This window comes from Rattus rattus, chromosome 1 (assembly GCF_011064425.1).
Source record: "Rattus rattus isolate New Zealand chromosome 1, Rrattus_CSIRO_v1, whole genome shotgun sequence".
In the NCBI taxonomy this organism is placed as follows: Eukaryota; Metazoa; Chordata; class Mammalia; order Rodentia; family Muridae; genus Rattus; species Rattus rattus.
The window spans coordinates 153,316,881-153,549,514 of NC_046154.1; the positions used below are offsets into that span (position 1 = coordinate 153,316,881).

Here is a 232,634-nt window from a genome sequence, read left to right on the forward strand (position 1 = left end):
CTTTCCCTGCGGAAGTCTAGGCGGGGCGCCACCCATGACCAGGCCCCCAATCTCTCACTAGGGATTGGGGACTCCACCCTTGACTAAGCCCCCAGCCCCTTTTACTTTTGGAGGCGAGGTCTTGCTAAATTACCCCCGCAAAACCTGAGCTTGGAATCCTCCTATCCTCAGTCCCAGTAGCAGTTGGGACAATAGGCCTCCGTAAGCCATCTGGTCCACCTCCTACCACATCAAGTTTAAGTGTGTCCCCCAGAGTTGAGAAGCCACTTGTCACCAGGGGACCACTCACAGTTGTTTCCAACTCTGGTAAAGTTCTGGCAAGACAAGACAGATCTTTATCCTATTTTACATAGAAGAAACTTCAGAAAAGGAAAGTGGTGGCCTGTGCCTTTAATCTCAGCCCTTGAAAAGCAGAGGCAGGCTGATCTCTGTGAGTTTCAGGCCAGCTTGATCTACTGTGGTGGTTTGAATATGCCCGCCCAGGGAGTGGCACCATTTAGAGGAGTGGCCTTGTTTGAGTAGGCGTGGTCTCGTTGGAGGAAGCTATCACTGTGGGGGTGGGCCTTGAAGCTCCGCCCACTGCATTAGAGTCAGTCTTGTCCTAGGCCCTTCAGAAGAAGACCGAACCCTCAGCTCCTCCTGCACTACTCCTGCCTGGAGACTGCGTGCACCAGTCTCCATGATAATGAACTGAATCTCTGAACCTGTCAGCCAGCTCCAATTAAATGTTGTCCTTATAATTGCCTTGGTCATGGTGTCTGTTCACAGCAGTAAAACCCTAAGATATCTACAGAGCAAGTTTCAGGACAGCCAGGTTCAACCCAGAGAAACCTTGTCTCAGGAAGGGGGAAAAAAAGGAAAAGAAACCTGAGCTCTGGTCCATCATTAAATCAACAATAAATGTATGCCTGCAGGCTGGAGAGATGGCTCAGAGGTTAAGAGCACTGACTGCTCTTCCAGAGGTCCTGAGTTCAATTCCCAGCAACCACATGGTGGCTCACAACCATCTGTAATGGGATCTCGATGCCCTCTTCTGCTGTGTCTGAAGACAGCTACAGTATACTTCTAATAAATAAATAAATCTTTTTTTTTAAATGGCTGCTGCTACTGTGAACTACTATGCACTGGGAATCAGTGGGCAACAATCATGGGGGAAGACCTCACATCTATATTAAGTTTGGATCTCTGTGGGCAGCTATTCAACTACAGAGGACAGGGGCCTTTATGAGACTCATGGCCAGTGCTCTACAGCAGGAGGATTCCAGCTGAAACCTAGGACTTCCATGATAAAAGAACAGAAAGCTCTCTCTGATCAGACTCTGGGAGATGAGGCACAGACCAGCCAAGATCACAGCTGGCTGGCCAGGAGCTGTATGAACAAAGCAAGGATTTAGACAAGCGATGGCAGTAAAAACATGAGCCACTGGTGACACATGTGTGGGAGAGTGCTCAGTAAGGCTGGCATTGCAGACCCCCCACACACACTGCCTACCCCATTCCCCAGCCTAGATCCCCCAGTGAGTGGCTGGAGCCGTGGCCAGGGGTGGAGCCCTCTCAGTATCTGACCACCATGGTCTGTAGCATCGAATCGTAGGCATTGTCCAGCCTTAAGGATACATGGAACATTCTTTCCGGTTCTGACCACTCATATTCTCCCCTGCAAAGGCCGGTCCTGATGCCCTGATGCATCTCTCGGCACCTGCTCCGAGGAGCATGGCATCTTACTAGTCCTGGTTTCCGCTTTGCTGTTTAACTGATCATTTTTTTTCCTTGCACACAGAGGATCACACCAGAAATTCTAGCACACTCCTGTCCCACAAGCTTTTGGTGTCTGAGAACTTCTGATCCCCAGAGGCCCTGGGACCCTCAATCTCCTCTCCCTGCACCATCGCCTTTACCAACCCTCTCCATCTCCCCAAATCAAGCTTGTTCGCTATTGGTAGCGTCTCCCAATCTAACACAGGCTGCTCTCATCTGTGCTTACACTGCCAAGTTTTGCTCAGACCAACCCTGCCCCCATGTCCCACGCAGCATCCTTCCTGCTAGTGATCTTCAGCCTCGTTGGTTCACTAACCTTGTACAATCTCCCCTGGTTTCCTATTATCCGTGGACACATTCCCTCTTGGCATTATTTGTGCTGGCCACACCCTCTACCCTGCTCCAGGTACCCAATCATGATTGAATGACCTATTTTTTTTTTTTTTTTTTTTTTTTTTGGTTCTTTTTTTTTCCGGAGCTGGGGACCGAACCCAGGGCCTTGCGCTTCCCTAGGTGAATGACCCTAATTTGAGTTGGGACTCTCTGGAGCTCTCTTCCTGGAATTCCCTCTCCCCGAATGCTATCTCCATCTCATTCAAAAATCAACCCAAGACCGCCTGCTGCAACCTTCCCACAGAAGGCCAGCTGTGAAGAAACCCAAGGCCAAAGGGAGCCCTCCCCGGAGGGGGTCAAGCCTGGTTCTGGGACCCAAGGGGGCTCCTGGAAGAGAGGGCCACTGCCCCTCTGTTGTCCGGCCTGGGAAGCCACAGCCTTTGAGCCTCCATGGAAGCAGAGGAGATGATCTGGGGTTTCCTTTGGGACAGCCTGAACCCCACCCCTGGAGTGTACAGACACCACACCCGAAGTGGTGAAGTGGGGAGTACCCTCAGAATTTCCCACCCTCCTGAGCCACTTTTCCTATTCAGCCTGATCCTGGATCCTCCACTTTGCAAAGTGAGGTTCAGCGCCTCAAAGTGCGCCCCTGCTTCCGTGCACACAGGCTCCGCAGTTCTGCGCTGTGCAAATAAAAAAACAGAAAAAGGAAAAAGCTACTACTCGGAGCCGGGACTTCTCGGACCACCTTAAATCAGACTAGCCGCCCCGCTGCCCAGGGACCCGACTATCTCCTCCGTGGTTGGTCGGGTATGCCAGCCATTCAGCTCCCGAAGCTCCCACATGGGTCTCTGACGTCACCAGAAGCGCTGGCCAGTGAGCTCTGGGTACCCGGCAGCCAATAGCAGGAGGCGGTGGTCTGGGCTAGACCAATAGGAAAGGTCCCAATGGGGCTGGGGCGTGCAACTCCTCCCCTCCCCGTGAGTGGGGCCCCGCGTGGTGGTCCCTGAGGATCATGATCCCCTTTTAAAAGTAAAAGCCCCTTGAAGCCGACCGTGGTGGCGGGTTCCTGGTATCCCAGCACTTGAGAAGCTGAGGCAGGAGGTCCGTTGTGAGGTCGAGGCTACGTGGACTACTGTCTCAAAATATTTTATATTAAAAAAATAAAAATAAGTCCCTCGACTGGGTGGCTACCTTGCCAAGGCTCGGCAACCAAAGCTTCCTTCGGCCTGCTTCTGAGATAGGTAAACTGAGGCAAAGAAGGCACCTTGGCCGCTTACGGAATGGCTGCGATTTGATTTTTGTCCCAGCTAACTTCCCAAGCTTATTTCGTTTGACCCATTAAATCACAGGAGGAGGTGGAATGGGCTTACAGGGAGTTGGGAGGTTGAAGGTGCCGGACGTGCCTCAGTTTACTAGACTGAACATTGCTATTACGAACAAGCAATCTGGACCGGGAAAAAACTACGTATCCCAGAAGCTCCCGCGCGCCACTCTCTGCTCTGGCTGTCAATCAAAGTAACGTGGGTCCGCGCAGCCCGCGCCCCCGCCTGCCGGCTCCCTCCTGTCAGCTCCCGCTCCCTCCCCACCGGCTCCCGGCCTGGCGCGGTATAATTACAGCCCATTGATCCGACCCGGGCCGGGAAAGCGACTCCCTCAGGGAGGCCAAAGCCTTTGGCTTCCGACAGCGCCAGCCTCCCCTTCCCCGCGCCCCCAGCTGAGCCACTGGGCCACCAGCCAGGCAGGTCCCCTCCTGCTGGCCAGGGCTCACGAGTGACCTCTGAGCCCCAGTTCCCTGCCTGGGTTGGCAGGAAAAAAAAATCACGCACACGAGCGCACACACAATCATTTTCTCCTTAAGAACACGGGGGAGCCACCCCCTCCCCGCAACTTAGTGCCTAGTTTTCCCAGGGAGATGCCCCCTGCTGTGGCTTGGGCTAGGCTAATGAGAGGGCTCAGGAGGGGAGAAGCCCGGGACAGCGGAGCCTGGAATCACAAAGCTGCTTAGAAAATTCCCAAGGCTTCCTAGATGTAGGTGTTTTATACTGGGGTTCTGCAGAGGGAATAGGAGTTGGCTCGTTAGAAATCCCTCTAACTAAACACTGGTCAAACTAGAATGGGGAGTCCTGACCTCTGACCTTGCTTGTGTGCCCCTGATTCAGCGTCTGACTATGACTCGGAGAAGTAGAGGGAGGGTGGGCTGCAGCTTGGCATGTGGGAAGCACCAGGGTTGGCTGAAGATTAGGCTGTAAGTGAGCAGCTAGACAGACAAGGGGCTTGTGAACCCTGAACCCTGCACCAAGCGGCCCCAGTCCAGCCCTCCTCCCGAACCTGGAAGTTCCAAAAAAGACTTACAGTGAGATCAGAAAATGCTTACCCACAAGGCATGGTGGCACATGCCTTTAATCCCAGCGCGCTCGAGGCCAGCCTGGTCTACAGAGTTCCAGGACAGCCAGGGCTACACTGAGAAAAACTTGTCTCCAAAAATAAAAGCCACAACAACAACAACAACAACAACAACAACAACAAATGCAAATGTTTAACCAACATGACTGTTCTACAGCGACCACGCTAAAGTGATGTTTTCTGCCACACACATCTCACACCCACAGAGAGGCGGGGACTTTACCTCACTGTCGTCTTAAGTGTGAATCCCATCCTAGCCTTTCCCCAAGCTCAGGAACCTCCTATAGCTACCCATTGCCCTCAAAAAACTCCCTAAGCTGCTCAACCATTGAGCTGGAACTATCCGCACCCGTACCTTAGAGCCCTTGCACCAGGATACAGAAAGCCTGAATTCGGCCTTTGATGGGACTGGGCGTGGTCAGGGGTGGAGACTCAGCCTCATCCCACTGTCTGCACCCACAGGCTGCACTGCCTGCACCGGCCTCCACTCTGCAGCTGTCAGGACTCCTGCAGCTCCAGGCAAGTTTATCTTGCTCACCTGGGGTCCTGGTGACAGGTCTGTGAAACCTTCCCCATGCTTTCTTGCCTCCCTGCCCTAGCACCCGTTTCCTGTGTTCCCTGAGGGTGGAGGGGTGCTGGGAGTCCTTGGTATACACTCATACCCTTGCATACAGTAGGTGCCTAGTAAATACTGAAGTCGGTCCTGAGGAGAGCATGGCCGCGTGTAGGAGTTTGCTCACCAGGACCTGAGGGTTTGTAAAATTTGGGGGAGGGGCTTCCTTTTCTGGTTCTGGGGATGAGCTTAGGGCCTGGCCCATGCTGGGCACGAGTCACCCCTACTGTTCTTGCTGAGCCTTGTTTCTCCTTCCTCCTTCGGTTTTACCTGTTTTGCAGGGTGGTCAGAGTGGCCCAGAGAGGGTTAGGGTCCCTGGGGCCCAAGAGCAAACCGAGGTAGCTCCTAGCATAACCCAGGGTTGGGGTCACCAGTACCTGTATCTAAGGCCAAATACAGGTCACCTGCCACCTCTTCCTCTATTCCCAGACATTAGCAGCAGCAGAGAGACCGGAGTGCCAGCCAGCAGGCCCTGTGGCCCTGGAGCGGGGAGCTGGAAGGAGGATTTGCTTTAGGAGCAGGAGGAAGAGAAGAAGCAGGAGGCAGAAGAGAAATGAAGCTAGAGAAGAAGAGGGGGAGGAGGGGGAGGAGAGCAGGAAGAGAGAGGAGGAGGGGAGGGGAGGGGAGGCAAGCCGGCTGCAGGAGGCGGTCAAGGTTGTCTGGGGCTTGGCTGGCGGCCAGCATCCAGGCCCCCTGGGCCACAGCCTGTGGAGAGGTTTGTAGGGGAGGGTGGGGAGGGGACACGTGGGAAGAGGAGTAGGGACCCAGCAGGCAAGGATAAAGAGCTTCACAGCCAGAGGGAACAGGGTATGGGGGGGTGGCAATCAGAGACAGAGCTAGAGGAGGACCCCGAGAGTCAGCAGCCACGTGGGAACTCCCTCCCTGGAGCCTGGCCTGTTTCTGTCTTCATCCTGGTCCCTCTATGTCCCCATTCCCAGATGAGATTGTGCTGCTCCCATCTGAGGGTGCCACGCTCCTGTTCAAACACCCACCATGGCTGCAGTGAGCCAACATCCCACAAGGACCCAGGTGCTCCTCTCCTCTGAGATTTGAACTGGTTCCCCTCTGAGCATCTGCAGAAACACTGGCTCCTGGAGAAGTGGCTGCCAGTCCCCTGCCCCGCAAGCACTCCCTCCGGTCTCTGATGGTCTGACCATCTGTACCCCCTCAGTTCCCCCTTCCCCAAGTCACTACTATGGACTCCTCACACTAAGTGAGCTTTGAAAAAGTTAAGTTTTTACTGAGCGGTGGTGACAGATGCCTTTGATCCCAGCCTTTGGGAGGCAGCAGCAGAAGGATCTCTGAGTTTGAAACCAGCCTGGTCTATAGAGTGAGTTCCAGGACAGCCAGGGCTACACAGAGAAACCCTGTCTTGAAAACACGAACAAAAAATAGTTGGGTTGTCCACACACATTTGGCTGTGTGACCTGATCCAGCTGCTTGCTGTCTCTGGGCTTCTCTCCTGTTCATGTAAAGCAACAGGGACTCAGGGTTAGCTGAGGCCTGGGCAATACCCAGCAAGCCTTGGTGCTTTAACATCTTGCTGTTTTGGGGGTGCTGTCTTGGTCTTCCCTGCTCATTCTCTTTAAAGAGCTCCCAACAGAAAGATCAACTGCCCAGAGGAGACATAGCAACTCTTTTGTAGCCTTGTATGGTTTCCTTTACTTCTGTGAACCTCAGTTTCCCTATCTGCGCAATAGGATCATTTGATGTGTCTTAGGGTGTAGTCTCCAAGGCCAGGCGAAGGGGAACAGTTGTTGGGCACAGGGTTGGTTCCCAATCTACATGGAGCCTTAGGAACTGGTACCCCAAAGAGTGGCCCGGCCCTGGGGTGGGGACCTATAATCCCAAGAGTTCCCAAGCCACAGGCTGACCCCTGGAACAAAAGATGTTAAGAGTCACTGAGTTGATGGGGACACAGAGATGGAGTAGCAGAAGTTCCCCCAGGAGGACTCCAGAAAGCCACAAAATCCCTAAGGAAGGACCTCAGGGGTGTCCAGGGGTGACCAGGGGGTGTCACCTGGTCACCATTGCTATCTTAGGCTCAAGTCTTGGGCATAAGGAGTTGGGACCCTCAGCCCCCTCCTTGTCCCCCTCCACACTTCATCAGGTGACTAGAACATAGGTGATCAATTATACAAGGTCAGGCTGGCTCAGCACTCTCCCTGGGGTCCCCCTACTGCCAGCCCAGCTGTTGGCAGGACCTTCCCCACAAGAGCCACAGGGGGCAAGGGGGCAATAACCCCTCAATGAGATACCTCAAATTGGTTTCCCAGGAGCAGAGGGAGGAGAAGCTTTGGCCCCCCCAGACCCTCTGACTCGGGATCTTTGGCTGAAGATCCTGAGTGGGTTCAGTACCCCAAGATCCAGGGTGAACTCCAGACCTCTTAGTGCTTGGTCCAGAGCTGTAGCAAGAACCTGTCTCAAAACACAGAAACACCCTGGGGATCCGAGTAAGGCCAGCCCAGGCTACAAACCAAGTTCCAGGCCATCCTGGGCTACACAGTGAGACCCTGTCTGAAAAAACAACAACAAAAACTGGCTGAGAGAGCTATGGCTTTGCTGTGAAGGAGTTGCTACCAAGAGTGATGCCCTGGGTTTGACCCCGAGGTCACAAGGAGGAAGAGGACAGATTCCTGCAAGAGGTCCTCAAACTGGACAGACACGATAAACCAGCAAATGAAAAACAAACAGAAAACAAATAAAGAAAACAGGTGGCACAGGACACCACTGCCCGGCCTCAGAAAGCAGAGGCAGGTAGATTTCTATGAGTTTGAGGAATGAGTTCGGGATAGTCAGGGCTACACAGAAAACCAAGACAGAAAAAGGCCCAAAACCGAGGTGCCTGGTCCCCAGGGGGCAGCCTAGCCTGGAAGGGGTACAGAGAGCCTTCAGGCCACCTCTCAGAAAGTAACCAAGGCACCCATGTGGGTGCCACAGGCCACCCTGCCAAAACAGTTGAAAACCTGACCACTGAGCTGCACCGTCCGGCCCCAGGGCTGCAGGGCCTTACCCTCTGGGCCTTTGCTTGCTCCAGGGGTGCCTTATTGCAGGACACAGGGTGCCCTGAGGAAAGGGGTCCCCACCCCACAAGACAGAGGCAGGGACACACCATCCGACCTTTTCATGTTTTTATTTTGAAGGCACAGCTAGACCCCACCCTCAGTACAGCGGCCCTCCACCTCTCGGTGGCAAAGCCGAGGCGACCAGAAAAATCTAACTATATGCACAGACGCTCCCTCGCTCCAGGGCTTCCTTCTTTTTCTCTTACATGGTAGTTATAGAGTACTGGGACGAAAAAGAAATCATAAACAAACCGACTTTTAACCCTCACGTTTATTTGGGGAAGGGGAGAGGGAAGTTTGTGGGGTGCCCACCCCCACTGCAGTCCCGGGCCAATGCTTTCTTTCCGCGGTTGAGGGAACCAGAGCTGGGTGAGCCGGGGGGAGGGGTCTGGGCCTAGCAGGTGTGCAGTGCAGGAAGCAGAGAAGGGGAAAGGGGGCAAATTCGGGATGCACAGGGTGGAAAGGGGCAGCTAGCGTTGTGTACATTCTGGGCCGAGATTGGTGGCTGTAGCCCGGGGAAATGTTGAAGGTGGGGAATTTTTCCCTGTAGCCTGGGCTGTCCCTCTGGCGTCTCCTAGGCCCAGGGTGCACAGCTGGAACCAGGACTGGAGGTGGAAGCTTGGGTAGGGACCGAGCTGTGTGCAGTGTGGCCCTCAGAACACTGTGCTCTCTGTGCCTGTCTCCCCTGGTGTCCCCCCTCCCCCTCCCCCTCCCCAGGAGCTAATCGGACTTCTCTCCATCATCCTCCTGGTGGGTGTCCCCATCGTGTCCGTTCTTGTCCTCCTTGGAGAGGTGGGTCTGAGAGCCCAGAGCAGAGAGTGACAGCAGGCCTGTGCCTGCGCTGACCGCAGGGAGGGATGGCGGCTGGAGCCCGACAGGCAGCGGTGTCAGGGGCAGGGCCAGCGCCTGGAGCTGGGACAGCTGGTGAGCCTGGAGCTGCTGCTGTGGGGCGAGGGTGGGGGTGGGGTGAGAGTCAGCCCAGGGTCTTGTCACCTGACCCCAGTCACCGGTCATACACCTGCCCACCCAAGTCCCCGCCCACCAGGAGCTCCGACTTACTCGGATGATGGAGTTCAGCTCGGGAGCCGTGACCTGCTTGGCTCTCTCGATAGCTCCCAGGACCTGCTGCTGGTGCTGGAAGAGGCAAGGGAGGAGACACAGTTCTCTCAGGCAAAGGGACAGTCAGGCTGGAGTTTAAACATAAGGGGGAGGCTCCTGTGCAGTGGGCAATCGGTTCGAGTGCACAAGGGAAGTCCGGTCCTAGGGGCTCAGGGGCTGTCGGGGTGGGAGACTAGGAATCCAGCTTCACAGCGATTTCCTCAGAGCTCGCCCACCCGGCCCCCATCAATCATCTGCGCCGGCCCGCCCACCCCGGTAGCACTTTCTGCCTCGACACAGGGTTCTGACTCCAGCTGCTCCGATTCACACCTTTGCTAAGTTCAGAGAGGGCAGGTGTGTGCTCAGGGGGTTGCTCAGCACGGGGAGAAGGGAATCCCACTGCCCCCTGCTGGTGGCTTGCTTACCTCCTGGGACAAATAGGGTAGAACCTGGGCGCAAATCCCATTCAGCCTCTTCACAATTTCAGCCTGGAACACATGGTTTTCCCTCAGTACCTGGGGCACTTGGAGGGCAGGGGAGGGGGAGTTGAGTCCACCTCTGGGGGTAACAGGAGTGGCCTCAATGCTCAGTCTGGGAATCACAGGGCACTGGGGTCATGGAGGAGGGATACTGAGGCTCACCTGTTTGTGCATCTCGATGTTCAATCCGTAAGACATCTCATAGTACTGTGAGGTGGAGAAGCGTGTCAGGGACCAAAGGGCTGTGGCCTTGTGGGTGGCCTGCCTCTCCCTGCACATTCCAGCAATGCCCTTCCACCCTACCCCCATCCAGTGAGCTCCTATTTGTTCTTCAAGACCCCAGTCACAATGCCCCAAGACCCCAGCAACCTCCCCTGCTGGGAACTAAAAGACGGAGGCACAATCCCTTTGGTCCTGTGGGGGTTAGGAGGGCTCTGGTCAAGGAAGGGTTAAGGGATGCCTGGCCATCCGGATGGCCTGGAGGGAGGGAACTGTTGCTTCCGGCAGGCTATGGCAGGCTTCCACAGCTGCCTCCTCCTGCAGCCCGCCAAGGACGGCTGAGACCTGGCCGGCCTGAGCTGCGAGCCGGTGGTTTGGCACCTCAGCCACTACCTGGGCTGGTGGCCAGGCTGCCGATAGCCTGTGGGGACTCGGTAGCAGGCACCTGCAGTATGTGGGGAGTCTGGGGTCGCCGCTCACAACCCCCCCACCCGCTCCCCCTCCCCGAGAGGGCCTTACCATGACGTAATGCCTTTGCATCTCTGACTTCTCGCTGGCCAGCTTGTCACACTCCAGCTTCAGGCTGAGGACACACAAGGGAAGCCAACTGAGGTCCCCTCGGGGTAGGGGGCACCTCTGGAGGCAAGGTCTCATGTAGCTCAGGCTAGCCCTGAACTCACTATGTAGCTGAGGATGACTTTGAAGTTCTGATTCTCCTGCCAACTGAGCCACAGCCCCAAGATGCAAACTGAGACAGGGCCAAACACCACATCTGGCTGCATTTAAGGACACCCCTGGGTTTTCTGCAATCCTGGGCAGGCGAGGTTACTCAGTTTCCCCTACTGAAATTCCAAAAGCATTCTCAATGGAATAACAACCACCAAAGTCAGAGGTACCTTCCTGCAGGAGATGAGGGCTGCAGAACTTGTCATCCCCCTATCTCATCTTAACATGGGATTCAGTGGGTGCCCAGAGAGGGTGAGTGAGAGGTTCAAGGTCACACAGCCGGCGGTAACCCAAGTACTCAAACCCGGGGAGATATCTCCACACAACAACAGATGCTGAAGACTGAGATGGCCCAGGGCTGAAAGGAACAGACACCCCAAGGTGTCCTGGCTTCAGGAAACTTCTTCAGGTCCAGCCCATCTCTCTAGTCTCATCGGGGCTGGAGGCTGGGGTCGCTTTGCCTTCCGGTGCTGTGTGATTCCAGGTTGGCTGCTCTACCTTACTGGACTCCACTTGCTTTCTCTTTGTAGTGGCAACCTTCCTGGACCAGGACAGGTCAGTGGGATCAAGGGGTTGGGTCTGTGGCTTGCTTTCCAGACCTATGAGGCTACTCAGTGGGGTAGGCTCTTCTTGCCTAGCGGTGACTCCCCCAACTTGTCCTCTGACCTCCACCTCAACAACAGCACTACCTCCCCCCCATTCTCTCTCTCTTCCAAGACAGGGTTTCTCTGTGTAGCCCTGGCTGTCCTGGAACTCAGAGAGCTGCCTGCTTCTGCCTCCTGAGTGCTGGGGTTAAAGTCCTGTGCCCACAAGCCCATCAAAATATTTCTTTTTAAATCCAAAAGGCCCTCAAAACTTGGGAGGGTAAGACAGGTAAACGTCTGTGAGTTTGAGGCCATCCTGTCCTACAGAGTGAGACCCTGTCCTGGAAAAAAACAAAAAACAAACATAAAGCCAGCCTAGCGCAGCCACAGGGTCAGGAACGCGAGGCCAACACAGCCTGCACAGTGACCCTGTTCTCGGCCAGCCCTGAACAGGCTCAGCCGCTCAAGGGCCTGTGGCTCAGACAGGAGCAATGGGAAAAGCCTGGCTCGTTAGCCCAGCTAACTTCTGATATGCTCTCCAAGTGAAGGCCGCACTCGCTCAGGGATGCAAGACTGAGTGGTGGACCCTGAGTCACACTGTGGCCCCTCTCCCTCCCTCTCTCTCTCACACTCACACGCACGCACGCACGCACAATAAATAAGGCTATTGCGGCTCGACCGTGAGTGCACAAGGTCCTGCTCCCCAGTCCCAAACCCAGGCCCAGTGCACAGAGGGCAGCACAATGCAGCTCAGAGATGGCATCTGCCTATGGGGTGACACACAGCCTCTGTCTGCCCTGCAGGTCCTGGCAGAAGTCACCCTAAGAGTGGTCCCAGAGCCATGCAGGCATAGCCTGCACTGGTGCCTAAATCCCTCTTCAAAATGGTGCCCTAAATTCCTCTTTAAAATGGCAAATGCTGGGGGAGCCGCCCAGCGGGTAGATGGCTGGCCTAGCACCCCCTGGGCCTTGCCTGTCCTGTCCTGTCCTGTCCTGTCAGCAGCTCAAGGTCATCCTTGGCTACATAGGGAAAGCCTGGGCCACATAAGACCCTGTCTCAAAATAAATACCAAAAACTTAAATAAAATAATTTTTTAAAATAGAAAACTCCACAAACACTGAGATTTACATTTTTCTTGGAGAAATCTAAGGGTCTTTTAAAGATTTTATCGTTACTATCATAATTATTATTAGTTCATTTTCTGAGACAGGTTTGTTCTGTACCTCAGGCTAGCCCAGAACAACATTCGCCTGACTGAGCTGGAAGGTTGGACCTGCACCCCCATGCCCACTCACCACTGGATCCTATAAAACAGGTCCAGCCTAGGGTCAAACGGAGACCCGTGGCTGGGACCCCAACTCCCCAGCTTCAGGCTGCTTGCAGCTTTCTTGCTTCTGTGCTGTGCACTCCTGGAAACTGCTAACACCTCTGGGCTTTGGGGTGATCAGTTTCACACATGAGGAACCCGTCAGAAACGAGAAAAGTATTTGTGGTGGGAGTGACCAGGCTGGAGGGTCTGTGGGACACCTGCAAGGTCCCCCACTCCAAAACTGGACAGAAGGAGAAGGTGGGGCTGTGTGAACCTGGGCGGACTACTCACCCTCTCTGGGCACCCAGTCCAGGCTGTGCTAAACAGAGGGATGCAAGGGGACTGGGCCTCTGAAACCGCGAATGCTGTGTGCCTCGGTTTCCTCCTCCACACTAGGGGCTGCTTGTTTTGTTTTTGTACACATGGTCTCACGTAGCCCAGGCTGGCTAAGTAGTTGAGGATGACCTTGAACTGTTGACACTCTTGGCCCACCTCCTGGGCCCTGAGATGGCTGAGGCACCCCCCACCCCGCCTTCTTTGATGCCACAGACAAGTCTACAGAGGTTGGGTCCCCAGGCCCCGCTCACCTGTGGTACTGCGCTTGTAGCAGCTGGAACTCATCCTTGATGCGGTCGCAGGAGTCGGAGGTGGTGAACTTGAGCTGCTGGGGGAGGTGGGAGGAGCCCTGCGGAGTGCAGGAGGGTGAGCAGCGCCCTGCCCCACCCACGCCCCACTTCCTGGGTTGCTTACAGGCCCTGGCAGCCAGGAAGGGGTTGTGAGGCTTCTAGGCAGTGGTGATGCTTTTACACACTGGTCATTTGTGAGGGGCAGCACCCATGTGGCTGCCCCCCCTGGAGGAACTCCCCAGAAAGCCCCTCTAAGTCAAGCAAGGTGATACAGGCCTCCCTCCAAAGCCAGCATGGAAAAGGCATCTAGCTTACCACCCTATATTTCCTGGGGGTACCCCATCACACCTGTTTCCTCAGGGGTGTGCTCTTCAGGGGTGGACCCCCCCCCAAAAGCTGCCCTGCCACAAGGAGTGCCCTGTGGGGTTCCTCCCGGGTCCCAGCCAAAGCCACAAGGAAGTCATGGCCTGGGAGTTAGGGAGAGAGCTTATGGGGGAGGGGCTTGGGGGAGCGTTTACAGGGCCCGCATCTGAGGGCACTGGGTCAGGAGTTGGTCTGTAAGATTCTCGGATCTGGGTAGCAAGGCTAGGGGTAGGGTGTGGGGAGCATAGCCACTGGGAGCTGGTGTGGGAGGCGACAGATGGGCCCGGGCTTGGATGGATGTGAGGGGGACAGAGCCTAGTGCTGGGGAGGGGGTGCAGGGGAATGGGGGATATCTGGCTCCGGACAAGGGAGCACTCGGCCTTATACGGGCACAGGGTCCCCCCAACCCTAGTGCTGAGGGTGCCGGATGGGGCCTGGAGGAGGAAGGCAGCTGGGGTGCGGGGCCTGCGGCTGGAGGAGGGACGCAGAGCCAGGCTGGAGGTGGCGCTGGGCCCGGATGGTGACGCCAGGCCCGACAGGGCTGGAGGGAGAGACAGGGGGTGTGGGGACTGGATTGGGGGATAGAGGGCACAAGACTTGGGGACAGGGCAGAGCTAAGGTGGAAGGAAGTGCAGGGCCGAGGTGGTGGTGGGTGCAGGGCCTTGGACTTGGTGTCAGGCCAGTCTGGAGCTCTTAAGGAGCTGGGCCTGGTGGGGTGCAGAGCACAGGGTGGGGGTGCAAGGTCTTGGGCTGGAGGACATGCGCGCCTGGGATGAAGGGGATGAAGGACTTGTGCCTAGGGTGCTGCAGCTCTGGGTCTGAGCCCCAGGGCCGGGAGACAGGCGGAATGCGGCTGTAGTGGGGTGCGGGCCCAAGATTGAAGACAGGCTGATCCGGAGCCCGGGAGTAGGGGTTGGGGGTGGGGAGAAGACCTTGGAGTCGGGATTTGGGGGGCCGGGGAGGGGAGGCGGTGAGGGGACTCAGGGCAGGGATCAAAGTTCAGGGATCCGGGCTAAGGATGCAGTGTTGGGCTGGTGGGGTGCGTAGGGCCTGGGTTGTAGGGTGCAAGGGCTGGGGCACAGGCCTGTAGGAGGTGGGGGAGCACAGGGAGCCTCTGGGACAGGCCCTGGGCGGGGAGACAGAAGGGATCCGACCTAGAAGGGGTGCAGGGTGAGCGCTGGAGGTGCAGTGAGCTGAGCTGAGGGTGCAGGGAGAGCTCTGGGGTGCAGTGCGCGGGGTCCCCTTACCAGGAGTGCCGGCTTTGCGGAAACATCATGTCAGTCGCGGGGGGCGCGGGCTGCGCCCCGGCTCAGGCGGCTCAGGGGGGCGCCGGGCGGCCGCGCTTTGTCCCCGATCGACAGCTCCGGGGCCCCGCGTCCCGCCTCCTGCGCCGCCCGCCGCCCGCCCGCGCCGCCCGCGCTATTGTGTAATGGCGACGCGGTGCCGCCCGGGCTCCCGCTCCACCTGCCGCGCCCGGCACTGCGCAGGCCCGGACGCCCCACCCGTGACCTTGGCCCCGTGCGCCCCGCCCCCGCCACGGTCCGGAGCCCCGGCCCGAGGCCTGCCTCAATGGTCCCCCAAACCCCCAGCCCCCAGGCCACGGACTCACAGCCTAGGCGCCCAGGCTTCAGGGTGGATTTATGGAGTGCCTACAGCGTGCTACATCCTCTTTGGAGTCGGGAGGGTTGGCATGGCTGGGGGGCACACTGGGTAGCAGAGTGACACCTGTCCCTCAGAGGTAGGATGGGGGTCCAGGTCTGTAACCCACTGACTGGGGTGCGGAGGCAGGAGGATCAAGAGTCCCAGGCCAGCCTGGGTTACCAGAGAGCCTGTCTCAAAACAACAAAAAGTAAGACGTGGTTTGTGTTGAGCTACAAGAGTTATTACCGGTACTGGGTAGGTTGAGGTAAGTGGAAGCCAGCCTGATGTACACAGTGAATACAGCCTGGGCTACAGGAGTCCTTATCTCAAAACATCAAGAAGTTAAAGAGGGGCACAGCAGGTGGTGGTGGCCCATGCCTTTAATCCCAGCACTGGAGGCAGAGACAGGCGAATCTCTGATTTGAGACCAGCCTGGTCTACATAGAAAGTTCTGGGACAACCAGGGCTACACAGAGAGCCTGTCTCATAAATAAAGAGTTCCCTACGTCCTAGCTTCGGCCCAGCACTTGGGAAACTGAGGCAGGAGGATTGTTGGACTTCAGCATTAACCTGTGGCCCAGTTTACTGAGTGAGACTTGTCCAAAAAATTAAATACATATATAAGTATATGTAAATGTATATGACATATATTATATATAATAAATAAATATGTTGGTGTGGTTGCACATGCCTTTAATCTCAGCCCTTGGGAGGCAGAGGCAGGCAGACCTCTGTAAGTTCAAGGCTGAGCCCTGTCTCAAAAATAATAAAAAATAAAACATAAAATATATGAAAGAAGAAGAGTTCCCTGGGCCAATATGATTCACCCCTATATTTCAGGCCAACTTAAACTGTAGAGCGAGACACTGTCTCCACAGTTCCATACAGTGTCAGACTCAAATGGCCCAGACACAGTGGCCAGCCAGGCTTGGCTAGGCCACGGCCATGCCAAGCCCCAGTGGGGTGGTCGGGGTCCTCCCCCAGCCACAGAGGGCCAATGAAGGGAAGAGGAAGCCATGGAGACTCCAGGCCTCAAGAGACAGGACCCGGACTCAGACTTTGGTATCCTGGAGGCAGGAGTCCAAGCGGCTGCTCCTGGTGCTGACCCATACCCGGCTGGTAGGGCTTTTGGTGAAGGTGCCACGGTTGGCCTGTGACATTGTCTTGTTTTATTTATAGAAACACGGTCTCGTGGAGATCAGGCTAGCCTGGAACTCTGTAGCACAGGATAACCCTGAACTCTTAACCCTCCTGCGTCAGACCAGCCTTCCCTATGACCATCGTCCTGTCCCACTTTGGGGTATACAGATCCCCTTTCTGTGGCTTGCTGACGGTCTCTGATTCCAACATGGCCAGAGCTGTCAAGTGTCATGGCAGTCACTGGCCCTATGTGGCCACACCCCCTCCCTGACTTCCCAGCCTCCAGGATCTCCAGTTTCTCTTGAAGTGACTACTAAGTACTAGACTCAACAGCTTACAAGCATGGGAAACCAGCAAGGGAGGACCAGACACAGACCTGACACTGGAGGGCAGGGCAGGCCACTGCAGGCCCAGGAATCGCTATGTCTGCTGTTCTGAAGCAGGAATTTATCAACTGCGTGGCAGCTCATGTCTTAAGTCCCGTCTCTCGGGAGGGAGACACAGGGAGATCTCTGTGAGTCAAGGCCAACCTGATCTTCAAAGACCTCTTCAGGACCTCAAAATGCCAGTGGGTGGGTGGGTGGATGGATGGGTAGATGGGTAGATGAATGGGTGGATGGATGGATGGGTAGATGGGTGGATGGATGGGTGGATGGATGGATGGGTGGGTTGATAGATGGATGGGTTGATGGATGGGTGGGTTGATGGATGGGTGGGTGAGTGGGTGGATGGATTGGTGGGTGGATGGGTGGATGAGTGGATGAGTGGTTGGGTGAAGGATAAACAACAAACAAGCAACTTTCCCTTTTCCATTCATTCATTCATTCATTCATTCATTCATACACTTTATATCCCAATCACAGCCCTTCCCCCTCAAAACAATAATTTTCTATAGCACTCAGGGACGGAGAGAATTGTGATCAGGTTGTGTTTCATGTATAAGTGACATATAAACTGATTTATTGACTGTGGATGTCCAAGGACCTCCCTCCGGCAGGACAGGTTGGGAGGTGGGGAGGACTTTGCCCCTCCACCAAGCACCAGCCCTCTTACTATGCACTGTACTCTACCTTTTCAGCCTGGGTCTCACAGAGTGGCCCAGGCTGTCTCTGAACTTGGGATTCTCCCCCCCCCAAAAAAAAAAAAAAGCTGGGATAACAGTCTTGGCCCATGCACCATGACTCTGTCAGGATATTCTTGGTTTCATTTTTGTCTTTTATTTATTTCCTGCATCCCTGCATGCAAGTCTGTGGGCACCACATACCTACCCTTCCCACAATCGCTAGAGGCGGTGTTGGGTCCCCTGGAACCGGACTCACAGATGGTACTGTAACCACTGGGCCATCTCTCCAGTTCCCTCTATCTGTACCTGGTTCTGGCTTAAATACCTGAATGGGAAGTAGCTACCAGTGTCCATAAGAGAATGAAGAACTAGAGGCACAGAGAGGGGAGTTGACATGGCCAAAGTCACACAGCAGTTGGCAGAGGGACGGATATAGTCTCGGTTTCATTGTGTCGGGCCCATTTGCTGGGTGGCATGAAGGCAGGTGACTCTAGGATACTGGATGGAGTGGGCTGCACCCTGGGATTAAGAGCTGAGCTATTACCCAGAAAGCACTGGGTACCCTGTGAGGTGCCAGAGAGAGAGGCTTCTCTGTCAGCCTTGTCCTTTGAATTCTGTGGGTGTCCTGGGTTCTGTCAGTGCTGACCACTATGACTATGGCTTCCACCCACTCCATGCAAAGAGTGACACATGTCTCCAGAAATCAAGCCCAATGACGTCACTGTCACCCCCAGCTAGAAACTGGGTTCACAGGGCAGAGTGTTCCCAGCATGCACTGCAGTAACCAGGACGTGGAAGCAAGTGGATCAGGAGTTCAGAGCCATCGCCCAAAACACAGTTTGTCTCAGGCCAGCCTGGGCTACATGAGACCCTCCCAAAAGAACCTCTCCTAAAAAAAAAATCCCAGAATGGGGACTGTCAACCTGTCACTCAAAACAAAACAGTTTGTGGCCTGGACTGTGGGAGTCCAGTCTCCCCTGACACCCACATCCCACCCTGCAGCTCTGAGTCCTGAGGGCCACTCACCGTGATGACCTATTTCAAGTGTCCAACCATGGGACACTCACGTCCTTCTCGGCTGGGATACACATGACCAACAGGCCACATGGGAGAGCGCAGGGCAGGGCCATGATGGCAGAGCATTCAGGGTTAGTGAGAGGCCAGGGTGAACAGGCAGCTGCTGAACAGGCAAGGTGGAAGTGGGGCTTGTCTGTCCAGATCTGGAGCTTCAGGCCAGCCACCCTGGCTGGTACCTGACTGTGGGTCCTCGCGTGGGCTGAGTTCCCCATTAGCAAGGCAGAGGCTGCACCAAGGGATCATTTCCAACAGGGACTCTTTCCCATCTGTTCCCTCTGTGAGCGTTTACTGAGTGCTGACTGCCAGGCGGTTCTGTATGTGGGCGTGCAGCCTTCAACCTGTCTTCCCAGGCCACCTCTACCCAAGCCTCCCCCTCCCTAATGCTGCTCTCCCTGTGCCCCAGACATCGGGGTCTCTGCTCCTCCGACAATCCTGCTCAGGGCCTTCCCACCAAGGCTGTGGGTGTTTTTTGTGGGATCCAGGCAGAGTCAAGACTGGATGTGTGGACGTTAAGTAATTTTAGGACTTTATATACATTGTCTTCCTGTTTGAGCTAGACATGGTGGGACACACGCTTGTTATCCCAGCACTTAGAAGGCAGAGGGGGGGGTTGGGGATTTAGCCAGGGGTGGGGGCTTGCCAGGGAGCGAAAGGCCCCGGGGTTCGGTCCCCAGCACCAAAAAAAAAAAAAAAAAAAAAAAAAAAAAAAAGAAGGCAGAGGGGGAAGACCAGAAGTTCAAGGACAGCCTCAGCTACTTGGTGAACGTAAAGCCAGCCTGGGCTACTTGAGTGAGTCCTTCAGCAAAACCTTCCAGGCTGAGGGTGTGGTGCTTGTCTCTGAGTGCTCACAGGCCCCAGGATCCCCAGCATTTCAGACAGTAGCAACAACAACAACAAAAAGCAACTGACCACACACCATCCAGGACTACGCCTTCATTGGCTCACCTTGGGGTTCCTGTTTCTCTACCACTGCCTTGACCTAGTTCCCACCCGATGGTGGCTGTGACCTCTGCTCTCCCCACCTGTTGCAATGTAACGTAAATGTAAACATCATATACATGCATGTGCACACCATATACATGCATGTGCACACCATATACATGCATGTGCACACCATATGCATGTAGTTATTTAATTTGCTCATCATGCCTTCATTCCTCTCATCTCCAAAACCTCAGACAAGGACCAACACTCAAAATGCTTGGTTTTTGGGCTGGAGAGATGGCTCAGCGGTTAAGAGCACTGACTGCTCTTCTGGAGGTCCTGAGTTCAAATCCCAGCAACCACATGGTGGCTCACAACCATCTGTAATGGGATCAAATGCCCTCTTCTGGTGTGTCTGAAGACAGCTACAGTGTACTCACATACATACAATAAATAAAAATTTTAAAAAATGCTTGGTTTTATTTTTTTTTTTCTTTTTGAGACAGGGTTTGTATGGCCCAGGCTGGTTCCCATCTCTGTTTGTAGCTGAGGCTGACCTTGAACATCTGAGGCCCTTGCTTCCACACCTAGTTTATGAAGAACTGTGGATGGAGTCCAGTACCCCCTGGGTATGTGAGGCAGAAGAGGCTGACAGAAGCCTGTGGCCTGGCTGAGGGGACTGGAATCCTCCTCTCCCTCCCCGTGTCCTCAGGGACAGCGTCTTGCGTCTTGCGTTTGTGAGATTTCTCTCTGCTCAGGGCCACCTGACCCACACATGGGAACTGGCACCTCAGATCAGGGAGTCGCCTGCGGTGTTTAAGGGCTTTTAAGGTCTTGCCCAGCCTCCCAGGGGGACTGTCGGTGTAATTGTGAGGTTAAATGTGTCTTTGGAGACACCTGGGTAATTTGGGGAGGAGAAAGGCCTGGGATCCCAGACAGTCTTCACTGGTCCCTGAGGTGCTCAGCCGCCAACCCCTGGAGTGAGGTATGTCCATCTCCAGGCTTCTGTTTGTGAGGCTACCTACGGGAGGCAGAGGCAGGAGAATCAGGAATTCAGGGGCATCCTCTGTTACTTAACTGAGTTTGGAGCCAGCCTGGACAACACAAGACCTGTTTCAAAAAAACAAAAGCTTTGTGGCTGGAAAGTTTGCTGAGTGGGTTAACATGGGCCCACGGGGACCCGGGTTCAAAGCGACACATGGCTGGGCTTGTGGTATAGATGCCGTTTCAGGTGGCAGGAGGCAACGCAGGAGGATGCCTGGGGAGCCCTGGCTGGCTCAGCCTCACTGCTGCACTCTAGGCCCAGAATAAAAGGGAGGGGGATGGAGGGACAGCTCAGTGGTTACAGCACCCAATGCTCGCACATAGGACAGGGCTCAGTTCCCAGCACTCACATGGGGTTCACTGCTGTCTGTGACTCTAGGCTCCAGGGCACCCAACACCCCCTTCAGGCCACTGTGGGTACTGCATACAGAACATGCACAAACATGCAGGCAGATAAACACAAAATAAAAATAAACCTTCAACATCAAAGAATGAAAAACCTTAAAACATGGGGTTTGGGATTTAGCTCAGTGGTAGAGCGCATGCCTAGCAAGCACAAGGCCCTGGGTTGGTCACCAGCTCGAAAAAAAAAAAAAAAAAAAAGAAAAAACCTTAAAAAAACAAAAAAAACAAAACAGCTCAGTAAGGAGAGAGGCTGGAGTGCACCATTTTATTGTTTTGTTTTGTTTTATTGGTTTTGTTTTGTTTGAGACAGAGGGGGTGAGAAATTATACCAAATGGAGGGGGCCTCCCCAGGGAAGGCCAAGGCCCTGGGTTCAATCCCCAACTCAAAAAAAAAAAAAAAAAAAAAAAGAGACAGGGTTTCTCTGTATAGCCCTGACTTTCCTAGAGCTCAATCTGTAGACCGGGCTGGCCTCGAATTTACAGATGCCTGGCTCTGTCAGTGCTGGGATATAAGGCCTGTGCTATTGTACTCTGCATTCAAAACTCAGCCATTTAGTAAGGGAAGGAACAGCTTTGAGCTGGCTGCCAGGTGAGGACAGAGAGAGGGCCACCCCAGGCCCCCATATGAACCTACCACACCCAGTGTCGCCCATCCTGAGCGAACCCAGATCGTACTTCCTTTGCAACGGGTGGCAGAGCATGATGTGCTCTATTATTCAAAGTTGAGAATTCTCTCAGTAAGCGGCTCTGGCTGCCAAAGGGGGCTCAGAGATGTCAACACAGTGCTCAGTGCTCGAAAGACACACAACTTCCTGGGGAAAGTGCGATTCGAACTGGATCCCGGCCTGGAAGAACCAATCACAAGGTTGAACTGGTGTCTCCAAGAGCTGCTCATGTCCTGCTGGGAAGATCTGATGGTCATACCGTGTGCCATTAGACTGAAGGGTGTATGCTGGTGGGGTAGGGATTCAAACTACGGTCCTCAGGTTTGCATAGTGCGTTTCCCCAGCTCGTGGCTCCTGCATCTTGAGAACTGAAGTGAACCATGTTAATTATTGCCCGGGTGCTTTGGGAGCCAATGGCCTCTGAGGGGTACTGCTTGCCTGTGATAGTTACCTGCTTCCCATAATTCTTCTTGTGTGTTTACCCACACTGCATCGCTTCTCTTTTTGAGTTAATCTTGAAATCACACAGCTCTGTCCTCTCTGTCTCTTTGTCTCTTTTTCTATAAAATGGGTGTTAGGCCTAAGTTAAAGACTCAGAAACTTGCAAAGAATCCGGAACCAGCCAGTTCTCCACATATTCCTAAAACTGGGCCAGGCGGGGAGCCACAGACAGCCATCCCTAGAGACCCTTATGCTCAGCACTCAGGCCCCACACAGGGACTGAGCTGGTCTGGTAGTGACTCCTCCCCCGGGACACAGGTGATATCCCAGTTCCAGGATCCGGAGCCCGGTGGCCAGGGCCGCACACAATTTTTTAACATCAAAACTGCCAGATAGTCGCAGACGGCGAAGGCTGCAATTCTAGTACGGGCCACACGGGGGCGGCAGCTCCCTAGATTTGGCTGTCGTCTCCCCCTCCTCCCCACCTGTGGAAGGCCTGGCGGGTGCTGATGTCACTTCCAGGCTTGGAGAGCTCGGACTCCCGCAGGGTGCTTCATTCTGATGCAGCATAGCCTAGAAGGCTAGTCCTGGGGGTCCTCTGAGGTGATGCAGACACTGGGCTAGGTCGTCTCTAGTGGGATATTTTGGGTTCTGCGGGGTGCTGAACTAAGTCCAGGCTTCTACCCATTTTATGCTAGTAGCTCTCCCAGTGTGACAGCTATGTCGTGAGGTCTTCACTGGGGGTTGAGCCAACTCTCTCCCCACCAGGCCCCCGCCCCTCACTGGCAGATTCTAGGCCTTGAATTTACTCCAAGCAGTACAGGTGGGAGCTACAAGGCAAGCTGTGTGCTTAAGGCAGGTCATGTTTTCACTGGTGATTGTGGGCTGGAGTGGAAGGAAAGATCAGGCCTAGATGAATCCATGGGAGGTAGATTAAATATCTCACAGAAAAACACTGAGGACCTAGAGCAAGAAGCGTTTTGAGTTAAGGTTTTTGAAGCAAGTATACAAGTTCACTATTGCTGTGAGGACAGCCTGTCTAAGGAGGCAACCATGTCTAAGGAGCTAGATGGGTCACTGACTGGCCACCTCCAGTTACCTGGCCCAAAGCCGGGAACTAGGGTCATGCAGTGTGTGGGTCTCCTGTCCTTGTCCTGTAGGAAGCCAGGTTGGGTCCAGTCTCAAAGGAGGCTGGGAGAAAAAGGATAAACAGTTCTTGGAGGGTGGCTGCTGAGGTGGCTGCCGCTGATGCTGCGATAGGAGGATTGCGGTGAATGTGAGAGATGAGAGGAGTGACGCCTATCTCCCATGCTCAGGAGGCAGAAGCAGGCAGAGCTCTGTGAGTTCAAGGCCAGCCTGGTCTGCAATAGCAAGTCCAGATAGCCAGGGATACGGTGAGTCCCTGCTTCAAAAAACCAAAGCAAAACAAAACAAAATCTCCACCCCACCCCCATTCTCCCCAACTATCTGCAAGCAGAAAAGATACAGGGGCCGCAGCTGGGCCTTGGGAGGGAATACTTAGCCTTGAAGCTCTGGGAGGCAGGCAATGGAGGCGCCGAGAGGCTGGCCTCTCGGTTCCAGTTGATATTCCAGGAGCGTGGAGTTGGGAGAACAAAAAGAGAAAGCTGAGATTTGAACCAGCGAACTGGGTGGTCACTCTGCCATGGCTGTCTTTTCCACAGCGGCCACCAGAGGTCGCCAAAGAGGAGTTAGCGTCCTCCTAGATCCCCTCTGTCAGGATCAAAGCCCAGCCCCTGCTGTCCTCCTCCCTGTCGCTCTCCCTCCTTCCCTGTGCAGCCACAGGAGCCCTCATGCTGCTCAGCACAGGCTTGCCCTGCCCCAGGGCCTTTGCCCAGGCTGTGAGCTCTTGCCTGGGACAATCTTGTAGATGATCTACAAGAAAGGCCCTCACTTCCTTAAACTCGCTGCCACTCTCCTGCCTCAGCCTCTCATATACCTGGAACTACCCGATTTACTGGAGTATTTTTTGAAGTATAATTCAAGTGTTGTGAAATTCACATTGCAGACTGTGTGACTTCAGATTGTTAGGTTATCTGATCTAGAACATTCCATCTTCACCCAGTTCCATTGTGCCCTCCAAGCTCCCTCCATGCCATGGGGTGTCAGAGCCTTGCTCCGGTTCACTCTAGTGGGTACCACCTAACCATATCACCACAAACACTGGCTGTTCCCACTTGGGGTTTATGAACGAAGCTGTAACTGATCACAGAGAAGTCTTGTTTCCATCACCGTTGGTTATCAGAGTTCCTGAGGCAGAGTCTCATGTAGCTCGTGTTAACTCAGGCTAGCTCAGGTAGCTCAGGCTAACCCCAAACTTAATACGTAGCTGAGGATGACATTGGTTTACTGACCTGCCTTCCAGTGACCAGTGTGGGACCAGTGTACACCTGATTTATGTGCACTGGGATGGACCCCAGAGCCTCGACATCATTCTATCTGACCCCCATCTCACCCCCCCTCCCCGCCTTTCTGATGTAGCCTTCCACCCCTTCCTGTCATGTTAGTAGCATCAGGCTGGTGCGAGTCTCCTGCTGACGGCACTGCTGACTGGCACTGTAAGCACCCTTCATGCTCCTGGGGGCTGCTGCACGAAGCCCAGAGAGGTGCAGCCTGGGGATGTGACTCTCAGCTAAAGTTCTGAAAGCCAGACATGTGGCTCAAGGTAGTCATCTCAGGAGGCAGAGGCAGGAGAATCACTGTGAGTTCTAGATCGGTCTGGGCTACATAGTGAGATCTTGTCTTAAGATTTAAAAGGGAATAAAAAGGAAAAATAAAGGCGAGAACTAAAGACGTTTTAATCCGGGCAGGACAAGGAAAGCCTGTCTCCCCAGGCTCCACATGTCCCAGGTGGCCAAGGTCAAGGGCAGCTCCTCAGGGCTGGGCACAGCTCGGAGGGCGGTCCTCTCTGGGCTGTCTGAAGGTTCTTGGGTTCCCCCACCCAGTGCATTCTTGAGAGCTCCCCAAATCCTCCGTGGTATCCATACCTTTGTCCAGGCTCTGAGACAGGGAGTGGTCTTGTCCCCAGCCCAAGATGGAGCCATACCCAGGTTCACAGGCCAAGGCTGAGAAAGGAGGAGCAGCTAGGCGGGTTGCAGGCTGTGGCAGCTGGACTTTGGCTCCAGGGCCTCGGGTGGCCGTATACTCTCAGGCCACTGCCTCTGCTCAGGCCTCAGTTTCCCTCTGGTGTTGGTGATAACCCCCAGAGCTCTTTATTGTGAGACTCAGGCTACAATACAAGGTACCTTCTAATTTCTCCTGCTCTGCTCAAACTTGTCATCCCCTTGTCTCAGGCTCCCAGTTCTCAGCAGGAGGTCTACAGCACAGGCTCAGCTTGGTGGGTTATTATATGTTTCCCTCCTTCCTTCCCTCTCTCCTTCCCTCCTTCCTTCCTTCCCTCCTTCCTTCCTTCCTTCCTTCCCTCCTTCCTTCCTTCCCTCCTTCCCTCCTTCCTTCCCTCCTTCCTTCCCTCCTTCCCTCCTTCCTTCCCTCCTTCCCTCCTTCCTTCCCCCAGACACAGTCTCACTATGTCAACTTGACTGTCCTGGAACTCATTCGCTTAGACTAGCCTTGAACTCAGAGACCTACCTGCCTCTGCTTCCCAAGCTCTACAAGGTGGCACCACTGAGGGCCACATGGCTGTCTGTGGCACTTGCTGACACTAAAGACCATATGAAGGCCATGCTCTGTGCTCCCAACTGTAAAGGGCTACTTTTGCAGTGTGCACAGTTGAGGGGAAGGAACATGGAAGACTTTGGCGACAACCCCTACTCCCCATCCTACCCCTGAAAGGAATGTAACACACTAGACAGCCATCCACCCAACAGACCTCTTAAGAATTGCTAAGGGGTTGGGGATTTGGCTCAGTGGTAGAGCGCTTGCCTAGCAAGCGCAAGGCCCTGGGTTGGATCCCCAGCTCCTAAAAAAAAAAACAAAACAAAAAAAAAAAAAAGAGAGAGAAGACTTGCTAAGGATGCTGAAGTGTAGCTCCCCACCGTTGACAGGCAGAATGCAGGTGGGGATGGACTCGGTTTCTTTAAGGAGCTGGACTTGGGGAGTGTGACCACGCTCCGGTGGGTGCGTAGATGGGCAACACTAACTGGGTTTGTAGGTTTTCCATTTTTCCTTTTCTGTTTTGGAGGGTTACAAGGTTGGGGGTAGACCTGGGAGGGCGGGGAAGTGAGTGTGATCAGGGTAGATGAATATGAAATTCCCAAATAATAATAATAAGAAAAATGGTGTTGGGGGAAAAAGACCCGAGCCACCATGCCCAGTGATTTTCCATTCTTTAATGGCTTGGAGAGTCCCCATGCTTCAGGCTGGGTGTCACTGTCATTGAGAACAGGAATTATCCTGGGTCAGTTTGGAGTGCAGGAATCGACTGCCCAAACCGGCTGAGGCAGGAGGAAGCTGCAGTCCAGGTCCGCCTGCTTTCCAGAGCCCCAGTGTATCCTTCCTCGGTGACACAGGCACTTGGCTGTGGATGTGCTCACCCACGTGGAGGCCATCCGTTATCCTCCATTGTGGCTCCCTGCTTCTTCGCCCTGGGCCAGGGTATCTCATCAACTCCAGTTTGCTAGGCCATGCGCACCCGGATTTACCAGTCTCTGCCTCAGTGCAGGGGGAGGGGGTGGGGTCACCAGCATGCACAGCCATCTGTAGGTGTTGTATTGGAACTCAGGTCCCCATGCTCGCCTAGAAAGCTCTCTTAGGAGCTGAGCTTCTCCCTGCCCCCCTTTCTGACAGGGTTTCTCTGTGTAGCCCTAGCTGTCCTGAAACTCACAAGAGAACCAACTGCCTCTGCCTCCAGGGTGCGGGGATTAAAGGCGTGAACCACTGTCTGGATACTTGGAACCCTTTCTTGGTGACAATTTACCAAGTGATGATCTCTAACCCATGAACCCAAACAGAGCAGATCATAGGGGCTGGAGGGTCAGGATGGCTCAGTGGTTACAGTACCCTCTGTCCCTTGTAGAGGACCCAGGTTCAGTTCCCAGCATCCACGAGGGGGTCACGGCTGCCCCTAACTCCAGCTCCAAGGATGTGGCGCCCTCACAGACATGAATGCAGGGAAAACATCAGATCACATAAAATAAGATTAAATTATTTTAAGAAAAGGGAACTAGGTATGCACACAAAGATAAATGTGATCGGGCACGATGGCACATGCCTGTGACCTCAGCACTGGTATGGTCAAGGCTCAAGGGGTTGTGGCCCTGAGCTGAAAGAGGAACTTTGACCTCACTGGGCCACACGGGAGCCCCTTGTCTGTGCCGTGAACTCCTGGGGTGGGGACAGAGGCCCAGATAGGAGAGTTTCGGCGGATAATGCTATAACCCCAATCAACTAGTAAACGGAGACTTTGACCCTCCCCTCGCCGCCTTATCTCAAGGCTGGGCGGTCAGGCAGGGACGGGGACAGGAACACATGCAGCACAGCCCTGGCTTTTAAGTTGCCTTTGTTATTAATGCACCGACTGAGCACTGACTGGAAGGTGGGAAAACACTTCTCAGGTTTGTGAGTTAGTTCACCCTTAGGGGACTCAGATTGGCCCCCCCCAACAGGGAGCTTACCTGCCTGGGCCGTGGGGGGGTCCCAGGTTCCACCCCAGCACTGTAAGACAGCAAACATCACGCATGGCGTTCACATGTATAGCAGCAGAGGTTGGTGCTTGGTATACAGCAGGCAGACTGTTAATGCTTATTCCTCAGCTGCCAGGAGCCTGATTGACAGCAGGGTCTCCATAACTATCTATATACAAACTACATATAATGTCTGGTATACAGCAGGCACAGCATTCATGTTTGGCACACGTCGTAATATGTGAAAAACACCCAGTTTATATACCCTATACTGAAGGTGACAGTTTCATATGCGTGTTCCCTTGAAGCCTGGTATACAGTAGATGTGATATTAATACCTGAGCTACAGCAGGCTGCCGCATCAACGCATACTCTCCAGCAAGCGTTTTGTTCATACTTGTTACTTGCGTGATATTCGGCGAGTGCTGCACGGATGTACTGTATACAGTAGGACAGGCCTGCTTAAGAATGGATGAGCGAGGGCTAGAGAGATGGCTCAGTGGTTAAGAGCTCTGACTGTCCTCTTCCAAAGGTCCTGAGTTCAATTCCCAGCAACCACGTGGTGGCTCACAACCATCTGTAATGGGATCTGATTCCCTATTCTGGTGTGTCTGAAGACAGCCATATACATTAAATAAATAATATTTAAAATTTTAAAAAGGAATGGATGAGCGACCCAGGTCAGGGCGTTTTCTCACATCCACAGACGGTGATGGCTTCTGTGGGCGCTCCCTCCAGGTGAAAATTGCAGACTCTCTTCTGGCCTCGCGTTCCCAGCACAGCTTCGGGGAGCCGAGAGGAACCGAGAGGAGCCGAGAGGAGCCGAGCGCAACCGAGAGCAACCGAGCGGTGCCTCCCCGAGCCGAAAAGAGCCGAGTGTAGCCGAGCGGCACTTCCCCGAGCCGAGAAGAGCTTCGCTTCCCGAAAGGAACCGAAATCGGGCGGCCGAGTCCTCCCCATTCCCACAATGCTCGGCGTCCGCGCCCAGCTGCGGACCGCTCAACCCCTTCCCACGTCGACGCAACCCAAGGCGCGCCTGCGCTGCGCCCTCCAGACCCCGCCCCCGAGTAGCGAGGCTCCGCCTCCGGGCGATTCTAGAGTCCTGTCCCTGCGGCGCGCGCGCGCGCAGCCTTGCGGCCCCTCCCATTGGCCGCGCCGCCTGCCCGTCGCGGGGCCCGTGGCAGCGCTTCAGGTCGTCGGGCGCCGGCGCTCGGTGGCGACGGCTGCGGGTGGCGGCAGCGGCGGCGGCTGCGCTGCACGGCGCGGACGGTGGACGCGCCTCTGGGGCCGGGCCAGGCCTTCGGGGAACTGGGACGAGGCAGGGCCGTGCCGGCGGCGGCCGGGGGACCGCGACGATGACTCTGGAGTCCATGATGGCGTGTTGCCTGAGCGACGAGGTGAAGGAGTCGAAGCGCATCAACGCGGAGATCGAAAAACAGCTGCGGCGAGACAAGCGCGACGCCCGGCGCGAGCTCAAGCTGCTGCTTCTCGGTGAGCTACGTCTCCGAGCTGTGGGACCTCTGTCACTGGGACCGGGTGGGTGCACGGGGCATCCGGGCCTTGCCGGGGTCTCCGCGCGCGCAGGGCGCTGTACCCGCCGCGGTCTCTGGTCTCCGGCTAGTAGCGCGCGGTGACAGCGGGGCGCGACCCCTCCAGACCACTGCCCACGGCCGGTCGGGCCACCCCGGGTGTCCTCGGGGCAACTGGTCAGCGCGTCCTGCAGCGGTCAGCCCTTCCGGGATTGCTGCACCCTGAGCGGTGCAGGTGGCTTGGGCCTGTGGTGGCCAGCTTCTTCCATGTGGTCTCCTGGGCTTAGCCTGTGCGACCCTTTGTGGCCAGCCTCTGTTATCCAGGCCTTGGATTCATTCGGGGTCAGCCTCCTGCCTCTGATATCCGAGGCGAGTTGGCCACGTCGGACCCCAGGGCCCTGGGAGACTTGCTTTCTGTCACTCCTGAGAATTCTTGCACAGAGCTTGCCCCTGGCCCTGCTGCACCAAGTAGACTCTCATTTCCATTGTCCCTAGATCGCCTCGGGTGAACCCTTTAAGCTGTCTTGCCCCCCATGTTACCCCTTTGGCTTCCAGATTCCCCAAGACAGTTCCCAAGGGTTACACCCTCTTCTCAACCTCCAAAGGGTCCTGCTTTGCTCTTGGCTTGTTCTTTTCCTGGGTACTCCCCAGTCTCCCTCCGTGTTCCTTCCATAGAGCCTCTGAATTCTTCCACATTGGAGCTGGGTGCAGGAGAGTGGGTGGCTTTTCTTCTTTGGGCTTCTGTTGCGCCTGAGCTCAGTAGGTTGACAGCAGTCAGCCTTGCAGGCTCCCTTCCCCTGTCCTGCCTCCTGGGGGTCGTCTCCCCAGCCCACCCACCCTAGGGAACTCAACATATGTCTGTCACTCCCTGGAGTTCTGACTCCTCAAGGCCCACCTGTTGCTGGGAGCCAGGGAGCCAAGGTCCTCTTGTTGTCACCCTAAATAAGAGCCCAAAATGAGGGCAGGGTGGCCTGGGCCCTGCGGGGGTTTACAAAACAGACTGGGCAGCTCTGCCTGCCCCTCCCAGCTCCCTGGTGAGCTGCAGTCCAGGGACCCAAGACAAAGGGTGGCCTTGGAGAACCTGAGGAAAGGACTGTGGGAGCCTTTGACTAGAAGGGATGGAGGGCAGTGACAGTTGAACTGTCCCATGGGAGGGGTCAGCACATGTTCTCTTCTGTTGCTTTGGCCCATGTGGTTCTCAGGGTCATGGGGCCTTGGTTCCTTCTCCCCAAGATGGTGGGATTCCTCAAAATCTATGCAGATTTCCAGGAAGGGAGGGATAAGAAGAGGACAGAGCAGTCCAGAGCAAACAGCAGTGGCCCCAGGGTAGCCATCTAGGGGGCACAGTGTGGCCCTAGCTGACCTTTGTAGAGGTTCAGCAGCTTTCTGGTGGGCTCAGTGGTAGAAGCTGCCAGGTAAGGGTGACATTGGGTGACTGAGCCCAGCTCTGTTCTGTCTCCAAAGCTGGCTTTGAAGTCCCCTCGGATTCAGGAGTGCTCCCTGGCCCTCTGTGCTGTGACCTGGCTAAGCTGACCAGCAGCTAAAGGGCCTTGCATTGACCTGCACACAGCACCATGCCTCTACCCTAGGTGACTGGATTCTTAGCTGCCACCTGTGCCCTCAGGGCACCTGTCTGCAGTCACACCCTTTCCACAGGAGTCTGGGAATTACTTTACAAGAGCAGAAGGATAAAGGGAGGCAGGAGTGAGCTTTGGGCACTGCTCAGGTCTTGCTGTGAGGGCTTCCTGGAGGAGGTAACCATGACCTTGGTTCTCTGGCAGTTTGTTTGTTCCAGGTATTGGGGGTGGCGGTTCTGTGAGACCTGCTCCAACCTCCTGCCTGCAGCCTCCCGGTCGCACTGTCCCTCATTTCACATCAGCTGTCTGGATAGGGTGGAGACCCTGTGCCCCACTGCCTGAGGTGGAAGCAGGCCAGGATTGCTGTCCTGGAGCCCCGCCCTCCGGAGCAGGCAGGGTTCCCGCCACATACCCTGAGTGGTCCCTTTGGGGAGAGCCCCACTCTGTGTACAGGATTCTGACCTCTTTGTCCAGGTTTGAAGCCACCACCCTCATACTGGGACTGCATCTGTGAGGAACGGTCCAGTCTGGGAGTAGGTTTTGTGTTCTGTCCTGTTCTGCCAGTCCCTGTGTGTCCTGGAGAGAGTGTTCAGCCAGGCAGACAGTTGACTACTGGCTTGTTCTCAGGGTGGGCGTCCTGGTCACTGCAGGGTAATGAGCTGCATCCCTAGACATCACTCAGTGTACCCAGGCTTAGACACCCCACCTCGAGCCATCCATGGTGGTAACTGATATAAAATAACCTGCAGAACTAACTGGAGGCCAGTGCAGGTTCTCAGAGCTGAGGCTACACAGGACTGTGTGCCCCTTTCCTGTAGGGTGACACTCAGGTGGCTCAAGTAGTGAGCAGTGATGGTATGGGACTAGCAGGAGTGGCCTTTCCGGCTGACACAGATTCCAGCTCCACTCTCAGTACAGCTGTTCAGACATCCCAGTGGCTCAGACTCTGCAGACCCTAGGGGCCTCTGCCTCCCTGTGTGGCTCCAGGCTGGGGCAGAGCAGTGCTGTCACTGGGGAGCCAGGCTCCCAGAACTCTCGCTTGGAAATCCCTGTCCCTTAGGCTGGGCAGGGCTGGGCCCGGCTTTCTAAATAAAGCAGGAGGTTGGCTCCCAGCTTCCTGTCCCGAGCCCGTGGGCTGGGCGGCCAAAGGCCGGGGATCCGGCGGGGGTGGCCCAAGGGTTGGGCCTGACTTCTGCCCTGGGAAGGAGGCCTCAGCTGGCTCCCTGCTTGTTGCTTCTGTCTCCAGACCCTGGTGGCTTCAGGTCATCCCTAGAGGCCAAGGATGCACCGCCCCTCCCCTATGAGGTCCTTAACTGATTCCTAGCAAGACATATTCCATCCCCAGCACCACACAAACCAGGTGTTTAGGGTGCAGGCCGGGGTGCAGGCAGGAAGATCAGGAGTTCAAGATCATCTCAGGCTATATAGGGAGTTTGAGCCCAGCCTGGGCAACATAAGACCCTGTCTCCAAAGGAGGGAACAGGTTGTGTCTCTGAGGACTTGGAGTTTCCACCAGCACAGTGCTGTCCCCACTCTGGTGAGGCCTATCCTGAGTCTAAAGTGCTGGAGCAGTGGTGACCTGCATGGGTTTGCCTTTTTCTCTACAGAGGACCCTCTTGCTCCAGCGGGCACACAGTACCGGTGGCTCTGCCACGGACAGGCTGTGTGGCCCTAGGGGCATGGTGAATACAGAGAGCGAGGTCAGCCCTGGGCCCTTTGTGCCCTTTGTCGGCCACTGACTTGGTGCCTTCAGGAGCCACTCAATGTCCCCCGGCGTTCCTGGGATAGGCAGGTGTCATGGAGGGACGGACAGCAGGCTGGGGATACAGCCGAGGCAGGGCAGGGCTGAGTGTCTGCAGGAGCCGAGTTGCATTCCGTGGCCCTGTACAGTGCACAGCATGTAGATGACCAAGTGCGAACAGGGCGGGGCTTCACCGCTCAGCATCCCCGCTCTCCTATGTAGCCACCATGTTTGCAGGTCCATGCCTCAGTTTCCCTAGGGCTAGGTGGCTTTAGAGCTGGGGTGCCTGTGTCCACTCATTGCTGGGGATGTTTTTGCTGTTTCCTTGGTGGCTGCACCATCACACACGGGCCTCTTCTTAGTGTGAGTGCCGGGCACATTGTTCCTGATTGTTCCCTGCAGGCCATTGTGCAGCATCTCCACCCTCTACCCACTGTGCCAGGACTCCCCCCGCCCCCAGTGTGATGGTCACACCTGTCCTCAGCATGCTTCTGGGCTGGAATCAAGGCACCCATTGTCCCCATGCTGTGGCCCCTGCTTGGCACAGGGCACCCACACTGTAGGCTGTGCTGTTCTTATGGGCTGCCCTTTGGCCAATGGAATCAACTGCCTGCTGTGTACAAGGGACAACCTGGGCAACCCCACAGGCCCTCAGCCAGAGGGATGGGACATGCTATGGGCTGTGTGTGAGGCAGCGTGGCACTCACTACAGTGTGCCCTGCACTCTGCTGTGTCCTTGGAGACTCCACACCAGTACCCATAGCAGTGTCCCTAGATCTGTGCTCAGGGTGTCATGCTGCCAACTGCAAGGGTTCTCTGTCTTTATTAGAGCATGGTGCCAGTGTCCCCAGACTCCCCCTCTGCAGGGGACTGACCACACTGGCTTCTGGGTCACCACAAGGTCTGAGGGTGGCTGAGTGACAGAATGTGGTCACTCTAGGGGACAGGGTGATGTTGCTCATGGCCATCCTCCAGGTCATGGCTCCACATGGTCAGCAGTGGTCCCCTGCCTTGGGTAGCTGCCTTCAGAGTTGGGCCTGCCCACCATTGACAGCGCTGACCCCAGGCCTGGCATGGCAGTGTCACTAAGGCTGGTGGGGACAGCCCTTGTCATGGGTGTCAGCACAGCTCTGTAATGAGGGCTGACATACCAAGGTCTGCACTCACCCTAGTAACCTGGTTTGTGCCCACAGGTGTCCAGAAGGGCCAGTGGTGGACACAGGGGACTGGCACAGCACTGTGGACTCAGGAGCCTGACAGCATCTTTGAGTGTTACAGGGGAGGGGACCCGGGGGCCTTGCCTAGAGGAGGAACAGGGTTTTGTTTTCTGCCTTGTAGCCTGAGCTGGCCCACAGCCCCTCCTTTACAGCGGGTGGTGACCTTAAGTTTGAGTCTCCTGCGTCCACCTGGAGCCGGTGCTGGGGTGACAGGTTCTCCCCTGAGCCAGGTGTATGGAGTGCTGGAGATGGGACTCGGTGCCCAGTGGGTACTCTACCCCTCAGCTGCTGCTGAGGTTTCTTGAGCCTGGGGCCCATTCTGTAGCCCACGCTGGTTTCACACTTCCCACACACAGTGCAGGTTTGCTCCACACCTTCCCTCCAGAGGTGTAAATCAGGGAGGCCGAACCTTCAGACTGCCTGGGTGTGGTGCATGCCTTTGATCCCAGCACTGAGGAGGCAGAGCCAGGTAGACCTGTGAGTTCTGGGTCAGCCTGGGCTACAGAGTGAAATCCTGTCCAAAAAGGATCTTGAACGAAACCTTCCACCAGGTGGACAAGCAAACCTTTGCAGTCAACCAGTGTCAGCTATGGACTGAGTCGTGGAGCCTGGTGCCTGTACCGAATGATGTGTGGAGGCAAGGCAAGGTCACAGCAGGCGTCTCTGGTTCTGTGGAGTTTCATAAAGGCCTGTGGTAGCCCAGTGCACCGAGTGCAGCTACTCAGTGAGGTGTAGAAGGCTCACTTTGGCTGCTGTACAGTAGGTGACACACGTCCTATCTATCAGCCACTGGTGTGGCCTGTGGCCCTCTGAGGCCATCAGTGTCCACACCTTGGGCTCCCTGGGAGACTTTGCTACCAGCCTGGAGATAAGATCATGGTGGTAAGTCCAGAGGCTAATGCATGTGGCCTGTGACTGCTGGTGGCAACTGTCACTGGGTAGCTGTGACTTTGATTACCCAGGGCTGTCACGAGACAGGGCCAGGCCTTACAGCCGCAGCACACAGGTGTGCACAGGCCTGTCATCCAGCCACTTCACTGCTCCTTGACTCAGTTCCCTGAAGTGGACCTCAGTGACAGTTCTGTAACTGAGTCTGTGGGTGATGTGGTAGCTTGGGCTCCACACCAGCCCAGAGGTGACACTTCCTCCCCTGACTCTTATTTTAAGTTGGGGTCTGAGTGTCTGAGGCCCACATGGGAGGAGGCGAGCTTGGTAGATACAAGTGTAGCTCTGCCTCCTCCAGGTCCGTGCCTGCTCCCCAGGTCAGGAGGGCTTCCCGGCTCACCTTCCCTCACTACACTGCAGGTTCTGCCACCTGCAGCCATCTGGCCACCTTGTGGGGCAGCGCTGACTCCCATACTGCCTGCATTAAAACACTGAGTCCAGATGTGAGTGCCAGGACAGGGAAACACAGCTCCAGTCTACATGCATCCAACCTCATTCACCCACCTACACAGCTAGCATATATCCACCCACCCACATACCTGTTCATCTATCCATCCATATCTATTCATCCATCCATCCACCCACCCACCCACCACCTATCCACCCACCCAACCACCCACCCATTCACCCAACCACCCACCCATCTATCTAACCACCCATCTACCCTCCCACCTACCCACCCACCAGTCTACCCACCCACCCACTCACCCATCCACCCACCCATCTATCCACCCACCATCTAACCACCCACCCACCCATCTAACCACCCACCCATCCACCCATCCATCTACCCTCCCACCCACCCACCCACCCACCACCCATCCACCCACCCATCTATCCACCCACTCATCTAACCCCCCACCCACCCTTCTAACCACCCACCCATCCACCCATCCATCTACCCTCCCACCTACCCACCCACCCCACCAACCAATCTACCTACCCACTCACCCATCCACCCACCCATCTATCCACTCACCCTCCCACCCACCCACCCACCCACCAATCTACCCACCCACCACCCATCCACCCACCCATCTACCCACACACTACCCACTCACCACCCACTCACCCATCTACCCTCCCACCCATCTACCCACCCACCCATCAATTCTTCTGCCCCCTCACATGTATTCATTTATCCCTTCTTCCAACCATCTGTTTATCCACTGGTCTGACTGCCCCTCCTTTACAGCATCTTCTTCCTTGTCCTGCCATCCTCCTAGGGTGGAGGCTCAGTCCCTCTGTGTCCTCTCGCTCTAGGTGGGAACTCTGAGCAACCTATTTTAGTCTGGCTCGTGGCCACCCTTTCTCGCCGTCTACTTGGTGCTAGCACAGCATGGCCCCTGTTAGTGGTGCAGTGGGCTTGCTGTGTGATCTACCAGCTTCAGCCTTGTCCTCCTCCATGGGTACCTCTGACTTTCAGGGAACACCTGCAGGAGGATGCCTGCAGAACTCCAACATCACAACACCCCAGCACAGATCCTGCTGAGGACTGCAGGGTACATGGCTTCAGTGACTCCAGAGCATGCGTGTATAGTGCTGATGTCAGTCTGTGGACTCGGAGCTTTGAAACAGATTAGTGCTGTCAGACCTCCTAGGAACACCATGCCCAGCATCCTCAGGAAAGGCACCAGCTGGGTGTTCTTTAACTGTTGCTTTGTGATCCATTGATACCCCAGGGTCCTTAGTACTGCCTGCTGCCAGCCCACAGATGAACTGTGACTCCACCCTAAGCAGGCAAGGGATGGGGTATCTGTGGTGAGAGCCAGGAAGAGGGACACTGGCCCTTTTGGCTCCTTAACATCACTCCTGTCTCTGCCCATGGACACTGGGTATCATGTTGGGTCCTAGGCATGACTTGGGTGTGGTGCATGGGGATCCTGAGCCTGTGTCCAGCCCCAGTGCTGGCTGACCAGACATAACAGTGGCAGACTTGGCTTCCAGAGACATGGCCACACATGGTGGCATGGCCCAGCCGGATACTAATCTGAGTTGCACCTTGTCCCTGACACATGCTGTTTGGTTGTAGTCAAGTGCCCCAGGGTGGCCTGAAGCCCAGGCTAGGCAGGCCTAGCTTGTTGACTAGCAGCCTGAGCTCCCGGCCTTCCTTGGTCTGCGCCTGTTGTTGTAGGTGCCCCTTCTCCACCCTGTATTGTGGCTCCTCGTCTTTTGGCAACTGCTTGCCTGCCTGCTGCATCCTCTGGCAATGTGGTTGGCTGAGCTCAGTGGGCCAAGGGCAGCACACTGGGACCTGCTGACTGCAGGCGAGGGCTCACTGACGAGAGAGGTGTGACGCCCATGTTGTCTCTCTGAGCACAACTCACACAAGCGTGGACGTTTTAGTAATTTTTCACGCTTTATTAAACTTTTTAAACCTTGTATGTGTTGGGTTGTGCACATGAGTACAGTGCCTGTGGTGGCCAGAACAGGGTGACAGACATTCTGGAGCTATAATTCCAGCTGCCTGACTTGGGAGATGGGAACCCAACCCAGGTCCTCTGCAAGAGGAGCAAGCCTTACCCCTGAGCCATCTCTTGAGCCTTGGGTTTTAATATTTAAAAGCTGTAACTCCAAAAGAGATATAAACTCTAAGGAGGACTATGCAGGGTGTGGGGAGATTCTAGGTCAGGCTCCACTCCTGACCGCGCCCCTTAGCCCCCTCACTGCGGGGATTCTGGGTGGGGGTTCTGCCTGTGAACGACAACCCTAGTCCTACTTTATACTTGTATTTTATTTTTGGCATGTGTGCATTTATCATGTTTGTGTCCCTACAGATGCGTGTGTGCATATTATGTGGAGGCCAGAGGTTAGCTGTCCCCTCACTTTACTGGGCACAAGTGTGCTCATTCAGCTAGGTCAGCTGTGGAGTCCCTATGTGCCCTAAGCACTGACATTACAGGCGGGCACCCCACCCTCATCTCTCAGGTTTCTTGTGTGCTTGGGCCCCCATGCCGATGCAGCCCTCAGCTGTCAGCTGTGTACACAGATGTGAATGTGTGTAGTAGGCAGGGGCACTCGTGCTGGAGAGTTTTTTCTTTCTTTTCTTTTTTTTTTTTTTTTTCTTTTTTTTTTTTCGGAGCTGGGGACCGAACCCAGGGCCTTGCGCTTCCTAGGCAAGTGCTCTACCACTGAGCTAAATCCCCAACCCCTCTTTCTTTTCTTAAAAGACAGGGTCTCACTATATAGTCCTAGCTAGCCTGAACCTCTGTGTAGACCAGGCTGGCCACGAGACAGTATTGTTGATTGCTGACCTAACACCTGGAGTTTTGGAATTTGGGACCCTTTCAGATTTGGATGTCTCTCATGTCCCCAACATTTGGGACCAGCGTGTGTAGCCTGTAGAGAAGCAGCTTCAGAGCCACAGGCCTAGGGAGTGTCTGCCCACTCTGCAGTTTCTGTGTGGGGTCTTGGGAGAGCCACATGCACAGCAGGTGGCTGTAAGCATGGCCTCAGGCCCACTGCCTAAGGCCTAGCAACCTCTCTTGGTGTAGCCCTGGGCATTTCCCCAGGTGTAGGAGGTGTAGGTAGGGTCCACGCCGAGAGCAGGGTTAGGGTGACCAAGTGAGCACCCTCTATGCAGACTGTATGTGGTGGCTGCACGGTGTCAGAGGGAAATATCAACTGACCTCAGGGGACCATCACGGCTGACACAGAGACTGATGGCAAGGCGCCTGGTGCTGCTGATATCTGAGGGGCTACTGTGCTTTCAGCCATGGATGGGCTCAGACTCAGGGCCTGTCTGCGGCAGCTGGGGAGCAGGTAGCACCCTGAGCTGCACCCCGTGTTGTCAGGTGGGAGGCAAGCAGGATCCCTTGGGTGGGCAAGCTTGCAGTACGTTTGAGGGTGGCTGGTTTATAGTGCCCATAGTAGGTGGGCAGGAGTTTGGGGCTTGAGGTGAAGGCACATAAATGGTCTGCAGGCACTGGCGAGAGCGGGAAGAGCACCTTCATCAAGCAGATGCGCATCATCCATGGTGCCGGCTACTCGGAGGAGGACAAACGCGGCTTCACAAAGCTGGTGTACCAGAACATCTTCACCGCCATGCAGGCTGTGGTGCGCGCCATGGACACGCTCAAGATCCGCTACAAGTATGAGCAGAACAAGGTGAGGGCCGGGCTGGGGCTAAGGGGCGGGGCCTGTGGGCGGGGTCTGCAGGAAGGAACCGCCCCCCCAGAGGGCGGGGCCTAGTAGGGGAGAAGCCGGGAGTACAGCTAAGGACCACTAATGGGAGGGTGCCAACTAGCTGTGGGTGTCAGTATCGCCTGGCCTCCTGCAGACCCGTGCCCATTGGGCTTCACTGTTGCTGTTGTTGCTGCTGCTGCTGCTGCTGCTGAAGTAGTATTTTGAAATAGAGCTATTTATTCTTTGAGAATTTCATGTATTTCGAACTTAGTATTTCTCCTCCCCCACTTTTTCTTGATCCTTCCCAACCAGGCTGTATGTTCTTATTGTGTACATATGTACGTATGTATGTATGTATGTATGATGAGGCTCAGGGTTCTGGCACTTCCCCACCCTTCTGCTTTAGAAACAGGGTCTTCTTGCTCAGGGTCTTCAAGCTCCAGTCTGGTCTGGAACTTTCCATCCCCCTGCCTCCGTCTCCCAAGGGCCAGGGATTGTCTTAAGAACCTTACTCAGATCATGGGGACCTGAGGAGTCCCTGTGTCAAATTGGAGTCCTGTGGTTCTGGGTGTGGATGTATGGGGCACCTTGGCTCACACTTGCCCTGCCCTGGGGTCTGCAGTGTCCTGACAGTGGATGCTGTGTGGCCCCTTTTAGCCTCATGTCCTGTTGGTGTGGGGAGGTGGGTGGGGCCTGGGAAGGTAGGGCTCTTCCCACTTAAAGACAGGCAGGTGTGTGGGAGCTACCCCGCCAGGGCTCAGCAAGGCCCAGGCAGCCCAGTGCATGTTGGGTACTGTGTGAATGGTATAGAGCCACAGACCTTATCAGACTGGGAGCCATGTCTGTTAGTAGCCCAGGACAGAGGCCACCTTAGCAAGGCTACAGAGGAGGGACCCACAGTCAGGCTCTTGGGGGCTGTGTATTCACCGGCCCCTCTGACCTAGAGATGTGGAAGGGCCACCTCCTGGTGCTTTCAGGAAAGGGAGTCGGCCTCAGCTTATGTGTGCCCTGTGCAGCAACTCCCCTTTCTGGGCCTCCAAGGAGCAGGTTCAGGGGCGGACTGGGTTCTTGTGGGTAGAGCACTTGCCTGGCTTGCATGAAGCCTGGGGTTCCATTCCCAGCACAAATAAATCCCAGCACATGGGTGATAGTGGTTGCAGGGTAAGTTGAAGGTCATCCTTGGCTACATCCTTAGGTCAGCCTGGGCTACACAAGACCTTGTTTCAAAATCAGAAAAGTAGAGAAATGGAAATGCAGATCTATGATCATCTCTCCCAGCCCTCACACCCACCCACCCTGAGCGGTCAGAGGCTTTGTCTTCTAGAGACCATGGCTCCCCTCACTGCCCTGCCGGCTCTGTAGGCTCCTTGCTTGACCAGGGTCCCCCAGGAGTTCACAGTCCTGCTCTCCCTCAGGCCAATGCACTCCTGATCCGGGAGGTTGATGTGGAGAAGGTCACGACTTTTGAGCATCAGTATGTGAACGCCATCAAGACACTGTGGAGTGACCCTGGTGTCCAGGAGTGCTACGATCGCAGGCGAGAGTTCCAGCTCTCTGACTCGGCTAAGTAGTGAGTGGGGCTGGCATGCATGGCTGACACAAGAGACATGGATGGGGTCAGAGTGGCCATGACCTAGGCCCAAAGCCTTTCCACAGACTCATCACACACAGGGTTGGCGGGCCAATCAGGGCCAGCACTCCACTCTTCTGCCCAGAACTGGGGGTCCACACAGGGCAGGGCTGGCCTCAGAGAGACCAAGGTGAGGCTTAGAGAGCAGGGGCAACACTCAGGCTTCTCATCTGTCTCATGCCTGGCTGGGAAAAGAGCCCAGTCCTGGCCTGACCAGAGGGCCAACCAGGGCAGTGGAGACTTGAGGACATCTAGGAGACAGTCACAGCTCAGGGGAGCCTGTGATCGAGAAGTTGTTCCAGAGAGTCCCAGCTGATAGGGCACTCAGGACCGAGAAAGGCACCTGCATCAGTAGTGACCGTGAATTGAGCCTTCTGAGGTGTCCCCACGCCGTGGCTCTGGCTGTAGTGGGCCTCACTCTCCAGCTGTCTTTAGCACTGAATCTCTTCTTGCGATCTATTTGAGCCACCGGTGACTCCAGGCCAATGGAGACAGTGTGCTCTCACCACAGCCCGTACACAGCCAGGCCCCAGCCCCTCCAGTGCCAAGTCCCTGTCTGTCTGTGGGTGTGGGGTGCTGTGCCATGTCCCAGGTGCCCACTGGCCCCAGTGGGCTCCTGAGCAGATACCTCTCCATTGTAGCTACTTGACGGACGTGGACCGCATCGCTACAGTAGGCTACCTGCCCACCCAGCAGGATGTGCTGCGGGTACGTGTGCCCACAACTGGCATCATCGAGTACCCGTTTGACCTGGAGAACATCATCTTCAGGTGATGGTCTGAGCTCTGTGAGGCCTCAGGGAGCTGGCGGGAAGAGTGTGCAGGCTCCACTGTGACAAGAGGGTGGGCGGCAGCAGGGACCCTGAGACTTAGAGTGGGGCTTTATGGACTCTGGTTGAGGAACCTGTCAGGGCCCCTCCCTGGGACCCCTGTGAACCTGAAGAACACAAGACAAACCCTGGAGATGCATGGGGATCGGGACGGGTGTGCTTTGCTCCACTGAGAACTTTCTCATGGACTCAAGAGGGCCAGGGTCAGACAGGAGGAGGTCAGGGCAGATTACGTGACAGTTGCCCCAGCTCCCCCTCACCCTCCCCAGTGTCTAGTGGTGGCCACTGTCCTCCAGTCTTTGGCCTAAAGGCGTGTTGTACCATCTCTGCTCCCTCTTTCCTTAATCTTTTTTGTGAGGCTCCCAGTGGCACCATGATGCTGACCCCAGGGCAGAAACCTGTTCCTATTCACAGCCTTTCCCAGGCGGCCATGCGTGTGAGCCTTCCACGTCCATCACTCCCTTTTCCTCGATTCCCTGGGTGGCCTCTCAGGCACGTGCTCCCTCAGCACTGATGCCGCATCTCCCCAGAAGAGTGTCCATGCCCCCAGCCTCCCAGCCGGGTGTTCCCCCCTTGGTCACCACAGCTACTCCAGGGAGGGCAGAGACTGTGGGGCATAGTTTGGGACCACGTGGCCTGTGACCTCAAGTCTTGGCAGTGTGTGGCCAGGTGAGCAGCCTCGTGGCCCTCAGGCCTCTAGCAAGGAAGTCCACAGGCAGAGGCTTTCACTGTTCTCGCACTTGATGCCAGCAACACGAGTGGTAGGGAAATGTTGTGCGCCCCGACCTGCGCAGTAGTGTGTGGTCAGGAGCGATGTGGAGGTGAATAGGCAAACACTGCCCTCTGTCTGTACAAGGCCCTTGAGCATTTACAGAAACACCAGCCAGGTCATCCTGGCCTGCAGCCACCCGGGCCCTTAGGGATGGGGACGGATTGCAGGCAGTGTCTAGAGTGGCTTGCCATCTCTCCCTAGGATGGTGGATGTGGGCGGGCAGAGGTCAGAGCGCAGGAAGTGGATCCATTGCTTTGAGAATGTCACGTCCATCATGTTCTTGGTGGCATTAAGCGAGTATGACCAGGTCCTGGTGGAGTCGGACAACGAGGTGAGGCAGGGACACACTCGGGGGCTGGCAGGGCTGGGGCAGGCAGGGCATGAGTAGCCCCTCACACAGTGTGTCTGCTCTAGAACCGCATGGAGGAGAGCAAGGCCCTGTTCCGCACAATCATCACCTACCCCTGGTTCCAGCACTCGTCTGTGATCCTCTTCCTCAACAAGAAGGACCTTCTGGAAGACAAGATCCTGCACTCACACTTGGTCGACTACTTCCCCGAGTTCGATGGTGAGCACTGTCCCAGGTCCCCACTCTCACCCCAAGGCCTGGATGCCACCAGGGTGGGTGCCCTGGAGGCCGCTCACCAAACCACTCCTCTTCCTGCCTGCAGGGCCACAGAGGGACGCACAGGCCGCCCGCGAGTTCATTCTGAAGATGTTTGTGGATCTGAACCCCGACAGCGACAAGATCATCTACTCCCACTTCACCTGCGCCACCGACACCGAGAACATCCGCTTCGTGTTTGCTGCCGTGAAGGACACCATCCTGCAGCTGAACCTGAAGGAGTACAATCTGGTGTGACCGACTGCGGCACCGCCAGGGCCAGCATCGGTCACCCAGCCAAGGGACCTGGGCATAGGGGACTGGGGCTCGCCTCTCTTCTTGCTCACTTCTGTCCCTGTCCCTCAAGGGCAGAGTGGCCTCTTTTTGGCCTTGATTCCATGTGGCTTGAGGGTTTTTTTTTTTCCTAGAAAACAAAAAACAACAAAAAGAAAAAAGACGTGACCAACAGTGTGCCCTCCCCCAAAGACACCCCACAGCCACGGGCTACTGAGATCAGGGCCACTGCAGCCCCAGCCCATGGTCCTGAGTTCAACTCCTCCCCCAGGAGGCTGGAGGCTTGGGGACCACGGACTATCCCTTTTCTAAGTTATTGATGTCCCATTCGCCCTCAGGGTCTGCACCCTCTCTGCTCCCTAGACTCCAAGAAGTGGGGGTGGGCGGCCCCATGCCCACCCTGGGAAGTGCCTAATCGTTTGTGTTTTGTTTTTGTTTTTGAAGAAAAGAGAAATATTCTCCACTCTGACTTGGCAGGCAGGTGATACACTGCAGGGTCTAGTGACCATAACCCCCGTGTACCCCTGCTACAGGCAAGGCCTGGCCTTTGGTGAAGTGGGGATGGGGGAATTAAGTCCCCAAACACCCACTGCTCGCTGGCTTGCCTAGGAAAGGCCCTGGGAACCCTGAGGGGCTACGTAGAGTTGGGCGGCTGGAGGGGCTGCCCAAGTCTATGTGGCTCAGCAAGGCCCACCCCACACAGCCCAGTCAGAGCGGGGTCCACAGGGGTCTCTTCCAAGTATTCTCAGGTCCGTACCCAGACACGGGTAGTGGCCTCACCCCACACACTGGTCCCTAGCCTTAGTCACTGCACCATGCCTGGTGCATCCTAAACTAGAGGGCCAGCGTGTAGCAAGTGATGGCTGCGGCCAGAGAGGACACAGGCAGCCCCTGCTGCTCATAGACACTACAGTGTTTGTCTGTCTGTTTGTCTGTCAGAAACCAGAGGGCCAGCGTATAGCAGGTGATGGCCACAGCCAGAGAGGACACAGGCAGCCCCTGCTGCTCATAAACACTACAGTGTGTGTCTGTCTGTCTGTCTGTCCGTCAGATTTTTCTTTACTTTTGCACGTGCGCTCTGGGCTTGGATATCCAGCCATGCCTTTGTCCTGCCTGCCAAGCTGGGCTCCAGGCCCCAGAGTGTCCACTCAGACACATGCCAGTCTGGGCAGGTGGCTACATTGCTCTCCCAGGCAGAAGGGAACAAAGGACCAGTGGACATGACAGCCCTAGGATATGATGGGTGGCTATGATGATCACCCACATTCCTGGCCTCCAGCCCATGGATTCCCCCCGCCTTCCCACACCAGGCCCCTCTCCTGTCTCCAGTTGAGGGTCCAGTCTTGTGCCATCCCACCCACTGCAGAGCTGAAGGCTGTCAGGGTCCTCCTGGCCACCCACAGACTTCTTGGGGAATCCAGGGCCTCACAGCAGGCATCCGTGCTACACAGTGGGAAGAGAAATTGGGACTGTACAGGTGTCTGAGGGCTGGAGCACCCCAGGCCAGCAAAGTGTTACCCATTTTTGAGCAGTGTGTGCCAAGTGCGCTGGGCCATGGTGGCCACAGCCAAAGCGCTGGGGCAGCAACCAGCTCACCCGAGTGGTGGATGGCCGGTTCTGCCCAGGGGAACTGTGCCATACAGGTCAGGGTGGGGACCCCAGCCTCCCTACTTCTGACTCGATCCTCACCAAGGGATGGCCCAATTGCAGGGGACACGCTGGTTTTTTGTGTCCACCTTGGTGCACTGGGAGTGCCAACCACCATCCAGCACCCGGTCCAGGGAGCCCAGGCCGGGCCTGTGGTGGCTGACAGCAGCTGCTGTGACCCTTGTATATTACACAGTCCTGATTTCAAACTTCAGCCTATTTAAGAGAACACTTAAAACACTGTTTTTAACCCTTGTCCTTTGTGAAGCATGTTCCTGTGTGAGGGGAGGCTCAGGCACCCGACCGAGTGCCAGGCTTCTACAGGCCCTTGGCCCTGGGCGCCAGGGTGTGAGCAGCAGGTCAGGGTCCTGACCCCTTAACCCAGAGGGTCTTGCTGAAGCCACCTTTTCATATCTTTCTCTTGAATTCTGTTTTAAATCGGAATAAATTTTGTTCCTAAACTCTGGCTCCCTTGGGACTGTTATTAAAGTGTGGGGGTGGGAAGTGGGGTCAGAGCAAGCTTAAACCCGAGGCACCTCTGACGTCACCCAGCATCACCTGATCAACCCTGTGCCTCTGCCATGAAACATTAGGTCCCCTGTGCTGCTCACCAGGACGGGGAGCCCTTGCCAGGTCCCCAACTCCTGCTACAGGACTTTAGGCCAGCGATTCTCCATCCCCAGCTGCCACCGTTGTGGGGGGTGGGGAAGGCCGACCTGGGGAAACTGCATGAGTGGGTAGGGTGCTTGCCACCCAAACAGGAAGACCTGGGTTCAACCCTGTCCTTTGGAGCGGTCCTGAGGCCCCAGCACTGAGGACACACAGACACGCAGGCCCACAGAGCTTGCTGGTCGCCAATTTGACCAGTCCATGAACTAAGTTCAGAGTTTGTCTCAAAGATCAAGGTGGAGAACAATTGAAGATACCGATGGTCTCCACGGGCGCACACACGAAAAGTGAAAAAAAAAGTGCTCAGTGGCATGAAGTTCAGTCCTACAGCTGTCCACCAGTCCCCAGCACCAACTTCAGAGCATTCCACCTCGGTAGTGAAGTCTGTCCCCATTCAGCACCCACACTCCCACCTCCTGTCTCTGTGGGTCTAAGGAATCAGCAGTCTCCCTCGTGTGGGACCCTGGGCATCACTGGCCCATGTCCAGGTTCATTTGCCCTGGAGCAGGGCTCAGAATGCCCTTTTCCTTTTCCGAGCTGGAGAGATGGCTCAGTGGTTAAGAGCACCAACTGCTCTTCCAGAGGTCTTGAGTTCAATTCCCAGCAACCACATGGTGGCTCATAACCATCTATAAATGAGATCTGGTGCCCTCTTCTGGCCTGCAGGCATACATGCAGGCAGAATGCTGTATACATAATACATAAATCTTTTTTTTTTCCGGAGCCGAGGACCGAACCCAGGGCCTTGTGCTTGCTAGGCAAGCGCTCTACCACTGAGCTAAATCCCCAACCCCCAATAAATCTTTTTTTAAAAAAAACATTCCTTCTTCCACTGGGTAGGTTGTGGTATCTTCATCTCTACAGCATTAGGGTGACTTCCAGTTCTTGGCTGCTGGGAATCCAATCAACAGAAGCTTGGTCTATTGAGCCTTTGGCTGTCGGTGTCCTGGAATCCACCCCTTAAGAAGACTGGCTGGGTGACACAGTAATTCTGTATTACCACAAATGGTCACTTCCCACGGCATCACACCATTCCACCAGCTATGGAGGGCGGCTCCAAACCCCCTCACCCACTCAATGACTTCAGGGTCTCCAGTGACATGAGCGTGGGGAAACACTGTGTGCCTAGCAGTGGGGTCCCCATAAAACAGCCTTTACTGAAGGGGGGAAAAAGATGGGATCCAGGGTGTGAGATGGGCTTCCCTTACATCAGTCATTCGGAACTTTGTTTCTATTGTTGTGTTAAACCCGTGACCAGAGGCAAGCCAGGGAGGAAAGGGTTTATTCAGCTTACACTTCCCGATCACAGTCCATCACTGAAGGAAGTCAGGACAGGGACTCACACAGGGCAGGAACCCAGAGGCAAGAGCTGATGCAGAGGCCGTGGAGAGTGCTGCTCACTGGCTCGCTCGCCGCTCGCCGTGCTTGCTTGCTCAGCCTGCTCCTTATAGAACCCAGGACCGCCAGCCCAGGGACAGCACCACCCACAGTGGGCTGTGCCCTCCCCCGTTGGTCACTGATTAAGATGACTCTAACTTATGTCACGTAGACATGAAGCCAGCAGAATGGTGCCTTGGGACACCAGTGGACATTAGAGGAGAACTTGCAAGACTCCATTCTCTTCTACCATGTGGGTTCTGGGTATTGACGTGGGCTTGGAGACCTGTGTAGCTGGAGCAGAGGAAGGGCCTGGCAGGCAGGTCTGAGGACTGCAGGGAGGACGTGGAGTGACAGTCAGAGCCAGTGAGGGACCAAACAGAAGTGGCTGAGATTGGACAAGGTGCTGGCAGAGGGTCAGGAAGGATGGTCGTTGGTCTCCTCGGCAGTGTAGTTGCCTGTTATTCCTCCAATGTCCAGCAGGTGTCGCCAGACGACCGACACAGCTGCAACCAGGCACCTCTGACCTCAGTCACCGCAGCCTGGGAAGGAGGGTCCTGAGTTCGAGTGCAGCTGTGAGGCCAGATGCCATCCAGGAACAGCTGTGGCATAAACCGAAAGCAAGGAACAAGTTCAGATGTGTGCCCGCGGCCGCGCTGCTCAGCACCAGTCATGTTGTCACCTGACTACACTTCCAGAAGACAGGGGTTCGATTCCAGCGCCCACACCTATGATTCCTTCTTCAGGGGACCCAATGCTCTGCTCTGGTCTCTATGAGTACTCCGCGTACATGTGCATAAATGCACATGCTGGCAAAGCACCCGAGTACACCAAAGATATATAGATATAGATATAGATATGTGTGTGTGTGTGTGTGTGTGTGTGTGTGTGTGTGTGTGTGTGTTTATGTTTTAGGATGCATGGTTTCTCTGTGTAGCCCTGGCTGTCCTGGAACTCGCTCTGTAGACCAGGCTGGCCCCTAAATCAGAGATCTGCCTGTCTCTGCCTCCCAAGTGCTGGGACTAAGCATGTGCATCCAGTTTGTTTGTGTGCCTGTTTGTTTGTTTTTTAGAAAGAAACAATGTAAGAGTGAGAAGAAGGCTCAGTGGGTGTGGAAGCTTGTGGACAAGCCTGACCACCTGAGTCTGATCCTTGGAATCCACATGCTGGAAGGGTAATAATCAACTCAAAGAACATGGGACGTGCACACGTTCCTGGCATGTGCAGCCACACACAACAAATAGACAAATGTAATTAGACAAATTTAAGAAAAAAGGCCAGCAGTGACAATGGTGGTGCACACCTCAAATCCCAGTACTCGAAAGGCAGAGGCAAGGGGATCTCTGTGAGTTCAAAGCTAGCCCGGTCTGCAGAGTGAATTCCAGAGCAGCCAGGACTACACAGAGAAACCCTGTCTTGAAAAAGAAAGAAAGAAAGAAAGAAAGAAAGAAAGAAAGAAAGAAAGAAAGAAAGAAAGAAAGGAAGGAAGGAAGGAAGGAAGAAGAAAGGAAAAGAAAAGAAAGGGCTGGAGAGATGGCTCAGTGGTTAAGAGCACTGACTGCTCTTCCAGAGGTCCTGAGTTCCAGTGACCACTTGGTGGCTCATAGCCATCTCTAATGAGATTGAATGCCCTCCTCTGGTGTATCTGAAGACAGCTACAATGTACTTATAAACTAACAAACAGACAAACAAAAAAGAAAAGAAAAAGAAAAAAAGCCCAGCACATTAGAAAAAAATAGACAACAGGTTCCTGTTAGCAATTGATACAATGTCTTCACAGAGGTACAGGAAACTGATGGGCAGAAGACGGTGTAAAAATTCAGACAGGGTCTCACTGTGTGACACAGGCTGGTCCAGGGCTCACAGGATCCACCTGCCGAAACCCCTGGACCCCCGCAGAGGGTGTTGGGGGGCACAGAAGGTATCAGAGTGAGGCTTTGGTCCGCACTGTGGTATCTTGAGGGCCTTGTGTCTGGTCCCAAAAGGACCAAGCAGGGTACTATCTCTCCAGCTACTGCAAGACCAGGCTGGTTCTGAAGCTCCCCCAAACCCCCTCCACCTTGCTCCCCATCGTGGCAGCATAAGTCTCAGTGGGCAGGGAAGCTCCCCCTGGCCTCAGTGACCCCGCCCCGCCCCTATCTCACTTCCCATCTGTAGCAATATGAATCAACAGTCAACTGAAGTCAGCCTGAAGCAGGCGTGGGCCTGCCAACCTGTCAGCGTCCTGCCACCGACCCGGAGCAGAGGAGGACAAAGACTAGGAAGTTGTGTGTTCCTGGGATCAAATACCCTTCCCGAACCCTACCAATCCATGAAGAGGCTCCAGGCTCTGCTAATCTCCAACAGCTAGAGATACATGAGCCAGAAGGGTCTAGAACTTTTAGTTTGAGTAGTCTGGGGTCTGAGAGGCTCAGCCCAAAGATTCAACTCTCAGAGTCCTTTAGTGTCTGTCACCTTTACTCTCCGACTCCCTATTAAAGCCTCGCCTCCAGCCTTTCAACAGCTCTGCTTCACTTCTAGAACTCATCACCGTCTGGCACCCTGAGAGTTGTTTGTTCTGCTTGGTTTGGGGTTTAGTTGGAAGGCAGAATTGGCTCGCCCCACCACCACATGAGCCCCAGGGATGCCCACTGATACAACTCACTGTCACCCCAACTTTTCAAAACATTTCTGTTTAGTCCTCTGTGGCGCAAAATAGAAGCCCTCCTGTTGTACAGTAGGTGCTCCGTAAACGCATCAGTCCCTCTCGCACTGATTCCTCTGCTTCTTGCTAATCCCTATAGGACCCAAGGGGCCAGACGTGACCCTCTGTCTCCTCCCTAGGTCTTGGGGGAGCCCCTGCCTTTACTCCATGCTTCAGTCTCCTCAGTTGTCTGTCACATTGGTGCGTGTGCTGAGGGAGCCCAGACAGACACGGAAGCAGAGACTTCCCTCCCACCTCAGCAGTTCTGAAATCAGCCCTTAGCAATAGCTGTGCCCACTGGTCGCTTCCTACTTGGCCCAGAGGAGGGGGCAGCTGGGGCCAGCAGTGTCAGAAGCCCAGGGGTGAGGCCACTCTCCTAGGAAAGGAGGAAGGAGGCTCAAGTGAGACACCACGAGGACTGTGCTCCCTAGGAGGCAGCCACCCCTCCCTCCCCAGCCACTGGAGCTTCCACCACCGACCTGTCTGGCGGGCAAGGCCAGGTCTGGGCAAGTTGGAGGGGGCGGGAGGCAGCACCTAGGTCCCCGCCCTGTTTCCAGCACCCAGGCCTCTTGAAGCCTTTGCCTGGGCTCCCACAGGCCCTGGGCAGGGACACGGGGGTCCTGGAGGGACCTCCACCCCCCACTCCATCCAGAGAAGAAAGAATCCCGTAGCTGGGGCTGTGCAGGCTGCAGGAGCAATGTCGCCTGGTGGACTGTGAGGCGCCCACCATGGCCCGGTCCCTGACTTGGGGCTGCTGTCCCTGGTGCCTGACGGAGGAGGAGAAGACTGCCGCCAGAATCGACCAGGAGATCAACAAGATTTTGTTGGAACAGAAGAAACAAGAGCGCGGGGAATTGAAACTCCTGCTGTTGGGTGAGTGTGGGATGCAGCACCGGGGCGAGAGCGGACTGGGTCGACGACTCCCGAGGTAGCAGGGGCTCGCTTGCAGACCCAAATTCTAGACGGGTGAGCAAGGTTTTAGGAAGCTGGCTCTCTCATTCATGGCTGAGCCATGCATCCGGCTGCGGGGAGGTGTCCCTGGCGAGCGCGAGCGCTGCCGTATTAACACACCCGTATGTGTCACGGGAAGGGAATGAAGGTGAGCCTCGGTTCAGCCTGGCCCAGGGAGGGGCTAAGCCTCTTCCTCCGACTGCCTGAACCGGGGCTCCAAGCTGCTAGTCACCGGGTCATGGCCACCAAGGGCTTTGTTCTGGGCTTATGAACGTTTGTTCGTTCGTTCATTCGTTCATTCATTCGTCCATTCATTCATAATTCTAAACTCTTTTTTTAAGATTTATTTATTTACTTTATGTGTATGAGTACACTGCAACTGTCCTCAGACACACCAGAAGAGGGCATCAGATCCCATTACGGATGGTTGTGAGTCACCATGTGGTTGCTGGGATTTGAACTCAGGACCTCTGGAAGAGCAGTCGGTGCTCTTAGCCACTGAGCCATCTCTCCAGCCCAATTCTAAACTCTTGAACCGACCAAAGTGTTTCCTGTCTATCAGTTAGTAGTACTTGGGACACTAAGGCCGGAGGGTTGTGAATTAGAGGCCAGTTTAGACCATGTGAGACACTGTATCAGAAATCGATAAAAGTGGGGAGGGGGCAGAACAGGAACTGGAGTTCAGCAGGCAGAAAGACCCCTGAGTATTAGGGAGACGCTGGCTTCCATCACAAGGCCACATGAGCCAGACGTCAGAGGTATAAATCTGTCACCAAGCATTCAGGAGACAGAGGCAGGAAAACCAGGAGTTTAGGGTCACCCTGAGCTACAGAAGGAATTTAAGGCTGATAACTGAGACATCAGAATTGCCACAAGTTCAAAGCCACCTGAGCTATGTACTGAGAGCCAGTCTAAATGATGATGATGATGATGATGATGATGATGAGGATGATGATGATGATGATGATGTCATCAAAGAATGACATCTTCCTTGAGGAACGAAACAAGGCCCATATGCGGATGAAATAATTACAGCTCAATAAGTGCTTTTTAATTCCTATTTCTGAAATGGGAAGTTTTTCTTCCTTTTAAAATAGTTCTGGTATAGCATAAAGCCACATTCCACCTCAACTTCACCCCTCAGACGGGAGCCCCCATGACTCTCCCTCAGAATCCTCCATACACACATTTGGTCTCCTGGCTCCACAGAGAATCCCCTAATTCTCCTGTCTTTCAATGTTTGGTCACTTTGACAAAGAATCTGTGGGAGCCCAAGAAGGTTCGAATGAAGGATTTGAATTTTTGAGGGAGATGAGATGGCTCAGGGGAGGGGGGCTTGCTGAAGAGACCTGTGACCTGGGTTCAAAGCTTGAACTAGCAAAGATGAAAAGAGAAAAGAGGGGCTGGAGAGACAACTCAGGGCTTAAGAGCATTGTTCTTGCAGAAGACTGAGTTCAGTTCCCAACGCCCACATCTCAACCATCTGTAATGGGATCCGATGCCCTCTTCTGGTGTGTCTGAAGACAGCGACAGTGTGCTCATACACATAAAATAAATAAACCCTTTAAAAAAGAGAGAGAGAGAAGCGAAGAGAAAAGAGACTCACTAACATAGACCTGTGACTTCCACATGCATGGCATGAGGTAACTGCCCCATCACACCTCTGATAGTTAAGAGGAGTATATTCTGAGTCCTGGAAGTACTGTTCAGGGATGAAGCCGCTTCCTAGGGGCCCCTAGGAAGGGCTGTGGACAGTATCTTTGGGGAGCCCTTGCACAGTGCCGGTGAGGCCTTTGATTCATGCCTCCAGTACCAGAAAGAGAACGTGAAATGGGAGCATTTAAGAAGTCCACACTGCCTGAGCCCCTCTTCCTGGGTCAAGGTTCACACCGACTGAATCTGCTTCATATAAGCCATTTCTCCCTCTTCCTCCGCCTTGATCCATCAAGCCTATGTTTCCTCACTGCAGCAGTATGTCTGGGATGTCTAGCATCCCTGGCTCCACTGCACAGCCTTTGCGCTTGCCTCCTCTGAGCTCTCAGCCTCTGTACCCTGGACATTGCAAGCACGGCAGTCTGAGCACAGGGCTTAGATCTTAGGACAACAGTGTTGTCCGGTTGTCCAAATCGCCAATTCCCAGATAGTCTCCTTCCTCCTTATTTAGATCGGTATCCAAAGTCCTCTACTTGCTCAACTAATTGTGTCTCTAGTTACACAGCAGACAACAAAAGGGCAGGGATTGAGTCTGTCTTCTTCATGCAGAAGAACACACATGGGTGGAGCTCAGTAAACACACCGTAAAAGATGGATGTATGGGTGGATGGATGGATAGATGGATGGATGGATGGGTGGATGGATGGATGGGTGGATGGATGGATGGGATGGATGGGTGGAATGGATGGATAGATGGTGGATGGATGGATAGGATGGATGGATGGATGGAGATAGATGAGGATGGATGGGTGGATGGATGGATGGGTGGATGGATGGATGGATGGATGGATGGATGGGGTGGTGGATGGATGGATTGATGGTGGGTGGGAGGGTGGATGGTAGGGTAAGGGGTGGAGGAGTTGGTGGAGGTGTGGGTGGGGGGGTGGAGGGGTGGATGGGGGGGTGGGGGAATGGGGGGGTGGAGGGGGGGAGGGGTGTGTGGGTGGGTGGGGGGATGTATGGGGGGGTGGATGGGTGGGTGGAGGGGTGAATGGATGGATGGGTGGGTGGATGGATGGATGGGTGGATGGATGGGTGGGTGGGTGGATGGGTTTGTGGGTAGATGGATGGGTGGGTAAATGGACAGACAGAAAGACGGATAGGTAGGTGGATATTTCAATTTATGTGTTGCTATATGGATAAATGGATACATGGTACATGGGTGGATGAGCAGGTTGATAAATGAATTAGTCCATTTTCTGGACAGATTCTCCCTAGTCTTTCCCAGCCTTTCCCTGGCTTTCTTTACGGTTTCACTGTAATCATTTTTCACCTCTTTGCACCTTTTCACCTTCTTCCAAGTCAGCTGGGCCAGTGTTTGTCCTCTGAGCAGTGACAAGGTTTCATTGCAGACCTTGGCTGTCCCTTCTTTGTGGATGCTTTTCAGTCCATTTGAAAACAGGAATTGAATCCAAAAGTATACAATTTCTTTGCTGGAGTGGGCAAGGATTTTGAGGAAGCTGGCTGGGGTGAGCCTGGGTGGGGATACGAGGGACACGTCTCTGCTAAGAATGAAGCAGCTTGCACGTTACCAAGAGCAAAAAGAAAGTCCGAATGAAGGCATAAGCGGCCTTTGCTGAACAAGGCCAGAGAGGTAAAGCAACTCGCCTGAAGCCACACGGCTCATGGTTTAGTCCCACAGTCTTGTATTCCTCGTGTGCTTCTGTCCAGCAACCAGTGACAACTGTGGAAACTTAGGCATGGGAAGGTGTCAGTATCTGCCTGGGGTCTGCAACTAATCTGAACTAGCGGTGGTAGCTATGCCCCTCACATGCTCCATTTCCTGGGGTGTGAGGGAAATTCTGGATCCTCGTGCCACCCGAGTCGAGCATGACTACCCCCACATGCTGTCCCCAGCCTGGTTGCACTTCCTCCTGCCTTCTCCAGAAGGAAGCAGACACTTCCTGTCTGGGTTGGGCAGCCTGGCCAGGTGGAGAGAGCTGTTGCCACAGCCGAACCCCCTGTGGAAGTTTCTGGAAAGAGATAAATACCACAGTTTGCCCGTAGGCACATTGGCTCTGTGTGCTTCAGAACAGTGATGTGTCACAGGCTGTGTTCGGGTGTTTCTGTCTCGTGTATGGAGGCCACAGTCCACACAGGGCACCTGTTTTGGTCCTTTGTTTCCTCGTTTCGTGACTGCTTCATGGATTCCCTAGGGCCCTGCAAACAGCCCCAGGACGCCCGTATCTCTAACTCTCAGGCTGCTAGTAATAAAGGCGTGTCCTACCATGGCTGGCCCTGACCATATTATTTTAACTGACTTCTCTTGGTTTTTCATAACAGAGTTTCTCTCTGTAGACCTGGCTGACCTGGAACTCACTCTGTAGACCAGGCTGGCCTCAAACACCCAGCGATCCTCCTGCCTCTGCCTCCCGAGTGAGTGCTGGGACTAAAGCTGTGTGCCACTATGCCCAGCTTAAGTAACCTTTCAAAAGGGTTATTTTACTTTCATTTTATTTGCCTGGGTGTTTGTCTGTCTATGTAACATGTGTAAGCAAAACATGAAGGGCCTGAGGACAAAATAGGATCCCCTGGAGCTAGAGTCACAAATGGTCGTGAGCTGCTAAGCGGGCGCTGGGACCAAACCTGGGTCCTCTGCAGAGCAGCCAGTGGTGTAAGCGCTGAGATTCATCTCCAATCCCCAAGCTCTATATTTTATTTTATTTTCTGCCACGTTGCCCAAAGTGACTTCAAAGTACCAATCCTCCTGTGCCAGTGTTGACCACCACTATGGGAGGGAAGTAATATCACTGGGATTGGAGAAATGGCTCAGCGGTTACAGCACCGGTTTCCCCAGCTCGCACCTGGGCTCACAGCCACTTGTTTTGACTCCGTTCCAGGGAACCTGGCGCCCCTTCTGGCCTCTGCAGGTACTGCATGCACGTGCACAAAGAGGCAAAATGCCATATACAAAAAATAAAATGAAAAACAGATTAATAGCAAAATCTAAAAACTTATGTCATTGAACTACAATAAAGTGTGTGGGTGGAGCTTGTAACTGTTCTCTGCCCTTCAGTCAGAAGTGGGATGTGAGTATTTAGGAATGACAAGGAAGTCACAGGCCATGTCCTGTCCTGTTGTCCCTTCCCACAGCATCCCTTCCTACAGGCCTTCCCACAGGCATCAGTGGTAGAGGCTGTGTAGGCCGACGCCCTGGTCTTCCTCTGAGACTGGTATCATGACCTTTCTGAGTCCTTGTGCCTTCTTAGAAATTGCTGATCATCTGTGACGACAGGGCAAAGACATTCAGTATCTCAGCCAGGATCTCAGTATCTCAGAACAAAGGGAAACATACGCTATCACCATCATGACTAAAGCTGGGTACAGGAACATGAGCCACATCATAATGTACAAGTCAACTGGATCCGTGGCTTACGCCTGTGACCCAGGCTTCTCGGAGCTGACCAAGGAGGCTTGTGAGTTCCAGGCCATTCTGGGAACTCAGTGAGACCCTGTCTGAAGAGTAACAGAGGGCTAGGGGTATGACTCAGAGGTGCGGCCCCACCCAGCACCCCTAGTCAGGGGCTGTGGGAGTGGTTAGGGGTGGAGCCCTGCTTAGTGTGCAAACCCTACTGAGGGAACACCCCCTCCAGCACCCGCAGGCTCTGCTCCACACACAGCTTCCTCTATCCCGCACAGCAGCACCCCTGTCTTCCTGAAAATATCATTAATAACAAAGAATTTCTGAGAACCTTGGGGAATTGAGTCCCAGAGAGGAGCCATGCCTCTACCTGTCCTGTCCACGTGACCCTCAGATTTTCAGACAGTACCGCTGTCTGGCTGCCTCCCAGTCCCCTGAGGCTCCTGTCATCAGAAGGACCACAGGGCCCTAGTCCGTTCCTCTCCCGTCCTTTTTCTTTTTATCATGTAGCCCAAGCTGGTTTTAAATTTACTGTGTAGCCAAGGATGGCTCTGAACTCTAATCTTCCTGTCCCCATCTCTGAGTGTTGAAATGGCAGGCCTCTGTACCAGGTTTATGTGGTATTAGAGATGAAACGCAGAGCCACACGCACGGCAGGTGAGCCCTGGGCCTTGTTCCTTTTTCTGTTCTTGTAACTTTTCTCACTTCCTTTTGGGTGAGCCCCTGACCCTCATTCTGGGGAGCCCCAAGCAGTTGGTCTCCACTTCCCTTCCTTGGAAAGGCTGTGTGCAGTGTACCCAAGGGACGGACAGGTAACAAGCTGGGGCTAGTCTCTTGGTTTCTACCACAGCGGGTTTGTTGCTTTGGTCCATTTTGTAGGTGAGAGAGTGGACGCCACCTCAGGATCAGACATGCTCTCAGCATCAGAGTCAGACAGCAGGGAGGTGCGGTCTGAGCTCCAGGCCCTGGACCCCAAAGGAAGACTGTAATATAATCATTACACACCATAGAGCCACGGCTTCACTTATGACTGCCCTGGTGATGAGAATTCTATTCTGTTCCCTCACTAACGGTCCTCTTCCTTTTGGGCATGCCTGCCATGCCAGCCCTTGGAAGCTGAGGCGGGTGGATTATGAGCTCCAGGCCTGGGCTACAGAGAGTACCTCCACCCCAGCGTAGCGGCCGGAGAGACAGCTCGGCACTCACAAGCACTGGCTGCTCTCGAAGCGGACCAGGGTTGAAGTCCCAACAACCACAGCTCGCTCACAATTGTCTGCAATGCCAACTTCAGGGAACCCAAAGCCCTCTTGGAACAATACAGGCTTTGCACACATGTGACGGAGGCACACACGTAGGCAGCACACATACATGCAAAGTAAAATGATCAAACCTGAGAGAATGGTCCTAAAGTGTCTTCTTCCTGGAATGGGTCTGGCAAAGCAGACCACTATGGAAACACTTGAGTGGTTTCAGTACCACTGGACCGGGCTGGAGGTGAGTGGGCGTCTCCCACCCTGTGGCACCCTGGTGGCAGGAACCTTTACAAGCCCTGTTCTTACGGCTGCCCTTACAGCACAAGAGCAAACCCATGGGCCAGGTTCTGACTAAACTTTATTTATTGGTAGCCAGGAGCACAGCTCAAGCACATCTGCCTTGCCCGTGTAGCTGCTGAGTTCTATTCAGAGCACAGTTCAGCCACACAATGCCACGGGCAGGGAGATGTGATCTGATTTCCACGTGACCCCCCACTTTCTCATTTTGATTTCTTTCCATATTTGTACTTGTGTGGTGGTGTGTGTTCATGTTGAGGTCAGGCATATCTTCCTTTTTATCTTACAATTGTTCTTTCTTTCCTCCTCCTCCTCCTCCTCCTCCTCCCCCTCCTCCTCCTCCTCCCTCCTCCTCCTCCCCCTCCTCTTCCTCCTCCTTCTCCTCCTCTTCTTTTTTTGAGACACAGTTTTTCTATGTAGCCAGGCTGGCCCCAAACTCACTATGTAGACAAGGCTGGACTCAAAGTCACAGAGGTATTCCCTTGCTGGGAATAAAGGCATGTGCTACCACCAACCAGCTGGCATTTTCATAATTAGCGATCAGTGCGGAAGGACCTGATCATTGTGGATGGTCCTGGGTTCTATAAGAAGCTGACTGAGCCAGCCAAGGGAGCACCCTCCACAACCTCTGCATCAGCTCCAACCCGCACTGTGCGTGTTCCTGCCCTGACTTCCTTTGATGAGGAACTGTGAGGTGGAAGTGTAAGCCAATAAACCCTTTCCTCCACAACTCGCTTTTGGTCATGGGGTTTCACCACAGCAATAGAAACCCTGACGAGAACAGGGACCCATGTTGCTTCATAGTGGTGGTCAGCTGGTCTGATCTAGCATCTTCTAAGCTCCACCCACACTGTAAGGGAAAACAATCTAGACCAGGTCGGCCTCTAGCAGAGCCTGACAGGGCTTGTGTAAATATCTGTAGCTGAGGGTGAAGACCCCACAGAGTTGGGGTCGGGACTAGATGAGAGGGTAGCAGTCACCTCTGCTTCTGCCCCACGGGGGCTGTGCCTTGCAGCCCTGGGCCACACAACCGTCCTCTCTAAAGCAGCTGTGTTGGGCATTTTGGCATAGCAAGGAGAGGAGTAACTAAAATGCAGTTCCATACTGAGCAGCCCAAGATTCCATGGGCTCTGTGGGCACCGTGGGTGGCGTGGGCACCGTGGGTGGCGTGGGCAGCGTGATCGCCGTGTGCACCTTGTGTGCCGTAGGCATTGGGTACACCGTGATTGCTGCGGGTGCCATGAGCACTGTGAGCGCTGTGTTCACCGTGAGCACCACGTGTAGCCCTTACTCCTAAGCACGCTGTTTGTCCCCAGGGCCCGGTGAGAGCGGGAAAAGCACGTTCATCAAGCAAATGCGCATCATTCACGGCGCCGGCTACTCTGAGGAGGACCGCAGAGCCTTCCGGCTGCTCGTCTACCAGAACATCTTCGTCTCCATGCAGGCCATGATCGAAGCAATGGACCGGCTGCAGATCCCCTTCAGCAGGCCGGACAGCAAGGTGAGAGAGAACCAAGTCCCCCGTGCTGTTTGCCATTTCCAGAGGTCGATGAAAAGTCCCAGCACGGGATCCCAGGAACATCCAAAGAACCACCAGTCAGGCTCCCCTTTATGCCAGAAACAAGCTTAATGGGGCAGTTGATTTCTTTTTATTTATCTATTTATTTTACTATTTATTTTATTTTAAACTGTGTCTGTGCATGTGAGTGCAGTTCCCATGGCGGCCAGAAGAGGCCGCTGGATCCCCAGGGCTAGAGTTACACTTGGGAACAGATTGATGTGGGGCTGGAATTCAGGTCGTTTGCAGAGCATACATTTTAGCCACTGAGCCGACTCCCCAGACCCCATCTTCCTTTTCTCTAAGGTCTCAATGCTGTTGGCTTAGGACGTCCTGATGAGGTCTCTTTCATGGCTCCGTCTCCAAACATGCTGAGATCCCCAGGGTCCTGCTTCACTTGGGGTTGCAAGGTTCGGTTCACAGCCAGCTACAAGCTTTCTGACAGGCCCTTGGGGACATGGACCATTTCTAGCTCTTCTGACCTGGGTCACCCATATGTTCCCCAGCCTCATGATACCCTCATGACAGCCTTAGTAAAATCCCCACCCCTGTGGAGACATGGACAACTCCCTCTCCTTCCCAAGGTGCCAAAGGACAGAGACACCATCCGCCAAATGGTCGCTTGGGTTTCAGAGAGTTTCTTGGGTCACCTTACAGAGCATACTGACGGCTGTGGGTGCTCCTTCCACCTAACAAGCCTCGGGGAGCATAACCAGATAGGGATGGGCCCTGCCACTAGCGGTCCTCAGCCCTTAGACTCCAGTCCTTCCTAGAGTACTCGGATATGGCCCCAGCCCCCCGGGGGGTGAGAACAGGCTCTTCCACCCCAAGCCCTGCAGAGACAACAGGAGACTTGCCTGGGTCCCCAGGGTCCGGAGGGAAAAGGTTTGCCTCCTTGCACATCCTGCCTGTACACATACAGACATGCACACGCACACAGCACAGGAAAGTGCATGCGTGAACACATGAGTGTGAACGTAGGCACTAGTGTGCACAGTGCATCATGGGGGTGTGAGCAAGGCAAGTGTGTGGGAGACTGAACAGAGACAGCAGGGTCTGGCAGGGATGCCTGCCTTCCCCTCCCGGGAGGCCCTTGCTTGTCTCTGAGCCTCACTCCATAAAGTGGGGACAACCTCAGTCTCTTACTTCACTGGTGGGAAGCCTCATGCATGGTCCTTGACACCTACAGCCCATCTGGAGTCAGGACTTCTCCTTGGAGGAGCCTAGAGACAGCAGAGCTCTGGGAGAGGTCTTACTGGAGGAGGGGTATTTGTAAGTAAAGGCACAGAATGATGAATAGGAGTTTCCTTGTGTAGGCCCGTGTATGAAGGGATGCTGGGCCGGTTAGCCCTGTAGGATCTGTCAAAATGGCAGTAGGATGGAGAAAGGGAGAGAAGGGTGTGTTTTAGGGATGGCAGTGAGACCTACAGTTCCCGCAGGCTGCGAACCTTTCCCCTGTCCCTACACAGCAGCACGCCAGCCTGGTGATGACCCAGGACCCCTATAAAGTGAGCTCGTTCGAGAAGCCATATGCAGTGGCCATGCAGTACCTGTGGCGGGACGCGGGCATTCGCGCATGCTACGAGCGGAGGCGTGAATTCCACCTGCTGGACTCCGCGGTGTAGTGAGTCTAGGATTGGTGGGTGGAGGGGTCGTAGAATCGGAGCACGGGGACGCGTGGCCAGTGGTCATGTGGGCAAGGTCTCAGGGGCCTGGCCTCGGGATGTGGCCAAGGAAGGGACACCCAGGGGAAGGGAGGGGCCCAGGGAGAGAAGTGGCCTGCAAGGGGCGTGGCCAGAGTTGAGGCAGAGTTTCAGAACGTGGAGCGCGGGAGGTGGGGGGTGGGGTGGGAAGGGAACACAGAAAAGGCTTCACCTAGCTTCCTCCTCACAGTCTCACACAGTCTCCCCCAACAGCTACCTGTCACACCTGGAGCGCATCGCCGAGGACGACTACATCCCCACTGCGCAGGACGTGCTGCGCAGTCGCATGCCCACCACTGGCATCAATGAGTACTGCTTTTCCGTGCAGAAAACCAAACTGCGGTGAGCACTCAGCAGAGGCCTGGCCTGGGGAGTCCTTGTGTAAGAGCTGGGTTTCCTGGTCCTGCCCTTCAGGGAAGGAAAAGTTGACATTGACCCTTCTGTGTGCTATGTGGACTAGCCTGAAACCTTGGCAGGCAGAGTGAGGTACCACAACTGGAGAACAGATATTCCTGGAGAAAGGACATTGTTATTAGGGTATTGGAGGATGAAGAGGAGTTCTTTAGTTCTAGTCTTCAAAAGGACGCTGCTGGGGAGTGAAGACAGATTGTACGGTCATCACAGGAATGGAGGGATGGCTCTGGGCTGCGGGAATAGAGTGAGTTCTGGAGTAGTTAATCGCCAGGGGAGAGGGCAAGCAAAGAAGCCACCTGCAGTGAGGAGACTAAAGAAGAGAAAGACGTTTGGGAACCCCATTTAAATGGTAGGAGCAGGTAGTGCCAAGAGACTGGACAAGTGGCAGGGGTGAAGAAGGATACAGGGAGAGAGGACTATGGGATCACTGCTAGGGCCACCTGTAATATAGAGTGGCTAAGGATGGGTGCAGGAGATGCTGAGTTATACCGGTCACAGCACATTCCTGGGGAAGTTTAGTCTGGATCCTCCAAGTGCTTTGGAATAGATCTCACACCATCCAAACCAGGTGATCCCCAGGGTTTGCCACTGATGTGCTGAGATCCACAGGCAGAACATTGCTGGGAAACAGGGTGGTGGCCATGAGACAAGGGCGTAGATACTTGGGGAGGGGCATGGATATGCTGAGGGAGAACAGAAGTGGAGGGTGGGTGGATGGGTGGATGGGTGGATGGGTGGGTGGATGAGTGGTGAGTAGATGGATAGATGGGTGGGTAGGTGGATGGATGGATGGATGGGGGATGGGTCGATGGAGTGGTGAGTGGATGGATGGATGGGTGGATGGGTGGGTGGGTGGGTGGGTGGATGGGTGGGTGGATGGGTGGGTGGGTGGATGGATGGGTGGATGGGTGGGTGGGTGGGTGGTGGGTGGGTGGATGGATGGGTGGATGGATGGATGGGTGGGTGGATGGGTGGATGGATGGATGGATGGATGGATGGTGGGTGGGTGGATGGGTGGGTGGATGGATGGATGGGGGATGGATGGATGGATGGATGGATGGATGGATGGATGGATGGATGGATGGATGGATGGATGGGAGGACCATTATTCCACATGGTTTGCATGTGCTGAGGAACGGTGTCCAGCTTGGAAGCACATGGGACACAGAGCTAACGTGTGATCTTTCTTGGAGAGCTGCCTGAGCACTTTGTGGTCTGGCATAGAAACTCACAAATGCTCTGGTGACTCTCTGTGACCTAGAGTGAGGTTTGGGACAGTGATATCAAAAGTCTGTCACCAGGCCTGTCTGTCTGCATGTCCCACTTTTTTCTTTTTGAGACAGATTTTTTTCTATGTAGCCCAGGTTGGCCTTGAGTGAGAGAGATGTTCCTGCTTCTGTCTCATGAGTGCTGGAGTTAAAAGCGTGCCCCACGGGCTTGGTCCTGCTTCTGTGTGACGTTGCTTGTTGTGCAAAGGGGATGTGTGAGCCTTTGAGACCTGTGACTGCAGAGCTTCCTACGTGTAGATAGAGGAGCTCTCTCTCCCCCTCGAGTCCGGCTGCTGAGCTCGCCCCAGCTTCCCTCCTCTCGCTGAGGACTTTGTGTCATCTACACTTTGTCACAGCTATACTCAGGAAGGTGACACCAAGATCCATATCAGTGACCCAGTTTCTGAGAAGCCACAGGAAGGGTGATGTCCATGCTTTTGTTGTGATGGAGGAAGGGAACGGGGTGCTCTTCTCGTTCATCTTTGCCACAGAGGGGAACCAGCAGGGGACACAGTGGCCCATTCTACTGATGGGAAAACTGAGCCTGAGGAATTGTGAACAGAATTTCTGTCGGGCCCTGTGTCCTATACTCCAATATCCTTATGCCTTGCATGTACCTGATACTGGTTAATTAATTAAAAATTTAATTGTATGTGCATGGGCTGGGATTGTGCATGTGAATGCAGGTGGCTGAAGAGGCCAGAGGGGGCATTGGATCTCCCAGGAACCAAAGGTCTAGATAGTTGTGACCCCCCCCCCGCCATGTGGGTGCTGGGAATTGAACCTGGGTCCTCTGGGGGAGCAGCTGGTGCCCTAACAGCTCAGCCGCCTGTCTCTTCAGCCCTAATGTACGTGACTTCAATCTTGATGTCTTAAAGACCATGCTTATCTGAGTGAATGAACAACCTTCCTGTGATTTTTGTGCTATATGTGTGTGAACATCAACTTTCACCTCAGGTTCATGGGCCAGCATCTCTCACTGAGCCTAGAGCCTTTTCAGCCCTTCCTCAGCATCCCCCAGTCTCAGCTCCCTTTCCCATTGCTATGACTACAGTTTCATGCCAAGAATCCAGAACCACAACTTACCCAACTCCTCAGCCCTGGGGTTTATATTCTTATTAACACACACAGGCGCGCGCACGAGAGAGAGAGAGAGACAGAGAGAGAGAGAGAGAGAGAAAGAGAGAGAGAGAGAGAGAGAGAGAGGACAGAGACAAAGACAGAGATAGAGAGGAGAGAGACAGGGAGACAGAGACAGAGGGGAGAGAGAGAGATTGAGGAGGGAAGGGAGAGAGAAGGAATCTCATTCCGTAGCTCAGGCTAGCCTTTTGCTTGTTCTGTAGGCTACCCTCATACTCACGGCAGTCCTCCTGCCCCAGCTTCCATAATGTGACCAGCATACAGCAGGTGGCACAGCTGTGCAGTGTGGTCTTCCGTCTGACCACAGTAGGCCTCACACCTCTGTGCGGCTGTGTGTGCCGGTGAGCAGGGACCTCTCCATGGTGAGTCTCTTCCTTTGTCCTCAGCATCGTGGATGTTGGCGGCCAGAAGTCAGAACGTAAGAAATGGATCCACTGTTTCGAGAACGTGATTGCCCTCATCTACCTGGCGTCTCTGAGCGAGTATGACCAGTGTCTGGAGGAGAACAGTCAGGAGGTGAGGAACTGCTGCCTCAGGCGCGGCGCCCAGGGGCTGAGGAGGGCCGGTGAGATCCCACGCAGCTCTGATCTTAACCCTCCATCTTTTCTGTGGGGTCCCCAAGCTCACCCCGGCACACACGGGGGCCCCTCCTCTGCTGGCCTCACCAATGCACAGCTGTAGCCAAATTACATTTCAAGTCACATAACGTGACACAACCTCTGGGGGGTCACTGTGCCCTCAGTCCTGTTGCTGGTGGCCATGGTGCGGCTCAACATCTTTTAGGAGAGTGGTTTGGTGTCCCCATTGCAAGGATGGTTCAATATAACACACACACACACACACACACACACACACACACACACGGTTTGCTCACATTCTCAGTCCTCCTGGAGAACGTAGCTCAACACAGGATGTTGTGCACACAGGGTCTAAGGTCTCACCCAGACAGGAGGCTGCATCATCCCCTGGGAGAGGACATCCTGCTAGGGTCACCACCCACCTCTGTCTCCCACTCAGAACCGCATGAAGGAGAGTCTCGCTCTGTTTAGCACGATCCTAGAGCTGCCCTGGTTCAAGAGCACCTCGGTCATCCTCTTCCTCAACAAGACAGACATCCTGGAGGATAAAATCCACACCTCCCACCTAGCCTCATACTTCCCCAGCTTCCAGGGTAAGTTGTTCCGGAACATTTTATAGCTTTCACCTCCCAAAAGTAGTTTCCCGGGGAGAACCTTCTCCAAGGCTCAGCCCTTACAAGGAGTCAGCAGAAGCTTCAAAGAGAATAGGACTCTTCTGCTGCTTCCGATGTAAGTCATGAGCTTCAGTTTCTTCCTCTGTGGAATGGAAATTAAGACGATCCTCTTAGCAGATGCCACTGAACGAGAAAAGATTCTATAAAAATCGGTTTCTGCTTTCACGATAGGGGTGGAACTGCATGACCTTGAACATAACAGGCAGTGGCTCCACCCTGACCTTGTAACTCAATGAGGGATTCTAGGCGGGGTTCCATCCTGACCACGCCCCCAGGCCCCTCCCTGTGGATTCTAGGTGGGGTTCCATCCTGACCACGCCCCCAGGCCCCTCCCTGTGGATTCTAGGCGGGGTTCCATCCTGACCACGCCCCCAGGCCCCTCCCTGTAGATTCTAGGCGGGGTTCCACCCTGACCACACCCCCAGCCTCCCACTGGGGGATTCTAGGCGGGGATTCTACCCTGAACACACCTCCAGCTTCTCACTGGGGGATTCTAGACGGGGCTTCACTCCTGACCACGCCCCCAGCCCCTCAATGAGGGAATTCTAGGCAGGGGTTCCTCCCTAACCACAACCGCAGGGTCTCACTGGGGAATCCTAGGCAGAGCTTCACCCTGACCACACCCCCAGCCTCTCACTGGGGGATTCTAGGTGGGGCTTCTCTGTACAGGAAATCCCCACCTGTCCTATACTATAGTTGTCATAGCTTCATCAACCCTTTTTTAGTAGTCTCTATTTTATCTCATTTGTGTAACCTTTTTTTGTTTTTTTATTTTTTGAGACAGGATCTCTGTAGCCTTGGCTGTCCTGGAACTCAGTCTGTGGGCCAGGCTGGTCTCAAATTCAGAGATCCACCAGTCTCTGCCCCCAATGTTGGGATTGAAGGGGTGCACCGTGACTACCCACACTCAGCTGTATATTGATGCAGAAACATATGACACACATAAATAGTATTGAAAACTCACATTCCACAAAGAAAGGCAGGTTGAAGCAGCTAGGCGGGACTGCCGTTTGCCTTCCCTCAGATCTGTCTTGGAAGGGAGGTAGCGTTTGGAGCCCTGGGAACATAGAGTTCTAGAAGGATCCTCTCTCTGTTGCTGAGGACACCATCGGGGCTTGAACCAGCTGGTTTGCCTGGCTCAAGGTCTCATGGTCAGGAATTTGGGTCTCTCTCTCTCTCTCTCTCTCTCTCTCTCTCTCTCTCTTTCCTTTTTGAGGCAGGGTCTCACTGCATAGCTCTGACTGGCCTTCAACTCTGTAGACCAGGCTGGCCTAGAACTCAGATGTTCCTCCTGTGCACTGGACCACAGGCATACACCACCCGGCCTAGCACGATGGTCAGGGATTTGGGATAAGCTGAGCTAGGTAAGACTGCCTGGTGACTGGGACCAGAAAGACACGAGGTGCCACCTCCCAGCAGTCCAGTGCTATGTGCACTGAGGTATCTTTCCCTATCTTGCTGTCCTCCCCCATTCTGGACCTCATTGTCCATACCCAGAATTGTCACAGTGGCTGCCTCTGGGTGGCCAGACTTTCCACCATGTGGAGACTGCCTCTCATGATCAAGTCTCAGGAATGTTTGTGTCACAGTCGGTTGACCAAGCGAGGCAGGTTCAACACGAGAGGAAGCTGCTTTACCTAATGTGGAGGGCGGCAGGAGGCCGTGCCAGTCAGCTTGGAGCTAAGTTCTCTCATTTCTTGTGGCTCTTGGGACAGAGGACTGTGCCTAGGGCCCTAAACAAACAGAAATGAGTTTCATGCCAACTTAGGAGACCCGAGATCCAATACTGGTGAACATGAAACACCCACTGTGAACCAGGCAATGATCTGCAATGCTGGGCAGATGAGATTCTGGAGACTTTTATGGCAGCCCACCCTCAGCTGTGGTCCATGCTTGACACTAGGTCAAAGGTCACTCAAATTCAACCCTGGTGACCCCTGGTATGGGAATTTGACCACTGGCTTCATTGTAGCTGAGAGCTAAAATCCGTCATGCTCCCACCCCAAGGTGGCTTCACATCTGGAGTACAGATGTGAAGTTCTGGTCACTCCCAACCCTGACTTAGCTGAGACATCTCGAGAACCAGGCTGTGGCGTAGAGAGGCTGGGAGGAGGAAACAGGTGGTTTGGAAGGACTGTTTACAACATCAGGCTTGCACAGTACCTCACTGACTGTTCTATTCCACGACCACAGCAACTCTTGTAAAGGAAGCATTTTCTCACTGGTTCGTTTACCTCTGAAACTAGTTTGTTTATCTCTGAAACTCAGAGGGTTAGTTTGTAATCATCATGGCAGGAAGAGGACAAACATGGTGTTGAGCAGTTGTGGAGAGCTTCACATCCAGATCCGCAGGAGCAGGCAAAGAAAGAATGAGACAGCCTGGCAACTGATGGCTTCTGAATCCCCAATGACACATCTCTTCTTCCAACAAGGCCACACCCTACAAAGGCCACACCTCCTACAATAATACCACACCTCCTACAACAATACCACACCTCCTATACAAGGCCACACCCTTCTTTTTTTTTCTTTTCTTTTTTTTTTTCTTTTGGAGCTGGGGACCGAACCCAGGGCCTTGCACTTGCTAGGCAAGCACTCTACCACTGAGCTAAATCCCCAACCCCAAGGCCACACCCTTCCAACCAGGCCACACCTCCTAAAAGAAGGCCACACCTCCTTATCCTTCCCAAACAGGTCCACCAACTAGGAACCAAGTATTCTAACACATTGGCCTGTGGGGATAGCTCTCATTCAAACACCATGGACAGATTCCAGAAACCTTATTTACCACTGAAATTTCCTCCAGGTGTTTTATATCCTGTGATGATTTTTTCTTTTCTTTTGTGGTGTAAATTAACCCATTTATTGCGGGCTGGCAAGCCTCAGATGGTAGGGCTTCTACTGATCTCTCAGTTCCTTCGGTCTTCTGATGGCAGACTTCGCTGTCTCTGCAGAGGTGGTATTGTAGGTCCAGGCCCCACTGGTCACTGTTTCCATGCAGGGACCACAGTGCCAGATGCCAACGGCTCGTCTCTTCATCTTGGTCCTGTTGCAGAAGGAGCAGGTGTACTTGGCGTGCAATTTTTTTCACCATAACAGGTCCTGTATTTCCTGAGGATTGCAACCTTCTTGGTGCGTTTAGCCATGTCACCGGAACCGGAGCCCAAGCCGACATTTTTTTCATAGTTATTTGCTTTAAAAGACTAAAATACCTGAGGATGCTTAAGGTGCTTACCTAGCAAGCGAGAGACCCTGGTTTCTATTTCCAATATTGCCAGGAAAAAAATTAAAACCCAGGCAGTGGTGGCACACACCTCTAATCCCAGCACCCAGTAGACAGAGGTAGGATGATCTGTGAACTCAAGGCAGCCTGGTCTACAGAGTGAATTCCAGAACAGCCAGGGCTACACAGAGAAACCCTGTCATGTGGAAACAAAAGATTGAATCTGAAGAAGCATTTCCCTAGCTCAGTGAATAAAGGTGTGGCACGCAAGCATGGGGACCTGGGTTCGAATCCCCAGTGGCATAAATAGCTCAGTGAGCACGGTGTTGGGCAGATTCAGGAGGCATCACCAGACAGACCACCTAGTACCAAGTTCAGTGAGGCTCTGACTCAGAAAAGAGCTACAGCCCAGGTGGCCCTCTGCCCCTGCACCTGAGTGTGCACACACATCCATGCACCCACAACCACGCACATACCGAGTAAATACAAAAGAAAACTCACGGGACTTTGGTCAGATTAAAAGAAAAATAAAGCAAGCCCATAGAGTAGGGCGTGTCCACTGTAGAAATGGAGAAACTGAGGCACAGAGAGGGGCAGTCACTGGCTGGCAGTTGAACCAGTGAGGAACAGATTGGGGACAGGGGTGGGGGACAGGTGGAGGCTGCCTGAGTCCTGTTCTGTCGATCTTTGCCTGCTTCCGTACCCCTACTCCCAGAACTGAAGTTATAGGCTCATGCACAGGCACATTCCTGTTTTTCCTGGATGCTGGAGATTCGCAGCAAGTACTCTTAGCCTCTGAGCCACCACCCTGGAAGCAGGCAGGATTCGAGCCCACACTGTTTGCAGCCAGAGTTCACTCCCACGCGGCCCTGTATGACCTCCACGTTTCCCTAAGGAGATGGACAGTGCGTAGTGAGGAGCACATGTGCTGAACACCCAGATCTCTGGACACTCACAGAGTTCCCACTGCGAGCGGCCCCCATCCCATTTTAGCACTCAAGTCCTCAAACTGAGACCCCCAGGTCATTTCAGGTCACATGAGCAACTCTTACACGGTACATCTTCCCCTTCCCATTGGCTGGCCTGACAAACATGGCACCTGTCCTCAGGAAGGATGGCCCGAGTGGCTCTGCGCCCCCCTCCCTACCCTAGTGAAGGATCCCCAGAGCGTCATAAAGCTCTAAGTTGAATCCCCAGCACCATACAAACCCGGTTGGATGCTGCTGATCCACCATCCTGCTCTGGGGAGGTGGAGGCAAGGTGGTCAGGAGTTCAAAGTCAGCCAGGGCTACAGACTGACCTGGAGACCAGCCTGGGTTATATAAGGAAATCAGGGTGATCTCAGGCTACGTAGGGAGTTTGAGGCCAGTCTGGGCTACAAAAAGGAGCCCATCCAACCCCACGCCCTCTCTGCAGGACCCCGGAGGGACGCAGAGGCCGCCAAGCGCTTCATCTTGGACATGTACGCGCGCGTGTACGCGAGCTGCGCAGAGCCCCACGACGGTGGCAGGAAGGGATCCCGCGCGCGCCGCCTCTTCGCACACTTCACCTGTGCCACGGACACGCACAGCGTCCGCAGCGTGTTCAAGGACGTGCGGGACTCAGTGCTGGCCCGGTACCTGGACGAGATCAACCTGTTGTGACACGGGGAACCCGAAGCGGTGGTGGCGAGGACACTGCGCCCCCTGGTGGCCACTCTCGGAACTGCAGGCCGAGGAAGTCAGTCCAGAGTCTGTTCCCCAAGGGGCCTCCAAGCCCAGCCCCTCTGTAATTTATCCCCTCACTCTCCTTCTAGCTGTTAGAGAAAGGACCTTTAACCCCAGCGCTTGGAGGCAGAGGCAGGAGGATCTCTGTGAGTACCAGGATCCTGGGCCAAAAACAAACAAACAAAACCGGATAGAACTGTCCGGGGCTTGTGACTTCCCAGGGATCCTATCCAAGTCCTCCTGTGGGCCTCATGCTGGGTAAGTGAAATGTGCAAGGAAGGAAGTTCTACTTGCTGTCTACCCATTGGTTGGACTGAGGTAGACTCCAATTAAAGATTGACTTTTGATATATCGTATCTGTGAGGAGCCCTCTGTCCTCAAATTCCAGCCCACAACACTCTTCAGCGTTGCCCCATATCGCTGTGCGTTCTCCCACGACCTCCGTGGGTCTCACTCTATCTTACCAATGGGGAAACCTAGGTCGGTGAGATGGCTGGTGAAGGCGCCTTGTCACTAAGCCATGGACCTGCTCTGCAGACAGAGGGAACTGAGTCTCGTGAGAAGTCCTCCATCTCCTCAGGCATGCATGGTGGTGACACACCTACCCGCGCAGATAAATAAATATAATTTAAAAACAAGCATGCAGAAAGGAAGAGAGAAATATCATCTCAGCTCTCGGGTGCTGAGGCAGGAGGATTGAAAGTTTCATGTCCTAAATTACAGCTCAGCGTTCTCACAGCAAGGCAGGGGACATGAACAGGGTGCTGACTCAAAGAGATAATGTCAAATCTGGACAGGGACTGGAGTGAGGGGGGTTAAGAGGGTAAAATGCAGGAACTGACAGCTGTCTCGATCATCAGCAAGCCCCGGGTGGTGACACACCTACCCGCGCAGATAAATAAATATAATTTAAAAACAAGCATGCAGAAAGGAAGAGAGAAATATCATCTCAGCTCTCGGGTGCTGAGGCAGGAGGATTGCAAGTTTCATGTCCTAAATTACAGCTCAGCGTTCTCACAGCAAGGCAGGGGACATGAACAGGGTGCTGACTCAAAGAGATAATGTCAAATCTGGACAGGGACTGGAGTGAGGGGGGTTAAGAGGGTAAAATGCAGGAATTGACAGCTGTCTCGATCATCAGCAAGCCCCGGGTTTGGTGAGAGACCCAGGGAGAGACTGAAGAAGACGCCGGACCTCTGAGGACATCACAAGAGACTAGGGCATAGAACTGAGTCATCTGCTCTCATTGAATTTTGTGTCCACATCACCCCGTCACCCACAACCTTCCCATGCCTTCCGAGCACTGGAGTTAGAGATGTGGCTGTCTTCAGGGTCCTGGAATCCAGATACAGGGTCAGCTGCACTTTACTGAGTGAGCTCCTTCCCTGGGCCGTGTCTTTTTACACTGTTGCATAGTACTCCACTCTGGGACAGAGCATGGCGGGTCTGGGTGCTGGGGGTGGGAGTTCTAAGCTGGACACTACTGCTGTTTTGTGTCTGCCAACATTTTTGTATCTACCTGTAGCACCCCAGAGAATTGCCTTGTAGGCGGGCCCCGGTGCTGTCTTCAGGGTGCATTTGAAACTCAGCTACAGACTCGAAGGGCAGAGAGCTGTACTGTGCTCAGTACCCCAGTGCTTGAACTCACTACATGAGGCCCAGTCCTGGGCTTGGCTGGAGTTGGTCTTCAGCTTGGAACTTCAGCCTGGGTGTGTCAGCACTACGCTGTGTCTGTGATCACATCAGTGAGGCTCAGGGCTCACCCTGGGATCAAGGCTCAGGATAGGGTAGAAGCTCGGGGAGTCAGTGCAGAGGGGCCCTGGGCAGAGCTTGTGCTCTGTCGGACATCAAGTCTCTTCAGGGTGACGGGGGTCAGAGCAGAGCTGTGCTCTGGTAGGACTGGGGCTCAGTGCAGGGATCGGGGTTCAGGACAGTCCCAGGCTGAGGCTGGGGTCAGAGCACAGGGCAACTGTGTGTGGTGACACTGAGTCGGCGCTGCCAGGGGGGCTACAGGGTTCCTTGCACATGGGTTAGGCACCTGCTGTTTTTGCCATAGGTTGACAAACATTATGAAGCACCCCCGGTACAGGCAACAAAATCTCGTTAAGCACCTGGCATGTGTGGGTGACTTTTTTCGATGGGTGACTTTAGGCACCTACTATGAATTGGTGGCACACTTTATTATTATTAATTATTTGAGTTTTCTTACACAGGGTGTCTCTATTATATAGCCTAGGCTGGCCTGGAACTTACAGAGATCCTCCTGCCTCTGCTTCCCAAGTACTGATATTAAAGGTGTGTGCTGCTATGCCCGATGTGCCACGTTTTTTTGTTTGGTTAGTTTTTAAAGATTTATTTATTTATTATATATGAGCACACTGTAGCTGCCTTCAGACACACCAGAAGAGGACATCGAATCCCATTACAGATGGTTGTGAGCCACCATGTGGTTGCTGGGAATTGAACTCAGGACCTCTGGAAGAGCAGTCAGTGCTCTTAACCGCTGAGCCACCTCTCCAGCCCCTGCCACCTGTTTTTAAGCACTTTCTGTGTACACACAGCAAACACTGATGATCAAGCCCTTGCTGTGTTAGGTCACTAAACACTCGGCACCCGTGAACGCACGGCCCAGGGAGAAAGGTGCTTGAAACCAAACTTGCCAACCCGAGTTTGGTTCTGGGACCCACATGATGGAAGGGGAGAGGGGATTCCTGAGAGTTGCCCTTTGACCTCAGCACATGACATGACTCAGAAAGATTCCTACACACCATAAATAAATAAATAAATAAATAAATAAATAAATAAATGTAACAAAAATCTTAAGAAGATAGCAAGCACCTGTTATGCACAGGTGGCACTTTATGTGTTTGGGTGACATTTATTGAGGCTTGGCTGGTGTATACAAGTGACAAGCATTTATGACATACTTCCTGTGTACAGTTGACAAACATTTATTAGGTACCTGCTGTATATAAGCATGCTTGGAACGGTTGGGCACAAGGAGGTGGGTGGAGGGGTTCTTGGGACCGGAACAGGTGCCAGGTGATGCCCATTGTCCAATAGTGACATCCCATCTAGTGCTCAATAGTGACATCCCATCTAGTGCTCTAACTCCTATCCAAGGACAGAAATTCAGGCAGGGTGGGGTGCCCAGAGGAATCGTCCTCTCCAAGCCCCCAGAGTCACTCCAACGGTTGCTCAGATGCCCCTCCCTGCCCTGGCCTCGCCCCCACCCACTCTGGGGCACCTTGAGCATAACAGGAAATTTCAAACAACAGGAAACCCAGGCCAGGCTGTGACTCCACCCTGCCGGGGGCCTCTCTCAGTCTATCCCCGGGGAAGGCCATGAACATCAGTACCTGGTCCACGCTAGTGACCCCAGAGTCCTGCCACCGACTGGCGGCTAGCGGTCACAGCCTGCTCATCGTCCTGCACTACAATCACAGCGGCAGGCTGGCTAGCCGTGGGGGCCCTGAGGACAATGGCGGGCTGGGGATGCTGCGGGGGCCGTCGGTGGCAGCGGGCTGCCTGGTGGTGCTGGAAAACGCCATGGTGCTGGCTGCCATCGCCATCCACATGCGCTCACGGCGCTGGGTGTACTACTGCCTCCTGAACATCACCCTGAGCGACCTGCTCACAGGCCTGGCCTACGTGGTCAACGTGCTGCTGTCGGGAACTCGCACCTTCCAGCTGTCACCTGTGCACTGGTTCCTGCGGGAGGGCCTGCTCTTCATGGCCCTGGCTGCGTCCACCTTCAGTCTCCTCTTCACAGCCGGCGAGCGCTTCGCCACCATGGTGCGGGTGGCTGAGAGCGGGGCCACCAAGACCAGCCGTGTGTATGGCTGCATCGGTCTGTGCTGGCTGCTGGCAGCTACCCTGGGCCTGCTGCCCCTGCTGGGCTGGAACTGTGTGTGCGCCTTCCAGCGCTGCTCTAGCCTGCTGCCCCTCTACTCCAAGGGCTATGTGCTCTTTTGTGTGGTGGTCTTCGCCCTAATCCTAGTGACTATCCTGAGCCTCTACGGGGCCATCTTTAGGGTGGTCCGAGCCAACGGGCAGAAGTCCCCGCGTCCTCCTGCCCGCCGCAAGTCCCGCAGGCTACTCAACACCGTGCTGATGATCTTGGTGGCTTTTGTGGTGTGCTGGGGTCCCCTGTTTGGCCTGCTCCTGGCCGACATCTTTGGATCTAATGTCTGGGCCCAGGAGTACCTGCGCGGCATGGACTGGATCCTGGCCCTAGCCGTGCTCAACTCAGCCATCAATCCTCTCATCTATTCCTTCCGCAGTCGTGAGGTGCAGCACGCTGTGCTGACCTTCCTGTGCTGCGGCTGCCTCAGGTTAGGCCTGAGAGGCCCTGGAGACTGCCTGACCCGGATCACCGAGGCCCACTCTGGGGCATCCACCACTGACAGCTCGCTGAGGCCCAGGGACAGTTTTCGGACTTCGAGGTCACTCAGCTTCAAGATGCGAGAGCCGCTGTCCAGCGTTTCCAGCATCCGCAGCGCCTAGAGCTTGAACCAGCCGGTCGCCCACCGAGCAGGCCCTCCCAGGAGAGGTGAGAAGGGACTGGACACAAGATCCTAGCCTGACGGTGATTGAGAACATACCTGCAGACCCCGGGTTCCTTCCACGAAACTCCCCATGATGAATGTTTGGCAGGGAGTGGCCAGAGCCAGATCCAGTGAGTCTGGGCCTCGATGGGGCTCCCAGGCAGCGAACGGGGTGTCCATGTCCGAGGTCATGGACAGGACAGTGCCTTATGGTTATTTCTTAGACACATGTGTGCTGTGACCAGGATGCTGTAACATGTCTCTTGGTCACAGTGCTTTGGGGGTGTGTCACTGGCACCCAGTGCTTTGGGGGTGTGCTGGGATGGGGTACACCTGCACCATTTGTTTGAAGGCAACCTGATGTGTTGTAAGAACTACAGGAGGGGCTGGGGGCACCCCAGTCTGTCATCCATTCCTCTTCTCAGTGACTTCCCCATTGGGACAAGCAACCTGCCCCCATGGCCTCTCTCCTCCGGGTTCTCTATCTCTCTGTGGGGAGATAGACCCACCCACCCGAGGTCTGGGGCAATCTCAACTGGTCCTGTAACCCTACAGCCTCGCCCTTCCGGTTCTGAATCACCAAGATATGCTGTGACAGGAAGCTGTGGACTCTACCTTGTGACAGTACAGCTGCGAACCACGCAGGGCTGCGTAAAATGCATTAAAATGAGTGAAACCCACACATTCAGTTTCTCAGTGTATTGTAACCGAGTCCCACTGACAGTGACTCTAGGACGCTAGCGATTGTCACTGTTATAGATGACACAAGTTCAGGGTGTTGGGCACACATCATCTCAACTGTCTTCTCTACACTTTCAGTTCTCATTGTCTGCGGCCTCAGTAGACAGCTGGCATCCATGCCTTGCAGTAATGCTTACCCTGGGGGGAAAGGCCACAAGTTTGAGTCTGAGACTCTGCTTTTTTACCTAGAAGGACCCTAGGACAAGGTCTTCAGAGAAGGCACCATCCCTGAGTTCTCCACAAGCTTCTTAATAGCCCACACTCACCAGTCACCTACTGCACACCTTACTCAAAGTCAGCTCATGCCAGTTTGCATGATGAATTTCCAACTGTGCCTGGAGGTGGGTGGGCGGCACTGTTTGGTCTTTTATTTCTTTTTTTTTTTTTTTAATTTATTCATTTATTATATATAAGTACATTGTAGCTGTCTTCAGATACACCAGAAGAGGGCATCGGATCTCTTTACAGATGGTTGTGAGCCACCATGTGGTTGCTGGGAATTGAACTCAGGACCTCTGGAAGAGCAGTCGGTGCTCTTAACTGCTGAGCTATCTCTCTAGCCCGACACAGAATTTTAATTCACACCTAATTTACCCCAAGACACGGGGACTAGTCAAATCCATAGCAATATTGGGTACTCTGAAATTAAAATTGAAGTTGCAATAGGTAAACCAAAAATGTTAAGTTAAATATGTCCCAAATATGAACAGGGACACTAAAGACCTCCCATCGTCGCCCTAGTCCCACTACAGTTATCTTGATCTCCTCACTGCCATTAAAGCCTGTGCCAATTCCTGCCTTACTACCTTACTACCTGCCCCTCTTCTTCACTTAAATCCTGTAGAAACTTCAAGACAAAGACCTCAGCCTTCATTTTCAAGTCTCCTTTTTTTTTTTGCACATTTTAATCCCCCCTCCTTTTAGAAACTAAAGAACGACTCCAGTTCCTATATTCCTTTGTGATTGCCCGATAGGACTACAATTCCCAGAAAACCAAGGTACCGGATGGGCACTTTCTCTTTCCTTTCCTACCTCTTTCCGGGTCGGACGGTCACGTCCTGCACTTTTAAGTCTTTTATTTTCCTTTTCATTAACTACGCCAAACATAGGGCTTAAACAACCTTTACTGAGAATAGGTTTAAATAGCTTTGTAAATGATCTGTGTTTTGAGGCTTGGATGAGTTAGACTGTCCGCCATAGCTTCGTCTGGGAGCCGCACAGTGGTACTACAACTTCCAGGGTGCTCCGCGCGCAAGGACTGCCACAGCTTCTGAGAGGCCGCAACGCGAGTCTTAGTGTGCCTACAACTCCCAGCGTTCCATCGCGCTCGGAGCCGTTTAAAACGAGGCTCGCTCACAAGAAAGACTATATTTCCCGAAAAGCGATGCGGCAGACAGGGACGTCCGCGGCGCTGCCCGAAGGACCCTAGGGCAGGCGCGGGTTGTCCGTGGTTCTGCCCGAAGGACCTCAGCAGCCGCCCATGCTGAGCTGAGTCCGCGGAACCGCGGTTGTTCCTTGTCGCCGTCCGCCGCCGCCGCCTTTGCGGCCTGCCGCCCACCGGGATGCTGGAGGAAGCGGGCGAGGTGCTCGAGAACGTGCTGAAGGCGTCGTGCCTGCCGCTCGGCTTTATCGTCTTCTTGCCCGCTGTGCTGCTGCTCGTGGCGCCGCCGCTGCCCGCCGCCGACGCCGCGCACGAGTTCACCGTGTACCGCATGCAGCAGTACGACCTGCAGGGCCAGCCATACGGTGCGCGACCCCTGACCTCCTCCCTTGACACTGCCATCCCCCTACTGCCACACTAGTCCTCCCAGTGACTGTCATGCAGAGGACCCCCGACTGCTACCCCGGTCTCCCTACTGACATACTGATCGTGTTCCCCAGCCCTGTCCCCTCAGTTTCCCTGCTGTAACACTGACTCCTGTCACCCTATCCCATTATCGCCACACTGATTCTTACCTCTCCTCGATCCAGTCACCCTGATCCCTCTCTGATAGCGGTTGCCTCAGACCTCTCTCAGGCTGGCGTCTGCCCCAAGGCCTGCTGTCCTGGGGTTCCCTGGGGCCTTGGCTTCCACAGCACCACGCCTTCACCCCTTTGCTCTGCTCCACACCCCTCGCCAAGGTTCCCCAGGATCTCTGTCCCCATACCTAGGCTTTGGGCTTCGCAGAGCCTCCCACTCCCTGCTTATGGTGTCTAGCCTTCCAGAACCTTCTGCTCATTGGTTTGCCTCTCAGCCTTGATGCTAAGTCTCTGCTTGAATGACAAGACCAGTCCCCCATTTTTGAGCGGGTGTGCCAGCCTGGTCTGTGCACCCAAGCCTGTCTATGTGCACCCCACGGGCCCTTGTACCCAGAATTACATTAATTTCTCTTTAAAGCGCACTGTTACCATGGCAGGGGTCATGTTGCTGCCCCAGCTTGGGGAGCTCTAAGGGGTGGAGGTCTGCTCAGCACCTTGCAGGGCCTAGAAAAGTGCCCTGAAACAGTGCCCTGGTGCCTAGGGCACCCTGGGGTGAGGGTCTTATTCTAGGCCAGGTCCACAGGACCAAGAGTAGGTAACCAGGTGCTCCTAGTGCCGTCAGCATCTGCTTGCAGTTCTTAGTGACCTGGCGTCTTCTGAAGAGCCACCTACTAAACTGCCAACTGTGGGGTGTCACGGATGGCCGAGGGAATCATAGAAGCCACTTGAAGCAAGTGGTACTAAGCCTATGGTTGTTCCAGAGCATTCTGTGATCCGGAGGGCAGTTCCTAAACCACTAATTTTCACATCTGCTTCTCAAATGCACAGAATCTTGGATGGGCTGGCGTGTGGTGTGAGTGGACTCGTTTACAGTGGGCAATGCCTGGCGTGTGGCTTTCTAGCACATCCTTGGGTGGACATGAACTAGTGGGATCTTGCATCCTGTTTGTACCCTGGAGGACCTAGCATGGGGCAGCCAGCCAGAGCAGGTCTTGAAAAACCCTGGGGTTAAGTCCCGTGAGCTCCCCTCAGCCCCTGGCTACTCAACAGCCTTACCGCAACTCTCCTTACCCAGCTTCCCCTGCGTCTTGTTGAGAAATAACCAGCGCTGGTGGGAAAGGCGGCTTGTGAGGTGTGACTGTGACCCAGGCTGCCTCCCTCCCGCTGTGGACTCTGGCCTTCTTATCTTGAGGCTTGGAGCAGAACTTCAGCATCTGTCAGCCTCCCCAGGGCCTCGGTGACCCTGAGGCCCAGCGTCACCTCACCGTCCTGGAGCCACCTAATGAGGCTTGGCCTCCCTGGTTGTGGATGAAGTTTTATTGGTCACTGACACCACCGAGCCAAGCAGCCAGCGTTGGGGAGGAGCCTGCTGACTGCCCACCTGCCTTTATGACACCCCTGAGCTGGCACCGCTCAGTTGGAACTGAGACCCTAGCTGGCCTCCTGTGGGTAGTAACACAATGGTTTTGGGGAGTCCTGGGGACTGGTGCTGGCCAGCACTGCCCACTGGGGCTCTGTGTCCCGTCCCCACAGACAACAAAGCTGGATACGGAACACCGTCTTGCCACGTATCCAGCTTCAGTCTCTAGGACTCCAGAAAGCACTGTTCCCTCGGGACATTGGAGGGACCTGCAGGGAGCGCTGCTACCTGAGCCGCCCTTGGAGGCCAGGAACAGGTTGAGGAGGGAGAGCTGTCACCTCTCCCTGAAGGGAGTAGGGTGTCTGCCTGCCGGGAGGTGCTTGGCCCATGCTGACTTTTGGGAAAGTTGTTCCCAGTTGTTCCCTCACCTGACTCCCACGGATTCTGAGGTCCTAGAAAGTGGGGGCTGGGCCTCAGTTGGGCCTGCGCCCCAGGTTCCCTGTGTGCCCAGGAGATGGCCATTTCTATGCTGCCCACAGGGAAGTCTGGGCAGCAGGTCCACATCCGGCTGCTGCCCTGGGGTGCATCTCAACCCCATGTGATTGGAAAGATCATACATGAACCGTTCTAGACTCAGCCACCTTGTGCCTTTGACACCTGGGTCTTTGAGTAGGAGGGTGTCCTGTCAGCATTCAGGTGACCACCCTGGAGACCCCACTGGAATGGAGTTCCCTCCACAGTGAGCCCTCTGTCTGTGCCCCCTCCTGGCCATGTGCATCTAAGGGGTACTGCCTGCCATCATTCTTGTGAGAGTTGAGCATTTATAAAACACCTCATGTATTCTGTGCCACCCAGTGTAACTGTAAGTGGGGCCCAGGGGACTCACTGTGCTGCTGTGACAGGTGCAGGCCCCAGGTCATGACACTGTCACCCTGTGTCTCCCACAGGCACGCGGAATGCTGTACTCAACACGGAGGCGCGCACAGTGGACGCGGATGTGCTGAGCCGCCGCTGCGTGCTCATGCGGCTCCTGGATTTTTCCTACGAGCACTATCAGAAGGCCCTGCGGCAGTCGGCAGGTGCTGTGGTCATCATCCTGCCCCGTGCCATGGCTGCGGTGCCTCAGGATGTTGTCCGGGTAAGCCCATGTCTCAGTCCCATGTGTGCCCCTCAGGTTGCATCTTAGAAACACAGGGGCGTGTCCTTCCCCTTCTGGAAGGAAGCTGAGGTTGGGGGGCATTCTGGGGGTGGCTGCAAGTCCCTGAATGCCTGCACTCCCCACAGCAATTCATGGAGATCGAGCCTGAGATGCTGGCCATGGAGACTGTGGTCCCCGTGTACTTTGCTGTGGAGGATGAGGCCCTGCTGTCCATCTATGAGCAGACCCAGGCTGCCTCTGCCTCCCAGGGCTCTGCCTCTGCGGCCGAAGGTGAGCCAAGCCTCCAGAGCGCGTGGGGTAGCTGCGTCCTGCATCTACCGGCCTTTCCCTGGCTTCTGTGTCTGCAGTTCCCACCCCAGCTGTGGCCCCAGACACAGACCCAAGTGACCCCTCCCCTTCTGTCCCCAGTACTGCTGCACACAGCCACAGCCAATGGCTTCCAGATGGTGACCAGCGGAGCCCAGAGCCAGGCAGTGAGTGACTGGCTCATCACCAGTGTGGAGGTGAGCCCCCACCTTCTTAGTTCGCTCCAGGGCCTTTGCACAGGCCGCAGCACCCTGATCCCAGACATCTAGTCACCCCTCTGCCACGTGTGGGAGGTGGCATGACAAAGGAACGTTACTGCAGGCTGAGGCTGGGGCTCAGTGGGCAGTACTTGGCAGCTCAGTGTCCTGGGCTCACTCCCCAGGGTCACATGAGCCTGGTGTGCTAAGACACCCCTGGGAGGCTGGGGCAAAAAGATGAGGGGTGCAGGGCCATCCTTGACTACATAGTTCAAGACTACCATTGAGACACAGGAGACCCTAGTTTAATAGGGACAGGGACAAAGAGGGCACAAGAGCAGAGAAGAGAAAGAGGGCAAGAGCATGAAAAGAAAAGAAAGCCCTACTTTTTTAGTTCTGTCACCAGGGGTCCTCTGAGGGGATAAGTCAGTCAGCCACAGTAGGGGGACAGCAAGCCAGACTGCAGTGCCACGGGCAGCCGTGCAGACCTAGTGTGCACTGCACGATTGTCTATGGCATTCTGGTGAGTGCTGTGATGGCAGGTGGACAGACTGTCCTTAGTCATGGAGGGTCCTGGGGACTTGGTGTGGTCACCTCTCTGTGCAGTCCCTTCCTGGACCTCAGTCTGTGCCCTGGTCCACCGGGGCTGAGGAGACCGTCCACCCACGGGTGCTACCACTGCCTGTTCTTGGTGTCAAGGCTTATAGCACATCAGGGTGACCCTCAGGAATCACAGCCACTGCCTTGGGCATCTAGAATCCATCTCTGTCTCTCTACAGGGGCGGCTGACAGGGCTGGGAGGGGAGGACCTCCCCACCATCGTCATCGTAGCTCACTACGACGCCTTTGGGGTAGCTCCAGTAAGTACCCTGGTACAGGGCCAGGAAAGGTCAGGGGCACCGCAGAAGGGCAGAGGCTGCCTGGCACCATCTTGGTGGGTGATGTGGGTGGCCGGGGACCCAGAACTTTACACCTACGCTTGAGTGTTGTGTTGCTGAGGAGATGGGTGCCGTGACTGTGACAACACTTATAAAAGGGTTGGTCAGTTAACCTCGACAGCAGTGGGGAGCTGGACCCTACATCCTGATGTGCAAGCTGAGGCAGACAGAGACAGATGGACAGAGTGGGCTGGGCATGAGCTTTTGGCACCTCAAAGCCCAGGCCAGTGGCATACTTCCTCTAACAAGGCCACACCTAGTCTTCCTCAGGTAGTGTCACTGCTGACTGAGCATTGGGGCCATTCTTACTCAAACTACCACACTTGGCTCCAAGCCCCTGCCTTGTCCATCTGTCCCCAGAGCCTCCAAGGGCAGGCTGCCCCAACCTCCCATGACTGTTTGTTTGAGATGGTCTCTCTTTGCAGCTCTAGCTGTCCTGGAGTTCAGACAAATCCCCCTGCCTCAGTCTCCCAAGTGCTAGGGTTAAAGGCGTGGCCATGCTTGTCCAGTGGGCTTTCATGCATGCTTTCTCCCCTGGTGCCCTGTGGCTCTGGCACCAGGTGGGTGGGTCTGGCCTACAGGAGGCATGACTGATGGGCCCTCTGCCCACAGTGGCTGTCACTGGGTGCAGACTCGAACGGGAGCGGCATCTCTGTGCTGCTGGAGCTGGCTCGCCTCTTCTCACGCCTCTACACGTACAAGCGCACTCATGCAGCGTGAGTTCCGGGGGTGGGGGTGGGGGCTGGTCCAGCCCACCCCAGGGTGCTGTTGGTCAGTGGGGATGGAACCATCTGCAGCCAGAATCTCCCCTCTGTTTTATGGACACTCCTGGGTGATCTCTGGGGAGCCCTGAGCCCTGGAGGGACCTGAGCAGCATCCCCGGCCTCCACCCATCCATGCCCACAGTTGGGACAGTCACACCTGTCCTGAGGTACCACCCAGGTCACAGGAGAGTGGTCTCAGCATTTGTGAGCTGGGGCACACAGGGTGGCCACAGTCGGGAGCCTACAACAGTGAGAGGTGGCGGCCAGTATCCAGCAGCTTCTTCATGGTCACAAGGTGGTCCCGTAGTGGTCACAGGACTGAGGGCCGTCACTCTTTTAAAAGTCATGAAGCAGCTTTGTTCTTGCTCACCCTGGATATGTCTGTCCCTTACGGCCAGCACCAGTGGCTTCACCCAGCCCTGGCAGCCCTGTATGACAGTAGCCAGTCAGCAGTACAGGCCATGGACAACCTGGGCTCAGTGGCCTGGCTCTGGTTCCCAGACTGGTGAGGGTGTGAGGCACCCGTGAAGTCCACACAGTTGTGTGTCCGCTGGCCCTTGGCATCTGGGGCTGGGGCAGTGTGGAGGTAGTCTGAGCTCCTCCACTTAAAGTTCTCAGAGGCCTCCCTGAAGGGCTCTCAGGGGACACTTGTGGCTGTCCAAATTGTGGAGCCCCTGGCCTGGCATTGGGGAATTGTCACCTGGTGGTGGGTCTGCAGAAACCTGAGGCTTCCCGTCTCAGTTGGAAACCTTTGTCCTGGTCCTGTCACCCTCTTGACACCCACACCCACAGGTACAACCTTCTGTTCTTCGCATCTGGAGGGGGCAAGTTCAACTACCAGGGCACCAAGCGCTGGCTTGAGGACAGCCTGGACCACACAGGCAAGCCCGGCTGGGTGTGGGAGGTCCCAGACGATGGGCTGGTGGGCGGAGTCTGTCTTTGGTAGGCGGGGCCATGCCCCTCTGACCCCTTTCCTCACCTTACAGACTCCAGCCTCCTGCAGGACAACGTAGCCTTTGTTCTGTGCCTGGACACCGTGGGACGTGGCAGCCACCTGCGGCTGCATGTGTCCAAGCCTCCGAGGGAGGGGACACTGCAGCATGCCTTCCTGCGCGAGCTGGAGATGGTGGCTGCGCACCAGTTCCCTGACGTCAGCTTCTCCATGGTACACAAGAAAATCAATCTAGCAGATGACGTGCTGGCCTGGGAGCACGAGCGCTTTGCCATCCGGAGGCTGCCCGCCTTCACGCTGTCCCATCTGGAGAGCCACCGCGCAGGGCCCCGCAGCAGCATCATGGATGTGCGGTGAGCAGCAGAGACTGTTCCAGGCCCTGTGGGACTCCAGGCCTCTGGGGCTCTTGCCTGCCCGTTAGAGCACTTGGGGCAGGATGTTCATTGGTCGGAGCTGCTTTAGTGCCCTAAAGAAGTTGCCTTCCCAGGCCTTTTCTGGGCAGGGGCAGCTTCTGTAACAGTGGTTCTCGACCTTTAGGTTGAGCCCCCTCTGAGGTTGCGTATTAGACATCCTGCACATCAGATATTTACGTTAAGATTCATAACAGGCAAAAATTACAGTTTTGAAGTAGCCATAAAATAATGTGGGGTGGAGAGAGATGGCTTGGTGGTTAAGAGCACTGACTGCTCTTCCAGAGGTCCTGAGTTCAATTCCCAGCAACCACAGGGTGGCTCACAACCATCTGTAATGGGATCTGATGCCCTCCTCTGGGGTGTCTGAAGACAGTGACAGTGTACTCATATAAACAAAGTAAATAAATCTTTAAAAAATATTTATGTTTGGGGGTCACAACATGAAGAACTATATTAAAGGAAGGTTGAGAACTATTGCTATTACTATTACTATTCCTTCCGTAGGGGTACCTTTGGTGGAGCACCCTTCAGAACCTGTGGGTGGCACTTTCTAGAACCTTCATAGAAGGCACTTTCCAGAACTTGCTGAGACGTTCTTCTGTAACAGTCTCACAGAGGATGGTTGTCTTTTAGAAACTTCCATGGGTCTCATAGGGGAGGTGGAGTATTCCAGAACCCTCCCTTGGGTATCTTCTGTGAGGGTCAATTCTGCGGCCTATGCTGGGGCTTCCTTCTAGAACCCTTTTAAGGGGCACCTTACAGCACCCACACAGAGCGAGTGAGCTTCCTGGGTGGGGCATGAGCTAATGACCTTCTTTGTAGGGGAGCAGGGCCATCTTTTAGAGCTCTCCATGGGCTGCCCATGGAACAGGGTGTGAGCAGTTGTCCTGGGTGGGGTGGAGCTGAGTCAGGAGCAGGCTGTAGGAGGCCAAGAGCCCATCCCACACCTGGAGGTCACAGTGAGGAGCAGGGTCTCCAGGACACCACTCGGGCTGGTTGCTGGGTTGAAGGAAGGTCACTCATCCACCTGCCAAGGGGTCCTGGGTTACCTATTCCCTGCGGGGTATCCTGGGCCCTGCAGGTGCGGTGCTGCCCCCACACTTCCCTATAGCACCTCCACCTCACTGGGCCTTGGCTGTCCTGGGCGGAGGCCATGCTCATGCACACTCTTAGGCCCAGCCCTTGCTACCTAGCTGCTGTCCCCAGAGCCTAGTCACTAGGGTTGACTGCCTTGCCTGAGGAGCCTGTCCCTGTGTCCCCAAGGTCCCGGGTGGACTCCAAGACCCTGACTCGGAACACAAGGATCATCGCTGAGGCCCTCACAAGGGTCATCTACAACCTGACAGAGAAGGTGAGCCTCCTGGGCTGGCCCTGTCTGGGTAGTCCGTACAGCCCCGCTGACCAGCTCACACCTCCCTGTCCCTCCCTCTACAGGGGACGCCCCCAGACATGCCAGTGTTCACGGAGCAGATGGTAAAGTGTGGGGCATTGGGGGGGACCACAGGGACCCGTGCTGTGACCCCAGCTTGCACCCCTCTAGCAGGTCCAGCAGGAGCAGATAGACTCAGTCATGGACTGGCTCACCAACCAGCCCCGGGCCGCCCAACTGCTGGACAAGGACGGGACGTTCCTGAGCACACTGGAGCACTTCCTGAGCCGCTACCTGAAGGACGTGCGGCAGCACCACGTGAAGGCTGACAAGCGGTGAGCGGCCAGCCACGGGCCCTCAGCACGGGAGACACAGGCCCAAAATAGGAGCAGGCCAGGGGCCAGCATGGGCGTCAGTCCAGGGGAGTTCCTAGTCCCCTTCTTGACTATTTCAGAAATATTCTTAGCTTCCTGAACTGAGCACTTGACCTGTAGTCTGGGCAAGCCTCACGCTTGCCATGTTCCTGCATGGACCTCCCAAGCACTGTGACGCCAGGGAGTTCTCTGAGGAGGAGCCTTGGGGAGAGGCACTGAACCAGGGCTGTCTCTCCACAGGGACCCTGAGTTTGTCTTCTATGACCAGCTGAAGCAGGTGATGAACGCTTACAGGTGAGTGGTGGGCCAGAGTCCAGGGCACCACCATCTGTGGGGATGACCATTCTCCCATCCTTGACCCCATGGACTGTCCCTCAGGGTCAAGCCAGCCATCTTCGACCTGCTGCTGGCCTTGTGCATTGGGGCGTACCTTGGCATGGCATACACAGCCGTCCAGGTAGGTGAACGACTGTGCAAATGTCTGGGGTGGGTGGGGGCTGGCTCTCCAGTGTCCCTCATGCATGTTCTTCCCACCAGCACTTCCATGTGCTATACAAGACGGTGCAGAGACTGCTGCTCAAGGCCAAGGCACAGTGACAGTGGCCATGCACAGGTGGCCCAGGAGGTACTAGCCCACGCACCCACAGCAGCCAGACTGAACCACAGAGGGTTTGGATGGGTCACTAGGATGCAGGGGCACCTCTCCCTGTCCATTTCTTTGAATGCCCTGGAGGAGAGCCCCGCCCGCCTGCAGACGAGCCCATTGGGATGGAATGATGACCCGGGCCACGTGCACTGAAGGGCCACACGCTGCTGTTGGCCTCCCCAGTGGCTGGGTCCCAGAAGCCTGTCTCTGCAGTTCCCCAGAGGCAGCCACCGTCAGCCTGCCTCGCCCCAGCACTGGCCAGCACCCGACACTGTCTCCCTGATGCTCCTCCTCATACCCCTGTCCCGCCTGTTGTCACCTCTGCCACCATTGAACCCACCTGGTCCCCCAGCTGGATCTGAGCCACCTGAGGTTCTGGCCCCTCCTGCAAGCGTCCCTTCGCTCAGTCCCAATGCTGGTGACTGAGCAGGAGTTGGCCCTGGTCTGGAGTGTGTGCAGTCCTGAGGTCTCCCCACCTTCTACACTGCTCTCCCCCCCCCCAGCCTCAGTTTCCCTACCTGAGATACATTCTGGGGAGTCCAGTCCTCTGTCATAGTGTCTGATGGGACCCAGGCCTAGCACAGCCCTGGATGTCCCCAACAGGATGGCCTTGGGAGGGGGACACCGGTGCTGACGGTTGACCTCAGGGACCCCACAGTGAATTGATTCAATTGATTCAATAGCAATATGACCCAGGAGGTGTCAGGCGGGGCAGCGGAGGCCATCTGAAGACCAGCTGCTTGCATCCCTCTAGCACCTGCTGAGGCCTGGCTCCCCCACCCACCATAGGCTGCCTCTGTTCAGCAGTGGTGGCTGCCACCCTGGTGGCACTCGTGTCATAGGACGAGGGGGGTCAGCCTCCTGCCCTGGCCCTGGGCACTCTCGTTCCCCTCACTACTCTTAACCTGGCAGCTGGTTACGGCTGAGGCCAGTGCCACCTGCCACTGAAGAAGTACACAGGGCATGTGCCACCTCCCTCTGTCCTGACGGGTCATGGGGATGGATGGCCCCTTGGGGTGGCCGCGGGTCTGCAGTTGGCGGGTTACAAAATAAAAGCCATATTGAAGGACCGAGCCTGTAGGTGTCCTGAACATGTGCTGTTTGCTTCTCTCCTGGGTCTGTGGGGTGTCAGTCAGGCCCTGGCATCCACCCTGGGCTGTCCAATGAATATCGCTTACTGGCACTGCACGTGCTCTCAGTGGAAGAGGCAGGGGACATGCCACATTGGGCAGGGGTCATGGCAGGGCTGAAGGCCCAAGCTTACACTGGGCCCTGCTCATTGCTCAAGTGCCTGTCTGGTAAAGTCAGTCAGCAAACAAAAGTTGAATTGCCGCTGTGAGGCTGGGGCCTGTCCACCAGCTCATGAAGGGATTGCTAATCTCCCACTGGAGCAGGCCAGGTAGGCCACAGGCATTCGCAGCAGGAGTTCTTCTGTCTCCATAACCACAGATCCTGGCAAAATGGGGGTCTGGGTTCAAGCAGAGGCATGGCCTGTTCCCAGGTCCTGGGACAGGTACAATAACAGGTTTTGATGCTGTGCTCCTGAGCCCAACGTGGGGGGCTGTTGTGGATCTGCACTGAGAGCCAGCCTGTCCCAGCATAGGGACTTCAGAGGCTGCAGATTGCAAGGGTCTCCCCACCTCCTACAGGCGCATGCGTGCTTGTGGTGGGGGTTTAGGATGATTAGCACAAGGTCAGTTTCTCCTGACCTCGCCTGGAGGTTGAACTTGGGTTATCAGGCTTGGCAGCAAGCACCATTACCCACTGAGCCCTCTCAGCATCCCTTTGCCTTACCTTTTGAGTTAAGGCCTCTGTCTGTGCCCTAAGTCAGGTTCCTGCTCTGATCTCCATAACTCAGGTGACTAGTATGGCTGCCATGCTCAGCTGTGACATGCCCGGGTGCTGGAGATCCCAACTCAAGTCCCTGGGCTCATGGTGGGGACTAGCTCCTCTACTGCTGAGGGAGGATGTCCCTGCAGTCTTGGCTGGCATAATGGCAGTCTTCCTGCCCCAGCTTTCTAAGAGCAGAAGTGACAGGCCTGCACTACCACACTGGCTACATAGACTGGGCATGGTGGCACATGATGTCATCCTGCCACTTGAGGTTAAAGGCGGTGCATCAGTTCTGGGTAATCCTTGGCCAGCCTGGGAGACATAAGACCCTACTTCAAAAGAGAAGAGATTGTAAGTCGCTCCTCTCCCTGGCATCCACAGGTACCTGTGCTGGGCCCCAGGGGTGGGTGCTGGACACAGCTGGCCCCAGCCTATGACCTCCAGGGAAGGGATGGGGCTCGTGACACCTAGGTACTCGTGGGATCTAGGACACCTTCAGTGTTCTTGCGTCAGGGTCATTGTTGGGGGAGACCACCCTCTGGGGACCTGCACTTGTCACAACAGGGTGGGGGCAACCTCCCACCATAGACGGTGTGCAGAGCAGGGGCTCAGCTCAGCACCCAGGAGAATGGATTGGCCCTGAAAGTTGGCAAATGAGGCTGAAGCAAGTTCTAAAGCCGTCCACTCACCCGAGCATACGCAAGGCTCCAGGCAAGGTGACTAGGACCCTCACGCCCCCCGTTCTGGTTTGCTGTCTCTTGTGGACTAGCAGCTGCCAGGCTCCTGCAGCATAGCTATGGTGACATCAGTTCCTGCGGGGGCTTGGAGGTGTGGGGGAAGGAGTCCCCCAGACAGGTGCTATTTTAGGACTAACATGGTGCTCGGGGTTGAGGGGGGCAGCGCCAGCTCCACAGGCCTCTTGTCCACATGTTTTGAGGACTGAGATATCTTTAAAACTGGGCATGGTGGCTCAAACCTGTGACTGCAGAGCTAATACTGAGACAGGGGGATGACAGCTGTGGGGCAGATGGCAGGACTCCCTTCTACCAGCATCCTCAGCTCCTGGGAAGCCTGGTCCCCCTTTTGATGCTTTTTAATGATTCCCACAGCTCAGAGGCCCATGGAGCTCCCAGCATCCTGCTCCGGTCTCCATGGAAACAGCTCATCTGAGGACCAGCATCTCCCAGGGTACAGAGGATGGGATGCTTGTATGTGACTCCGGACCCTGGGCCTCACCCCTCCCTGCTCCAGCCTGGACATAGTGTCTCTGCAGTTAGCGCTACCTGTGGATTACAGTGATGGCAGTCACCATGGTGAAGCCAAGCCCATGAGGAGCTAGCCCGTTCTCCCTCCAGTGTCGATAGCACATGCAGAAATGGAGGTATAGATGCTTGGACCATGCAGCAGACAGAGGAAATCATGGGAGACATCTGGGCTTCCAGAATTGGCATTAGATCCCTGCACTCCTGCTTTGTGACCTTGCCCAAAGCATCAACTGCTCTGGGCCTCACTTCCTGTTTTTTTGTTTTTGGGTTTTTTTTTTGTTTTGTCTTTTGTTTTTTGTTTCTGTTTTTTGTTATAGAGGCTGGAGAGGTTGCTCAGCTGTTACAGCACTGGTTGCTCCCACAGACGACCCAGTACTGTTCCTAGCACCCACAATGGAGGCTCACAACCACCTGTAACTCCAGTTCCGGGGAACCTGACGCCCCCTTCTGGCCACTATGGGTACTTCATGTGCACAGACAGGCAACACGCTGCACATAGGTAAATCTTTTTACAAAAACAAATTTTAGGAACAGGACTCCTTAATTCTTTTATGTATTTGAGACACTGTCTTATGTGCCCCAAGCTACCCTTCAACTCTCTGTAGGCAAGGATGCTTTTGAACCCTGATCCTTTTGCCTCTTCCTCCTCTGGAAAAAAAGAAAGCATCAAATTTGCAATAATCAAAATGAACACAGAAATGCTATGCACAAAATATTACCTATTTAGTTTTGAGACAAGGTCTCTTGACATAACTCTAGCTGACCTGAAATACAATGTGTAGCCCTGCTGGCTTCAAACTCACAGAGTTCGTTCATGTGCTGCCTCACCCAGCAAATGTCACCATTTTCACTATGTACGGGCATAGGCACAGCCAGTGTAGGCATTGCCAGCGTAGGCACGGCCAGCATAGGCACGGCCAGCGTGTTGGAACAGGCATCCATGGCACTAGGAACTTCAATTGAAAATAAAAATATGAGCAGGGCAAGGCAGCGCACGCCTGCCATCCCAGTCTGCCGATGGAGGCAGCTGAGGCAGGAGGATTGCTTGCAAAGGCCAGCCTGGGTGTCTGCTTCTGTCCTCAAGTGGCCCGTCGGTTTCTCTACCCTACTTAGTTGTCACCGCCCTGACCCTGCCCTGCCCTTTGTGTCTATGTCACAAGCTGGCTTCATTATGCACCTCCCTGTTTTCAGAGCCACAGTTCCCTTCCATGGCTACTCATTGTTTGCTGACTCGTTTTATCTTGACACAGGCTCTTATGATGTAGCCCAGGCTGCTCCAGAACTCCCGATCCTCCTGCCTCAGTCTCTTGAGCGCACCTGGCTGCCAGGCAGATCTCATGATTGTTGGTGACAGACACACTACGGATGCCAAGGCCAGAGCAGGGAGACCCGCCAGTCTTTCTGACGGGCATGTCCAGCCTGAAGACCCCCACAGCTCCAGGACCTCTGGGCCTCAGTTTTTCCCTGGAATCCCCATTTCTCTGCCAGCCTCGAGGACTCAGTTTCCCGGCGCCAGCCCCGCCCGTCTCTTGCAGGACCCGCGGCGGCCGCCAGGAACGCTGTGGCGCAGTCGCGCGCGGGCGGGGCCGCTGACGGAGCGAAGCGGCCGCACCACAGCTCCTGCCCGGGCCAGGCCGGTGGGCGGCAGCGGGCCCGAGCGCCCCGGGGCGCGGCCCGACGGCATGAAGGACCTGGACGCCATCAAGCTCTTCGTGGGCCAAATCCCGCGCCATTTGCACGAACAGGACCTCAAGCCGCTATTTGAGCAGTTCGGCCGCATCTACGAGCTCACAGTGCTCAAAGACCCGCACACCGGCGTGCACAAAGGTGGGCACCATGTCCCGCACCCCTCACTCATCTCTGTACCCCTACACCCCGCCTTCTGCACCCAGAACCCGCCCCTGCACCCCGGCACCACCACCCTGCAGCCCCAGCCCTTTCTGTACCTCTCTTTCTACACCTGCACCCCCCCCAACCTCTACACTCCTCCCTTGCACCTGAGCCTTCTAGATTCCTCCCCAAACCCTTCCTCCTGCACCCCTACATCCCAGCCCCCACTCACCTTCCCCTGCACCCTCCTCCGCCCTGGGGGTGCCGCTCGCGATCCAGCTGCCCCCTCCTGTCCTCCGCCCCCTCTTCCTCCCTCCTCCCCACTCCCTCCTCCTCCATCGCTCTCCAGCTCTCCATCATCTCCCTCCGTCTCCCTCCTCTCCCCGGGCATCTACCTCTCTTTTCCCCTCTCCCTCCCATTCCCATTCCCAGACCCCTCCTAACCTGTGCCTAGAGCGCCAGAGACCCCAGCCTCCCAGTCCCCCACCACCCTCCTTGTTGCTTTTGGTCTTCCTGGCCCAGCTTGGAACTTCCCACCTCGGGATTGGGAATCCTGCTCACAAAGCCGGGCTAGCTCGGGCTGCAGCCAGGACACATGTCCAGGACCCGAGGCTGAGCGGTAACTACAAAGACGTGGGGGCGTGGGGAGGGAGATGAGGCTGGGGCCCAGGTGATACGGAGTCCCAGGGAAACCCTCCCTGGGTGGTGCCATCTTCCTGGCCCCTTGCACCAACCATGGGCTCAAGTGGAACCTGGGAGCGCCAGAGCTGAGGTTAAGACAACGAACGTGAGGTCCTCTGGACAGAGCCCAGATCTTGGGGGATGTGGCCTCGCCGGCAGGTGGCTAAAAAAACCTGACTCTCCCTCCCATGGACGCATGGGGGTGGGGGGCGCAGGGTCGCTCTGCTCTGCTCTGTCTCAAGCCCTAGTGTCTGAATTTAGTGGCTTTGACCAGCTCTCCTGACAGGGGCCCAAGGTTGAGACCAGGATCTCCATCCTTGGCAGAACCCCAGGAGGGGCCTTAGCGCCTGGGGTGGGTGCTGGGGTGGGGGAGTCATCTCCCTTGGGAATTCCAGACAGGAAACAGTGGTGGATGAGGGGCCCATGATGGGACTGTGAGGGCTGGTGTGGACATGGAGTTATTGTCTTTCTGGTAGATGTAGGGGATCTGGGAGCCTTGGTATTTAGGGATGTTGCTTGCGGGGTGAAATTTGGGCAGCGGAGGGTATCATTGGCTGTGACACTGGGGACTAGAGAAACAACAACCTCCCAGGCTGCACCCAAATGGGGAAGGGGGATGCCCCAGGCCAGCAAAGGAGGGGTTTAGGATCTGAACAGAAGTCTGTATTTGGAGGACAGGGACACTGGTGCTCGACTCTCAACCTGAAATTAGAGTGCTTAGGCAGGAGGATCAAAAGTTCAAGGTCATCCTTGGCTACGTTGCAAGGCTAGCCTGGGCTACTTGACCATCCTGGTTCAAGAAAAGTGGATTTGTGTGGGTTAATGTGGAGTGACTGTCAGCCAATAGCTGCCCCTCTCTCGGCTTCAGGCAAATGAAGACAGAATAAGTGGAGCTGGTAAACCTGGGGCCTCCTGTCAATATTTCAATGGCTTTGTTTCTGGGATACATCTTCAAGATAGCCCATAACAGCAGAGGTGGAGTCCCAGGGTGGATGCAGAGAAGGAACAGGGAATGGAGAAGAGATGGGGCACATTGACCCTCTGTAACCCTCCCTGGAGCCATCCAGAGAATGGGGACTCCCTCAGTCTGGGCTCAAGGTAGAACCTGGGGCTCACATTGGGGTCCTCTGTCCCGTTTCTAAGGAAGAACTAGTCACCCTGGAGGTCTCTCTGGCCCTACAGACCATATGCATTTTCATGTTAATGGCAGCATTTGCCTTGGAGCCGCTCGCTCTGGGGGCCTGGCCTGCTGTTACCATGGGAGCAGCAGCAGCTGTTGGCTGCAGGAGGAAGTGACTTGGAGCCTACAAGTGACAAGCAGCCTTGGGGACACATGGACCCACCCACAGGTGTGGAAGGAGCAGTTGTCCTGGGCCACAGCCAGATGCTTGCTTGAGCCACCATGATGGCTTCAAGTGGGGGAGTATCATGCTTTGTGCCTCAGTTTCCCTAGCTGCTTCCAAGATCTTCTCAGGGGAAGCCACTGAAAAGAGAGTAGAGGGTAGAGGGGATTTTAATGAACTTATGGGCACAAGGCCTGAGTTCACAGAGTGGGTTACACTCTGGTGCCTGGGCTTCTCAGGCAGGGGCGGAGAACAGCAACTGCAAAAGCCCAGAGGTGCAGCAAGGCCTGGGAAAGCTCAGCAGGGAGTCGACTGCTGTGTGACAGAGGCAGGACACAGGCTGCACGGAAAGTGCTGGGGAAAGTGAATGGAGGTGAATGGGAGAGGATGGATGGGTGGATGGGTGGGTGGATAGATGGGTGGGTGGGTGGGTGGATGGGTAGATGGATGAATGGATGGACAGATGGGTGGGTGGGTGGACAGATGAGTGGATGGATGGATGGATGGATGGATGGATGGATGGATGGATGGGTGGAATGATGGGTGGATGGACAGATGGGTGGACAGGTGGGTAGATGGATGGATGGGTGAATGGATAGATGGGTGGATGGGTGGATGGACAGATGGGTGGATGGACAGATGGGTGGATGGACAGATGGGTGGATGGACAGATGTGTGGATGGACAGATGTGTGGATGGACAGATGTGTGGATGGATGGATGGATGGACAGATGGGTGGACAGGTAGGTAGATGGGTGGGTGGATAAGTGGTGGATGGACTGAGGGTGGGTGGATGGTGATATCCCCAGCAAAACTGCCTGGTGGAGATGTGGTTATGAGCACACGTTTTCCTGGGTAAACCTTGGAGTGCTTGAGGTGGGGCTCATCAGATGCTGAGGATTTGGAAGGGCTGGGGAAGGCATTGGTTTTTGATTCATCTGGAGAATGATGTTGCAGATTGACCACAGCCTGTGCTAAGGTCCTGGGGCAGGAAGGGGTGTGTGTTGGAGGAGCCGAGGGAGGCCACAGGCATGACCGTGGGTAGAGAGTCATGCTGTCTTAGTGCTCATGGTCATCTCTGGTTGCTGCTTCAGGAAGGATGGATTGGAGGTGAGGGTGGGCTCAGGGGTGTGAGGGGAGGCCACCCGTCTTGTCTTGTTTGATGACAGGGCAGGGTCAGATAGACTCACAGGAAACTGTTCTTGCTGTGGGGTGAGTGTCCAGCTGGGTGTCTTGGTGTTGGGTGGCTGAGGATCATCAGTCAATGTTGGCTTTGGCTACAGAGGTGGTCAGGGGCCCATTTCCAAAATAAGGTGGGTGGGAGGCTGGAGAGGTGGTTCAGAGGCTTAGAGTGAATACTGCTCCCCCCAAAGACCTGAGTTTGATTCCCAGCACCCTCAGGTGCTTACAACTGCCTGCTACCTGGTGCCTGGTGGGTTCCAGCAGGGACCCTGCTCACCCCTGCTAGCATGCCATGGTCCCTCCATAGGGCAAGAAAAGTAATCTAAACATGGCCTCTTCAACATTCCAGAATTTTCTGAATCTCAGAAATCCTTCAGGCACTCATCACCCCCAGCTTCCCCCATCCCCTCCCTCCCCATCCCTGCTTGGGTTGAAAGGCGGATGTTCCCAACTTGCTGTGTGTCCTGGGTGAGGCTTCTGTGCCTCTCTATGTTTACCGTGTGTGTGGGGGGGTGTTAAGACTCCTGACCAGTTGGTGGTATCTGCCAAGGTCTAACCACACCCCAGAAGCAAGTGCACAGGGGCACCTGGGTGAGTAATTTGGGGTCGTTCAGATTTCTCCCTGGATAGCTTCAGAGGCTCAAACACCCTCCATGGCTTCCCAGTGCCCTGACTTTTGTGGCTCCTGCTTGCTTGTACTCCAGTCTCCTTCCACTTGTCTCCAGGACACCCTCAGTTCTTAGTGTCTGTGTCTGCCCCAGGATCATCCACATGAGGGGCACCCGAAAGCCACCCTTGAAATCTAGGCACGAAGAGAGTGGCAGGGGTGGGGGTGGGGGCTTCCAGCCAAGCCAGGCAGCCCCAGCGCACATGCATGCGGAAGAGAGCTGGCCTTTAGCTGAGTGTGACCGGGGGCCACTGTGAACCTCAATCTTTTTGTCCACATGGTGGGACTTTCTCCACATTCTCCAAGGTTCCCAGATTTAAGAGTGTCCAAGAACCTCTTAACACGTCGTTTATCTCTGAGTCTAAAAGCGGGCACCCAGACATGAGGGATAAGTTTTCTAAGGGAGGTGACAGCCCCAGTGTTAAGGTTCAGCCAGGGACCGTCGGGACCCTGGTGGCCAGACCAGGGCGGCGGACGCACTTCAGCACCGCGGACAGCGGCGTCTTCCAATGCGCCTGGGTTTCCCTCGCCCAGGGCCGGCGGTGGGAGTGGGGTTGAGGGTGGAGGAGCTCTCAACTACAGGAGGTAGGGCGATTCTCTCTTTGTGACAATCTTCCGCCCTGCCCTCTCTCCTCCATCCTCCCTCTGTCCTTTTCTTCCTCCTCTTGGATTTTTCCGGACAAGGCCTATCATAAACTCTATGTAGGGGAGGAGGACCTGGAACTCTGCTGCCTGTACCTCCAGGTGCTGGGACCAATGGTGTCGAGTGATTGTCAGGCAAGGGCGGACCTATCTCAGATGCATAAAGAGCTGGGTGTGGTGGTGCACATCTTTAATTCCAGCACTCAGGAGGCAGAGGCAGGCGGATCTCTGAGTTCAGGGGAGCCTGGTACAGAGTGAGTTCTAGGACAGCCAGGGCTACAGGCCTCTTTCCTGCAGCCGGCTCCCCAGGCCGGCTCCTTTTGTTACTGCCGCAGCCCAGCGTGGAGCTCTAGGCTGCGTCCCCATCTTCCCAAGATGAAAATCAGTCTCCTTTGCGCTCTTCCCACCACCATTCCTCCTCCTACGTGTGAATTTGTTGATGCTAGTGACCTCAAGGACTCCCCGGTGCCCACCACACTCCTTGTCTGTCCGGCCTCCTTGGCTGAGCTTAGGACCCTGACATCCATCTGTTTGTTCTGCGGCGGGACATACAGCTTTCATTTTCATGGCTATGGGTGGGAGAGCACACCCCATGTGTCAATCATTTATCCATTAACTGGTGACATTTTCATGGTTGCTGTCGTCGGTTCTGGCCCAACCACATCTAATTGGACTTTTCAACTTGGAGGATGTGGTCCATATCCTGAAGGGGTTGGGTAGGTTACAGAGGACTCCTCCCCGTGTAATTCACGTGCATGCACAGCCCAGAGGGTTTGCTTAGCAGCTGCCTTTCAGTCTTCACCCACATCTCTCACCCCTGAGCCTAAGGGATCTTCCTGCCTACACTTCCCCAGTGCTTAAATGGCAAGAGTGCACCACCATCTCCCCAGCACTGACCCCCTACACTCGGGTACCCCATCCTCTCTTCCAGTCCTCAACACCCACAAATCCACTTCCTGTGACTGCTTTCTGGGAATTTCTTCTCCTGGAGTCCGTACTGTGTGGCTTTTTGCACTTAGCTCAAGTGGCCTCAAGGTCCCCTCACGCTGGGGGGTGTCAGAGCCTCAGTCCTGTTTGTGGCTGAGTAATACTCCATGGTGTCCATGGACATCTACCCCTGCCCCTGGGCTGCCCACCACCTTTGGGTCCTTGTGTCCATGGTGTTGGGACCATCTCCTCACCAGCTGTTATTCTCCCACCAGGCTGTGCCTTCCTCACGTACTGCGCCAGGGACTCTGCCATCAAAGCTCAGACGGCCTTGCACGAGCAGAAGACCCTGCCAGGGGTGAGTGGTCGGTGGAGCAGAGGGTGCACGCTCAGCTGTAGGAGACTTGGGCTCAGTGGACACAGAAGGGGTAGAATAAAAAGGCCATAAACATGAGCATCTTTTGTATGCCTACTGTATGCTGGGCTCTGTGCATCACAGAAGGGCTGGCTGTACACACTACAAGTTGACCTGGTCGGAAATGTGCCTCACTGGCAGGCAGCTATGCAAAGGCCCTGGGGTAGGGCAGCCCAGCATTGGGGGAATGTCGAGGAGACCCCTGTGGTTGGAGCAGAAGGGATGACAGAGAAGGGGTTTGGGGGAGGGACAGGAGCAGGGCGCCTAGGGGACAGGGACAGGAGGAGAAAGGCTGGGCAGGGCTTTCTGGCCACAAAGGATGTGGACCTTTTTTTTTTACCACCCCTAAAAGAGAGAAAACAGCTTCGTTCTGCTCCACCCACTTCTTACTGTGTGACCCTGAAATAGTCACTTGACTACTCTGGTCTCTGATATCTGAAAGAACTTGACAGGTGAGGGTGGAGAAGAGGGAGAAGGCAGTTGTGCATGGCTGGTGCCAGGGAAGATGTCACCAGAAACAGAGTTGGTGTTTGGTAGGACTCTAATAACACACCCAAAGCATTATAAAGAAAAACTGTCTCATAGTTCTGGGGTTCGAGGGCCTGGGCTGGCATTGGTGTGGCTCTGAGGAGCATCGTTCCTGTTCCAATGCTCACCTTGTTCTGTGGTTCCCCAGGCTCCTGTGGAGATATGGTGCCTGCCCTTGTCACCTCCCTTGCCACCACACCACCCCTATTCCTGCCCCCACCCCTGCCATCATCCCTGTTCCCAGCCCTGCCGTTATCTCTGCCCTCATGCTTGTCCCCAACCCTGCCCTCACCCCTGCCCCTACCCCTGCCCTCATCTCTGCCCCCACCCCTGCCCCCACCCCTGCCCTCATCTCTGCCCCACTCCACCCTCAGCCCTGCCCTCAGCCCCACCCCTCACCCCTGCCCCCACCCCTGCCCCTCACCCCTGCCCTCAGCCCCTGCCCCCACCCCCTGCCCTCATCTCTGCCCCCACTCTACCCCTCAGCCCTGCCCCTCACCCCCTGCCCCCACCCCCACCCCCCCCTCACCCCCCTGCCTCCACCCCTGCCCCCTCATCTCTGCCCTCACCCCTGCCCCCCCTCATCTCTGCCCCCACCCCTGCCCCCACCCCCTGCCCTCACCCCTGCCCCTCATCTCTGCCCCCCACCTCCCCCCCCTCAGCCTTGCCCTCACCCCCCTGCCCCCCCCCCCTGCCCCTCACCCCTGCCTCCACCCCTGCCCTCACCCCTGCCCCCACCCCTACCCTCAGCCCTGCCCTCACCCCTGCCCCCACCCCTACCCTCACCCCTGCCCTCATTTTTGTCCTTACCCCTCCCTGCCTGGCTTCTCCTCTCCCCCAAACAGGGCACCAAGGACCCTTTCCCCAAACATAGGTTGGTGGTGCTCAGGAAGGGATGGATGTGGAGGGATGTTCTGGTGAGGGAGGTATCATCAATAAGTTCCTGTCAGCTGTGAGCAGTGTGTGAGGTCAGGGAGGAAGACCATGTGGCCTTGGGCATGTTGGCAGTGTGAGCACTAGGCATGTGGCGGGCAGATGTGGGGCGCAGAGTATGAAGACCAGGTGGGAGTGGCCCCATTGAGAAAGGAACCTAAGAGGTTCATTGATTGACAGCTTGAGAGTGGGTCCTGTCCACGGGTCCCTGTGCTCTCTGGGGACAGTGAGTGACATTGTTGGGCAAGTGTGGCTGTCACATTGGGCGACTCCTGGCACGGAGTAGGTGGAAGCCAGGGACTCGGGCCCAGAACCCACTGAGAATGACCCAGCCATGTGCTTCCAGTGCCCGGGGACAGACTCTGCTTAGAACAGGAAGAAGTGGAGAATGTTCTGGAAAAACGTTGACTTTTAAAAATGTGAGGCCATCCATGTCTGTTGCTGGGAATTTTTGACAGAAACATTGATGTCCATGTTAATACTAGGTTTTTAGTACGCAGTCAATACAGAGCAGCCTGGAGGACACATGCCCCCTCCCTCCTGCCAATGTGGCCTGTTTTCTTGCATTTTCATAATTTTTGGCAGGATGATTATTACATGTAACCAAGCTGATTTGAACACACAATCCCCCTGCCTCCACTTCCATGCAGGGCGGGTTGTCAGCAGCCAGAGACTGATGGGAATTATCGCTGACATAGGACAGTCACAGCCCTGATTTTGCCACAAGTTTTCCCTGAATAAGATCAGGTGTCATTGTCAAACCCACATTTATGGGCCTTAGGATGAACTGAAACTCGGGCTCCATCTTGTGCTCAGGGACCCGCACGTGGCTGCTCTGCACCATTCTAGAACGTTCCATGCTCCGCCATAGGCCAGGTTTGTCCCGTCACTCCTCCCCACACACGGAGGATTCTGCTCTTATGGCTCTGTTGATCATACAACGAGTACTGAGGCCACACGAGAACTGAACCAGCCAGGGGCAACATGGAGATGGGTAGGCACAGCCTTATGCTGATAAAACTTTATTAGAAACATGGGTGGGCTGGAACAGGGCGGGGCCTAGCAGCACCCAATTAGGACCTCCCCCCCACTGCCCCGCCCCTTCCGTGGGCCAGGTGAGAAGTGTCCTCTGCTGGGACTTGGAAGCGAGGCACTGATATCATTTAATTCTGAGAAATTGACATGGCCCAGGAAGATCCTGAATGTTCTAGACTCTGGTGCCAGCTGAGGGTGACACTGAAACCTTGACGTTCCAGATCTTTCTTTGTTGAGATCTGTGGTTGGTGTCCAGCCACAGCTCCAGGCCTCAGTTTCCCCAGCCGTGTGTGTCTCCTCTGCCCAACAGACAGGAAGACTAGGGCTCAGAGAGGGAAGGTGACCTGCCCGAGGTCCCCAGACCTAAGCATCTACTCTCTGAAAGCAAGGGTCTCACACGTGGGGACCATGACCTCCATAAAAATCAGTAGGATCAGGGAGAGACTTGGCCTCGAAGTACCAGGCAGAGAGCGGTGGAGGACACCGAGGTGGACCAGACACCTTGTAGTGTCCACATGATACGCCACACACTTGTAAAGGAGTCAGCCACCAGGCAGGTGGCTCCTGGAACCTCTCTTACTCCTCTCCCCCCACTAAAAGAGTCTTCCCATGCTTTTTCACAGCTATGTAGTATTCCACAGCTCAATGGCCTCATCCATCGGGTCTGAAGCTGAGGGCGCCATATTATTTCTGGTCAGATCTTGTCCTCTGGTGTCTATTGGCAAAGGGTCAGAAGATTAGAGATGGGAGGAGCCATCCTTCCTTGGAAACACTCCTAAAGGCATCAACTTTGAAAAGGGTAGAGAGGGCTGTAGGAGGAGGGGTCCTGGGAGCTGGCTCTTGCTGGAGGCTTTGGATGCTGCAGGGAGAGACTGTAAGAGCAGCTGGAGTGCTAAGAAACCATGGCAGGTGCAGGATGGGTAAGGGGTTCGCCGTGTCCACGTGGGAGAGGTTGACTGGTGTCTTCCCTGGTTCTGGAATCTTCCAAAGGTAAAACTTAGCAACTGCAGGAGAAATCTGCACAGCCCTGGCTAGACAGGGTGAGATTGTCCAAGGGCCTCAGTTTCCCCATCTGTAACACACACACAGCTCAGATATTCCCATCCTAGCTCAGAGATGAAATGGATCCCAGACACCCCACGGAACTCCTACTGCTGCTTCAAAACCTGCCAAAGAATTTTCTCCACCATGGTCATAGGCAACTTCTTTTTTTTTGTTACCCCACTTTGCAACACTAGTAAGGATCCTCCCTAGGGTCCCCTCAGATCTTACACAACCGGAAATGTGAAGTGTCGGTGTCCGCTGAATGTGAGGAGAAAGGGGGTGGGGAAGGGGGCGGAGATGGGAGTTGCAGAAGGAGCATGGGGGATGGGTGGGCACCTGGGCGGGACAGATTGGGGGGCAGGAGGGTGGAGAGACCCAGCTCGGATGCGTGGCGGAGGCACGTGGTGTGGGCGGGGAAGGCGCTCCGTGGCCCCTTCTCTGTCAATGTGGGGTGGAGGGGGGATCCCGGGAGCACGGGAGACTGAGGTCAGTGATGGGGTGATGGCGACAGGGCCGGTGTCCTTCCTCCCTCCATCCCTCCCCCTCCCTTCTTCGTCTCTGAAAGATTATATTTAAATCTCTTTTGTGCGAGGCGAGATCTGAACTCGGAGGGGGCCCCCACAGAGGCGGTTTCCATGGTAGCAACAACTGCCAGCTTCCGCGGGGTGAATCAGCGTTGCCATGGCAACCCCATCTTCATCTACCCAAGGTGCTAGAGAGGATAGCTAGGAGGGGGGATGGCTGGCGGGGGCGTGTGGGTGGGGCTGCGGGGGGGAATGAGAGGCTAGATCTGGGGGACCCCTCCCCTGCCTCTTCGCCCCACACCCCTCCTAGGCGCCCTGACCCCAGAAGCGGAACTATTCAGTTCAGATCGCCTCCCCCAATCCCGGGATGTGGTGTGGTACCCAGGTGCAGAGGGGATGGGGTGTGGGTGGGAGGGTTTGGGGGGATTTGGCCGGCTGTGGGGGGGGGCAGGTAGTGCTAGTCCCTGGGAGGGTCTCAGAGGAGGGGAGGGGCTCTCCTAGTTGGGGAGGGAGGAGGAGGATTCCGGAAGGGGAGGGGCCCAAAGGAAGCAGAAGGAGAGGGGAGGGGTGTGGAGAGGGGTGAGGGTGAGGGGTGGGGTTTGGGGGTGGAGAGGGTGTAGGGGAGGGCATGGGGAATGAACTTGGAGGGGTGTTCATAGCTGAGTGAGGACATTGAGGGGCTCTCAGGAGCGGGAAGAGGCCGAGGTGTGAGGGTGTGAGGTTGGGGCGTCTGGCTCAGTCGTCGGATTGTCATTGTCAGGGGGGCACCGCACCAGAGACAAGTTCTCTGGCTCAGGGACAGAACACAGGAGACCAGGATGTCACAGGGCTGCGTGTGGAGGGCTAGCCTGATCTGACGCTGGTGGAGATCCCACTCTCGGTTCCTGGACCCTCCTGGTCCCTTCCTTCTTTACCCATAGCATGATAGATTTTTCTTCCACGTGGTGACATTAAGGCCCCTGTCTGGAGGCAGACAGAGGAATTCACCCAGGATTCTCCCATCCAGGGCCAGTGGAAAATTAAAGCCTCTCAGTCTTTTATGAGTTGCCCCACCCCCCGCTCCCCGTTAGCCCATCCTTGGGGCATGGGGAAGGGAGGCCTACCACCCCCAACCATTTCATTTGTTGGTGATCCTGTGGGCTAGCAAGTCACAAGGTGACATTTGCACCAAAGACTCAGGGACATCAGGCCATTTTCAAAGACAGTTTGTCCTGTTGGAATAATTATGATTGGGTTTTGAAAGCTAGCTAAGAGTTGGCGGGTCAGTTCTCCCTTGCACTGGACTTGAGTGTGTGCAGAGACAAAGGTGGACAACAGGTGCCCGCGCCCCACTATGTTCTCTGCCACCCTGACCATGTCCCCCTTTCCACAGATGGCGCGGCCGATCCAGGTGAAACCGGCAGACAGTGAGAACCGTGGAGGTAGTAGTAACCTCCCCGTGGCTGTGAGCCTCTGCAGCCTCAGGGTTGGGGCTCCGGCCGGCTCCGACTGCTCCCCCAGACTTCAGATACCCCACACCTTTCCAGTTCCCTCACGGGTGCCTGAAGGCTGCAGACTTGGGGTGCGGGGAGAGGTGTGGGCAAGGCTGTTGGGACCCTATATGTATGTGTAGGAGCTCTGTAAAATCAGCCTTTCTAGTCCTGTCACTTTCCATCTTTATGTCTATCGGGACAGGGTTTCCCCCGACCCCCATCCTTCTTGCGCTGTCTCCTGCTTCTGACTGTCCCCGACCTCCTGTCTCTTCTTCCCTGATGCCCCCAAGCATCTCTGCTGCCATTCCTCCTTCCCTCTCACCCCAGTGAGTGACAGCCATCTGAGTATGGTTTCCCTAGCAACCTGGCTCTCATTCCTGGGCGAAGGGGCAGCGGGGCAGCCTGAGCAAAGGTCCTGGGGCAGCGCGGGCCAGGGCTGAGGGTCTGCAGGACCAGCGCGGGCTCAGCGGGGCCGTGGGCCGGGGCTCCGCCCACAGGGGACCGGAAGCTGTTCGTGGGCATGCTCAACAAGCAGCAGTCGGAGGAAGACGTGCTCAGGCTCTTCCAGCCCTTTGGCGTTATAGACGAGTGCACAGTGCTGCGAGGACCCGATGGCAGCAGCAAAGGTGACTGGCAGGCGATTGGGGCCGGGCCTGGGGCGGGGCTTAGGGCGTGGCAGCGAGGGCGGGGTTGAGCGTGGCACAGGTGCAGAGCAGTAACTTGCACGAATTGTGGAATGGGATGGGACTGGAGGTGGGCATGGCCAATGGGAAGGGGTGGAGCAGGTGGGGTGGGTGCTTGTGGTTGGAGGAGAGGTGTTGGTGCACTATTCCTATAGTGGGTGGGATTTGGGTGTGGGGAGGGAAGGAAGGGAAAGAAGGAGAAGGCCTGGTTGCTGAGGAAGAGGAGAGATCAGGTCTATGGGAGACAGAGTCAGCCCTGGCTCCTCCTGAGTGTCCCTGCTCCTGAGTGTCCCTGCAGATTGGCCCTCCGGAATATGGCCTGAGTTCTTTCTGTCCTCGAGCCTCTCAGCTTTTTCCCCGTGTCTCAAGTTCTGAGTCTTTATGTATCTCTGTCCATCTGTATGACTGGAAGGCATAAAATATGGCTCCACGTTGGATGACCCTGGCTAGAGGTGCCTTGGTGAACACCACATAAATGCGTATGTTGGCCCATTTGGCCAGCTTCCATGATTCCACAGGTCCCTGTTCACCATCTGTGCTCTGTAGGTCAGGGCTAGTGGCCATTTAAACCTTTTCTTACTTGTTCTGATGGAACCTTTTTGGAGCCCAGGCTCCTCTAAAAGTGTGTGTAGTTACTGGGGTCTCAACAGTTCCTGGATGCTAAGCTGACTTCCTGTGGTCTGGATGGATGGATGGGTGGGTGGATGGGTGGGTGGATGGATGGGTGGATGGGTGGGTGGATGGGTGGGTGGATGGGTGGATGGGTGGATGGGTGGATGGATGGGTGGGGATGGATGGGTGGGTGGGTGGATGGGTGGATGGGTGGATGGGTGGATGGGTGGATGGGTGGATGGGTGGATGGGTGGATGGATGGATGGATGGGTGGATGGGTGGGTGGATGGGTGTGGATGGGTGGGGATGGATGGATGGTGGATGGGTGGATGGTGGGTGGATGGGTAGGTGGATGGATGGGTGGGTGGATGGGTGGATGGATGGATGGGTAGATATATAGACGGGTGGAGGGATGGACGGATGTGTGGGTGGATGGGTGGATGGGTGGGTGAATGGATGGGTGGATGGGTGGATGGATGGATGGAGATGGATGGATGGTGGATGGATGGATGGACAGGTATGGATGGGTGGATGGATGGACAGGTAGATGGATGGTGGATGGATGGGTGGATGGACGGATGGATGGGTGGGTGGATGAATGGATGGATGGTGGGTAGATGGATGGGTAGGTATGGGTGGATGGATGGATGGACAGGTGGATGGATGGGTGGATGGATGGATGGATGGATGGACAGGTGGGTGGATGGGTGGATGGATTACTGACTTTCTATTTAGCTGAGTTCATGACTGACATCTAAGTCTCTGGCCTTAGAAGATGTTGGTGTGTCCTGTCAGTTCAGGCCATCTTGGTCCTGCCTATATCTATGTGAACTCAACAATCGAGGGCTTCTTCTCCCTCTGGCTCCCACTATATCCACTGTATCCTTCAGTCCCTCACCTTCTCCTCCCTTTCCTCCCAGGCTGTGCCTTCGTGAAGTTCTCTTCCCACACAGAGGCCCAGGCTGCCATCCACGCCTTACATGGCAGCCAGACAATGCCGGTGAGTGAGACCTGTGCTCAGCTACAGTGGGGCTGGGGGCAAGTTGAGGGTGTGTGGGAGATATGGGTGGTTTTGTCATCTTCCCATCATGGACTGCTTCAGACAGGAGGCCGGATGTGCGGCCCAGACTGTGATCAGAGCCATGTGTGACTGGACGCCGTCCTGGGGCTGTACCTAGAGGGGCCTGAGCTCAGGCTCTCACCTGAGGGTGAGCTCATCTGTAGACTGTATGGAGATAATGAGGGGTCCTGGGGACCCGTTTGGCCAAGGGAGGGTAGAGAACAGGTGTCCAAGGTCCTAGGTAGAGCATCATGTGCGTACGGCTGTCATCTTACCCCGGGAAGTCCACATTACTGCACATAAACTGAGTCCCTAGCTGAGAGCAGTAGTTGTCTCCCTAACATAGCAGAGCTGGGTCAGGTTACCCCCAGGGCCAGCTTTCTCATGACTGGAACCGAGGAACAGGCTGTCTGCCCAAGGGGGGCATCTGGAAGGGAGAGATTGCAAGGGGTTTCTGCAAACTAGGCTGGGGGTATGTGAGCACAGTCCCCAGGAAGCACCTGGCTGAGCCCTGATCCTGCTAACCTCTGCCTCCCAGGCCTTAACTCTTCACGGAGCCCTAATTACATGCTGCTTCCTCTGAGCCCCAGCTCCTGACTGAGTCCCCTGAGCAGCATGGGCGATTGGTCTACTGTCAAATGTCATGTCCTCCCCATTCGCTGGCCACACACCATCCTTACAGAGAACCCACTGGTCCCAGATGTGGGTTGCATGGTGCCCCACCACCACCATCCTTCTCTGGGCTCTGGATTCTCCCCCGGCCTTGAGGGTATGGCTTCAGCTAGGACTTCCCCACCCCCAATCTTTGTCCCAGACATGACAGTTGAACCTCTATACTCCTCTTATCACTTATCAGTATGGCTGTGGCTTCCTCCCAGACACAACGGCCATGTCACCACATGGCCAGGCCCAGGGTGAAAAGCCCTATCGCTTCTCGTGTGGTCCTGGCTCTTCTGGCTGTGGAGTCCCATCCACGGGGAGCACTAGAGTCTGGGCTCCCCTGTCCCAATGCCACACGCTGTCCTTACAGGGAGCTTCCTCCAGCCTGGTGGTCAAATTTGCCGACACGGACAAAGAGCGGACACTACGGCGTATGCAGCAGATGGTTGGCCAGCTGGGCATCCTGACACCATCCCTCACCCTGCCCTTCAGCCCCTACAGTGCCTACGCCCAGGCTGTGAGTGGCCCCAGCCCATGGGCACAGCCCGAAAGCCCAGATCTTGTTGGACAGCTCTAACCACAGCCACCCCCCTGCCTGACCCAGACACACTCTGATGGTGGGCAGAGTGCTCGTGTCCCAACTGGCTGGAGCCTAGATCCTACCATTCCTAAATCTGCATTCAGCCCAACTCTGGCTCCACCCTCAAGGCTGACATCATCCCAGCTCCTGACATCCCAGTGCCGCCATGTTCCTTTCCTAGTCTAGACCCCAATCTGGATGTAAATGTTGAACCCTGTTTCTAACCCTGGCTCTGAGTCAAAGCTGGGCCGTCATCCTGTGCCACGCCAGACCCCATATCCTTCACTAACCTGGGATCTCAGGCTGAGCCCTACTGCCTGAGTGACCCCTCATCCCAGAATGAACTTTAACCTAAGTATGAGCCTCAGTTTCTAATGGAGCCCTAAGTCTATACTGAGCCTTTTTTCAGGAGCCAAATGCTAATGCCTACTGGACCCTGATCCCAAACCAGATGCTGCTGATCTGGAGCTGAGTCCGGTTTCTTCTTTTCTTTTTTCTTTTTTCTTTTTTCTTTTTCTTTTTCTTTTTTTTTCAGAGCTGGGGATCGAACCCAGGGCCTTGTGCTTGCTAGGCAAGCGCTCTACCGCTGAGCTAAATCCCCAACCCCGAGCCCGGTTCCTTGACTGAACTGGTGTCTCTCGAGGTCCTCCCCGACACCAGTTCCTGATCCGTGGCACTGGTCCCACTCACAGCATCTCTGTCCGCAGCTCATGCAGCAACAGACAACAGTGTTGTCCACCTCTGGCAGCTACCTGAGCCCCGGTGTGGCCTTCCCTCCCTGCCACATTCAGCAGATCGGCACTGTCAGCCTTAATGGTCTGCCTGCTACACCCATCGCGCCTGCCTCTGGTGAGAGCGGCTTCTGGGAGGTCTCAGGACAAGTGGAAACCCTCTAGGCCCTGTGTCTGACCCTCTCTCGCCCCACAGGGCTACACTCACCCCCACTGCTGGGCACTGCCGCCGTCCCTGGCCTGATGACGTCCATTCCCAGTGGCTTCCCAGGTGTTCTGCCCTTTCCCGGGAGCCACCCTGCCCTGGAGACCGTGTATGCCAATGGCCTTGTGCCCTACCCAGGTAATTTGGGAAAGTGCTCCAGAGCCTAGGACAGTGTTTGGAATGGATCTGGTAACTGAGGGACACACCTAGGTCCCCCAGCCTTATACCCTGTGCGGGGCAGGGCAAGGAGTGGCTAGAAAGGAGTGGGCACAGGAAGAGGCTGACGAGGGAAGTTACCTCACAACCACACACTTGGCGAATCGGTTGGTTTTTGGGTTCAAATTCCAGTTCTAGCTGGTTTCTAAAGCTGGACAATGGGACAGGTGACATCGAAGGCTGGATTCAGGAGCCTGGGACTCACACGTCTTGTTTGCTGTTACAGATGGAGGTCATATTGTGTAGTTCAGACTTGCCTTCAATCCCCTGTGTGCGCAGGCTACCCTTAGACTTGCTCTGGAGACCAGGCTGGCCGCACACCAAGGGCAGTCCTCCAGCTTCCACTTCCCAAATGCTAAGCTAACAGCCAGAGCACCTGCCTGGCTCAAATCTTTATTCTTGGCTTTGTCGAAGTGAGGCAGGATGGCCTTGAGTGCTAATGGACCAAACCAAGAACTGGGGGGACCACAGAACACTCAGGGGTCCCCACGAGCTGGATGAGGGAGTCTGGGCAGGGGATGGGGTGCAGATGACTCAGGTGAAGGGTTTTCCTGAGTGCTGGGGGGGGCAGGGTCAGGTGATGGTCACACAGGTTCACTTGGCTACTGGTGTTTACTGTGGGGGTGTCTGGGCGGGCTGAGCCACATCAGAGATACAGTTTCCTCGGCTTGGCTGGCCTGCGGGTCACCATACAAGGGAAGCTGGGTGGTTGTGGATGTCAGTACTCAGTTCATCCTCTGTCCTGCAGCTCAGAGCCCCACTGTGGCAGAGACCCTCCATCCTGCCTTCTCTGGAGTCCAGCAGTACACAGGTAGAGGCAGCCCTGTCCTGGCCACATGTCCCACCCTCCACGAGGCCTCCCAAGGAATGTACACGGTCCCTTAAACCTGGGACTCCCCACGTGTCGTTGCCAGGTCCCTCAGGGGCCTGCCCACCTCCTCCGAAGCCAGGGCTGCCTCTGGCTGTGTACCTTCCGTACCTCTGTCCCACCCAACTGTGAATCTAACCCCACCTCTTGAGACTTGTGCCCACCCAATGCCTTGCCCATGAGCCCTGCTTAACTAAGTTCATTCGTTAGGATGGTTCCATCCCTGTCCCTCAGTCCCTTGTGGAGCTCCACCCCTACGCCCTTTCCACTCTGCCCTCCCTGCTGTGGCCACGCCCCAATCCCAGCCCTCAGTTCATAACCCTTCCCTCAGCGGTGCCTCAACTACACTCAGAACCTGTCCTCCACTTTGGCCCCACCTCTTGGCCAAAAGTGGTTCTGCCCTCCACTGTGCCTGCTCCCTCCAGTTGAGGGTGGGGTGAGGCCAGGGCCGAGGGGTGGAGGGTGGTTCTTGGGCTCAAGGGTGTGACCAGGGCCAGAGAGGCAGGGCTGAATGGTGGGGCAGGGGCAGCGCTGAGGGGTGGGCCAGGGACTGGGCAGGGCAAGGGACAGGAGACAAGGTTGGAACCGGTCAAGACCAGGGTCTGGGGTCAAGGTAAAGGCAGAGTGGTGGTGGGGATAGAAAAGGGTGGGGCCTGAGCTGAGGAGCAGGATTAGGGCATAAGGGTCAGAGTTAGGGCCTGAGGAATAGGCTCAGGGCACAAGGAGCAGGGCCAGAGCCACAGCTTATGGGGAGCCAGAATGAAGGGCAAAGGCATGGAGGGAGGCAGAGACATGGAGCAAGGGTCAGGGCCTACCCCTTAGCCCCCAAGTCTGGCCCCACCCAGCTCCTCCTACATTTCTGTCTTGCCCCTCAGCCCTGGTCTTACCTCTCTGGCCCTGGCCCCACCCCACTCTCAGCACCATCAGTGCCCCTCGATCCACCCAAACCTGGCCCTAGGCCCAAGTTCTGCCCCTTGTCTCCATCCTTCAGCCCTTACCCCGCCCCTCGTTACCACAGCCCCCACCCCCACCCTCGGCCATTCCCGGCCCTTAGTCCCAGCCTCACTATCCTCACTATCGGTCCGGGTCCTGCCACCCAGCGCAAGTCCCAGCTGGGCCCCACCCCCTAGGCACCGCCCCTCAGCCACAGCCCCGCCCCTCAGCCACAGCCCAAGCCCCGCCCCTTGGTCGTGACCTCATCCTCTGCCCTGGTCCTGCCACTCAGCAAAGCCACAGCCCGGCCCCACCCCGTTGGCCAGGTCTTCAGCCCCAGCCCTGGCCTAGCCCTCTCTGCTCTGGTCCTGTGGCTCAGCATGGCCTCTGCTCTCTACAGCCATGTATCCCACCGCGGCCATCGCGCCCGTGGCACACAGCGTTCCGCAGCCTCCGCACCTCCTGCAGCAGCAGCGTGAAGGTGAGGCGACCCCTGCCAGCCCCACCCTCACCTGCACTGCTGACCTCGCCCCTCCATGGAACTGCGGCCCTTGAGGTTCCCAACTCCTATGGACAAGCGAGGAAACCCCCTTTTTGGTGCGCGTTTGTGCGAGAAGGCATCTTGGGTAAACAGGCCTTCCCAGTGAAGCCAAGCCTGTGGAGGTTATGCGGGAGAAAGCAGGAGTCTGGAGTCTGAGGAGGTATCTTGGGTAAACTGAGGCCTTCCCAGTGAAGCCAAGCCTGTGGAGGACATGCGGGAGGAAGCAGGAGTCCAGAGCCCTGCGACCCAGGGCCACTCAGATCCTCTTCTGACTGGGCACAGTGATCAGAGAGTACTTAACAACCTGCCTCAGTTTCCCCATCTGGAGCTCAGATGTCCTGGGCCCACCTGTGTGACGAAGAGTCATTGAGAAGTTCCTGTCCTGTGGGCGGGCCTTCTCTGCAGGAAGCCCTACTTTTACCTACCTATGGACCTGGAGGGCCTGGGCAGAGATGGGAGGGGGAGCCTTAGGCACCCTTGTGGAGAGTCTGCCCTCACCTGGGATTCACACTCCAGGGGGCAGGGGCTGGGTTCACAGCTGAGTCCTTGACTTTGAGGGTAGCCAGTGCCCCTGGATTGTCTCACACTGGGTTGCACTGTGTCCCCTGGACACTGTACCTGAGGCCACCAGAAGGATATGCTTGTCTAAATATTGACAGCCAGGACCGAAACCTAACCACAGGTGACATCAGTGGGCGCTTGGGGAAGGTTGGCCCTCCTTCAAGTCCAGGACAGGAGGGTGGGTAGAGATACCTACCACCAAGCAAGATAACCTGAGTTTGATCCCCAGAACCCCATGGTGAAGGACCCCTGCTCATTATCCTCTGATCTCCACACATACACAGTGGTATACACGCCCCTCAAATTAACTACATAGACGGACAGGCCTGGCTCCCCCAGGAGTGAATTCTTTTTTGTTTGTTGTTTTCATACTTTATTTATCTATCTATCTATCTATCTATCTATCTATCTATCTATTTATTTTTGTTATGAGTACACTGTCACTGTCTTCAGACACCAGAAGAGGGCATCGGATCCCATTACAGATGGTTGTGAGCCACCATGTGGTTGCTGGGATTTGAACTCAGGACCTTTGGAGCAGTTAACCGCTGAGTGCATTCGTCCCTTCATCTCTCTCTGGGCTTTTTTTTTTAAAAGACAAGGTCTCACTGTGCAGCTTACACTGCTCATAATCACAGCAACCCTCCTGCCTTGCCTCCCAAGTGCTGCAGTGATGGCTGTGAGCCTCCAACCCGGCCCAGCGTCTTTTTAAATGTCATGTGTTTCTTAGACCAACACAAGGCCCACAGAGTCACTGCTGAGCCACACCCACCTTGCCCCCATCACTTCACCCTGTTCTCCTGACTCCAGTGCATTACCCACAGGAGGAAGCTGGCAGCAGGCAATGTGGGGCTTTGGGAATCACCTGGGGGCTTAGAGTTGTCAGGGAGGCTCTGGCTTGTGGGGTTCCAGCAGGGGTGAAGATGCTATTTGGGTTTGGTCTGTGGTGAGCTGATGGCTGGGTGGACTTGGGTCAAGGCTCGCATGGCCCAACCTTGCTCCTAGCCATTCCCTCCTTGTATCTTGAGAAGCTCCTCACTCTATCCACAGCCAGAGATAAGGACTGGACCCCAACCCAGGGGGGGTCCGCCTCCTCTCCTTGGGGGCTTTATGTCTTTCTCTCCCCCACCTACAGGTCCCGAAGGCTGTAACCTGTTTATCTACCACCTCCCCCAGGAGTTTGGAGACACGGAGCTGACCCAGATGTTCCTCCCCTTCGGCAATATCATCTCCTCCAAGGTGTTTATGGATCGGGCTACCAACCAGAGCAAGTGTTTCGGTGAGTGGACATACCTAGAGACCCCCATTGAGGGGCTGGGGCGTGGTCAGGGGGTGGAGTCCCACCTAGAATCCCCCAGTTAGGGTCTGGGGGCGTGACCAGGGGTGGAACCCGGTCTAGAGTTTCTCAGTGAGGGGCTGGGGCGTGGTCAGGGTAGAGAACTTGCCCTGTATGTAGAAGGTTCTGGAATACTCTTCACTGACACATCAGTGTTGTAGGAAGAAAGGGAGGCTGTGGCCCCTGCACCACAAGGAAGTTGAGCAGATTGGATGGAGTGGGAGTGAGGCCCCCCCCCCAGAGCCGTACAAGACCAGCGTTATCTACAGGAAGCCTGGACCACGTCCCTCACCAGCTCCTGTCACTTTGTTCTCTCAGGATTCGTGAGCTTTGACCACCCAGCCAGCGCGCAGGCGGCCATCCAGGCCATGAACGGCTTTCAGATTGGTATGAAGAGGCTGAAGGTGCAGCTGAAGAGACCCAAAGACCCAGGACACCCGTACTGACCACGCCCACAGCCCCTCCGCGCTGTGGGCGTGGCCCCAGGTGAGCCGCCAGGCGGCCCCGTGCTCCGCCCAGCCCTGGCGTCATTCAACCCTCCTCCCATCCCAAGCTTACTCTCCAAACCCTGGGGGCGGGAGTGACACTCCAAAAGGCCAACTGAGGGTTCAAACCCTCCCCCATCACCTGTGGCTTGGGTGGCAGAGAGGGTGGGATTAGGGTGGGGAAGCTAGGGTGAGAGAAAGTTAGGAGGTTCCACACAGGTGACTTCCTTCCCAGGGAAAGTTTTGAAGGATGAATAGGAGTTCACTTTAGTGAACTGGTTTGGGGCTTGTGGTCTGGGGTGCAGGATGTGATGGGCGGGGCTCCTATCCCATCCTGTGAAGCTGTTCCCCCAGCCGAGAAGCCCGAATCCAGAGAAGGACGTGCCGCACACACACCCAGCTCTGTGTCCCTACAGTTGAACTTGGAATGCCCAGTTAAGCATGGCCCAGGACTGAAGCAGAGGAGATGGGGACACATCATAGCCTTGTGGTCCCCCACCTCTGTCCCCACCAGCTCTCAAGGACCCTGAGAGTCCTGACTTCTAATATCATGCCCAGTGGGTTAACAAAACCCAGAGTGCCGGTTATAATCTCACAAAACAAACGACACAAAACCAAATACCCAAACAAGCAAGCAAAAAAAACCCCAAAAGTCAATTTCCCCTCAACATTCTCAGCACTTTCTTTGGGACTGGACTGATTTTAAAAGGTGAACACAACTGCACAATGGCGGCGCCGTGGAGGTGACAGCCCAGCAGCGGCTACAGAGCACCCAGGAGTACTTTTTCTTCCTTTTTTTCTTTCTTTCATCACCCAGCCCAGGGCCTGGTAGAGATCGACAGTCTTTAATCCTTCGGTGTTTTTTGTCCGTTACCTGGGTCTTTTGGGCTTTATCTATTTTGGCTTCGATTAGGAAACCCATCAATCACGTAGAAATCCCCGGACCGCCGCCGTATTTTCACTTTTAACCCAGTGTCCTGCAGGCCATCTGCTCTGGGCTGGGGAGAGAAGTTCCATGTGAGGAGCAAATGTCCCCAGACTGATGGTGACTGTCAGGAACTGTTGTTTTGAAAACACTGGGGTTTTCTTGCCAGGACAAAGTGGGGCAGTGTGTTCTGCGCCCCGCCCCCCTTGCTTCTCCTCAATGTCCCCCTACCCTCCCCAGGTTGAGCGGTTCCCGCTTCCAACCGCTCCAGGACTTTTATGTAAATTACAGCCAAGTTTGGACACCAGCTCTCCCAGTGACCCCCTTCCTCCACCTGTCCCCCACTCGTGGCCCCCCAAATTCCGAAGCCACCAAAAGCCACTTGAGGTACAGAAGGCTCCGTGGTGTGTTGTGGGGCAGGGAACAGGAGTCTAAGCCCGGGTTTGAGGGGCCTATACACTGCCAATAACCACCTGCCCCTCAACTTGGGGACACCCCCACGTGACTCAGAGGCTTTCCTGGTCACCAGTATCCCCCTTAGCCAGGTTTCCCCTCCCCCCGCCCACTTCCTATTCCCGTAGCTGTGCGTAGACATGTGCGCACCATAGACTATATATTTTTGGAGAATGAACCACAGTGGCCAAACTCCGTCAAGGAGGTGGCTCTGAGCCGGCCAATCAGCGGGGGACCAAGGACAGACCAGCTGAGGCCGGCTGGACGCCACCCTGACTGGACACCAAACCAGGACCCTGCCAACACCATATACCTCCAGTTTTTGGGGTCTCCACGGTTGCTGCCCCCGCCCTGCCCCTCCCACTTTCATAGCCTTACTTGGGTGACCAGGTGTCTTTAGCTTCCTGCCAGGGGAGACTCCTGTCCCCCACTGCCCACCCACCCAGATCTCACACACACACACACACACACACACACACACACACACGGTCCTCCAATCACCAGCTGTAAACTGAAGGTCTCATACCCGAGGTCACCGTGAGTCAGATGTGGCCACGCCGGACCCGGTTGCTGACCCCGCAGGCTCCACACTTTCCTTTTCTACGTATCACCTACCTATCATCTATCTATCATCATGTCGGTGGTCTTTTTCTGAGTGAGTGCCAACAAGACCACCGAGAAGGGCATAGAGGGAGGGGATGTGGGGACTCATGATAATCCGCCTTTGATTCCTAGTTGGAGGTTTGGGAAGCCTGGTGAGAGAGCCCACCTCTTGTATATTACCCAGCCTGCCCACACACCCACCACAAAGCACAGAGTCGTTAATTTGGACATCCCACCAAGCAGGGGAGGGGGGTCCTGGGGGGGGTCCAGATCCCTTCCGACTGGTCCAAAAGCAAACAAAAGAGATAAAAGTTTTTTAAGGTCTAAAAAACATGTAAAAAAAAGCAAAAAAAAAAAAAAAAAAAAAAAAAAAAAAAAAAAGAACCCTTTTCATTTCTACCAAAATGTTTGTTGACTGACCTAAACTAAAGGGGGGTTAAACAACCAAAAAAAAACCCACCCTGATTCTGCCCACCTTGTTTCTCGTCTCCGGTTTGATGATCCCTTGTTCTGAACGTAACACAGTAAGACTGTGTTACGAAGTGTGCGAACGTGTGTGTCCGGGGTGTCGCTGTGTCCCCCCACCCCCACGCAAGTTGCCCGCTGAGTGCGTGCTGGCGTGCGCTGGCGTGCGCACTGTCTAGTTCATGTTTACGAGCTGTAAATACCATTTTTATACTCCACACAAGAGACCCTACGTGATTTGTACAACGGGCTTAGTTTCTGCTACGATGAATTTCGTGAAATTTCAAACTTCAATTTTGGAGATGAGCAGAGGGGGGAGCCAAGGGTGGAGAGGGATGTGGGGTTTGAGTCTCGTGCCTCCTATTCGTGAGCGAGCTTCTCAACATCAAATCACCTCTCCTTGGTCTGGAAAAGAAGAGACAAAAACCCTAAAAGTTTATTTAATAAAAGTTTTACTTGTTAACAGGGATTATCTGTCACCTTGTTTCCCGGTCGTGGCGCACTCCTTGTGTGGAACTGAGTAACATCCCAGTGTATGAATAACACACGCTTTTCTGAGCTGGGCGTGATAGTTACAGGTCCTTAACTTCGCAGGAGGCAGAGGCAGGGGGATCTCTCAGTTTGAGGCCTGGTTTACAGAGCCAGTTCCAAGAAAGCCAGGACTTCACAGAGAAATCTGTATCCTCCAAAACCAAACAAAAAAAATCATGTCCAAAGTTCTTTCTTTTTTTCTTTTTAACTATTTTATGTATGTGAGTACACTGTCGCTCTCTTCAGACACACCAGAAGAGGGCATCAGATCCCATTACAGATGGTTGTGAGCCACCATGTGGTCGCTGGGATTTGAACTCAGGACCTCTGGAAGAGCAGTCAGTTCTCTTAATCTCTGAGCCATCTCTCCAGCCCCTGTCCAAAGTTCTTAAGGGGTTCCCCAAAATATGCAAAGCCAACGTATGTCTCTCCACCCAGCGTCTCCAGCAGGCATCCGGGCATCCCTTCCCCGGGGCTGTCAGGAACGCCCACTTCCCAACCCAAGGGCCGGGCTGGTTCTGTGCTCAGGATGGGGCTGCACAGGTGGTTCTCAGCAGATGCTGTGGAAATGGAAGAGAAGGGCAAAGACAAACCTCACCCAGGAGAGGCAGAGGCAGGAGGATGTGGAGATGCAGGCCAGCCTAGGCGGCAGCTTCTGATTCGGTCTGAAGATAGGATAATAAAATAGAAAAGAGGAGACTCCAGGAAAGAAAGTAAGTAAATTGTAAGATAAATTTCAAAAGGAAATTAAAATTTAAGAGAAATTCATTTCCAGTGGGAATTAATTATTTTTAAAAGATTTATTCATTTATTATATACAAGTACACTGTAGCTGTCCTCAGACACACCAGAAGAGGGCATCGGGTCCCATTACAGATGGTTGTGAGCCACCATGTGGTTGCTGGGATTTGAACTCAGGACCTCTGGAGGAGCAGTCGGTGCTCCTAACCGCTGAGCCATCTCTCCAGCCTGGGAATTAATTATTTTTAAAGATAAGCAACCCACCTACAAAGTGTCTCGGCGGGCTGAGGCGGGACGATTAATTGGACCAGGGACTTTCAGAGCAGCCTGGGTTATGTAGAAGTGTGTTGACTTCCTGAGTGGGCACTCATGTTCTGGGTGTCCCTGACTATGACAAAATGCAGGAGATAACCTGTATATAAGAGGAAAGGTTACTTGGTGGCTATGACCCTGCATCCTCAGGGCTTTGTCGTCTCCCAGCTGTGAAGCAGCTTTGACATCACCAAGGTTTTGATGTGGGCGCCGAGGACTCAAACTCTGGTCCTCATATTTTCTTTCTTTCTTTTCTTTTTCTTTTCTTTTTTTCGGAGCTGGGGACCGAACCCAGGGCCTTGCGCTTGCTAGGCAAGCGCTCTACCACTGAGCTAAATCCCCAACCCCTAGTCCTCATATTTTCACCAGGAGCCTCCTCCCTGCTCCGTTTCTCTTGGGCTCTGTGGAGGCTGCGCCTGCACAGTCCATCACTCTCCCAACGCCCTCTACCCTCACCCTGGTCAGGCAGAGGGAGGGCTCACAGATGCCCTCACTTTACCCCCTCTTGTCTGTAAAATGGGTACAGAGTGGGGAAGACGTAAAGGAAGTAACAACAGCTGGTGCTCTGTGGCAGAGGAGCCATGCAGCCCTGGGTTCCTGACTGAATTTCTCCGAGCCTCCACAGCCTGTCCTTGCAAGAGAGAATGGCAGGGCTGGGGATTCTGAAGGAGGCATAGGAGCCGTCAGGCACTGAAAGGAAGGAGAATCCAGAAGAAGGGATGATCACCCAGCCCAGCACCCAATGCCCCCTACCTGTGTCCTTCACAGAAGAGCAGAGACCACCAGTTCCAGTCAGCAGGTGTCTTTTCCCCTGGGAAGTTCTTCCTGCAGTCCACCTTTAGTCCCTCCTGCAGCACAGCCCCTATCCCTGTCTTGGGCACACAAGTTCTGCTCCGTGAATGCACAGTGATACTAAACTAAGGAGATGGACTCTGCCTCCTGCTCTCTCCATATGTGCTATTGGGAGAATGAAGGGAAATACAAAACAACAAAAACATTAATGGTTTTGGGGTGTTTGCTTTTTTTTTTTTTTTTTTTTTTGGCATTTTTTTTTTTAAGGCAGATTTTCAATGTGTAGCCCAGGCTAGCCCCAAACTCACAACAATCCTCCTGCCTCAGCCTCCTAAGCACTGACATGACAGACTTGTGCCACCGCACGCTGGACTCGTTCATAGCTTCCTTATTTAAATACAGAAGCCCAGAGAGGCAAAGCCGGTCACCTACATTCACACAGCCTCAAGCTGTCTCCAGACTCAGGAATGGGCACCTCAGCCTTCCCTTCTCACCCGAGGTCCCTGGAAGTGGAAGAGTCTTTGGTGCCCTTGGTCTGAGTTCTTAATGTGCCCCCAGCTTGGCAGGCGGGGACAGCCGCGGTGCTTCCGGGGGCGCGAGGGGGGTGTCATTCACAAATCCAGGGCTGCTGTGATTGCAGCCGCCTCCTGGGCTGTGGGTGGCCTCTGTCCCCGCCCTCCAGCTCTCTCTCCCTGGCCCTATACCCCCCTCCCCTTGTCCCAGGCACCCTCCTCCTCTGACTCACTGGGCTCCACGGGAGCCGAGCACCGGGACCTCCGGTGACTCGGAGGCATCTCGGCCCAACATGGAGGTCCCAGGGCCCCCAGTGTCCGGGAAGCCTGGGGAGACTTCGGTCAAATGGCAACTGTGCTACGACATGACTGCGAAGATGTGGTGGATGGTGAGTGCGGAGGGGCCCGCCTCAGTAGGGTGGTCCAAGAGGGTGTGGGGACCCCTCTGCGTGCTCACAAGTGGGGAGACCCAGGCAGATGGGGTGACGGGGCTACTTTTGTGTCTTCTACCTGGCAAGGTGGCGGAAACCACTAGGCCTCATTCTGGGACCAGACAGACTCCCAACCAGAGCTAGGCACGCTCAGGGGCCAGGAATCCCAGGGCTCCCCCCCACCCCCACCCGAGCTGAGGGTCCAGCTGTGTGATCCATCTGACCTCGGGGTGTCTCTGCGTCCAGGCAGAAAGCGTACCCACTTGCGGCAATGTTGACTGACTGAAGGGAGGTGGCGAGATTGTTTTCCTGTCTGTGGATGGATGTTGCCTAAACTAGGAATCCTTCTGGAAGCTTCTGGGGCCGGGGAGGTAGTTGGGGGTGAGTTTGGCTACAAGAGAGGGCAGCCTCAGCCGCATGTCCTGGGCATCCAGTTGCCCAAGAGCCACTTGGTTGCTTGTTGCTCTCCATGGCTCTCAAATAACCTCCATGCAGTTCCGGGTCACACACTGCTGTGTGTCCTTGCACTGTCTCACCCTCTCTGGGTCACAGGTTTGGGAAGAGGGGAGCGATGAGATCTGTGGCTGGAACTTGTGGGATGTCTCTAATTCTGCTCTGAAGATCCCAGGGACAATTGGGCCTTGGAGTGGGATGATGGGCCTGGCTGTGGATGGCGGTCCCTAGTCTACTGATGTGTGACCCAGCCAGGACAGCCAGGCAGTTTCCCTAATAAATCTGCAGCAACTGGCACCCCGTGGAGCTGTCTGTTCCGTGCTCTGTCAGCATTTATTGAACACCTACTGTGTCTCACGATCTGTCCCCAGTTCTTTTGACTAGAACTCTGCGGGGGGGGGGATTAAATTAATGGTGTGTAATGAAAACTAGAGTGGAGGAAGGCAGGGGACCGCAGTGGGTGGGGAAGCCGGGGTGGAGGAAGGCAGGGGACCGCAGAGCGGGTGGGTGGGTGGGAGCCAGGATGGCCTCCTGAGGAGGAGGGGAGATCTGAGCTAAGATGAATGGATGATGGAATTTGCCAGAAGAGTTGCTAAAGCAACTCTGCAGAATGCACAACCAGAGCCCAACAAAAGTCCCTGGCGCAGAGGTTCTAGGGCAGTAATGGAGGAGAACCCGGTGAGTGGGCAGAGAGAGGAAGGAGCAGGCAGGCTAGGACTGTGGCTGCAAGAAGGACTTGGGTTGTGACCCCGAGGGAGGTGGGAGGTGGAACTGCTGGTCAAGCTGGGACTCACACTGTATCTTTTTGAAAGTCCGCTTGCTTCGGAGGGAGGATGGCGCAGCTAGCTATGGTGACGTGGTGGCATATGGGGGGGGGTCTGTGAGGGAAGTAGGGTGTTTTCAGACCATGGATGGGTGGGACCTGGGATTCTAGAAGAAGCCCAGAGACTGAGCTACAAGAGTCACACAGTGAGAGGGACAGAGAGGAAGTCTGAGATCAGAGGCCAGAAGTCAGAGCATACACAAGTCCAATCCGCAGGGTCTGCGGACAGTGGAAGAAATCCAGCCCCAGCTCCAAAAGAAGGAGGCACGTGGATCTCTGTGAGCTTGGGGATAGCCTGGTCTTCAGAGACAGTTCAGGACAGCCTGAGCTACACAATGAGACCCTGTCTCAAAAAAAAAATTTTTTTTTTGGAGGTGTCTGGAGCGTGGGTAGTGGAGCATTTTCCTCAGTATGTGCAAAGACCCTGGAGTCACGGTAAAGAACAAAACAAACTTCACGGTGAGCGCGGTTATTCCCAGAGGAGGGGAATGCAGCCCAGCGACCACCAGCACTCCTGTGTGTGCAGCCCCTTGCAAACCTGTGGCGGCTGAGGCGGGGCTGACCCCTGGGGGTCGCCCTCCGCTATCCACACACTATCTGTGAGGCAGGGCCGCTGTTACCTGGAGCTTGCGGATTGGCCTTCGGGTCCTCCTGTCCCTGCCACTCTACCTTCCTTTTTTTTTTTTTTTTTTCTGTGTGTTTTTTTGTTTTTTTTTTTTTTTTTTTCTTTTTTTCGGTGCTGGGGACCGAACCCAGGGCCTTGCGCTCGCTAGGCAAGCGCTCTACCTCTGAGCTAAATCCCCAACCCCTCTACCTTACTTTTGACAGGAGCTGTGGGACTCAGAACCCTGCTCTGCGCCGCCGCGCCCAGGGCACTTCACTGACCTAGGGTCTCTCTGGCTCCAAGGATTTTACCAATTGCGCTTTACGCATGGGGCGACCGAAAGTGGAGGCCATGACAGGCCACACTGTCCATGGTCCTAATGATTTGTTCAAGAACAATCGTGGCGAAATCTCCCTGCCTCAGTTTCCTCATCCACTAGAGTGGGGGATGGGTGGGTGACGCGGTCTCCATGAAGGGCCTCCACAGTGTGAGTCAGGAGCTGTGTAACAGTCACAGAAACCAGGCAGGAGGGATTTTGGTTAAATTCCAGAAGGATTTCCGCAGCGGTCGCCTTGATTAGGCACTGATTATGTGTCCTGGTGAAGCAGAGCGCCCCGACGGATGAGGAGGGAGACAGAGTGGAGGAAGGCAGCTTTGGAAGAAGAGGGCAATAGGACAGAGGCCGGGGGTAGGGGACACGGCTGCAAAGGCCCCGGGGCAGGATGGAGCCTGGAAGGAGACCCGTGAGGCTGCAGCATACGCATCCTGGGGCAGAGACAGGAGGTTTGGGAGCAGAGGCCAGGGCTGGATGAGTTGCAGGGAGGACTGTAGGCAGCAGGGAGCCACGGAGGACGGCAGACAGGTGGCATTCCCTAGTTACCAAGTGGGTGCCTGCTGCCTTCCGTTGCTGCTCTGCGCCACCCACCACCTCCTGCGCCAAACTGGAGTGCAGGGTCCCTGGTCTCTGTCTCCCCAGCCCGCGCCCGCCAGGCCGCCGCCCACTCTGCCCACATCTGAGGCTCCGCGGAGCCGGACAGTCTGCTGCAAACCACGGAATGTTCCCCAGAGCGCCCGGCGGGATGTTGGGGGGCAGAGGGAGGCGGGACACCCAGTTGAAAGAAGAGTAGGGCCAAGCCGGGGCCATGGGGGCAGCGTCGGAACTGTTGACACCCACAGCTCCAGAGGCTGGGCACAGAGAATGCCAGCCCTCAACATGCGGAAAACATGGAAATGGATCTGTGAAGGAAAGCTCGCTGTCCACAAGGACAGAACAGGAGACAGGGATTTGAACACAGGCTTTTGAGGGACAGAAGATGGAAGTATTAACAAACCAGATGGATGGATGGACGGACGGACGGATGGATGGATGGGTGGATGGATGGATGGATGGATGGATGGATGGATGGATGGATGGATGGATGGATGGGTGTATGGATGGATGGATGGATGGATGGATGGATGGATGGATGGATGGATGGATGGATGGATGGATGGATGGATAGATGGATGGATGGATGGGTAGATGGATGGATGGATGGATGGATGGATGGATGGTGGATGGGATGGATGGGTGGATGGATGGATGGATGGATGGATGGACAGATGGATGGATGCATGGGTGGATGGATGGGTAGATGGATGGATGGATGGACAGACGGATGGATGGATGGGTGGATGGATGGGTGGATGGATGGACGGACAGATGGATGGATGGATGGGTGGATGGATGGGTAGATGGATGGATGGATGGACGGACGGATGGATGGGTGGGTGGGTGGATGGGTGACAGATGGATGGATGGGTGGATGGGTGGATGGATGGGTGGACGGACAGATGGATGGACGGACGGACAGATGGATGGATGGATGGATGGGTGGATGCTAGGTGGGTGATATGCTATTCCCTATTGGCTTCTAAGGTTTGCTCACCTTGTTAGACATTGTCTTTTTAGATGTGTCATGAAAAGAATCCCAACACTAGCTGGGTAGTGACACCCCCTTTAATCCCAGTGTTCAGGAGGCAGAGGCAGGTGGATCTTTGAGTTCAAGGTCAACTTCATCTCCATATCAAGTTTCAGGGTAGCCACAGTTACACAGAGAGGCCCTGTCTGGGGAAAGAAAAATACTTTTCAGGATAAAAGGAATCAGTTGTCTGTCCTCATCGAAAGGTTGCCAGCCAGACCCCGGAGTTCTGTCCCAGGCCCCACATGCTGGAAGGACACGAGATATCCTGTGACCTTTGTGTAGCAGCGGCAGTGACAGATGAATTTCACAGCAGCAGCCATGCCCAGATTGTTCCTGTGTCTCTGCTTCTCATGCCATGGACTGTGCGGTCCAGGTTGAAGTGCATCAGAGGCTCCACCTGACGCCAGGTCTACCTCTCCCGGCTTCCTCCTCCTCCCTCTGCCCGCTGTGGGCACTCTCTGGGGTGACTGCCCCCCCGGCTGGGCTCAAGACCCACCACAGAGAAATCAGTGGAAAATTAAATGCTGTCTGTGTACTCGGGAGCAGCCGCCCCAGCCCATCTCCTAATGACCCGTTCCTGGGATTGTTCCCAGCTGGCGCAGCTGGGATTGGGGCTCCCCCCACAATGCCACCCAATTTGTGGGACACAGGCGTTGCATCTGCGGTGGAGGATGCAGGTGATGCAGCCTGGGCCTCTGAGGAGTCAGAGACAGGGCTGTTGTCAGGAATCTGAGGGCAGACCCACCTGGGCCCTGTGTTTGTGGCTTCACCTCATAGCCTTTGCTCACACCGCCCCTACAGTCATGATGCCTTGTGTCCACGTGAGGAATCAGATGTACAAAGTGGAGAGTCAGTTCCAGGGGACCCTTCCTGTCTGAGCCTGGAGAATGAAACCCGTATCTGTCTGTATACTGACAGGGCTCAGTGGGAGAGCACCACGTGATCAGTGTCATCCCAGAGGCCAGGGGGTAGGCAGGTCAGCCTTGACTACATCCTGACTTCCAAGCCACTCACTGCCCAAACTGGGAGCTCCTAGCTTGGCGTGGGTGGAAGCCACAGACCATGCCCAGTTCAGGATGCCCAAACCCCCTTAGATCAGAGTAAACAAAAAAAAAAAAAAAATCAACAGAAAAACAGAGGTTCCTAGGGTGTTGTATACATCACAAACCCCAGACATCGAAGTGTGAAGCCAGGTGGTGCTGGGAATTGAACCCATGGCCTTTGCACACCACATGGTACTGAGAGGTTATATCTGTCCCACACTAAATTTATGTTCAACTCGGACACCTTGCTCCAGCCTCTGCAGCTGCATAGGATCTGCTGTGTCTCATCCCGGACACTGCAGTCCATTCAAGCTGGCAGCAGTGGGTGAAATGCTGGATGTGAACAGTAGAGGGCAGAATAGGACTGCAAGTCGCCACAGTTGGCTGAGGCTGCAGGGCAGGGTGCAGGGCACTGGGGGGGATAGCAGGTGTTTGCTGATGACTGCAGACTCTGTAGGTGACTCTAGGTGACCACAGGTGACTAGGTGACTATAGGTGTCTGTAAGAGTTTACACAAGTTTTGTGGTGACTGTAGATGTCTGTGTATGACTGTAGGGGTCTCTAGATGACTGTTAGACTATGTAGGTGTCCGTAGGTGACTCTATGGGTCTGGGAGTGCTTATAGAAATCTATAGTTACCGTAGAAACTTGTAGGTGTCTAGGCATCTATGGGTGTCTGCAAAAGTTGTTAAGAGTTCATAGGTGTATGTAGGAGCTGCTGGTTTCTATGGGTGTCTATTAGTGTCTGAAGGTGTCTCTTGGTGACTGTAAGTAAGGGTAGGTAGTCATGGGTGACTGTAGGTGATGGAGAGTGACTGTAGGTGGCTATAGGTGTATGTCGATACCTATAGAAGACCGTGGATGACGACAGAGTTTGTAGGGAACGGCTAGCATTTGTAGGGGTCTCGAACAGTCTATAGATGTCTGTAGGAGTCTGTCGGTGGCTATAGATGGTAGTAGGAGCTTGTAGGTGTCTGCAGGATTTTGTCTGTGTCTGTAGAGGTATTTGTGGACCTGAAGGTGGCTGCGGTTTTTGTAGGTGTTGGTGAATGGCCTTAGGTGATCCCATGTGACTGTGAGTAACTGTCAGGGTTTGTAAGAGTTAAGGTGACTGTAAGTGTATGTGGGTGGGTGACAGTAAGTTTGTAGGTATTTGAACAAGCCTGTTGATGACTACTGGTGCCCGTGGCTGTCTGTGAGTGTCTGTAGGAGTCTGTACAGGTCGGTGTGAGTCTGTAGGATTCTGTAGGAGTCTGTGGCTGTTTGCAGGTATATGAAGGAGTATGTGGGTATCTGTAGGTGTGTTTAGGAGTGTGTTGCTGCCTTAATTTCAGTAGGAGTCAGTAGAAGTATTTAGGTGTCTGCAGGAGTCTGTGTGTCTAGAGGAGTCTGTCTGTTTGGAGTAGTCTGCAAAAGTCCTTAGATGTACACAGGAGTTGGTAGGAGTCTGTAGGTGTCTGTGACTGTCTATAGAAGACTGTAGGTGCCAGTAGGAGACTGTAGGTATCAGAAGAACTGTGTGGGAGTCTATAGACGTGTGTTGATGTCTGTAGATATCTATGTATGCGTGTGTATAAAAACATCTTTGGGGGTTGGGGATTTAGCTCAGTGGTAGAGCGCTTGCCTAGCGAGCGCAAGGCCCTGGGTTCGGTCCCCAGCTCCGAAAAAAAGAAAAAAGAAAAAAAAATCTTTGATTGTCTGTAGGCATCTATGGGTGGGTGTAAAAGTCAGTGGGTGTCTGAAGGTGTCTGTAAGGTACCTGCAGTTTCTAGGTATTGAAGAAATCCATAGGTGTCTATCGAAGTTTATACATGTTTATATGCATCTTTGAGTGTTTGTTGGGTCCTGTAGTAGTCTGTAGATGACTGAACATGTTCGTAGTATTCTGTAGGTATCTGTAAGCACCTATGGGTACCCAAAGTTGTCCGTTGGAGTCTGTAGGTATCAGTGGGCATCTCTTGGTGTCTGCAAAAGTCTCTGGGTGACTGTAGGAGTCTGTAGTAACTATAGTCTGTTCGTAACTGTAGCAGTCTGGTTTCTGTAGGAATCTGTGCGTGTCTGTAAGAGGTTGTAGATGTCCCCAGGAGGATGTAGGTGACCGTAGGAGCCTGTGTCTGTAGAAGTTTGTGGGTTTCTGTGGGAATTTGTGTCTGTGGGTGACTTTAAGTACATCACTGTGGGTGACTGTAAGTGATTGTAGGTGTCTCTAGAGTTTGTAGTTATCTGCGGTTATCTATAGTTTTCTGATGAAGACTGTAGGTGTCTGTAGGAATCTGTGTGACTCCCTAGGTCTATAGTAGTCTGTAAGAGTCCGTAGGTGTGTTTAGGTATAGGGGTCTCTAGGTGTTTATAGAAATCTCTTGGTGTCTGTAGCTGATTATCAGAGGCTGTGGGTGTCTTATGAATCTATAGGTGTTTGCAGGAGTCTGTGCATGTCTGTAAGAATCTTTAAATGTCTATAGGAATTTGTGGGTGTCTCTAAAAATCTGTGTTGTCTGTAGCGTACTATAGGTGTCTGTGAGTATCTATAGGTAAGTGCAGGTGATCACAGTGACTGAGTGATTGTAAATGACCATAGGTATTTGTTGGAGTCTATAGGTGACTGTAGGTGTCTGTGGGTGACTGTAGTTGACCTCTGGTGACTGCAGTAGTCTCTGAGTATCTGTAGGCATCTATATGTAACAGTGGGTGTCGATGGATGCCTATGGATGACTACAGGAGTCTATAGCTGTCTGTAGGAGTCTGTAGGTATCTCTATGTGTCTATAGGACTCTATAGCTTTCCATAGGTAACTTCAGGAGTCTTTGGGTGCTGTGGGAATGCATAGATAAGAATCTGTGGGTGTCTACAGGAGGCTGTATGTGTATGTAGGTGACTGTAACTGTCTCAAGGTAATTGTAGGTATCCGTACGTGACCATGAGTGACCACAGGAGTCTATACATGACTCTCTAGGAGTTGGTGTGTGATTGCTGGTGTCCGTGGGTATATGTGTTTGTGTGTATGTGTATCAGTGTGTGTGTGTGTGTGTGTGTGTGTGTGTCTGTGTCTGTGTCTGTGTCTGTGTCTGTGTATTTAGGCATCTGTAGGATTATAAAGGTATTTATAGGGGTTTGTATGTGTTTGCAATTGACTATGGAAATCCGTGAGTTTGTGAGAGTCTGTACAAGTTTCTAGGTGTCTGAAGATGTCTGGCGATTTCGATAAGAATCTGATGAGGTCTGTGGGTTTCTGTAGGCATCTTTAGGTATATTTAAGTGTCCTGAGAGTTTTGTAGGTCTTTGTAGGAGTCTGTAGGTCTGTGTAAGTTATTATAGGAGTCAGTGGGTGTCTATAGGAATGTGCAGGGGGCTATATAGGTTCATAGGAATCTATGACTTTCTGCAGAATTTGTGAATGTCTATAAATGTCTCTGAGTATCTGTAAGAATCTGTGAGTGGGGGTTGGGGATTTAGCTCAGTGGTAGAGCGCTTGCCTAGGAAGCGCAAGGCCCTGGGTTCGGTCCCCAGCTCCGAGAAAGAATCTGTGAGTGACTATAGGAATCTGCAGGTGGCTGCAGGAATATGTGGGTGTCTGTACATTTCTGTATAGCTCTGGCTATAGGTGTCTGTTGGTGGCTTAGTTACCTGTAAATAACTGTAAGTGAGAACAGGTGTCTGTTGGAGCCTGTAAGAGCTTTGTGTGTGACTGTTGATGTCTGTGGGTGACTGAGGACACATGTAAGATGACTGCATGAGCCTGTATGAATCAGTGGCATCTACAGTTAACTCCTAGCATCTGTAGGTGTTTGTGGGTGTCTATAGGTGACTAAAGAATCTATTGTTATCTGTAAGTAGCTATAGGATTCAGTGAGTTTCAGCTGGATCTAAAGTTGTCTGTAAGGTGCCTCGTTAGCGCAGTAGGTAGCACGTCAGTCTCATAAAGTTGTCTGTAGAAATTCATAGTTGTAGAAAGTATAGGAATCTTTGGGTGCCTTAGGAGGCTGTGGGTGTCTGTACGTCTCTGTAGGCATTTGTAGGTGTCAGTAGGTGACTGTGGGTGACTGAAAATAAGGGTCAGTGATCATGAGTGGCTTGTGAGTGGTTGACTTATGTAAGTGACTGCAGACCTCTGTAGGAGTATGTAGGTGACTGTGGATGTCCATGGGTGAGTGCAGGTGCACATAGCTGCCTGTAGGTGACTGTAGAAATCTATAGTTACATGAACGTGTGTGTATCAGTGTGCAGATGTCTTTAAGAGACTATTGGTGTCTGTAAGACTTCGTAGGAGTTTCTTCGTGTCTGCACATGGTTGTAGAATTGTTAAAATAATTTTTAACTATTTTCCTTCCCAGTCCTGCTCCTGGAATAATGACTCTCAAACTAATTATTAATTATCGAATGCCTAGGCAGGAGCTTTGGCTCATTCCCTGACTAGCGTATTTAACCCCTTCAATCTGCTCTATGTCTACCATTTGGTCATTTACCTCCCCTTCGGTCCCAGCCTGCCTCTTCGGTTGAGTCTCCTCAGCACCTGCCTAAGTTCATCTGCCTCCTGGTTTACATCTGTTCACCCTCGTCCCCTATATGTAGCTCTCTCAAATCCCTCTGCATCTCCTTTTATTCTCAGGCTAGTTCCCAGAATCCTCTCTGTTCCGGCCAGTGTCCCACCTCCTAGTTCCTAACTTAGCTCATTGGCTATCAGCTTTTTTATTGACAGGTGTTGCTTATAAGAGATTCTCTCTACATAGGAGGCTGTAGGTGTCTGTAGGATTTTGTCAGTGCCTATAGATGTCTTTGAGTGTCTGAAGGTGTCTGTTGGAGTCTATCCATGACAGTAGTGGTCTGTAAGAGTCTATAGATGACTGTAGGTGATCACAAGTAACTTATAGAGTCTGTTGTAGTCTGAACAGGTCTGTAATTGTCTACTGGTGACTGTGGGTGCCTGTAGGTGTACATAGGTGGCTGTACCTCTCTTTCCTAATATGTAGGTATCTGTAAGTATATGTAGGAGTCTGTAAAAGTTAAGGTGTATAGTTTTCTATAGGTGTCTATAGGATTCTGTAGGTGTCTGTATGTCTGTAAGAGTTCTGTAGGAGTTTGAAGGTATTTGTAAAAGTCTACAAGGGTCTTTTTTTTCTTTTACTAATTTATTTATTTTATGAATATGAGTACACTGTAGCTGTCTTCATACACTAGAAGAGGGCATCGGATCCCATTATAGATGGCTGTGAGCCACCATGTGGGTGCTGGGAATTGAACTCAGGACCTCTGGAAGAGCAGTCCGTGCTCTTAACCGCTGAGCCATCTCTCCAGCCCCTGTAAGGGTCTTTAAATATCTGTATGAGTCTCTGGCTGTCTGTAAAAGTCTGTGCATGTCTGTAGATTTATGAAAAAGTATGTGGGTGTCTGTAGGTGTATTTAGAAATCTATTGATGTCTGTAGATGCGGTAGGAGTCTGTAGGTGTCTGTAGGTATCTGAATGAATCTGTAGTTGACCACTAGTATCTGTGGGTGTCTGTATTTGTCTAGGAGTACATTAGTGTCTGTACCTGTCTTTAGGAATATGTCAGAGTCTATAGGTGTGTATAATAGTCTATATGTGCCTATAGGTATCCATGAGTCTGTGGTTATTTGTAGGAGTCACTGGAGGTTTGTAGCTATATGAAGGATCATGTGGGTGTCTGTTGACTGAATAAGTTCACTGGGAGTCTGTAGTTGTCTGTAAAAGTCTGTAGATAACTGTGGACGGCTCTATGATTTCTAGTTGTCTGTAGGAATCTATGGGTGTCAAGAGGAGATTTAAGGTGTCTGTAGGGGTCTGCAGATATCTGTACGTGTGTCGGGGTCTGTAGATGTCTGTGTATAAATGGGTGCCGTAGTTTTCTGTTGGAGTCTGTAGACATCTATAGGTATTTCTATAGGAGTCTGTAGGTGACTATAGAAATCTTTATGTCCTGTAGGAATCTGGAGGTATGTAGGATGTCTGTAAGAGTCTGTAGGTGTCTGTGGGCAACTCTTGGTATCTGTAAAAGTCTCTAGGTGACTATAGAAGTCTGTAGGAGTTTGGGGTCTATAGGCATCTGCAGGTGTCTCTAGGTATCTGTAGAAATCTGTAGGTGTCTGGCAGTAACTATACAAGTCTGTGGGTTTTTGTAGGAATCTGTGCATGTCTGTAAGAGGTTTTAGATGTCCCTAGAAGGATGTAGGTGACTGTAGGAGTCTGTCTGTGTCTGTAGAAGTTTGTGGTTTTCTGTAGGAATTTGTGTCTGTGGGTGGCTTTAGGTACCTATAGGTGACTGTAGGTAACTGTAAGTTACTGTAGGTGTCTCTGGAGTCTGTAGGTGTCCTTAGGTGTCTGGAGGCATTTGTATCAGTCTGTAGGTGTCTGTGGGTGCCTAAAGGTGAATATAGGTGTCTTAGTTGTCTGTAGGCATCTGTGTGTGTCTGTACCTTTCTGGTGGAGTCTGTAGGTGGCTGTAGGAGTCTGTATAAATCTGGATGTGGCTGTAGTAGTCTATAGGTCTCAAGGACTACAGCAGTCTGTAGGAGTCTGTTTTTAGACATCTGATGTTTTTGTAGGAGTCACTAGGTGTATGTAATGGTCTATAGGGGCCTATATGTTTCTGAAGGAGTCTTTAGGTGTTTATCGGAGTCTGTTGGTGTCTGTAGGTGATTATCAGAGTCTGTGGGTATCTTAGAATCTATAGATGGGGCTGGAGAAATGGCTCAGCGTTTAAGAGCACTGACTGCTCTTCCAGAGGTCCTGAGTTCAATTCCCAGCAACCACATGGTGGCTCACAGCCATCTGTAATGGGATGCTCTCTTCTGAAGTGTCTGAAGAGAACTACAGTGTACTAACATATAAATAAAATAAATAAATCTTGGGTTGGGGATTTAGCTCAGGATTGAATCCTGAGCTAAATCCCCAACTCCTAAAATAAATAAATTTAAAAAAAAAAGAATCTATAGATGTCTGCAGGAAGGATGTGTGTAGTAGTTTGTGGTTGTGTGAGCTGGAGAGATGGCTCATGGTTAAGAGTACTGACTGCTCTTCCAGAGGTCCTGAGTTCAATTCCCAGCACCCACATGGTGGCTCACAACCATCTGTAATGAGATCCGATGCCCTCTTCTGGTGTGTCTGAGGACAGCTACAGTTTGTGGTTGTGTATAAAACTCTGTGGATGTCTGTAGGTTTCTATAGGTGTCTATGTGCAACTAGATATAATTGTGGGTGATCATAAGTAACTGTGTGTGACTGTAAGTGACTGTAGGTGTCTGTTGGAGTCTACAGGTGTCTGTGATTACCTGTAGGTGATTAGAGTTTCCCCTAGTGTCTATAGCAGTCTGTAAGTATCTATAGGCATTTGTATGTGATGGCTGGTGTCTATGGGTATCTGTAGGTGACTACAGGAGTCTATGATGTTTGTAGGAGTCTGTAGGTGTCTTTATGAATCTGTAGGACTTTGTAAGTGTCTGAAGGTAGTATGTAGGAGTCTTTGGGTGTTTGTAGGGATGCATATTTACTGTAGGTATCTGTAGGCATCTATAGGAGGGTGTAAGTGACTGTAACAGTGTCTGGGTGACTATAGGTACCTGTAGGGGACTATAGGTGACTATGACTGACTGTAGGAGTCTATAGGTATTTTTAGGAATTTGTAGGTGACTGCTGGTGTCTGTGGATCTATATATGTCAATGTGTGTGTGTGTGTGTGTGTGTGTGTGAGAGAGAGAGAGAGAGAGAGAGAGAGAGAGAGAGAGAGAGAGAGGAGGGCAGAGAGTCTGTAGTGTCTCTAGGCATCTATCGAATCATATAGATGTCTATAGGTGTCTGTAGGTGACTATGGGAATCTGTGAGTTTATGAAAGAGTCTGTATGAGTTTATAGGTGTCTGTAAGTGTCTATATTTCTGTAGGAATCTGATGGTGTTTGTGGGCTTCTGTAAGAATCACTAGGTGTATTTGTCAGTATACAGTTTAGATGATTCTGCAGGTAACTCTGGGTGTCTGTGGTTAACCTATAAATGACTGTACGTGACAACAGGTGTCTGTTGAAGTCTGTAAGACTTTATTTGTGACTGCTGGTGTCCTGTGGTGTCTGTAGGAGACTATAGGTTTTTATGGGTGATAGTTGATGTCTGAGTGACTAAAAGTGCATGTAAGTGACTCTAGTAACCATGTGTCTGTAGGTGTCAGTAGGATCTGTAGTTGACTACTGGTGTCTGTGGGTGTCTGTAGGTGACTGTAGGAGTCTATAGGTGTCTGTAGGATTATATAAGTGTTTATAAGAATCTGTATATGTCTGTAGAGAACTGTGGAAGTCTGAATTTATGTAGGATTCTGTAAGAATTGAAAGTTGTCTGTAGGTGACTGTAGCTGTTTGTAGAAGTTTCTGTGTGTATGAGGCTAAGTGTGTTGTAGGAGTTTGTTGATGTCTGTAGGTTCAGTAGGAGTCTGTAGGTGAATTTAGTATCTGTAGGCATCTGTGGTGTCCATAGGAACCTGTAGGTGTCTGTAGGGGTCTAGAAGAGTCTGTATGTGTTTGTAGGTTCATGTAGGAGTTCTGCAAAAGTCTTTAGGTATATATAGGAATCTGAAGAAATCTGTAGGTGTCTGTGGGTATCTGAAGGGGGTTATAGAAGATTGTAGGTTTCTGCAGGAGACTGTGAGTATTTGTAGGAGTGTGTTGAGTCAGTGATTGTCTGTAGCCATCTATGGGTGTGTTTGAAAATCAGTAGGAGTCTGTAGGTGGCTGTAGGTTCCTTTAGGTGTCTGTCAGACTCTGTAGGTTTTCTTAGTGTGTATCTATAAGAGTTTGTACATGTCTTTATGCATCTTTGAGTGTTTATAGGGTTTTGTAGGAGACTATAGGTGACTGTATTTGATTGTAGGATTCTGTGGGTGTCTATATGCATCTGTGGGTGTCTGTCTGTAGATGTCTGTTGGAGTATAAGTGTCTGTATTTATCTCTGGGTATCCGCAAAATTCTGTAAGAAATTGCAGGTCTGTTTGTATGAGTTTATAGATGTCCTAGCCATCTGTAGGAGTCTGTAGGCATCTGTAGGTGATGATACAAGTCTGTGGGCTTCTGTAGAAAGTCTACAGTACTGTAAGAATGTATACTGGTCTGTAGAAGTCTGTGGGTCATTGAAGGTAAAGGTAGGTGATCACGGTGACCTGGAATGACACTAAGTGATTCTGGGTGTCTGTAGGATACTCTAGGTGTCCATGGATGACTATAGGCACCTACAGAGGCCTGTAGGTGACTATGGGTGACTGTAGGAGTCTGTAGGTGATGGCTGTTTTCTTTTGGTGTCTCTATAGGAGTCTATAAGTATCTGTAGGTGTCTTTTAGAATTCATAGGTGTCTATAGTGGTCTAAAGGTGACTGTAGGTGACTCTAGAGACTGTAGGTGCATGGAGAAGTCTTCGAGTGTCTGAGGGTGTCTGAGGGTGTCTGAGGGTGTCTGAAGTGTTTATGGGATGACTTTGAGTAACTGTAGGTGTCTGTGGGTGACTGTAAGTACCTATAGGTGACTGTATTTGATTGTAGGTGACCACAAGTGACCCTAGGAATCTGTAAGTATCTGATCATGATGGTTGGTGTCTGTGGGTGTCTACATGACTTTGGTGTTTGTGGGCATGTGGAGGAGAATGTCTGTATGTATGTGTCTGTATGTGTCTATAAGGATGTTTAAAAGTTTGGGTGTCTGTAGGAAACTGTAAGTGTTCATCAGTACTGTAGGAGACTTTGGGTGTCTGTAGGAATGAAGAGTCACTGTAGGAATCTGTGATTGTCTGTGGGAAGGTATGGATGTCTGTAAGAGGCGATAGGTGTATGTAGATAACTATAATTGTCTCTGGATGAGTGTAGATACCTGTAGGCATCTGTAGGAGTTTGTGCATGACTGCTGGTGTCTGTGATTGGCTGAAGTTATGTGTAGGTGCCTCTAGATGACAATGGGTGACTATAAGTGTCTGTAGGTATAAATAGGATCTGTAGTTGACTACTGGTGTCTGTAGGTGACTGTAAGAGTCTATAGGTGTCTGTAGCATTATGTAGGTATTATGTAGAAGTCTGTATGTGTCTTTTGTGACTATGAAAGTCTGTGAGTAAATATAGGAATCTGTAGGAATTTACAGTCATCTGTAGGTGACTAAAGCTGTCTGTAGGTGTCTGTGGGCATCTGCAAGTGTCTGTGGATGTCTGTAGGTGTCTGTGGCTGACTGAAGGTAATGGTAGGTGATCGTGGATAATTGCAGGTGACCAGAGGTGATTGTAAGTGTCTTTAGGAGTCTGTAGGTGACTGGAGAAGTCTGTGTGTGACTATAAGTACTTGTAGTTGCTTGTTTGTGGCCAAGGGTGACTGTAGGAGTTTGTAGATGATAACTAGTGTCTTTTGGTGTCAAAAGGTAACTGCAGGATCTATCTGTAGTATCTCTAAAATCTATAATTTGCTTTAAGAATCTATAGGTTTCTGTGGGAGTCTGTGGGTAAAGTGTGTAGGCATCTGTGGGTGTCTGTAGGATCATACAGGTATCTAGAGCATTCTGTGTGTGTTTGTAAGTCTATATGTGTCTGTAGGGGTCTGAGACTATTTATGGGAAATTGTTGGTATCTGTAGGAATCTTTAGGCATCTGTAAGAATGTGTGGGTCTCTGTGGAGTCTGTATGTATCTGAATACATCTGTGTGTGTGTGTGTGTGTGTGTGTGTGTGTGTGAGTGTGTTGGACTTTATAGTTGTTTGTGGGAATCTGTAGGCATCTATGGGTATCTGTACTAGTCTTGAAATTTGTAGGTACCTGTAGACATCCCTTGGGGTCTGTAAAAGTCTGTAGGAATCTGTAGTTGACTGTACAAGTCTATATGCGTGTGTGGGAGTTTGGGGGGTCTGTGGAGTCTGTAGACACCTCTAGATAATTGTACATGTTTGTAAGTGTCTGTAAGGAGTGTGGGACGCCTATACATATCCATGGGTGTCTGTAGTTGAATTTTGGAGTTTGTAGGCATCTCATGGTGTCTGTAAAAGTCTCTTGGTGACTGTAAGAATCTGTAGGTGTCTGTAGGTCTTTGGGACCTGTAGACATCTGTAGGTGTTTCTGGGTGTCTATAGGTGTCTGTTGGTAACTATACAGGTCTGTGGGTTTCTACAGAAATCTGTACATGCCTGTAGGAGGCTGTAGATAGCCACAGTAGAATGTAGGTGACTGTAGGAGTCTGTGGATGTTTGTAGATCTCTGTGCCTGTAAAAGTTTGTGGGTGTCTGTGGGAATATACATCTGTAGATGATTTTAGGTATGTGTAGGTGACCATGAATGACTGTAGATAACATTGGAAGACGGTGACTGTATGTTTCCCTAGAGTCTATAGGTGTTCTTAGGTGTCTAAAGGTGACTATAGGTGTCTGAGGTTGTCTCTAGGCATCTGTGGGTATCTGTACCTTTCTAATGGGGTCTGTAGGTGGCTGTAGGAGTCTGTAGGACTCTGTGGGGACCTGTAGTTGGCTCAAGGTCTCTAGGTCTATAGTGGTCTGCAAGAGTCTGTTGTTTCTGTAGAAGTCGCCAGGTGTATGTACACATCTGTAGGGTCCTGTAGGGGTCTTTAGGTCTGTTGGTGTCTGTATGTAATTATCAGAGTCTGTGAATATCTTAGGCATCTTTAGGTGTCTGCAGAAGTCTGCAGGTACCTGTAAGAATCTTTACATGTGTGTAGGAGTTTATTGATGTCTATAAGACTCTGTGAATGTCTGGTTGTTTCTATGGATGTCTGTGGGTGACTATAGGTAAGTGTAGGTGATCACAGGTGACTGTAGGTGACTATGAGTGACTGTAAGTGACTGTAGCTGTCTGTTGGAGTTTAGATGACTGTTAGTGTCTGCCGGTACCTGTAGATGACAGTAGGTGACCCCTGGTAACTGTAGCAGTCTGTAAGTATCTGTCGGTGTATGTATGTGATGGCTGGTGTCTATAGGTGTCTTCAGGAATCTATAGATGTCTGTGGGAGACTGTACATGCCTGTGTCTGTGATGTCTGTGTGTGTGTACGTGTGTGTTGTTTTAGATTTTTTAAAACCTACTTTTAATGATGTTCTTAAATGTTTCAACCTCCTTTCTAGCCCACCACCCACCAGGTAGAGGAAAAGAAAGGTTATTATGATATGGGGGAAGTGAACCTGTTTAGAAATGGTTCTTTGGGGGCAAATCCCATCTCTGCTGTCAGGAAATCAGCAGTTCAGTTCAGAGGCCAGGAGCAGCAGTTCAATCTACTTGCAAATCCTTTACAGATACACCAGCAGCCCAGTTCAGTAGAGTTGGGAAAGCAGCAGCAGTAGCATGACCTAGCAGGAGCAGCCAGGGCTCAGCCCAATCGCCATGAATCAGCAAGAGGGATTAGGACTACCGAGAACACGAGGAGTTCTTGGCTGTGCCTCTCTCAATGAAGCAAAGATCGGCGAAAACACGAGTTCAAGAAGCAGTGCAGAGCTAGTCCTACAAGCAAAGCCCCTCTCACAATCTCTAAACCTCATGTGTCCTCCCTGGGTCTGGCCTCAGCATGTAAATCTGTCTTAGCAAAACTCCACATGAGGGGCTGGAGAGGTGGCTCAGCGGTTAGGAGCACTGACTGCTCTTCCAGAGGCCCTGAGTTCAATTCCCAGCAACCACATGGTGGCTCACAACCATCTGTGATGAGACCTGGTGCCCTCTTCTGGTGTGTCTGAAGACAGCAACAGTGAACTCATATATATATATAAATAAAAAATCTTTTAAAAAACAACAACAAGGGGTTGGGGATTTAGCTCAGTGGTAGAGCGCTTGCCTAGGAAGCGCAAGGCCCTGGGTTCGGTCCCCAGCTCCAAAAAAAAAAACCAAAAAAAAAAAAACAAAACAAAACAAAAAAAAAAAAACCAACAACAACAAAACTCCACATGAGTCTGTATCAGACTCATACTCATACAATACCCTGCCAATCGGCTTGACTCCTCCGAAAAGGCAAGAAGCCTTCAGCGCACCACCAGTTTTGTGTGTGTGTGTGTGTGTGTGTGTGTGTGTGTGTGTGTGTGTGTGTTTCTCTCTATGGAGTCTCAACAAAGGGAGCTCAGCCATGCAAGGTAAGGCAGACTAATAAATACACGTGTGTTGTTAGTGAAGAGTCCTTCATCACGCGTCCTTTCACGTGCTTGCTTTAGTAGAACATCCTCTCTCCTGTGTCTGCTTCAGGAAAATACTCCTTCACGTGTTTGCACCCAGCAAAACACCATCTGACACAACTGACTTTCCAAAGAAACCTTAAGTTTCCACTTCATGCGTGTATAGGATATTGTCTGTGTCAGGAGGAACTGTAGGCATCTGAAGGAGTATGTGGGTGTCCGTACAAGGTTGTAGGTGTCTTTAGGTATCTGTACATTTCTGTAGAATTCTCATGGTGTCTGCAAGCTTCTGTGTGTGTTTGGAGGCTTCGAGAGGGTTTTTGTAGGAGTCTGTGTGTCTGTAGAGGTTATTATAGGAGCCTGGAGGTGTCTGCAGGAGTCTGTGTGTTTCTGTAGGAATCTGCAATTGTCTGGTGGATTTTTAGGGGACTATAGCTGTCTGTAACAGTCTGTAGGGTGTCAGTAGGAGTCTGAAGGTGTCTGTAGGTGTCTCTGTTTGTAGGTGTCTGTTTGTGACTATAGGTAACTACAGGTGACTGTAGGTGACCATGAGTGATTGTAGGTGTCTGTAGGTGTCTGCGGTAGTCTGTGGGAGTCTCTATGAATCTATGGGTATACGCAGGTGATGGTAGGTGTCTCTAATACTCTGTGAGTATCTGTAGGATTCTGTCAGTGTAGATAGGTGTCTCTAAGTGACTATAAAAGTCTGTGAGGAGTGTCTAGGAATCTATAGCTGTCTGTAAGTGACTAATGTTGTCTGTAGAAATCTGTGGGTGTCAGTGGAGTCCGAAAGAGTCTGTAGGTGACTGTAGGTGTCCAGAAGTAATGTACGTACCTATATGTGTGTGGGTGACTGTAGGAATTTGTAGGTGTCTGTAGGATTCTTTTTTTTTTTTTAAGATTTATTTATTATATATGAGTACACTGTCGCTGTCTTCAGACACACCAGAAGAGGGCATCGGATCCCATTACAGATGGTTGTGAGCCACCATGTGTTTGCTGGGAATTGAACTCAGGACCTCTGGGAGAGCAGTCAGTGCTCTTAACCGCTGAGCCATCTCTCCAGCCCCTCTGTGATGATTCTTTAGGTGTCTGTAAGTATCTGTAGCAGTCTGTAGGTGACTGGTATTGGTGAGTGTCTGTAGGACAGCAAAAGTCGGGGTTTTTGTGGGAGTTTATGTCTGTAGGTATCTGTGGTTGTATGTGACTCCAGGCAACGCTAAGTGACTGTGAGTGTCTGTACGAATCTCTAGATGTCTGAAGAAATCCGTATGTGTGTTTCAGAGTCTGTAGGTGTCTGCAGGAATTTATAGTTACTGTAGAAATCTATGGGTGTCTTAGGGGTCTGTGGGTGTCTGAATGGGGGTGTAGATGTCAATATGCAAATGTGGGTGTTTGTAGGAATCTGTATGTTTCCGCAGGTTTCTGTAGGAGTTTAAGTATATATATATGTCTGTGTGGGTCTATAGATTTCTATAAGAGTTTGTAGGTGTCTGTAGTAGTTTGTAAGTTTCTGTAGGAATCTGTATGTGCCTGACGGTGTCTGTGAGTGACAGTATGTATCTGTCGGTGACTGTGAGTGATTTTAAGTGACTGTAGGGGGCTTCAGGTGAATGTTTAATTCACATGCACAGTTTTTATTGGAATTAACTTTTTCTGCAATTCTAAGCATAAATCCAGGTTCTCCCTCATATTAGACATGAGCTCCACCACGCCCCCAACCCCTCAATGAGGGAGTGTAAGTGGGAGCCTTTACTCCTGAATTATGCCTCCAATTTTCTTCTTCTTTCCCAGGTTAGTGTAGAATCGGTAATCATCCTTCCTCATCCTCCCAAATCATTGACACGATGTCCTTCCTGAAGCCTGCTGCTGCTTGTAAGCTGAGTGTCAGAAAATTCTCTTAAAGGAGGTGACCAGGACAGTGGGTGATGGCTTAGAGCACTTCTTCTTCCAAAGAATCTGTGTGTTTGAGTCCTGGACCCCACATGATAGCTCATCACCATCTTTAGGCCCAGTTCCAGGGAACCCAACACCTCTCCTGGCCTCTGCATGTATGTAGCACAAACACGCCTGTAGGGAAAACATTCACACACATTTAATAACATGGAGGGGGATTTTCCAGACATGGTTTCTCTGTATAGCCCTAGGTCCTGAAACTCACTCTGTAGACCAAGCTGGCCTTGAACTTTGAGATTTACCTGCCCCTTCCCCTTCCCCTTCCCCTTCCCCCCCCCTTCCCCCCCTGCCCCCTGCCCCCTGCCCCCTGCCCCCCTGCCCCCCCTCTGCCTCTGCCTCTGCCTCTGCCTCTGCCTCTGCCTCTGCCTCTGCCTCTGCCTCTGCCTGCCTCCCTGAGTTCTGGGATTAAAGGCATGGTCCACACCACCAGGCAACATTTTTAAAGGGAAGAATAGTTGTTGGCCAAATGGTCTCCATGACAACCATACTTGGGCTCTTGCAGAGAGCAGGCATCCATATATGGAACCAGTGGGTGTGGCCATTTACCAACAAAACTTTATTAATAAATTGAGTGTCCATTTTGTCTTCTGTGGTAAACCTCAGTTTATGTTGGTAAGGTCTCACTGATTTTGGTTCCACTGCCCCCTTCAGGGGTTAGCTGTGTCTTTCCTGTCCTTTGCCAATGGACACACACATACAGTGCTCCTTGGCAGCAACAAGGAGACAAATGTGTAACCAAAACCCTGGGCACTGTGGTCTCGCCCAGCAACAGTTATCAGCACTCTGGCTGGAGCATACCCTGGGGACTATAGTTTTACACATGGCGCCCCACACTGCCCTACACATTCAAGGGTTCCTCGTTCACACCTGTAACTGAATGGGATGTCACTCAACTGCCATTGTAGCAGTTGAGTTCCCTGTGGCCATGTTTGTCACCTCAATTTAAGCTTCTATTATTGTTGTGCTATTATTTAGTGCCAACTATATACCCTATCTGCAATCATTTAGCACCATGCTCACACTAAGTTCTTCAAACTCATTACCCACACGCCCGCCTCTCACAAATCCATTTCTCAGGGACTTCGGCTGGGGTTGATTCAAAGTTCCAGAAGTTTGTTCTGAAGGCCCTGCATGCTAAGACACCAGAAACAGTTCCCAGAGCATCATGCTTCTGTGCCCAGCCTTCCTACTTGGAGTCTGGCAAGCCCAGCTCAGCCTTCTGCACAAACATCGCCAAAGGTGAGGGAGGGCAGGCTGCCGGAGCAGCGGAGGGCCCAGGAACCTGCCCTCCCCCAGCCTAGGAAACCCCAAACTAATCTGCCTCTGTGAGGAGCTGTGTGCATTGCAGAAGCCCAGCCCTGTCCTTTGTTCCCGCCTCTAGGGCAGTGCTTACAGCCTGCCACTGTTTGATTGTCCCTTAAAGGGCTGTAGGGGCAGAAGACTCCCTGCCAGGTCTCTGGAGGGCACCCTCCATGCTCCGGCCACTCCCCTGTTCCAAGCAGGGCGTCGGTAGCCCCGTAGCCCCTCCAGCCCGCCATGTCTGAGCCTTGGTTTCCCTCAAAGAGAAAACATGTTTAACAGTCCTAAGTCCAGCCTCCTTGAAGTGTGAGCGTTTAGGTGATTATTTAGCACCAACTGCATCCCTGACGATCACCGAGTCGAGGCCACCTATGTGCCTGACGCACAATTATTCAGTAGCAATTGCATGCCAGGCTTGTCCAAACAAAGCAGATGGGAAAGCCACGCGGTAAGAATTCACTTAACCCCAGGATGTGACAACGCCCATCCCCACCCCATGGTAGGACACCTGGGTGAAGTGCGCCTCGGGCCAGGCGTGGCCCATGACACCCAGGTGCAGGATCACCCGTACACCTCCAAGCTCTTTGGTCGAGGACCAGAAATTATGGCTGGCCCAAAGTTGTACCGGCACCACAGTACAGATGGGGACAGACTTGAAGCTCTGGGACTGTCCCACTAAGGAAGTCTGGGTGTTTCTATGTCCCGAGGTCCCTGTGTGAGCCCTCAAGAGCCACGGCTCCTCCCCGAGCGTGTGCTGGGCTTCCCCTGTGGAGATGGAAGCAACCCCGTGAAACCCCGTGCTCCTCCTGGCTGCTCAGGAAGCTGAGGCAGGAGGGTCATGCGTTTAAGGCCAGCCTGAGCCTGTGAGAGGCACAGGGCCTCAAAAATAAAAAAGAAGGCTGGGGGAGTTGATCAGAGGGGGAGTGATCAGAGGTGGGACCCCACCTAGAATCTTCCAGTGAGGGGTTGGGGGCATGGTAAGGGTGGAGCCACTGACTGAAATCCCTCACTGTGCGGGCTGGGGGCACAGGGATTAAATGTCCCACTGTCCAGCTGGACAAACTGAGACTTATGTCAAAGCAACTCACCGACAGAGCTGGGCCTTGAGCATTGCCTGGAGTGTCACCTGTCCCTCACCCCTCTGCCTGGTGCAGGGTGGTCTCCAGGGGTGGTGGCACATTGACAGCCACATTCCCCCAGGAGCTTCAGGTTTTCCTCTTTGGAAGCTTTGGAAGTCATGGTGTCTCTTACCATTGCCTTAGCCACACCAGTGCCGGAAATCAGAGTGCCAGCTCCCGCCCTGCGGGTCAGCACCCTCCTCCCTCGACTTCCTGTCATTACCACTCACCCAGTGCCAGCACCCAGCCTGCCTTCCTCCAGCTTCAGTGCAGACACACACACACACACACACACACACACACACCCACACACACACACACCCACACACACACACATACACACACACACACACACACACACACACTCATACACACATACACACACATACACACACTCATACACACACATACACACACATCACACACACACACACCCACACACTACACACACACACACACACACACACACACACACACACACACACCCCACACACCCACACACACACACCACAAACACACATACCCACACACCACACACACACCATACACACACACACACACACACACACACACACACACACACACACACACACACACACACACACACCACACTCACATACACACACACACCCACATACACACCCACACACACACACACACACACACACACACACACACACACACTCACACACACACACACACACACACACACACACACACACACTCATACACTACATACACACACACTCATACATACATACCCCCCCCACACACACACCTGTGTTCTGTGTCCAGCGGCCTCTACCCTGCACTGACCAAGTAACCAGAACACAGGCTGTGACCAGGGTCCTGCATCATCTGCCAGGACCACCAGATGACAGGATAGCCGCACTTATACATGGGGATACTGAGGCACAGAGCCCAGCCTTCAAGTGGCAGAGCAACAGCAGCTGGGGTCAGGGGAGCGAAGGCCCTGTAGCGTTCTAGCCGTCATGTCAGCACCCCACCTAGAAAACTCCTGTGTCTTTTGCCTCAGTTTCTCCCTGGGGTGAGGAGACTCGGGACTCCTCAGCCGTACTGGGCGGCCCAGGCCCCAGCGTGTGCGGGCAGCTTTCCGTTCCGGGAGGCTCTGTGCCCACGCCCCTGTGTGTGTGCCAGGCCCTCCGGGCAGCCATGCCAGAAAGATGAGCTTGGCCTCAGCTCAGCAGCTCCTCAGCTGTAGAGAAAGGTGTGGAGATGAGAAAAGTAACAATTTCTCTCCGGCTTCAGGCACTCCCAAAGCTGGAAGTTCTACTAGCTGTCCAACTGAGTTTCTCTTGTCCAGCTTCTTCTAGTTTCCCAGAAGTTTGGAAAATTCCAGAAAAGGGATGGGGGGAGTCTCACAAAGGAGGTCAAAAAGGCCTCGGGGGTGTGGGGTCTGCCCAGTCTCCATGTGCAAGCCAGAGTGATCTGCCTGCACACTGAGCAGACTGAGCACTGGAGTCCACCCAGCCTCAGTTTCCCTATCTGAAAGAGAAGCAGTGGTGCTTGAATTACTTGATCACCCCTTCCCACCTACAGCGCAGAGTCCGCCCGAGCTCCCGCTCAGGGAGGCTCAGAGACCACAAGGGTGAATCCCGGGGTCACACAGTAGAGACAAGCGCAGCTGAGGGCAATGCCAAAAATAAACATGGAATCGCCTGCGTCAGGGGCAGCTGCCGCCGGCGGCTAGTCAGACACGGCGGAGCTGCAGTCTGGCCAATCAGAAACCTTGACAGAAGGACCCCAGCCAATAGACCGTTCTGAGGCATCTGGTCACGCCCCCAAGTGATAGGCAGTGGGCGGGGCTCGTCCGCAGCGCACGTGTAAGGTTCAGCCCACCTCCCACCCCCAACCCTCCATCCCCTGCTGCAGACAGACATCTGTGCCTGGTTCATATCCATTCATTCTCACACTTTTGATTTATGAATCACTTTCCCCAGGCTGACCTCCAACTATGTAGCCAAGGATGACCCTGAGCTCCGTATCCTTCAGGCTGGGGCGACAGGCACGTGACCCCGGAGCCTGGTCTCCCCTCGCAGCCAATACCTGCTGCTGCCACGCGGGAAATATTCCTCCGAGGCCCGGCACCTGCAGCTCTCCTTTCCGGTCTGTGAAATGGGTCTGATGGCACCAGCCCATGCCCCGGGGGCCCTTGCCCATAACTGCAGGGTCAGCTGAGGCTGCGGGAGTCGCGATGCCACGGGTAGGGGACGCAGGTGGTGATAGCTCATCCACCCACCCGAGACATATTCACGCGGTGTCTCACACTTGACACCCCAGCCTTGAGGCTCAGGCAGAAGGTTCTTCAATTGAAGATCAGCTTTGCCTACACAGTGAGTGGGCTAGCCTGGACTATATGATCCGAACTTGTCCCCATAATTCAAAGTCAACAAAGAAGGCAGGAGTGCAGCTGGGGGTGGGGTGAGGGGAAAAAAAAAAAAAATCCTTGCCCAGCGCATGCGCAGTTTAAAAAAAAATTCAACCACTGTAAAGAGTTTGGCCTTTCACATTCGTTGTCTTTTCTTTTGGCTATAAAGAGCGGCCAAATTCACTGTGGGTCAAAGTTCACTGGGTCTACCCAAGTTCAAACCCAGACTTCGAAGGTCTTCGCTAGGTGACTTTGGAGCCATCATCTCACCCAGTGCTCCCCTTCGTTCATGAAACAGAAATAAAGACAGAACAGACCCAGAACTCGCTTGGTAGTCCAGGCTGGCTTTGAACCGGCAAGCTAATCTCCTGCCTCAGCCTTCCCGGGCTAGGGGGTGCTGGGATGACAGGCATGTGTCACCACTGAGACAGAGTTGAGAAAGTAACACGCGACTCCTATCTCAGGCCTGAAAATGTTTACTCTGTGGCTTTTACAGAACAACAAAAACATGAGTGACCCTGGAGTTAATGTGTGACCAGGCCTTGGCTGGTCCTAACTCACACTCCTTCCCACCACCATGGTCTGAGCATCTGCCCGGGCTGCTCTGGAGCCTGCCACACTCCGGCTTCATCCCTGCCTGGCTGCCCCTCCAACTGTTCTTCTCTGTTCTCCCGTTCACCCCAGAGTGGAGACCATGCTGGATTAACAGAGAATTAGAGGTGAAAAGAGGAGGGGGCGGCTCTTGGCCTGGCGCTCCGCGCCGTTAGTTTGAGAAGTGCCCCGCCCATCCTCGGCACCCGCTACGGCCCTGAAGATGGCAGAGCCTGCCGTCTGCTGCCGACTTCTCCGTGCTGTTCCACCTCAGGGAGGTGAACCACCCTCTCTGAACTTCGTGGATTCGGTTACAGGAACAACGGGGATGTGGGCAGAGAGTAAAGGCCAGGACTAGGGGGAATCTTACCGGATGAAGAGGTGAGGGAAGGTGAACGAACGAGAGCGCACTGGGCACCCACCCTCAACTGTCCCTCAAATTCTAGGTCAAGGTTTCTGGCTACGACCTGGGCCCGGGTGAAGGACAGAGGAGGATGGCAGAGACTCCCAAAGCGGACGCCCGGGAAGGCGCGGTGGAAGGGTGGGGACTGCGGCGCTCCCCACTCCCCGGGAGATGGGGACACCTGGCCGGAGCCGAGCCTGTCGCGTGGCACCTGTCACTCCTGGCGTGCGGACTCCCTTCCACGGCCTGGAGGCTCTAGTCTGGCGCGCTGAGCCGTGCGCGACCCGGTGTCGCCTGCACGCGTGTCCGCGACCGCAAGCGTGCACGAGCGCGCGCGCGCCCGCGGGAGGCGGACTCGCCGCTGGGGATGCAGGCGCGGACACCGGAGCAGCGGCAGCCTCGGTCTGCAGCCGAGGACCGGCCGGAGCGCGGGCTGGGGGAGAGTCGGCGGGGGCGGGCCGGGGAGGGTCCGCGGGCGGGGCGGGCGGCTCCCCACGCGCCTCCCCACGCGCCTCCCCACGCGCCTCCCCGCCGGCCGTCGCCTCGCCGCACAGCGCCATGGTACGTCTCCGCCCCCGCTCCCACTCCGCGCGGGGGGACTTTCCCGGGGCGCCGCGCGTGGGATCTGGGGGAGCTGCGGTTTCTGGGAAGAGGGAGGGAGGAAGGGATCCCTTAGGGGCAGAGCCGGGCCGGGCGCCGCCGGGACCCCGAGCGCGCGAGGGTCCCCGAGGTGGGCAGTAGGGTGTGCGGGGCGGGGCTCCCGTGCTCCCCCCGTCTCCGCCGTCCCCCCCCTCCCAGTCCCCACCCGCGTCGGGGGACTCGGCGGCGGCGCGCGCAGCTTAGCGGAAAATGGCCGCTGCGCCCGGTCGCCCCGCCCACCGCCGCCGTCCGCAGCCCCCGGGACCGCACTCGAGAGGCTGCAGCGCGGGCCAGGCCCACGCACGCGCCAACTCGGCGGCTGCGGGTGCGCGTGCGCGTGCGCGTGCGGAAGCTCGGCCCCGGGCCCCGGGCCGCCGCTGCCGCCGCCTCGGCGTCCTTGTCTGCTCCGGAGGGGAATCCCCGCGCGAGTTCAGTTTTTTCATATCATTTTCTAAATATAGACCCGCAAGGCCAAGCGGGCAGCCGCCGATTTTGCTTTGACCTCTCACGCCGTTGGAGGTGTTTGGAAAAGGGGAGCACAGGGGGGGCCGCAGGACACCCTTACTCCCGGTGCTCGACCGCTGCAGTACACAGACGGGAGCGCCGCAGCCGCACAGACAGGGACAGCGCCTCCCCATCCCCCGCAGGCCGACCCGCACAGGCTGTCACTACCCTCAAGGGACAGCCTGCCTGTCCCTCCTGCAGCCACACACCTCGGGGTCCCCTCCCTAGCCTCAGTTTCTCCCCTGCAACGAGAAGGGCCTCCCTCGGACTCCTCAGCCATATCACCACCCTGCCTGGGTGACCCCTGTGCGGCTTGCAGTGTTGGCTCCTCCGTAGTGACACCTGAAGGGTGGGTGAGTGGAGTGGGGTCAGAGACTGAACCACTCCAGAACTTTAGTCCGGTCTCAAAAGTTTGTTTGTGGGGAGCTGGGGGCGTGGCTTGGGGCGGAGCCCCACCTAGAATCCCCAGTGAAGGGACTGGGGGCGTGGCCACTGGTCTAGCCAGCTGAAGGACCTGGGTTTGGCTCTGGAGCAGGTAACGCTATGGAACTGTACATAGTCATAGCCACCTACACCCATGCCCTCTGTTGTCCCTGAAGGGTTCTCGCTCAACCCTAACTGCTGCTCCACAGCCCAGGAATAGCCTTCGTGCAATAGTCAGTCGCACATAGTCAGTCGTTTATAAAGCTGCCTGTCTTCCGAGCACTCAGGAAGTGTGGAGGGGGTGGTGAGGAATTCAAGGCTAGCCTGGGCTACATGTGACCCTGGATGGAGCAAACCTAAACAAAAAGAGAGACGCTGAGTCCTCTGGCCGGGTCAGCACCTGTGCCTCTCAAGCAGGGATGACTGTCCCCTGGGGACAGTTGTGAGTTGTCACTGCCAGTGTGGAGCAGTTGGGAACCAAAGTCTGAGACACCCTGTCCCAAACCCTGCTGGGGCTGGGTTAGTGACAGCGATTTCTGCCCGCCTGGGGACCCTGCCTGGATAGCCCATGGAAAGCCCCAGGGATCAACCCTTCCTTGTCCTCCAACCCCCTCCCCCGTTTTCCCTGGCTGTATTTGATTTCTGCTTGTCCCTGGCCGAGGCCTGGGTTGTCTTGTGCTGGACATGATACACACCAGTTGGTGTAGGTTTGTGTTGGTGGCCATGTGGTAAGAATAACAACAGATGTCTTTATTTTTAGATAGCATCTCTCTGTGTAGACCAGGTTAGCCTGGAGCCCACAGAGACCCACCTGCCTCTGCCACCTGAGTGCTGGGGTTAAAGTCATGCACCACCATGTTTGGCTTTAATTTTTATATTTAGATGTATTTCTCTTTATTTTGTTATTTATTTCTGTGTGCCCCACATGTGCCTGCAGAGGCCAGATGGGGCTGTCGGCTCCTACGAGCTGGAGTCACACACAGTTGTGAGCTGCCACGTGGGTGCTGGGAGCTGAACCCGCGTCCTCTGCCAGAGAAGTCCTGTAACTGCTGAGTTGTCTCTCCAGCACCCTAACGTTATTATTATTATTTTTTTTAACAAATGAGTCCTAGTCCGCTAAGGTACAAGTCTAATGTCCACCTGAACCTCCCACTGTGCCCTTGACATATGGTCACCTGGGTGCAGGTGTCTGCTTACAACTCCACAACCCAGAACATTAGATGCCCATGGGGAAACTGATGCACAGTGACTCTGATGGTTGTTGGCTGGGATACAGCCACACCCACACATTATGCATACATTGAACCTACTGTGTGCTGCCCCTAGTATAGGGAGGTGGTCAAGATGGGTTCATGTAGCCCAGGCTGGCCTTGGGCTTCTGCCTCCTCATCCGTGCTGGGCTGACAGGTGTTGGCCCTAGTGTCCTGGGCATCCCAAGGGTTCACACCCATTCTGTCATGGAGTTTGGCAGTATTCCTGGGTGCTCCCAATGTGCTAACACTTCAGTTAGTGTCATAGCCATCTCCTGGGGTATGAACCAGGTGACCCTGGGACCCGACGCCCCAGCCAGTGGCTTCGTTCTCTGGGCCCCAGCTTCACTGGAGTTACAGTGATAACAACTGAAGCATCTTCCTTCCCTGTAGCACCCACACACAGCCCTCACACCCCACCCCTGCTCTGCTGAGCCTGCATCCCACACCCTTAGGCCCCTGGGAGAGAAATAACTGAAAATGGCCTGGTCTTGTGGGTAGACACTGGCAGTCCGGATGGGAGTATCTAGGCTCCTCCAGGTGCCTCCTTCAGAAAGGTGGTCTGCGTCCGGACAAGGCCCAGCATACCTGTCTTCCCAGGAGGCTGAGGTCAGGAGCTGAGGTCAGGAGTTCAAGGTCAACTTTAGCTACAATAGAGAGTTCAAGGCCAGCTTGGGCAACATGAGACTCTGACTCAAAAACAGTAATAATTAAAAGAAAGAAAAAGAAAAAGAAATGTAAGTTAGTTGGTTGGACTGAGATTTCCCCATGTCTCAGTTTCCCCAAATATGAAATGGGCAGCATGGACAGTGACCTAAGCTTGGGGACCTGGATGGCCAGGGTCACCCTACTCTACTCTTTAGCACACAGTAGTGTCAGGCCAGGAGTCCTACAAAGCCCCCTCCCCGGAGACCCCAGACCACTTATTGGCCACTTAAAGGAAAGCCTCCCACCCTGGCCGCCCCCTTCCCTACTGGCACTGGCTTGCGGTGGGTTTGCAGATGGGGTTTGGGTACGGATGGGGGCAGAGGCAGGCTGCTGCAGGGACTCAGGTGGGATGGGGGCGGCAGCTAGGGGCTCAGCCCCATCTCCTGGACCTGGTTGCTGTGCCCTCCTCGTACCCTAGGGCAGATGGATAGATCTAGAGGGAGGGGACTCGGGGGTCCACGTGTGGAGCCATAGTTTGTTTGTTTGTTTGTTTGTTTGCTGTCGGCGATTTCTTTGAAAGTTGGATGCGGGCGGCAGGGAGGGAGCGGGGGCGGGCGGGAGGCGGCGCGGGGCGGGGAGGACGGCGGAGGGAGGAGCGGGAGGGCGGCTGCAAAAATGACTCAGTAAGTTCGGCGGCCGCTCGGCCTCTGCGCCTCCGGTGCCAGCGCCCCGGGATGTATTCCTCCCCGCTCTGCCTGACCCAGGTACGCACCCCGCTCCCGGCCTGGCCCCGGCCCGCACCCCGGCTCCACCTGGAACCGCATTCTTGCAGTCTGGAACCTCCCCTCCGCAGCGGGGGTGGGAAAAAAAAAGCGCGCGCGTCCTTCCTACCCACCCCCTTCGAGGCCCGGGTGTTCCTGGCATGGACCTGGGGAGCGGGCAACTCTTGAGATTGGGGATCCCATCCTCGTTAAGCCTGGTTGCATACTTGGAACCCCATTTTCTGGACCCCCACGTTGATCTGAGTCGGCTGTTTTTAGACCTCTCTCCCCTCTTAGCTGGATTGGGGGGGGGGAACTGGCGTCCTCCCCACAGCCCTCACCTTTTGCACCCAGGAAGTTTGGGTCCCCTCCAGATGGATAAGAGAGTGGGTGTCCGCAGGAAGACCCCCACCCGCCCGTGGAACTGATCTTGGGGTTTCCTGCTGCACCGTGGGTCTCCCCTAGCTGTGCGGGAACGGGACCCCCAGGCTGTTTGTTCGAGAGTTCTCCGTTTCCCAGGTGGCCGCCCCCACCCCGCTGGCAGTACCCCCCTCCATTTCAGGCCCACGTGTGCGCGGGAGGGGGAGGGGCTCGCGAAGTTGGCGCGCGGGGGGAGGGGCAACCTTGCGGGTGTCCATCGCAGGTTCCCCCTTCCCTGGCTCAGCTTCCCCCAGCTCTGCATTGATTCTTGAATTATTGAGCTGAGCAGGCTGCCAGGCGGCTGGCGGGAGGAGCAGAGGCCAGGACTGGAGGAGGGGAGGAGGAGGAGGAGGAGGAGGAGGAGGAGGAGGAGGAGGAGGAGGAGGAGGAGGAGGAGGAGGAGGAGGAGGAGGAGGCGGCTGCGGCGGCAGGGGACTGGCGGACACTGCGGGCTGCGGACTAGGTGGCCAGCCCAGCACCTGCCCAACTGCTTCCCTCTGGGTGGGTTCCAGCATCTGAGAGGGAGTGGGGGGTGCACATCCATCCTGCTAGGGGACCCCCTTCAAGGACCCCCCCAGCTGTGTCTGCCCCCGGAACCCTAAGCCTTTCTTTTCCAACTCCACAGTCCTCTCGTGATTTTTTTTGCTGTGTGCCTCAGTTTCCCCTGAAAGAGAGTGGAAACCAATCTTCCTGGGTGCGAAGACCCCTGCCCCATAGTGGTCTCCAAACTGTATGGTGCTGGGGAATTTGCAGTTGCCTGATGTCCTGAGAAGTTTTCGAGGGGGCAGGGTTGTTTTTGCTAATGAAGGCCCTGGTGGACAATTTCAGGGACAAGATACTGGGGGGTCCCCCATTTCTGCGGGTCCCTCCAGCTGGTAAGAGGTGCAGTTCTGTGATCCCCAGGGGAGGCCCTCATACTGAGGGAACCCTCGCCTGCCCTACCCATGATCCCCTGATGACCTTGGATAAATGCCTGCTCCTCTGCAGGCCTCAGTTTCTACTTCAAGTGAGATTTGGGGAGGGGGTACCCCACAGCCCAGGGCAGGCTTTGCTTGGTTGCCACCGGAGCACTGGGGTTGGGATGGAATTGCTGTGTGACCCCAGGGAGACTGGAGTCTCTGTGCTGACTACTGGCTGCTGAGAGGTCTGAGGCAGACGTGGCCGGCTGGAAGGCAGCCCGGGCACGTGGAATTCCCCATCCTGGCCTTCTGGAGGCCTCCATCCAGGTTGCTGCTGGGAGCTAGGGGCGGGGGCAACCCCAGTGCTGGCTTCGGCCCTGGGAACTTACTGTGTGGCCTTGGTCTCAGTTTCCCCTAAGGAGGGTGTGGGTCGACCTGGTGGGGGAGGACAGGGGGGACAGAGTAGTTGATGAGAGCAGAGAGAGCAGAAGCGCCACAAGATGGAGGGGATCACAGGCTGCCTTGAGTTTGGGATCCCCCCACCCCTGTCATCTCAGTCACCCCCTCCTATCCTGAAGGAGTCCCCATGGGATCTCAAGAGTCCCCTGAATCCCAAGTGTGGTCTCCCCAGCTCCACACAAGCCCAGGCTGGACAGGAGCCTCAGCTGTGGGAGCTCAGAAGTACCCCAAAAGCAACGCTGCAGTCCCCCAAACTCCCGCCCTGCCCCCCCCCCACGCCACTCATGTCGTCTGCCTTGACCTGTCTCTCGTTGTCTCTGTCTCTCTGTCTCTCCTCACCGTCCCTCCCAAATGGGCTAATTTTACAGCCAGGGTTCAGCCTGAAATAACTCCTTTGCTGATCCAACCGGATCCTACCGGGAGCCTGGCCTGGGGCGGGGTTGGCCCTGTTGTCAGTGCCCATGCCAGGGCACCAGGTGCCCGCCCGAGAGGATTCTGGGAGTCTATGGGTCCCCTGTGCCGTCTGCCACTCACTCTCAGAAGGAAGCCGCCGTTATTTCTGTGAATCCCAAGCCGAGGCGTCCCCTCCCCCTCCCTCTTTCCCGCCCTCCCGCCCCACATTAGTTATTCCGGGTTTGGGGCCAAATCCCTGTTGGCTGAGGTAGAGGATTCCCTGGGCCTCCCTCCTCCATTCATTCCTCCCCATAGCCCTGCCTCTCTGCTGCCATCCTGGCAGTGGGGAAACTGAGGCACCAGCACAGGGCACCTGACATTTGGGGTTTCATTCCAAGGGGTGGGGGGGAATGGGATCAGAGAGGGTGAGAAGTGTCCCAGGGCAGCATGGCATGGGCTTGGACCTCAGTGTGTTCCTGAGAGGGTTCACAGTGACAACCCTGTCCCCATCCCCTCTACCCCCTCCTCACTGCAGAAAAGGTGCCTCTGCCAGGGCCGAGGCCTGTAAATCAGGGCGCTGGATTCTGGCGAGTCAGCGTTCTGGCCTCTCCCGCCACAGCCTCTGCTCCCTCTCCAGCTCTTCCTGCCTGCGGAGCGGCCGCCCTGCATCAGACACGGGAGCCTCCCGCCTCCTTCCTGTCCCCTCCTTCAGGCCTCTGTGCAGTCCCCCTCCCCAACGCACAGGGACCCGCTGCCAACCAGGCGTGCACGCTCACCCCACCCCCACCCCAGGTACCCTCACATCAGCCCAGAGTCTCAGTGATCACCTCAGCTCTCGGGGCGGGGGAGGATCTTTTATTTGCTGGACATGGGGTGTGACACACAGTAGGAGCTCAATAAATGCCACCAGACACAGGTAGTGGCATACAGTGGCTGTTCCATAAATGTTTGGTGGGAGATGCCTGTTGGTATGTCACTTCACACAGAACTGGGGAGCCAGGGTCGTGTGCCCTGCAGACACCCGCAGATGCCACACTTATGGCCCGGGTATATGCCCAATAAATGCTGCTGCTGTGGCCAATGGCTTAGGTCACAGGCATTTCCCAGCCTTTCTTCATCCTGTCGCTTATGTGATGCGGACTTGAGGTGGGAGATGGGGAACCACTAGTGGTGACCCCCCAAACACCTGGGTGCCTGCGGAGGTCAGAGGTCACCCACAGGTGTCTCCTCAGTCAAGGTCAGTCTTATCTTGAGCCTGTCACAGGAGGCCGAGATTTGAACTCATCCCTGGCGCTTGCAGGCAGTCACCTCCCCCAGCCCTACCTCCTGCCCTGATCTTGCGTCTGACCTGCTCCTTGGAGCTTCTGGGGTGTAAGTTCAGATGCATGCATGGGATGACTTGGAAGAAGGCGAGTAGAGCAAAATATCCACCAGGCAGCCGGGCGGCCATGGCACACACCTTTGATCCAGCCCTCGGGACGCACAGGCATGTGGATCTCTGAGTTTGAGGCCAGCCTGGTCTACAGGGAGTTCCAGGACAGCCAGGTCCGTAGAAAGAGACCCTGTCTCAGAAAAACTAACTAAATAAATAGATACACTTGTGACTTTAGTACTCAGGAATCTGAGTCAGGGGGATTATCATGAGTTTGTGGCCCTCTGTCTCTGTCTGTCTGTCTCTGTCTCTCTCTCTCTCAAAAAATAAATAAATAAATAAATAAACAAACCTGTATCTGACCAAGGATTGAGTGAAGGAGTCACAGGGAGTTAGGGACGTACTCTTCCTGTGCGCCCCTCACTCCCTCTGCTCCTGCCCCAGAACCTCTGCACTGGCCGTGCCAGGCTGGTAGAAAGTAAATGCTCAGTAAATGCCACTAATGAACCCTCCCTTGTCAGAGCTCGCCACAGATGCCCACTAAACTCTGAGCTTTCGCAGGGGCACTATCACCATCCCGGGCAAGGGATCATAATTCTCGGGTTTTTGTTTTTGTTTTTTTTTCTTTTTTTTGGTTCTTTTTTTCGGAGCTGGGGACCGAACCCAGGGCCTTGCGCTTCCTAGGCAAGCGCTCTACCACTGAGCTAAATCCCCAGCCCCAATTCTCGGGTTTTAATAGGCACCCTGTGCCTCTCGCCAGCCACATGGGGAAGAGCTTTGAAGGACGCCTCGGATTTTGGGAGTCCATGAGCAGATTCCCAGAACTGTGCAGTCACTTCTGTAAGGAAGACTGTGGGTTTGGGGAGTGCAGTTGACAGCTCTAGACCCCCAGATTCAGGGGGGAGGGATGGGTCGGGAGTGGCCCAGCCAGAGCCATTCCAGAGACCCAACTATGTGAAAGGCCTGCTTACCAGCCCCCTCCCCCCATTTCCATAATGCCTCCCCAGTGCTGATCCTTAGCTGGGGCACTGGAAACTGGGCATCGAGGGTCATGTAGGAGTTCAGAGGGTTGTCAGGCCCATGCCAGTCTTGGCCCTGTCCTTTGTCTGTCTGGTGACAAGGTCCTGACTATGGGTGAACCTGTGGGACAGAGAGGGGCTGCCTGACCAGGAGAGCCCAGGGAGCACAGCCAGCAAGTCTGTGACCCGGTTACTTAGTGTTTACCTTTCTGGCCAACTAGGGCCATCAGTGACGTGGGCACCCACCACATTCCTCCCTGAGGGGGAGGAACCTAGAGAGTGGTGACAAATGGGGCTCAGAATGTATTTAGAATGAATTTAGAGACAGGACTCTGGGATGCCAGCACCCCTCCCTCACTGACCTCCACCCGATTCTGCACTCGCAGATGTATCCCTTGGGCAGGGGACCCTCCACCCAGCCTGCTGCCCCAGCCCGGCTGAGGGCTGTGTAAACCTAGACAGGTTCCATCCGCTCTCTGATCTCACATGTCACTCAGACCCAAGAAGGGACCTGCTCCTGTCCCCCAGGCTAGCCCAGTCTCCCCATTTCCTCAGCCTCAACAGGCATCGGAAGCACCCTGCCCCCCAGGTCCAGGCCACAGCTGTTCCAGTGACTCACACTTCAGAGGACATTGGCCTGGGGACGGGTGGCCTGGCCTCCTCCAGCTCACGAGCTATTTTCAGAGGTTTGGTAATAGGTGGCATTTGGTGTACTGGCTCTGGAGTTCAGGGACCTGGATCCCCGAGCAGGCAGGTGCTACCTGGGGGGGCTCCTCAGTAAGCTGGGAGTCCAGAGGAGACCCCAACTCAGGAAAGAAACAGACTAGCGAGCAGTGATCCGCTCCTCAAGGCCCTGTGAGGACCTGGGGTATCTCTGCAAGGCCTTGGCCTCAGTTTTCCCAGGAAGCCACAGGTAGTGGAGCTTGGGGTGCTCCCTGCTGGTCCCTGTGGGGAAATGTGTGACTCCTGTGTCAGACTCCTGACTCCCAGCAGAGGCAGAAACAAAATACTGTTTTCCCTTAAATTCCTGGCACTTTGTGAGTGGGAATGGCCCTTGTGTTCTCAAGATGACTTCTCCCATACAGGGGAGGATACCCTACGTTGCTCCCACGGTCTAGGGGAAGTCCGAGGGCTGCCTCCACTCAGGCCTGTGGCCCATGCACGGTTTGAGTGCCACTGTTTGCTTGGCCCTGCCATATGCAGTTGGGGTACCTGAGGCTGGCAGTTGGGACCTCAGGAGTCTGCTGCCATGTGGAGCTGATGCACTCGTCCCCTCCTGTCAATAAAACTTTATTATAAGTCAGCTGCACTGTCGCTGTTCCCTGAGCCCAGGCTGAGGTGTCACTAATGGAACCATAGTGGGCAGTTCTGCTCTGGAATGCTGGCTGTAGGTGGCCTCTCTGGATAGGCCCTGTCCTTAGAACCTCAGTCTTCCCATCCAGGACATGGGTATCCCTAAGGTCCTCGGCTTGCCCTGTCATCTCACATGGTCTTGTCAGGGTCTCCTACCAATGAGTCTGATTCCAGCCTACTGGGATTTAATTTGGACTCATACATTCATAACTGACTCTTTTCTTTCTTTTTTTTTCGGAGCTGGGGACCGAACCCAGGGCCTTGCGCTTGCTAGGCAAGCGCTCTACCACTGAGCTAAATCCCCAGCCCCCTTGCCCTGTCATCTCTTGGGAGTCCTAGTGAGCTATCCAGGGCTTCATTTCCTGACCCTCCTCTCCATCGGTGGGAGGTCTGTCCAGGCTTTGGTTTCCCCATCTGTGTGGGACATCATGAGCCTCAGTTTCCCTGACTGGGCAGTGGTCTTTGTCCACCTATGCCTCAGTTTCCCCACCTCTCCGCAGGATGAGTTCCACCCATTCATCGAGGCTCTGCTGCCGCATGTGCGTGCCTTCGCCTACACCTGGTTCAACCTGCAGGCGCGCAAGCGCAAGTACTTCAAGAAGCACGAGAAGCGCATGTCGAAAGACGAGGAGCGCGCGGTGAAGGATGAACTGCTGGGTGAAAAGGCCGAGGTGAAGCAGAAGTGGGCGTCACGGCTGCTGGCCAAGCTGCGCAAGGACATCCGGCCCGAGTGCCGTGAAGACTTCGTACTGGCTGTGACAGGCAAGAAGGCACCGGGCTGTGTGCTGTCCAACCCGGACCAGAAGGGCAAGATGCGGCGCATCGACTGCCTGCGCCAGGCTGACAAAGTATGGCGCCTGGACCTGGTCATGGTCATCCTGTTCAAGGGTATCCCACTGGAGAGCACGGACGGCGAGCGGCTGGTGAAGGCCGCTGCCTGCGCGCACCCTGTGCTGTGTGTGCAGCCGCACCATATTGGCGTGGCCGTCAAGGAGCTGGACCTGTACCTGGCCTACTTCGTGCGGGAGCGCGGTGAGTGTGTGGTGCGCAGGGAGAGGAGAGGATCAGGGCTGTGGGCAGAGGCAATGATACCCTGAACGAACGGGGGAGGGGCCGCGCGGGCAGGGGAGGGGCTGTGGTTCAGGCAGGCTGGGGTCAGAGCTGTGCTCGGGGGCGGGGCCACGGGCAGGGCAGGACTGTAGGTCACAGACAGGGTCACAGTCAGAAACAGGATTGTTGTTGGTGGCAAGGTCCTGGTTTAGGGTCATAGTCAAGACCTATGTAATCGATGTCTGTGGTCGTGGGTGGGATCATGATCAGTGTGGGGCCATGGTCAGGGTCAGATTGTCGTGGGGGGGGCGGCAAGGTCAGTGTCAAGGGTGTTCAGAGCCATGGTGGGGGTCAGGATCATAGTTAGGGACATCATAATGGTTATGGTTACAGTCAGATGCTAAGCCATGGTTACCTCACAGGATCTGGGCCATGGTGGTAGTCAGGGGTGAGACCATGGTCGGGGTCCAAGTTGGATGCGCAGTCAGGAGGTCCTGGGTTACGGTCGTGGGTGGGGCCATAGTCACCAGCTGGTTCCAGGGACTGGAGCAAGGCCTTCGGGTGCAAGGGCAGGGCTGGGTTACCATGGGAGGCATGATCAGCATCTGTGTATACCTGTCCTGCTTCCAGACAGAGTCCAGTGAGCCATGCTTGTCAGGAATGGGAGAAGTAGGCAGATGTCAAGTGTATGGAGCCATAGAAAGGAGTGGCCATCAAAGCGCTGGCCTCCACCCAGCCAGAATCTGTGTCCCCAGGGGAGTGTGGGGCAGTGGGCATGGTGTCCACAGATCTGAGGCAGGAGAAGAACTGTTTGTTTGGGACGAGAACCCTAACCAGGGGCTGACTTGGAGCTGGGGTGGGCGTGGCCAGACGGGGGTGGCCAGACGGGACAATGCCACTGTGGTCTACTTTGTATAGGAGGAGCTAGAGGTGGGACAGCCATCATAAGGTGGGCCTTACTTTTGGGTAGGGACACTTATGGCTCCACCCACTTCTGGTCCTAGCTGAGTTGGGAGCATCAGGGTAGGTGAGAGCTGCTCTGGGTCCTTGAGCTGTTGTGGGGTGGACCGACAGAACTTGGGGACAGAGGCAGGGGGATCGCTGTGAGGTAGACAGCTCATGCTCTTCCTGAGGGTCAGCTTTGGAAGCCACTCGTGTACCCCAGGCACCCATGTGGGTCACTGCCCAAGACCCAATCCGAATGATGGAGGGCAGCATGGGCTGCGTAGGCTGCTCCCGGATAGGTGGATTGTGTCTTCTCTGGGCTTCAGTGTCCAGCCCTGGTCACAGGTGGCCACAATGATACAACCAGGCCAACCAGGGGCTGTCCCAGCTCTCACCTGATTCTGACTGCCATTGGCCTCAGCCTCTGCCCAGCCATCAGCTCCCAGCTGTGTGGGTCAGAGGTGGCAGACAGGTGACAGAAGCAAGGGGGGCGAGCTGGGGGTCCCTGGCTCATTGGCATTCAGGTCCCAGTCCCTCCCCTGCTTCCCTGGAGTTGAGCTGATAAAAATTTCAAAGGTTCTTTCTGCTGTGTCAGCACAATTTCCCTGCATCTCCCCTCCCCAGTTCTCCTCTGCCCAGCCTCTGCAGGGCCTCCTGAGGAGGACACTGTCCCACAGGTCACCCCGCTCAGCCTGCTTTGTCCCTGGAAGACGGGAGACCCGAGGTCTGCCAGTCTATTACTAGCTGTCTGTGTGACCCCAGCAGGTCAGTCTCTGTCTCAGTACCTCGCTTGCTTATCTATAGGGTAGGGTGCTCACAAACAGGCCCCAAAAAAGCCAGAAATCCCTCAAAAAAAAAAAAAAAAAAAAAAAAAGGGACCAGATGCAGTGGGCACAGGCCACACCAGAGCCACCATCACTGTCACAGACTTCAGCCTAGTGTCCTTTGTGCCCCAGAATGCTTTTCCCTAAGCAAATCTCCTGACCATATTCCAGAACCCCAACTCCCAGCTCTGCCCTCCCTCCATCAGTTCTTGGACACCTTGGGTTGTAACACAGCCCACCTTGGGTCTCCAGCCTCAACCACCACTGAGACTGTGCCACCATGCCCAGCCTAGCAGCTCTTTTGGAGTCTGGGCAGTGGCCAGCAATGCAGAAGCCAGTTTGACAGAGGAAAAGACAGAGGGTCAAAGAGGAGACCTGTCCTGTCTGGGATGTCACAGCCAAGAGAAAGCGAAGGCCTTGTCAGGGCCACCAACACCCCCTCACCCCCCAGCACACACACCTGAACTGGAGAGGTCTGCCTCACCTCCCTGCTTCCCTGCGAGGCCACTGAGAGACCCCAGCTCTAGATCCCCAGTCTGGTCCTCAGGCCTGACCCAGCTCTCTCTGAGACAGTAGTTCTCAGTTCAGTGGAGGGCACGGTCTCTTGTCCCCCTCCTGCCTCACAAGTTCCTTGTGCCCTGTCCCAACCACGTTTGATGCTAACACTGGGGTGGTAGAGCTCAGGTTGACCTCTTGGGGGGCGCAAGGGTCAGTGCTGGAAGTCTGACATGAGACTTGAAACAATGGTGACAGTGGCTTAAATTGGTGGTGGGCGGGGTAGGTCGGACTGGTTTTGTCCCCAGAACAGCAGATACTGCCTGTCATCACAGCATTTCAGAGTTCAGGGCCAGCCTGGGCTAAATACTGAGTTCAAAGTCAGTTGTTTAAAATGAAGAAGTTTGGGGAGCAGTGGAGGAGGTGAGGAGCCTGAGAAAGGCAGGGAGAGCCTGGGCAAATGTCCTGGGATCACAGAAGCCCAGAGCACAACAGGGAGGAGCGTGCAAGGAGCACTGAGATGCGGGAGAGCTGATGGGGAGGAGGCCAGCGGCGGGAGGAATAGAGTCAGAATCCCCGACTTGGCCTGCTTTCTGGAAGGAGTCTGGGAATGCTGGGCCGCGGGAGAGGTGGCTGCCAGCCCGCCCTCCCCCCCCCCCACTCCGCCCCGCTGGCAGCCTGCGAAACCCGAAGCGCGGGCAGGCACCATGCCAGGGGGGAGGGGTGCCAGGCCCGCCCAGAGCCAGCAGCTGCCAGCCCAGATGGTGCCCATGTGCTGGTCATGGCCGGACTCGCTTCCCGCCAACAGCCACGGGGACGGGGTGGCTGCCATGGCAGGATCCAGAGCTGGAGTGTAAGCGTGCGAGTGCCAGGGGGGAAGCTCCATGCTGCCCCTGTCGGTGCTGGAATTGCAGGGGGCAGGCTTGGGGCTCCTTCCCCAAAGGGCTTGAGGAAGGCCTCGCCCCTTCAAGGGGGGTGGACTGTAAAACGGTCTCCATCCCTGGCCACGCCTCCAGCCATTCATTAAGGAATTCTAGGCGGGGCTCCACCTCTGACCACACCCCAGCTACTCATTGGGGGGATTCTGGGCGGAACTCTGTCTTCACCACGCCTCCAGCCCCCTCACTGTGGAGTTCTGGACAGGGCTAAGTCATGACCACGCCCCAGCTCCTCAGTGTGTGTGTGTGTGTGTGTGTGTGTGTGTGTGTGTGTGTGTGTGTGTGTGTGTGTGTGTGTGTGTGTGTGTGTGTGTTCTGGGTGGGGACCCTTGACCATACCCCTGGCTAATCCTTCAGGGAATTCTAGCCGGGGCTCCACGCTGACCACGCCCAGTCTCACTGCTCCATCTTTAGGGGAGGGGTCGCCCCCCTTTTCCAGCCTCACCTTCATTTTGAGCTGTGATCCTTCAGCTGAGTCCCTAAATAACAGATGGAAACTCCTGAAAAAAAAAAAAAAAACCCACCAGGCACAGGGCAGCAAGAAGACTCCTGTAATTTTAGGGCCAGCTTGGGCTACAGAGTGAGAACCTGCCTCAAAAATACCAGGCTCACTGTGCAGCCCAGGCTGGCCCACTTCCTTCTAGATCCTCGGACTTACAGTCCCCAGAGGGGAGCAAGGGCCCACTGTGTGCTCAACATCCTCAAGCCTGTTTCCCCATCAGGGGCCTAGGGGCTCTGTGGTCATGCATGTCTGGTAGGTGGTCAGCCATGGTGTCACTTGGTGACACTGTGGTCCTGGACAAGTGGCTTGCTTGCTGTAGGCTTCTCCAGGGTCCAGGCCTGTGAGGGGTGTGGGGAGGGGACGGAGCTCGATGGGGGCTGGTAAGGGGCCCAGGAGCCTGTTGTTCCACCCTGCAGTCTGTGTAACCCTGGGAAACTCGAACATCTCTGGTCTCTACCATTTCCTCTGCTAAAGTGCAGAAAGGTATCAAGTGCCACCGTCCCTATGGCAACTCGTGTGCTCAGAGTGTGGGAGAAGGGGTCACCCTGGGGCACCCGTGTTCTGGGGCTCAGCAGTGGACGATACCCCCCTGCACCTGTGTGCAACACAGTTGGTGTCCTGGCTCTACGCCCGGGACTGGCTGGGGGCAGCTCAGGACATCTGCGTTCCCTCAGACAGCAGCCCCACTGCCCTTCCCACTGCGTGGGCCTGAAGTCAGAGTGGGTGGGACTTTGCTGTGGGATGATGGACAGGACTCTTGGAGACATGGGGTGTCCTGAGTCTGGGAAACTGAGGCCCAGAGAACGAGCCAGTGCCCTTCCAGCTGGTCTTGTTTGGATTTCAAGACTGGGTCCTATGTAGCCCAGGCTAGATTCAAACATGCTACTTAGCTGAGGGTGGTTCTTGAGCTCTACAGAAGCCCATCATAAGGCTGGGAACTTGCAGAGTCCCAGGTTCTAGAAGGCTCTGGGACAGATTCTGTACCACTTCTATTGAGGGAAGGCCTGAGGCAGGGGGTCACCTTCCGGTGCTGCTTGCTTAGTGTCTACACTGCCTGATATGACAATTTTATGTCACTGAACCCTGAGGGCTGAGGTTGGGTACAGAGACACTCAGGAGGATTGGAACCCATGCTTGGGACCTGCGGTGTTCAGGAAGAAGCCCGTCAGCCATTTTGGATCTGAAGGGCTCTACTGTGAGGAGCAGGGAGACTCAGCTGATTCCAGGGGTGCACAGAAGGAGGGGTCCCCTTCATGTCTGACTCCAGGTGTCTGTCAGTCTCTCCTAACACACTCCCACCAGTCCCTCCCTCCTGGGCCTGCCCCGCCCCATCCCCCACCCACTCAGAACTGAATGGGCCCCTTGTTCCTGACCACACCCTTCCCTGGGGGTCACTCTGGGACAGACCTAAGCCTCAGACAGCCTTAAAGGGCCAGCCTCAGGACAGAAGCCCAGAGGCTCAATGGACCTAGCCCCGATCCCAGACACATGGGGTTCCCAGGGTTGGGGACAGTGGGGCCAGGTTCTGTGCAGTTATAGGACACCTGCTGTTTCTGGTTGCACAGGTGTGCATTGTGAATGAAGCAGGCTGAGACTTCCCTTCCTTTTTGCCTCAGTTTACCCTGTAGGAAGCAGCCTTGCCCCCCTTTTTTTTTTTACAGAGAACTAGATGGAACATTAAAACGGTCCCTCTTTGCAGAGCCAAGGCCTAAAATGTCACTAGATGTATGGCCACAAGGGTTGCATTCATTGAGTGCCTACTGCATACTAGGCCCTGCTAAGACAGGTGGCAGCAGAGGGCACAGGAGGGTGTGTGTGCAGGAGTGTCATTGTGCCCTGAGGGGTCCTCCCTGTGCTGTGGTCAGCGCTGTGCAGCTTTGGGCTTCGAGTTCACTCTCTCTGGGACTCAGTTTCCCATTCTGAATAATGGGAATAGGACCTAGATTCTGTGCTAGATTTGAAACTGGTTATTTTTCCTGGCTGCTGCAGAGGTTGTAAGGAGTTGGGGGGTGGAGGGTGCTCAGGTGGGATCCGACGGTAGGGGATAGGGGGAGGGCGGGAAGCGGGTAGGAGTCAGTGGGGTCCATGGGTGGGAGCCAGTGGGAGGTGTGAACCCCAGCTGTGGCAGCTGCTGACCGGGCTGGGATGTTAGGGCCTGCAGTGCGCGCATACTGGTCCCCCGCCGGATGGAGCCGCCCGTTCCAGGCTTCCTTATGTAACTGGGTTATGCAAGGACAACGGCCCAATTACATAAGGAGGCGCCGGCCGCGTGGGGGAGGGGCTTAAAGGGGCCGCGTCCCGGGACTGCACCCCTTAGCCCTCCTCCATGGGCCCAGTCTACCCCTCCAATGACAGGGTCAGACATCCCTTCCAGCCTCAGTTTCCCCATCTGTAAGAGGTGCAGCCTCACTAGTCAGCCAATGGAGAGGCGGTGGGTTGTGTTGTACGAAGGGGTTGAGGCTGGACTCGGCCAGCCAAGCCAGTGTGTAGCGAGCAACTATTAAACACCTACTATGTGCAAGGCGCTGCTCCCAGCCCTGTTGACCCAGCCAAGAGCGACAACAGAAAAAACGCCTAAGAGGGTGGAGCATGTAGGAGGCAGAGTGCGGAGATCAGTGTGTGGAGGTGACGGCGGGCAAAAGCACCAAAACCTGAGTTCAAGTCCCGGTTCCCAGCAAAGGCCAGCCTGGTAGAGCTCAAGGCAAGGCGGAGCCCTGGGTCACCACTGTCTCCCATAACCCACCTCATGCCTGTTTCACTCAAGCGATGTGAAGAGGGAAAGGTGGCACGGAGGGAGGAGCACAGCTGGGGTCAGGAAGGTGCGGGCCAGGGCGGAGAGGGAGGGGCCGCTCTGCTCACAGGCGCCCTATAGTGGCTGCTGTGGAGGATCACTGGGTGGAAGTCAGGTGAGCCTTAGCCGACCCTGCCCTTCCTCAGTTTCCCCATCGTACATTAGAAAAGTAGATATGAGTGCCAAAGGGCCAGAATACAGCCGGTACCAACTTGGTGCTTACCTGACAGGAGGCCAGAGGAAAAGAATTCACACTTGAACCCAGGACACACCTGGAAGACCATGGGGGAGGGGCCGAGCTCCGATCCTGCCAATTTGGTCCTGAGCTAAATAAAGCCACATCTCAGCTGCTCTGACAGCTGGGGAAACTGAGGCTCCAGGAAAACCTTAGAGGGTTTCAGAAAAGGAATCATTTGGATTCCCCAGGTGTGGACGCCCAACCACTACCAGCACCACAGACGTTACCTGGGTTATGCAACCCCAGGCTGAGCCTCAACTGCTCATCTGCATTGACTTGGACTGAAGAGCCTCACCTCCACCCCCTTCAGGAGTTCCCCTGAGAGGGGCTTGGTCAAGGGGTGGAGCCCCGCCTATAATCCCCCAGTGAGGGGACTGGGGGCGTGGCTTAGCAAACTCCTAGTCAACCATCTGGGCCCTCACTTTGGAGACCAGTGTGGGTGGGGCTTGTCTGGCCCCACCCCTTTCACTCAGAGTTGGTGGTTCCCATTAACTCACCCTTCCTCCGGGTTTCCTTGCCCTGCAAGTGTTTGTAGAATGCCTGTTTCATGTCCTCCCATAATGCAGCAGTGAGCACTGAGCACCCTTCTTGGAGGAGGGTGAATGGGTCTGCGAGAATGGTGTGTGCGTTCCTCCTCCAGCATGAGTAGCCATGACACAAACAGGGAGGGTCATTCTGAGTCTGTAGCTCGTTGAGTCTGAGATGGCCCTGCTGACCTGGAGCCTGTCTCCCCCAACCTCTCAGTCCAGGCTGCTAACCTCTTGAGGACATGACAGGGAAGGGGAGGCGAGGAGGACCCCTGCCCCCTGCATGGCTTTGGATGTCCTGGGGCTTTGGCTTGGCTGTCCTCCTTGCAGCCACAGATAGATTCCTGGGACTGACCAGGAGAGGGGAGCAGGGGAAGCCAGGAATCTGCTGAGTGTAAACACGGGTTATTTTCGGCTCCTCCCTCTGGCGGGTGACACATTTGACTTTGGAAAGGACCAGGGTACGCCTGGTATTTTTAACCTCCAGTCTCAAAGCCCAGGAGCCACCCGACTGACAGGGCCTTGGTGTCACTGCCAGGTCGAGGGTGGCCGTGGCCACCTGGCCCCATCTCCCACATGACCACCTGTCCTTGTACCCCACCATGGCCACCTGGCCCCGTGCCACAGCTTGGCGCCTTCTGCTTATCCCCAGAGGCTGCCGAGCAGGCCACCATGCCCTAAACGGGGATCCCTTTCCTGGTCCCCCCCTCTTGGGGAGGGGTTGGCACTATGTCCCTGCCTGTAACCAGTTGGCCCTCCCCAGCCACAAAATGGCTGCCCGGGCCACGGCAGCATCTGGAACCCCGAGGAAATGGCTGCCCAGTTAGTGATGTCACTGGCCATGTGGCCTGTCGACCGGCCCTGTGCCTCACTGTGCCTCCCCAGCCACATGCACAGAGTGACCAGGCCAGGATGTCCCTTCAGGGTCGCTAGTCTGGGCCATTAGCCAGGGCCCTACGGGGCCGTTGGGTGGGGTTGTCGGTGGCAGGGAGGACCCCTGGGAGGACTTGGCCAGGAGAACGAGTTGGCTCTGGCCCAGGCCTGCTGTAGCTGGAAAGCACCAGCCAGATGGGAAGTTCAGCCCCGCCTCCACAAGCCCAGGGCTCCCCGCATGTCCATCTGTTTGGCCCCCTCTTTTATTTATGCAACAGTGGATTGGCGGGTGTTTTAAGCACTGTCAAGTGCTCTCCGCGAAGTGACACAGCACTGCCAGGTTGACGTTAGCTTCTGTGGGTGGGTCGAGGGTGGTCGTTTGTGTCATTGTCTGCCTGTGACATCCACCTCCAGTCCAGCCTTCATGCTGTGACTCCTGCAGATTCGCTGGGGGGAAAAAAATCCATGATTAAGAACCTTGTGGTCTCTACTGGCGTTTGGTTGTGGGTGCCTGTGACAAGGCCAGTGTGTATACAGCAGGTATCAGATGTGTGTGTATACAACAAATGCCAGGTTTACCGCAGGGACACAGGCACAAGGTGGGTCGGGATCAGGGTCCCTAGCAGGTTAGAACTGAACTGGATGTGCGTGGGAGGAGGAAGGGGATTTCCAAGCTTCCTGAGCCTGTACCAGGGCATGCTGGGAAAAAGGGAGCACCGTGCAAAGGCCCCGGGACAGGCTTTGCTCCAGCAGCTGGCAGGAGCACTCAGTCTGGAGGGAGAACCAAAGCTGGCTGGATGCAGAGATGAGCTACACTGGCCTCTTTCCCAATCCTGGATGCATAGTGCTCCACGCATTTTGTTACCCCTTTCTCACCGCATCTTGAGTGCAGATCTAAGCACCCATTTTTAGACCTTTAGGGACCCACGCAAGAATGGCCTGTATGGTCACATGACCATCCTTAGCTTACCGGCCATGGCCAGGCCCATCAGTGTCACATGACAGCCCCAGAGGCCTTGAGGATGACAGTGGAGTCACAGCTGTGGAAGATTAGCTGCTCTGGCATCCCCAGATGTCCCATCACCATCCCAGGTCTCTGGTGTCCTTCCCACTAGAGTTCTCAACCACTGGGGAAGGACATGGCCGTGGCTGCAGTGCCCACACTTTGTATGAACAAACTGGGGCGCATGGGAGGCGACACCGTGGGCTACGCATGAGCAAAGCAGACTGGGAAAGTGAGGGAACAGCGGCTAACTCAAGAAACCACACCTGCCAGCCAGTGCCACCTCGTCCCCTTGGGGCGTGGTCAGGTGAAGCCCCGCCCAGAATTCTCCAGTATGGGGCAGGGGTGTGGCCAGGGGTGGAGCCTGCCTGGGAGGAGAGTCCGGGTGTGTAGTACTTTCCTAACATGCGTGCAACCATGCTTCACTTTCAGAATTTTAGGAGGGATTCTGTGGATGGACCGACCCCTGACCTCTGGGCCCCACTTACTACGGTGACCTTGGGATTTAGAGTCAGCGAGTTTTAGTCCCTCCCCGAGCCCCCCGAAGCCACATGATTCAACAGGAGCTGGGACCCCTCCCAGAAGCCTCCAGCCAGGCGGTCCTGCTAATCCTTTGTGCCACTGCTAGGGGAAACTGAGGCCCAGGGTCAGGTTGTACCCCTCCCCCTCCACTCACTCATTTCCCACCCCACCCCTACCCCCACACACACCACAGCAGGTCACAGTGTCTGCCAAGGAGAGAATTATTTTTACATAAAATGGAGGGAAAGTGCAGAGGAGGAGCCAGGGGATTCTTGACACTGAGCCTGGAGGCCCCTTTAGGCCCCTCTCAGGAAGCCCCACCACCAGATGTGCCGCCCCAGCACTGAAGGTGGGGGAGTGCAAGAAGGAGAGTCAGGGGTTTAAGGTCATCCTAGCTGCAAAGGGAGTTTGGAGCCAGCCTGAACTACATGAGGCCCTTCCTCAAGATAGAAGCATGGGGTGGGTGGGGTCAGGGAGGAAAGGGGACCAGAGGCCTCCAGGATCTCTCATTGTCTTCAGTCCCCCCATATGTAATATCACAGCTGATGCCCAGAGGGGTCACTTACCGAGGGCCACACAGCACAGAAATGGCAGAGCTAGGATCAGAGGTCCCTGCTGTGTCAATAATTGTCCCTTTCTCTTTTGGCAGATGCGGAGCAGAGCAGCAGCCCCCGGACAGGAGTGGGCTCAGACCAGGAGGACAGCAAGCCCATCACACTGGGTGAGTCAGCTAGAGCTGAGGCAGGAGGATTATGACTTTAAAGGGTAGCCTGAACTAAATAGTAGGAGTGTCTAAACAATTGGGGGGCGGGGATAAGGGCATGACCAGGGTGGAGCCCTGCCTAGAATTCCACCCCCAGGGCTGGGGGTGTGATCAGGATTGAGATCTGCCTAGATTCCCCCAGTTAGAGGGCGTGGTCAGGATGGAGCCTAGCCCAAACTACCCCCAGTGAGGGTTGGGGGCATGGTCAGGGGAGGAGCCCCGCCTAGAATCCCCCAGTGAGGTCTGGGGGCGTGGCCAGGGTGGAGCGGTGTCTAGACTCCCCCAGTGAGGGATGGGGGCGTGGCCAGGGTGGAGCGGTGTCTAGACTCCCCCAGTGAGGGATGGGGGCGTGGCCAGGGTGGAGCGGTGTCTAGACTCCCCCCCCTCCCCGGTGAAGGGTGGGAAGAGTCCTATTTCCTTTGGGGGGTGCCCTTTACTTAGATATTTCTGGTGATTGGACAGCAGTTTGCTTACATCATGGCCTTTGTGGCAAACACAGGTTTTCGGGTGAGGGTAGGAAAGAGCAGAGAAGCGCAAGAAGCTGGGCTCGGAAGGGAGAAGCAAAGGCCTGAGCCCTGCAGCCGGGCTGTGCCAGGAGGCTTGTGATCCCGGCCATGACCCTGGGTCTTCCTGGGCCTCTTCCTGCCTCCTCCCTTCCAACCAGAGGGTGGAAGAAGGTGGGACCCCAAGGGAGGATCCCAGTGCTCAGGACTCCCTTGCCTCCGGACATGGGCTTGGTGGGCGCTGTACAAACAGGAAATCCCCCCCCCCCGCCCGCCACCATTTGGGTCAGCAGGAAACGGGCGGGGCACTTCCATTGGGCACAGAGGGCCACCCCAGCCACAAGGGCAGTGCTCAGTGCCTGTGGACTGTGCTGCCCCCTGGGGGCCGGTCCCACTGCTGCTCTGCCCTGTGTGCTCCCTGCTGCCAGCTCAGTCCTGGGAACTGCATTTGCACCCTGTGGCCTTGTACTGTCCAGGCCATGGCATCTCACTTGCTGTCCAACCTGCACCCACCTCCACCCGAAGTGAAGCCCACTAAGTAGTTCCAGAATCTTCCCTCATACCAAGTCTATATTCACAAGAGCCACCATCCCCACAGACCCATCTCCCAAGTTGGTCAGGCTGTTCATGGCTGTGTAGTTCTCCATCGTGGCTACTTCCTGCCATGTGGCACTCACACTCACGTCCCCACCACAGCATAGGGCGTAGATTCCAACAGCCTGGCGGGTAAAGTACTTGCTGCCAGCGCGGAGACTTGATCATGTGACAGCTGAGCAGGAACTCAGCATGAGTGTCACATAACCATTAGGGCTCAGAGGGGTTTCAGGCCCCTCGTGGGGCAACATGGAGAAAGGGGGCAGCCATCTTGGCCTGCTGACCTCTGACCCTGTGCTTTTTCCAGACACGACAGACTTCCAGGAGAGCTTCGTCACATCTGGCGTGTTCAGTGTCACGGAGCTGATCCAGGTGTCTCGGAGTGAGTGTCCCCGCCCTCAGCCCCTCCATTTCCAGGGTTGGGGCGGTCACATGGGGCCACGGGGCTCCTCCCTGCCCTCTCATCGGATCCATCTCCTTCTCCAGCACCTGTGGTGACCGGAACCGGGCCCAACTTCTCCCTGGGAGAGCTGCAGGGCCACCTGGCATACGACCTGAACCCAGCCAGCGCTGGCATGAGAAGGACTCTACCCAGTACTTCCTCCAGTGGGTAGGTGCCAAGGTTTCCCCACTGGGTGCATCAGGGTCTCAGCTCCCCTCCCCTTCTTACTTTAGCTGACCCACTGTTCTGTCTGCAACATCTGTTTCTGCTTTACGGGTGGGCTGATAAACTATTTATCCATCAAAACTCTAGTCTTAGTGCTCTTTCCCTGAGCCCTGATAGGCCGCTGAGTCCAGCAAATTTCTCTGTAGATCTGTGGAACAGAGAGCTGATCATGTGTCTGTTTCCCTTATGACACCCTGCAAAGACACTGGGGTGCCCTCTCTCTTCTGCCCCTTGTGTCTCTGGCAAAGGGTAATTGACAGGATCCAGTCCTGTGATGACTCCATAACTCTCCCTACAAATGGGAAGTTAACCAGCTCCTCCACCATCTCCGTGGTAACCGGACTGTCATCCCCACCCACTCCAGGAGCAAGCGGCACAAGTCGGGCTCGATGGAGGAGGACGTGGACACGAGCCCCGGCGGAGACTACTACACATCACCCAACTCGCCCACGAGTAGCAGCCGCAACTGGACGGAAGACATGGAAGGAGGTAGGACTAGAGGCACAGTTAGGACCCGCGCACCCTGGGCAGGAGCTAGGCTAATATTGCAGGGGCTCCTGGGAGTTGTAGTCCTGCCGTATGTTACCTAACGTAAACTAGATATCCCAGCCAGAACACTGCAGGTGCCATAAGTAAGAAGCAGCAGGACCAAGTCGCAGGGCCTCCTGGGAATTGTATGCCTCGACCTGTAGCCAAGTCCGGAAACTAGGCGTTCCCACAGCTCTTGGTTTCGGGTGCCTCCTGAATCCTGGGCATCTCGGGGCCCCATCTGTAAACCCCTGAGATAACAGCCTACGGGGGTCATCGAGCCCAGCCTGGCAGCCTCCGTTTCATCATCTGCAACACCCCGATGGCCGTTCTTGAAGCGCCGAGGGTGGGAAGGGGCGGAGTCACAGGTGCTGAGGGGTCTAGTCATCCGCAAACCCCAGCTCTACCCCTGTACTGCTGTGAGATCCCCGGCCTGAGGAGCGGAGTCTCTGGTGATACAGACTGTAGTCGGTACCCCAGCACTTGGGCAGCTGGGGCAGGAGGATTGCAATGAGTTGAAGACTAGTCAGTGTCCAGAGCAGGGACTGGAGATCCCGGAGTTCTCCACAGGCTACGATGTGGCTGGGGGAAACTGAGGCCTGGCGGGGGAGGGGCCGGGCGTGTTGGAGCTCAGGGGATCTCGGCCTGGCGCTGGCAGGCCCTGGCGCCGAAGGCTGGACACAGACAGGCTGCCCTAATCCGCTTAGTGGCCCTAATGAGCCCGTAATGGGGACAGTCTAGACAGGAAGGGGTGTGAGCTGATGCTGCCCCAGGGGACCCTGGGTAAGACTGGGGAGGTCAGGAGGACTGATAGAGACAGCAGGGCGCTGCAGCCACACTGGGCGCTGCTCCCAGAGAGTCTGACCTCATCCCTTATAGTCTACTTCCCATGTCACCCCCAGGGGAGGCAGGTGTCCACCGCTGTCTGTTCCCTCTCAACCTGGGATATGTGTCTGCTGACATGAGGGTGGTGAGAGCAGATACAGACTGTAGTTGGTATCCCAGCACTTGGGCAGCTGGGGCAGGAGGATTGCTATGAGTTGAAGACTAGTCTGAGCCAGTGAGGCAGGGAACAAGCACCTGGCTGTGGTCAACCCCAGCATCACTGTCCCCAGGGGACGAGAGAGAGAGAGAAGTCTCTGAGAACAGAAGGAACCCTGCCCTGAAGACATGTCAGGGCCTCGCTCCTGTTTGTGGCTGTGTAGTATTCCACCGTGCGCTCTCCTGAGCCACTGGAGGACTTTCTGAGTGCTCTCCCACTTCCCATGTACAGCCTTGGGTTAGGGGTGGCAGTGGCATCACTTGCTGCCCCTCAGAAATGGAGACTTGGGTCCCCTCCCCACAGGCATCTCATCCCCGGTGAAGAAGACAGAGATGGACAAATCTCCATTCAACAGCCCATCCCCCCAGGACTCCCCCCGGCTCTCCAGCTTCACACAGCACCACAGGCCCGTCATCGCGGTACACAGCGGTGAGTGTCACCTGTGGGAGGCGCGTGCCACCAGCACAGCCACAAACGTGTTGCCGATTTCTGAGCATTGGTTCTATTGTAGCCTTCAAGCCAGGAAAAAGGATATGACCCGCCCTGGGGTGGCGAGACCTGTAGGGGCACCAAGTGTCACCTGTAGAGTGACACATAAAGTTTGATTAGCACTGACCCCAAGCACCTACTTCATTGAACTCCAGTTGTATACATGCCAGGTTAGCCATACTCCAATAGAGCCCTGTGAGGGTAGAGACAGGGGACTGGGAAGGAGTAGGGTGGGGTGACCACTGTGGAGAGGACTTAGTGATGCCCTGATGACACTGGAGTATTACACAGCTGTGAACAGGAGCAAGGCTCTGACACCCCACAGTGTGGAGGGCCTATAGGTTGTATTTTACAATGTGTGCTCTGTGACGGGAACTGTGTGTGAAGGGACACTCAAGAGACAGGAAGTGGGTTCACAGGCTTGGAAGGGGGTGGGGTAGTTGCCACAGCATAAGGTGAAAATATCGGAGGTTATAAAATTGGACATTTAGTTGTAATCAGGCAATGCCTCACTTTGTAGCCCAGGCTGGCCTTGAACTCACAGTAATCCTCCTGCCACAACCTCACGAATGCTTCTGTGTAGTCTGGGGAGCTCTCTGCACATTGTACCCAGGCCCTGTGTTGTCCTTTCTCATGACTTACTGCCTGGTTCTGGTTTACTGCCTGGTTCTTTGTGGAAAGGGTCTGTGGAGCACAGAGCTGCACCCATCCGCCCACCCACCATCTGCTCTGCTGGGGACCACTGTGGTGTCACTTAAGCTGGGGCAGGAGGATAGCCTTAAGTTCCACCCATACTGGGCATCATGAGAGTTTGGGGACTGTCTGTCCACAGGCATCGCGAGGAGCCCCCACCCGTCCTCAGCCCTGCACTTCCCTGCCACGCCCATCCTGCCGCAGACAGCCTCCACCTACTTCCCCCACACTGCCATCCGGTACCCGCCACATCTCAACCCCCAGGACCCACTCAAGGATCTGGTGTCCCTGGCCTGCGACCCGGCCACCCAGCAGCCAGGACCGGTGAGTTTCATGGCTGCAAACACAAGACATGTCTGAGATGTGCAGCCTTTGAGCTGATGCAGGAGGGTTACTACAGGCTGGAGGCCTGCCTGGGCTGCATGGTAAAACCCAGTCAAGTGACAGAAGAGTGTGTGGGACTCGGGGCGCTGGACCTGGCTCTCAGGGAGAATTTGGGGGAAATAACTTTGGTTTGCCATGTAGCAGCGTGGAATGGACACAGAGATGCAGTGGATTGAAGCATAGGATGAGCTCCCAAGTGAGCCGAGTCCCATGGGTCCCTCCCCACGGCCAGACCCACACCTAGCATGTCCCAAGCCACAATGACCAACCGTGGGATCTGCAGTCATCAGGCCCCACCCAGCTATGGGTGCTAAAGTTGCCTTTCCACACAGTTTGTGCCCTGCCTAACCCCAGGAACTCGCCTCTCCCTGCCTCAGTTTCCACACCAGTTAAATAAATCAATCTACAATCTCCCAGTGAGGGGTTGGGAGCGTGGCCAGGGTGGAGCCCCTGTTTGGTTTACAACAGGACCTTTATAGATGCAAAGTCGTGTCCCTTCTCCCACCTTGGGTCTTTCTTGCGATCCACACCTCCTTTCTGACCCCACATAAGGTGTTCTCCCCTTTTCTGTCCCTGGTGGTGCAAGAACAATCCTGGTTCTTTCCCCCCGGCACCTAGGTTTTTCAGCCGCAGACAAGAGCTGATGGTTAAGATTGAGATATGTAGAGAATGGGGCATAGAGATACAGGATTGTCAGTCATCCCAGCACTCAGAGGGCTGAGACAGGAGGATAGCTGCAAGTTCAAGTCTAGCCTGGGCTACAAAGAGAGAGGCTCTGCCTCAGGAAAAAAAAAAAAATCAAAAGTCAGCTAGATGATAGATTCGTGCAGATATTCCACCCCACACTCTCCACGAGAGGAATCAATAAATAAAATGCCCTTAATTATTGATGGCGCCGTGTGCGGGATGCCGCCAGCCTGGCCGCAGTTGAACACCCTGAATTATTCACAGCTGGCCTTGATTATTAATATTTTATTTGTTGCCTCAGCCCAAGGCCAGTGCCCCACCTACCTCACCACCCAGGGACCACAGCCGGGATCCCCAGGTCGCCCAGAACCCAGGCTCTTGAAGAGGCCAGATTTGCCCTTGGGGGATGATGAGGGCTGCAGCCCTTAGGCCACTGCAGCTGGGTATGAAGGGAAGGCTGTGTGACTCCCAGGCAGCAGACACCCTCTCTGGGCCCCGTGCTCTGGTGCTAACGGGCTCTGGTCTCTCTCCTCCCCACAGCCTGCTCTCCGCCCGGCACGTCCCCTGCAAACAGTCCCTTTGTGGGATTAGGACGGAGGGATCCTCTTGCGGGACAGGTAGGGGCCGAGAGGCCGGCTGGGGGGTGGGGGGTGGGGCAGAGGGGCCGGCCTGGGGGGTCAGGGACAGCAGGCCTGCTGGCTACAGCCCTGGCAGGGACTCACAAGGAAGCCAGCCTCTCGCTCCCAACCCGGGCCTTGAGCCCCCCTGGGTGTGCGGTCTCCCTCCACCCTGTCTGCCACTGTATGGCTCCCACCCAACAGAGAACCCAACCTGGGAGCTGGGGCTCAGAGAGGAGAGGCAGCCAGCCCAGAGTCACACAGTACACTGCAGGCCAGGGCTTCTCTGTGCTCCCTACCCTCCTCTGGAAAGAGGCAGAGCAGAAAGGGAGGGTGATTGGGCAGAGTGCAGAGCAGGTAGAGTAGGAAGCTAGTGTTGGAGAAGAGGCTCAGAGAGGGAAGGCAAGTTGCCTGCCGGCGCCCAGCAGTGGTGGGACACCTCCATTCCCATGTTGGTCAGATGGTAGCGTGGGACCCTCTATAGCTGTCCAGGTTCCCATCTGTGGCTCATGGAGCCTTGAATGTGACCAGGGGCTTGGAATGTTCCTCAGGCCTCAGCCACCACCCTGGGAGCCTCCAAAGCCCAGCCCCCATTCCTGTAGTAGCTTGGCCAGCCCCTCACAAGGCTGGGAATGTTCTAGACCCACAAGCATAGCCTCAACCTCACTCCTTCCTCTCCTGCCCTGGCTAGCCCCAGCCTTCCTCTTGCTGAGCCAGAATCCAGTCCTGACAAACTGAGGTGATGAAGTCCCTAGGCTTCCTGGGTCAAGGGTTTCTGAGGTCAGCCATCCGCCACTGCTGCCTGAAGACAGCACAGTGACCCAGTGACCAGGCCTGGTCCGAGGAGGACCGAGCAGTGTCCTGGCTGGTGGGCCAGGGCGAGTTAGCCTCCGAATGCAGGCCTCATCCCCTGGCATAGTAAGGAGCCACACAAGGTTTTCGGGGGATGGAGCCCTGAGTGGGGACGGGTTGTGGAGTGGACAAGATCTGCACCCCCACCAGGGAAATCAGGAGGCTGCAGTGTGGGCTCTCCCCTCCTCCAGGCCTCCACTTCAGCTCTGGGCCTCGGCTCATTCCGCCCTGTCAGCACTTCCTGGCTGTCTACTTTGTTATTCCTGGCTCGGCCTCCCTGCAGCCGGGTTCCCCCATTTGCCCTCCCCCCATCTGAAAACCGACCATACTCCACCACCACCCCCAGGTCCCTGATTCCCAAGCACACAAATACCCCCGGGGTCTGAGGCTCCAGCCCCCTCTCGCTACCTAGGATGCCAGCGCCACGGTCCAGCTCAGGGCAGGGTCACACCCCACCCTGTCTGGTTGCTAGTGGAAACCAGACATGAGGTAAGGGATGCAGGAGGGGCTTGAACTTAGCTGAGGGCGGGGCTGGGAGAGGCACTGCAGGCCCCGCCTCCTTTGGAGGCAGCCCCACCCCCAACCCCTGCCTGCACTCTCAGGCACCAGGCTAGACAGGACTCCTCGGACAGTGCTCCACTGACACCCCAGGAGTCTTGGAAGGGAACCAGACTAGGTTGCATCCAAGCTGGTCTTGTCCACTCTCTGAGACCAGCCAGGAACTTCCTAGCTGGGGCAGGGGCATAATTGATGGGAAGACAAGGCCAGTATGTATAGGCTGTCATCCTGGCACTAGGGAAACTGAGGCAAGAGGAAGAAAGGCTCAAGGCCATCCTGGCCACATAGTGAGTTCTAGGCTAGCCCAGTATATTACTGAACTAGGATCAGAGCTGCCCCCACACGTGCTTTCTCATGCTCAGGGCCAGAGTCAAGTTAGCAAAGACGGCCCTCAGCCACAACAGTCCCTGACGCCACATGGAATGTATTCACATGTCTGTGACATCATGCAGGATGTACTTACTCTAAGTCCCTTGATGTCACATGGGACAGACTTAACACTAACTGGAAGTGGCATATCTCCTTTTTGCCACTGTTTTTGCTGGTCTCCTCTGTTTTGCCAGGCAGCCTTGTACAGAGGTGACAGGAGGACATAGCCCAGCATCACACCTGGACCCAGGAGTCCACACGCTGTGGGGGAGAGAAAGAGACAGTCGCTCTCCTGATACCCAATTTCTTTCTCTCTCCCTCTCTCTCCCTCTCTCCCAATCTCTGTGGACCATGCAGTCCTGGTACCTGGGGTAGCGGAGGTTGCCTTCCCACACCTCCTTCATCGCCGGTGGAGTCCCAGGGTGACAGTCCCAGCCTGCATTTTTGGTGGAAAATTAGACGAGTGAGAAGTCCCCTGCCAACTCCCAGCTCAATGGCAATGACAGGAGGAGAAAGGACAAAAGACAAACAAGAAACAAAACCCTTCCCAACCAAGATGAAAACACATGGGAGCTCTGGGTCTCTGTGGCACCTACTGCTGATGGCCGACTGGCTGCCCGCAGCTCTTCTGCGCCCGGAAGACCCTGCCATCACCCACAGACCAGGCCTGGGCAGAATGGATGGGGTGGGCCACCCAGCCAGGCCACCTCTCCCCAAACCCCTGCTGCCTGCCACCAACGCCAGCCTCGGGGACCTCTGGCTCTCCCCACCGACAGTGTTTGCCAAAGACAGGAGGCTGGAGGTGGATGGACGGCACGGTGGGCACCATCCACGGTGGGCAGAAGAGGCGCGTGGGAGCCGCCCAGCGCTGGCCCTGCTGGGGACAGACATGCCACACAGGTACTTCGGGATCCCCGGGAGGGTCCCGCGTCCAGCCTCCATCCGGGCCCTCTGGCCCCTCTCTCCTTGCGGACCTCATTTGGAAGGACACATCTCTCTATGCAATTTGTCCCCACCCCACCCCGGCATGAGAGGCCACACAGCTCCCGACCCTCCGGCCTCCTCTCGCACATGGAAAGTATCAGCACTTTGAGAAACAGAGGTGGGGGAACCGGGGGGCCCCCCACGCCGAGGCCCCTGGAGGCGGGAGGTGCCGCGATCTAAGTGCCTAGCCCCTCCACCCACCCGCCGTCCACCTCGTCCACTGGGGACACAGAGTGGCCAGGGCACCCCCACCCTCGTCTCTGTGTACCGTAGCTCATCACCGCGCACCCTCCAAGCTAGAGAGATGGGACCCCAGGGCGGTAGAGCTGGGTGTCCCGAAACCCAGGCTGGGGCTATGCGCCGTCCCCTACACTTCTGCCAGTGCCTTACTTCCTGGAGACCCACCCTGGGGTACCCCACTGCAGGGGGATACCCCCTTTGCACTTTGACCCTCCTGATGATGTGGGGCCCAGCACAGGGACCAAGAAGGCTGGTGGAAGTGCACTGGGACCCCAGGTGGGAGGGCTGTGGGGGTGATGGGGTGACAGGGCGGACTGATGGCCAGAGTCCCCCATCTGCTATGTGTGCTTCACTGACTAAAAACACTAAGACGGGGGCGGGGGGCGAGGGCCATACCCCAACCCCAGCTCTGCGGCACCCACCTGGGGCCCTATCTTGGATGGCCCACTCTGGGAGGGGATGTTGGGTGTTTTAAGGTCACTGAACCTACAAAGGCCCCTCCTCCCCGGCCACCCATCTTGGCCCCATCATACCTGGCACTGTCATGTCCCCTCCTGCGGAGGCCATGGGCCATCACCCCAGCAGAGCCCCCAGGGCCAGGCCCCACCCACCTGCTGCCCTCCCTGGGACACTTGTAAGTACAAAGCTCCCCAAGACTTCCCCAGCCTTTGAGGCCTCAAACCCCCACCATCTGTCTGTCTGTCCTCAGGGACCCTCCAGAAGGGGGACCATTGGGACACCACGGAGGCCACTGTTCAGATGGGGCTCAGGCCAGTGGGTAGACCTGGCAAGTCCCCTCTGATCCCCCCAAGTCAGCCAGCTGGGTCCCCCAGGGGTCAGGACAGAACCAACTATTTACCTAACTGCATGGTGCTTAAGGCCCCGCGACACCCAAGAGCCCCCTTCCTGCGCCGGGCTGCTGTGTGCATGACAGATCCGCCTACCCACCCACTCCCCTCACCGCCTCTACAAAAAAAAGGAAAGAAAAAAAAAGGATACACACACACACAACCCCCCCATATATATATATATATCCTTACCAAAAAAAAAAATCCATTATTTCCAAATTTGCACGAACTTTTTACCACAACATGTGCCTTGCTCTCCCGAGGACAAGTATTAACTTTTAATAATATCCGCGCACACAGACGCATGCCCTGCACGCATAGTTACAAACAGACAAGCAATTACATGAAATAAAAAATAAAATTCAAAAGGGTGGTACTTCTATTTGTGAAGAAAAGGAAAGTCAAACGAAAGCAAGATTCTTTTTTTTTTTAAATAAAAGGAAGAAGGCTGGGCATGGTGGCGCACGCCTGTGATCCTAGCCCTTGGGAGGCTGAGGCAGGAGGATTGCTGTGAGTTCCAGGTCAAGCCTGGGCTACAGAGCGAGACGTTGCCTCAAGAAAAGGGAAGGGGCGGGGACCAAAACAGAAACAAAGAAAAACACTATTAAGGAAGTCACAATTGGTCAGGCTTTGTGATCCCCACCCGCAGCCCTGACCCCACCTCACCCCACGGTGGGGAACTGGAGTCGCCCTGGTGCTTGTTCCCTGAGCCCCCCAACCCTCCGCCTCAGCCTCAGGGCCAGCCTGAGGCTGTCCCTCCCCAAATCCCCTCCTCTGTCTTCCAGCCAACTCTCGAAGCTGAATATATGCAATATCCGTCCGTCTGTCAGGGTGGAGCTCAGCTGTGGGGAGTCCCGGGGGGGGGGACACACAGCTGGCCCTTCCCAAGTCTGTGATATCAGTTTTTCTTTTTTGGTTTTACTGTTTATAGTTGCCTTTGGGTTTTTGTCCTTCTGTTTTTCTGTCTTCTGTTAAATCTGCTCTTAAAGTTCACCAAAGCTAAGACAGTTTTGCCAGGGGTTTTAGCGGGACAGACAGAAGTCCAGGCTCCAAGCCATCCCCTTGCCTCTTCCTGCCCCCACCCCCACCCCCACCAGTTCGCCAGTCGCCCCACTCAGCCCTGAGTGTTTGTCGCTGGCAGAGAGGTCATGGCAGGCTCAGCCCTGATTGGGGAACCCGGGTGGGTGGGACCACCGCCCTGCCCACCTCACCTGCACTGTGTGTCACTTGTAGGCCTGGCTGACTTACAGCTTTCAGACCATTAACGCGGGTAGTGGTGAGGACAGTGGACAGAGCGCCCCCCCCCCATTTCTCAGAAAAATCTCCGGTTCCCACCCAGGGACTCCACACTGGTCCGACAGATTTTTGTTTTTGTTTTTTGATTTTCCTGTGTATGAAACCTAACATTTTTCAAAACATCCTCTCCTCAAGCTACCATCCCTTACCCAGCCCCAAACCGGGCATCGGCGCCTTGGTGAAACCCCACAGCCGGCTGCTTTGGGGTATAGCCTGCGACTGTGTTTCCCAGGTGAGGACCAGCACATGTCTGAGGTCCTGAGCCCAGAAATCTTGGAATCAGGAATACCCAGTGTGGTGGGAATGACACCAGAAAAGTGGTGCCCGCTCGCCCCCGCCCCATCCCTCGGGGGTGACCCGGCCATGCTGCACTACAATGTGGGCAGGCAAGACTCCCCCAGGCCACCAGCAAATGCCCCACTCTCGGGGCCATGGCGCCCGCCGCGGTTGGGCTGTGCTGCATTTGTACATACACGCACATTTAGTTTGCAGTTAATCCCTGCAGCGCTGACACAATAGCTTCCTCCCTCCGTTTAGTTTGCCCTGAGACCCCTGAGTGGCCCTTGCTCCTCCGGGGTACTGGGTTCGAGATCCAGCCACTTAATTTCCCCACCGATTGTTTTGTTTTGATATTTTAGAGACAGGAAGGTCTCCCCAGGCTGGCCTCCAACTCGTGGCAATTCTCCTGCCTCTGTTTCTTAGTTGTTCTGACGACAGGCGTGCACCACCACTCCTGACTTCCTGCCCAAACCTCATATCCTACTTGTTAATAGCTGTCTTCTCCCTCTGCCATCTATCCAGCGCTAAGTATTCCAGAGCGCTCAGCTTGGGACTGTCGCCCATGGCAGGGCCCAGGTGAGAGGACTGGCAGCGAGTCCCCAGATCTTGTAGCCATGATACCAAACAGTCATTTCCCGATCAGTGCCTCACACATCTATCCAATGGTGCAGTTTTGGGGTCCTCCCCCGCCCCCTCAGTCCCCACCCCTGATCCCCTCAGATGTGGGACAGGAAACAGCAGGTGCACTGGGCGGGAGGAAGGCATGCACCCCCAAGCCACCACCCCTCCCCCAGCACCCAGCCTCACTACCCCAACTTGGGGTACCCAGCTGGATACTCCCAAAATGTCACACCCCATCCAACCTCAGATCTTATGCAGTCATCTTTCCCCCTCTCCCCCGCAACCAAAGCCCACTCGGGTCTGAGGGTCCCAGCATAGACCCTGAGTGCCCTGCAGTGCCTGACAAGCATGGGTTTGAGGGACTAGACAGGGCGCAGTGCAGGTGCTCATGGGTTTCAGGGAGTGGAAGGGGATCTTTTTTTCTCCGTTGCTCTTCTCCCTAGCTGTTCCTTGTTTCCTGGGTGTTTTCCTGCAGAGATCTTTTGGGTTTATTTTGAGATTTTTTTTCCTCCCATTCAGCCACTTTGTATTTTACTCCTGGGTCCATGCACCTCTGGTCTTCAGCTTTTCCTAACTGCGCTTGCGTGGTCTGCGGCAACCTCTGCCCCCTGCTCCCAGAGCGAATGGGGTCTGTATGGGGAGCAGAGGCACCCCAGGCCCTTCCTGCTCCACAGCCCCCACCCACAGCATACTCCACTCATAACCGTATATTACAAACTCATTTTGGTTTCTGGCTTTTTGTTTTGTTTTGTGGACCCGCCTGAGCACCGTTGACTGCCTGCTGTTCTGTTTCTCCCTATGCAAACAAACGAAAACAAACAGTGAGGGGGTCCATAAAAGATTCAATAAAAGGCAAAAAAAATAAATAAATAAATGAAAGAAAAATGTATAAAAATTAAATACGCCTAATCTTGGTTCCTCTGGGTCCTTCCTTTCTGTGTGTCTGTGAAGCGCTCCAGTCAGATCAGGAAAGGGGAGGCCGCCACCAGGCCTAAGGCCTTTGCACAGGCTGTGCCTTCTGCCCTGCCCATGGGCGCTGGCCTGTGTTGACAACCCAAGCCCACCAGGTGGCCCCTCCTGCTGTGGGGCACACTGCCTAGGCTTGGGAAAGGCAGACTCTCCTCCGTGGGCCAGCACCCTGGACTCTGTCCCAGCATGAGCCATGGGAACTGCATGGTCGGCTCAGGCCTGTCTGGGGGCAGGAGGATCAGGAGTTCAAGATCCTCTTTGGATTCATGGGGAACTTGAGGCCAGCCTGGCTGTCGTGAGACCAAGTCTCAAAATAAGAAAGAACCCAACTCCCTTACCGAGAGTGAAGAGCTGGGGTCTCCTTACCTTAGCTCTGTGGGCGGGGCTGGAGAGAAAATATCCCAGGACCCTGACCCCAGATATCACAGAGGTTAGACCATCTTCCCAGTGCCCCACAGCATTACAGAGGAGCAGAGCCCTCTAAGACCATAACCTTTATGAGGGCCAACTAGACGCCTCTGTGCACAGCCTGGGCCCAGGCCCAGCTCTCAGTGGCAAGGACCCCTGCTCCATCCAGACAAAGGGTCTACAGCATTAGGGGCCTTTATTAAGGGAAGGTGCTGGGAGGTGACCCTGCCCTCTGGTGGTCATTGCTGGAACTGTCTGCCAAACACAGCCTGCCCTGGAGGACTTGTCCTCACAGAGAACCGAGTGACCATAGGGCAGAGTCAAGACAGAGAAGAGACTCTGGCTGAAAGAGCTTGGACCACGGGGTGTCTCTCCTCCAAGGCACCAGCACATAGCACAGAGGGTGGAAAGCCACCAAGAGCAGCACTGGGGCTCAGAGACGTAGGGGACAGTTAGGTGACACCAGGAACGTGCCTGGAGAGGGGCACATTGGACATGAGAAAGGATGCAGGAAGGCAGATGAACAGGAGTGGATACCAGGCCAGTGGTGAGTGTGTCAGTGGGGGGTGTCAGTGGGGGGGTGTCAGTGGGGGGGTGTCAGTGGAGGAGTGGGGGGGGTGAGTGTGGCATAGGCAAGGCTGGCCTCCTCATTGGAGGGCAGTTTTAGATCCAGATGACACCAGTCTGGTTTCAGGCGGTGGCTGCAGCTTGATGGAGCCCCCCAGGCAACAGGAGGCTTTCTTTACAAGGCTGTTTTCTTGTCTCTCTCATCGTCTGAGAACTCCTCCTCCAGGTCCAAGCCTTCATTGCTCTGTCCACCCTTCCTGCCCACCTTCTGCTTCTTCTTGTCTGCTTTACTGTAGGGTTAAGGTGCCACAGTGAGAGATGGCCACTGCTCATCAAGCCATCTTGTCAGGCTATGTGACGACAGGCTCGGGGCTGCAGTGACCTCAGGATGACCCCACAGAAAAGAAATGTTCAATGGAAAGAAAAGAATGAATGGGTGGATGGATAGGTGGGTGGGTGGATGGATGGATGGATGGGTGGATGGGTGGGTGGGTGGGGGGGTGGGTGGGTGGATGGATGGGTGGGGGTGGGTGGGTGAATGGGGGAATGGGTGGGTGGAAGGATGGGTGGATGGATGGGTGATGGGTGGATGGATAGGTGTAAGTGGGTGGGTGGATGGGTGGGTTGGTGGGTGGATGGGTGGGTGGGTGGATGGGTGGGTGGGTGGGTGGGTGGATGATTGGAGATGGATGTGGATGGATGGATGGATGGATGGATGGATGGATGGATGGATGGGTGGATGGATGGATGGGTGGTGGATGGATGGATGGATGGGTGGGTGGATGGATGGGTGGATGGATGGTGGATGGATGGATGGATGGGTGGATGGATGGGTGGGTGGATGGTGGGTGGGTGGGGTAGGATGGGTGGGTGGATGGATGGTGGATGGGTGGGTGGATGGGTGGATGGATGGCTGGATGGGTGGGTGAGTGGATGGATGGGTGGGTGGATGGATAGGTGGGTGAGTGGATGGATGGGTGGGTGGTGGATGGATGGGGTGGGAGGATGGGTGTGGGTGGATGGGTGGATGGATGGGTGGGTGGATGGATGGATGGATGGATGGGTGGATGGATGGGTGGATGGGGATGGATGGATGGATGGATGGATGGATGGATGGATGGATGGATGGGTGGATGGATGGATGGAGTGGATGGAAGGATGGATGGAAGGATGGATGGATGGGTGGGTGGATGGGTGGATGGGTGGGGTTGGATGGATGGGTGGATGGGTGGGTGGGTGGATGGATGGATGGGTGGGTGGATGGGTAGGGATGGATGGATGGATGGGTGGGTGGATGGATGGGTGGGTGGATGGATGGGTGGGTGGATGGATGGGTGGGTGGGTGAGTGGATGGATGGGTGAGTGGGTGGGTGGATGGATGGGTGGGTGGATGGGTGGATCACTTATGATAGAGTGATAACAATGGTGTACAGGAAACCATGCTTCATCACAGGTCGGGCAGCTCTGTTCTCTGCAGGTCTGGTTATAGGTGACCCCAGCCTGTCCTCAGCCCTTCCTTCCTCAGGTCCCTCTCAGGTTTACAGGACACAGCTGTATCTCCAGCTGCCTGTCCCCCACACTCACCCACTTTTATCTCCCAGATCCAGAATCTGCATGAGAGATTCCCACACAGAGCCCAGCTGCCCGCCCCGCCAGGCACTGCCACCGCCCCCAACGGGGCCTGTCTGTACTGTCTGGGGTAATCACCCACGGGGTACCTTGGCTTTGAGTTCTGATTCACAATGTGGTCCATTCTGAATGTAGCCTCTTCATCCTCTGCTCTGCACACATAGAAAGAAAGATTGGTATAAGAGCTGTTCTCTGCCTCAGTATCCCCAACTGAGGTCATGAACTCCAAGAACCAGAAGGGATCAAGAGGGCAGCAAAGTAAGGTGACCTCCAGGCTGAGCAGGGAGGGAGCACCTCGGGGTGGGAGGTTACAGGAGGCCCTGAGTAGGGCAGGGGCAGGACCTCACCTGTCTTTGGAGCACCACACACGATTAACCAGCATGAGGATGAAGACTATAAACAGGAAGCCCACTACAGCAGCCAGGCCCACCAGCCAGGGCTTCAGGCGGCGCTCTGAAGCTGCGAAGGACAGGACAAATCAGAGACAAAAAACGAAGGGTCTGCAGGGAGAAGGTGAGCTGCAGGAGAAGTGGGTTCTGCGGGGGGATGGGGGGAGAAGGGTCTGTGAGGAGAGGAGGGGTCTGCGTGAGAGAGGGAGGGCGTTAACGGAAAGGGGTGGGCCTTGGAGGGCGGGGCTTAGAAAAGGAGTAAAGAGGCGGGACTCAGGAAGAACGTCCACTAATAGCTGACAGGGGCTCAAGGGGCGGGGTTGTGAAAAGGCCGGGACATCCCAAAGACGCTGAGCTCCTAGAGGGTGAGGTTCTCAGAGAAAGTAACTGGGTGGGGTGGGGGTGGGTAGCTAAGTGGGGCCTCGAAGGAACTCAGAGGACCCGCTGGAAAAGGGCAGTGGTCTCAGCTTACAGCATTGAGGGACAGGAGAGAAGGGTGTCAGATAGAAGCGGTCACTGTAGAGCACTCAACCCCTCCACACTTCCTCTTTTCCTGCACACTTTTCCTTGCCTCAGTTCCTCCTCATGGGAAATGAGGCGAGGATCTGCCCCAGATCCTAACACCCACCCAGCACGGGCTCCGCACCCCAGTCCTACCCTGCTGGGCCTCAGCGGGAGTCAGAAACAGTGTAGCCAGCAGCAGCAGCCTGCCCAGGGTGTCCATGACCAGCGAGCTTCATACAGGTCGATGTTCAACTGCGGGTGTGAGCTATTCAGAGCTCGGGTGGGGTTAAGACAGGGTGGTTGGGAGGGGGGGGTGAGGAACCTGCAACCTGTGGCCCGGCCTCCCATGCCTGCTTGGCTAAGCATCAGACCCCTGCAGCCTCAGAGGGCAGAGTCTGCAGCTAGTTTAATATTAACCTGGATTGTCTCTTCCCCCGTGCCTTGCACCCCTTCCTGGAGACCAGCAGCCCTGGGGACAACCAGCCCCAGGTGACATGTCCTCAGTATCCTCTTGCAAGAAGTCAGGCTGCGGGGTTGGGGATTTAGCTCAGTGGTAGAGCACTTGCCTAGCAAGCACAAGGCCCTGGGTTCGGTCCCCAGCTCCGGAAAAAAAAAAAAAAAAAAAAAAAAAGAAGTCAGGCTGCATAGATGTGACATCCATGCCTTCATGTGCACACAACCAAGTGTGACAGTCAGGCTTGGTGACTGGGACAAGCCTGGCAGCTGTGTGTCTGGTAAGTTAGCCCAGCAAGGTGGGTGCGGCTCTGTGAGCAGCACCAGGATGTAGCGGGCACCAGGCTCCCAGAAGGGGGACCCTCAATGCAGTGGCAGAGCCACCTGCCTGCAGAACACACAGACACCTCAACATACGCAGACAGGGCACAGGCTTCTGCCCTCAACCTCCGGCCTCAAGCTGATTAGATATGGAGCCCCACCTGGGCAAAGGAGGACCCCACCCAAGGTGTCCCGGGCGCAGTCACACAGCCTGCTCACGTGAAAGAGACAGTAAGGAGATAGGCATTGATATCCTCATATGCCTGTCATTCCCACACACCAGAAGCCTGAGGCAGGAGGATGGCTAGATCCAGGCCTAGCCTGGGCTCCACAGCAAGACCCCGTCTCAGAAATAAAAGTGTGTGCTGAGACTGCAGCTTGGAGGCGGTGCAGTCTCCCAGCATGCATGAGGCCCTGGGTTCCATCCCCAGCACCCCAGAAACTAGAATGCTGTCAGCCCAGCATTCAGAGGTGGAGGCAGGAGAAAGAAGAGTTCAAGGTCATCCTCGTCTACATGCCAAGTTTGAGGCCAGCCTCACACCGTTTGGAAAAAGGTTTTGCCTTCTTTTTTCTGGTTTTGGTGTTTGAGACAGGGTCTCTCTGTGTAGCCCTAGCTATCCTGGAACTTACTTGGTAGACCAGGCTATCTTTGAACTCAGAGAGATACTCCTGCCTCTCCCTCCTGAGGGCTGGGATTAAAGATGCCACCGGGAACCCAACCAGGCATGCCTATATTAAGCTCTTACTGTATACTCATGGAGTCCTATGCTGAGACATTCAGCCCAGGTGGGATGTCAGGAGCACAGACTGACAGGCTCACCAGCTGAGGTTGGGGAGGCCCCTTGGAGGGGACCTACCCTACATGGCTCCTTTTGTTCCATAGCCCAGGCTGGCCTGGAATGTGCCATCCTCCTGCCTCAGCCTCCTGAATGCTGAGGCTGACAGGCCACTAATGCTCGGTTGCTCCACGCTGTGTGCGACAAGGTCCCTGAGCCGAGAGACCTTTGCACAGCCATTTCTCGGTGGCCTGCCTCAGTTTCCAGTCTGCTACTGGGCTCATGGACAGGAGGGTTTTGTGGGAGGGTGTGAGATGGGGCTGAGACAAGGAGGTCACAGGCACTAAAATAGTCAGGTAGGCTTTTAATTTGTATGTAAATCTGGTCTCACTCTTTTCTCCAGACACAAAAGGCGTCTGTGTGAGGAATTACCCATAAGGAAAAAAATGGTGCAGGCAACGTCTCTGAGTTCCAGAACACCCAAGGCTGTTACACCTGTCTTCAAAAACCAAAAAAGAGAAACAGAAAGAAGGAAACAAAAAAAGGAAAATGTCAGGGCCTCGGACTGACCCAGCCTTGCAGAAGACCCTTGTCTCTGTCCTCAGTATCATAGAAGCCAGGTAGAGTGGCCCAGACCTGGCATTCTAGCATCCAGGAGGTAGTGACTGGAGGATCAGGAGTTCAAGGTCATCCTCTGCTATATACCAAGTTCAAGGCTTGTCTGGGCCACATGAGAACCTGTCTCAAAATCTTAATAAAGTGGAAGGACAGGTTGCAACCAGAACACTCCAGCCGAGGCAGGGGAGTTTTGAGTTTCAGCCTGGCCAAACCCGGTGTTGTACGACAGACATGTCACATGCACAGGTGGCCCAACTGCGGCAGAGGGAACTGCCCAGCCCACCAGCGTCACAGGTACTGCTCCTCCAGGTTAGTCCAGCCTCCAAAAGTTGGTTTGCACCGGCGGGTCCTTGAAGGCAATGGAGGTGCGGCGAGGGGCATAGGCAGGGTCCTCCTCCCCACGCCAGGCCAGGGCCAGCTGAAGATCCAGCTCTTCCAGGTCCTCCGCGGCCAAGCTGGCCCGCAGCTCTCGGGGACCTTCCTCCTGGTCAGGCTTAGGGCCAAAGGCCCAGTCTGCACGGACAAGTGGCTGGTGAGGGAGTGACTGGCCACCTGGAACCGTGACCAAGCCCACCCCTTGGCCTGACCTTGGCCACGCCCACCCTCAGCCGGGAGCTCCATCCCATGCCACGCCACTCGTGAACCCAGCCCAGGAAAGATTCGACGGAAGGGTGGCTCACCAGCCAGGTCATGAGCTAGATCTTTGATGAGGTGACCAACAATGGCGTAGGCCACGGCCACCACCAGGATGGCGGCCATCAGCAGATACAGGGCATAGCGAGGCAGGCGGATGGTGTCCAGCGCGGGCGGCCGGTATTCCTCATACATCGGAGGGGCTGGGCTCCAGTCCTCTGCCTCTCTTTCATCCAATGATCCTGCCATAGCTGGGACACCTTCAACAGAAGCCTGAGGGAGGTGACCCACACACGGGAGTATTAGGGGATGAGCTAAAAGGATTAGGACGGCTCCTCCAGGCCATCTGTTGGGATCAGTGGCGAATCTCTGGTCCCCTCAGCAGAAGTGACGCTTATATCCACACTGACCCTGGAGGCTTTGGAGGCCAAAACTCTCTGCCCAGGCGCAGGCCAGGCAGGGTGCTCACCTGTGCAAAGAAGACTCTGGGGCAACCGGGACCCTGGTACTCTCGGGGAGCATGCAGGGGGCTCCTGCCGCTATGGCCGACCAAACCATGGAGGGGCAGAGTGAGGACTGTGCAGGTTGGACAGGGCTGGGTGGGATCCATGGGTAACTGCAGGCAGAACGAACTGTGCTCAAGGGCGTCCCCTAGTGGCCACTATGGGGAAGGATGGTGAAGAGGGTAGGGGTAGGTGGGTGCAATGGCCTCTTGCAGGGCCTTAGGAGGGAGCCCTGGGAAGTTCTAGGAGCAACAGGAGCCAGAAGAGGGCAGCCTGAGTATGCCGTGAGAGACGGGATTCAAACCCCATTTCTGAGGGTGGTTCAGCGGTATGGTTGTCCCGGCTCTGGTCTGGTAGATTTCCTCACAGCAAGGGGTTGGTCATCACAGGACAGCTAAGCCCACATACACTGCCTCTGGCTTCAAGGGTTCAGTCATCCCATATAAGCCCAGCATTCAGGGGCAGCAGGGCACTGTAGGGCACGAACACCAGATGGTGGTCTTTGCAATCTGTAACATGAGTTTCATGCCCCAAGAATCTCAGGCAGAGGAGAGAGAAAGACAAGACTGGAGGCGGAGAGAGGGCTAGGCTAAGGGTCAGACCAAGAAAAAGCAAAGCCAGGGGTCAGGGAGGGGTCATGCTCCCAGGAGGCGGAGGATCAGCCAGGTCAGATGGTGTCAGGGAAGGTAGGAAAGGATGACGGGGAGAAATGGGAGGCAAGGACATTTGAGTCTGGAGTGAGTGAAAACTTAAGTGAGGAGACTTGGCAACCTCACTGTGCTGAGCACAAAGTGACCAGCCAGGAAGAGTGGCACCCAGGAGACTAAGGCAAGAAGATTGCCATGAATTTGGCTAGCCTGGGCTACACATTGCACCCTCCAATTAAAAAAAAAAATTAAGCTAAACATGATTCTCACCTGCTATCAAAGGCAGTGAGGGAGACCAAGATTCATCTTTGCTACACATCAGGTTGGAGTTCAAGGCCAGCCTGGGCTACACAAGACCCAGCCTGGAGAGGAACAAAGACCAAGAGCTAGCTCATTGGTCAGAGCACTGGATGCTCTTGCACCCAGGTTTGATTCCCAGGGCCCACATGTCTAAAGAGCATACATAGGGCTAGCTCAGTCTAAGGTTCTCATCATGCAACTGTGAGGACCTGAACTCACATCCTGCAATCTATGGAAAAGCCAGGCCTGGTGGCCATAAGTGTAACCTCAGCACTGGGGTGACTGAGACAGGAGGATGATCTTGGTAAGTGATTCAGCAAGCTCTTGAGAGAGATGTCTCAGGTAAGTAAAGTGAACAAAACTAGTCCATCAAAAGTGCCCAGGTGTCACCGATGCTGACCGACCGCTGGCCCTCAGCAGGTCAGCCATAGTGGCTACCAGACTCAAAAACGGACGCATACATGCTGGCCACACCCCCTTCCTGGGAAGAGCACAGAAGGCGTGGGAGGGCAGGGGCCACTGGGCAGGTGACATCATGTGCATGGGTATGACACCTGAGTCCCAGACCTTGGACGCTGGCACATATGGCTGTGGGCTGCTGGGTTCTGTGTCAAAAACACTTATGGAAGAGATGGACGGGGTCCGGGGAACTGTGTGCCCCAGCTAACGTGGAATTGTGGGCGCCTGGATGGGAATCCACAATAAGGACTCTTAGCTGTACCACTGAGCCCCTTTCTCTGTGCCCCACCAAAGGCCATGCCCCTGTCCCCACAAAGCAGGAGTCAGCACTTGTGAGAAATAACTTATTTTATTCATGCAGCACCCTGGAACTGGCTTGTGCTCCCTGCTTGACCCAGATGTGAGGTGCACCCCCCCACGCCTGACCCCTATGGACTCAGAACCATCACCCCTGCCCCAGGCCCCACAACTTTCCCCACAGCTTCCTGAGCTGAGTCATTCCTAATGCCCGCAAGCTTCTGCACTGCCATCTGTGCTGGTGTGGAGGGCGCGAGGGACAGAATCACAGAGCAGACAGCATGGGGTGGCACTGCCCACCAGCACCCAGCAGGGCAGGAACACAGAGTGGGAAGCAAGGCCCCTCCCTTGGCTACTTGCTCCCTAATCTAGATGGGAGGCACAGCCAGCAGAGGGCCACACAGTCCATGTGGCCAGGGCCGTGGTGGGCGGGGGAGGCAGCCCCAGAGCACAGGACAGGTGATAGTCCCAGCAGGTGACCAGGTGCCGGGCAGAGTCCTGGGTGCTGCTGGGTGAGCCGGGTGCCATGTCAGGGCGGTGGCCTCAGGCGCTCGAGCCCGTCTGCGTACTGGAAGTCCTGGCCATTTTCATACTCGTACATGTCCAGTGCTACCTCGCAGCTCTCCCGCACCACTCGCTCAGGGTCCGTGATGTACTCCCGCAGTGCAGCCAGGCAAGCAGGCCTGGCGATGGCACCCAGGGCCTCTGCGCACTCATGTCGTACCATGGGGCTCTCAGTGGTCCGTGCCAATGTGGCTGCCAGTTCAGACACGGCTGCTTCGTGCTGCAGCTGACCTAGCACATAGCCCACCTCGTGTCGGAAGAGCGCACTGCCACACTTCAGGCCTGTGAGGCAAGGGCCGAGAAAACAGGGTAAGGACAGGCAGGCAGGAAAGGGTGGGCGTGTGGACTCCAGATGCCCAGGGCCAGCCCCCCAGGGTCTGTGTGGAGCACCTGGATGGGGAGAAGGTGGCCCCTGGGAGTCAAAGCTGCCCCTCAGGCTGCACAAGAGACCACCCAGGTCTGGGGCTAGGGTTCAACCTCACCTTCAGCCAGGGCCAAGGCAGCCTCCTTGCCACCCACATTGCGCAGGGCAAACATGGCACGGTAACGCTCGAAGAGTGGCTGCGCCTCATCCAGCAGGGTCTCCCGCAGCCGCCCCACATCACCTTCTGCCGCAGGGGGTGCAGGGTCTACTGAGAGGTAGGGTCCTGCACATGTGGCCTCCCCCGGGTGCTGCTGTAGCCACTCTAGACGCCTAACAGCGAGCTGGCACGTCTCAGCCACCTGCAAGTGGCAGAGAGAGGGAGCTATGGTTCCTATGTGGAGGGCACGTCTTGCCAGTCATTGTCCTCACAGGCTTATGGCTAAGCCAGGTGGAGTGGCCTTAGGCTGGACACAGACCAAAGAGTGGCATGAGTGGGCACTGGGGAGACCTGGGGGACACAGGCAGTCTGTGCAAAGGTCCCGGGGCTGGACATCGCAGGAAAAGCAAGGAAGAAGGCAGGGGACAGACTCGTGCCTGGGAGCCCATACATTAGGACTGAGGCAGAGAGCAGAGGGGAGCCCAGCAGGTACAATACGCATAGCCCGCCCTCACACACTGAAGTATTACTCTGCCGTGAAAAGGAGGAGTGAGGCTCCGACAGCGTAGCATAGATCAACCTTTGGAACATGGTGCTCAGTGAGACACAGGACATAAAAGACTACACAATGCAGACTCCATGACTGGAATGTACAGAACGGGGGTACAAGGGTAGATTTTTGGGTGCAGGGTGGGTAAGGGGAGCACATGAGGCTCTGCCCACCTTCCCTGACCTCACCCCTCCATCTCTAGAGCAACCTTTGTCAGGAGCTTGTCCTGGCAGAGATGGACCAGTCAGAGTTTCCTCACCTCAACCACTGGGTCGGTGGAATACTGCTTCAGGAGGCCTAGAACTTCCGGGTTACCAATCGCCCCCAGTGCTTCCCCTGAGGAGACAAATCAGTAGGAAGGAGCTTGCGCGATGCCCAGCACCTCAGTGCTCCCTCAGGCCACAGCTGGGCCTACAGTCTCTGAGCTGGCCTGCTGGGCCTAAAGCCATCCACCCCAGACGGTGCCGGGGTGGAGTTGAGAAGTCATCACTAGACAAAGCAAACAGACTTTGGGCCAAGAGGGACAGAGTGTGCCAAGGCCCTGAAGCCAGGAACGGGTTGGCATGGAAGTCAGCTCAGAAGCCCAACCTCTGCTGTTGGACGTGGATGGTTGCTCTGTTTGCCACCCACAGCCCTGTGTAGGGCTCCCATCTTCCGCAGGACCTCCCTGAAGCTGCACCCAGCCGTGTCCCAGGGATAGAAATGAACACACCACTGGGCTGCTCTTACTCACCTGCCTCATGACGCACCATGGGCTCCTGGTTCCTGTCCTGCAGGACAGACACCAGCACAGGGATGGCTCGTGGGTCCCTCATCTGGCCCAGGCAGTAGGCTAGCTCGTGCTTCAGAAGGGCAGAGCTGTCCCCAAAGCCTCGGCTGATCCAGGAGATAGCATCGGGGCCACCAAGTCCCCGCAGGGTAAACAGGGCACGGAAGCGGGCCTGCAGGGGCTGCGTGGAGTCCACTAGGGCTTTCCCTATGGCCTCTACCTCCTGTTCTGTTACCATGGCAAGCCTCCCAGCGGGTCCAGGTCCTCAGCAGTAAAAACCTGCTGTAGAAAAAGGAGAGAGGTTGGGGATTTAGCTCAGTGGTAGAGCACTTGCCTAGCAAGCGCAAGGCCCTGGGTTCGGTCCCCAGCTCCGAAAGAAAAGAAAAAAAAAAAAGAAAAAGAAAAAGAAAAAGGAGAAGACCCAGGCTGGAGAGATGGCTCAGTGGTTAAGAGCACCCAACTACTCTGAGTTCAATTCCCAGCAACCACATGGTGGCTCACAACCATCTGTAAAGAGATCTGATGCCCTCTTCTGGTGCATCTGAAGACAGCTACAGTGTACTTATATGTAATAAATGAATAAATCTTAAAGAAAAAAAAAAAAAGGAGAAGACCCATGCTATGGAACACACCTACATAACTGCCGTTCCAGCCCCAGGGCTAAGGCAGAAGGATCCCTGAGTTCCAGTCCACAGAACTTTCTCCATATCCACCACCCTCCACCAAGGTGTGTGTGGGGGTGGGGGTGAGCAGAGCACTCTTCAAGGCCATCTTGGTTTTTGGCATCGGCTTCACAATCCAGAGCGGCCCATGGTTTTTGCAGTTCAAGTAAGTTACTTTCTGTCTCTGGGCCTCAGGTTCAATGGCTTCTCCCCTATGTATCTGCCACAAGCTCCACACATTGCCCAGAGAGGCACGAACAGAAGTCAGGCCCTGGGCATGCAGACCTAGCCCTGAATCATGCTCCCATTGGGAGGGACCCCCCCCCAACCAGTGACCTCCCCTCCTGGACTCAACCCTGAAACTGAGAACGCATTCCTTCAGGACAGCTCGGATGATCTAGAAACTCTGTCAGTTGTAAAATGGATCTCATCCCTGCCTAAAGTGACCTCTCAACACCTTACTACTGGGGCTTCCCTGTAGCCCTCAAATCCCATTGGGATACACTTCGTCCTTCCTCTATTCCCTCTGAACTTCTTCCTGTTCCTGACTTTGCACAGCTTTTACCCTGTGCGTGGCCCCACGCAGGATAGCACACCCACATGACAGGTGTTTTCTTTCGCGGATGAATTAAGTGGAACCAGACGTACAAGAGGGCGCGACCCTGTCAGCCAGCTAAACACTAGTAAAGACGACGGCAGACGCATGCATAACACACTGGACTAACAGGTTGTGGTAAGCTGGAAGGCATTCTGGGCTCTAGTGTCATCCGCGGGCCCTGGGTTTAATGAGGCAGGTATGACTGCCTCACCATGGACCCCATAAGACAGTCACACCTTGAAAAGGAATTAATCAACAAACATGAAGCAGGTCCACGGGAACTGGCAGCCACTGTGCGGCAGTAAGACCACCTCCCAGGGTTGGGGATTTAGCTCAGTGGTAGCGCAAGGCCCTGGGTTCCGTCCTCAGCTCCGGGGGAAAAAAAAAAAAAAAAAGACCACCTCCCGATTTACCTATATCAACAACAGAGGAGACCAAATATCTTGTGGGTCCAAGAGTGCGGCCCATTAGAAGTATGGGGCTTCCCTCTAATTCAAAAAGGCTCCAGGGCTGGGCAGGCCCGAGAAGAGGAGGCTGACCAGGAAGATAACCGGTCCCAGGAGATCTTGTCCCCAAATACTTAGGCTGAGTGATTACGCGCGGGCCGGGCCTGCACGAAGCCCAGCATCTGGCAAGCCCCTCACAGGCGGCAAACCTGAGCACCGGGTAGGAAGAGGCTAGAGTTCGGGGCCATTCGTAGTTACACAGTGTGTTGGAGGCTAGCCTGGGCTACATGATACCCTGTGTCAAATACGCAAGTAAAAAATGGCAAAGTCGTCCAATTCCCTTCGGAAACCCTGACGGTGCCCTGACGTCCCCACACCGCAATCCCTGCGCGCCCCGGCAGCGAGTACCTCAGAACGGAAGCTCCCCGAAGGCACTTCCGGCACTGCTTACCCTGCTTTCGACTATAAGGACTGGTCACTGAGCTCTGGTCACTCGGGACAGATAGAAGCGGGTCGCGGCCACAGCGCCGAGAACAAGTCAGCTGACGAACCTCGCGCACCGTCCGCTGGGCGCCGCCATCTTGGTGGCCACGTGATCAGGCGGGGCGGAACCATCGCCGCGATTAGGGGTGTTCAAACACAGAGCGATACGGCAGCGACGCCTCGTGACTGTCCTAAAAGCCGGAGAAGCGACTTCCGGTCTTCCTCCGGAAGAAGTCTTTCCGACTTTCCCCCATAGAGAAAAGAAAATGGTATTATCCTATTCAAAGAGCAACAGCGACGATCCCTACAGAACGTGCGCAGGTTCTAATGGGCGTGGCGGTGTTCTAGAAGGCGGCCGCCAGAGGTCTGTGGGACCAAAACAAATGGAGAAAAAGAAATAAAATAGGAGTTCTGGGGCTGGAGAGTGGCTCAGTGGTTAGAGCACAGACTGGGGCTGGGGATTTAGCTCAGTGGTAGAGCGCTTGCCTAGGAAGCGCAAGGCCCTGGGTTCGGTCCCCAGCTCCGGAAAAAAAAAAAAAAAAAAAAAGAGCACAGACTGCTCTTCCAGAGGTCCTGAGTTCAAATCCCAACGACCACACATGGTAGCTCACAACCATCTGTAATAGGATCTGATGCCGCCCTCTTCTGGTGTGTCTGAGGACAGCTACAGTGTACTCACATATATATTAAAAAAAACAAGAGGTTGGGGATTTAGCTTAGTGGTAGAGCGCTTGCCTAGGCCCTGGGTTCAGTTCTGAGCTCCGGAGTTCTGAGCAATCTCAGCAGTGAGGGCACTTGCAGTCAATTTGAGGACATGAGTTCGATCCTGGGGAGCCACAGGCTATATGGCAGTGACATGACCATAAAATCGAAGTTTAAAATTTTAAATATGTGTGTGGAAATAAATATCATGAAGTTCATTAATTTTTTAACGATTTATTTTACATGCACGGATTTTGCCTGGACGTGTGTTTATGTGAGGGCTTCAGATCCCCTGAGAGTTGTGAGTCACCATGTGGGTGGCTGGGAACTGAACCTGGGTCCTCTAGAAGAGCAGCCAGTACACTTGACCACTGAGCATGTCTCCAGTCCCATGAAGTCCATTATCACAGAATTAATTTGTGGTAAAAATGTCTTAAAAATAAAAATGAAGACAAAAATAGGCTGTGTATTATCAGAATGCTACCTGGAAGGAAGCCTGTTATTATATAGGTTTGTATGATACAGGTATATAAATGTGGAAAATGCAAATGTGAGTAGACAGGATAAAAATACACAATGCAAGCCACCATGTGGGTGCTGGGATTTGAACTCCGAACCTCTGGAAGAGCAGTCAGTGCTCTAACCACTGAGCCATCTCTCCAGCCCCAAAATACACAATGCATATGCCCAAAAATACAAAGTAAAATGAACATTAGACTGGAAATGAATTTTTTTAAGAATTATTTATTTTATGTATGTGAATACACTGTAGCTGTCTTCAGACACACCAGGAGAGGGCATCTGATCCCATTACAGATGGTTGTGAGCCACCATGTGGTTGCTGGGAATTGAACTCAGGACCTCTGAAAGAACAGTCAATGCTCTTTTTTTTTTTTTTAAAGATTTATTTATTTTATGCATACAAGTACACTATAGCTGTCTTCAGACCAGAAGAGGGCATCTGATCCCTTTACAGATGGTTGTGAGCCACCATGTGGTTGCTGGGAATTGAACTCAGGGCCTCTGGAAGAGCAGTCAGTGCTCTTAACCACTGAGCCATCTCTCCAGCCCACAGTCAATGCTCTTAACCACTGAGCCATCTCTCCAGCCCCGGAAATGAATTTTTAAAACATTTAATAACTGGGCACGCTGCCTCACATCTTTAAATCACAGCACTTGGGAGGCAGAGGCAGGTGGAGCTGTGTGAGTTCGAGGCCAGGTCTACACAAGTTCCAGCTAGAACTATACAGTAAAAACCTGCCTTAAAATATCAGTGAAGGGGTTGGGGATTTAGCTCAGTGGTAGAGCGCTTGCCCTAGCAAGCGCAAGGCCCTGGTTCGGTCCCCAGCTCCGAAAAAAAAAAAAAAAAAAAAAAAAATCAGTGAAGGGGTTGGGGATTTAGCTCAGTGGTAGACCGCTTGCCTAGCAAGCGCAAGGTCCTGGGTTCGGTCCCCAGCTCTGAAAAAAAAAAAAGAAAAAAAAAATATCAGTGAAAACCCCATCCACGCTGAGCTGCAGCTCTTTTATAGACAGTCCTCCATGGGCAAGCAGTGTGGGTGGGAAAGCACAGTTGGCATTGCCAGGCCCAGATGCACCTTCTCATTTCTTCGTTGGATTTTTCCTTTGGATGCTTGTTGTTGAGACCAGCATCTTGCTCTGCAGACCAGGGCTGGCCTCCAACATGGGACACTGCTCCTGAGTCCTGGGACCACAGATCACAAACGTCCACCTACATCCTGTGGGCTCTGAAAGCTGGCTTTCCCAGGTGAGGTGTGTGCGGAGGCAGGGGAATGCCAGGAACACACTGGCCCGCCGGCCTGCTCCAATGGGTGAGCCCCAGGTCGAGTGAGAGACCAGTTCTCAAAACATAAGACAGGGGCTGGAGAGATGGCTCAGTGGTTAAGAGCACCCGACTGCTCTTCCAGAGGTCCTGAGTTCAATTCCCAGCAACCACATGGTGGCTCACAACCATCTGTAAAGAGATCCGATGCCCTCTTCTGGTGTATCTGAAGACAGCTACAGTGTACTTACATATAATAAATGAATAAATAAATCTTTAAAAACAAAAAACATAAGACAGAGAGCTTGAAGAAATGCCTCCATCCATGCCCAGCACATGCATAGAATAAATAACAAACATGGCCGCAGGAACAGACAGCACTGGTACCTTTGCCACAAGGCACAGCGCCAACGAATGTTTACAGCTTCAGGAAAGGCTGTGGTTGCTGGAGCGGATCGCAGGATCGGGTGATACCAGGTGTGATCCAGCCCCCCATACCAGCCAATGGGAAGGGATGGACCCAGGGGTGTAGGAAGCAGATATGAACTCAGAATGAGGCTGGTGTGCCAGACCTTGGCGTACTGCCGAGGCCGCCCTGGGAGTAACTGATACCAAAAAATACTGCCCAGGACCCAGAAACGATGACTTCAGCAGCTTTTCGGTGGTGGTGATAAGTCCATCATCCGTGAGGCTACAGGCCCGTCTCCCCTCAGAGGAGTCTTTCTGCTTCACCAGCTCGTGTTGGTTAGCTAGTAGTAGATAACTTGTGGCTCCATCACCCCTGTCTTTATAAAGACAAGACAGTTTTGTTAGCCCAGCAGTGGACACCCCACCTTTAATCCCAGCACTCGGAGGCAAAGGCAGGCTCTTAACTTTGAGGTCAGCCTGGTCTACAAAGTGAATGCAGGACAGCCAGGCCTAAAAACAGTAACCCTTGATCTGAAAACAAAACAAAGAGAAAAGTGGGGTTTGTTGTTGAAATGACCCCTATGCCTCTTCCTGCTCCAGGGCCCTGTAGGATCGCAAGGCTGTGTCACTGAGATTGGCTGCTTGGCTCTGTTATCATTTTATTTTTACATTTATGGGCAGATTGCATATGCCAAGGTGCCATGTGCAGAAGTCAGCTCCTCTTTCCACCGTGTGTGTTCTGAGGATTGAATTCAGGTTCCTTAGCTTGGTCTCACTGGCCCCGTGACTTGAAATCTGAACTCCTGTCTCATGTTTGCAGGGCAAGCATGTTACCCACTGTGCCACTGCCCACACCTCAAAATTTAATACAATTTTTCATCTACTTATGTTTTGACACCAGAGCCAGGTGGTGAGGGCTGTGCCCCTCTGCAGCCCAGACAGGCTGGCCTGTAGCCATGCATTTGCTGAGGTCTCCCTGCTCACGTTTGGTGGACCCCAGGGCCTGCAGGTGCTCTGCAAGTTGCTACCTGGGGGCATCATCTGTGCACCCCCAGCAGGCTGGTGCAGGCTTCTCCATCACCACATCCAGTTCCCCTGGAGTTATGGACGGTTTTGAGTTGCCTGCTTCGAGTTGAACCCGGGTCCTCTGCAAGAGCCAATGTTACAGAATCCCTGCGCCGTTAACCCAGCCCATGTGGAGCTCCTGATCCTCCTGGCTCCATATCCCAGTGCTCAGATGACTCATGACCTCCACGCTGCCTGGTTTGTATGGAGCTAATGGTGTAGGTAAGGGTCCAGACTTGGCCTAAAGCGCATTTTATTTTTTGTTGGGTGCTGAGCATAGAACCTCGTTTATGTTGGGCAAACACTCCCGTCGAGCTATATTTCCAGTTGTATTATTTGAAATCTTTAAATGCTCATCTCTTCTATATGCTCGTGTGTGTGCATACCACAACACTCCTGTGGAGGCCAACCAGAAAGGAGTCCATTCTCTCCTGCCTCCACTTGGACCTGGGACCGAACTTCCACACTTCAGGCTTGGCTGGAAGCCCCTTTACCAGCTCCTTCCTTGTTTATTTTGAGCCAGGGTCTCCCTGAAGGCCCTAACTTCTCACCTGAACCTCCTTCAGCCTCTGGCACCCATGAATTTACTTCCTGTCTCTACTGAGCAGTGTCCTTTCGGATCCCTCTGCTTCATAACCCATTAGATCCCTGACCTTTTTCATGGCTGTGTTATGTTCCCCTGCAGGAATAGGGCTTGCTCCCTTCTCCAGCGGGTGGGCACTAGATTGTGAATAAAGGGGCATCCACCTTCCTGTAGGAGGTTCTGAGTGGGTGGCTGCCCTTGCAGAGGCCCGTTCCACTTCTCTTGCTTTGGCTATGGATATCACAACTTGCCTGTCGGGTAAGGGGGATGGCCCAGCTTCCTCCAGAGTCTTGCAGTAGGCTTTGTTTTGTTTTGGTATTATGTTGGACTTGAATGGACCCCACAGGAAGAATACTCAGCCACAGAGTCTGAGGCTGAGATTGCTGTGTATGCTAAACACCAGAGGCCCTTTGGACGACCCCTTCCTGCTTTGTCCACTCAGCTCAGCCCAAAACTCACCCTTTGCCCTATATGTATGCAATTTTTTTTTTTTAAAGTTCTACTTGTGCCAGTCGGTGGCAGTGCATGCTTTTGATCCCAGCACTTGGGAGGTAGAGGCAGGCAGATCTTTGAGTTTGATGCCAGCCTGGTCTGCAGAGCAAGTTCTAGGACAGGGCTACCCCAAGAGACGCTAACTCAAAAAAACAAAAATTGAACAACAAACAAGAACAAACCAACCCTATTTGTTTAGTGTGTGTCATTTAGCCAGGGGCTGGTACATGTGTGCTGTGGGATGGTCAGAGTTATACCTTGCAGGAGTTGGTTCTCGCCCTCTACTAAGTGGCTCTAGATATTGAATTGGGCTCCAGTTGGCTTGGCTGCGATCACTCTACGTTTTGAACCATCCCAATGAGCCGAACATGTATCGTTTTGAACCAGGACCCTCTTGAGGTTTGTTTCCAGCTGTCATCATTTGGGCCTCTGTACTCAGGGGCACGATAAATATTTTTTGAAGTCGGAGATAGTTATCTTACAGTCATTCTAGTAATGCGGAAGTTGAGGCTGGAGGATTGCTTCCAGCTCGAGGCTAGCCTGGCTAGAGAGAGAGGCATCACGAAAAATTAAAACAATAAATGCACAGTAACCAGCAGCATCCCTGGGGGAGTCACCTGATTGTTGAGTGAATCAAAGCTTCAGGGAGACGCGCCCCATTCTTCCCCAAACTGGAGCCACGCCTTCCTCCGAGTCCACCCCCACCTTCCCCCATTCACTCTTGGTCTCCAGCTTCCCGGACAGCTATTCGGACCACGGTTGCCCGGGGCAACGAGTGCCGCCTCGCTTCCTGTATTGATTTAAATCCTGAAGGACGTCCCATACTCCCGAGCTGCTCCGCGCTGGGGCGCGCAGGCGCAGCTGTACGGGGTGGGCGCGAGCACGGCAGGGGTGGGCGTGTCTAGGGGGGCGTGTCCTCAAGGCACAGGGGCAGAGGCGGTGCGGGGGCGTGTCCCGAGAGAGGCGTTGGTTAGTCGAGGGGCGTGGCTTCGGCTCAGGGCACAGGGGGTTGGCGGGGAGAGCCGTGCGTGGTGGGCGGTGAGCGGGGGCTGAGGGCGTGGCTTGTTCTAGGAAAACCTTGGCGGCGTTAGGGGGAGGGTTCAGGGGGCGTGGCCTAGGCGCGGTGTTGCGCTGGGCGGCGGGGCCGGTCGCGGGCGCGCGCGCGGCCTGCGGGACAGACTGGGGGAGGGAGTCGGGTTGCCGCTGAGTGCCGCCATATTAGCCACCGCGGAGGCCGGGGGATTCCCGTGAGCGGCGGCGGCGGGGCCTGGCGCAGCGGCAGAGCCTCGAACGGGCGCGGCGTGTTCCTGAGACCAGCGGGAACCGGCGGGAGCCGGCTGGCGACCGGAGCGAGGCAGGTGAGGACAAGGGTGACTCGGGGACCCGCCCCCTAGCCGACCCCTTCCTTCTCAGAGGCTCCAGTGCCGCCTGACCCTGAACCCCAGATTCCAGCGACCACCAGCTCGGTCCGTACCCCGTCAGCTCTCTGAGTCTGTCAGAGAGTCCTCCATCCCCAGAGCTCTACTCTGAGCCGTGCTCCCGGAATCCAGGGCACCACCCATACTGTTCCTCAGGAACCCCAGAATGCAAACCCATCTCCCAGATGAGTCCCTGCGTCACCCCAACCCTGAGTCCCCTCACCTGGCAACCTCGCCTTGACCTCGCCCTGTCCATCACAGCAATCATCCCCAGAGCCTTGTTCTGAACACAGCAATGTACAAATCCAAGACATTCCACATGTTGCTACTCAGGACCCTAAGTCAGGCTCCTTGCACCCCCAAATCCAAGTTACCCTTACTATTTCCACCAAAACCCCACAATGGAGATGAGGTCCTGAGTCAGATCCCAGAGCCGTCTGTCCCCAGTGACCTCACCCTGTCTGTCATCAACACTCTATTCTTTTGAGCTATATATCCCATTTTGGGAATTCTTCCCCATGCTGATCACCCAAGACTCTACAACTGCAAACCTTTCACCTACACCCTATTGACTTCCGAATGTAAATCCCCCTGCCTCAGATGCTCCCTCCATCCAAACTGGGGTCTGAGTCAACCTCCAGAGCCCAGGAATCTCACATCTGGCAGTCCCCTGTGGAAGGGATTGTGGACTAAATTTGCCATGTAACACCCAGTGGTTCAGCCAACAACCAGGTCTCATCTCAGGGGAGACATGGTCAGAAATCACAGATATTCTGTGTCCCCAAACCCACCATATGCTCTGAACCTCCACTCTGTGTCTCCAAATGCAAGTCCAGGTCCCTCCATCCTCTATCCCTGAGGCAAAGCCATTGTCCCCTACAAAGCCCTCAAATCACCCCACCAGCTTCACTTGTCTCCAAGCTGTAAGCCTGGGACTAACCCCTGTAGGGTATTCCCTTCCTACCCTACTCCTCCAATTCACTCCTAGTTGACAGCACCTGGTGGGAAGGATGCCCTCCACCCATCCTGTGTGAGAGGTGACCTCATTCCTCTGGCTGCTGAGTCCCAATCCTAGCTCCTTCCTGCAGTTTGAATGAGCGTGATTTCCCAGTGAAGATTCACCCAGAACATACACCACCTCTGGCTCTGGGGATCAGGACTTGGAAAGGGAGTTTGGCGGCTCTGGCTCTCATGGGGCTGGGAAAGCATGTGTTGTAAATCTTAATGGAGTTCTCAGGTGTGGATTTGGTACTTGAGGAATTTAGCCCATGGCTTATGGGTCACTGGCTTGTTTAAGGGTGTCTTCTCTTTGCCAGTACTAGCCCTTTGCTTCCTTCTGATAGAGGGTCAGGAGCTAAGTGCACTGCAGGAGTCTTGGTGTTTTATTTCCTGGTTCTGGGACTGAAACCTAAGGCACATGGCTTAGAAGAGAGAGGTCACTAATGAGCCTCAGCCCCTTACTGGGAGATTCTAGGCAGGGGCTCCATCCCCGACCATGCCCATAGCCTTCTTTACCTTAAAATTTTTTTTTTTAAAAAGGTTTGGGGGGGGTTGGGGATTTAGCTCGGGGGTAGAGCACTTGCCTAGCAATCGTAAGGCCCTGGGCTTGGTCCCCAGCTCAAAAAAAAAAAAAAAAAAGAAAGAAAAAAGAAAAAAAATGTATGTGGGTGCTGGGCTGAAGTGATTTATGTAGAGGCAAAGGCAGGTGGATCTCTGAGTTCAAGGCCAGCCTGGTCTACGGAGTGAGGTCCAGGACAGCCAGAACTGCACAGAGAAACCCTGTCTCGAAAAAACAAAAACAAAACAATGTATGTGTGGCTTTTTTGTTATTTTTATGTGTATGGGTATGTTTCATGCATGTATGTCTGGGTACCACATTTGTGCCTGATGCTGGTAGAGACTGGAAAAGGGTGTCAGATCCCCTGGAACTGAAGTTAAAGACAGTCTTGAGCTGCTTTGTAGGTGCTAGGGATTGAACTCAGGACCTCTGGAAGAGCAGTCAGTGCTCTTAACCACTGAGCCATCTCTCCAGCCATAAGCTGTGTTTATTTTTTGTGTATAAGTGTGTATCTGTGTGTCTGTATGTTTGCCCCTGGCATGCAGTGCCCAAAGAAGCCCACCCGGGTGCCATGTCCTACGCCTGGAGCTGCAGGTGGTTCTGAGTCGCTTAGTATGGGTTCTGGGAACCAAACCTGGGCTCTTGGCACGTGGTCTTTATGGTTGAGCCATCTCTCTAGCCCCATTTTTAAATCGTGTGTGTGTGTGTGTGTGTGTGTGTGTTTCTAGGTTTCTCTCAGGCAGGATCTGACTCTGGGGCTTTGGACCACAGAGACTTTCAGTTCTGGGTTATGTAGAAAGAGTGGGCTCTGTGGTCCTCTGAAGCCTGTGAAGATCTGAGAAAGGGGCTTGGAATTTTAGAAACTGGCAAATCCTGGGAGTGCGTGGCCTGTCTGCTGGGACCGAGTGCTGTGTGGGGAGCAGTCCAGAGCCTCTGCTGCTCCCTTGTGGCAGATTCCTGCCACACAGTCAAGGTCCAGGACAACATTTCCCTGCCTCAGCCTCCTGCTTGCCACTAGGCCTTTCTTTAGCGATTAGGTGCGGTCTGTGGCCCCATACCCCAAAGTTGTACATTTTTGGTTGGTTGGTTTGTTTTGAGACACGGTTTCTCTGTGTAGCCCCGGCTGTCCTGGAACTCATTCTGTAGACCAGGCTGGCCTCCAACTCACAGAGATCCACCCGCCTCTGCCTCCCAAGTACTGGGATCAAAAGCATGTGTTATCACTGCCCAACTTGTAGGGGGTTTTGTTTTGTTTTTAAGATTTATTTATTTATTTATTTATTTATTTATTTATTTATTTATTTATTTTTTGGTTCTTTTTTTCGGAGCTGGGGACCGAACCCAGGGCCTTGCGCTTCCTAGGCAAGCGCTCTACCACTGAGCTAAATCCCCAACCCCAAGATTTATTTTTTATTTCGTGTGTGTGTGTGTGTGTGTGTGTGTGTCTGTGTGTGTGTCTGTGTCTGTGTCTGTGTCTGTGTATGTCTGTCTGAGGCCAGAGAGGGTGTTGGATGCTCCGGAGCTGGTCTTAGAGGTGATCCTCCACCACGGCAGCGTGTGCTGACTCAGCGCTCGCTCTCTCTCTCTTTCTCTCTCTCTCTCTCTCTCTCTCTCTGTGTCTGTGTGTGTGTGTGTGTGTGTGTGTGTGTGTGTGTGTGTGTGTGTGTGTGTCTCTGCACCCACTTGTCTCTGTGTGCGTGTTGTCAGACGGAGCCTGCAGAGGTGAATTCACCTCATGGGCCCCTGGGCTGCGGCTCAGGCCTGTAGGCTTGGCTGCAGTTGCCTTCCGGACCGTCTCCCAGCCGGCTTTTCTGGGTCTTCTTTCTAACCACAGTCTCACTGTAGCTCAGCCTGATACACTCAACAGTCCTCCTGCCTTAGCCTCCCGTGTGCCAGGTGGCAGGTGTCCCTGGCCCCACAAAGGCTGTGGGGGTGAGCTGCTGTGTCCCTGCCCACCTGGGACTCTGTCTTCATCGGCCTTGCCTTTAGGAAAGTTGATTTTTATTAATTTTTGTTTAGATTTTTATCTGCTTAATGCAGATAACATTCTCACATCCCACATTTTATTAAAATGGACAATCGTGGTTTTTATGTGTTCACTGGATGGTGTGGTCATCACCGGTATCTAGTTCTGTGATTCACTCTACTGGGTGCTACCCCAGCCTCCAGAGCCTAGGAGCCTACTTCTGGCCTGAACTAGAAGTTTCCTGTTATGGTTTCCCTGGTCCATGTCCCTGGAGTCTGGGGATAGACCTGGACCATGTCATTGGGGGCTGGAATGGACCTGGGCCATATCACTGGGGGCTGGGATGGACCTGGGCCATATCACTGGGGGCTGGGATGGACCTGGGCCATGTCCCTGGGGGCTGGGATGGCGGCAGGCTTTGATCATCTGCTCTGCCCTGAGCTGTAGCTAAGCCCCCTCCCTCCCTGTTCTAGGACTGCCACCCCCAAGGTGGCAACATAAGGAAAAGGTAACACACATTGTTACTCTTGGTGAGTTGTTCTTTTCCATCCCATCCTAGCACAGAGGCAGGACCCAGGCCACCACATAGAGAGCATCCTCTAGCCCTGTGCCTGCCATAAGGAATCTGGGGGTATAGTGTGTGAGGTTTTCACACACAGTTGGCATACATGAATGATGCCCTGGTCACACGGAGACCAGTGGCAGGGGTCTCTCCCCCATGGGCCAGCTCGGTAGGATGTGCGGTCAGCTAGAACCTGCCTGGCTGGGACAGGGTGAGACCTCTTGGTGCAGGAGTACATGGGTGTATGTATGCATGGGACAAGGTGAGACGTCGTGATGCAGGAGTACATGGGTGTATGTATGCAGACTGGGAGTTCTCTTGCACCCTGGGCCTTGGTCAGACTGCAGACACCTGAGCAGCTGTAGTACCCCTGGGGTCCCTGGCTGAATGGGGCTGTCAGGATCTCCCTCTGCTGGTCTCCATGGCTAGAAGGTGGCTTTGAGGGAGTAGAAGGAGCCTGTTAGGGGCCTGTGTCACTGGGAAATCCCTTCCTTTGACACCTGAGGGTATCTGGAGACTACAGGCCCTTGTCAACAATAAATTCTGTGGGACATCTGATCCAAGGTCACACATGGGAGGGGCCCTGTGTCCAGGCACCCCCTAGATGGGCAGTGCTAGAGGAGCTGACCGCAGACTCCAGGCCACAGCTCTGTCCTCTCACGGCTCAGTTCCTCAGAACCCCTGTCACTGTGTGTGCCAGGCTGACAGCTCTACAGCCAGACCATATCCCTGTGCTGGTCTCCCATGGCTGGAAGGTGGCTGTTGGCAGCCGTGACAAGGAAGAGTGGGGTGAAGAGGCCCAGTGCTTTGCTGTGTGCCTGGGTGGCAGTGGTGCCAGGGTGTCGGGGGCAGCTGACCGCCAACACTGGGGTACCTTGAGCCTGCTGCCCTCACTGGTAGTGTTCCTGATTCCAGAAACATGCATGCCTGTTGGGACTCAGGGTGTTCATGACATGGAGTGGGTAGAGGCCAGGAATGCAACTCAGTACCCTGCAGGGCCCACCAAGCCCCATAGAAAGTGATATGGGCCTGAGGCTACAGTGCAGCACACTAAGTCCCCACACATGGCTATGGGTGGGAGCTCTCCTTCGGGTCCTTGACACACTAGCTGTGGGGACCAGTTTTTCACGATCTGTGGCCTCTGGAGGGAGTGACCGGTGGTTGCAGGCCAGGTGGGCTGAACTTGCTTCCTCAGGGAGCTTCCTGGTGGCAGGGGCGGGAGGGCCAAGCAAAAGCACAGGTGCACAGTGGAAATGGGCGGCTGGGCCCTGGCTCCCACTAAGCAGTCTAGGGCAGGCACAAACTGACAGCCCATCACATCCGTGGTCTCACTCCCTAGTGTGCTTGGGCCCAGCTGGGTACTAAGTACTGCTAGTAGCTTCCTCAGCGTCCTGTGACACAGCAGGAGAGGGCCTGGTGACACTGACACACACAGGAAGGTGTAGGACCCAGCGCTGCTGAAGGCTCTGTCCTCTCAGAGTCAGCTTCCCACCTACAGTGACAAGGTGACATGTCTGAACAGGTCCCCAGCCTTTTGCTGTCCTGGCTTTGTGTCCTCTAGGTGTAAGCAATCTAGCTAGTGTACCTGAGGATGGACTTGAACTCATGATCCTCCAGGGAGCTGAGGCCGGAGGATCATGAGTTCCAGTGTCAAGGACACTGTGTCAAGGACAGTGGGTGGATAGAGTGGTGGGCATGGTCCCTATCATGGAGCCCACATTATGTGACATTTCTGTCTTGGTCCCTCACTGAGCATGATGTTCTTGAGGTCACATTAGTGCATGTAGATGGACCTGCTGTGTGTCCGTCCATTCCTGTCCTCCGCCCCTGAGCCTGCAGGGTTTTGTGTGCACTCCCTGGGTCACATTCTTTGACTGGTGAAGGGACTGGGCAGAGAAGGTGCTGGCTCCAGGGAGGCTGGAGGCCGGTGTTGAGTACAAGCTTCAGTGTGGGAAGGGAGTGGATGTTCTAGAGAAGGAGCTGGAGCCCATCTCTTGCTTCTGCCTTTGTGTTTCTCTCTAGTCAGTATACTCAACCTTGGGTTCATGCCCAGAGGGGTCTGTGGTGGTGACTGGGGGCCGGGGTGGGGGCGGGGCAGGTAGGAGGGTGGGAAGAAGCTGAAGCCCCGGAGCCCTGAATTGGGTACTGTGCTATCAAACAGTACCTGCAGCCTATGGGCCGAGCAAAGCAAAGCGCTGGCCACGGCCTCTGCTGTGGCTGACCTCGCTCTCCCATCTCAAGTGTAAACATGAGCACCAAAGACCATCAGCCACAGCTGCTCCTGTTGCCAAAGGAGTCCCCAGTCCCCCTTCAGTCATGACTGGACACTGGCCCCACCTCTCCCTAGGGACTGAGCCTCACCACACATACAGCATGATGGGCTGGCCTAGGACCCTGATGAAGTGTCAGAACCAGGATGGAACCCACACCCACCCACCCATATCTCCTCTTCAGGCTAAGGGATGCTGAGTACTTGGCTGATATGGTGACATATACCTGAGGCAGGACAAGCAATATTTCAGGGTTATCCTTGGCTACACAGAGGGTTGGAGACCAGCCTGAGCTGCATGAGACTTTGTCTCAAAAATAGTAAGTCAGGCAGTAGTGGTTTAACCCAGCACTCAGGAGGCAGAGGCAGAGGCAGATATTTGAGTTCAAGGCCAGCCTGGCCTACAGAGCAAGTTTCAGGACAGCCAGGGCTACACAGAGAAACCCTGTGTCTCAAAACAACAACAAAAGATTTACAAGAAAAATGCAGCCTGGCCTTCCCCATTGTTGTGTCCCAGAGGCCTGGACTTATCTTGTGTTTCTGCCCACCCACAGGCTACCCTCGCAGGCTACCCTCGGCTGCGGGCCCCGCCCCGCCTGCCCGCCTGCCATGGACCAGGACTATGAGCGACGGCTCCTGCGACAGATCATCATCCAAAATGAGAACACCGTGCCGTGTGTAAGTGATAGGCCATCCTGTTAAGTCCCCCAGAACAACATCACCTGTAGATCCTGACTCTGTCCACAGGGACACTCTAGGGGCCTGCATTCCACTTGAAGGTCACCCCCACTAAATCCCAAACCCTTCACAGGTCTCAGAGATGCGGAGAACCCTGACACCAGCCAACTCCCCAGTGTCCTCTCCCAGCAAGCATGGTGACCGCTTCATCCCCTCGCGGGCCGGGGCCAACTGGAGCGTAAACTTCCATAGGATCAATGTGAGTACCAGGCAGGGCACTGAACTGTTGCCCTGAGGAGGGGACAGCGTCATGTTGAGATGTCCTCTCTCATAGGAAAATGAGAAGTCCCCCAGCCAGAACCGCAAAGCCAAGGATGCCACCTCAGACAACGGCAAAGGTGAGGGGTTGGCCCCATCCCTTCCCACAAACCCCTGGCAGCTAGTCTGGCCTCCCGCTGGGTGCCCCCCTCTGCAGATCCCACCCACCTGAAGCCCCGCCCCACGGAGACACGCCCACCCCTTACAGATGGCCTTGCTTACTCCGCACTGCTGAAGAATGAGCTGCTGGGTGCCGGCATCGAGAAGGTGCAGGACCCACAGACAGAGGATCGGAGGCTGCAGCCATCCACCCCAGAGCACAAGGGTCTCTTTACGGTGAGCCAGGCGGCAGCCACTGACCCTCAAGGCTGGGATGCTATGGGACCTGTCTGTTCTGTCCTTTCTGCTGCTTCCACCTGGTCTGTGTCAGCTTTGGGGTGCTCATGGTTCCCTAAGTCATGAGACCGCAGAAGCCACTCAACCCAGTGTCCTACCCGCAGTATTCCCTCAGCAGCAAGCGCTCGAGTCCAGATGATGGCAACGACGTGTCCCCATATTCTCTATCCCCAGTTAGCAACAAAAGGTAAGCCAGGGCTGGATCCCGAAGTATCCTGGACTGGCGGTGGGGTACCGGGTCTAGGGCGCCCAAAAGCGGCAGCCTACTATCCTCACAGTCAGAAGCTGCTGCGGTCGCCTCGGAAGCCCACACGCAAGATTTCCAAGATTCCCTTCAAGGTGCTGGACGCGCCAGAGCTTCAGGACGACTTCTACCTCAACCTGGTGGACTGGTCCTCCCTCAATGTGCTCAGCGTGGGGCTAGGCACCTGCGTGTACCTGTGGAGCGCATGCACCAGCCAGGTGGGCGCCCAGGCACCCGTGCTCCTCCGTGGGGGTCTGACCAGTACAGCAGCCAGTGCAACACAGGGCCGGGCCTTTCAGGGGTACCCAGGAGGGCGCAGCCCACATGCCCCTCACTCCAACAGTAGGCTTAGGTGGGGTCCTAACACAGGGCCGGGCCTTTCAGGGGTGTACCCAGGAGGGCGCAGCCCACATGCCCCTCACTCCAACAGTAGGCTTAGGTGGGGTCCTGCACCTGCTCTGCCACAGGGCTCCGATGCTCGGGATGCCAGAAGTTTGACGGCTACAGCACTGGGCGGGTGTGAGCAGTAGGGAAGCCTCGGGACAGGGCTCTGGGGATGGGGAAGCACAGTCTGAGGCGGGGGACCGCCAGAGCTGGCTCGGGGGTCCCTGGGCCTGCAAGAAGGCTGGGATTATTGTGTTCTCAGTCTCTTCGGCATTCAGGTGCCACAGAAGAGCTGAGAATGGAGTGGGGGGCCGAGGGGGCCAAAGGGGAAAGGGGGGAGTTCCAGCTGGCCCCACAGGGGGTCTGGGGGGGTTAGTCCTTGTGGCCGTGGCTGGGAGAACAGGGAGGCCTTCTCTGTGGCTCCCCACGGCAGATCCTGATGAAGAGACAGTCCGTGGTTATGAGACATTATTTATTGTCATGGCAGAAAGTAGATGAGTAAAACTACCCCACTTCTCAGAGTGATCCTGAGACTAAATACCTTTTGCAGGGAGGAGTGTCTGGGAAGGAAAGTTCATTAGCTAACCCTCCAGGCCTTTGGGTACCTCATAAGAAAGATCTGTCTTGGGGTTGGGGATTTAGCTCAGTGGTAGAGCGCTTGGCAAGTGAAAGGCCCTGGGTTCGGTCCCAAGCTCCGAAAAAAAGGAAAAAAAAAAAAAAAAAAGAAAGAAAGATCTGTCTTGAGCCTATGTGACCTATGGTCACATCCTCTACCTGTTGGAGGGGCTTGGGGTGTTGCCCTTTCATGACTCATGGCCACAAATCTATGGAGGGCCGACCAGTTTCCTGAGAACGGGCGACACGCCTCCCATCCCTTCGGGGTCTCCGGGGTCTCTAGCCTTAGCTCAACCGGAACCAGGCTGCCTTTCACAGCCCCATATCTAACCTCCTGCCAACAGGTGACCCGGCTCTGTGACCTCTCCGTAGAAGGGGACTCAGTGACTTCCGTGGGCTGGTCTGAGCGGGTGAGTGCAGAGGGCTGGGTTCTGGGGCCACCTCTCCCCCCCCCCCCATGGCAGAGCCCAGATGACTAAGTATGGCTGCTTACTGTCCCTAGTGTGCTCAGGTGTACACACCACACTGTCTAGCCACACCTCAGCCTTTTTTTTTTTTTTGAGACTGTGCTGGTCCTACTGCAGCCCGACTCCTGGATGGAAGTGTGGCCTGCCCCAGCTAGAGCAGTGCTGCCTGAGTGGTGACGTACTGCCACTTTTGTGACCAGGAGACTCCACTGCTAGAAACACTGGGGAGAATTTGAGCAAAGCAGCTTTTAGAGGCAACCTGTAACCCAGCATTCCAGAGGCTGAGGCTGGAGGATTACCCTTAGTTTGAGGTCAGCCTGAGTGTGTGGCTAGCCTGGAATACTGAGTGAGCCCTTGTTTTAAAAAGCAAAACGACAGAATGAGCTTACAGAGATAGCCCTGAGTCTCTGTGGAGGGTGAGCTGGGTGAGCTGCTCTACCATGCCCACCTGATGGACACCTGCCACACTGTCACCCTAGGGGAACCTGGTGGCAGTCGGCACACACAAGGGCTTCGTGCAGATCTGGGATGCTGCCGCTGGCAAGAAGCTATCTGTGCTGGAGGGACACACAGCGCGCGTGGGTGAGCACCCAGCCTCCCCAGCTGCGTCCTCGGGCCCCAGCCTTGGAGCAGGCCACAGCTAACCTGCTGTTACCCTGTAGGGGCGCTGGCCTGGAATGCTGACCAGCTGTCATCCGGTAGCCGGGACCGCATGATCCTGCAACGGGACATCCGCACACCAGCACTGCAGTCAGAGCGGCGGCTGCAGGGCCATCGACAGGAAGTATGCGGCCTGAAGTGGTCCACAGACCACCAGTTGCTCGCCTCGGGGGGCAATGACAACAAGGTAGGGCTGTGTCCCCCAAGCTCCTGCTAGAACCGGGGACAGGCATATGTGACCTGATGCCCCCAAGGGAAGGGGTGGGTTTACAGGGTGCACAGAGGTCATGGCCTGGGTATTGGAAACTTGTATGTTAGGGGTCGTCTTGAGGACTTTGTCCCTAGAGCTGGCCTGAAGGTGTGTGCATGCCTCTGGGTTGTGCCTGCCTTGCATCCTTGGTCCCTGAATGGGCCTCGGTCATAGCCTTGCCCTGCCCTGCCCTGCAGCTGCTCGTGTGGAACCACTCAAGTCTAAGCCCTGTGCAGCAGTACACGGAGCACCTGGCAGCCGTGAAGGCTATTGCCTGGTCACCACACCAGCATGGACTGCTGGCCTCTGGTGGTGGCACTGCCGACCGCTGCATCCGGTTCTGGAACACTCTGACAGGCCAGCCTCTGCAGTGCATTGACACAGGCTCACAAGTGTGCAACCTGGCCTGGTCCAAGCACGCCAACGAGCTGGTAAGTGCACAGTGGGTGTGGGGAGGATGAAGAAACTGCCCAGAGCAGTCTGAGCCTGTGCGAGCATGGGGCTGAGACCTGCCTGCTGCCTGTGTGCTGTGTGATGTCAGCCTGGGCGGAGGAATAGGCAGTGCAGGCCACAGCATGTGTCCTGGTCAGTCCCATCTCTGAGACTCCATTGAGGGAAGCCCACGGGAATCCCCAGGTCCTCTGAGCCCTGATGCCTAGCTCCTCCTCTAGGTGAGCACACATGGCTACTCACAGAACCAGATCCTCGTGTGGAAGTACCCGTCCCTTACACAGGTGGCCAAGCTCACTGGCCACTCGTATCGTGTCCTCTACCTGGTGAGTGTTGGCCACTGTCGCTGTCAGCATCCTGGGGCTCCATGTGGCAGGCCTTGCTGGGAAGGTCAACATCAGCCTAGCCTTCCTGCTGCCATAGTAGAAGCCACCACTAACAACCCACAGTTTGGGAAGTGGGGAGTCCCATCTACTAGACCTCACTCCACAGGGTACAGGCCCTCCATACCACACCAGTTTCAGTGTCTCCTGCCTGGGTGCAAGAGCTGCCTGTTGGAGCTGGAAAATAGCCAGGGCCCTTATGTCTCTTCTATAGGCCATGTCCCCTGACGGGGAGGCCATTGTCACTGGAGCTGGAGATGAGACCCTGCGGTTCTGGAACGTCTTCAGCAAGACACGCTCTACAAAGGTAACATGGCTGGGTGGGTGGTGGCCACACTTGCCCACCTGCTATTGCACCCCTGGGCACCCTAACACACAGTCACTTGTGTCCCCTGTCTGCAGGAATCCGTGTCTGTGCTCAACCTCTTTACCCGGATCCGATAGACCCGCAGGCGGGATGCACGGCCCCATGGGCAGAGATGGAGTAGCCAGCATGCATGGGCCCTGCTGTACCTACCGTTCCCAGACGCATCTGGCGGGCGGGAGTCGGGCCGGAGACCCCAGAGTCTCATTAAATGCCTCATTGGGAGCTGTGGAGCCAGTGTCTGGGACAGGGACGTGGGGACCCTCAGCCAGATGGACACTTGCTACTTGTTACCACTGCCCAAGCCATATTGGACACAGCTGAGCAGGAGGCCGAGATCCCATCAAACCCCCAAACCCAGTGTCACCTGGGGACCCATGGACTGGAGCCGTTGTGCCCCTCCCTGTAGCTACCCCAGGACACCCAAGCCAGAGAACATCCTGGGAGGCAGTGGCAGGGACCTGCTCCTCTTGCCCTGGGACACTAAGTGCGTTGACTCTGATTGCGTTGCCACCTTGTGTCTGTCTGCACCTCCTGTGACCCCTTCCCTGGTGTCACCCTGCCCTGTCCTCAGCCAGCCTCTTTGCCTTGTCCAACTCTTCTTGGCCTCCTTTAAGCTTCCTAGGCCTTCCTGTCTTCAGACCCCATTTCTCCTGCCCCTCCTCACCTGGGCATCCATCACCAGTGTGGTGGTGGCCCATGGCGTGTGCACGTGTATATATATGTATTTGTGACACCTTGGGGTCTGTCTCGTGTGTTTTGTTGCATTGTCCCAAAAATGCTGATGGCTGGAGAAGCCCCTGGGACACAGGTCATTATGGTGTTGGCTGCCTGCAGCCTAGGGGAGTCACAGCCTCAGGTGGCTTCTGGCTTCATGAGGAAGGAGGAGAAGCCACCTGAGTACATCACCAGGGGGATGGTGACAATGAACTAAGGAGGGAGGAGCAATGGTGGTCCAGAGGGGTATCTCGTGGATTCTTAAGTGAAGCCCAAGCTAGTGGTTCAAGGTTCAGGGCTACCTGTCCCCAAAAACAAAGTGCCCAATTGGGGACTTTAAAGTTATGCGCTAGTGCCACAGGCCCTTGTGGCCTCTTGCTAGTGGGAATCCTGCTGGGCACACATGCAGCGGGTGTGTATGTGCAGCCTGCCTTCTGACTCCTGACATCCTGCTGTGAGGGTCAGGGTCAGGCGGGACATAACCTGCACTCAGGTGAATCAGAGAGGAGAGGGGGTCAGGAACAAAGCCTGTTACAGAGCCAAGCAGGGAGGGGCTGTGGCTCTGGCTCCCACCCATACCCCCCCACCCCCGTAAGAAGGCCAGAACCCTGACTGGCTGGGGCACCCCAGAGGCCTGACTGGAGCAGAACAGGCTCAGCATGTTAGCGACCAGAGGGGAGGTGATGTCTTCGAGAAAAGGAGCCCACATGGAGCCAGGCATGGTAGAGGCCCCGCCCACACAGGCGGCTGCACTTTGGCCTTTATTGTCAAGAGATACACAGGATGCAGACGCACTCACAGAAGCAGACGACCCTGGGCTCCGCACCCAGTGATGTCACCAAAGATTCCAACCAAAGGAAGACTCTGGGTGTCCACTTGTGTGAAACCCATACTTGTGGTCCTTGCCTCTGGGTCCCTTTGCTGAGCACATGGCCAGCCACCCACGAGCCCTTCCTTGGATGTGTCTTGAGGACACAGATGGGGCTGGTGGCTACAGTGGTTGGGTTGGGTATGAGCTCCTGCTGTGGTACAGGGAGAAAGCTGAGGGACACTCGGGGTCCCAGCCCTACTTTGGTCCCCTTGGCTTCAGCCCCACACCAGGAAGTAAGCTGAGGTCATGGACTGTGGCTGCCCACTTCCTTGTTGCTGGGATACCTTTGTCCCTGTCAACAGTGGTCCCTGGGCCTTGGTGACTAGACCCTCTCCGAAGGCAGGGCCAGACATGGAAAACGTGAGGCGAGAGGCTACTCGGCCCTTTGTTCCTTCGGGCACCCTCGAACTCTACTTCCCTGACCATCTGTACCGGTGGGTCCCTGTATCTGGGACCTCTCCTCACCCAGACCCCATACCCCCTTCCCTAACCTGACCATGTGGAAGGGGTGGTGGAGGCAGTATGCCCAGCCCCTCCTGGGTGTGTGTGTGTGTGGTCAGAGAGATGAGGAGTCACATTAGCTGAAGAACTTGATTCTCCTGTCCACGTGCTGCAGTGGCAGCTGTGTGCCACAATACCCTTCGCTTTTCTTGTTCTGTGAGTTTCCTAAACTCAGAGATCCTCCTGCCTTAGTGTGCTGAGTGTTTCCACCCACACCCAGCAGAGAAGTTCCATTTCATAGGCCTGATCATAGCCACCTCAGCCATGGGGCCCTTCTTTGCAAGAGCCACTACTGCAGCCTGCATGGCCTCCCATGCACACTTTACTCAGGAGCACTATCTCTGGGGAGTTACAGGCTAGTCATACCCCGGCTTGGTCCCGGCTTGGTCCCTCCCTCTCCCTCCTTCCTCCAGCATCCATAAGTGGCTCAAGGCTGAGGCAGGAGGATTGCTGCGAGGTCAACACTGGGCAACAGTGACAACTGCCTCAAGCAGGGCCATTCTCGGCTACATGAGATAAAGACTGCAGGTGGGGAAGTGCACAGAGGAGGCGCTGGGTAGAAACGGGGTGACTCTCACCCTATAGCACCTTTGCAAAGGGGTCAGATACTCCCTTGAGACAGGGAAACTGCCTGGGACCAGCAGGACGTCCCAGTTCAGTCCCCATGCTCCCACAGCAATGACTACTTGTCCATGGAAGGGCCCCGTTGGGCGCAGGCCATCAAGCAAGCTGTGCGCTGGAAGTTCACGCCCATGGGTCAGGACGCGGCCGGCCAGATGTGGTACACTGGCTTGACCAACTCGAATCCATGTGATGCCTGGTACATGCTGCCGCGCGCTCTCGACATGCCATACCGCGAGGCCCACACTCGCTGGCACGGCTGCTTCCAGAGTCGCCAGCGTGACCTGCCGCCCGGTGAGTGTCCTGCCCCCAGTCGCGCACAACCGTGGCTCTCACGCTGACACACACACTGCCCCTTCCACACCTCCCCGCAGCCTATACACAGCACTTGCGGGAGACGGCCTTCTGGGACCCCGCGATACCTCCGCAGTACCTCAACCCTGGCACCCGCTGGGGGTGTCTGCAGTGGAGGGACAGGCAAATCCGTGGCAAGGAGTTCGGTGAGCTGAGGGGATGGGGTCGGGTCAGTGCTGCACGGGTCACTCCACTCTCAGCGACAGAGGCAGGGGGGATTTCAGTCCTGGAGGTAGCCTGAGCTAGCTAGTGTCAAAAAAAAAAAAAAAAAAAAAAAAAAAAAAAAAGGCAGGAGGAGGACTAGGCGGGCAGTGGGTAGAGTTGCAGGAGCGCAGGATGGGCATGGCCTGGTGGACTCGGCCCGCACAAGGATTGGGGGGTGCCTGCCCCACACGCAGAGCTAGTCTGGTCCTATCCGCAGTGGTCAACAGGAACCAGTTTGGGGCAGAGCTGCCCCGGCGGTCTGACTACGTGCCGGACCTGTCGCCGCCACATCGGCCGCGCTTCACTGCACAGGACTTCAAACAGCGGTGCCTGGACCGTTCCTGCCCGGCCACTGGCCAGCCGCCCCCGGCCTTCACCCCCACGCTCTGATAAAGCCGTGTTACCAATTCATGTGTCCGTGTCCCTGTAAGCCGGGCGATCTCTCCCACGTGCAGCCCAAGCATGTGTCCCCAGCAGCCTCCCCGAGGCAGGTGCATCCTTGTCAATAGTAGGGTCGGGCACCCACGGGCTCTTAGGGCTCAGCAAGCTTGGCTGGTACCCCCCACCTGCATGCCGGGCCCTTTGACCCCGAGCAGGTTGGGGGATCGGAGGTCAGGATGTCTGTTTGGTCCTTCACCATGTCACCCTGGAGAGCCAGAAGTCAGGGCCGGTCTCTGGGGTCCCCTGAAATAAGGAGTGGGTTGGCGTTGGCAAGGGCGGGTCCCAGGTTGCACCCTGCCTCCACCCAAGTCCCACTGATGGAGACCCACGGGTGCGAATGCGAATGGGCCAGATGAGGATGCTGCAGAGAGCCAGGGCTGCGGCCACACCCACACCTCCCGTCACTGCTGTCATCACCCAGTGGTAAAAGCCGATGCAGGCTCCGCAGCACAGCTCAGAGCTAGGGAACAGAGAGTGGAGGGACATAGAAGGGAAGGTTCCAGTTGCTGGTTCCTGGAAATTGCTGCAGTGTCCCCTGAAACAGCCTCTGTGGCTCCCTTCTAAAGTTCCAGGGGACCCTAGACACATACCCCAAATATGTACACATGCATGCTGCATGCACTTGCTCATAGTACCCTGCAGTCCACAGTCCTGCCCCGGTCCCCTGGCTCCTGTATGGACTCCTCAGCCCTGCCCCAGGGCCTTTGCACAGGCCCTGTAATGGTACAGAGGTTCCCGCACAGGTTCTCAGGGAGCCTCCCAGCTTCCTCTCTGACTCCTAGACCATCCCCTACCCCACGCTCAACCCCACAGTTATGGACACAGCTGCCATTGTCCTGGGCCAGCAAGGGTGGCTGGGTGGCTCAGGAGCCCACACTATTAGGGTCTGAGTGGCTCTGCATTCCCTGCAGACAATGCCCTCAGCACCCAGCTCAAAAGAAACTCAGTGTTTGTTGAATAAACAAACTGCCCAAAGTAAGGAATGTGTGCTCCCCAAGTATGAGGAACACGGACTCACGGACAGGGATGCAGGCTCTGCACAGCCATGACTGCCAGCCCATTGGCCACTTTATCCGAAAAGCTCATAGCACCATAGACGAAGGCTCCACTGTGCTGGGGGGACACACCACACCGGGTTAGTGCCCAGGACAGGGTCCAAACCACGCCCCCAAGCTCCCAACCACGCCCCCAGGCGCCTCCCATCAGCCCTACCGTGTGGGGGCCAATGAGGTCAGCGGTCATGGCTAGGGAGGTGACAAGGATGGTGGCACAGCCTGCACCCAACAGCACTGCGGCCCCATATACGGCCACACCCAAGTTATCTGCCAGGGCCACCCAAGCTGCAAAGGCCAGGATCACCAGCAGCCCGGTGAAGTAGGTCATCTAGGGAGGAAGGAGGTGAGGCCTGAGTAAGGCCACATTGCTGGGCACCCTGTGCCAGACACTCGCCCTCTCTGGTCCTCAGCCTAGTAAAAGGCTCCATTAAAACTTGTCTTATTCCACACCCAAGATAGACGCTACTGGTCTTTGCCCAGAGCAGACATTACTGATCCTTTGTTCCACGGCCAGGCCAGACATTACTAATCGATTTCCCATTCTGCATCTGGGTAGGCAGTCCAAACACTCCAGCCCAGCAGGTATTGGAAGGAACAGTCTGGAGGTTTCCTGAGCCCTTCGACCAGAGGGCCCAAGAAGCCTGGACTCTGGGCTTTCGTCCCTGGTCTGCCTTGGCTGGGGGGTGTGTGTGTGTGTGTCCCCACCCCTGCCTGCCTCCCCAGCAGCACCTGTCACTCACGTTCCTCCCTATGCGCCTGTTGATTGGCTTCATGAGGAAGGAGGAGAAGAAGCCACTCAAGTACATCACCAGGGGGATGGTGGCAATGAACTTCTGTGGAGGGAGAAGCAATGGCAGTCCAGAGGGGTATCTCGGCAGGGAACCCATCTCCCACTGTCTCCACACACATCCACAACTCACCTTGGGCAGGCTGAGAGAATAGGTCAGATACATGGCAATGTAGGTCTGAGACAGGTTCACAATAAGCCTTGTGGTCATGTACAGCACGCCTACCTGTGGGTAGATCAGCAGGGGGACAAGCCAGGGCTCAGTAGGAGACCCAATGCATTCCCTCCCACAAGTCAGGGATTTAAAAACAAGCTGAGGGCTTCTATAGTACTGACTCATTAAGTCTGATTGGCCAGTAGGCCAGGGCACCAGGAAGGGGCGGGGGATCTGTGATTGGTAATGTCTGCCCTAGCTGAGAAGTGGAAAGGAGTAATATGTGTCCCAGTTGGGAAGTGGTGATGAGGATTTATGCCTGCATGAAATGGAAGGCTGTTGGCGATGTCTGTCCTGGGAGTGAAATGGAAACCAGAAACATCCACCCTGAGCATGGAATAGACTGTGGAATAATAATGCATGGCCCATTGGAGATTAATGTCAGCTCTGCATGTAAACATAGAAGGTTGATTAGTAATGTCTGCTCTGGGTGTGACTGTGACACCCACTGGTAATGTCTGTCCTAGGTGGTGCTGGTATCTTCCTTGGTCTCCTCAGCCCCATAACGTACCTGATAGAAAGCTGGCTCCTGAAGCCAGTGTCTCCACAGCAGCAGTGGCTGGGGCGCGGGCGCCAGCAGGGGGCTGTGCTCATCAGGTTCGATCCCCCGGTGCTGGGGCCTGCGGCTCTCCTTGGTACCCAAGTGGAAGAGCAGCGAGAAGACGGCCCCCACACCCACCACCAGCAGGGCCAGGTTCTGGGGAGGAGAGCAGGGTCAGCAATGGCTCTCCCAGGCTCCAGGGCTCGGGGCTCGCATGCAGCCCTGACTTACCCGGAACACAGACACATCCTGGACTCCCAGCTGGTCACCCACACTGATGTTCTGGCCCCCGTGCGCAGAGCCCTGCAAATGCAGCAGCAACCAGGCCGCTCCATACACAGTGATGTTGGCGACCACAGTGAAGGCATACCTACAGGTGAGGGCTGGGCCTTAACACTTGGAGAGTCCACTACAGGCTACGTCTGGCACACAGCAAGTGCTCAATAAGTACTGTCTGTCAGCACACCAGTACGCTATGCCCTAAAGTTTCAAACCGGTGGCTGTAGTAGCCACACCCTCAGCCTACCCTGACCGTGTCTTCCGCTGAGAGACAGGCACCAGAACACAGGGGTCACGTGACAACTTGGTCAGCTGAGTTCCTTTGAAGGGAGGCTGCCCCTGGAGGCCCAGCATGATCAGGTCACTTTAGGAAGCTGGCTTTAGGGTATACCCAGGACCACAACCACTCTGCCAGCCTCAGAGAAGTCCAAAGCACCTCAAATCCTGTAGCTACATTTTGGGCCAGGCACAGTGGTGCACACGTGTTGTCCTAGATGCTCTGGAGACTGAGGCTAGAGGATAGCCTGGGCAAATTGGTAAGAAACTGATTCAAAATACATATATTTTTAAAAACCATGAGCTGGTTGATTGGTTGATGATGGTACACGCCTTTAATCCCAACACTCAGGAGGTAGAGATGGACTGATCTGGTCTACAGAGTGAGTTCAAGGACAGTCAGCACCGTACAGAGAAACCCTGTCCCCAAAACAAAACTCCCAAAACAAAAGGCAACAGCAAAAAACAAAAATAAAAAAGAGGGAAAAGAAGGGTGGAGGCCAGATGGCACCGGCTCTGTGGGGATCACTGGCACAGCACACAGTTATAGATGACAGATACACTGCTCCTAGGGGACATCTGGCTAGGTCACTGTCCCCAACCCTGCTGTACCTGAGGGCTGTGAGCTCCACCTTCTCGTGGTCACTGGTGGTCAGCTCTGGGATGAGGCTCAGGTGGGCAATCTGCGTGGCAGCCCAGCCAAACTGGAAGATGACGATGAAGGGCCCATAGTACAGCAGCGCGGCCCACTCAGGTGTGGCTTCCCCACAGCCCAGGCATGGGCTGAAGATGAATGGGAAGGAGAGCAGGACACAGACAGTGCCTATGATGGTAGAAAAGCAATCCAGAAGGGTGAGGAGAGGTGAGGAGGGGCAAGGAGGGGTGAGGAGGAGTGAGGAGGGATGGAGAGGAGTGAGGAGGGGTGGGGAGGGGAGAGGAGGGTAGGGAGGAGGAAGGAGGGGCGGATAGGGGTGAGGGGCAGCCAAGGCAGGCAAACACAACAGAGCCCCCTCCACCCCTGCTCAGATGGAGAAAGGGAAGGACACTGCTGGCCAGGTGTCATCCTGACACCTTAAGGACCTGTAACTAGGACAGGCAGAAAGGACAAGAATGGGATCCCTCAATGCCTTGAGCTCGGGGTCAGCCCCATCACATCTACTCTCTGACCAATGTTCTCCTTTCCCAGCTGGGCAGGGAGGACTTGGAGCCCAGATGGCTTAGAGGGAGTCAAGGTTGCTCCTGGGCCTGGGGACAGAGCAGATCCTGCCACTGTCCAGGACATACTGGGTGCCCAATCCTCCTCCAGGTACTCAGAAAAAATATACAATCAATGGAAGATCCTCCAGCATCCCATCATGCCCTGACCACCTGTCCTGTTCACTGCCTGTCCTGCCCCAGGGCCTTTGCACAGCTGTGACCTCCAGCCCCAGGGCCTTTGCACTGCTGCCCCAGATGCATCCACCCATCCCACCAATCTCTCACCCTGAGGTGTCCGCAGTCCCTGAGCTCCTCACACCGAGGGACTCCTTTGAGTTGTTTTTGCCCACCAGACCACAGGCTCCAAGGGTGGGTGTGGTTACCCCAGAGTTCCTTCTACCTTTGTTTTTTTTCCGGAGCTGGGGACCGAACCCAGGGCCTTGCGCTTCCTAGGCAAGCGCTCTACCACTGAGCTAAATCCCCAACCCCCTCAGAGTTCCTTCTATATCCTAGGCAACCAGGCCAGGACTGGGGACACTAGGTCCCCAGGTGGGCTAATAACAGCGGTCTCTCTGCAGCTGAAGGGGGAAACTATCACTCTATCTGGGGGAAGGCCATGGCACCACAGAGCCCAGGCTTGCAATTAACTCCTGATCCTCCTGCCTCAGCCTCCCGAGTGCAGGGTACTGGGATGGCAGCCAGGGCTTTGGGTATGCTGTAAGCACTGTGTCCAACCCTTCCACACTAGTTTTAACTTGAGGCCACATGAAGACACAGAAAAACACCCTGCAGAAAGGAGCCCTTGCCTGGCCACTGGGCTTCCAACTTCCCTTTCCTGCCCGGAGGTGACTTCACCACATACCATGCTTTGGATTGAGAAATGAAACCAGCCTTCAGGAGGGGCGCAAGGAAGATCTTCAGGGGCTGCTCCAGGCAGGCGCAGTAAGGCCTGTGTGTTCTACCTCATGACCAAACCACACCCTGCTGTTTCTGGGCCTAGTTAACCATTGGCCTAGGAGTCATCCTGGTCTTCTCCAGATACTCAGCCTGGCCTCTCACAAAGCAGCCATCCCCCTGTTTCAGCTTTTGAATATGGTGACAGGTATGTAGGCTGTGCCTTGAAGCCCACACTAGATTACTAGTACCCCTTCTCTTTTCTGGAATCTTCCTGGGGTCCACAACCTCAAATAATTCTGAGAAACTAGAAATTCCAGCCTCCAAGGCTGGCAGCTGCAGCTGGGCTGGTCACTGCTGTCTTGAAAAAAATGTCATCAAGGGGCAGGGCTGACTCTGCAGCCACTACCAGAGGCAAAGGGCCGGAGCCTCCAGGAACCAGGCTGGAATTCCACAGGGAGTGGCTACAACCCCAGGGCCAACCTCTCCACTGTCCACACCAAATGACGAGGACTCCATGCTGGGCCACCCCAGACAGGAGTCACAGGCGCATGGGATGAACAGAGAGAGGGAGGACACAGAACACGAGATGATAGTCAGGGAAGGAAGGGAGCTGGGGTGGGGGGGGATCAGAGCTGTAAGACAGAGGGACAGAGGGGACAGAATCCTAAAAAGCTAGAGGGCCACGGACGGCAGTCAGTGAAGAGGATAGGATACAGGGTGACAGCCAGAGAGAGGACAGACACAGTGACATAAACGGGGAGATGGGACACAGCGTGACAGAGGGGGAAAGGAACACAGGGCCACAGCCACAGGGGAGGACGGACACGGCGACGGACACAGGGGAGGATGGACACAGAATGACAGTCAGAGGGGAAGACGGACACGGGGGTGGTGGGGGAGAGAGACAGCCATACGGGAGGACCGACACACAGGGCGACAGTCGGGGCGGAGGACGGCTCACCGGCTAGGTGCCAGGCCTTGCGGGGCCCGCAGCGTACGCAGGCGGCACGGTCGGCCTCGTAGCCCACGAGCGGCGTGCAGAGCCCGTCGGCCACCTGGCCGAGCAGCAGCAGCAGCCCCGCGCCGCGCGAGCTGTACCCGCGCACGGAGTGCAGGAACAGCAGCAGGTAGGTGAACCACATGCCGGCGCACAGGTCATTGAGGAAGTGGCCGACCGCGAAGCTCAGACGCGCGGCAAGGGACAGCGTCCGCGGCGGCCCCGGGCCTGCGTCGCCCGACGGAGGCGACATCGCGGCCGCAGATCGTACCTCACCGCACTGTGGCCCCGCGCCACCGGCGAGGCTACCCAGCTGCCGCTCCCTGGAGCCGCCCCAACGGGGCGGGGCCTCGGAGCAACGGCCACGCTCGCCAACCGGAGCGGCGCGTCTGGGCCTGGCGCCCAATCAGCAAGAGGAGGCGTGGCCTCTGTCCGCCATACTCCTGCGGCCCTAACGCCGCCCGCTACAACGCCGGCTTTCTATCGTCGCAGTTCGTTTCTGTTTTACTTTCTTCGTGTTTTTAATTTCTTTGATTTAAAAAAAAGGTTTTGTTTATTTTCTAACAAAGGGTATCTTGTATCCCCGGCTGGCTTGACATTTTTGCTTAGCAAAAGACAACTTTGAAATCCCCATCGTTCTGCCTCCACCTCCATAGTGCTGGGAGTCACCAAATTTACCCTTTCACGACCCGAAAGCTTTTTCTTTTGAGACAGGATTTCATGTAGCTCAGGCTAGCCTCAAGCGCAGTATGCAGCTGAGGATGATCTGAACTCCTGCTCCTTCTGCCTCCCTTCCGGACAGAACACCATGGGTGTGGTGGGGTTGCATCCACAAATCGTGACTTTTACCTTTCTGTTTTGACACAGGGTCTCACAAGCTATCCAGGCTAGCCCTGAAGTCCCTCTACAACCTAGGCTGGCCTTGAACTCTCAAGCCTCCAACCTCAGCCTCGAGGGTTGATGGGATTTCAGGCCTAATGCGTCAGGCCTGACCTAGCCAAGGGAGCCCAGATGTCTGCCGCCCATCCACACTCCTGCCGTGGGCCCCAGCTATCTTGCAGCTGGAGACTGGTAATCACTCCGGTTCTCCCTGCAGAAGGGGCCGGAATGAGAACATACCGGGGTGATCCCATAAACTTCCAGACATACATGGTGAAGCACTTAGGGGACGTATTAGTGCTAATTAATTACTAATTACACATAATAGATGGGCAGAACATCAAAATACAGGCTAGTCTTTAATGAGGGCTGCTGGTGCCAGGCGCCCCACGTGGCAGACGCCTGGGTTTCACTCCTACTTAGTGGGTGGTTCTGTGGAACACACTCAGAAAGGGGAAGCCATGCCTCTGTTGGCCCGGTGACTCAGAGACACAGGTGCCACACACCCCTACACAATTCCAGGCCCAGATCATGGGACCTCGGAGAGACAACTGTCCTCCTACCCCCTCCTCGTGATGTTTTATTCTTTTTCCTTCCCCAGGCTGACCTCACACTTAGCTCTGTAACTGCGGCCTTGGACTCCTGATTCTGCTGCCCCCACTTCCTAAGCACTGAATGAGAGGCCTGCACCATATCACCATACACCTTCCTCCAGGGACATTCAGAGACAGACATGCAGGCTGGTTCCAAATGGACTGGTCTTTCCTTTGCCTAAGAGCCCTCTGCGCTCCCAGCAATATGTGTGACCCAGGTGTGGTGGCCATTTCTTCCAACATTCTAGAGGCAGAGGCAAGAGAATCTCTTGAGTTTGAGGCAACCTGCTCTACATAGTAAGTTTCAGGACAGCCTTGGCTACAGACTGAGACCCTGTCTCAAGTTAAATAAATATACACAGACTTCCATCCCAGATCTAGGAGGTAGGGGCAGAAGCCTCCAGTTCTGATCCAGCCCTGGGCTGCACGACAGGAGGGGTGTCCCAGGCTGCTCTGGGAAGAGGCCTGGCTTGAGCTAGACATCAGATAACAGTCGTCTCGTGGCTCTTGGCCTAAGGGGATTAAAAGATAGGAAGAGATAGGACTGGAGTGATTTCTTCTCACTCTTCCTCGGCCAAGCTTGTAATCTTAGTGCTTGACCCAAACATCACACATGTGGCAACGGAGGCTCTCAGCCAAGTCACTTGCTGGAGGCAGGAAGCTATGCAAAGACAGGTCAGGATTGACAGCTCTGAATGACCGCTTAACTGCTGGCTGGCCCTGCCTGGGTTTTAACTTCTGTTCCAGTCCTAGGTCCTATCCACCTACCCAGTGGCCTCTGTCTGCTGACAAGTTCTCTTGTAACCAAGGTTGACCTCAAATTCCTGCCCAGGAACTCCAGAGCCTCTTTCCTAGATCTCTGACCTCCATATAGTGCTGTGGCAAATGCCTTAGCCGCCACCTCCCTTTCCTTCAGTTGCTGGGGACAAAACCCAAGCCGCTCAGTATATTTTACTTTTAAACACCGTTTAACGATTCATGTAGCCCAGGCTGGCTGGCTGATTACTCTCTTCATAATCAACAGAGACCTTGAACTCTTCCTTTCGATCCTGCCCCCACTTCTCTAGAGCTGAGAGGACGGGCTTGGGGCAATCCTCCTGTGTCAGCAGCAGCAGGTGTCTCTGCATTTCTGACCCTTATGGATTCAGCTCAGGTTTCTACTTCCTCAGGCTATCCCACTCCTCCCTTGTGCCTTGCTGGCTGGAGAAGTTGCCAGGGATCTGTGGTTCCAGGCCACGTTGAAAACTGAAAGTCACAGTGAGGGCCCTGAGGAGCCACGGTGGGCTTGAGAGCCTTCCGGGTCAGGCAGGATCAAAGCTGGACGGCCAGGATGTTAGTTAGATCTCTGGCCGGGGAGACGGAGACAATGCCAGATAAAAAGCCCAACAGAGAGGTTCTGCTTAACCTCGTGAATGGAAGGGATGTGGCCCCTGGAAAGGCTTTGGAATTGGGCAAAGGTCAGAAAAGACAAGTTCAGAGGAAGGTTGGCAGGAAGGAATCAGCATCCAGGTCCTGGGGGGTGGGAGCCTAGACAGATCCTGACAGCTTTTGATGTCCCTCCAGCGACCTAGCAGCCCAGGACACCAAGCCCAGGCCTCCATCCATCCGGATTTCCTGGTGGCTGAAGTCCAGCCTCAGGCACGGGGGCTGCTTTGATGCAGTGGGATTCAGACCCGCTGATGGGAGCCAGGCTCGCCTGAATTTCCTGACATTTCAGGATGGCTGGAGGGAAAAGAGGCCTTAGTGTTTCTCACTGTTCAATAAAAGAGAGAGATCCTCACGGGACTGAGAATGTGGGGACATGGTGTGTCAATAACATTTTCACGTTTAACTTAAGTGTTTTGTTCGCCCCTAGTTTTTCAGGGCAAGGTCTTTCCCTGGCTGTCCTGGAACTCACTCTATAGACCAGATTGGCCTCAAACTCACAGAGATCTCCTGCCTCTGCCTCCCAAGCACTGGGATTAAAGGTATGCAGCATCACTCCAGGTTTAATTTTTTTTCTTTTTTCTTTTTTTTTGGAGCTGGGGGCCGAACCCAGGGCCTTGCACTTGCTAGGCAAGCGCTCTACCACTGAACTAAATCCCCAACCCCTTAATTTTTTTAAAGGTTTATTTTATTTTATGTATGTGAATATATTGTATCTGCTTTCAGACACACCAGAAGAGGGCATCAGATCCCATTACAGATGGTTATGCACCACCATGTGGATGCTGGGAGTTGAACTCAGGACCTCTGGAAGAGCAGTCAGTGCTCTTAACCGCTGAGCCATCTCTCCAGTCCCCACTCCAGGTTTAAGAAGCCATTTGATGTTTGGGGGATAGACTGGGGTGGATACAGGGCCTGGGGCTTGCAAGGCAGACACTGCCACTGAGCTCTGTTCCCACACAACACACTGAAAGTTTAACCAGAGGGTGAGGCAGGGGGATTGCAAGCTCAGCTGCACCTGGGCAGTTTAGTGAGAGACCCTGAATCAAAACTTACAAAGGGGGCTGGAGAGATGGCTCAGTGGTTAAGAGCACTGACTGCTCTTCCAGAGGTCCTAGGTTCAATTCCCAGCACCCACATGGTGGCTCACAACCATCTGTAATAGGATCTGATGCCCTCTTCTAGTGTGTCTCATCATAAAATAAATAAATCTAAAGAAGAAGAGGAAGAAGAGGAAGAAGAGGAAGAAGAAGAGGAAGAAGAGGAGGAAGAAGAAGAGGAAGAAGAGGAGGAAGAAGAGGAAGAAGAGGAGGAAGAAGAGGAAGAAGAGGAAGAAGAAGAAGAGGAAGAAGAAGAAGAAAGAAGAAGAAGAAGAGAAGAAGAAGAAGAAGAAGAAGAAGAAGAAGAAGAAGAAGAAGAAGAAGAAGAAGAAGAAGAAGAAGAAGAAGAAGAAGAAGAAGAAGAAGAAGAGAAAAAAATCTAAAAAGATCTAGGGCAGGGACTAGTGGTATACCCTAATTCCTACACTGTAGAGAGGCAGGAGGATCTCTGTGATTTTGAGGCCAGCCTGGTCTACAGAGCTACAGGACAGCCAGGCTACACAAAGAAACCCTGCGTCATATAACAAGACAAAACAAAACACAGAAAACAAAATTACAAAAAAGAAAGAAAAATGGTGGGTTGGGGATTTAGCTCAGTGGTAGAGCGCTTGCCTACCAAGCCCAAGGCCCTGGGTTTGGTCCCCAGCTCCGAAAAAAAGAAAAAAGAAAAAGAAAAAGAAAGAAAGGAAGAAAGAAAGGAAGGAAGAAAGGAAGAAAGAAAGATGGTCTGGGCATGGCTCAGGGTGGGATTCATGCCTAAAACTCCCTCAGTGAAGGGCTGGAGCCGAGGTTGGAGGTGTCGCCCCACCCCCAGAGAGGGCTGGTGTGGGGTCAGAGACAGAAAGCTTGCCCAGTCTCTATACGGTCTCCATTCTGTTTCCACCACAAACAAAACAAAATAAAACAACCATAGAACAGACGCGCTGATACATCTGTTATCTGAGCCTCAAGGACGCGTTACTGTTACTCCATCCCAGCAACCTTACCCCACAGCCAAACCTGTCTGAAACTACATCCCCGGTGCTTCCAAGGTCGAGTTAAAAACGCCATAAACTCAGACCTGGGTCTGTTCTATCTTTTTAATTGTAATTAATTACTTTGGTTCTTCAAGATAGGTTTTCTCTGTGTATCCCAGCTGTCCTGGAACTTGCATATCTATAGACCAGGCTGGCCTCAAACTCACAGAGATCCATCTGCCTCTGCCTCTCAAGTGCTGGAATTCATGGCGTGTGCCACCACCTCCCGGCTTCTGCCACCTCCCGGCTTCTGTCTTTTTATTTATTTTTTAATTATTTTATTTATTTAAGGACACTGGAGCTGTCTTCAGACACACCAGAAGAGGGCATCAGATCTCAATACAGATGGTTGTGAGCCACCATGTGGTTGCTGGGATTTGAACTTGGGACCTCTGGAAGAGCAGTCGGCTCTTAACCATTGAGCCATCTCTCCAGCCCTTATTTATTTATTTTTAACTGTTTTTGAGAGGCTCTCACTATGTAGCACAGGGAAGACTGGAACTTACAGAGATCCCCCCCCTTCTGCCAGCATTAAAGGCTGGTAGGTAATGGCACACCAAGCTCACAGCCAGTGATGAAGGTCGAGACTCAGTACAGAGTAACTGCCAGGTTCCCTTCTTGGGCCACCTTGGCCTCGGTCCTCACAGCCGCCGGCCATTGTTCTCCCCCAATGTACTTCTATCTCTGCTGTAACAGGAAGCCCAGGTTTGATCAAGCCCAACCTTATCTAAGAAGCTCTATCTGCACTGTCACCTGCTTGACAGAAGCGGCTCAGAATCCCCCAGGCCGCGAGTTTGGGGGCGTCACTTGCACCTGCCATTAAGGCAGACAAACACATGTTGCATGTGTAAGCATGTGCGTGGTCCCATAAACACATACCATCATCGCCATGTGTCTAATGAGTTACCACATTGTCATCTGGCCAACATTACCCCATCACAGGGTTCCAGTTTATAACAGTGAGGGATGGGGTTGGGGATTTAGCTCAGCGGTAGAGCGCTTGCCTAGCGAGCACAAGGCCCTGGGTTCGGTCCCCAGCTCCGAAAAAAAAAAAAACAGTGAGGGAGGACGGAGCCCAAGACCCCAGTGCATCAGGGAAACGCCCTAATCTTGTCCCCAGTCCCTCATCGGGATTATGGGCGGGGCTTCACTCTGACCACGCCCCCAGCCCTTAGTGTGGCTAACAGGAATTGAACTGGAAGAGCAGCAGGTTTTATTTAACCACTGAGCAATAACTTCAAGCATTTCTTTTTTTAAAAAGATTTATTGGGGGTTGGGGATTTAGCTCAGTGGTAGAGCGCTTGCCTACCAAACCCAAGGTCCTGGGTTCGGTCCCCAGTCCGAAAAAAAAAAAAAAAAAAAAAAAAAAAAAAAAAAAAAAAGATTTATTTATTATTTCATGTTTATGAGCATTTTTCCCTGCATGTAAACCTGTGTGCCCGCGCGCTTGTCTAATGCTAATGTTCTTTTTCCTAAAAAAGGTAAAAAGAGGTCTCTTGAGACTGGAGTTACAGATAGTTTTCAGCAGACAAATGGATGCTGGGAATCGAATTCAGGTTTCCTGCAAGAGAAACGCACTCTCCACCACAGACCCACAACTCTCCAATCCTCTTCAGTTTCTCTTTTACTGTGGACTGTTACAGACTAGTGTAAAATTACATTTGGCAACCGAGATGTGGGGTGTGCTGTCTCTTCTTTTTGGATAATGAGGATCAAATTCAAGTTGTTGGACTTCTCTGTAAATCCCTTTACTTTTTTATTATTTTTAAGATTTATTTTTGCGGGGTTGGGGATTTAGCTCAGTGGTAGAGCGCTTGCCTAGGGAAGCGCAAGGCCCTGGGTTCGGTCCCCAGCTCCGGAAAAAAAAAAAAGAAAAAAAAAAAAAAAAAAAAAAAGATTTATTTTTGCATATGGGTACAACACAGCTATCTTCAGACACGCATCAGATCCCATTACAGATCGTTGTGAGTCACCATGTGGTTGCTGGGAATTGAACTCAGGACCTCGGGAAGAGCAGTGAATGCTCTTAACCTCTGAGCCATGCCTCCAGCCCACCCCTTTGCTTGCTAAGCCCTCTTGTCAGCCTGCAGCTGACCTTCAAAATGCTTTATTTATGAAAATGCTCTCAGCCGAGAGCTTCTAGCTTAGACCTAGATGTCAGCCTCCCAGCCTGTTACTCTTCCTATGGTTCAATGCACCCCTCGGTCAAAAAGTAAAACCAAGGAGTTGGGGATTTGGCTCAGTGGTAGAGCGTTTGCCTAGCAAGCGCAAGGTCCTGGGTTCGGTCCCCAGCTCCAAAAAAAAAAAAAAAAAAAAAAAAAAAGTAAAACCAAGGCTCCACAGAAAGGAAAATCAGTGACTGGTGGTCAGGGTATATACACAGACCATTCCCTCAGTCCCCCATTTATTTATTTTTTTTAAAGATTTATTTATTAAATTATATATATAATATATATATATATATATATATTACATTGTAGCTGTTTTCAGACACACCAGAAGAGGGCATAGGATCCCATTAAAGATGATCGTGTACACCATGTGGTTGCTGGGATTAGAACTCAGGACCTCTGGAAGAGCAGTCCGTGCTCTTAACAGCTGAGCCATCTCTCCAGCCCCAGTCCCCCATTTATAAAGCATACGTTCATTTATTTATTTTGGTGTGTATGTGCTGCACATGTCACAGCACACGGTGGAGCTCAGAGGACAACTTGCTGGAAAACCCATTCTCACTTTCCACTTTGTGGGTTCCAAACTCAAATCGTCCACTAGGTGGCGAGCACCTTCAAGTGCTGTGCAATCTCACCAGACCCATTTTTCTTTCAACGTAGTAAGAAAAAATATGCCTTGCCCTACTGCAGAGGGGTGCCTCTTTGGAACTTAACTCCTTCCTCAGGAGCCTACTAAAAACGACTCCTCCGCCGACCGCGTCCCTGGTCTCCATCTCCATACCTACTGGCCCTTTAAGGAGCTCCGCCCCACAGCGCGCCGCCAATCGCCTCCGATTGGTCCCGAGCCCGTCCGAGCGCAGCCGAACTTGACGCACCCGCCCGCAACCTGCCCGACGCACCTCCCACGCGGCTCCACAGATCTTTAGCCAATCACCGCCCGGCGCGCCGAAACTAATCTGCATAACCCCGCCTCCATGGATTACTCAGCCAATTGAAGCACTAGGCTTGGGTTTATTAGCATGAGGGAGGAGCGGGCGCGGGCGCTTGGTTGGAGCGTCGCCGCATCCCAGGTCCCGGGAAAGTTTTTTCAGAGGTGAAAAGAGCCGGGAAGTCGGGGCCTGCGCGGGGCGGAGGCTGCGGGGCGCGGCCTCCGGGCCTCGATCTCGCAACAAAGGATCGCGGGGCCTCCCGCCCCAGGACCTCCCCGCCCCGGGATCAGCCTCCCCCGCTTGGGCACCCCGGGGACCGGCCTGCGGTCCCGTCGGGGTGGCAGGCAGGAACCCCCTAACCTTTGCCGGCTTCTGTTCCAGGACCCGCCCGGAGTGGCCATGTCCCACGGTCCCCGGCAGCCAGGCGCAGCCACCGCGTGAGTGCGCCTCCCCCTGCCTGTCCCGACCCTGGATATTTCTTGTCCCCATCGTCGAATACCCCTGGAAATGCCTTGTGTCCACCTCGAGTACCACTGGTCATGCCCGTCTCTACCCCGGGTACTCCTGGGCATGTCCTGTCTCACATCTCTTGGAACCCCTGAACATTCCATGTATCTACTCTCGGGTACTCCTAAACACGTTATGTCCACGCTGGGACCTCTGGACATGCTCTGTCCCACCCTTAGGTACCTCTGTGTACCCCTGTTTTGGGAACCCTGGACCTGTCCTGTCCTGTCCCTGTTTCCTATCTTATCCCCACTACTGGGACTTCTGACCATGTCCTGTCACTCTTCGGGATTTCTGTACTCCCCGTAGAATTGACAGGGAACCCTATAGTCTTCCTCGCTATCTCATTTTGCTCCTAGGCTCCAGGATGCTCACTGCATCCTCCACCCCCCCCCCGCCCCCAGCCCCACCTCGAAATCCTTGAACTGTCCTCACTCCACAGTGGTCTTCTGTGACCCTTGGATCCTCAAACCCTAGGTCCCCACCCCCTTTTCCCGGGCTCATGCCTGCTCTCACATACTTCTGTGATCTCCAATGACAAGAACGGGATGGGTAGGTATGGGGAAATGATTCTGGCACTTAATGGTGACCCTGGTTTCCTGTGTCCCCAAGACCTGCGGGAGGCAAGACTCCGGGCCAGCATGGGGCCTTTGTAGTGGCTGTCAAGCAGGAGCGCAGCGAAGGTCCCCGTGCCGGAGAGAAGGGGCCCCAGGAGGAGGAGGTGAGTCCCCATCTGAAAAGCCTGTCCCCTGGCTCAGCAACACACACCTCACAAGTCCACACTGTATAAGACCCTCCCACTGCCTAGCAAGAGGCCACGCCCCCGCCCATCCTGTCATTGGCTTCAGTCCCACCCCTAGGAGGTTGTCTCCGCACAGGACAATTGGTTCTCTAGAGTTCTGACCCTTGATCTGCTGTCCCACTACTAGGCTAGGCCCCGCCCACACGCCCCAGACCCCACCCACAGTTCCCAGAGCCCCTCCCAAGGACACAGCCCCCTCCTGCAGCCAGTGAAGAAGCGAGGCTGGCCCAAAGGCAAGAAAAGAAAGAAGATTCTCCCCAATGGGCCCAAGGCCCCGGTCACGGGCTATGTTCGCTTCCTGAACGAGAGGCGGGAGCAGATTCGCACCCGACACCCGGACCTTCCCTTCCCGGAGATCACCAAGATGTTGGGCGCCGAGTGGAGCAAGCTGCAGCCAGCAGAGAAGCAGGTAGAGACCAGAGAAGCGGGTGGCAGAAACAGGAGGGTTCCTGGGTCTTCCTGCCAGCAAGGCAAGCCTCATCGGTGATCTTCGGGTTCAGTGAGAGACCCTGGCTCAAAGAACAAGGTGGAGAGTTAGTCAGACAGACCTGGAGAAGGGATGCTCTTTCTAAGGGTTTGAGGGAGGGAGAGAGGCAAGGTGGAGTCACGAACAGGTCCTGGCCCTGGCCACCCCTGTGTGCCTGCCTTCGTTTGGGCTGGCCCTAGTTTGTGGGTGCTGCCCCCCTCCCAGCGGTACCTGGATGAGGCAGAGAAGGAGAAACAGCAGTACCTGAAGGAGCTGTGGGCATACCAGCAGTCAGAGGCCTACAAGGTCTGCACCGAGAAGATCCAAGAAAACAAAATAAAAAAAGGTGAGTGAGTCGGGCAGTGGTGGCACACACCTTTAATCCAGCCCTTGGGAGGCAGAGGCGGGTGGAGCTCTTCGTTCGAAGCCAGCCTGGTCTATAAACAGTTCCAGGACAGCCACAGATACCCAGGGAAACCCTGTCTCAAAAACAAACAAACAAACAAACAAACACCCAGCAACAACAGAAAGAAAGGTTAATGGGCCCAAACTCCAATGGGCACAAAGGTTTCCAAGGGGGCCATGGGTGGGGACTTGGGACTGGGAGGGTCCCTGGAGTCCTGGCTGACCTGCCTTCTTCCCTCCCCACCAGAGGACTCCAGCTCTGGGCTCATGAACACCCTCCTGAATGGACACAAGGTAAGGGCCTCTCTGTCCAGAAGGACTTAAGGGAGAAGACACTAATGTTTTTAGACACCCCTCCTCCTTCCCCAGTGAGTGTGCCCCATAGATAAAGGCAAGACCACTGTGGAGATACAGCAACGCCGTGGTGGGGCATAGCTTAGTGCTGACCTGACATGTAGGAAGCTGGGGACTCCAGTGCCGCTCAGAGCTGAGAACATTCACTGCTCCTGCAGAGGAAAAAAGATTCAGTTTCCAGCACCCCCTTGGCTGTGTGCACAGCCATCTCTAACTTCAGTTCTGGGGGATCAGCTACCTGCTACCCTCTTCTGGCCTTTGTGGATACTGCATACATATGGGACACACACACACCAAAGGAAATAAAAGCAGGCCAAGTGCTCCAGGAGGCCCAAGCTCCAGAGATGTGGGTCCCTACCAAACTCATTGCCATGTCCCAGGGTGTGGACTGCGGCGATGGCTTTTCAACCTTTGATGTTCCCATCTTCACTGAAGAGTTTTTGGACCAAAACAAAGGTGAGATTTTTGTAGGTGCTGGTGTCCTGGTAGGAAGAAGATTGGAAATGAGAATGAGGACTGGAGTCAGGACTGAGGTTTCAGGGGCCCAGGACGGAGGAGGGATGAAGTTAGGGATGGATTGGGAATAGAGGGAAGACAGAGCCAGGCTGGAGACGGTAGGGGTGGGGGTAGGGCTAAAATGGAGGGAGAAAAGGGCAGGGCTGGGGTCGGGGATTGAGGACGGATACGGGGTCTGAAGGGAGATGAGGTCAGGGGTAAGGCCAGGGATGGAGGGGAAGGGTCGAGATGAGGCCAGAGACGAAGTGGGTCTACAGCACTCCGGGACTAGTACAGTGGGAGGCAGCCCAGGGCTCTGACTCCTGTCCTGCAGCACGCGAGGCGGAGCTGCGGCGCCTGCGGAAGATGAACGTGGCTTTCGAGGAGCAGAACGCAGTGCTGCAGCGCCACACTCAGAGCATGAGCAGCGCTCGTGAGCGTCTGGAGCAAGAGCTGGCGCTAGAGGAGCGGCGCACGCTGGCGCTGCAACAGCAACTGCAGGCTGTGAGACAAGCGCTCACCGCTAGTTTCGCCTCTCTGCCGGTGCCCGGTGCGCAGCCCCGCCCACAGCTCTGGGCCCGCCCACAGAACGTTCTCTATTAGGCCCCGCCCCAATTCCGCGCCAGGCTCCGCCTCCGCAGTGTCTGTCCCATCCACCCGACGCGGACCTGCCTGTTGCGCGTAGGCCCCCCGCCCCCGCCCAAGGAACGCCCCTTCTCTGCGTGTTCAGCCTCGGGTCCGCCCCTCACTAACCCGCTGACCCGCAGGCACCGGGGAGACGCCGACGCTCGGAACGCTGGACTTTTACATGGCGCGGCTTCACGGAGCCATCGAGCGCGACCCCGCGCAACATGAGAGACTGATCGCGCGTCAAGGAGATCCTGGCGCGAGTAGCCAGGTGCGGGGTGCAGGAGGGGAGGAACGGGGTGAAGAGAGAGTATGGCTCAGCTCGAGGTCTTCATTACCCCCTCTGTCCCACAGCGAGCACCTGTGACAGGCCTCTTGGACCGGGAGACGCCCCTCTACACCCGCCCAGGAAGAAGCTGCACCTTGGGGTCTCCAGACCCCCCTCAAATGAAATCTCAACCGCATCCCTTTAACCTCGAACCCCAACCCAGGTTGCAGAGCCCGGAAGACCTGCCTGCCTCACAGGGAGGGTCACACTACAGTGGGTCAGGAACAGAGGAGCCATGGCCTCCAGACTCGGATACTCCACCCCCACCCCTGATGAAGAGCAGGACCCTAGGCCACTCACCATACAGCCACTGGGCCCACTGGGCAGGCGCTAACCAAGCAGCGCCGGGGTAGGGGTGGGGTAGTCCAATAGCCCCTTCCCCCGAGCCTTTCATCACTCAATCCGGACTTTTAAATACGTGTCAATAAAAGCAAGTGAGTTTTCATTCAAGTTAACAGTTGTGGCTTTGGGGAAGTGGGCCCAGCCTGTTCATGATTGTCCTGCTGCGGTGTCCTGGCCTGCCTTCCAACCTCTGGTACAGGATCTCAGAACCTTCACTACACGGTTATCAAGTGGGGAAACTGAGGCAGAGTTGGGCTAGAGTCTCCTACCGCCCTGCCCGTTTTGAGGATCCTCTGTGGCTTTAGGGTCAGGCTGGATTCAGTTCACCCAACCCCTGGACTGGACTTCAGCCCACCTCCCAGAAATTTTACTAAATAAAACTTGCTTTAGCTGAGTGGTGGCCACAGCTAGTCCCAGCCAGCACTCAGGAAGCAGAAGCAGGGGAATCTCCATGAATTTGAGGCCAGCCTGATCTACAGAGTGAATTCCAGGACAGCCAGGGCTACATAGAGACCCTGTCTCAAAACAAACAAAACAACGAAAACCAGCCCCCACCACAGAGTTCTCCAGCCATCAGCTACATCTAGTTCTGGAACACTCCCCAGAGGAAACCCTAACTGCCATGAACCTTCCCTATGCCTGATCTCAGCCCTCCCTCCACACCCACACCTACTTCACATCCTGGGACATTTCCCATCACAGTGGTCACACTGTGGCAATTTATGCCTGGTTCTCTCAGTGGGCACCACTGACACTGTGGGACACATCCTCTTCATGGCTGAGTAATACTCCATATGCCCCAGGCTGTGGTGAGTCACTCTGCCTGAGCCTATCCACTTCCTGTTTGACCATCCATGTCCAGCCCCCAGGGCAGGAGCTGCTGGATGTGACAGAGAACTGTGGAGGACACCTCTGGCTCAAACTTGAAAGAGCCCTGCCAGGGGACTGTTTAATTAATGAGATAGACTATCCTTTAAAACCTGTCTAATCCAACACACGTGTGAGGTGCCAATGAGTTGTACCTCTCAAATGTGTTCCCATCCTCACCCCAGAACCTCCAGGCATGACCTTATTAGGAATCAGGACGATGGCAGTGTAATTAACTTGAGTGAGGTCATGTTGGGGCAGAGTGGGCGCTATGCCAATAGCAAATGTCCTTTCGAGAAAAGGAAAGTTGACACAGGCCTGGGACTGGGCTTTGTGACAACAGAGGCAGAAACTGCACAGGCCTGTGGGCCAAGGACTGTGGAGGACAGCCTCCCAACTGGGGGGCAGGGAGGTGGGGACTAATGCCAGACCTCCACTTATCACCTGAAGGATTAATTCGATCTGAGTTTTGTTTTGTGACAATGTCTCATGTAGCCAAGGCTAACCTGGAATTCACTGAGTGGTCAAGGATGACCTTGATCCTCCTGCCTCCACTTTCCCAGGTGGGGGTGTCCCCATGCCCAGATCCCTCCACCGCACTCCCACCCCCGTGAATGCTCTATCTGCATTTACATCTGCGTGCCAGAAGAGGGCATCAGATCCCTTATAGCTCCTAACCAGCCAGTGCTCCTCGCCGCTGAACCATCCCTCCGGCTTCGGTTGATTCTTTTAGGCCACCTACTTTGTGACACTCTATCGCGGGAATCCAGAAGACACACAGCCCCAGCTGTCCATTGACCCCTGCACCCCATTTCACCCACCACACACTTGGGGATCCCTGAAAAAGTAGCATCTCACAGTGGTTTGGTCTTCATTTCTTAAAAATTCTTTTGGGAAGGAGAGTGGGGTAAGTTGAGACAGGGCTTCTCTGTGTAGCCCTGGCTGTCCTGGAACTCGCTCTGTAGACCAGACTAGTCTTGAACTCAGAGATCCACTGCCTTTACCTCCCCAGTGTTTAAACTAAAGGTGTGCCCCCTCACTGCCTAGCTTACGACAATTCTTTTTTCCAGGAGTAGTGCCCACAAGTTTAATTTCATCACTGGGGAGGTGGAGGCCAAAGGATCAGGAGGAGATTAGGGTCACCCTTGGGAACATAGTGAGTTCCAGGCCAACTTGGGTTACATGAGATTCTGTCTCAAAAGCAAAACAAAACTTATTAAGGGAGAGATTTGGAGGTAGGGGCAACAGGTGGTCTTTAAAATAAACAGGTGAGCAGTCACTGGGAGCTCTGGGACTTAGCCCCAGAGGAGAGCCCAGCTTGTGCAAGAGCC

At 54.8% G+C, this 232,634-nt stretch overlaps 14 protein-coding genes and 1 pseudogene across 27 annotated transcripts; 9 read left to right on the top strand and 6 right to left on the bottom strand.

Moving 5' to 3' along the window:
• Positions 1–8,227: 8,227 nt before the first annotated feature.
• Positions 8,228–15,041, bottom strand: Tle5 (TLE family member 5, transcriptional modulator). 2 transcript variants are annotated; one of them, XM_032907102.1, is made up of 7 exons: positions 14,830–15,041; positions 13,178–13,276; positions 10,491–10,554; positions 9,915–9,959; positions 9,699–9,761; positions 9,235–9,309; positions 8,228–9,114 (listed from the first exon to the last, which is right to left on the bottom strand). In XM_032907102.1, exons 1-7 carry the CDS (start codon positions 14,853–14,855, stop codon positions 8,896–8,898), a joined length of 591 nt encoding a protein of 196 aa, XP_032762993.1. In that variant the 5' UTR covers positions 14,856–15,041; the 3' UTR covers positions 8,228–8,895. The 2 variants fall into 2 exon arrangements, with proteins under 2 accessions (XP_032762993.1, XP_032762985.1); XM_032907094.1 differs by having other exon boundaries at positions 8,228–9,117; positions 14,830–15,036.
• Positions 15,042–28,674: 13,633 nt separating this feature from the next.
• On the top strand, positions 28,675–44,950 carry Gna11 (G protein subunit alpha 11). Its single transcript, XM_032907126.1, has 7 exons — positions 28,675–29,070; positions 38,511–38,695; positions 40,129–40,283; positions 40,985–41,113; positions 42,146–42,275; positions 42,359–42,512; positions 42,616–44,950. The coding sequence occupies exons 1-7, from the start codon at positions 28,935–28,937 to the stop codon at positions 42,804–42,806; spliced, it is 1,080 nt and encodes a 359-aa protein (XP_032763017.1). The 5' UTR covers positions 28,675–28,934; the 3' UTR covers positions 42,807–44,950.
• A 4,670-nt stretch (positions 44,951–49,620) lies between these two features.
• On the top strand, positions 49,621–69,413 carry Gna15 (G protein subunit alpha 15). The gene is made up of 7 exons (XM_032907140.1): positions 49,621–50,091; positions 58,110–58,294; positions 59,821–59,975; positions 60,268–60,396; positions 63,263–63,392; positions 63,894–64,047; positions 68,768–69,413. Exons 1-7 carry the CDS (start codon positions 49,947–49,949, stop codon positions 68,992–68,994), a joined length of 1,125 nt encoding a protein of 374 aa, XP_032763031.1. The 5' UTR covers positions 49,621–49,946; the 3' UTR covers positions 68,995–69,413.
• LOC116904219 lies at positions 67,027–67,274 on the bottom strand (annotated as a pseudogene).
• Positions 69,414–72,377: 2,964 nt separating the features above from the next.
• Positions 72,378–74,280, top strand: S1pr4 (sphingosine-1-phosphate receptor 4). The gene has a single exon (XM_032890683.1). The coding sequence runs from the start codon at positions 72,403–72,405 to the stop codon at positions 73,561–73,563; it is 1,161 nt and encodes a 386-aa protein (XP_032746574.1). The 5' UTR covers positions 72,378–72,402; the 3' UTR covers positions 73,564–74,280.
• Positions 74,281–75,771: 1,491 nt separating this feature from the next.
• Positions 75,772–85,856, top strand: Ncln (nicalin). 2 transcript variants are annotated; one of them, XM_032907163.1, is made up of 14 exons: positions 75,772–76,091; positions 78,612–78,802; positions 78,949–79,093; positions 79,232–79,326; positions 80,106–80,186; positions 80,877–80,980; positions 81,821–81,909; positions 82,015–82,333; positions 83,657–83,744; positions 83,828–83,866; positions 83,934–84,097; positions 84,377–84,430; positions 84,515–84,593; positions 84,674–85,856. In XM_032907163.1, exons 1-14 carry the CDS (start codon positions 75,908–75,910, stop codon positions 84,731–84,733), a joined length of 1,692 nt encoding a protein of 563 aa, XP_032763054.1. In that variant the 5' UTR covers positions 75,772–75,907; the 3' UTR covers positions 84,734–85,856. The 2 variants fall into 2 exon arrangements, with proteins under 2 accessions (XP_032763054.1, XP_032763063.1); XM_032907172.1 differs by having other exon boundaries at positions 83,937–84,097.
• A 3,617-nt stretch (positions 85,857–89,473) lies between these two features.
• Celf5 (CUGBP Elav-like family member 5) lies at positions 89,474–111,324 on the top strand. Of its 6 annotated transcripts, none has more exons than XM_032907184.1 (12): positions 89,474–89,707; positions 95,428–95,510; positions 101,004–101,055; positions 101,601–101,729; positions 103,319–103,398; positions 104,489–104,635; positions 105,406–105,547; positions 105,626–105,772; positions 106,599–106,661; positions 108,052–108,132; positions 109,889–110,032; positions 110,408–111,324. In XM_032907184.1, the coding sequence occupies exons 1-12, from the start codon at positions 89,563–89,565 to the stop codon at positions 110,533–110,535; spliced, it is 1,341 nt and encodes a 446-aa protein (XP_032763075.1). In that variant the 5' UTR covers positions 89,474–89,562; the 3' UTR covers positions 110,536–111,324. The 6 variants fall into 6 exon arrangements, with proteins under 6 accessions (XP_032763075.1, XP_032763091.1, XP_032763083.1 ...); XM_032907200.1 differs by having other exon boundaries at positions 109,930–110,032; XM_032907192.1 differs by having other exon boundaries at positions 101,004–101,052.
• A 31,109-nt stretch (positions 111,325–142,433) lies between these two features.
• Positions 142,434–174,139, top strand: Nfic (nuclear factor I C). 3 transcript variants are annotated; one of them, XM_032907217.1, is made up of 10 exons: positions 142,434–142,666; positions 152,746–153,277; positions 163,603–163,674; positions 165,121–165,195; positions 165,300–165,423; positions 165,845–165,969; positions 167,354–167,479; positions 168,372–168,556; positions 169,844–169,920; positions 172,057–174,139. In XM_032907217.1, exons 1-9 carry the CDS (start codon positions 142,664–142,666, stop codon positions 169,892–169,894), a joined length of 1,293 nt encoding a protein of 430 aa, XP_032763108.1. In that variant the 5' UTR covers positions 142,434–142,663; the 3' UTR covers positions 169,895–169,920; positions 172,057–174,139. The 3 variants fall into 3 exon arrangements, with proteins under 3 accessions (XP_032763108.1, XP_032763107.1, XP_032763109.1); XM_032907216.1 differs by lacking the exon at positions 142,434–142,666 and adding an exon at positions 146,233–146,333; XM_032907218.1 differs by lacking the exons at positions 142,434–142,666; positions 169,844–169,920 and adding an exon at positions 146,233–146,333.
• Positions 174,140–177,523: 3,384 nt separating this feature from the next.
• Smim24 (small integral membrane protein 24) lies at positions 177,524–180,715 on the bottom strand. The gene is made up of 4 exons (XM_032907219.1): positions 180,587–180,715; positions 179,888–179,999; positions 179,630–179,692; positions 177,524–178,201 (listed from the first exon to the last, which is right to left on the bottom strand). Exons 1-4 carry the CDS (start codon positions 180,651–180,653, stop codon positions 178,087–178,089), a joined length of 357 nt encoding a protein of 118 aa, XP_032763110.1. The 5' UTR covers positions 180,654–180,715; the 3' UTR covers positions 177,524–178,086.
• A 1,612-nt stretch (positions 180,716–182,327) lies between these two features.
• On the bottom strand, positions 182,328–184,522 carry LOC116889857. The gene is made up of 2 exons (XM_032890684.1): positions 183,282–184,522; positions 182,328–183,114 (listed from the first exon to the last, which is right to left on the bottom strand). Exons 1-2 carry the CDS (start codon positions 183,481–183,483, stop codon positions 182,912–182,914), a joined length of 405 nt encoding a protein of 134 aa, XP_032746575.1. The 5' UTR covers positions 183,484–184,522; the 3' UTR covers positions 182,328–182,911.
• Positions 184,523–185,473: 951 nt separating this feature from the next.
• Dohh (deoxyhypusine hydroxylase) lies at positions 185,474–190,161 on the bottom strand. 3 transcript variants are annotated; one of them, XM_032907232.1, is made up of 5 exons: positions 190,002–190,161; positions 187,809–188,123; positions 187,335–187,411; positions 186,487–186,727; positions 185,474–186,286 (listed from the first exon to the last, which is right to left on the bottom strand). In XM_032907232.1, exons 2-5 carry the CDS (start codon positions 188,080–188,082, stop codon positions 185,970–185,972), a joined length of 909 nt encoding a protein of 302 aa, XP_032763123.1. In that variant the 5' UTR covers positions 188,083–188,123; positions 190,002–190,161; the 3' UTR covers positions 185,474–185,969. The 3 variants fall into 3 exon arrangements, with proteins under 3 accessions (XP_032763123.1, XP_032763120.1, XP_032763127.1); XM_032907229.1 differs by having other exon boundaries at positions 187,809–188,126; XM_032907236.1 differs by lacking the exon at positions 190,002–190,161 and adding an exon at positions 188,477–189,322 and having other exon boundaries at positions 187,809–188,126.
• Positions 190,162–196,200: 6,039 nt separating this feature from the next.
• Positions 196,201–208,784, top strand: Fzr1 (fizzy and cell division cycle 20 related 1). The gene is made up of 14 exons (XM_032907223.1): positions 196,201–196,421; positions 203,391–203,514; positions 203,648–203,773; positions 203,849–203,912; positions 204,041–204,168; positions 204,333–204,415; positions 204,507–204,690; positions 205,816–205,881; positions 206,418–206,520; positions 206,601–206,785; positions 207,046–207,279; positions 207,520–207,624; positions 207,896–207,988; positions 208,084–208,784. Exons 2-14 carry the CDS (start codon positions 203,446–203,448, stop codon positions 208,123–208,125), a joined length of 1,482 nt encoding a protein of 493 aa, XP_032763114.1. The 5' UTR covers positions 196,201–196,421; positions 203,391–203,445; the 3' UTR covers positions 208,126–208,784.
• A 473-nt stretch (positions 208,785–209,257) lies between these two features.
• Positions 209,258–211,711, top strand: C1H19orf71 (chromosome 1 C19orf71 homolog). The gene is made up of 4 exons (XM_032907246.1): positions 209,258–210,067; positions 210,811–211,049; positions 211,130–211,255; positions 211,531–211,711. Exons 1-4 carry the CDS (start codon positions 209,880–209,882, stop codon positions 211,701–211,703), a joined length of 726 nt encoding a protein of 241 aa, XP_032763137.1. The 5' UTR covers positions 209,258–209,879; the 3' UTR covers positions 211,704–211,711.
• Mfsd12 (major facilitator superfamily domain containing 12) lies at positions 211,604–218,325 on the bottom strand. 3 transcript variants are annotated; one of them, XM_032907240.1, is made up of 10 exons: positions 217,962–218,323; positions 215,519–215,729; positions 214,583–214,721; positions 214,322–214,507; positions 213,730–213,822; positions 213,550–213,642; positions 212,967–213,137; positions 212,773–212,867; positions 212,084–212,214; positions 211,604–211,997 (listed from the first exon to the last, which is right to left on the bottom strand). In XM_032907240.1, exons 1-10 carry the CDS (start codon positions 218,248–218,250, stop codon positions 211,975–211,977), a joined length of 1,431 nt encoding a protein of 476 aa, XP_032763131.1. In that variant the 5' UTR covers positions 218,251–218,323; the 3' UTR covers positions 211,604–211,974. The 3 variants fall into 3 exon arrangements, with proteins under 3 accessions (XP_032763131.1, XP_032763134.1, XP_032763130.1); XM_032907243.1 differs by lacking the exon at positions 212,967–213,137 and having other exon boundaries at positions 211,882–211,997; positions 217,962–218,325; XM_032907239.1 differs by having other exon boundaries at positions 211,882–211,997; positions 212,773–213,137; positions 217,962–218,325.
• A 7,955-nt stretch (positions 218,326–226,280) lies between these two features.
• Positions 226,281–230,549, top strand: Hmg20b (high mobility group 20B). Its single transcript, XM_032907249.1, is given in 10 exon segments — positions 226,281–226,547; positions 227,230–227,338; positions 227,625–227,828; positions 228,111–228,231; positions 228,538–228,584; positions 229,025–229,100; positions 229,474–229,689; positions 229,907–230,003; positions 230,005–230,037; positions 230,121–230,549. Coding segments are annotated over 10 exon segments (954 nt in total). The 5' UTR covers positions 226,281–226,509; the 3' UTR covers positions 230,134–230,549.
• The last annotated feature ends 2,085 nt before the right edge of the window (positions 230,550–232,634 follow it).

Coding starts and splice junctions, on each gene's coding strand:
- Gna11 (XM_032907126.1), top strand. CDS start 28,935: ATGACTCTGGAGTCCATGATGGCGTGTTGCCTGAGCGACGAGGTGAAG. Junction 29,071..38,510: donor GCTCAAGCTGCTGCTTCTCG/GTGAGCTACGTC, acceptor AATGGTCTGCAG/GCACTGGCGAGAGCGGGAAG. Junction 42,513..42,615: donor CTACTTCCCCGAGTTCGATG/GTGAGCACTGTC, acceptor TCCTGCCTGCAG/GGCCACAGAGGGACGCACAG.
- Ncln (XM_032907163.1), top strand. CDS start 75,908: ATGCTGGAGGAAGCGGGCGAGGTGCTCGAGAACGTGCTGAAGGCGTCG. Junction 76,092..78,611: donor CCTGCAGGGCCAGCCATACG/GTGCGCGACCCC, acceptor TGTCTCCCACAG/GCACGCGGAATGCTGTACTC. Junction 83,745..83,827: donor TCTACAACCTGACAGAGAAG/GTGAGCCTCCTG, acceptor CTCCCTCTACAG/GGGACGCCCCCAGACATGCC.
- Nfic (XM_032907216.1), top strand. CDS start 146,304: ATGTATTCCTCCCCGCTCTGCCTGACCCAG. Junction 165,196..165,299: donor GCTGATCCAGGTGTCTCGGA/GTGAGTGTCCCC, acceptor CTCCTTCTCCAG/CACCTGTGGTGACCGGAACC. Junction 165,424..165,844: donor CCCAGTACTTCCTCCAGTGG/GTAGGTGCCAAG, acceptor CACCCACTCCAG/GAGCAAGCGGCACAAGTCGG.
- S1pr4 (XM_032890683.1), top strand. CDS start 72,403: ATGAACATCAGTACCTGGTCCACGCTAGTGACCCCAGAGTCCTGCCAC.
- C1H19orf71 (XM_032907246.1), top strand. CDS start 209,880: ATGGACTGTGGCTGCCCACTTCCTTGTTGCTGGGATACCTTTGTCCCT. Junction 210,068..210,810: donor TTCCCTGACCATCTGTACCG/GTGGGTCCCTGT, acceptor ATGCTCCCACAG/CAATGACTACTTGTCCATGG. Junction 211,256..211,530: donor AATCCGTGGCAAGGAGTTCG/GTGAGCTGAGGG, acceptor TCCTATCCGCAG/TGGTCAACAGGAACCAGTTT.
- Gna15 (XM_032907140.1), top strand. CDS start 49,947: ATGGCCCGGTCCCTGACTTGGGGCTGCTGTCCCTGGTGCCTGACGGAG. Junction 60,397..63,262: donor GTGCAGAAAACCAAACTGCG/GTGAGCACTCAG, acceptor CTTTGTCCTCAG/CATCGTGGATGTTGGCGGCC. Junction 63,393..63,893: donor TGGAGGAGAACAGTCAGGAG/GTGAGGAACTGC, acceptor TCTCCCACTCAG/AACCGCATGAAGGAGAGTCT.
- Smim24 (XM_032907219.1), bottom strand. CDS start 180,653: ATGGACACCCTGGGCAGGCTGCTGCTGCTGGCTACACTGTTTCTGACT. Junction 180,000..180,586: donor TCCCGCTGAGGCCCAGCAGG/GTAGGACTGGGG, acceptor TGTCCTTCGCAG/CTTCAGAGCGCCGCCTGAAG. Junction 179,693..179,887: donor GTGTGGTGCTCCAAAGACAG/GTGAGGTCCTGC, acceptor CTATGTGTGCAG/AGCAGAGGATGAAGAGGCTA.
- Celf5 (XM_032907184.1), top strand. CDS start 89,563: ATGAAGGACCTGGACGCCATCAAGCTCTTCGTGGGCCAAATCCCGCGC. Junction 89,708..95,427: donor GCACACCGGCGTGCACAAAG/GTGGGCACCATG, acceptor TTCTCCCACCAG/GCTGTGCCTTCCTCACGTAC. Junction 105,773..106,598: donor TGGCCTTGTGCCCTACCCAG/GTAATTTGGGAA, acceptor TCTGTCCTGCAG/CTCAGAGCCCCACTGTGGCA.
- LOC116889857 (XM_032890684.1), bottom strand. CDS start 183,483: ATGGCAGGATCATTGGATGAAAGAGAGGCAGAGGACTGGAGCCCAGCC. Junction 183,115..183,281: donor TCTAGCTCATGACCTGGCTG/GTGAGCCACCCT, acceptor TTGTCCGTGCAG/ACTGGGCCTTTGGCCCTAAG.
- Fzr1 (XM_032907223.1), top strand. CDS start 203,446: ATGGACCAGGACTATGAGCGACGGCTCCTGCGACAGATCATCATCCAA. Junction 203,913..204,040: donor CACCTCAGACAACGGCAAAG/GTGAGGGGTTGG, acceptor CACCCCTTACAG/ATGGCCTTGCTTACTCCGCA. Junction 207,989..208,083: donor GCAAGACACGCTCTACAAAG/GTAACATGGCTG, acceptor CCCTGTCTGCAG/GAATCCGTGTCTGTGCTCAA.
- Tle5 (XM_032907094.1), bottom strand. CDS start 14,855: ATGATGTTTCCGCAAAGCCGGCACTC. Junction 13,277..14,829: donor TTTCCGCAAAGCCGGCACTC/CTGGTAAGGGGA, acceptor CTGCACTCCGCA/GGGCTCCTCCCACCTCCCCC. Junction 10,555..13,177: donor CTACAAGCGCAGTACCACAG/GTGAGCGGGGCC, acceptor GTGTGTCCTCAG/CCTGAAGCTGGAGTGTGACA.
- Dohh (XM_032907232.1), bottom strand. CDS start 188,082: ATGGTAACAGAACAGGAGGTAGAGGCCATAGGGAAAGCCCTAGTGGAC. Junction 186,728..187,334: donor CCACCGACCCAGTGGTTGAG/GTGAGGAAACTC, acceptor TGCCACTTGCAG/GTGGCTGAGACGTGCCAGCT. Junction 186,287..186,486: donor TGCCTTGGCCCTGGCTGAAG/GTGAGGTTGAAC, acceptor CTTGCCTCACAG/GCCTGAAGTGTGGCAGTGCG.
- Mfsd12 (XM_032907239.1), bottom strand. CDS start 218,250: ATGTCGCCTCCGTCGGGCGACGCAGGCCCGGGGCCGCCGCGGACGCTG. Junction 214,508..214,582: donor AGGATGTGTCTGTGTTCCGG/GTAAGTCAGGGC, acceptor TCTCCTCCCCAG/AACCTGGCCCTGCTGGTGGT. Junction 213,138..213,549: donor ACAGGCGCATAGGGAGGAAC/GTGAGTGACAGG, acceptor CTTCCTCCCTAG/ATGACCTACTTCACCGGGCT.